Source organism: Oryzias latipes, chromosome 16 (assembly GCF_053564925.1).
Source record: "Oryzias latipes strain Hd-rR chromosome 16, Olatipes_Hd-rR_3.1".
Classification (NCBI taxonomy): Eukaryota; Metazoa; Chordata; class Actinopteri; order Beloniformes; family Adrianichthyidae; genus Oryzias; species Oryzias latipes.
In genome coordinates, this window is record NC_136252.1 from 7,848,799 (window position 1) to 8,097,725 (window position 248,927).

The 248,927-nt window shown below is 41.7% G+C and overlaps 12 protein-coding genes across 40 annotated transcripts; 5 read left to right on the forward strand and 7 right to left on the reverse strand.

Moving 5' to 3' along the window:
• The first annotated feature begins 21,411 nt into the window (after nt 1–21,411).
• nipal2 (NIPA like domain containing 2) lies at nt 21,412–43,305 on the forward strand. 2 transcript variants are annotated; one of them, XM_004077622.5, is made up of 11 exons: nt 21,412–21,668; nt 29,108–29,176; nt 30,996–31,164; nt 35,469–35,528; nt 36,050–36,171; nt 38,339–38,435; nt 38,873–39,008; nt 39,238–39,326; nt 42,589–42,652; nt 42,737–42,834; nt 43,000–43,305. In XM_004077622.5, exons 1-11 carry the CDS (start codon nt 21,600–21,602, stop codon nt 43,104–43,106), a joined length of 1,080 nt encoding a protein of 359 aa, XP_004077670.1. In that variant the 5' UTR covers nt 21,412–21,599; the 3' UTR covers nt 43,107–43,305. The 2 variants fall into 2 exon arrangements, with proteins under 2 accessions (XP_004077670.1, XP_078789990.1); XM_078933864.1 differs by lacking the exons at nt 21,412–21,668; nt 30,996–31,164 and adding an exon at nt 21,790–22,067.
• Nucleotides 43,306–43,312: 7 nt separating this feature from the next.
• pop1 (POP1 homolog, ribonuclease P/MRP subunit) lies at nt 43,313–53,155 on the reverse strand. Of its 2 annotated transcripts, none has more exons than XM_011484893.3 (15): nt 52,750–53,155; nt 52,361–52,459; nt 51,880–52,055; nt 51,541–51,801; nt 51,368–51,455; nt 50,881–51,059; nt 50,494–50,768; nt 50,326–50,419; nt 50,142–50,247; nt 49,945–50,064; nt 48,812–48,933; nt 48,520–48,711; nt 47,321–47,475; nt 46,576–46,788; nt 43,313–44,718 (listed from the first exon to the last, which is right to left on the reverse strand). In XM_011484893.3, the coding sequence occupies exons 1-15, from the start codon at nt 52,877–52,879 to the stop codon at nt 44,070–44,072; spliced, it is 2,859 nt and encodes a 952-aa protein (XP_011483195.1). In that variant the 5' UTR covers nt 52,880–53,155; the 3' UTR covers nt 43,313–44,069. The 2 variants fall into 2 exon arrangements, with proteins under 2 accessions (XP_011483195.1, XP_011483194.1); XM_011484892.3 differs by having other exon boundaries at nt 50,142–50,250.
• A 233-nt stretch (nt 53,156–53,388) lies between these two features.
• Nucleotides 53,389–59,217, forward strand: LOC101165253 (2-iminobutanoate/2-iminopropanoate deaminase). The gene is made up of 7 exons (XM_004077623.5): nt 53,389–53,549; nt 54,090–54,195; nt 55,089–55,143; nt 55,223–55,291; nt 57,820–57,875; nt 57,951–58,011; nt 58,089–59,217. The coding sequence occupies exons 1-6, from the start codon at nt 53,485–53,487 to the stop codon at nt 58,005–58,007; spliced, it is 408 nt and encodes a 135-aa protein (XP_004077671.1). The 5' UTR covers nt 53,389–53,484; the 3' UTR covers nt 58,008–58,011; nt 58,089–59,217.
• A 98-nt stretch (nt 59,218–59,315) lies between these two features.
• Nucleotides 59,316–70,670, reverse strand: LOC101164586 (uncharacterized). 2 transcript variants are annotated; one of them, XM_011484894.3, is made up of 4 exons: nt 70,380–70,670; nt 65,747–66,802; nt 64,440–64,505; nt 59,316–61,410 (listed from the first exon to the last, which is right to left on the reverse strand). In XM_011484894.3, the coding sequence occupies exons 1-3, from the start codon at nt 70,465–70,467 to the stop codon at nt 64,444–64,446; spliced, it is 1,206 nt and encodes a 401-aa protein (XP_011483196.1). In that variant the 5' UTR covers nt 70,468–70,670; the 3' UTR covers nt 59,316–61,410; nt 64,440–64,443. The 2 variants fall into 2 exon arrangements, with proteins under 2 accessions (XP_011483196.1, XP_004077752.1); XM_004077704.4 differs by having other exon boundaries at nt 65,747–66,805; nt 70,380–70,643.
• A 145-nt stretch (nt 70,671–70,815) lies between these two features.
• Nucleotides 70,816–91,367, reverse strand: LOC101164835 (matrilin-2). The gene is made up of 14 exons (XM_011484895.4): nt 91,231–91,367; nt 88,280–88,418; nt 87,622–88,194; nt 87,414–87,536; nt 86,334–86,456; nt 85,955–86,077; nt 85,711–85,833; nt 83,625–83,747; nt 83,212–83,334; nt 76,352–76,474; nt 75,859–76,269; nt 75,604–75,756; nt 72,618–72,710; nt 70,816–71,778 (listed from the first exon to the last, which is right to left on the reverse strand). The coding sequence occupies exons 2-14, from the start codon at nt 88,398–88,400 to the stop codon at nt 71,723–71,725; spliced, it is 2,268 nt and encodes a 755-aa protein (XP_011483197.1). The 5' UTR covers nt 88,401–88,418; nt 91,231–91,367; the 3' UTR covers nt 70,816–71,722.
• Nucleotides 91,368–91,636: 269 nt separating this feature from the next.
• Nucleotides 91,637–104,274, reverse strand: LOC101165092 (lysosomal-associated transmembrane protein 4B). Its single transcript, XM_023964340.1, has 7 exons — nt 104,014–104,274; nt 102,792–102,903; nt 100,513–100,586; nt 100,246–100,368; nt 100,055–100,153; nt 97,749–97,844; nt 91,637–94,288 (listed from the first exon to the last, which is right to left on the reverse strand). The coding sequence occupies exons 1-7, from the start codon at nt 104,257–104,259 to the stop codon at nt 94,208–94,210; spliced, it is 831 nt and encodes a 276-aa protein (XP_023820108.1). The 5' UTR covers nt 104,260–104,274; the 3' UTR covers nt 91,637–94,207.
• A 1,962-nt stretch (nt 104,275–106,236) lies between these two features.
• Nucleotides 106,237–113,561, reverse strand: LOC101165500 (protein LYRIC). Its single transcript, XM_020709949.3, has 13 exons — nt 112,524–113,561; nt 112,175–112,300; nt 111,694–111,775; nt 111,260–111,439; nt 111,075–111,122; nt 110,835–110,975; nt 110,665–110,748; nt 110,506–110,574; nt 110,255–110,397; nt 109,999–110,115; nt 109,761–109,868; nt 109,560–109,677; nt 106,237–107,185 (listed from the first exon to the last, which is right to left on the reverse strand). Exons 1-13 carry the CDS (start codon nt 112,851–112,853, stop codon nt 107,121–107,123), a joined length of 1,611 nt encoding a protein of 536 aa, XP_020565608.1. The 5' UTR covers nt 112,854–113,561; the 3' UTR covers nt 106,237–107,120.
• A 58-nt stretch (nt 113,562–113,619) lies between these two features.
• ubr5 (ubiquitin protein ligase E3 component n-recognin 5) lies at nt 113,620–157,335 on the reverse strand. 21 transcript variants are annotated; one of them, XM_078933861.1, is made up of 59 exons: nt 157,049–157,335; nt 152,940–152,984; nt 152,775–152,856; nt 151,827–151,903; nt 149,819–149,938; nt 149,002–149,281; nt 148,717–148,876; nt 148,411–148,560; nt 147,534–147,640; nt 147,290–147,406; nt 147,064–147,174; nt 146,824–146,978; nt 144,159–144,276; nt 143,870–144,054; nt 143,644–143,753; nt 143,077–143,189; nt 141,090–141,236; nt 140,885–140,996; nt 140,235–140,389; nt 139,946–140,143; nt 139,660–139,870; nt 139,316–139,442; nt 139,058–139,209; nt 138,885–138,980; nt 138,640–138,763; nt 138,179–138,276; nt 137,358–137,515; nt 137,159–137,250; nt 136,898–137,044; nt 136,643–136,761; nt 136,420–136,546; nt 135,918–136,047; nt 135,628–135,788; nt 135,235–135,474; nt 135,030–135,153; nt 133,273–133,384; nt 133,039–133,170; nt 132,733–132,765; nt 131,912–132,139; nt 131,559–131,827; nt 130,743–130,954; nt 130,396–130,629; nt 130,225–130,298; nt 128,995–129,167; nt 128,209–128,358; nt 127,757–127,974; nt 127,505–127,625; nt 127,006–127,378; nt 126,755–126,842; nt 126,541–126,685; nt 126,282–126,412; nt 125,110–125,170; nt 120,190–120,371; nt 120,023–120,107; nt 119,792–119,947; nt 115,236–115,349; nt 115,019–115,163; nt 114,848–114,933; nt 113,620–114,374 (listed from the first exon to the last, which is right to left on the reverse strand). In XM_078933861.1, exons 1-59 carry the CDS (start codon nt 157,108–157,110, stop codon nt 114,162–114,164), a joined length of 8,445 nt encoding a protein of 2,814 aa, XP_078789987.1. In that variant the 5' UTR covers nt 157,111–157,335; the 3' UTR covers nt 113,620–114,161. The 21 variants fall into 21 exon arrangements, with proteins under 21 accessions (XP_078789987.1, XP_078789972.1, XP_078789983.1 ...); XM_078933846.1 differs by having other exon boundaries at nt 147,534–147,727; XM_078933857.1 differs by having other exon boundaries at nt 127,033–127,378; nt 128,245–128,358; nt 147,534–147,745.
• A 12,844-nt stretch (nt 157,336–170,179) lies between these two features.
• On the forward strand, nt 170,180–174,924 carry LOC101166161 (Krueppel-like factor 10). The gene is made up of 4 exons (XM_004077627.5): nt 170,180–170,463; nt 173,275–173,428; nt 173,509–174,301; nt 174,389–174,924. The coding sequence occupies exons 1-4, from the start codon at nt 170,441–170,443 to the stop codon at nt 174,658–174,660; spliced, it is 1,242 nt and encodes a 413-aa protein (XP_004077675.2). The 5' UTR covers nt 170,180–170,440; the 3' UTR covers nt 174,661–174,924.
• An 88-nt stretch (nt 174,925–175,012) lies between these two features.
• On the reverse strand, nt 175,013–184,681 carry LOC101166413 (antizyme inhibitor 1). Of its 4 annotated transcripts, none has more exons than XM_011484902.4 (12): nt 184,358–184,681; nt 182,708–182,826; nt 181,671–181,882; nt 181,347–181,520; nt 179,676–179,848; nt 178,662–178,796; nt 178,368–178,449; nt 177,347–177,421; nt 176,791–176,956; nt 176,346–176,461; nt 176,022–176,239; nt 175,013–175,947 (listed from the first exon to the last, which is right to left on the reverse strand). In XM_011484902.4, the coding sequence occupies exons 3-12, from the start codon at nt 181,770–181,772 to the stop codon at nt 175,833–175,835; spliced, it is 1,356 nt and encodes a 451-aa protein (XP_011483204.1). In that variant the 5' UTR covers nt 181,773–181,882; nt 182,708–182,826; nt 184,358–184,681; the 3' UTR covers nt 175,013–175,832. The 4 variants fall into 4 exon arrangements, with proteins under 4 accessions (XP_011483204.1, XP_078789991.1, XP_004077676.1 ...); XM_078933865.1 differs by having other exon boundaries at nt 182,704–182,826; nt 184,358–184,548; XM_004077628.5 differs by lacking the exon at nt 184,358–184,681 and adding an exon at nt 183,393–183,673.
• Nucleotides 184,682–190,079: 5,398 nt separating this feature from the next.
• On the forward strand, nt 190,080–199,313 carry atp6v1c1a (ATPase H+ transporting V1 subunit C1a). 2 transcript variants are annotated; one of them, XM_004077629.5, is made up of 13 exons: nt 190,080–190,252; nt 190,661–190,822; nt 191,257–191,324; nt 192,083–192,168; nt 193,182–193,276; nt 193,404–193,495; nt 193,563–193,661; nt 193,757–193,825; nt 193,977–194,069; nt 194,444–194,537; nt 195,738–195,835; nt 196,730–196,856; nt 198,767–199,313. In XM_004077629.5, the coding sequence occupies exons 2-13, from the start codon at nt 190,691–190,693 to the stop codon at nt 198,863–198,865; spliced, it is 1,152 nt and encodes a 383-aa protein (XP_004077677.1). In that variant the 5' UTR covers nt 190,080–190,252; nt 190,661–190,690; the 3' UTR covers nt 198,866–199,313. The 2 variants fall into 2 exon arrangements, with proteins under 2 accessions (XP_004077677.1, XP_020565609.1); XM_020709950.3 differs by having other exon boundaries at nt 190,088–190,252; nt 190,665–190,822.
• Nucleotides 199,314–200,320: 1,007 nt separating this feature from the next.
• On the forward strand, nt 200,321–247,628 carry spire1b (spire-type actin nucleation factor 1b). Of its 2 annotated transcripts, XM_023964198.2 has the most exons (17): nt 200,321–200,797; nt 207,013–207,041; nt 214,909–215,145; nt 217,326–217,451; nt 229,435–229,503; nt 229,684–229,848; nt 233,152–233,238; nt 234,028–234,157; nt 240,049–240,099; nt 240,764–240,927; nt 241,186–241,279; nt 241,426–241,568; nt 241,929–242,066; nt 242,713–242,783; nt 243,628–243,655; nt 243,840–244,114; nt 245,020–247,628. In XM_023964198.2, exons 1-17 carry the CDS (start codon nt 200,476–200,478, stop codon nt 245,273–245,275), a joined length of 2,385 nt encoding a protein of 794 aa, XP_023819966.1. In that variant the 5' UTR covers nt 200,321–200,475; the 3' UTR covers nt 245,276–247,628. The 2 variants fall into 2 exon arrangements, with proteins under 2 accessions (XP_023819966.1, XP_023819967.1); XM_023964199.2 differs by lacking the exon at nt 240,049–240,099.
• Nucleotides 247,629–248,927: the final 1,299 nt, after the last annotated feature.

The following is a 248,927-nucleotide window of genomic DNA, read 5'->3' on the forward strand; positions in this document are numbered from 1 at the left end:
CAACACCCTCGCCTCACAAACAGAGGGTCCCAGCTTAAATCTCACTTGGGACCCCCCTGCGTGAAGGCAACTTGTCCTGCCACGCCCGGTTGTTGGAGGAAAACGTGGAAGGACTCGACCAAATTCAAGGATTCAGTCACAAAAAATAGATTTTCAAAGAACAGAATAGACAACACCTTCAATTATGAAATCTGATGTGAATTCCAAGCAGCTTTGACCACCTCCACCAGAGCCCATGGGGAGGGGGATCCAGGAAAGTCATAGCTAACCTCCACAAAACAAAAAAAACAAAAAACAAACACAAACAAAACACAAGAAATGAACATGTTCTCCTTGTGAACGTGTGGGTTTTATCCGGGGACTCTGGTTCTATCAAACAGTCAAAAAACATGCTTCATAGGTTAACTGATGTCTCTAAATTTCTCCTAGTGCATGTGTGGCCCTGCAACAGACTGGCGACTTGTTCATGGTGAATCCTGGCTTTGCCCAACAGTAGCAGGGATAGGCTCCAGCAACCTAGTGAAAGAATTCAGCTGTTTCTGAAGATGGATGGATGGATGGATGGATGGATGGATGGATGGATGGGTTATAGGAGACAAGGGGATGCCAAGCAGCACAATGATTCTAATAGTGAATACAATGAGATCACTGAACTGAGTTTGACTGTCCTCCCGGCACCCGTTCAGGTTTTTTTCTCTATCCAGAAGCTCTCCGTGTTACAATGACTGATATGGGATGACAGCTGAAGTGTTAGAGTGTGCATGTGTGTATAATTTGTCTGCTTGTGTTACTCTGATAGACTGGAAACCTGTGGAGGACGGTTCTTTATTCATCCGGGGAGAGCAGGAGCAGTCAGTGAGTGCTGCTGTTTGGGCTCAGTCATACAGGATTTAATGGCATGTTGTCAGAGTGGGAAATGAGAGTGGACCCCAGAAATGTGCTGCTCGGGAAAAGTACAACAGAATTTAATTAGTAGTTAATGAAAGAACACACAAAAAAGGTAAAGCATCTTGTAAAGTTTCTTCTACTGCAAAAACAAGAGAGCCTCCGCAAGGAAAAAGACTGCAGAGATCTGCAGCATGAAGCTGCTTAAACAGGCAGAAACAGCTTGACCCAGGGCACGGAAGGATGGGTTGGACCCTGAGGGCCCCTGGAAGGTGGAGGTGGGATTGATGAGTCTGGTGTTTTTAAATGTGAACAGTTGAGATTAAAACTCGGCGAACTCTCTGCCAGACACTACTGCCTCAGTGAAAAGAGGCTGCAGCTGAAGGCACCAAGGCTAACCTATCCTGGGTGTCAAACAGAGACGTCCAACAACCAACAAGTACCTGAAAAGGGGACAACCCTGTTCCACAGAAGGACAGGGGGCTGTGGACATTTTTCACTCAAATGGCATTCTTACTTGGACAACAAATGGAGACAAATCTCCAGTTGTTAGTTAAGTCTTTCAGTAGGTTTGTTGGATTATAGGAGAAAACCAGAGGACAAGCCAGATGCTCAGAACTCATGTCATGATTTTCTTAAGCCTTTAAGAGTAAACTACATTCATCCATATGAAAATGTATTACCCTTTGGCAGACTAAAGAAAGTTTTTTTTAATGAAATATTACTTATTTTCACAGCTAATTTTCCTACCTTGAAGTAAAACAACTCAAATTCTGAGGCTCCACCTTTTACTCTATGTGGGTGCCGCCTATATCATGGTGCCATCCTAGAGTCGGCCTTAGTAGCGTGTCTGCGTTTTAACCCACGAAAACAAACAAGCTCTGAACTTTTGCAAAGATGGATGTGCATATTGTGCATATAAAAGGAAAAGTTTAGCCTATCACTGCTAGATCCGTGGAGAAAGAAAAAAAGTGTAAGGAATTAACATTATAATCCACTTAAAACACACTATGATACACCTAAAAGCTCAAATAGTTGACTTTTGATACCCTTTAATTTAATCCTCCAGAGTTTGATATTTTTATGTATATCTCTTTTGTTTGTCTTTTCTGTATTTTTGTTTTGATTACTTGAAATAAATTAATTTCACATCTAAAATTTAACTGTAATTCAATAAGATCCTACATTCCTGGATATGGCATTGAGTCTGACTGAATTCATGGATGGTGAGTCATGAGTTTAGTTATTTTCATTAGCTGAGGGCAACTTTAAAAGGAGCAGAAAGTGAACCATTTTAGAGAATCTGTTAATGACCCTAAGAACAACAGTGTTACCCCTGAGGCAGGCAAACCTGTAACAAAGTTAACAGAGACATGAGTACTTGGTTGTGGCTTAAAACTTGGCCTAAATGGGTGAACAACTGCTGTTACACTCATGATTTACAGCCACATAGTTCAACAGATCTTTCCTCAAAGAAGGCCACCAGAACTATTACAGAACCACTGGACATGTTTGAGATCAACATGACGTGAGGCTGGAAGAGTGACACCATTGACCTATAAATGATCTGGAACATACAGTTTGTGTGAGGGAGATGCTGAAGGAAACCTGCAAAAAGTCTCCATTAATATAATCTATCTGTCCTGCAGATATAAATGCAGAAGGATTCAGGTAAGATGTAGCTAGGATCCTGATCAGTCTTGCTGGTGGAGAGAAAGAGCTTTGCCCTTCTTGGATTCTAGGATCCAGGGATGTATGAAAGAAAAAACAACAGACTCCAAGTTTTGCAAATAAAATAAAACAAAAACCTATGGAATCTGACAGACATGAAGGCATTTAGAAGTTCTAAGTTACTTTAAAATCGTATTGTCTGAATACGTTGTTGCCCCAGGAAACCAATGTCTCCATTCTTCCAGGACCAGTTCAACAGCGAGTAGTTCCTTGTCACCAATGATAGAACTTCTCTCAGACGGAGATAAAGGTTTGGAGAAAAAGGCTGTACTATATATAATTTAACTATATAAGTATTGCCCATTTACTTATTCATTTACAGAAAGGTTAGTCTTTTGTTTCCCTCATTATCACACCCTCAGTCTTGAAAAGTAATCCTTTCTAAGACTGAACACCTGCACCGCCCACGTTTGCTTTTATCAATTCAAAGGCGACATCATTAACACTGCCTGGCAGAGCACAAAGCCAGTGTTAATGCTGTGGCCTTGCAGAGCCTCCTTGCTTTTATTGATCAAGTTTGGAAGCTTTTGTACCACACACCCCAAAGTGTCTAATGAAAAAAAGCCGGCACCTCCTAAAACAGGCTGCTGCAGACAAATGCTCTGAGGTGAAGCAAATTCCTGCTAATATTCTTTGAATGTTTTTTGCACGTCTTTAAACCAGAAACAAAAAAGAATCAGGAGTGGGCAAAATGAAATTATTATTTATTCATTCATCTTCTAAACCGTTTGTTCCCTTTTGGGGTCCCGGGGTTGCGGGAGGCTATCCCAGCCTCTCGTGGGCGAAGGCAGGCGAAATCCTGGACAGGTCGCCAGTCTGTCACATGGCCACAATCACACACCCATGCACTCTCCCATTCACACCTTGGGACAATTTAGAGTAACCAATTAACCTATGAAGCATGGAGCATTTGATTGTTGGTTAAAACTTTTGAGTCATAACTTTGGTCTGACCTTTAGGAGAAATACTGCTTTAGACTACAAAACTTTTATCTAAACATGAGTTAAATCGTATTTCTTGTTTGGACATCTATAGCAGGGATCACTGGAACCATCTTTGTTGTCTGTCTGAAAGCCAGCAAGTAATTACTTCATACTGTACTGGCTTGTTTAACCCTTGTGCTATCTTAGATGACCCCACCCTTACTTTGACGTCTTAGCGTCTTTGTGTGCCATTTAAAGCGCTATACAAATAAAATGTATTATTATTTATTATTATTATTATTCCTACCATGACAAAGGTGGATAAAGGTGGAAAGATTTCATCTAATCCATGGACACCAGTGAAGATCACAAATCATTGAAGAAAAAAGGTTCACCACACTGTCTAGTGGGTCTAGATGACCCAACTCCCAAAGCTAAAGTGCCTAGGAAAGCACAAGGGTTAAACTAACCACTGTTATAACATCATAAGCTCCTAAGAGGCTGGCTCCTTGCAGCTCTGCCATTCACTCTTCAGGTGCTTCAGGGGTTTAGTGAAAAACCTCACTCCTCAGTTGGAAGGTATTATACTGTGGATCATCTCAATGGCCTCTACAGATCCTTTACACCCTCACAGGTCAGCATGTGGGAATTTGGGAAGCTTAGCGGGAGCCTGGAAAGCACACGCCTCCCTTTCCACTGATTACAGCTCTGTGATTGTTCAGACTTCAATTAATTGCATTCACTAGAGGGAATCCTCTGTGTTTGTATGGGAATATTATTCTGCTATAATCCCATTTAGTCCATCATTATCTTCATCATGCAGGGCATCATCATCCTTTTCACACTTTGGTACCTTCATGTTTGTGATGTGAAATTGTTCATCCGTGAAAGTTCTTTGACTGCAGCACAATTTTCAACATGACTTTTAGATGGAAGGGTTTCAGACATTAATGATTTAGATTAGGTGATGGTTCCATTCCATCTCAAAAAAACAGTTTGTCTTTTTTTCTATTCAGGACGGCTGCTGCAGAGGACTGTGTCCCCTTAAATAAAAAGCTTGATGCAGCACTAACCTAACTCCTCAGTGATTCAATGAAGTTCATTGTGTCTATAAGTTCTATTAAGCACTTAAATTACAGCAACCTAACTCCTCAGTGTAGTGTGAGTAAAAAGATTGATGGTTGTTACTGCACATGTTACCAGGACCTTGTTTAGGTTTACTGATTGGATTTAAAGACCCACTCTGATGAAAATGGTACGGTTGGTGTTCTTGTGGCCTTTTTCTGATCATGGATGACATTTATAAAAAAAATTAGGTTAATATTGCATTTCTGAGTATTTCTTTATTCAAATAGCTGTGAATCAGGAGCAGATGTATAAATAACATTGGAAAAAGCTTGTAGTTGTCACGTAGAAGCTAGAATCGGCGGGCCACAAGTTCCCTGCTCTGCTCCATTCTGATGCATCCACTTCCAGACAAATAGATCCATGAACGTCGTTGTTTTCCTCATCTGAGCTGGAATCTGGATCTAAACTGTACGACTGAATAGCTTCAATATTGCTCACCATTTTTGTTGTTGTAATGTTAGGTTGGGTGTGTGAGGAGGTGTAAGCTAGCTAAGTGAATTTCTAATGAACTCCTGCCGCTCTGCAGAAAATATGTCCTAGAAAACGACATAGGTTTTTGATTTTGGATGAAAATGGCACAATCATAATTAAACGACCATTGAGAACGCTTTGGTAATAGATCAAAAGATGATCAGAGTGGAACCTTAAACAGACTGCACTCTACTCACTTACAGGTTTTTAATTATTAAAACTATTTTTTAAATCTTCTATATCCCACATGATGTCTTTTGATGGGATACTTTAGGAGTCTTTCAGAGCAGATCAAAGTGGATCAAACCAAACCACTTTTTCCAAAGAACTCAGTCTAAGAGACACACAAGCCTTTCAGAGGGTCCAGGCATTATTCTGAGCAGTTGAAAAAAATGGTTAATAAAGCAAAATTAACATCATTTTTATTTACTGATTTATTGATTGATTGATTAATTCGTATTCTGGGACATTGTTATATTTGATTAGGTTGTGTATAAACTCAGGCTCAAGAGCAGAGCAGAACCTTTCCTGAAAAGAAAGACAGATTTTCTCCCACAGGTCCAGGTCTGTCTCACAGGATTTTCTCAACCCTGCCTCCTCCGCTCTTTTAATCCTTTTTGCACATACAGTTTTCTAATACATTCATCCCTTTCTGCTCGTAATACAGTCTTTTCAGAAAGGATTTTTCCATTTTTTACTTTCTTTTCACACATGCATTCTTTATTCACATTCATACTCTACTCTTATCCATTGCTTTCCACTTTAACTATTCCTTCTTCTTATCCAATCGTTTAATTCTTACACCATCTTTTCCTTCATACTTTCCCCAGGAGTCATAGTTTCTTTTCTTCTGTCCACGTGATGTCTTCATCCAAACATTTGCGAATGCCCTTTTTCCTCCTCTCTTTCATCCTTAGTCAGAGCAAAGCCTGTGAGATTTGAGGAGGAACCTCCACTTCAGCCTGGGGGTCTGCTGTAAAACACATAGACAATTTAAAAATGTTATTTCATAACAGACTTGACATATTTCTGACACAAGAAAAGCCAAACATGTAAAGACAGAAGAACTGTTTTACAGGGGCTTTAATCGAAGGGTCTGGTCCTCTCAGGCCCCAGCTATTGCCAGCTGGTGGTTGTTCTCACAGAGTCCAATTCTGCTGGTGGTTTCTTTCTAATCTTCTGCTTAAAGGGAGTTTTCCTCTCCACTCTCACTCTCTGTCAATCTGGCCTTGTTGCCCTGTTCTGAACTGAATTAAATGTAATGCTCTGGAATATTTGGAATGAATTTACAGTTACAGTCATGATTAATCCACAATGCTGCGTTGAATGATTCTTTTAGAATAAATAAATAAGCAGAACTGAATCATATGATAGTAGATGTGAGAAAAAAAATATGATGAAGAAAAAAACATGAAAGACAACAGTAAGTCTGAGAGAGATTCCTTCAGGAAATTTTTACAGCTTTTGAGGAACAAACACACTGCAGGTAACCTAATGGCTTGAATTTGATAGAGGCAGCAAGTGGAGTTTGGAAAGGATAGTCTCTGTTCGTGTGGGAGAACTGAATACATTCACAGCAGTGAGTGCAGGAGATAGACCCTGACTAAAGTGAAAGCTGGGTGGTGTGTTAAGTGGCATACCTGCTGCTTTTTTTTCTTCTTCCTATTGTGTAAATAAAACTAAAAGGCAGCTTTGGTTAGGTTATAGCCCAGCCACCAAGGCCAAGTGGTCCGCAGATGGTTTAAAAGCGGACAGAAAATGTGGGCCAAATGGATTTGTCCGCAGTTTCCACGGTGGCCCCACCTATGTTTTCCCACACTGGCTTAAGTGGGCACTCTGTGGGCTGGCTCAATACACTATCATTTTTGGGTTTTAAATTGTCCAGTATTTAGAGTGGGTTTAGTGAGCAAAGGTCTTACGCAAATGGCCTCAATGAAATTAGTCGGAACAGTGGTAAAACTGTGTAGAGTTTATGGAAAAGGAAGATGCTGAGGAGGACCACTGTCTGTGGACGCCCTGCTCTTAAGGTTCCCATGGACTCTGAAGGTCCACTTTATTCAGATAATGGGGTTGTTGGTGTGAGCTAAAAAAAACTTTTCTGCACTTAAAAAATCTGTTAAGTTGTTAGAACATTTTCTTTAGAAATTATCGGTTTCTTGCGTGTCCTAAACTACATCTAAATAAGACCTAAATGAGGCATTTTGCTACAGTAGAAGAACTTTACAGCAAAAGCGATGAATTTGGGGCAGGATTCAGTGCTTGTTGAATGGTGGGGGAGAAACATTTCACATCACGGCAGGTTGTGAAGACCAAAAACTGCGAGGAGAATAGTGTAATCAGGGCCGCTTTGATCTCAGCAAAATGCCTCCTGCATTTCAAATCAGAAGCGTTATCATTCTCCACACTTTTGAACACTTTCTTTCACACCTCATATCTCCTGATGGAGTCATTTGCAAAAGTCTGCCCTCGGATATTCCAGAAAACAACTTTGATATTCTTCGCTGTGTCTTATTTACAGCAGCTGAACAGCCCCTGTTAAAAGAAAAATAATACACATGTGCACCTTGTTATTGGAAAATCTCAGTAAAATTTTATCAGGAGGGTATTTGACTGGAGCACTGATGGAATTACCCAATAATTAAAGGTCTCTTTGGTGTTTTTGCATCATCAAACAGAACTGTATATTTATGATGCTTCACTGACCACTCACAGAGTCTGAAATGGAAATTGCCTGTTTTGAGGCTTCATTCACATCTTGTGTGCAGAAGGTACACTCGGGCACAGAGGGTCACTCTTCCTTTGCAGATAGTTTTCTTTCAGACTCTAGGAGGAGTGCTGCCTTTAAGTAGATAGAGGAAGAAAGTGAAAAATCATTGAGAGGTCCCATTGAGACAGAGACACTGAACAGCATCCCTACTTTCTACCTGCCTTCTTTCTTTTTAAGGGTTCAGTTACAAATCACAACATGAGGTCATTTTGTGTTAAATAAAGCTGTCTTTCAACACCCCTCTTAGGATTTCACAGCTCTTCTCTTTTCCCTTTTACTTTTATATCATATGTCTTTACTTCCATCATTTTGGCCCATTAGAGACCGAGGTTTAACAATGTGTTGACCTCATTCCTGACTGAAAGCATTAGTGTGTCATCTGTAATCTCACCGGGCCCTCTACCCGTGACAGAAGTTGTCATTCAAAGCTCACTCTGAAAACCTGCCACCCTTTGATGGATAAACTAGCAGTTGCCTTAGAGATTTGTGGAAACACTGAGACGGGAGGATCTATTTAGCAATGTTATTCCGACATAAAAAATAAAATTTGCTTTCAATCATCTTCTTTCATGCACTTTACGCCACAGTAATCACATCAAATGGGTCTTGATTATTATGGCAGAGAAAGCCTGAGACGGAGGACAAAGTGCAGACAGAGAGGAGCAGGGTGAATACAGATGGAGAGAAGAGGGGCTGCTTTGGATTCAGAGATGGGTTAATAGTGATCACACTAGTACCACTACACTTTTAGGCTCATTTCCTTTTGACTAAAAGGATAAGAAATAAATCTGGGAGGGCCATAAACTAAAAGTCATTCTGATTAAAAAAAAGATGGTCCCAATCTATGAGGACTTCTATAGACAAATAAATTGATCTTGAAATCGATCCTTAAGCTGACTGGGAGCCAGTCCTGCGACTTAAATGACAGCATTCATAATTATTCAATTCAATATAATTTTCTTTGTATAGCCCAAAATCACAACAACATTCATTTCATTGGGCTTCGTAACAGTAATTGTAAGGTAAACATAAAATCGTAAGGATCATGAATACATAGAATTCGGAATTAAGAAAATTATAAACTGAACTAATTAGACTGAGCTAAACTGGGCTCCCTGCCTTTAGACCTCCTTTCAGAAAGGAAAAACTCCTAAAAAAAAAAAGATCTCGGAAAAAAAGAAGGAACCTCAGGGGTGTCCACATGAAGGAGGGATCCTCCCCCAGGAAAGACAGTTGATGTTCCAGAACTCTTAGAGAACAATGTGCTTATCTAACAACTACATGCTTAAATTGTCCAGCAGATTGGCTTCATCCAGATGGAGTCGGGGGATGGCTGGGGGTGCGAGACAAGCCACAGACGAGGTACACGGTCAGGTACAGGGGTACAGACGAGCCAGGGGTGAGGACCACAGCCACGAGCCAACTGGAATCTGAATCACTCCCCAAGAGGGGAGTGGGAAAGAGGGACAGTGTGCAGGTGCAGTGAATCGCACTGCACCAAACAGAGGCATGGAGAACCAAATGATGAATAATGATCAAGAAAAGAGGAGAGAAGGAGAGTAGAAGTAGACGAGAATAGAGGACAAAACCCCAGTGCACCATACTTTCCCCAGCTTCAAATTTCCAGCAGCCTATTAACAAATTAATTGTTATTGTTGAGTTTAATTTAAACATGTTAACAGTAAGGTAAATATTCTCTGAACACTAGCTAGTCTGACAATAAGCCTGTCCAAAGAGGAATGTTTTTAGCCTGACTTTGAATGTTGAAACTCTCTTACATGAGCTGGGAGCTTATTCCATATGACAGGGGCTTGATGACTACAGGCTCTACCTCCACCTTTACCTTTACAAATTCTAGGAACCACAAGCAGTCCTGCATTTTGTGAGCGATGATTAAGTCTGAACTCCCTCGCTACTCCTCAGTTAGTGCACTTTATAGGGCGTGCACTATTTTGTAGGGCTATCTAAATCTACAATTTCAAAATACAAGTCTGTGATAAAAACTAGTGCATCAATTCTCACCAACCAGATTGGCAACTATAGACCACAATACATGGTGTTAGAACAATCTATCATTTAAAAATATGTATGTAGTTGTGTTGTTCCTGTTTTACCGTTATTGTTTCTGTCCATGTGTTTCCTGTAACTCGTGTTATTTTTCTTTCTTAAAAGGTCTTGCCGTTTTCTGGGCCACAGTTGAAAATAAGTATTTTTTTCTTAATCTGTCTTGCCTGGATAAAAAAAAGGTTAAGTAAAAATAAAAATAAATAAATACCACATTGGAGCAATTTAAGCTGTTGGATTTTAATTAGGAATTTTTATTTCAGTTGAAAAACCACTGAAATAACTTATTTATATTGCATATATATGTGCTGTATTAGTGTGTGTGGGTGAGTTTGCGTGGGTGTGTGTGTGTTTCTTGGATTAAGCTGCCAGAAAAGGTTCTGCCAACAAAACATGGTTGTGCCTTGTTGTTCTTCAGTGAAACTTTTTCATGTTAATTCTTATAACACCAGAAAGAGAAAATACTTCACTAGAAGTATTTAAATCACTGATTTTTTACTTATATCATTTTCTGTCAAATTGAAACCAAACCTTTATCTTACTTTTGCAAAATGTATTTTCTACAAAAGTCTCTGTTACTTTGTTCTTTAAAGTTCTCCTTATTTTCTCTTATTTTGAAGACATGGCCAAAGAGGAAAGTCTTCTTTCTCGGTTCTATTCCAACTGCTTCCAGTTCCAAAAATGTCTCTAACTATATCTTACTCCATGATGCAGGATGTTTTTCTGAACTCTCCTCATTCTTATTTTGTAATAGTTTTTAAAAACCCTTAGCAGTCCCTTGTCCACAAGAAACATCAGACAGGCCGTGTTCCAGAGTTTAATTACCAAAACGAAAAAAAGAATTGTATGTTTCAGCATCTTTCATTCATATAAACCTTGCAAGCATTTAGATCAAGGACTCTCCCTATGTATGTATGTATGTATGTATGTATGTATGTATGTATGTATGTATTCATTCTCTTTTTGAAGATCTCTCCTTTTTAAACAACTGTTGGCTTCCATGTTGGAGGCTAAGGTTCAATTCCGGGTTGTGTGTGTTTTTAAAAAATCTTTTATCTTAATTTTCCCTTCAACAGCTGTCATGGGGGATTTTCTCTACATATTTAAACATTTTATTCACTCTGACTATTTAATCACAAGGTAAAGTCTTATATTTGGAAACACGGTCATTGCAGAAAGACCTTTTGCACTCCAGGTGTTCGAGTGGAACAGAGTGACCCACTTTAAACTGTTTTTTTCTCTTCAGTTTTTCCGACATATAGATACAGAGATCTCAGTAACTGGGGGCTAAAACTGAGATGAAGGCTTTTATCTGCCTCAAAACATAAGAGCTCCTAAAATTCACGGAACTTGTTTGAGCGATTCTACATTTTGAATTCCAGTGCAGACGGATCCATATCTGCTCACAGGTTTTAGTGATGTAAGTTGTGGATTTGCTGGATATAGATAGATAGATAGATGGATAGATAGATGACTTTATTAATCCCACAATGGGGAAATTTCATTTCTGTGGCAGCAACACGACATTCAGAAATAATCTATATAATATAACATCAATAAAGGACATCACAAATGACATTTATATTAGATAATTAAAAATATTACTAAAATTATTATGAAAAATTATTATCAAAAATGAGATTCTTATTAAATAAAGAAATAAATATTAAATATTAAATAAATACAGCTGCAAAAGTGTAAAAAAAACATGCGGTCTGCAAAACATGTAAACTGTAAAAAAACATTACAAATTTTTTCAAAATACAGAAATAACTAATGAAGTTCACACCAAAAACAAAAACAAACAACTGTTCAGGAACAAAAAACAATTTAAAATTGAAAAACAACAACTACAACAAAAGTAAATGAATCAATGACTAAACAGAAAAAATACCCCTGGGACCGTGGAGTGTCACTTTGACACGGTGTTGTACAGTCTGATGGCTGTGGGGAGGAATGACCTGCGGTAGCGCTCCTTCTTACACTGAGGGTGCAACAGTCTTGTGCTGAAGGAGCTGGTCTATGGAAGCGATTATGTAGCATAAATAAAAAGCAAAGTCAAAACCAGAAATGCTTTTTCATTTTCAAAATGAAGCTGCATTTTTTGACTCAAAAATATAATGAAAAAGCAATCCACCAAAATGCTTTTTCATTTCCTTCCTCAACACAGCTTATTCTGTCACTTAATTAAAATTAAAATGAAAATGGTATTTGACATTTCATTTTCAATCAGTTCTCTGGTAAATGTGTAGCATAATTCATTTAGAAATGTCTAATTTGACCATTAAAATGGAATAATAGAAATGCTTTTTAATTTTCAAAATGAAGCTGCATTTTTTGACTCAAAATTAAAAAGAAAAAGCAAGATTTCAAAATGCTTTTTCATTTCCTTCCTCAATACAGCTTATTCTGTCACTTAATTAAAATGATAAAGAAAATGGTATTTGACATTTCATTTTCAAAAAGGTCCCTGGTAAATGTGTACCAAAATTCATTTAGAAATGTCTCATTTGACAATTAAAATGGATTAACAGAAATGCTTTTTAATTTTCAAAATGTAACTGCATTTTTTGACTCAAAATTAAAAAGAAAAAGCAATATTTCAAAATGCTTTTTCATTTTATACTTAAAACCGCTTATTCTGTGTCATAATTCAAACGAAAATGCAAAGAGGGGATTGCATTTGCATTTTAACATCCACCCCGCGCAAGTTGTCACAATATTCAATTCGAAAAAGCATTAGCAGAGGGGAGGCGGGGCGATGACGTCACTGCTTTCTCCGTGTGTCCGGCTGCTGACTGACGCACACACGCGCACCAAGAGCAGACTGTGTTAGCGGCAGAGACGAGGGTTTTGTGATGGTTGTGAACTTCTGATGAGTTTCCACAGCTTCTCAGGACTAAGTAACTGCATGTCCGCCTTCTGCGGTCCTCCTCCTGACGCACCGCGGACAAGCTTTTGTTCTTCGGACCGCCAGCTGCCTTCGCACAGCGGAGCGCGAAGCTCCGACGATCGCTGAAGGCGGAAATGCTGCTACGATCTGAGAAACCATCATATGAATTTCTGTTTCCAGTGGTGTCCAGAACAAAATAAAGACTGATGTAATTCACAGATATTTACACATTTATCTGCAGCTTAGCGGTGAATTTGCTGTTTGTTTTATTAAGATCCAGGAATCCAGGTTTGAGCAGGCCAGGTCCAGCGGTTTTTGAACAGGACCCGGTTTTACGTAATCTTAATATGAAAAATGCAGCAGAATGTTCCTTTAGCTCCCTCGCGAATCAGAAGCTGTGAATCGTAAGCCAACTTTAGCGTCGTCTGACCGCACGGATTTAAAAACATATAATCGAGCAGAGCAGGCCGTAAAATATTAGCATAACTGTTATAAAAGCACATTATGAAGATAGTCTCCTGCAGCTTCGCGCTGAGTGAGTGTTTTTGGTCCAACCAGCAACGTTTAGCATCGAGAAATCTGCTGTCTGATGATGGAGCTCCAGCTGTCATCAAACAGCAAATTCACCGCGAAGCTGCAGATAAATGTGTAAATATCTGTGAATTACATCAGTCTTTATTTTGTTCTGGACACCACTGGAAACAGAAATTCATATGATGGTTTCTCAGATCGTAGCAGCATTTCCGCCTTCAGCGATCGTCGGAGCTTCGCGCTCCGCTGTGCGAAGGCAGCTGGCGGTCCAAAGAACAAAGCTTGTTCGCGGTGCGTCCGGAGGAGGACCGCAGAAGGCGGACATGCAGCTACTTAGTCCTGAGAAGCTGTGGAAACTCATCAGAAGTTCACAACCATCACAAAACCCTCTTCTCTGCCGCTAACACAGTCTGCTCTTGGTGCGCGTGTGTGCGTCAGTCAGCAGCCGGACACACGGAGAAAGCAGTGACGTCATCGCCCCGCCTCCCCTCTGCTAATGCTTTTTCGAATTGAATATTGTGACAACTTGCGCGGGGTGGATGTTAAAATGCAAATGCAATCCCCTCTTTGCATTTTCGTTTGAATTATGACACAGAATAAGCGGTTTTAAGTATAAAATGAAAAAGCATTTTGAAATATTGCTTTTTCTTTTTAATTTTGAGTCAAAAAATGCAGTTACATTTTGAAAATTAAAAAGCATTTCTGTTAATCCATTTTAATTGTCAAATGAGACATTTCTAAATGAATTTTGGTACACATTTACCAGGGACCTTTTTGAAAATGAAATGTCAAATACCATTTTCTTTATCATTTTAATTAAGTGACAGAATAAGCTGTATTGAGGAAGGAAATGAAAAAGCATTTTGAAATCTTGCTTTTTCTTTTTAATTTTGAGTCAAAAAATGCAGCTTCATTTTGAAAATTAAAAAGCATTTCTATTATTCCATTTTAATGGTCAAATTAGACATTTCTAAATGAATTATGCTACACATTTACCAGAGAACTGATTGAAAATGAAATGTCAAATACCATTTTCATTTTAATTTTAATTAAGTGACAGAATAAGCTGTGTTGAGGAAGGAAATGAAAAAGCATTTTGGTGGATTGCTTTTTCATTATATTTTTGAGTCAAAAAATGCAGCTTCATTTTGAAAATGAAAAAGCATTTCTGGTTTTGACTTTGCTTTTTATTTATGCTACATAATCGCTTCCATACTGGTCAGCGCCTCTACAGTTTGCTGCAGGGGGTGGGAGGGGTTATCCATGATGGATGTCAGCTTAGCTAACATCCTCCCGTCCGCCACCTCCTCGATGGACTCAAGTGTGCAGTCCAGGACAGAGCCGGCCTTCCTAACCAGTTTGTTAAGCCTCTTCAAGTCTCTGCCTGCACTGCCCCCCGCCCAGCACACTACTCCACAAAGGACCACTGAGGCCACCACAGTGTCGTAAAAGGTCCTCAGCAGCTGTCTGCACACGCCAAATGACCTCAGTCTCCTCAGCAGGTGAAGGCGACTCTGGCCCCTCCTGTACAGAGCATCCGTGTTGTTGGACCAGTCCAGTCTGTTGTTCAGGTGAACACCCAGATATTTAAATGTGTCCACGACCTCAATGTCTGAACCCTGGATGTTCACCGGTGACTGTGATGGTGAGGACCTCCTGAAGTCCAGGATCAGCTCCTTTGTCTTGCTGGTGTTAAGCAGCAGGTGGTTAACTTCACACCAGCTAACAAAGTCAGTGATGACCCCCCTGTACTCCTGCTCATCCCCCCCTGATACACAGCCCACAATGGCAATGTCGTCTGAGAACTTCTGCAGATGACAGTGGTGGGAGTCGTAGGTGAAGTCTGATGTGTACAGGGTAAACAGGAATGGGGAGAGCACAGTCCCTTGAGGTGCCCCCGTGCTGCAGACCACCACATCAGACACACAGTCACGCAGCCTCACAAACTGTGGTCTGTCTGTGAGGTAGTTGATGGTCCAAGCAACCAGATGTTGGTCAACACCTGCAACCTCCAGCTTCCTCCTCAGCAGTGATGGCTGAATTGTGTTGAAAGCACTGGAGAAAATCAAAAAACATGACTCTCACAGTGCTCCCAGGGGCCTCCAGGTGAGACAGGGCCCGATGCTGCAGGTAGATGATGGCGTCATCCACCCCGATGCCTGGTCGATATGCAAACTGCAGCGGGTCCAGTGCTGAGCTCACCTGAGTGCGGAGATGGCTGAGGATGATCCTCTCCATAGCCTTCATCAGGTGGGAAGTCAAGGCGACAGGTCTGAAGTGGTTCGGTTCCGTAGGACGAGGTACCTTTGGAACCGGAACCAGGCAGGAAGTCCTCCAGAGGACTGGTACCTTCTCCAGTCTGAGGCTCATATTAAATATGAATATATTATGGATATATACAGTGGAGGACTGTATATATCACTGAAATCACACCACACTGAAATCTTCGGTTGGATGTGCTGCCAAATTCTCGGAAACGCCTTTGGAGACGGCTTATGGTGGAGAAATGGACATTCAATTCCATTGCAACAGCTCTGGTGGACATTCCTGCTATCAGCATGCCAATTGCACGCTCCCCCTAAAATCTTGCTACATCTGCGGCAGTGTGCTGTGTGTTACAACTGAAGATTTCAGAGTGGCCTTTTCTTGTGGCCAGTCTAAAGCACATAGTTCAGAGAACTGGTTATTTTGTGTATGTGGAAAATGTTTCACATCTTTGAGGTCATACCATAAAAAATGGGAGCAATAACAAAAGTGTTGCGTTTATATTTTTGGTCAGTGTATATATATATGTGTAGATCTACTACACTAGACAAGACCCAAGGTGTAGGCTGTGCAAAGAGGCGCCTGAAACAATCCAGCACATAACTGCAGGGTGTAAGATGCTGGCAGGTAAAGCATACATGGAGCGCCACTATCAAGTGGCTGGAATAATATACAGGAACATGTGTGCAGAATACGAACTGGAAACCCCAAGGTCAAAATGGGAAACACCTCTGAATGTGGTAGAGAATGAGAGGGCAAAGATCCTGTGGGACTTCCAGATCCAGACTGATAGGATGGTAATGGCGAACCAACCAGACATTGTAGTGGTGGATAAAGAACAGAGGAAAGCCGTTGTGGTGGATGTGGCAGTGTCAAGCGATGGAAACCTCAGGAAGAAGGAACATGAGAAACTGGAGAAATACCAGGGACTCAGAGAAGAACTGGAGAAAGCCTGGAAAGTGAAGGTGACAGTGGTGCCTGTGGCAATTGGAGCACTCGGGGCAGTAACCCCCAAGCTGGAGGAGTGGCTACAACAGATACCTGGAAAGACCTCAGACCTCTCAGTCCAGAAAAGTGCAGTGCTAGAAACAGCTAAGATACTGCGCAGGACCCTCAAGCTCCTAGACCTCTGGTAGATATGAATGTAGTTTTTTTAAACATAATACCACAACCTTTTTTTAAATGTAAAATGTCACTATTTATATTTAAGAGAGCAGCAGCTCCATCCACAGAGTATTGTTTAAAAAATACAACAGATTGGCATCCATCATTATTCTAATCACAGAAAGACTGTTAGATCAATGAGATCCTATAAAAGACATCATGACAATGGTCATCCCTTTGACCATGATACAGGGTACACACGGCTGGAACGAATGAATGGAGATCAAATACAGTGATACAGGCTGCATGGCTCTCGTGCTCATATGTTGTTATTGTGATGTATTTTTTAATGGTCTGATGCAGCTGTTTGTGTGCTTTCCAGAAAGATGATGAGGCTGCTCGTGCACAATAAAACACCTGTTGTTTGTGGGCGAGAGCGTCACTAATCTAACAAGTGGCAAATACAGCGGCTCTTTTTGATCAAAGGTGTTATGCAGCTGATAATGAGTCTCAGATTTCCTTTCTGTGCTGAATGTCCCCAACAGACGGAGAAACGTTGTTCTTATTTGAAAAATTCTAGACTTGCTGAGCTGTAAAAATGTACTGTTTCAAAGCTGTTTTGGGGCTTTTGTTGTTGTTTAGTTTTTTTTACTGTGCCGTCTGCCTTAATTAAAAGGCACTAACATTCACAGAAGAAGCCTTTGTGTTTGTATTCATAAGATGTCCACTGCTTTTTAAAAAGCTTACACAAAGGCACAACATCAAAAGACCCAGGGGGTTCGATAGCTCTGCCAAGCAGAAAATGAAATTCACTCCAGTTCAGCCCAACTCCATAAATCTTCTCCCCACATGGCTGTTTCTGCTGACCTTGAAAGGGAGTTCACAATCAGGAACGAGTTTGTGTTTTGGTCTTCAGGTTTTCAAGCAATTCAAAATGAATAAAATTAATTTAACCCTAGTACATTCCAGGAACGTGTAGTCAGAGGAGGCAGGTGAGGCAGTGTCTCACTTGTCATCATTAGATGTGTACTAATAGTAAAATAAATATCTGTTCTCCAATCTGTACTTTAAAGGCAATATGATTTTTACATTTTAATCGTTTTTATCCTCGAAACTGCAGTGTTTGGTGTTTTTCCCCTGGACTGAATATGAGAACATCCAAACAGGAAATTTTGTTAACAAATTGGAAGTTTTGTCAACAAATTCTACCAATCCCCCTTGGTAGGGGTGTGGACTTTCAAGAAAATAACTCCTGACTGGCGAGAGTGGTTGCCATAGAAATGTTGATTCACACAGATGTGGACCAATCTCTGTTTCATGACAATTTCTGGTTCCAACACAGCGATGCAAGTGTTGCGAAAAAATTACGACTAAAAACCATTTTCTTTGGGTGATGTCACACTCAGTCGCTCCAGTTCTTATGCACAGACAATTGTGCAGTCCTGTACAAACTGGGTTGACTGCAATGCCTTTAGGTCAGCGTGTGTAATAATGTAATATTTTTTCAAAATGTGTATTTATTTTTCACATTTTTATAACTTTTCCTTACTTTCCATATTATAGGTAATGAATTTCACGTTTGTGTACTGTTTATTTAGGCTATGTCCGAATCCAAACCCCGAACTACTAAAAAACTATTTACTGCCCTACATTTTAAAAGCAATTCAGCACTTTTCTTTCTTTTTTTTAAATTCAAAAATCGATTTTTCAATTTATTTAAACTGATCCTGATTTGACCCCATATACCTTCTCTAAACCAGGGATCTGCCATCTGAGGCTCCAGAGCCATATGCATCTGGGAGGTATTCCAGGAAGCATGTTTAAACTACCCTGAGTTTAACCCTGAACTCTGGCTGAAATCCGCCTGAACTTGCTTACTCTGGGTATGTCGGTTCCAAAAGACCGGATATGAGTTGACGTAATTACGCTTGACTTGGTAACCCTGGGTTAATGCACGTGCACAGCAGGTACATAAAGACATTCTCAATAGATCACCGATTTCTGGAGTCACCATGGAAAAAAAGGGAAAAAAAAGAAAGCGCTATACTTCAGTGAGACGGAGTCTGAGATTTTAAAGACGGCGTATGAAGATTATACGTCCATCAAAAAAGTAACACGGCTGCATCATCAAAAGAAAGAGTTTCTGCTAGTAGTAGAAGAACAGACAAAGTAAACGCACGAGTTTCTGATCTTGTTTCCATTTTCCTTGTGACGCATATATATAACTTATCCAATTTTGCCAACTTAAATGAATTACTTCTATTGGTAACAAATAATTGAGTTAAATTTATTCAACCTAATTTTTTACGTCTATAAAACTCAATAATTGTTTATACAACTCAAATTTACGTATTTATCTAACTAAATGACATATGACTCCAATTTAATTAATATTTTTTCCATCTTAATTAATTATATTTCTTGAACTCTCATGTCTAAGTTTGAGCCGGCAGATATGCTCATTTTTGTAACAACAAAAAGGACGGGAAAAAAATGCTCAGAGTGCATAAATTCATTAAAGAATTTTCCATCATTGTCATTACATGAACCACCAGTAGGGGTGCTATATAAACACATCATCCTCTCCTTCACTCTCCCTCATGTTGCAGAGACGTAAGCATAGTAGGACAAAATAACAGGGCAAAACAGTAAAACAGCTAAACAACTAAACACATTTGGTCAAAAACCCACACTTAAACCCAAATCCGTCCAGACAACAGTGTTGCCAGATAGGGCGGTTTTCTGCCAATTGGGCAGTTTTGGTTCTAAATTTGCGGGTAAAAATGGCTTTGGGCGGGTATGCATAATTTGGGCGGTTTTAGGGTAGGTTCGGCGGGTTTTTTCCCCTCATGAATATATAATAGCGGACTACATTAGGCTGTGTGCCTGTTGGAGTCTTATGTACTGAAGCTCAGTGAACGCACCAGGCAGAGACGCTTAATGGGCTCTGTCATCAAACCTGTCGTTGGGTGTGTTCAACGCCCCGCCCCGCCTCTAAGAAATTGTGTTCTTTAAAGCCTGACACTGCGGCTGTGTGTGGGAAGAGCTACCAGCTGAAGTTATGGTCTGATCGCTGCATGGAGCGATGTTTGTCAATGCATGGTAGACACGGAGAATGTGGAGAGATCAGGTTTATTATTTTGAAGAGTTCTACTTGGTAATCATGTTTCCATGTTTGAGTTCATAAAATCATCCCAGGGAAAGTCTCTGCTTCAACTCCCGCAGGGAAAGCTGCGTCTTAATCTGACGCCCGTGTTTCCATCTTTCTGACAGAGTTTATGCCAAAGCCCCTCCTCCGCCTCTTTACCTGCTTTTCCTCTCTACCCGTTCACCTGTTCACACCCTCTCCAGCTGAGAGTTGTTTCCCCCGCGCTCCTCAGTGTGTCCTACACAGAGAGCGCAAAATACGTTCATCATAGGTTGACACGATAGTCGGGGCGCTCCAGCGCCGCACAAGGATGAAACAGCCGGACGCAGGTTTAGGTTATAGCGGGTATAGAGCGGGTTAAGCAAATGAATGGAAGAAGGCGGCCCGCTGAAGAAATGTTCAATAGTGTACACATTTTATTATTAGTATGAACTGTCTTTTATTTAGAAACATCTTTTATTTTGCTAAATCAGTCCAGTACGAAAAAAAACATCAACAAAAGCTGCGTTGGGCGGTTTTTGGCTGGGTCTGGCGGTTTTCAATTGACTTTTGGGCTGGAAAACTGTGACTCTATCTGGCAACGCTGCCAGACAAGCAAAGGGAATGGTATCCCACAATCCCTTGCAATGCCAATCTAACAGCAGCACCAAAGTTACACTTACTTAACTGAATTAATTTGAATGAAAGTAAAATAACTGTCTGAAAACTACGTGTTATTTTTAAGCTGACTTAACAAAAAAAATGATTTATCTTAACTGAAGCAAATAATTAAGTTAGATCAAAGTAAAAAAGTTTTTTTTTCCAACATCCATACGTGGTTTTATCACCCTCTCACGGTGGAAAAAGTATTATCTGAGCTTTTTCATCCACTAAATCATCTTCAAATGGACACGCCATGCTGCTTCACCTCTCTGAAAACAAACTAACCTTCAACTAAACCTGATCCAGACCAGGTTATGTTCAGAGCATGAGTTACTATGGCAACTTGACATATCCTGAAAAATACCTCCATTTCTGGAACTGAAAGCTGAGTTTATCAACTTCCTTAGCCTCAAACTAACCGTGGGAGCTAGCATAACCTGCTTTCTGGAATACCCCCCTGGTCTTGGCCACAAAAATATAAGTGAATTGTCTTGATCTAACAGTAAAGAGGCTCCTCTTTTGTTTAGGTCCGTGAGAAACTGGTCTAAATGGGTCTTTTTGTGTTAAAGGTTGTAAACCCCCGGTCGAAACAGTTTCTAAACCCAGAAATATACGGCAGATGCCGATGGTGACGCTGTGCCCCATATTTTCAGCGGGTGTTGCATTCAATGAACTTTAAAATGTCGTTCATTAATACTTTACTAAGTGTTTTCTTCTAAAAGCATTAACAGCAATTAATCAATTATTTTTATTTTTGTGAACACTCCTATTGATGGCAAGATAATTTAAGAAATGTAAACGATGTTAAAGAAGAAAGAGGAAAATCATTGCATTTGCAACTTTTCTGGGGGGAGTATCTGATTTCCCAGCTGTCATTGAACCTATCACAGCTCCTGCTCCGGGTCTAAACAAGGAGGAACTTTTCGCTGGGAGTTGAAACTGCCTGACGAGGACGTGGGATGCTGGGATGGGGAGATAAAACTACGACTAGGGGGGTGAAAAGTCTAAAAAGTGCGATGTACTTTTCTTGTCCCTGAAAAAGAAACTATGGAGAACGCCTCTGTGTCCGCCCAAGGCCAAGCGCACCAAGCCCAGATCATGGAAAACCCGCTCCAGGTGAGTGTGATCTATCCGCAGGTGCAGGGAGGAGGAGTGAGCAGGAGGTTTGCGCTTCATCTCTGTGACATGCAGGTTCTAGACCAACATAAGCTGTTGATTTTTCCTTCTCCTTCCCTCACATTGGATATAAAAAGAAAACCTGGCAGCTTTAGAGAAAAGATTCTGCCAGATATGATAATGAGAGGATGCTGGCTGTGATTCAGGGGTGCAGCTCTGTTTCTGATGCTCTCAAACAGATAATGAATAATAAAAAAAAAAGCATACAACAGATTGGATTTATGGATTTTATCCCCACAAACCTCAGGTTTATCCCACCATGCTTGCTCTATGAACTCTCCTATGACTTAAATCTAGTCCAGCCGGCTCCAGCTGATTTGCCTCACTGCAGGCAAGCAGGTAAGAAGCAAGCTTCAGTTTATTTTTCATGAACTTTGCCTCTCCAAGACGCTGCAATCTTATGAACAGCAACAGATTAAGTGAGTCCCCCTGCCAAAAAAAACGAAAGGGGAAAAAAAAGGCTTTAAGCCAAAACCTCTGGCTGGAAAGCTCTCTGAGTAATGAAGTCATGCGCATGAACAGCCAACAGGAAAGTTTTGGCACCTGAGGAGCCCTGTGTCTTTCATCATTTGTCCACTGACTATCTGTCCATTAAGCTCAGCATGCAGGACACATGTGTTGGTCTGCTCGTCTTTAACCGTCCTGCTCTTCATGCAGAGACGCATTTTCTCCGACTTGTGTTCCCATGTTTCTTTTGTGTGACAATGGGGACCAGAGACTGAATGAGAGATTAGCAGAGGAGGAAACAGAGGCGTGAGTAATGAGTAATGTGGGCTGATGAAGAATAGATCTTCTGTACACGTCCTGAGCAGCTGGGCAGCTACCCACCATCCCAGAGAACATCCCAGGGGACAATATCTGTCTGTCTTTGTCCTTAACATCCTTTCGTCTTTACATGGGTGTATAAATGTTTAGGGTTCACATGTATTTTGTGTTTTACAGTTTCTGTTAAAGGGAGGCTTGTGCTTCATAAAAATACTCACTCGTCCAAAAGTTCACAAACTGAGTGGGTCTTAGGGGTTATCTTCCAGGATTCGTTGTTTGTTCTTTGACTCAACTGTCACTCATCTTTCTGTCCTCAGCAACTCTGAGCAAAACGTGAAAAGATCAGCCCATTATCCCAGAGGAACAAACCCCTATTGTCATGGAAACAAAGAGTTCTGCTGTTGGAACATCTCTGTCTGATGGTTGGTCAGTGTCCTGTTGAGGAGTGGGATCATGTGCTCTGTTCAATCAAATACACTTTTTTTTATATATAAAAAGGGCTTCTCATACCGTGCACAGCTTGAAAAATTTTACAATTAAAAACAAAAACATAGACAGAAATTATGGTAAGTTAAAAACCCAGCCCTCTACCAACAAACATTCTTGTTCCCACGCACCATGAACAACTCTTATAAAAGTAATTTATGCTCAGCTCTTTTAAACCTCATGTTCAGAGTCTTGCGGCAGAACGAGGTCGACCTCAGCCGTTCATTCATTCCAGCTTCATTGTTTCATCCAAATATTCAGAATAAAATCATTCCCATTGCAGTTTTCAATGTTTGTTGTTCTAAATCTTCTTTTTTGCAACCAAAACATTCAAAAAATGATAGAACCCCCCTTTTGTTATATTTGCAAAAACTTTATTTCTTTTTTTTTAATATGCATGACATCCAACAGGTTGTCAGGAGGTTTACAAACCAGTATCCAATTAGATAAAAAATATGGATATCCATGGTAAAATGAGAAACTATTAAGCATTCATGAGTCATCAGTGGACAGGTAGGAAACATGGGTAAAAAAAACATACTGGTACTAGTCTTCAGAGCTGTGTCTGTCTACCTCCAGAGAGAACAAAACAGAGTTTAGCACACTCAGAATGACTGTAGGATCTGCTTAACAAAAAAAAGAGACACAAGTTAATGAGTAAAAATAACAAGTAAACATGCATGGGAACAAGAGCACAGACAGCAGAGCTGACAGAGTGACGCCACAGTTTAGACCTACAGCAAAATAAGTTCACAGAGTCCTATAGAAATTTGGAAATTGTTTCATCTGCCCATTGACTATAAAACAGAAACCTGGTGGACCACATTTTTTGCCTGTTTTGATCAAGAATGTCTAAATTTTGAAACATTTTATTGAGGGAGTATAAAGATTGGTTTGGTTTGTGAAAATTGCAAATAATAATGTTTCATTAGGAATGATATTGATTGCATCTCATCTATTCTGTGTGCCATCAGAAACAGACAGTTATCATTTTAAAAAGACACGCATGTTTGTACCATTGTCTGTATAAGAGAACTGGACTAAGTGACTTTAATGTCACCCATAGGAAATGCTTTACTTCTGGCTCCAACATAATGAAGTTAATTTAGTCATCTTTGTTTTGTTTGTTTTTGTGATACGGATGCTACCGTGTGGGAACCAGTAGCATCAGTAAGCAGTGGTTGGTCCGAGGCGGTCTGTTTCTATGGCAACCACACTAGTCATTCAGGAGTGAGCTCATTGGAAGTCCAAACCCATTCTATTTGAAAGCAGGCTACCCAAAATCTATCATATAAGTATGACCAAGAACATGTTTAAAAATGGTGTCAGAGCAAGAATGGTTATTCTGACCAATAAAATGACTGAATAGCTGTTTATTTTGCTGTAGAAGTCTATGGGATTTTGGCTTCTTGGAAGTAGCCACAGGAAGTAGGTACTTCCTGTTTGGAACACCAGAGGGGAGGGGTCAGTTCTCATATATATTCAATTGTTTGTACATGTGATTTCTGAAGTATTTTTCTCTAACACTCATTTTATGCCTTGCGACATTCCTGCATGCGTTCTCTCTGTGGCACATGACTGAATTTGGCAAAGAAAACCTTTAAAAAGTGTTGCTGACTTTGTTTTTTGAAAACCCTCGTCTCAGAAGACACAAAGACACATTGATATAAATACTGTATGGGGTAAGTCTCCTGCAGTCTGTTAGTAGTAACAGGAATATTTACTCAGTAGTCCAGGAAGCAAAAGGCACTCCCAATGAGATGGCTTTGTTTGCTCAGTCTGCGACAGAGAAGCTCCATTTCTTCGTCTGTGCTTACTTTCTCTTCCTCAGTGCATACAGAACTGAGCTTTATGAATGACACCCCCCCCCCCCTTCAAACACACACATCAGCTCTTTTGTTTTTTGTTTTTGCCAGACAAACCATTCAGACGGGGATAATTTCTTGTAATTTGTTTGGATTCAGTAGCTGCTAAACTTAATCAGATGAGAAAATCTCCAATACCAGACGGGCAGAATCCCGTCTTGCTCTTTAAATTGCCATCTCCTGTGTGAAGTCTGTGAAATAGATGAGTATCTGACACAGCCTGGCTCGGTTATTGATCTTTGGAGAGCAAAGACCCCCATGGAAGAACATGCCATCAGTCTCATCATTTTTCCAGAGTAACGGTGACCCCGCCCTCATCCGACTGACTGACTGCTTCAGTATTCAGGTCAATCACAGAACACCAACACCGTAACATACTTTCAAACCCTGATGTGATATCAGTCCCCCCAGGACTCTCATCAGCAGTCTGCACATCTGCCCCCTCCCCCTCCCCTCCTTTTCCTCTATCATCTTGTTTGCTTGTGAAATCATCACACACACACAAACACACTGAGGTCTGACTCATGTTCATCTGGGGTGTTGGATCAGGGGGATCCAGGTCAGTGGGTTCATCACAGTTAAAGTGAAGAGCAGAATGACCAAACTCTGCCCTCTGACATTTCAAACTGCACCACAACCCTCTGCTGGATGAACTCTATCTGGCTGCAGTGGAGAAGCAGTCAGTGTCATGTCAGGTGTTAGATTTGCTTTGTGCTTGTGGACCGGAACTAGTGGACTGCAGACGGACACTTTCTGTTTTCAGCTCCAAATCATGGTTTTGCGGTTATTTTTTAAAATTCAGATTTCTTGTTGTCTTTTCATGTACATTTATTTTCATGTTTTTGCCTGTATTGCTTTTGTACTCGTTGATGTATTTTCAGTAGTGGTGTAACGATTAATGGACTTAATCGATTTTATATTCCTACAATCCAACCAGAGCGATCTGTCTGAAGTAAGTTGTTAATCGATTTGCCATCATAAAATCACTTAAAAATGAAATAAATCGATTATACTGATCATGGAAAATACTAAATAATTTGGATAATAATAAATTTGGATTGAGACACAGTAGGTTTATTTTACTATAAAGTAAAAACGAAAAAGTGCATCACAGCAGACAACACACACCTGATGACATCAGCAAAAACTGATCAACCATTACTTCAGTCCAATGTGTGGAAACACTTTGAATTTAGTAAAGTCATGTGACCAGACAGTGTGCTAGAATGTTCCAATAATGTTCCCTTTGGATTCTTTGGATGTGGAAAAACAACAGTGGACTGAACTTTGGGAAACTAAAATGTGAATGGATTTGACATTCATTCTAGTTTGCTTGTTTGTTTGGACACATATTTAGTTTACACTTGATTATCTTGTAAGAAAGAAACTGGTGCCAGTGACACTCCCCACTCCCCTCAGCCAAACTGCTGCTGTGTCCCTGGGCAAGACACCTTACCTCCCTTCCTCCAGCATGGCCCCACCCGAGCCAATGCGTATTAATGTCCCAGTGATGGTCAGAGGGGCTGTAGCCATGTACTAGCAGCCATGACCCTGTCAGACTGCCCCAGGACAACTGTGGCTTCATCAGTAGTCTACCAACACAGAGGATGAATGAGGAGTGAATGAATGATGGACATACATTGTAAGCACTTTGAGTGTCTGGAAAAGTGCAAACAAATCCAGTCCGTTATGATTAATATTTTTATTAAGAAATACAAGGAATCTGGAAATTTCACCTGCACTGTTCAGTACAGGGTATTTTTCTCTGAGTCACAATGGTTGACGTTTTGGATGAAGATCGATTTTAGGTCAGTGAATCGGATCATTCTAAATGAACCAAAATCGACTATGATTTGGATCGGCATCCACTAATTGTGATGTCCATCAAATCATTGCTAAAATGAATCGTTCCGCACCTAATTTTCAGTTAAAAAGAATGATGGCAAACATGACCCTAAATTCCTTCTGAAGGAGGTTACAAATATGGGACTTTTTTTGTAATATTCATAAAAAGATTCCCCATAATTTAATAGGAGATATGAACCATAAATATAACATTTAAGTTCTTGTATTAGTGCAGGACTAGGGAAACCTGGGTTTGATTCCCAGGGTGTCCCATGAGCTTCATCCAGGTTCCTTAGGCAAAGACCCTTCGCTCTACTGCCTAACTATGTAGCCATAAGGAGGCCTAAGTATGGGTCTCCCTGTGCCGGTCCACAGCCCAGATAAAATACTGGGTATTCGGCGTAAAAATCTTTGCCAAGCCGAGAAGCCAAAAGGTGAAGATGCAACAAGTTTAATTAATGACGGTGTGACGTTTTTGACATCCATTATAAAAGCTCTGGCAAGTATTTCACTTGAAAAAATTTTATTTTGGTTAGATGCAAAGCATACTTGTGTTTTTTCCTCAGCTCCCTCCATTCATTTTTTTAATTTTCATTTTTAAGGCCCGTACACACCGGGACGAATATTCGCCAGGCGTTATTCGCCAGCGTTTTTCGCCACGTTTTTTGTGTTCACACCCAGGCGATTTTCGCTGACGATGAGTGGAGTGAACATGTAATTTCATTCCCTGACATTAGATGGCGCTTAATGTAAACAGAAATACTCCTGTACACAAGGTGGCGCTGCGCAACTTTACGCTTCTTAAAGTCGCTTTTCACTCAGAAGAAGAGAGCAAGTATTTACACGCTTGTCAGAATCAAACAAAGAAAACATGAATATTTCAAGCACCAGTAGCTCCAACTGGTGCTTGGTTCGGGGATATTTTAGAATGTCCGTCATTATTTCTTCGCGGCAGTGTAGACGCTACTTGGCGTCTATCTTCTTCGCTGGTATGTGTGCTCAGCAAGGGAGTTTTGTGTTTGAGCGCCCCCAAGTTGTGTTTTACTGTAACTTCAGAAGCTCCAGACACGTGAGCAAAAGCGCCGTTCTCATTGGTCGAGTAGAAAAAAAAAAACGAACCCGAGGCGTTTTTTTTTTTTTGACGCTTTAACGCGTGGCGTTTTTTCGCGTCGGTGTGCACACTCTCGTTGGTGCCCTTTGTTTAGTCACGAGGCGTTAAACGTCGGCGAAAATCGCCGGCGAAATTCGTCCCGGTGTGAACAGGCCTTTATAGAAATGAGGCAGTTGGGTCTCACAGAATGTGGCTGGCATGTATTAAACATGCAGATTTAAAACATCTAATTTATTACTTTAACCTTTGCATATCCAATCCTGATGTTATACCAGATCAGACAGATGTTCTATTAGCTTACCTTTTGATGTTAAGTTGAAGGATGCCCCATTAAAGTGTCAGAAGTTGTTAAACTTGTGATTGCGGCCCACTTTGATGTGGGCTGAACTGTGAACTGAACTTGAACGATTGGCTCTGATTCACCACTGATCTCTTCAACGGCTTTTTTGTTCAATTTTAGTGAGGACATTTTGTCTGTATTTGTTTACTTAAAAGCTTAGTGTTACTGATATGATATCCATCCATCCATTATCTGAACCCGTTGTATCCTTTTCGGGGTCGTGGGGTTATCTGGACCTGTCCCGGGAGAAGAAGGGGATACACCCTGGACAGATTTTGACATGACATGGTTTTTTTTAAATAATGTAATGAAAAGTGTGCACTCTTTCTGTTTTCTAGTATCACATTCATAATGGATGCAGTGACGTTGGGATGCTGGTCTCTACTTTACTCAACGAACTTCTTCCCTCCACAACATCCACCTTCCACCCACTAACAAACATGCTTAGATTTTCTTTGTAAAATGTGTCCATCTACAGCCACCAGCATGTTAATGACTTGAAATTCATTTTTCTCTTGATGACCATTTTTCAAAAGAAGTGATGTAAAAGTGTCCCTGCATTTTTTCCTTTTAACAAAATGAACAACTTTTCAGCTCTGCTGCAGGTCCTTATTAAGTATCTCCAGAAAGTGTATCAGGTTTCATAAAATAGGCTTTAAAAGCAGAGAACTCTTTTCCCTTTTTATATATAACATTAATTCAAGGTTAAATTTGCTGCAGCATGCACTAAAGTAAGGTTACTATTGACTCAATGAGGCCATTTTTTTAAATATTGTGTAGAACTGGAAATCTAGTCTCATTAAAAAATTTAAAATGAAGGAAACCTGTTTCTTAATGTCTGAAAAGCATCTTAAATATTGAAATTTAGTGATGAGCACCATTCTGTTGTGAGGAGAACATATCTGGATAACGGCTTCTGTGTTTGCTTACAAAAATTTTTTTGCCTGTTTACTGTTTGTTTCTACAGAACTATCTCCTGGGAATCCTCATCTCCATATGTGGGAATGTCCTCATCAGCTTTTCACTCAACATTCAGGTAAATAACATGGAAATTCCCCTCACTCTGAACGGACACTGAACATTTCCACTGACAGTTTTCTCAAGTTTGCAAAATCTTGCCTTGAGACTTTTTATGGACTCACTCGTGCATTAATTTAGCAATGGTCAGCAGAACATGTGAATATTATGACTCAATAAACCTTTTTGAACTTAAAGTTGGCATCTGGTGACAGGCAATTGTTTTTATTATGGATAAAATATAGTACTATAGAGCCTTGTTTCCACTGAGCGGTCCGGTCTGGTCCAGTTTAGAATGGTCCAGGTAATTCAGGAGAGCGTTTCCGCTCAGCTGGATAGCTGCATAAAGCTAACAACAACAATGGAGATCCTCCAGCAGCTTCCTTTTTTTTCTTCTTAGCTTTAGGTTCTTTGTAGATACAAAGCATTTAATGTTGTTTGAGAGAAGAATGAGAGCGGTGAAGAGGAATACCTCTGGATCTTTCTTGGAGCTTTCTTTTGTCATAATGACCTTCAGCCAATCAATGGGTTTCAACAGAAGCTCCGCCCTAACTGGTCTATTCCATTTTTCTATGGACCTAAAACACACGTGGTAACCAAAAATGGTATTGTTCGGCGCAGTTTAATAGGTCAGTTTTATATGAAAACGCTCAGAATACTGGACCGGACCGCGCAGTGGAAACAAGGCTTTAATTTACATAACAAGTGGCTGGATGACTCAGTTGGCTGAGTGTCGTACTGGCATGTAAGAAACGAGGGTTTGATTCCCAGCAATGAGCCTCATCCAGTGTGGTTCCTTAGGCTGCATTTACACTGAAGCAATTCACGCATCAGGGGCATTAAGTTTCAATGTACAGATACAATCTGAGGTCCTGCTGTGTGATTTGGGCGCGTCAACCAATCTAGGACTCAGCTTCGGGCATCTGACATTTTCAGTGACTCCATCAGCAGGTAGAAAAAAAAATCCAATAGGGCAGTGGACAGAGTAGCGAACTTCCATGCTTTTCATCGTGTGGCAATAAATGAAGTCCAGAAAAACATTGGCGGTTGCTCCTCCCACACGCGGCCGGGGCATCGATGACATTTTAGGGCAGGCATCGAACAGTAATTTGACGTGCGTCAAAAGCGAAGCGGCAGACAAGAATATGACGGGCGAATCGCGTCCAGTGAGAATGCCACTTTAGGCAATGTCCTTCGTGCTACTGCTTACCTATGTAGGCACAAAGAGGCCCAAGTCTAGTTCTCCCTGTGTGAGTTGTGGCAGGAAGGGCATCCGGCGTGAAAAACGCTGTACCTATGAAGTTCATCAGGTTTGCATTCTGTAGAAGCTCATACAGTCAGTAAATGTCCTTTGGTATTCACAAACACACATCCATCATTTCTACACTTTATGTGATGTTGTCCTAAAGTCTTTATAGCTGCAAACAATCATTATATTTCACCCATAGTCTGTAAATTACATTCAGCTTTTATGCTTGGTTGCATTTGATTGAGACAATGCAGAAACTGTGCTGTTTGTGGCGTAAAGGCTGACAGACAAATGCAGCTTCAAACTGGAAATGCTGCAAAAGCTGATTATGGTTGATTATTATTAGCCTCCACAAGCTCGTGGAGACAGAATTGCTGTTAATTATGAAGTATCCTGTAAATTAGTGTTAGGATTAGAAGACTTCCTGCTTCTTAATTGTCGCTTCTTTCAGAATAAAATGGTCATCAGCAGAGCAGGTGTGTGAGGAGTTGGAGGAAACTGCCTCAGACCAAAGTTGTCTCTTAAATTGCCGGCTTTGTTTTTAAAGTACTGAAGACGAGGTGAACAATGTTTCTTCCTCCCCGTACAGAAATACGCTCATGTCCGTCAGGCTCAGCGTGGCTCCAAGCCGTATTACACCTCCGGCGTGTGGTGGTGCGGTGTGACTCTCATGGGCGTTGGGGAGTTGGGGAATTTTGCGGCCTACGGCTTTGCACCTGCCTCGCTTATTGCCCCGCTGGGCTGTGTGTCTGTTATAGGTGAGTATGACCTTTTTTCTCTCATGAATAAAGTACGAGTTTTAGCGAAAGCAAATGCTTCATGCAGTTCTTGTGATGCTGTCAAAGCAAATGCATCCTTTCATGGCCAAAAGATCAAGCATTTATGATTTAGAACACTAAAACCTGCAATACCTTACCAGTACAGGAAAAATCAACGGCTGAGACAGATTGTCACTTGGTGTTAGCTTTACCTTTTTAAAGGTAAATATGTGAATATGCAAAGCAAATATTTTTCATTTTAAACCAAAGAGTTCTTTTTCTGCCAAATTTCTTTCAAGATCTGCTAGAATGTTTGTCGTTTCCATGCTGTGCATATGTAAGCTTGCCCTGGCTCAGTCTGCAGCTTCTGGATAAATGCATCATTCAGGTTCAGACTTTATAATAAAACATGTACTAAATGGATTTGTGCTTGCTACAATTTTACCCTCAATTATCTATATTTATACCTTTTTCAGTGTTTGATTCATCAAATTTAACACACAAACTAAAATACACAACATGTAATTCAGTCAAAAACGTTTGGAAATCATTTTTACCAAACCAATGAAGCGGACAAACAATTACAATCAAATTAGCATTAAAGCCTGTTTGCTTTAGTAAAGTATGCATTACTCTTTGCCTTTCCTGTCATGTGTTCTTTGCTCGAATGAAGAAATTTAAGTTTTGCTGGTTAAGATAAAAACCTAAAAGAAGCTTGTTCTAAAACCAGACCAGGAAGATTAACTGCCGCTAAAATTATTGCTAAAAAAGTATTGCACACTTGTCCAAAAGAAGGTGGAAGGTGGATGTTGTAGAACCTTCAGCACAGTGAGTGATTTATCCACTCAATCCCATTTGAATAACTACATTATTGTTTTGAACAAAGCACTTTCACCATAATCAAGTTTTCTGCTCCTTTCTAACCTTTTCACATGCTGGTCAGAACAACACAACTCATCCTGAAAGAGGACAAATTTATCCAGAAACACTTCCATTTAATTTTCTAACTTGCATAACGCCCAGTTCATGGATAAGCTCTCTGTTTACACTCTCTCCTTCTAGTTTACCGCCCCCTTCCCCCTAAAATGACTGGTGCAGCAAAAATGGTGAGCAAAATCGTAGCTAGCCCCCGTACAGTTTAGACCCAGATTCCAGCTCAGACGAGGAAAACAAAGACAAACATGGATCTATTTGTCTGCAAGTGGATCATCAGAACGGAGCGGAGCAGGGAGCTTGCTGCCTGCCTAGCCTATTTTTTACGTTACAAATAAGATCTTTTTCAAATGACTTTTTTAGTCTGCTCCTGATTCACAATGATTTGAATAGGAAAATAGTTAGAAATGCAATTTTAAGCTTAATTTTCTTTAAATATTTCCTACATCATGAGAAAAATGCCACAAGAACACGCTAAAAACATCAAAAACACATTTTTTTATAAACCTTTTTTTTTTTACAATCAACTATTTAGACTCGTATTCAACCCTGTGAAGTCCCCCCCACAGATGTCAATGTTAACAGTGTTTTCTTATATTTTTTATCCCTCCTTTGTCCTGGACGAATGATGGTGAACATTTTATTAATATTGACATGATTTGGGTGAATCTAAATATCTTCTCGTTTCAGATTTACACGTAACCTAACTGCTCTGGGCTTAAGGAATCCTATGACTCACTCCAGACAAACACTGTAACCCAGTTGTAACCTCTTTGTCATGCAGTAAATCTGACTAATTTCAGTGTTCACTATTCTGGAGTGTGCTTCAACTGGAAGCTGCTTGGAGCATTCAACTTAGAACAGTTCCCCTCCTGTCACTGTGATGCAGGAAGAGTCGATGATTGTAATGATGGTCGTCACCCAACAATTTCCTGCAGTATCATCTTGCAAGTGGTTGAATTGTTTTGTGGAAAAAACAAGCTGCAAATGTCATGTAGCTGCTCCTCTTCGCTGCAGCGCTAACGCTCTTTAGGCTTTAGTGAGCTGATAAATGTTGTCTTGAAATAACAAGGATTAAGGACAAGCTTGAAAACAGGAACCCCTTAATGTGTTGTGAAGATGAGCTTCACTCACCCCCGTTTTACTGGTAGTAATCCTCATGAGAAGCGGCGCTGCAGAGCAGCTGTCAAGTGCTTCTCAAGGACGTTTTCATCGAGTGATGCAGCACAGATGAAGAGCAATATGTCTGCGACTGCTTTACGATCTGTCCGCACTGGTAACAAGTCACTCCTTCACACTGATTCACACATATGGAAATGAACGCTCAAGCACATGCGGCTACGAGTTGTGTGTGACTGAAGTACACCCTGGGCTAATGGATTTAGTCAATCTGAGAAGCTCCCTTGACTGACAGATGCATGCACAACTACACACACACAAACTTCCCCCTGCTGTGCTGTTTTAATGGTTTTCCTGGAGCTCCCCTTTAGCTTCCGGGGGGTGGAGGGGGTTCGTATGGCTGGAGTGCGTAAACAGAGTGGCTTGTGGGTTAGGGGAGGAAACAAAAAGGTGTCTGGCTTCAGAAAGACGAGTAAATTGGGGAGAACAAAAAGGAAGGAACAAGGAACCAAGTGGAGGTGTATAAATAGATGAGAGGAGTGAATTTTGGGGGGGGGCATCTCATGCTCCTGTCAGCCGCCTGTCCGTTCATGTCACACCGGAACTCCAATGCTCCACAGAGAGCAATTACTGCTGTCCTGTCCACAGAGCCGTCTCTATTAGGAATGACAGCATTGTCCCGGTGCTGCTGTGTGGAGAAGAGCATCAGCTTGCTCTCCCAGATAACATGTCATCAAATGAAAATGAGGCGGAAGAAAAAAGAGAAACCTGCAGGAGAAGCATGCATCTCAGACATCAAACATGCGTTTATTAACACATGTTGACACCACTTAGAAATTCAAAGAGTCTGTTAACATTTCCTAATGACTTCCATGAGCTTAAAAAAGCCCCACAAAAGTCCTTTTGCAGAGAGATTTCACTTTCAAGCTGAGAATTGCACATCAAATACATGCTTGCACTCTTGTCAGATACTTTCTGTCAGTCTGTCTTTGTGTGTACGTAAGCCAGCACATTTACCATAAATGAGGTTTTTCTGAAGATGGAAGCCAGACTTTAGTCGCTTTTATCTTGTGGCGTCAGATCTCTGATGTGCCGGAAAGTCAGACACGTTGAATTTTCCCACAGGGAGGTTCCCATTACCGCACATCTGAGAGAACATGTACTGAATTAAGGCTGTACTGATCTGATGGGCGCACACACACACACACACGCACACACACACAGCAGCAGTGACACAACCGCATCCCTCCAGAGGTTCCTGTTGCCACATTTCTCATTTTATCAAGCTGTGTGAATCTCACTTTGCTGTGAGTTGCTATGGTTACTTCTTAGATCCAGATGGTCCCAGAGGCAAAAGTGCAGCCGTTAATGTGTATGTGAACGTCCTCACAGTATGAAATATTTAACAACTTACTGTTTCATCAGAATTTAAATGAGTGTTTGTAAAACTTCCAAATACACAGAGCAGTCCTGACAGTGTTCCACATCCTGAAGGGTTCACGATAAGTGGGTGAAAGTCAACACAAAGGATGAAGATCTGCACCAAGTTCACCTTTAAATCAGATATATTAGTCATGGAGCTTTTGGGGCTGAAATCCACTCTCTGATAACAAAATTCCCCCCTTTGCATAGCATCCGTTTGAGTGTTTAGAAAAAAGTCTTTTGGCATGTTGTGTCCCTTTTTTCAAGCACCTTTTCATTTCTCTGTGTATCGCTGTCTGCCCCGTCTGAATGACAGCATGCGGGACTTTTCTCATTGAGGTGGTTAAGTGTTAAGAAGGCCTGAGCCCCCTCCCCGGCTGCTGTCACCGGCAGATCTTGTTGCTTCCATGTCATCCGTGTTTGTTGTTCTGACTCGGGCAGCATGTCTGCCTGTGTGGCCATCCATCTGCATCCCCGCCTGTTCGACAGCACGTCTGTGTGTAACGCCCGCGTCGCTGTCTGCCGCTGTGACAGCTGAATGCTGAGTCAGCCTCCATTCTGGGGACATCCACAAAGCCTTCAAGAGACTCAACCCAGGCTTAGCTTTTGATTTCCTCTGCTGCAATTTTTGATTACCATCCTGATCAATAAGCTCACAAAAGCGTGGAACAGCATGGGGCCGACGGATTTGATTGTGCTGATCCTTCTGTTGCCATGCGGTCTGTGTGTTCAGGCAATCTGTTGATCAATTGTTGACAAGTGTTGTTTGTGAAGCTTCTCTTCTTATTTCACTTTTTAAGAAACCGACTAATGAGATCTTCTTTTCTCAGCCAGCGTCGTCATCTCCGTGGTTTTCCTGAAGGAGACCGTGTACACCTCTGACATTGTTGGTGAGCAAACATCTGAAACCACAACACTCCCTGCAGAGGGGACTTGAGAAGAGCATATCTCAGATCATATCAGCATTACAGTGTAAACAAAAGCACAACATAACAATTCCAGCATGTCTAATGCGCTGAATCCTAATCTGCATTGTAAAAACAGCTGGGATTGCTTTGCTTGGCTGTGGAGTCTACTGCTAAAAGCTGTCATGGTCACACAGCAAGCTGACAGCTTTGTGTATTGTTGTCAGATCAAGTAAAATTACATTTTTTTCTGGAAAAAAATCTATCTTTTTATTGTAGGAATGGTTTTTAGTGGATGGATTTGAGCAGAATAAAAAAAATAGTAAATTAGAACAATCCAGTAGAAAGTTTCAGTATTCCCTGCAGGTTCAGCAGCTTGTAGTATCGCTTGAGTTGTTCTGATTGACATAACGTGTGAAATACATTTTTAACAGTTATTTTGTATGTTTGCAGTGGAAAAAAACATTTCTGCAGCCTTATTACTTTGTGCCGTCCTCCTTTCACAGGTGGCACTCTGGCAATAACAGGGACATACCTCCTTGTTACCTTCGCCCCCCATACATCAACCCACATCACAGCTCATCTGGTGCAGTACTACTTCATCAGCTGGCACTTTTTGCTTTACCTTGTAGGTATTTCTTCAAATTCCTTCTTGAAGCAGTCAGTCTATATGAACTCATGGAAAAATAAGGATGCTGTCAAAATTCAAACTATGCCAACTTTTTGAAATCAATTAAAAAGAATTCATGATCGCCAACTGGAAGCCCTTTTTAGGTTAATTGCAAGGATTTTCAGCTGCTGGTTGGCAAATGTAAATTGATGATCAGGTGAACATGATCTGACGAGCGTCTTTTTAATGGGGTTAAAAATATACAAATGAATGTTCCTGTTTGATACACTTTTAATTAATGAAATGACAAAAGTAATCGTACTGCTCCTACCTCGCATGGCAGGTGCATTAGCACTCATCCATGGACTCTCCTGATCCAGTTTCACCCCAGGCAAACATGGCATAAACACAGGCGTTGTCATGGTAACAGATCCAAAGTGCAGAACAGAGCTGGGGGAAAAAGCTCTTTTTTCTACTGTATAATTTTCCCCAAAAATGACTTAATTTAATAAGTCATTCTGGGTAGAAGCACTCTTTAAATGTTTTTAAGGTTTTCACTGTTTTTAAATAAAAAAAACTTTAGATTTGAAGAAAGGCTGGTTCTGTTTAGATTTATTGATTATCAATAAACCCAAAACTGAGCCCAGAAGGATGATGACTTCTCTGGTTCCATAAAGTCCCACTCTGATCACCTCTTGATCTATTTTCAAAATGTTCCCAGTCGTCTTTTAACTATGCTGTTTTTAGACCAAATTTTAAAAAATCTGTGTCGTCTTCTGGGACATAGCTTTTGCAAAGAAGCAGGAGTTCATCAGAAATTCACCTCTGAGTCATTGGCGAGGCTGTGGCATGGACCAACCCTGTCCCCCCCACCATCATCCATCTACTTACACGTTCTCCCACTAGCTTACAGCCCCCCCCCCACCTAACATTAGTGGTGCAACAAAAATGGTGAGCAGTATAGGAGCTATCCAGTCATACAGTTCAGATCCAGGTCTGACGAGGAAAACAAAGACGTACACGGATCTATTTGTCTGTACGTGGATGCATCAGAATGGAGCAGAGCAGGGAGCTTGCCGATTGTAACGTTAACGCCACAAATACAATCTTTTTCAAACTAAATTTTTCATCTGCTCTTGATTCACAACAATTTGATAATGAAATGCTCAGAAATTCAAATTTAAGCTCAATTTTCTTTATATATGTCCTCCATGATCAGAAAAAAATGTAAAACACCATTTCAAATGGGGGCGGGGCTTTAAGGTGTTAAAGGTAAGGGTGCCCTGCAGAGCGGGGCTGTCATCATCCAGGCCACAGCATTACAGTAGACCGACATTCCCCATTTACTCTTGGAACTGGTCCCATTTTCTGAGCTGATGGAGAAAAATGTAGAGACAAAAGGAGCAACAATGAGAAAGATTCCTGCAGGAAATCACAGTTGGAGAGCTGAAGAAAAGGAAAAGGATTTTTTAAATCAAGCCAGTTTTGTTTCCTCTGGCTGCTGTGTGTACAAAGCTTTCTGTGGTTTTGCATTGCAGGCAGAGCATTTGTTAATAGTCGTCAGCCTGCAGCAGAGCAAGGGTGGGATTAACTGTAGCTGCTGATTAATCAGAGGAAATGAAATATCCACAACAAACTTCTCATTATTTCTAGAGGTCACGGCGTCATTCAATCTGGGAAGACTGCTGACTGTCTTTTACTGAGGAAGGTGTATTGTAAACAAGTAAATCGGCTCTTAGAGACCCTGATCTCTGTTGATCCATCTTTATGCCAAATATTGACATTTTGAAAACATCTCTTTATTTGGCGTGCTTACCGCTGCATCGGGATGACATTGGGAGACATTTAAAGGTCATCTTGCCCTTTTCTCCTAAATACTGTAGATGTACTTTTCCCTCTCTCCATCCATTACAGCTGGTGTTTATTGGTCCTTTAATGTCTTAATGCTGCTGGGCTTACAAGGACAGCCCAAGGCTTCTCATTAAGGACGAGGAATTCATTTCATTTTTCTGCCACAGTCATTTGTTTCCATTAAAACCCACTGCACTCTGACTGCTCGCAGCACTTTGTGAAACAGATAAGGGTCGGAGGGATTGCAGTTCATGTTCTCATTTTTCCTGCAAAGTTGAAGGGAATAGATTCGGCGTGAATGATTGTGTACGCTTCTTCTGCTTTCTCTCAACAGCTTATTGAGATCATCCTCTTTTGCATCCTCCTCTATCTGTACAAGAGGAGAAATGTGAAGCACATCGTCGTTGTGATGCTGCTGGTCGCCCTGCTCGGTATGAACAAGTCTGGAGCTGCCTGAATGAGTGCAGAAGTTGGGATTCAAACCGCTTCTTCAGAGGTTGCCTTGTTGCCAGGCTACCAAACCTGGATCTGTGCTCTGCTGCCGTTTCTGTAATGCACTCCAAAAACTCTCATTCTGACCACATACATTTGACTAATTACTAGTTAAATAAACCTATTCCACTAGATATAAGGCACCATGATAGTGTTTTAGTGGGAAAGAATGATGTTTCCACTTGTTGTATTGATTGATTTACTTATTAAAATTTGCTACATTTAGAATTATGGTAGTGTAAAGAGCAAATAATAATTCTGAAAGAAAATGTAGTCACAGCAGCTGGCAGTCCCAGACCGTACGAATCAATGAGGAAGGGTGAGGAACTTGTTTTGAAGTGGTGCAGGTGCTGGAGTGATGTCTGTGCTGTTGCAGCCTCTCTTACAGTCATCTCGGTGAAGGCGGTGTCAGGAATGATCACCGAGTCGATACAAGGTCAACTGCAGCTCATCTACCCCATCTTCTACGTCATGCTTGTTGTCATGGTGGCCTCCTGCGGATTCCAGATTAAGTTAGTCAAGCTTCTCTCACTGCTTCTGTGCACCCTGCATGGTTTTACAGCCTCTTTGTTCAAGTTTCCCATCACAGGGAAAGGCTTTTCATTTGTTGAGCAAGTTGAAGGTGACTGCTGTTCTGGCACGGGGACGTCACTGCACCTGTGAATTGGAAAAGGCAGAGAGTATGTGTCATCATGGGGCTTTGTACTATTCTTCTCTAATCCTATGATCTTCTTCTTGCAGATTTCTCAATCAGGCCATGAAGATGTTTGATGCCACAGAAGTGGTTCCAATCAACTTTGTGTTCTTCACTACAAGTGCTATAGTTGCAGGTAAGCACCAAAATGTCCCTCTGGGGAAAATTAAAAAGGGTCTTCATCTGCACCAGACTGAGGGTCTGCTGGATCCCTCTGAGCACCAAGCAGTCATCTGTTACGCATAACTATATGATACAGTGGTCCTACGTGGTTCATCTCTCGTTGTTGAACAGATTTTTTCCAGTGCATGTATTTATTTCACATTGTCATTGTCATTGGCTGTTGACCTTGTCTTCTAATAATTCTAAGGAATTATTTTGGTCTTTTTTTGAACCAGAATCTAACAGTGTCACATGAGCATACTTTAATATATAATATAATATATAATACATATTTTAAGTGAATCAAAATGTTCGTTCCTCGTGAAAAACAACCCCAAAGCGGTATTTTGATCCAATCTTGCCTTTCTGAGTATTCCTCACATTGTGTTATCACAAGGGGAGAACAGCCCCTTCCAGTAGGAGTCTGCGCTGCCAGCTCCGCCCCAGGCTAACATACCCACACACCCTCTCCCCCCACAATATGCAAATCCATATTTGTGGAAGTTTGGATGTTGTTTGTTTTCGTGGGGGAAATGCAGACCCGGTGACGAGGCTGGCTCTAAGTTAACGGCATGCAATGGGCGACTCCCGCAAGGAGAGAAAGGCGGAGCCTCAGAAATTGAATCTTTTCACTTTAAAATAGGAGCTCGCTGAAGTAACTGATATTTATTTTTAAAAAATCCATCTTTAGTGTCATAAAGGCAATATATTCTTTATATATGGAAATAGTTTACTCTGAAAGGTTTAAAAAAGGAATGATATAGCGCCTATATCATTCCTTTCTATATTATAGGCCCTCTAACACCATAGGGGGGAAAAAGTATTTATCAGCCATCAGTTCTCACACTTTAAAGACCCACTCAAATGAAAACTGTGTTTTTTTTAACATGTTCTTGTAGTATTTTTCTGATGATGGAGGACAAATATAACGAACATTAAGCCTAAAGTTGCATTTCTGAGTATTTTTTTAATTCAAATCATTGCGAATCAGGAGCAGATGAAAAATGCCATTGGAAAAAGGCTGTAGTTATGTAGAAACTACCAGGATGTGGCTGCAAGCCACAGTCTCTCTGCTCTGCTTCATTCTGATGCATCCACTGCAGACAAAAAGATCCATGTATGTCTTTATTTTCCTCGTCTTAGCTGGAATCTGAGTCTAATCTGTACAGCTGGATAGCTCCTATATTGCTAGCCATTTTTGTTGCACCGTTAATGTTAGGTTGGGGGTTTGAGGGGCTGTGAGGTCACGGGAGAGAGTGTAAACAAAGGGATGTTGGGAGGTTAGGGTAGGCTTTCTCCGCGCCAACTGCAGAAACTATGTCCTAGAAAACAACACAGGTTTTTTATCTAAAAACAGCATAATCATAATTAAAAGACCTCTCGGAACACTTTTACAATAGATCAAAAGGTGATAAGAGTGAGATTTTAAAAGACATTATTTCTGGATTAAAGATGGAATTCCCTTTTTTAAATAATTTGTAAATTCCTCAGTAAATAAGAATAATAAAAACTTGTCTCCTACAAACTAGATTCCGGTCCGTAACAGACCTGTAACGCCTTCTCTAACAGATTGTGTATTGATATAATAATAACAATATACAACAGTGTACATAATAATAATATAATTATGATCATTATCACATTTTAAAGTCTTTTTCTTGAATCAAAATGTGTCAAGAAATGTCATGGTTTTGGCTTAACTTCAACGTTTTCCTGTGAACATCCATAAACGTATGTCTATGAAGACTTCATCCAGGTTGATTCCATTATAGTAGTAGATTTAGGCACCGTCATCTGGACTTCATTTTTAAAGTTAGAAGACATTTCACCTCTTATTCAAGTGACTTTGTCAATTCTTTGTCAATTCAGAATTGACAAAGCCTCTAGGATAAGATGTGATGCGTGTTCTAACTCTGAAAAATAAGTCCAGATGACGGCGCCTAAATCTACTACTACTATGATCCATAAAGGTATTTTTTAATGGCAAAACTATGAATTTGAAATAAACAAGAGAAAGCATGTAGGACGGGCAGAAGGTTGAGCTACTAGTTTGTTTTCAGTGGTCAAACCAAAAAAAACTTACCTCTTTTAATGGGTTCATTATTTATTGTATATCTTTTTTTTAATAGTCCCTGTCTTTTGCCAATTTTCTAGTTTTGTCCTTTGGTGAGACCTTCAGATTTAAGTAGAATATTTAAATGTGTCCTTATCTCTACTTTCACATTGTGCAGTTTTTAATGTAATTGGAAAATGGCGTGTAAAAAAAAAAAAAAAAGCTCTGCAACACCACATTTAGAAAAACCTGCTGCTCTTGGTAGAAATCTTTAATGGAGCTTTTTCCATATATTTCAATAATGTTTTGACAAAAGCATGTAAAAATACCACAGAAGTAACCGGCTAAAGTTGTCAAAAAAATTGTAATTGTGTGAGGATAACGATCAGTGACAAATGTCCCAACCCGCACAACATGCAAAAATGGTGATTCACTTCTGTTTGCGTCAAACACTCAGAAGTTCTTGCTCAGCAAGACTGAACAAACCAAAAGCTCAAATTCATTTATTGCACTTTCTTGGCCGGTTCAGGTTTATATTTGTGTGAGTAAATAGAGAAGGAAACACTGGAAAACATGCACAGCGTGCTGTGGATGGAAATCTCTTAACCCGACTTTCCTGTCGGTTTTCTGACATCATGTCAGCCTGTTTCACTTTGGTGCTTTAGAGGAAGAACATGCTGCTTCTCTGCAGCAGCATATGATCACACAGGGACACGTCCAGGACCGAGGTGCCACGCTATGCATGTCGTGTCCACTTACACTCCGTTTTTTCCTGGAAATGCTCTTGGCATTACTACGGCTCTGCCTGCCCACTCAGTAAACCCACTATAGACTCCACTGAACAACAAATTTCTGATGCATCATATCAGCGGGGTGACAACATCCGTGGGTGGACTTCTCCTTTAAGATGTGTTCCACAATGAAGAAGATCGTTGTTTTGGTTTTAGAACACTGACGGTCACAAAAACCGGTTCTGGTCAGTAACGCATTCAAACAGAAATTGGAAATATTGCCTGTTCTGTTCATTTCCTCTGAAAAAGATGCTGTGAGCAACAGTAAATGTAGATTTTGGTTCTGTTACTGAATCTAGCTTAGAATCGTTCTTTTAGCCGTTTCACTATAAACAGTCTATCTTGCCGCTGTTGTCAGTAAAATGCTTCAATCTTGTGTACTTTCCTTGCAGGAATAGTATTTTACCAAGAGTTTGAGGGCTTGGCTTTACTGAACATTCTAATGTTCTTACTTGGGTAAGTTTAATAAATCCTACCATCCCATGGTTCTTCAAGATATGCCACACCAGATGGTTTATTTTTCCTTAAACTCTCTTCCAGCTGTCTTCTGTCCTTCCTTGGCATTTTCCTGATTGCTCGAAACAGACCGAAGATAAAGCAACAAGACAGCAATTTCATCGAAATGAACAGGATTCCAGGTAACTCACTTCTTAAATGTAGCCAGCCTGCAAAACCCTGTATTGGCCCACGACCCAACCATTGAAAGAATTGGTTTAGCAGCAGTCACCCTGAATTCATTTGAAGAGGTCTGCTTCTGTGGCAGCAGGGTCCATCTAATGAGCTGTGCGGTTCCATGTTCACAGGCAGAACGCGCACGGACAAAGTGCAGCCCGAGGCCAAGACTCCAACATACGGATCCCTGGCAGCTAAACTCATGTGCAGCAGCACTGGCCAAACAGACGAGTCGTAGGACCAGCTCCATCTGTTGGGACTCCCAGTTTTTGTCAACGTTTCTATTTATAGAAATGATGGGCATCTCTGAACTTGTGCTGGTGGCTGCATTTGTGATTTTCTACCCTGATTTATTCTTTAAAATATTTGACTCTGCATTATTGCATCAATGAATAATGGGAACATATGGCTTTGAGAATAAACACTCAAGAATGACACTAGATGTCTCAATAGTTGCATCTTTTATTTTGTTTAATGAGCATTTTAACAGAGGAAGTTTTCAGAAAATAAATTGAAGATCTCATCCTGCAGCAAAACAGGTGCACTACTGCCCCCTATTGGTAGACCCAGAGTGAAAAAGACGATGCGGTAATGTCAGGCTGAGCTGCAATTGTCCTTGTAGAGAAATGTAGTTGCCAGCAGTAATAATTTCACGCGTTTAGTCAAACGGAAGAAAAGTCATTTGAATGGCACAGGCCTGCAACCTGATCCTCTTTACCTCAGATAAACCTCTCCATAAACACACACGCACAACTAAACTGCTATCACAGGGAAGAGTTGCCAAGCAACAAACTTTGATCTGCCACCTACACATTAGGAGATATGTGGAAACCCAAACTGGATGTTTAAGTATCTGTTAGCCAGAGCGTGCGTGTGTTCGAGCCCTCTTCATTCTTTAGGTCAAACTGTTCAGAATGCACGAGTGTTGCTGTGGATTTTCAAAAGCCGTGTCAGCACACCATCAGACTTCGACAGGGAGATGTGTGAAACCAGTTCTGTCAAAATATAACGAAGGAATCCAGTAGTGAGGTCTTTAACTTTTCATCTTCCTTTGGAGTGTCCCTTTCTCTAAAGGCACTTAAGACAACGAAGCTGCAAAAACAAGCAACTGTTGATGGTTTTCATCGGATGCTCCACACACCTTTAGGTTTCGATGAGTCATTAGCCTCGTGCAGCAGAAGCATTACAGAGGCTTCTTCAATCACACCTCAATGTTGATCTGAGCGAAGCGGTAATGCAGGGAGGAGGGGTTACGCAGCAGCACCTTTCCCCTGTGTTCCTCCGGCTGGCTGAGGAGGGTGTTCAGCAGCCCGCCGACGCTGACGAAGCCCAGAGCCTCGCCACAGCCCGCAGACAGAGAGAAGTCCCCCTCAGTGATCCAGCCGAGGGTCACCCGCGAGCAGTGAGAGGTGATACTCGGGAGAGGATCAGGCCACACCCCCAACACAAGGTCTGGTTCTGCGTAAACAAAAGGTTCTGATGCTTCGGTTCCGGGATAATCAGATGACTGAAGGGGTCCAGCGCCCTTCTTCGAGCCCTTCTTCCTGCGTTTCGTTTTACTTTTGAAGTCGTCTCTGTGGGGGGGCTCCTGGGGGCAGGTTCCGGCGTCCCTTTTGCCCAGCAGCTTCAGGTCTTCTGGAGTTGGCGCGCACACCATGGCGTGGAGCTCGGGTTTGCCTTTGGACAGCAAGGACAGGCGCACCCACGCCACGCTCATTCTGTGTGAGGCCAGAAACGCGTCAGCCGCAGACTGCTGGAGAGGGGGCGCCCCCCCGCCGCGGCCTGGCCTCTGACCTCTAGATGTGGGCAGTCTGCACCAAGCAGACAGAAGCCTCAGAGACTTCCTGCTCCTGGGAAGAGAAGCATAACTTTTTATAGAATGTAGTTCTATGACAAACGAGGAGATGCCGTTTTAATGCCTTCAGGGACACAAAAGCTTTACTGAAGCTTTACTCTGCATCTAAAAACAGAGGCAGCTAATTCAATGTAAAGACGGGGCCCATTTCACAAAGTTATTGACATTACTCGAAGCTTTAGAGACGATTCACGAGGAGGAAGGCTTTATCCTCTGCCTCATACCCATCCTAGTGATGTATTGCAGTAATTTGAGACTTGATGCACTTTGGGTATTCTCATCAGAGACCTTAGGATGACAGTGAAACAGTCTGGGGAGGGGTCATGCATCCTCCGTCAAAAGCTAAGCTACCCTCCCAGTTAAAACATTTAGAAAAGTGATGATTGGAGGTGGAGCTCTGTGCCATTTAGTGAGGAGCCTCCAAGGAAAATGGGGTTTTTAAAATGTCCTTGTGGCATTTTTCTTTTTAACTTTTGGTTAAAAATTGCATTTCTGAGTATTTCTTTGAATTGTGGTGAATCAGGAGACGAAATAAATGCCGTTTGATTGTTTGAGACATTAAAGATATGCTGGGCCACAAGCTCCCTGTTCAGAGCGATCAGGAACGAGGAGGGGAGGAGGGGCGGGGTCGCTCTGCACCAACGATCCCATTCACACCTTGGAGGCAAGTAAACTGCTGCTCTCCAGCAACCGTCTTAGAAAGTGAGATGGTTTTTGGCTAAAAACAGCATGTTCATAATTAAAAGATCACTGGGAACAGATCAAAACATGATCAGAGTGGGACAAGTTCGTCTGTAGCATGACAGGTACACCCAGAACCCTAACTTCTATCAGTTCTAAGTGGCTCCACTGAGATAGAAGTGAGCAGAGAGGCTGCAGATAAGATGGCGCCTGACACCATCAGCTGTAAGCAGAAATTACACAACTTGATGCAGAGGCAGAAGTTTTTGGTTTTTTATTCCCCGTTTGAATGCAGTGGTCCTCCTTGTATTCACAAGGTTCACCTTTCACGTTCTCCGATTCTTTTCATTTTTTGTTTTGTTTTTCAGCGCTCTGTCCTGCGTCCTGGCTGGCTTCTGACCTTGTCAATCAAACTTCTCCATGCCATGTCTGCTGTACGAGTTCAGCTTCCCTCCAGCCCACAGCAGATCTTTGATTTCATTATATAAAACAGGACCTATTTTTCTATGAAGGTTTGAGCTTCGAGAGTTTAGATAAAAGTGTGAAAATGTTCATGTCAGTGTGAGAAACGTGAATAAAGTGTGAAGGGAGGATTTTCACAGCCTTTCAAACATCTATAATCCTACTTCCTGGATTTCAACTAGCGTGGATATTTTTATTGGTGATCATTTTCCATCAGATTTTAAGAGATGTTTACACCAAAAGTGGGTCACATGTTTATACATCTTCATTTTTGAAGGTTTGAAGGTTATCAAAAAGTATTGTGGGACCTTAATGACTCATGTCATCTTTGCCCCCCTGACACCTGTATTTATTTCCAGCAAAGAAAATCCTTTTTTACTCAATTAAAAATAATAATACTATTCTGTTTTTGCTTTCAAGTAGATGCCACATTAAGGTCATTTTGGAACTGAAGTGGTGTGAAGCATATTTTGTATCAAATGACGTCAAACACACAACTCTATGCAGCCGACAAATGACAAAAAGTGACAAAAGAACGACAACCTATTCATCTAGTTTAACTAGAACTGGTAAATAGGAGTGACAAAATTCCCACAATGCACCTTGTCCTCTGACTGCCCTCAGTAGGCGTGCTCATTACAAACATGAGAAAGGTTGTGGGCCGCTGGCTGGAGGAACCTTTGAAAGCCGACGTGGAACAAATGCAGACCTGATGACGGTGAATACGCTCTGAGGTTTGGTCCCGGTGTGATCCGGCTGTGGCGTCATCTCCTCCTCCTTCGGCTTGGTTGTGCTTCTGGCCAGCCCGTCTCCTCGTTGCCTCGTGAGGAGCTCCCACTCCTCCACCAGCTGTTGCCACGGGCAACGGAAAGGAGCCAGACAGCCATGTTTAATGTAATTGGTTCTTTTGGCGGGTGGACGCCTGTGGAAAAGGTTACAAGGTCAAACTATCAGGTTCCCCTGCCAATTTATGAAAGGGGGAATTGAGGAGCACCCTCATTAGTATCCCATCAATGTCCTAGAAAACATTTTCACTTCATGGAAATGATCTGGGCTCAGAGGTTCGATAAGAAGTCCTCTTCCAGAACCTCAAGTCTCCTGACAACCTTTGGATTCCTAAAGGTGCAGATAAAAGCCACTTCTGGAAGGTCTTTGGAAAATTAAACAGCAACAGACTTCTGCTGTAGTTCAAGGTCCAGAATAGTTATATTATAATAACAATAATTAGCTTGTAATAGCAGCTGAACCCCATTTTAGCATTTTTATAAATGTACTGGGGAAAAACGTCGCTCTTTTGATTGGTTTGTTTGTTTCCCTGCAGCAGACTGACATCCCAACTACTGTCACTAAACGTTCAGACACCCATGATGGACAAACATGGGTTAGTAAATCATTGAAATAAATCACACACAGCTTCACCGTTTTGTTTCTTCCCTCATCTGCCTTCGACTGACCTTTTGAATTTGTCCAGGAGCTCAGCTTCCTGCTCCTCCTGAAATCGAACGCCTGCAGGACAGTCCGGATAATCATGGGGGAAGTGGGGAGCGCCTTGATTTTGGGATCGTTTCAGACTCATATGAAGTCCAGCTATGCGAACTCCTCGATACACCTGGAGAGGGGGGAGAGGTGGAATTGGAAAATGGAACAAAGACTGCAAGACAGAAGGAAGTAAATGAGCTTCCAAAGCTGGGCTAATAAAAGAAGACCGTGAAGTTGACAAGATGCATCATCAGAGACTGAAAGTAAAAGTGTTGCCAGCTGTGTTGCTTCTCCGCATTCAAAAAAAAGCAAGCTGAATAATTCATCCAGTTTCTGATTTTTCTCAATTAAAAGTTTCATGGTAGAGAGAAGCCCAGGTCTCTTTCTAGCTTTCTACTCCTGCAGGAGAGCAGAGGAGCTCCCAGGCAAGCTGATCTTCTGAGAACAGAGGGAGCTCCTCTGTTCTCAGAAGATCAGCTGACTCAGGCCAGCTGATCTTCTGCCTTATGTCACAAATTTATAAATCTAATCTCACTCCAAAACAGAATGCATCCATCTGCTGTTCTGACCTCAACCGGCTTCCCAGATTAGACCTGGACTTCACTGAAGCAGTCTGATTTCGATTTACAAACTCAAGACTGTGTATTATTTCAAACGATAAAGTTACATTTCATTTTTCCATTTAAAAAAACAAGTTTGTTTGATTCATTTAACTTATGTTACATAACTAGTGAATAAAAGCAGAAATTCATAAATATGAAATTCTGACATTTTTGTTAAATAAGATGCAAATTGTACTTGTAATGAACTCTAGATGAAGGTCAACTCAGTTTGCCTACTTGACTGATCAAAGCCAGCCTAAATGAACTGATAACTCCACGAGTGACTGTAGGATCTTCTCTGCAGCTGTCCACACTCCCTCCTCACCTCTCTGATGTTCTGGTGTCTTCATCTTTGCATACAGTCAAAGTCTAAATGAAGCTCATTTGTGGAACAGGCAGCCAAATAAACAGAAAGGTCCGAGCTAAGCCACCGGTTGAAGAGTTTCATTCTTCAAGCATTTTTTCCACCACAACTAAAGAGAACTGAAAGATGTTCAGCGCTTGTTGTTGTAACTGGGAACCAAACTAAAATGCCCTGAAAATACCGCACATATGTTTGTTTTAATACTCACCAGCGGGACCCAGAAGGCCATACCCCAGCCTTTAGGAAGCAGCAGGTCCCAGCCGGCCCCCCAGGAGCTCATGTCATTTCCCACTTGTTTGCCCGGCTGATGAACCAGGAGGATGGGGATTCGGCCCTGCAGTGGAGTGGGGCTCAGCCTGGAGCCTGGAATCAGCAGCTCACTCCTCATGCGGTTCAGCTCCTGCAGGCAGCAACACAGACAGCTTCTGCTCACACCTGCTCGGAGATGAAGCAGCTGAGACAGGAGGGGCTACAAAGGCAGATGGAGATCACGGGTGAACCTGCTCAGAGATCTTGTTTTCGGTGACATTGTCTCGCACAGACTGTTCCCACAAGCAGCTCTGGCTGCAGAGCTGCGGGACGCCTCGTAACATCAGCTGCCGTCTCTTCTCCTCGTCTGCCTCTGTGGAAACAAACACAACCTTCCTGAAAATCAGCCTCCAGAATTCCATCCTCTTACTCCCAGAATTCTAATGTTCAATTAAAAATGATCAAACAATTCCTTAAATCAAAACATTATTTTTACCCAAGTTTATACTGTTAATATAAAACTAGAAAGTAGGATTATATAATCTAATATTGAAATATACCGAATACACAATTAGGAGAAACCAACAGGTGTGTCTGATTTAAATGGATGATAAATATACTATTATTTTGACTGGAATCTTACAGAAATTAGAAATATTGCTGCACTTTTTATCCTTTGCACTGATGTAAACTGCTATAAACTTCCCGGTAACAGGGTAGTCATAAAGATTTTTTTATTTCACTTTTAGTTCATTCTGCACATTGTAAATCAGAGAATAAAAAGTGATTTTTTTAAAGTAAATTTATTAATATTAACAATTTTAACACTCCTTTCCAATTGTACCTTCTTGATTTTAATAACTGGTGCAACTTTCAGTAGTTGTAAATCGGTTTTTAAATGATGCACCTTTCAATTTATTATTAAAAATGAATGAACAAATGAGGCACTTATTATTAGTTGCAAATTATTTACTTTTGTGTTTTTACAATGAACGACACACTCTGACCTAAGAGCACTTTTGTATTTTGTTGTACATGTGACAAAAACAAGTAAATTACTGAATTCACTTCATTGTGTGCTTGAGAACTCAATGTGAAGGGCAGATCCGAACTGATCCATGAGACAATAATGTTCAAATCGGCTGCTCAGTCGCTGAGGGTGAGACTGGAGTACAAGGTCCTGCCAGGATTCGAACCTGGAACATCTGCATGGCTGGGCAGAGGCCCCCAGGAGCACAGAACCAGAAACGTACTCAGTGAAACACCCTCAGGACCTTTGGTGACCGACAGTGTTGCATTAACGTCTAGCGCAGCAGTTCATGTTGTGACATGTGCAGCATAACGACCCGCCCTCCTCCAGTCTGTCCAGAAGGTCAGATTTTACCTTGACTCTGGTTTACACTGGGCATTGCTTTAACCTTCTTTGCCGGTAAAGTCAATCTGGGGTCATCCACAGTCAGACCCAGCACCGTGCCAGGGGGCACCTCTCCAGATGAATAGATGCCTGCACATGAGACATGAAAGCAAAGTCAGTGATCAGGACCAAGGAGAGGAAAAAGCACAAAGCAGCAGAGCTCCAACCTTTCAGTGTCTTAAAGACCTCTGCTTGTTGTTGATGCAGATTCATCTTCCTCTCATCTCTACAGTGCTGAGGCCACCACAGAGAAGAAGCCTGGGACTGACCCGCCTCCTTAAAAACAGAACTCATCTATAATTTTGTCGAGTAGGTTATTTTTGATCAGGAGAACCCTTTCACAACACTCACATCACAGTCTGTGGCTGCCTCCAAGCTTTCTGTTAGCACAGAATGAGACTGAGGTCCGACCAGGCGGTAGCGTACCATCTCCATCGTGAGATCGCTACGACAGATGACCAGATACGTGAATGAAACAGAATCACCTCCTCCAAACAGTTGCTCAGTTCATTCACTGACTTTATTACGATTCCAGTTGAGCTGGACTTCCAGGTGACTGGAGTGTCGGGTGATCTGGTTCCGTCTCCCAAGATCTTCTTAGCAGGAGGTCCACCTGCGTCCACACGGCTCCGTTTCCTCTTTCCTCCAGGTGTCACCTTGGCTTTAGGGGAGACCTCAGGCTTTGGCTCAGACTCCAGGGTGGAAGCAGACTCTGCAGGTGTGGCCACTGGGATAACCGGGGGCACCACCGCCTCAAAGCACTCACACACTCTTTGCAACTCTGGGAGAAGATCCTGAAGAGGAACACATCAGCTGAAATCAACCAGCTTGCTGTGACTGACTCGACACTGACTGGTGTACCAACAACCCAAACCCCCCTGTGAGGATTTAAAAGCAGCCGTTTACCTGCTTCAGAGCGGGATGCGCCCAGATCCACAGCTGCCTGCTGGCTGAGCCTTCTGCTCGAGGTCTCCAAAGAAATGTGACGGGGCCCAGAGGGTGTGAGGGGTACTGCCCCGCTCTGTACACCGTAACGCTGCCCTGTCTGCACCCAGACAGGCACAGAGCTGCAGCAAAGGTAGGGCCTGGAAAAATGTCAACCACAATTCAGAGTTTTATTACCGTACTTAAAGTCCCACTTTGATCATCTTACGATCTATTTTCAAGTGTTCCCAGTGGTCTTTTGATCATGATTGTGCTGAAATGCACTTTCAATCCAAATTTTCTTTATACATTTCCTGAACCATCACAAAAATGCCACAAGAACAAGTTAAAAACACCAAAAGCACCTTTTCATCAGGGTGGATCTTTAAATTAGTCTCAGAAAGTCAAAAAAGGCAGCCTGTGTTTTTTTTTTTTAACGTGGTAAAAAGAAAGTAGTAACAGCCCTCACCCGTCTCCTTGCTGGTCAGCTGTGACAGAGCAGTCAACAGCGTGTCCTCCTCTCCCTGCAGCTCAATGCAGCAGTAATAAGAAATGTCCTGCATAGATGAAAAAAATAACTAAAAAAAAGCAGTTTATCTATCTCCTGGATGTTTTCATATAAATAAAAACAGAGTGTTTTACCAGCAGCAGGCAGTGGCTGCTCATTGCTCTATAGCACGGCCGGTAGCACTTGCACGTTGGTCTGTCCCCGAGACGGTAACCCCACTTCTTTACCATGTGGAAACGCTTGGCGTGCCAAATGTGCGTCTCTAACCAAATGTTCTTGCGCTGGCGGCGATTGAACTCCAGCAACAGGTTGCCGTGGCGCCGGCGAGCTTTGCGGCTTTTACTCTTTGGTAGCTCCTTCTTCTTCTTCGAGCCGGCCTGGAGGCTCTTTTCCCGCTGATGGAGGAGCGTATGTGAGCGCACACGGAGCATGGATGAATCACTAAAGCAGCTGAGAGCATTTGCAGAAATTACCATTTTGCTCGCCACATCTCTCAGCCTGCGGGGAAGCCTCTTGGTGTTGTGGCTCATGGCGCGTCTCCTCATGTGTTTGGGCAGAGCCTGGAAGACATGGTTGCTGCCCGTTCTCTTGGTCACTGCTTTCAGCATGGCCTTCACCTCTGCAGCCCTGCTCCTGGCAAACGCTCCAGCTTGGTGAGGAGAACAATAGAAGGACTTTTAGGAAACTGTAGGAAAAAGGGGCTCTGACAGACCATTTATAAGGTTTCCCAGCATTTTAATTGTTTTTAGGAATTAACAAGAAAGTGTTTAAAGAAAAGGCATCAAATGGTAAAGGGAAAAAAAAAGAAAGCTGCCATCGCCTTTGTCAAATAATTTCCCAAATGTCATGGGAAATGTGGTTGATGTTGTGCATATGAAGGGATTCTGCTCATAAATGAAGTTCGTGACATAAACAACTTTTGCCTGTGTTTGCAGGAGTGAAGCGTCTCCTCACCGGTGATGTATTTGGGCATCTCCTTCATGTAACCTCCTCCTCCATCTCTCTGATTTCCACGAACCCATCCAGTCCTGGGAGGAGGGTTCCTCTGCCATCCTAGCAGAAAAGATCAGAACAAACAGCGTTTTGCTTTTCAAACCACTGTTTCCTTTAATGAGGCGTCAGACATGTGTGGTCAGGACATTTAGAGAATTTTAATGCAGAATATACAAGACAACACTGATGTTGTGTCTTTCTGACCAGCATCATCATGCCACCTAAATGTCAATCATATAAAAGGCTAAGGGGAAAAGCACACAGTGAATGCAGGGCTGAGTGGCCTGCCGCCACCATGTGCTGACCACGCAGCGGCAGTCCCCACTCGTGACAGTGGGCCGTGTCAATACCGGAGTCCTTCGCTTCTTGTCGTCCGTTCTGGCTGCTGCTACCCGCCGCGGCGGAAGGAGACGAATACTGCACGCTGGCAGGCTGGTTCTTCATCTTCCTGTCCCTCATCTTCACCTTGGAAGCAGACATTTTCTCTAGTCTTAACCGCCACAAAACATAAATAAAAAGAAGAAATCCCGAAAAAGTCCAAATAATAAGCCAGCTAGCTACGTTAGCTCACACTGAATCTGAAGTTTTTTCTCCCAAACTTGGATCTAGCAGACTGATTCAAACGTAACTTATGTATAAAAAAGAGGTAAATCAAAAATGTCTATCACAAAATTAAGTCGGATGCAGTTCAATGTTGTCGCTACAGCTAACAACCACATGGGTTTAATTAATGTCAGCTTACGTCGATTTGCTTCCGGGTTCGTGGTACTCTTGGAATTTGTAGTTCAGTTGCCGAAAAGACTAGCGAGTCAGGAGAAAACACGTCGACATAGCAATTTATCTTTTAGGATAGCGTTGTTTTTTTCTTGCTTCACTATAAATATATAATTTTACTGTAAAAAAAATTAAGACAAAATAACTTTCTTTAAAAAGTCAGGTACATTTTGCGACTGTTAGTTGTCATTTACGGTAAGGCGGATCCAACTGTTCTCCGTCGTTTTTTTCCCAATCTTTATTTATAAATTAGTTTCCCTTCGTGTTTTCGCCTTCACACGCCTGCTTTCACCCTGCATGAGTTCAGAAACATGTCTGCGTTAATCAAGAAGATCATCAGCACGACTAAAGCTCCTGCTGCCATCGGTCCATACAGGTGAGCGGAGTACGAATCCGACCGTCTCTGGACGGACACTACACCAAACAAACAAGTGCACGCTTCTTCACTGTGGACTTTACACCGCACCACTGTGGAAAAGTTTAGCTGCTGTTAACCATATTTCTTTAAGAAACTTTTATTTGAGTTCTAATATTTAATATAATTACAAATAAAAACGAATAATAAAAATCAAATGAAATTTGCCTAATCTTAAATTAATCTAAATGCAGCCTTAACATAATCATACCGTGTGTCCGCCCCCCCCCCGCCCCCCCTTCCATTTTCCTTTTGATTTATTTCTTTGACCAACTCAAATTATTTTTGACTTTAGAGTAAACTTTTGTCTGGTCTCTAAAAACTATTAACCTGAAGCTTTTTTTGTTTTTTTTCCTCACAAAAAAAAAGCTTTCAAAGTAAAAGTTAGCTTATAAAATGAATTTAATCATAAAACCTACATTGCAGCTGTAGACATGATTTTTTATTTTTCCATGAAATCTTTTTGAAATAGGCTGATACTGTGGTGCTGTTGTCTTCCAGCCAGGCGGTGCTGGTTGATCGGACCATGTTCATATCAGGACAGCTGGGGATGGATCCCGCCACCACACAGCTGGTGGAAGGAGGCGTTCAAGCACAAACCAGACAGGTGACCACACGGCTTCTCTTAAAACATTTGTAGCTTTCCTTCTCAAACTACAAAGGTGGATTGTGAACAAGCTAAAGACCCACCTTTACGAAAATGAGTTTTTTTGGTGTTTTTAACATGTTCTTGTGACCTTTTTCTGATAATTAAGGACATATAAAGAAATTAAGCTTATAATAGCATGTCTGGGTATTTCTTCCAATTGTTGTAAATCAGGAGCAGATGCAAAAATGCAGCTGGAAAAAGCTTGTAAGTGTGGCTGACAAGTTACCCCAGTGGGCCACTAGCTCCCTGCCCCTCTCCATTCTGATGCATCCACTTGTAGACAAATAGACACGTGTGTGTCCTCATTTTTCTCGTCTGAGCTGGAATCTCCACGGCTCCGATATTGCTCGCCATTTTTGTTGCACCGCCAATGTTAGGTTGGGGATACGAGGGAACGTAAGCTAGTGGAAGACGGGGTAAACAGATGATGGAAAGGGGGCAGGCTTTCACGACTACTGTACTACTGTCGCTCTGCAGAAATTATGTCCTGGAAAACGACCCAGGATTCCTGGTTTTGGCTAAACTTGGCATAATCATAATTAAAAGAACACCGGGAACGCTTTGAAAACGGATCAAAAGATGATCAGAGTGGGACTCTAAAGTGTAACTAAGGTGCAGATTTTTTTTTGTTGAGCTACAGATCAAGGAACTTGAGAATCATGAATTGAGTATTTTCTTTCAAGTTGCAATGATCACAAATGCAGGGAAAAGAAAACATGTTGACTTCTCACCACAAGGTGAAGCAAATGCAGAAGGTTTTTTTTTTTTCATGGTGGAGAGAGAGATGCAGGTTCTAGTTCTACTGTGATGTGTGGTGGTATCCATTGATAATTCTTCCCCTTTTCCTTCAGGCTCTTGTTAACTTGGGCGAAATCCTTAAAGCTGCTGGTTGTGGTTATGAAAACGGTAATGAAGAACCTTTCATGTTTTTGCACACATTTGTCCCTGCAGTCATGCAGATCACGGATGTGTTTGTTTTCTGCAGTCGTAAAAACCACGGTGCTCCTCGCGAACATGAATGACTTCACCAGCGTAAACGACGTTTACAAGCAGTGTGAGTGTCCTGCTTTTCATGATCCCTCCAGGACCGTCGGACCTCCCAGGTTCAATGCAAACATAGCCTCTAGGTGTCACTAGAATCCAGAGTTACAATAATCTGAGATGAAATAAGTGGTTTTCTTCATAAATGACATGCTATTTAGTTGTCTTGTAGAAACTCTTTTAGACAGAGCTTGTCTTACGTGCATAAATCCTTTATTTATTTATTTTTACCTCCACGTAAACCTTCTGTTCATTTATGCAGTATTCCACGGCCCTTTATTCTGCGACATGCGTTGCTGTTCAGTTTGTAACTTGGAACGAATGCCAACAAAGATGCTGACAAAGAGGAAAAAGGAAGTTGCTCTGAGGCACAGTGACAGAGCACTCCATTAAGAAGAGCAGCAGAGGCTCACAGAGGGTAATCTGAGCTGCTGCTGTCAGTGGATGAAGTTGAATCCAAACACCAGACAATGAGACATATGTGACCCTCTTTAGATGAAGACGCTGCCCTCCTCTCATTGAGGCGCCAGCAGCCTGAACTTTCCCACTGTCCATGTGGAGAAAGGACCAAGCAAAGGAAAAAAAGTGCTTCTTCTTTAGTTTAAAATTCTGACTGCAGGCTTTCAGAACCAAAGTCCATACAGATCAGCTGTGTGTTTGTCTCGTACTCTATAAATGTGAATGATTTCTGAAGTAGGCATGTTCTCCAGCCATTGTTAAATGCTAACAACTGTATGTTGGTGTTTAATTGCATTAATGAAGCTAATAAATGGCATATTTACAATTGTTTTAACCTAATCTAAACTATAATAAAAATAATAACATTACATTTATAGTTGGAGAGCTGATTTTACAGAGAAAAGAGGGCAAAAAACAGAGTGTGGAGGTTCCATTGTTTCATAAAAACAACCACAACCTTCTGGAAATCGATGTTTGTGGAATGACAGATTTACTGCAGCGGTTTTGTTGTTGCAGTGAAGAACAGCTGGTTTTGAAGGCTGACAGCAAAGTTTAAAGGTGGGGATGTTAAAGGTACAGATACTCTATATTACCAAAATATTCACTCACCCTTCCAAATGCTCAGAATCTGGTGTCCTAATCACTTGGTCTGGCCACAGGTGTATAAAATCAGGCCATGCCACGTGTGGAACAAATCCTAAATGTTCCATAGTCAATTGTCAGCTCTATCCGAACAAAATGGAAGAGTTTGGGAACAACAGCAACTCAGGAAACCAAGTGGTAGACCACGTAAACTGATGGAGAGGGGTCGGTTGATGCTGAAGCTCATAGTGCCAAAAGATCACCAACATTATGCACAGTCAATTGCTGCAGAGCTCCAGACTTCATGTGACCTTCAGATCAGCCCAAGTTCAGAATGTAGAGAGCTTCATGGAATGGTTTTCCATGGCCGAGCAGCTGCATCCAAGTGCAATGCAAAGCGTCGGATGCAGAGGTGTAAAGCACGCCGCCACTGGACTCTAGAGCAGTGGAGACGCCTTCTTGAGCGGCAGTGACTCGGGTGGTAGAGCGGGTCGTTCAATGACCGAAGGGTCGGCGGCTCGATCCACGCTCCCCCCCCCCCCAGCCAGCTGTTGTTGTGTCCTTGGGCAAGACACTTCACCCTCCCTGCCTCCAGTGCGGCTCCACTGGGTGGTAATGTGTATAAATGTCCCGGTGATGGTCAGACGGGCCGTAGGCACAAACACATTGTAAGAAGATAAATCCAAGCCATTATTATAATTATTATTATTTGGAGGGATGAATAAGAATTTTCCCGATTTGACTCTGGGTATGGAGGTCTTCAGGAGAACGGTACATTTGGGAATGCATTGTGAAATCTGGCGGAGGACGGGTTATGGTGTGGGCTTGTTTTTCATGGCTTGGCCCCTTAGTTCCAGTGAAATGATTTTAGGATACCACAACATTTTGGACAATTCCAAGCTTCCAACCTTGTGGGAGCAGTTTGAAGTGGGTCCCTTCCTCTTCCAACATGATGGTGCACCAGAACACAAAGCCAGGTCCATACAGACATGGATGACAGTCTGATGTGGATGAACCTGACTGTCCAGCACGGAGTCCTGACCTGGACCCCATAGAAAACCTTTGGGATGAATTAGAGCGGAGACTGAGAGTCAGGCCTTCTCCACCAACATCAGTGTGTGACCTCACCAATGAGCTTCTGGAAGAATGGTCCAGAATTCCTAGAAACACACTCCTGAACCTTGTGGACAGCCTTTCCAGAAGAGTTGAAGCTGTAATAGCTGCAAAAGTTGGACTGACATCATATTGAACTCAGGGTTAGGAATGGGACGCCACTTTAGTTCATGTGTGAGTCAAGGCAGGTGAGAAAATACTTTTGGTAATATAGTGTATGTATTGATAAATCCATCTAGTACTGGGAGTTACTGCAGGATCAGTTGAAAGCCACAGATATGAACAGGATTATATTATTATAAAAAGGTATAAAATCCATCTGGAAGTAAGTAAACAGAAATGTTACGCCCAGGTCTGTTTCCACACTAACTTGACTGCTTTCTGTAGTTTTCAGCTCCAACTTTCCCGCCAGAGCTGCTTATCAAGTTGCTGCTCTGCCCAAAGTGAGTATTTGATAAAGGCGGATCACGTTTTTGCAGCTGCTGATGCTCTGATCCACTGTGCTTGTTTATTTGCAGGGTGGACTGGTTGAGATTGAAGCCGTTGCTGGTTTGGGCCCTTTGACCAATGCTTGACTGAGTACTGCCTCTCCACGAATCAACAAAAACTGCTGCACGTTCAACATGGGAGTGATGAGTGCCATTCCTCTGTTTCAGAGCGGGATGGAGGTTTTGGACGTGTTGCAGGTCACCTGGCAGATGGGCAGCACTGGGAGCGCTTTCACCCCTCATTAACATTGATGACATGATTGAAGACGGTGCCGCGTTTTCACGTTCAGCCACTCACGTTTCACTAACATGAGCTGCTAAGTATCTGAGCTTGTTTGTTGGCTTGAGTTACACCACTGATCCTCAAGCGTTCTCTGTATTATAACGCTGCTGTCTGTTAGGTCTGCAACCTTCAAACTTTAGCCTCGCTGATGTCATAGTGTGTTATACTGTCGTCTCACGGTTACACAGCTGGATTTGAAACGACTTTGACTCAGGAAATCAGTAAAAGCCTGCTGGCTGGCAAACATTTAGCTGCTGGGTGAAATATGGACCAATGCTCAGTTTCTTCATCTCTGACTGGAATGTTCACAGTATAAGTTCTATTTGAAAAATGCTTTGAGGGTGAAAAAAAAAAAAAGTAGAATTACAGTACAGACAAAAGTTTGGAAACACCTTCTCATTCAAAGAGTTTTCTGTATTTCCATGACTGTGAAAATTGTAGATTCACACTGAAGGCATCAAAACTATGAATGAACACATGTGGAATTATATACATAACAAAAAAGTGTAAAACAACTAAGCATCTCTGGGAACTCCTTCAAGACTGTGGAAGACCATTTCAGGTGACTTGAAGCTCATCAAGAGAATGCCAAGAATGTGCAAAGCAGTAATCAAAGCAAAAGGTGGCTACTTTGAAGAACCTACAATATGACATATGTTCAGTTGTTTCACACTTTTTTGTTGTGTAAATAATTCTACCTGTGTTAATTCATAGTTTTGATGCCTTCAGTGTGAATCTACAATTTTCATAGCCATGAAAATAAAGAAAACTTTTTGAATGAGGTGTGTCCAAACTTTTGTCTGTACTGCATGTAAAAGCAGGAGCTTTAAAACAGGAAGAATTGGTAAAGGGAACATTTTGATGGATTTTACCTGTGGAAACAGGAACATTTACACGCCAAAGTCTTTCTGAAGATGCTGCGCTGACCCAAAATCAAGCAACAAACTAAGAAACTGGTGGAATCTGTACTAATGAAATACACTGAAATAAAAAATAAAGGTTTGATTGTCCTGACTTGTCGTGTCAGAGAAAATAAAGGTTTGTGTCCCCTAATGAAACCAGACCGGACTTTCAAAGTCTCTCTGGGACAGATTTCACATAAAAAAACACACTTCTCAGTGAGTAAAACTTTATTCTGTACACTAAGGTTAGCAGAATTAGACAAAATTCAAGAAGGTGAAAAGTTACAGAAAATAAAAAAAATGTAAAGCAAACAGATGTGGTCCCTACTTTATCACATCACTTTTTATTCTTTATGTAGAAACAAACATGTCTGCTAAACGTAATTCCTATTGACAGTTTTTTTTTAGAAGTTCTAAAGAAAATGTCACCATATTCCTCAGGATGTTATGACTGAACCGTGAGTTTTATGCGACCAACAGAGGAAACAGAAGTAAATGTCTTTGCTGGATGTGTTTCTCTGTAATTGAAAGTGTTATGAACATGTTCCTTATCGAAGGGGCGGCTGTTTAACGTGACGTTTTGAAACTGGAAGTTCAGACCATCAGATTCAGATCAGTAAATGTTTGGGAAACATGGAAAAAGGATCAAATGGAATAATTCTCATGTTTGTGACGTGGCTCATACTCCTTTAGAGTAGTTCGGTTTGTCACACTAAAATATGCTCTCGTCCCGCCTCATCTGTTCGGTCTGTTCAAGATAATAAAAGTGTTCTGGTCATTAAGGCACAAAAGGAATAGCTTCTGGAGTTGAGTTTGTGACATTTTGCTGTTCACAGTTTGGTTTGTTTTCCTCAAAAGCAGCAACTTTAAATACTAAAGGATTTTTCCGTAAATGTCCATTTATCATCACAGTTCTCAAGTATTGCCCCTCTGATAACAAACCACCTTAAATGTTTTCATAGCCCTCTGCTGAAGTGATGTAGAGTCAGTTTAGAGGTTTGAAGATGTTCTGACAGGCCTTAAAAATCACAGAAATACAGCCCACACCAAATACGTCTGAACCAAATGGACATGTTTTTAAAACTTAGTCAAACAATTTTTGATTTTCTATTGATACAGATAAGACTCCTTTACTTTAAAATTCCACTGACTGGAGGATAAATCCAGATTTTGCTGCTATGAGAGCAAAAGTTCTCCAGACTGAAGAAAAAATGAATTAAAGATGAGCTCAGAGGAGCATCTGCTCCATTGATGAAGGACGTCCTATGTAAACATCTGCTTTACCTCCTTTTAAAGGGACAATCGCAGTTTCCTAGCGTCCCAAAAACTGAGCTGCAGATCATTTAGCCTGTTTAGAGGATTTCCAGGTTAAAGCACATGTTTGATGAGCGACAGTGATGGTTTTATAGCCACAGAACCAGGACAGCAAACTCAGTCACTGCAGTGAATGGACAGAAGAATGACGTGATGCAATGAGCCAAAGTCCAGACGTCAACCTGGATCACAGATCAATTCCTGCAAACATCAATTCAGTGAAGCAACGCTGCAAAGAAGCATGGAGAGAGCTGCAGAAAAATCATGTGAGACTGGGAGATAGATCATGTTGTTCAATCTGTACAGCCTTTTAACCCATCCTGGGTTGTATTTTCCTCATTTTAAAACCTTAGAGCAGGGGTGTCAAACTCATTTTCACCGAGGGCCACATCAGCATAGCGGCTATCCTCAAAGGGCCAGATATAACTTATACATGTAACTAAATGTAATGAAAAAAAAACATGTTTGGTTGTTCCTCTAGCATAAATTCTTTTACATTTGATTCTGTCAGGTTAGGTTATATGGTCAGTGTTTTAGTCCTAATGTATAGTTGCCCAATCCCATATTTCAAGTCCAATTACCCCTAGATATGAATAAATACACACCAATTTTTATTTTAAGAATTTGAAAACTTTTATGCTCTCGCGGGCCACATAAAATGACATGAAGGGCCACATTTGGCCCCCGGGCCTTGAGTTTGACACATGTGCCTTAGAACAATATTTTTGAATTATGTCTCTAAAACAAATAAAACACACTGGAGGCACTCTGAGTTTTTAAAGTTGAAAGACCCCCAAAACATCTGAATACATGTAGGAAAAAACCTTATTATTGCGGAAGGATCAGCTGTTAAGCCACTTTGACTTTTACCAACAGTTTTTGTAAAGTTTGGTGAGCGCTGATAAACAACAGTGACCGTTTTTATCTTCTGTTCCTTCATCCAGTACTCCCCACAGCGGTCAGTGCTGGTGCTGTCAGGAATCTCCTCCATCTGAAAGACAAAAGAGCTGACCTCAGCACATCACAGGTCCACTTTCACAGCATTGTTGGGATTATTTGAGGGTTTCTTTTGTTTTGTGGATTCTGTTTACAGGCCAGCCGGGGCTCCAACACTGAAGCTTATGGGTTGAGGCAGCAGAGCTGCTCCCCCTCTGGTGAGTGAGTGTGAGAGCAAGTAGGTAGAAGAGAAATTAAGGCGTAAACAGCTGGCTTGCAGGTACTCTTCATTAATTATCAGGGGTGAAGCCCTGGGATTTTGGATTTTAGGAGTCTGTAAGCATTTGTGGTAAAGTAAAAAACAAGGATTCACAGTCTGTCTCTTAGAAGTAACATGCATGCCTGCAGAATTTCTGCTATGGAAGCATTTGTGTAGTATAATTAAAAATAAAAGTCAGTACCAGAAATGCTTTTTCATTTTCAAAATAAAGCTGCATTTTTGGACTCAAAATTAAAATGAAAAAGCAAGGCTGCTACATAGTCCTGAGAAGCTGTGTAAAATCATCAGGAGTGCACAACCGTCACAAAGCCCTCTTCTCTGCCGCTAACACAAAGCTACAAGCCTGGCCGCACTGCTCACATGTCTGTGTCTCCTAGCAGCCAGACACACGGATAAAGCACTGACATCATCGCCCCGCCTCCCCTCTGGGAATGCTAAGTGAAATTGAATTATGCGACACTATTCACAGGGTGGAAGTTAAAATGAAAATGCAATCCCCTCTTTGCATTTTTGCTTTAATTATGATTTATATGATTTTAAGTGGAAAATGAAAAAGCATTTTGAAGGATTGATTTTTCATTTTGAGTCATTTGATGCAGTTACATTTTGAAAATGAAAAAGCATTTCTGTTAATCCATTTTAATTGTCAAATTAGACATTTCTAAATGAATTTTGCTACACATTTACCATAGAAATTTATGAAAATGAAATGTCAAATACCATTTTCATTATCATTTTAATTAAGTGACAGAATAAGCGATGTTGAAGAAGAAAATGAAAAAGCATTTTGGTGGATTGATTTTTCATTTTAATTTTAGTCAACAAATGCAGCTTCATTTAGAAAATGAAAAAGCATTTCTGGTTCTGACTTTTATTTTTAATTATGCTACACAATCGCTTCCATATTCTGCAAGGGGAAGAAGAAGAGCACCAAGTGGTGCAAAATTGCTCTGATTGGCTGATAATTTTCAGATCGGCGTGACCCCTGAGTGTCTCAATCAAAAGCCATAACCAGCAATCAACGATTGAGGTCTTGTTCTTAAAGGTTACGAGGAAGTCTAAAAATCAATGTCTTCTTGAGAGAAGATGCTGCATAAACGCAGGCTGTTGAAAAAAAAGGACAACTCTGGGCCTGACAGAATATAGGAGCAGCGATGCCAGCATTATCATGAGAGTTTTCAGGTGAAAATGGACTCTGAGTTTGAAACTGCAGCTGCTTTTTTTAAAACAGATGTTCTATTACCAGGTTAATGAAGCTTTGCACATGGTTGCAATCATTCAGGGATTGGTGGAAAAAGACAAAATGTAAGTTCAGTTATAAACAGACTGAAAACGATGTTCCATGTGATGAATTGAGCTCAGAAATCTGATCAAAATTTGACTTTAACTGTTTTTTCAGGGGATTTGTCAGGTTGTGATCATTGTTTTGGTCCAAATTTTCAAAATGGGTAACAATAGCTTGTATTAACACTGTGGTGAACCTGATATATGCCTTTCAGCGTCATGGGGTTGCTGGAGCCTATCCCGGTCACTGTTGAGTGTTGGAGGGCCACACACACATCATTTAACCTATGCAGCATGTTTTCAGACTGTGGGAGGAAGCCAGAGTTCTAGGAGAAAACCCACTCGTGAATGAGGAGAACACACAAACTCCCCACAGACAGACCCCACCCAGGATTCTAACCAGAGCCTTCTCGCTGTGAGACAAGAGCTCCAACGTGCTGAAGAGATGTTTCACAAATATTCACAACTGCCAGAATAACAAGCTAACAGTTGTACAGACAAATTCCATTTTTTAAGAAGATGAGTGTTATAAAGGATTATGAATGTTCTGCAGGTGTTTTATGTCTTGTGTTGTTGCCTTTCCTGCAGGAGCATCTCTGTCTAAATGTGACCTTCATGCTGTCCCTGAACTGTAGTTAGTTCATTTGAGAGAACCTTTGTACCTTTTTAGTGGCTCAAACACAACAAGGGACTTCACAATAAAAAAGTAGATAACTATGAATTTTAAATATGATAATAAATATTTAGAGTGCACGGTGGAACAGTGGTTAGCGCTCTTGCCTCACAGCAAGAAGGCCACCTGTTCAAGTCCCGGCTGGGGGTCATGAAACACATCACCAATGGGGGACCTTCCTGTGTGGAGTTTGCATGTTCTCACCGTGCATTCCTCGGGGGACTCCAGCTTCCTCCCACCGTCCAAAAACATGCTTCATAAGTTAATTGGTCATTCTAAATTGTTTTTAGGTGTGAATGTGGGCGTGTAACTGTGACCCTTTGACAGACTGGTGGTCTGTCCAGGATGTTCCAAGCCTTCACCCACGAGTGGCCGGGATAGGCTCCAGCAGCCCCTTGACCCCAAAAGGGAACAAAGGGATTAGAAGGTGAATGAATTAGAGTGCATATGTTCACAGCCGTGACAACATCAATGTCTAAACATGAATGACTGGAGTTTACTTTTAAGGTACAACAGTTTTTAATGATTCCGAAGGGGAACACAGAAGTAAACACCTCTCACTTGTAACAAGTAAATAATAGGTTAAGAGTAAATACTCATATCGTAAAAACAAAAGTATGTCATTCAAAGGATGCTGAGCTTAGAGCTGCAAGGAAAGAGGCCATTAGAAAGAAGAGGTTACATGATAGAGTGAGTGGGGAGGATGCAGAGGAGAGTGTTAGAAGAATCTGGATGATTTGCTTCAGCAACCCCTGATGGGAGCAGCCAAAAGGCAATAAAAAGGAAGTGATCTATATATTGAGTATAGATTGAATGCCACGTCCAGGGCTCCATTGTTTCCTCTTACCGACTCAGTTCTCCTTTTTGGCTGTTCCACTCTGGATCTCCTCCAGAGACTGGTCAGAGACAGACACTGCACACACAAACACAGCAAACACAACTTTTCTTTGAGTTCTCAACATCGTTGCAGATCCCACCCTAAATGTTTTTGTTTCACCTGATTTCACCGTCACAAATGTGAGACTGTGCCATCCCTGCAGGCCTCAGGGGAAAGATGGAAAACAAATGTTTTCATCACAGTTCTGATGAACTGGTTTAATAGTGAATTGCACAAATCCAGGGTTTCCTGAGAGGAACAGTCCTGTAAAGTTGATGCAATACAGCCTGTCTGTCTCTACCAGAGCAGCTAAATGAAAGCACACGTTCTGAGAGGGTTCAAATGAACATTTAAAGCGCAGAAAATACAGACTGGAAAAATCAACTATAAGCTTAAATCTAAAATTCTACAGAGCTGAATATTGTATTGTTTCATGTAATTTGGAGCAGCAGGGCATGATTGTTCTCCATAAAGCACAATAAGTGAGTGTTTCCTGACTGCAGCTATTGTTCAGAAAACATGCTCCTGGTTTTATCAACACACTCCAGACAAGCCTTCATTTCTCCTTCTGACAGCCTGCTGCTGCTTCTCTTTCTCACATTCAGCTGTCTGTCTGCTGAGCCCAACAGTGTCCCATTCAGACTGCAGGAGCAGAAAGCTCACTTTTCTTTGGCCACATGGAAGGACTGAGCGTGTGCAGAACGCTTGTGACTGCTGGCTGCTCTTACTGAAACCTTCTCACCTCCGATCTCTTGTTGGCACACGCTCAGAGCTTCACACTGCATGCTTGCTTAACCTTGGCAGCTGTTTCAGCCTGCAGCCACGCTGCCGTGTTCCTGAGCTGGAATGATGCGTGACCGTGACAGGTTTGTCTGGGAAACCGGTCGGGGTTTATTTGCAGGATTCACCGAGCTAGAAAATCAGTTTGTTATGACTCTTGTCAAACGCTCATGTTTGGTTGCTTCAGCTGTTTTACCACTGAAGTTTGATGACACTAACTGAAACGGTCACTTGTGGAAGATGAAAAAAATCATCTCTAAGTTTCTAAATACAGGTGCAGGGAGAGGTTGTTGTTTTTTGCATCGGGCTTTGGTTCTTCTCCTAAAGTTTGGTCCTCTCCTCCTCCTTTCCCCTCTGACCTTGTTTTCCTCTGAATTCTCCTCAATGCAGTAACTTAGCAACCAATGTTAGTTAAAACACCAACCAGTTTTCCACGCAAGAGATTTAACAAACTATCAAAGATGTAAAACTGCCCAATAAAGGTTAAAACTCCATACCATCTGTTGAAGCTTCCTGGTCTGGATCAGCAGCAGATGCTGGAGATGGCAGGCCTTCAGATTGTGTTGGGGTGAGCTCAATCACAGACACATTTTCTCCATCTGTACCCGCCTCAGAGATCACACTGGGTGCTGCACCTTCTTCTGGAAGAGTTTCTGAAACTCTTGAAGCTTCCGGATTCTGACACTGCTCCACAGCATCAGGTTCAGGCAGTGGGGTTTCCTCCGTCTCATCGGTGGGTGTGGAAGCTTTTCCCCCTTCAGTAGAAGGCTGAAGCTCCACTTGAGCACCAGGTGAAACCACAAGTGGGGAAGGAACTTCTGGAACAGTTGCAGCAGCAATATCTGCATCTACAATGGGCTCTCCATCGGCAGGAACAGACAATTCCACTGGTTCCAAAACTACATTCTGGGCTGGAACCTCTCCCGGTGTTGAAGACTCATTTGGTTTGTTTTCCAAAACTTCGGCCAGATTTTCTAATGCAGCCTCTGGTGCTGAATTGTGGGTCAGGACCTCTGCAGGTGGAGCCTCCTCAGGTGGGGCTCCAGCAGCCGCTTCAGTGGGGGCCTCAGCTGGAGCTTCAGCAGGAGTTTCCTGAGCAACAGCAGCAGGGGGTTCTACTGCCTCGGCGACCCCCAGAACGGCTGCAGGCTCAGATGGAGCCAGTTCAGCATCTGCTGCAGGAGCTACCTCTTCGGTGACAGTGGGGGCTTCTGCCTGCACAGATTCAGCAGCAGGGACTTCTTCAACAAGGACCACAGGAGGAGCCTCTGCTGACACAACTGCTGAAGGAGCTGCTTCCTCTTCTGCCAGAGCAGTGGCTGCGGTCTCTGGTGCTACTTCCTCACACACAGCAGGCTCGGGTTGCGGATCAGTAGCTGACAGGAGGTCTTCCCCAGAACCAAGGTCCTCCTGGGCCTCCATGGCCATTAACAATGGCTCTCCATCATCTTCAGCTCCTGTTTGAATGTTTTCTGTTAAAGCAGTCTGGACAGGCAGCTGCATCTGGTCTTCGATGGTTTGTGCATCATCTGCAACAATGCCGTTTCTGACTCCTGCTGATGCAAAAATGAGAGAAACAAACCAGGAAACTTAGAAAAGTCCAAACTTATGCCAAAAATCAGACATTTGATGAAGACTTTGCGTCACTGTCTTTTTTAAATGTGCAAACAGGATAGATGTCTTGCTGTCCACCAGTCAAAATGCTACACTCCCAAGTTAAATCCTGCGTTTAACCCTTGTGCTGTCCTATGCACTTTACCATTGGGAGTTGGGTCATCTAGACCCACTAGACAGTGCTCTGAACCTTTTTTCTTCAATGATTTGTGATCTTCACTGGTGTCCATGGATTACATGAAATCTTTCCACCTTTATCCACCTTTGTCATGGTAGGGAGAACACGTCAATGTAAGGGTGGGGTCATCTAAGATAGCACAAGGGTTAAAGTCAAAATCGCTTGAATCTGAAATGCAAAGTCGGAACAGGAAACGTGCACATCTGTGTGCGCACCAACCAAAGGGAGAAGGATATTCAGGTTTAGGAGCAACATCTGCTGTCATCCAAGCAGTGGCTTTCAGTAAATGCTGATCACATACATGATCAAAAACAACTTACACGATATGCAGATCTTTGATTTCAAATTTTAGACCCCCCCCCCCATGTTTTTGGGAACGCTGGGTTGGAATTTAAACCGAGGTCTAAGTTAACAAAATGCAGGAGAACGGAAATGAGCAATGATGGGCACAAACGTGCACTGAAGAAAACATCCTTTCATTTCCGCAGTTAAAAATGTGATTTATTAAAGCCCAGAGGGCCCTCAGAGGAAACAAAACAGATGTGACAACAGAAGATGTTCCTTCACCGCTTACTCCATGTTCTCTTCTAGTCACTGTGGGACTGAACGCGATACTAGTGGGTAGAAAGACGATCGAAAGACACATTTTATGATCAAATAAACAAATTCAAACTTTGTGCATTTTGTCTATAATCTAAAAAATAAACAATGCAGAATTTCTGAAAAGAAAAAAATATATATATATACTGGAGGGGTAAACAAACCATCAAGCCTCAGGTAAAAACAGGAGGAACAATAGTGGGTCGGGATTCCTGACGAGTGTGGTTGCACATTTCACTTACAGGATCCACACCAGCCTGACGTTTGCTTTATTCCAGAGCAAGTTTCCACCCACAAACTGAAGGCTCCACTCAGTTAAATGGGTGGATCATGTTGTCGCTTCAGCTTCCTGATTTTATTTGTCTGTCAGAAGCTTTTCCACGAGCTGAGATTGATGACTGGAAGGGAATGTGAGCTTCTGGCAGCTTGCACAGGATTACAGCGTGGCTCAGAAAACACTTACGTGAAGCATGAAGCATATATAACATTCACTTTTTCATAGAAAACAAAATTCACGTCAAAACTTTAAAAGTGAATATTGGCCTATGTAATCCTTTTCTTGTAAATATATTTCCAACCTTGTCTCTTTGAGTCAGAACTCACATTCTGCATCCACCGTCTAGAATATTAGTAAAGCTGCAGCTTGAAGGATTGTCATGATGTGGCACTGAATGGTGACTGTCCAGAGGAGACAGACACTGCCACCCCGGCCATGGCTGACTCGTTTGTCAACATGATTTAGAGGCCAAAGATGACACAGATCCCAGTCAAAACAGTGGCGTGGCTGGCTGAAAGTACGAGGACGAGAAGGAGGGGGACGGGGCTCAGACCAGAGGCCCAGACTGGGAACCGGCCCAGAGATGGTTTGTGCCGCATGCAGCTGGTTTGTCAGACAGAGCGCACACTGTATGAATCCAAACCTCCACCCATGCAGCCACATTTACACCACAACATCTGATTTTCTTGCAGAGATGATGTAAGAATCTGCAAAGAGCCACAATCTACGGCAGGTGACAGAAGCCGGCTGGTTGGAGAAACAATGTCCTAACAGAAGAACACAACATGCTGCACAGAGGAGCTGCAGCAGCGCGAATCATGTGTGGACATATGCCCTCACAGTTTTGTAGAGTTGAACATGTAGTATGACACTTTCACACAGATCAGCAACTCACTGAAGGCATGCAGATGCGTCTGCCGTGGCTCAAACATGTGCCAGTGTGTGGAATGGACAATCAGAGGCTGTTTTAGAGGGCTTATAGCCAATACAGAGAGCACGCACAAGTACAACTAAACACCAAACGGGTCGTATCTGCAGAGGCAGAGCTGATCACAGAGGCCTTCAGACACTTTTCTGTCTGAACTGCCAGCATGGTGGATCTTTGTTATACAAAATATCATTTAAATGATCGACTCTTCAATGGTCTTAAACAATCACTATGATGAAAACATGTGATTTTGTTCTTTTTAAATGTATAAAATTTAAATCTTTCTTTAGTTTTAGAGGGTGGACATTGTCCCTCTAATCTCTTTCCCTCTGTCTTTGTGTGGTTAGGTGCAAATTGACACGTATAAACGGTAAATACTGTATGCTTTGTTGCCACTCTGTTCTATTACAGTGGAAGGCACTACACTTTGAAACTAAATGGAGATTGATTGTTCCGAGGAAAGCTTGTTTATGAGCATGTCAGGTACCCACAAGCAGGAACTCAAATTTGTAGACTTTTTACCTAAATGAAGTTTGCATCTCTGCAATGACATCCCAAAAGGTAAGATACACCTGCAGGACCTTTTTCTGTGTAAGGAGTGTGCCTGCGCTGATGGAGCAAACAATAACTTCCAATGTTTCAGATGGTAAGCTGCTTCCAAAAATAAAATGCTCAAAATGTTGGATCTGAGTCACTTTGACTGCATGACCCACCAGCAGGCCTCTCTGGGTCTGGGATGTCAAACTTCACGGTCAAACTCCATCACACCTTTAGAAAATGAACTCAGCAAGCCGCAGCCTTGCTGCTTCATGTTAGAAATGTGAGTTTGCTGTTCATTTACGACGCATACGTTACTGCTGCCAGCCGGGGTTGTGCAAGATACTTCCAAGCTGTAAGACATTAGATGACTCACTCTCTCTCTACAAACCTTCAGCTTCAGTCAGTTTAGGCCATAAAGATGGACAAATGCGCTAAACATAGTTTTTGTGCTCTCACGTTACTTGAAGCCTTTGTGCCTCAAAAAAACTCCCCTCAGAAAACTACATTACAGTAATAAAGACATAACTGGTATTCCGGAAGCAAAAATCCTTTTAGTGCTCAGTTACTGATAGATGTGAGGTGTTTCTGTGATGCACGACTTTGTGATGGTCACTGCCTGGGCACTTTGTTCAGGCGGCACTGAAGCTGGTCCTAACAGGAGGTCCTCTTCACTTTACTGACAGTTTGACTTTTCCACATTGAAGTCAGACAAATCTCCTTGTGCGGCTTCATTTCATCAATAAATGCCTTAAATGGTTTCGTCACTCACAGGGCTCTCTCTGCTGACTGGTCATCAAGACAGAAAGTATTTTTACTAGAATGGTTGTTTGTGTCGGGTGTTTACTGCGAGGCAGAGAGGAGCAGAAAGCACAGAGTGTACCTGAGCAGCACTCACAGCCTTCAGCAAGTTAAACTCCAGGACTTTTCCCCTTCACACATGAAAACAGTCTTGTGTTTCAGTCACAAACTCCAACCAAGCTGAACGGTACTTACCCAGAGTGTCTCCGTTGGTCTCCTCAGGCTTGGTGCCTGGTCTTTTCTCCTGATCAACAGTTTGTGCACTTGAGGATGAGCACCCCATGTTTAAAAACCAAAAGGATAAAAATAAATTTAAAAAACTGGAAGCTCAGTGGTGCTTGCTTCTAGAAGAAAGACTATTAGGCAGTGCAAACATGGACAGAAAGTTCTTAAAAGCATCAGGGCACCATACTACCCTCTCTGTGAGCTGCTCTCACTGCATGCAGCGCAGCAATGCAGGCTGTCTGCTCATAGTCCCACTGCTTATGCAGGAGGAGGAGGCGGTGAACACCTCATGAAGTCAGCAGGCCTCCTGCTTTGGCGTGACTTGAATGATCCCCACCCTGTGGTCATCTTTAGTATTGCAAATGCACCAGATTATTTTAAAGTCAGAAGAACAAGAACAAAAAGCTGCCAAATGTCTCATTTATTTATTTAAAAATACAAATTCAACTTATAGAATATAAAGTTTATCATAGCAGAAAAGTTTGATTTTTTTTCTCAAAATCAATTTTTGCTTTTCTAAAAACTTTTTTTTTTTAGAAAAACAAGTTAGTTTAACATTAAACCTTCATAAAAACATTATAGACATCAATGTTTACAGTCAGGCAACTAAAATATTCAATGTAAGGGTGGGGTCATCTAAGATAGCACAAGGGATAAACATGAAACATGAAAAATCAACTGAGTTTAGAGAAGAAGAAGAAAATGTGCAAGAGAATTTGATGAAGGTCACTCTCACCTTTGTCAAGGTTTGCTGAAACTACCTGTTTTCATGGATCAGTCTCTTAATAAACCATTTTGTGTCAGGAAATTTGTCAGATTGATAAATTCGAAGTACAAAAATTAATTAATAAAATAACAATAAAGTTTCATTTTAAAAGAACAAAATATTATATTTGACTTTAAGAAGCGTTGGTCATCAGATATGACGGTTACTGTGGGAGGGGTCTGTCACAACTGTTTACTGGGGTTATTTGGCTTCATTGTTGAGCCAAAACGACACATATGCCAGGACTAGAAGATATGAAACCCAAATCGTCTTCCTTAGTCTGGAGGGATTTAACTATTTTAGGATGCATTCATCCCAGATCTAAAGATGGAAAGTATTCCGTCTGTCTCCATGTTTCTGCTGAAAATGGTTGGAAATCTACACAACTGCATGTAATTCATGCCATTTTTATTTATGATGTATAAATGTACATGGCTAGTTCATAAAGGCAAAATCTGTGGGAGGAGAAGTCAAGTCACTGTAACAGCGTTTGTTTCAGCACAGCGTACTGATGGAGATTAAAGGGGGTTTGAAGAATGCCAGCTCTTCATGTCTGCAAATGCTGATTCTCCAGAGACTCCAGCTTCTTATTCATGTCTTCGAGTGAACATGTTAAAGAATTTCACAAAAGTTTATCCTTTTGGCCCAGAATAGAGCAAATCCACACCAAACAGACATATTCTCAACAGCATAAAAGAGGATCACCTACAGCAGCTTTGATTAGAGAACATGCCTCCTGTGTGCAGATACGTTTGTCATGACAGACCCAGTTATTTATGTTTCATTGATATTTGACCCAATTTTCAACCATGTACTGTTTGAGATGACCTTTTAAGACCCATCCTGATGAAAATGGTGTTTTGGGCTTTTTTAACCTCCTCTTGCAGGATTTCTCTGATGATGGAGGACAAACATCAAGAAAGTTAAGATTCTGATTATATTTTTTATTTAAATCATTGCGAATCAGGAGCAGACGAGAAAACGCAGTTTTAAAAAAGAGATTGTAGCTGTGTTGTAAAAAATACGCAAGGCGGGCAAGCTCTTAGCAATGGGTAGGGGAAGGGGCGGGGGGGGTTTGCTCCGCTTCACAACTCAGAAGTGATTTCTGCAGAAACTATGTCCTCGAAACCGGCACAGGTTTTTGGGTTTTGGCTAAAAACTGCATAATTAAAAGACCACTGAGAACACTTTGAAAACAGATCAAAAGAAGATTGGAGTGGGTCTTAAAAAGATGCAACAATACAGTACATGCAATGACTCACATAAAACACACAAGGTTACCCCCATAGGCACAAAAACCAACCTGCAGGCTAACAATCAGCAACATCAGGCTTCCTTGTGAGACACTGATGCATGTGGATTGTCAAACACAAAGCTGTCAGAGCTCACTTTGACCCACACAGAGGAGATGCAACACAACCAGATAGGTGCAAAAAGGATATTTTTCTGAACCAGGTTGTTCAGCTTCTCTGTGACATGGTTCTGGAACATGATCATGTTCTCACACTGGCACATGCTTTCATCCGCTGGTTTATCTGTGGAGGGAAAAAAAGCACAAGATCTGGTCTCATGTCCGCTTTTTCTCTCATCTCCCTCCATGTCTAAATGTGGGCGAGTCAGAAAGGTCTGGATGAATTTCTGCGACAGCTCCTCAGTCCTGGCACCTTTCATCTCAGGTCCAGAAAGCACAGGGGAAGCTTTGATAGGATATGTTGACGTGCTGCGGTTGTGCAGAGTTTTGAGCAGTGATGGTTACAGAAGAATGCTGTCAGATCATCAATCAGGACAATGCTTCTGACAACAAAGAGGCTGATAAAATGTGGTCCAAAACAGGTTTGAAAATGGTATACTTCTTTAGAACTCAACCGAATCACATCTATAACAAACATTGTCATTTTCAGAGTGTGGGCTGTCATATTTAAAGAGTGGATGTTTTTTAAAATCTGACAAATAACCATCACTGACTGTTCAAAAACACAGAAAGCAAAAGTTCAAGTGTTGATCTGCCATTTTTTAAGGTAGTGATTGAGACAGGGGTCATGTCTCACTGGTCATCACAATCTGGTTATGAATGTGCGACTGAAGCACTCTGGTGCTTGGAAAGGTGCTAAAAAGCTCTTGGCCACTGGTCATGGACATGTCTATTAGGTCTCTAAATAATTTTGTTTACAGCTAAAGAAATGCTCTATCATCTAATAGGCATGAATTCATAAAGACCCACTGCACACAGGCGTTTAGATCTGTAGCAGACACTAGCCCCAGCTAGCTTTTCTTCAGCGGTCCCATAATGCCTTGCAAGTTGTAAACAAGCTGCCATTTTTTCTCAAAGAGGGACAGGATTAATGAAATGACATAACATTGTTGTTAACCTTTCAGTAAATCCCTTCAGGGGGCAGCACAACACAGGTGTTTCAGTAGAGATTTTAAAGCCAGATGGCCCTCCAGACACAACCCTGTACTTTATCCAGGATGGGCACAGGCACAGGGGGACCCAGATGTCGCTAGAGGAGACACGCCCGCTTGGGAAACCTGGCCAAACCTGGCGGAGCGCGACGCCATCTTGGTGAGGTCGTCGGCGTCCACATGACAATGCTTTCTAGTCTATGGTGGCATCTAAGTAGCTTTTATATAATTTATATATATATATATATATATATATATATATATATATATATATATACACACACACACACACACACACAAAACCTTAAAAGCTCAAACTTTAAGGAAAAATGCATAGTTGCAGGACTTATTACAAATTCAAAAATTATTACAAAGATTTTTTTAAAATAATTTCTAAATGTTTAGAAGTTTTAGACCTCTTTGACATGTGATTTAAATTATTTAGAAAAGCCCAACAATAAGTCAATAATAAGTCAATTATAATAATAATGATGATGATAATGATAATAATAATGGTAATAATAATAATAATAAATAATAAATTATAAATGAATAATAAGTCAACAAAAAGTCCAAAAGTTAACAATAGATTTACTCGGAAAATAAGAAAACCAATAGATCTACCCTACTGATTCATTGGAGTGATCAATTTGGTGTAACACAGAAGGTATGGTGCTGGGTTTCAAGCAAATCAAAGTGTGTTTCCTCTAAATGTTTTGAACATAGCCAGACTGTATTGCTAGTTGGTAACCACAGTCATCTATCTGGGTTAGCTCTTTTGATTGCTAAGGCCCACTTTTTCCTTAAGTCTGAATCCATTGGAAACCTGCAAGAAAAGTTCAGTCTCTGAGTCAGAAAATTATAAAGCTATATTACTGTAATAGCCTAGTCCTAGTATACTGTGTATAGGTTTAACAAAATAAAGTTTACATTTCTGTTGACAGCAAATTATATGTACATCATGCAGCAGGTTGATAATAGCTCTGCAGCATCATGCTTGTCAACATGTGTACTATTAATGAAGCCCCTGCAGCATTAAAAGAAAAGAATTATAGTACTTACCTGTCAAATGTTGTGCCTTCCTCCTTCATGGCCTAATTTCTCAGATGTTGGCAGTTGAAACCCACACAATGAACTGGCATTTTGCAAAAAATGTGTGCACGTGCATGCACTGCAGCAGTGACTTGACCTCACCAAAATGGCGGTGCTCTCCTCCCATGGGGAATTACATAATGTCTCCTCTAGCGATATAACTCATTGGCCCTGCCTGTGACTACATAGGCAGTAGCGTGAGGGGTCTCTTCCAAGGACCAACAATGGATGCAGCTCATTGTGCCCCCTGGGAAACAAACCCTGGTTTCCCATGTGCCAGTCCTGCACCCAGCCAACTGAGCTCTTCAGCCGCCAATTTAATAGCATAAAGAGTCTTTTAAAAGGTGAATTAATGGGGGGTTTGAGTTGAAAGACAAAAAAAAAACTTGCTGTTCTTAATCTTCTGAATGAATTCAACGTTCATACATGAAGTTGCTTAATTATGTTGGATTGTTGTTTTACTGCAATGTTTCTGAGACCTTCTGACTCCAGTAGGTTTCAGTAGAAATGTTTGCTACTTCTTTGAATGTACAACTTTGTAACTACTAGCTGTCTGTGAAAATAAATAAATAAATAAATAAATAAATAAATAAATCAATCAATCAATCAATCAATCAATCAATCAATCAATCAATCAATCAATCAAACAATTGTAGAATTGCAATCATTGGTAAATGTTCTCGCCTCATGCCGAAAAGGCCCCGGTTCAAATCCCAGCTGGGTTCTATCTGAGTGGAGTTTGCATGATCTGTTTGCACATGTGTGGATTCCTCCCAAAGACATAAACCTGCTTCATTAGTTTACTGGTGTCCCTAAATTGTCCTGGAGTTGTGAATGTGTGGCCCTGCACCAGACTGGCAACCTGTTCAGGGTGTACCCCATCTCTGGCCAACAGTGTCTGGGTTGGCCCCAGCAACCCTCTTCATCATTTACCTTTACACATCCTGGACTTGAGCTTTTGGGTAATTTCTCCCATCTTCTCAAAGCTCTCAGCATAGTAGAGGTACATCTCATTAGGCTCTGATGCGATCTCTCTTAGCTCCTGTTCAATGGCTTTGCCGATACCCAGAGCATATATTGTGATCCCTGAAAGTTACAGAAAACAAGCTGATGATGAACAATTGCAGCACACACACTTTCTGAGAGCCTGTTGCCTGATGGGAAGTCAGGAGAAATGAGGAGAGGCACCTGAGCTTTTAGCTTTACTGGCCCATTCAGAAACATCATCCTGTGACCTTCCATCAGTGAACACGATGGTGACTTGCTGCGTGTTTGGCCTGCCTCCTTCCCTGGATGAAAAGCTGGACTCGAACATGTGACGTAAGGCTGAGCCGGTTCGGGAGCCCCTCCCCATGTACTGCATTCGACCCACAGCCTGCTTAATGCTGTCCCCCGTAACGTACTGACCCAGGGTGAACTCTGTGCGCACCTTGGTGGAGTACTGGATGAGGCCTACATGAGTCCCGGTCCTGGAGATGTCCAGAGAGTCCACAATGCTGTTCACAAACTGCTTCACCAACTCGAAATTGGCAGGACCCAGACTCTTGGAGCCGTCGATCACAAAGACCAAATCCATGACTCCATCGTGACACTCTGGTTCTGTCAGGAGCCAGGACAAGGGACATTTGAGTTCATGCATTTGAATTTCAAGAAGCGCTACCACTAGTACATGCTCTCTTACTTTTACAGCTCCTTTTATCTTCAGCCAGGATGAATCCCTCAAAACATTTGCACATGTAGGAGCTGCCGTTGGCCACACACTGATGCTCACAGCCGTGCTCCAGTGTTTGACACACGTCCACACCTGAGGAAACTGTCTTATTTACACATGTCAAAGAGCTCTATCCGTCACAAAACTGCAGAAAAAGAGGCTCCAAGCACAAAGATCAGAACAAAATATGAATAGTGTTAATCACAAATACAGAATTCCCCCTTCATCTATCTGAGCCTGGGAATTAACACTGACCTTCTAGCTCAGAGGTCGGCAACCTGGGGCTCCGGTGCCGCATCCCTGTGCTGCGGCTCTCTGTGTTTTGTGAAATAACTATAATGTTCTAAGATTGTCATGGAAAACCATCTGGATGTTTCTAGCGGGCAGAAGGAGGAGAGCAGCGTGAACGCGCGGAGGAGGCGTGTGAACGTGGATCAGAGTCTGTTATGGGATGGAAAGTTCTTCTAAAAAGACAGTACATGTTGAATGAGAAGTGAATAAAAGCCTCATCATGCAGGACCGCTCTGGGTTGTCTGTCGATCAGCTGTTGTATTTTTGTGAGCAGGTCTGAACCAGGGGGGTATTCCAAAAAGCAGGTTATGCTAGTTACCACGGTAAGTTAGAGGCTAAGGAAGTGGATAACCTCAGCTTTGGGTTCCAAAAAAGGAGGTATGTTTCAGGGTATGTCAAGTTGCCATAGCAACTCATGCTCTGAACATAACCTGGTCTGGATCAGGTTTAGTTGAAGGTTAGTTTGTTTTCAGAGAAGTGAAGCAGCATGGCGTGTCCATTTGAAAATGATTTAGTGGATGAAGAAGCTCAGATAATACTTTTTCCACCGTGAGAGGCTGATAAGACCACATATGGATGTTGGAAAAATAAACTTTTTACTTTGATCAAATTACTTATTTGCTTCGGTTAAGATAAATAATTTTTTTGAGTTCAGTCAATCTAAAAATAACACGTAGTTTTCAGACATTTATTTTACTTTCATTCAAATTAATTCAATTAAGTAGGTGCAACTTTGGTGCTGCTGTGATTCATTTTAACGATAATAAAATGAGAATATCTGTGCAATAAATTAAGATGGAAAAACATTTAATTGAATTGGAGTAAAATGACAGTTAGATATATATGTAAATTTGAGTAATAAACAATTATTGAGTTGGATAGACATTAAGAAATAAGGTAGAATAAATTTAACTCAAATACTTGTTACCACTTGAATCAATTCATTTAAGGTTAAGGTATATATGTATATATATATATATATGTATATATGTATATATGTATATATATATATGTATATATATGTATATATATATATATGTATATATATATATATATATATATATATATATATATATAGAATATATATATATATATATAGAATATATATAGAATATATATATATATAGAAGAAGATATATATATATATATATATATATATATATATATATATATATATATATATATATATATATATATATATATATATATATATATATATATATATATATATATATATATATATATATATATATATATATATATATATATATATATATATATATATATATATATATATCCTGATGGAAAGTGGGCTGCTGGAACAACACGGAAATGGACTAGATGTGAGAACAAGGTTCTGTTAGAATGCTACTAATCAAGCAATCCCACCCAGAAGGGTGATATGCAGAGAATGTGGAATGAATGGATGCTTTGAAACCCACAATCAGTATGGCAAACTTCCAAACAACTAGCAGTCCAATGTTCTAACATCCACAAACGGCAACTCCAACTGCATTGAAGCGGCACAATACAATTGCAATACCACCATGGGGGAGCCAGAACAGCAGGTCAGAGAGGAGGCTTTACCACACTCCCACTCTGAGCTCGGGTACACAGCCCCAACAACCACAGATATGCTTAGTAAGGCAGCAACTGACCTGAAAAACAAGATCATGTCTGGAATCAACACTAGGCAACCCTGACACCAGCTACAACAGTTAAGTGATGTACCACCTGAAAGTCTCCTGGAAGCTGTGAATGAAGCATTGAGGGCAATTCCTACCACAACAATCACAGAAACCAATGAAATAGTTTACACTTCAGCAGCAGTGATTCTTGAGATCCTTGGCTATAAGAGCAACCATGGGAGAAAACAAAACCCACCACGGAAGCAACAGCTAGAGGCCAAAATCAAGGCAACTCAGAAGGATGTGAGTAAGCTGACAGAGGCTCAAAGAGGTACAATGAGGAAGCAAGTACCTAAGAGATACAGCCAGATGCTAATACCTGAAATACTGGAAACTGCCGAACAAGGGCTCTTAGCCCTCAGCAGCCGCCTAAAGAGGTACACAAGAGACAATGAAGCCAGACGGATAAACAGGCTGTTCGCAACTCAGCCTGCCAGCCTACGCTCAGTGGCAGGGTCAAAACAGCCGAGCAGACCCACCAAGAAACTGAACAGTACTGGAAAAGTATGTGGGAGAAAGACACAGCACATAACAGCAATGCCCAGTGGCTGGTCTCACTGAAAAAGAAAATAGCAACCTCCCTGAACAGAATCCAGTAGCCATCCCAGTGGCAGACATCCAAGATAGAGTCTCAGGTATGAAGAACTGGACAGCCCCAGGCCCTGACATCATTCCTACTGGCTAAAGAAACTCACCGCACTCCACGAGTGCCTGGCAGCACAAATGAACCAGCTGATAAGAGATGGGACTCACCCCGAATGGCTAACGGAAGGGCAAACGATCCTGATCCAGAAGGATCCCTCAAAGGGTGCGGTCCCATCCAACTACCGGCCAATAACCTGTCTGTCCACAACATGGAAGCTCATGTCAGGCATCATTGCAACCAAGATAAATAGACACACGGATCAATACATGAGCAACACACAGAAGGGCATTGGTAGAGACTCCAGAGGAGCCAAACACCAATCCTGGTTGACAAAAAAGTCGCTCAAGACTGCAGGTCAGGACACACCAACCTGTGCACAGCCTGGATTGTAGTGGATAAAGAACAGAGGAAAGCCGTTGTGGTGGATGTGGCAGTGCCAAGCGATGGGAACATCAGGAAGAAGGAACATGAGAAACTGGAGAAATACCAGGGACTCAGAGAAGAACTTGAGAAAGCATGGAAAGTGAAGGTGACAGTGGTGCCTGTGGTAATTGGAGCACTCGGGGCAGTAACCCCCAAGCTGGAGGAGTGGCTACAAAAGATACATGGAAAGACCTCAGATCTCTCAGTCCAGAAAAGCTCAGTGCTAGGAACAGCTAAGATACTACGCAGGACCCTCAAGCTCCCAGGCCTCTGGTAGAGGACCCGAGCTTGGAGGAGAACCACCCGCGGAGGGTGAGAGGGGCGTTTTTTATATATTTTATAATTTAATTGGAAATAAGATCAGAAACTAATGCATTCACTTTGTCCGTTCTTTTTCTCCAAGGAGAAACTCTTCCTTTTGCTGATTCAACCATATTATTTTTTTGATGGTCGTATAATCTTCAAACGCCGTCATTAAAATCCCCTACTCTGTCTCACTGAAGTATAGCGCTCTCTTTTTTTCTCCACGCGTTTCCATAATGACTCCGGACTTCGGCGATCCATTGAGAATGAGAAAACTTTATGTACTTGCCGTGCACGCGCATTACGCCCAGGGTTACCAAGTCGAGCATAATTACGCCAACTCATATCCGGTCTTTTGGAACCGACACACACAAAGTAAGCAAGTTCAGGCGGATTTCTGCCAGAGTTCAGGGTTTAAGTCAGGGTCGTTTAAACATGCTTTCTGGAATACCCCCAAGGAGCGGGTTGGAACCAGGCGAGCTGCTCGTCCCTGGAGCGGCTCTTCTGTGCTGGCGACTACGGTCGGGAAGCAGTAAACAGCAAAGGTTCATAAAAATAATTTGAAAAACAAAACAAAAAACTAACAGGCTAAGTATTAGGTTTAAAAAAATCTATATGTAGACATTTTCTAAGTAAAGTTGATAGTTTTATGTGACTATCAACCTGCGTCACCGCCACGACTCCCGCCGGCATGTAATCCCAACAATGTTCCCACCCAGGTAGGACAATGATGGGGAATTAAGAGAAAATTGAAGTTCCTGAAGAAAATAGGACATTTAATAGCACCTGAGCATATTTGTTTGCTTTCAACGACTTTACCAGTATGATGAGGAATTAGCAAACAACAAAGTCTCATATGTTGCAAGACTTTCCAGAATAAACACGCAGCATTTGCCCAAAAAACATCTTGATCCAGATGAGAAAAAAAGTTTGTTGACAAAAATCTATTGGAGAAGCGGATTAACTGCTGGTTGGTTGCGACATATTACGACATTTACTAGTTTTGTGGCCTCTCTGGAAATAGTTCTCAATGGAACCCATTAAATGACAGAGGATACAAAAAAATTAACACTTCTTCAGGAACTTTAGAAACGTGTAAAATTCACTGAAAACACAGGGTTTTCCTAAGGGTGCTGTGGCTCCCGTTGTTTTACTTTCTGTAGGAAACTGATCCAAATGGCTCTTTGAGTGATAAAGGTAGCCGACCCCTGAGCTAGCTGCTCCAAAATACATTCAGAATTAGGCAACATGCAAACTGCTGCACAGAGGACACACACAATAGTAGCTAAGGCTAAATAGGTTTTGCTAACTGTGCTTCAGATTCACAGTTTCTGTTTTTTATTCACAATCACTATCATCCTTCACATTTATACTGTTTTCTTAACAGCATCTGCTTCTGTTTCTTAGGGTGTATTCAGACTGGGAAAATCCCTCTTCCAGATCAAGTCGCTTAATTTGTTCCAGATCGAGTCCCAAACTTTGCGTTTGGTCTGTATTCAGACTGGCATCAAGCAGTCTATTCTGCTACAGACCAAAACTTGTAAACAAAACCACATGACTAAAGATCTCATCAGTCATTGGCCAGGAACTGTGAGGGCAGGTCAGAACAACAAGAGAAAGGCTGAATTCTTCCCCTACGTCTACGGCTTCTCCCAACATTTAGCACTCCAAACAGAGAGTTTGGAAAACTATATCAGAAGTCCCACCCGAAGCCCTAACTTCTAAAAAAAAAAAACTATATAGTGCACGACCATCTAGTGTCCTGGATTTTAAAAGCATTCCCATCATGCTCACTACTTTTTTTTTTTAACGGTGACTATGACGTCATTGATTTCACGAAGTGAAAATCTCATTGATATAAGCGTTTTGCAACCACCATTTATGATTCCACTGTATTCTAAAGAAGAAAATGTTGATATTTTATCAAAAAATACTTTTAAATACATTTTCTATGCAAAAATTGTTCAAAACCAATGCATTGTGGTCTATATTCGCCAATCTAGTGAACGTTGATGCACACTGGTTTTTCGTAGAGACTTCTGGGAGATTTCTAGGGCCCTTCGATTTTGGAATTGTAGATTCAAAAACGCACTACAAAATGGTGAGTGCACTATATAGTGTACCATATAGTGAGTAGAGAATGAATTCAGACAAAACCCCAGTGTCTTCAGGTTCAGACGTTACTCCAACTCAATGACGTTATCAACAGTCGCGGGTTAGCTATGTTGGTGCAGAGCTGCTAGCGCTCGGAAAATACATAACATCAGTTTTATAACTTTAGAAAGTCATGCTAAATCAAAAAGTTATTGCTAACATTTACATGTAAACTTCTGTGCATCAGAGCACAACCACGTGAAGAAAAGCCTTTCTCCTTCTGCAGCACAGAGCGATACCAAACATCCTTTTTTGGCTGGGTGGCTCGGTTGGTAAGGTGACAAACTACGATGCAGGATTCCAAGGTTCGATTCCCGGAGGGGAATAAGCTATGGTACTGGGGGGCAATTACCATATCAATGGCGAGCAGTTAACATCACCCAGTGGGGGTCCTTAGGCAAGGCCCTTAACACTACTGCCTCCCGAGCGCGGTTCAGCTGCAGCTCACCGCTCCCCCAGGGGATGGGTCAAATGCGGAGAAGAATTTCCCCATTGAGGGATGAATACAGTATAAATTTATTTTATTTTATTTATTTTAAAAACTATTTTGGACAACCCTACCAGTCCAAATGTATGATGTGATATTTATGCCAACACATTGCAAACAAAACTTTCTAAGTAGCAAATGAAAATATTAAATATTTGCTTTCAAAAATGTTTTCAAAAATATCACTTCTTACAAATGCCCCAACAATTGGAGGGGTAGAAAGAAGCTGTAGGGGTAGGGGAAGAATTTGGATTCGAGTTACAATTTTTCCCGGGACAGATAACTTAGTCAAACTTTATATTTCAATAAAGAATTTTCAACATCGGTAGCACTTTTTACTTGTAACTTTGGTAGACCGGAGGTATGCTGTAAGGCGGTTACTGCGAGGTAGACGTGCCGTGTGTGCTTTAACTCAGTGGATGCAGTGCTGATGAGACGTCAGGTATGACGGTACGCTGCTAAGTGTTATTGACATGTAAATTGTCGGGAAAACAGTGAAAGGACGTTAAAAGTTGTTTTAATGAACCTGCATTCATCCAACCACCTTTTTCTTTGCTGTGTCTCAACGTTGTGGTCTTATATCATTATTTTTAAGAGAATTCTGTTAGGAACTAGAAGGTAGCTTTAAGGATGATGTCACGGCAGCGCCTGTCTAGCGCGTGCCACCTAACGAGACACAGAAAAGCATTTTCAGCTGTGTTAAAATAAACGTTCCAACAAATAAACAGTTGAACTCTTTTTTTTTTCTCTGTTTCTGTTGGTTGACTTAAAGCGGACCAAATGTGCCTGAATACACCCTCAAAAATCCAGCAGCACATGATCTTAGTTTGGCACTCACTCTGGCACCTCTTTCCATCGGGTTGCAGCGAATATCCTCCTCTGCATTTGCACACACAGGAGTTCTCTGTGTTGACCGACTCCTGCTCACAGCCATGTTTCCCGTCAGCACAATGGTCTGTCTCTGCAGGAAGACAAACTTCACTTACTGTGGACGAGCATCTCCAGCAGGGATGGGGCTTTTTCAGTGCTTCCCCTTGATGCTCCAGTTTAGGATTATTAGGAGTTAGACAGTACAACGCCTGAAGGTCTGTCGTTTGACTATAAAAATCACAGTTCATATCTGCAGGCCTGCAATGTATACCCCAGGCTCCTATTTCAAGAGTGTCGGTTGCAGATCTTGGAAAAAGTCTTTCTTTGTTTTATAAATTAATCCAATAGAAAACCTACTCAAACATAACCATGTCCACTTACTTCTACAGGTCTTTCCATCAGGTCTGAGTGTGTATCCTTTCCTGCATTTACACACACAGCTGTCGTCAGTGCTCATGAACTCCTGCTCACATCCGTGACTGCCATCTGCACAGTGATCAATCTCTGCAGCAGAAAGATCCGAAATTACATATTTGAGTCACCGGCCAAGCTGGCCAGTAGAGAAAAAAATCTAAACATAGTTTTACCGGCCAAATTATTACCCTGTTTTACACAGAAAAAAACGTAACCGTTTAACTTCATACATTGATAATATGTTGAATGCAAACAGAGGAAGTCACAACATAATTAAAACATCAGTTCCAAAAATACTTTATTGTTTGTTTTTGATTTTTTTTCTTCCCAAAGAAACTTTTTCAAAGTAACTCTTCTATTGATTTCAAATTGAGGTCTTTGCTCTATGCTCATTCACACCATCAATTAAGTGTTTTATGTCAAATAACTGTAAAAAAAATGAATGGGCCAAAAATTTCTAATGGAAGAAATATTTTAAAATATACTAACGAAACTAATGCAAACTGGATATCCAAAGGAAGTCTTGAAATAATTACGGGATGGCCACTCAACCTACGGCTTGGTGGCCAAATTGTGGCAAAATGGGAAATTTGGCGATTTTCACATTTTGCCACAATATTGGAAAAGGAAACATTTTGTTTCGTCAACCTTTGACCTCGGGAAGAGGCCGCCATCTTGAATTAGTATTAGTATTAGCTACAAATGAAAACTCATCCTAGGGATTTTTGTTGATCGTTTCCTAACTTCTTGAAAATCACAGGGAAACAGCTGGGGAAAAATGCAGATAGAAGTTGTAGATCTGGACAAAAGCAAGCAGGAAGAGGTGAACCTTCCCTCTAAAATGATGCTTTACATCACTAAACATGCAACATGTACCACTTTCCTCCGCTGCTACATAGCCAGGTCGGTGAAGGCTTGTTAGCTGTTACCATGACAACGCATCACACCACGCATCAAATATTCTGTTTCTTGGGAAAAACGATTTAAACATGTTAAATAGCAAGACTAAAGTACTTGTATTGCATATCTATTTCTTTTGTAAGTGACCATGGTATAAGCAGGAAAATGCCCTTCAAGGTGTCCATTATCACAATCATTCATTTCTAATAATTGACATGTTGTATGGCATTATCACGTGTATTACCAATGTATATCAGCTATACATTGGTAATACACGATGACAGATGTTCTAGTTAGTCTGCGGTTGTCCACTTCATCCTCCAACAACTACGGTTATGAAGTTACCTCTCTTGTCCTCTTATGTTCTAGCCAGTGTATTCTTGTCTCTTTGCTGTTCTCTCTCACCAATAATTCTACAATTTAATCTGTGGGTCACTTGTATTGGCCATTGTTTTAACAAAATAAGATGGCCTCATAAAGATCTGGATTAAACTGGATTATATTAATCCGTTTTAATACTAATTTTTAGAATGACTTGAATCCTACCACTTATGTAATGGTAACGCTTTCTTTTAAAGTACAGTACTTACAGTGTACTTAAGTGGTATTTACATGGTACTTTTTATGGAATTTACTGGGTACTTACAGTGTGTTTACATGGTAGTAAATGCTGGGTATGTACACGTATTACCTTCCTGTATAGTGTATAGACACACTTGGTCTTCTGACCTTACCAAATGAGACAATGCTAACTTGGTGGTAAAGGTAAAGTAACTACATTGTAAAAACATATTCTGGCCTGATTACTTCTTGTAACATGTGGCACATTTAAAGAGAATAAGACAGCAGTGAAAACAACAATCTTTAATATGATACACTTCTGCAGCATATAAAATGTCATCACAATGACATTTGTATTAAGTTCTCAACAAAACAGTAAAAAAGAAGCATTCCAAATATTATTTATCTTTTCTTCCAGAGTTTTGTGTTGTTCCAGGAATGATTGGCATTAATGTACACTGTAAAGTACTGTAAACTGTAAAGTTTCTTTCTTGTTTGGAACAGCTTGAGAAAGCCTTTAAATTGTTCATTTATTCATTTACCTGAACTAACATGAAATTTAAAGGCATTTAGTGAAAACATGTCCACTTACTTCTACAGGTCTTTCCATCAGGTCTGAGTGTGTATCCTTTCCTGCATTTACACACACAGCTGTCGTCAGTGCTCATGAAGTCCTGCTCACATCCGTGACTGCCATCTGCACAGTGATCAATCTCTGGAAAAGAGCAAGAGCATTGCTGGCGATTACAAAAGCAGAAGCTTCACTGTTTCCTGATCCTGTTGCGGCGTAATGTATGTGCCCACTGATATGACATCATAACATAAGAGCCTCTCACTGCTGCAGGTCTTGCCGTCCAGGTTGAGGCTGTAGCCCTTCATGCATCTACAGACAAAGGACTCTGGAAGGCTGATGCAGCTGTGCTCACAGCCATGGATCCCCAGGTCACAGTAGTCGATCCCTGACCAGAGGAAGTGGCTTTTTAATTACGAATAATGATTTCAAAGTGAACAAGAACTGGGGGAGCACGGAGAGCCTTTTCCTAAATTAGGAGGCCAAGACATCACTAACTTTACAACTGGAAACCTAATCATGTCCCACTAAGTGATCCCCACTCAGTAAAATTATATTTACATCCAAATTGCCCCTCACCTGTGTTGTTATGTGTTTAAAAAAAAGAAGAAATAGAGGAAGGAAAGTATAAAACACAACACTACTGTTGCAAGTCTTTCCATCCACAGTGAGCTCATATCCTGGACGACAGCGGCATTCGTGGCCGTCAGGCAGGTTTGCACAGATTTGCTCACAGCCGTGATCCACCTCAGCGCACATGTCTTCAGCTGCAGACAGACGACAGTGAGGAGAATCATCATCAAAGCCCAGAAGAACAGCAGGAGCAGACCGGCCGCTCAGTCGCACAGGAAAAGACCTCCATGACGTGCTGTTCATCCTTCACAAAGACTTCAAACAAAATCTGTTTACCCTTCATTATTATGAGATTTTAGCTACCTAAAAATGTTTAACATATTTATCATATACTAAACAAATTGTTCATGTATATAAATAGTAACTAATAAATAAATTTATATTTAATAATAGTATATAAATGTATGTTTTCTGTTTATTGAGTTATGGTCATGTCCCACAGCAGGTCTGGACTGCAAGGATCAGTTTGTTTTGCAATTCTTCTTTCTGTCTTTGCTGTTGAGCAAAAATGTCGCCTCTACCACATACTCAAAAACTAACCATTATTTGCAGAAATAATAATAATAGAGTACCCTGGGAAAATGAATTTTTGGGCATAGTGAACGCCCCCCACCCCCCAAACAAAAAAAAAGATGACATCACAGCAGCAGAAACCATCAATGAAGTACATGGGGCCAAAATCACTTGTGGGGCTCAATGTTTTGCAGTGTTTTGTCCTACCAAAACCGAACGCACATGTTGGGGACATCCAAAAGAAGTCTGAAAAATTATTATGGGATGGCCACAGGTTTGGCAGTCATTCGAGTGTGACACTTTCACATTTACCCAAAATATGGAAAAAGAAAACTTTGTTTGAGCAATCTGCATGGAATTTCACAAACATGCTGCCAGCTTCAGTCCACCACCACGATCGAAGTTTTATTTAAAACCGAATTAAAAAAAGAAATCACCTTTACCTTATACAAATATCAACTCTTACTAGGGATTGTTATCTTTAACAATCTTTCTGATGAAGTGAAAGTGTCTTCTGCTGTGGAGCGTCCACAGGAAAGCAGAATTGGTGCAGCTCATTTCCTAAAACGCTCCTTCACCTTGGCATGTTTTGCCATCCGGGTTGATGCTGAAGCCCTTTCTGCACTTGCACCTGTATGAACCAGGGACGTTGATGCAGATGTGCTGACACTGATGGTCCACCACCTCGCACAGCTCTGACCCTAATGGAGGTACAAACGTTCCCGTTCAGACACCAAGAAACATGCCGAATAACTGTCGAAGGGAGGCGCCGCTGAGGTCTGTTACCTCCACATAGTTTGGACTGGAAGACCGAGATCAGACTTTCTATCTGGCTAAAGTTGGCCACCAGGTGGACATGCTCTGAGTGAGGCTCACTCCCTATGGTCTTCAGGATCTTCATGTCCACCCGGCCAACTCCAATAGCAAAGATTTGGATGCCAGCCTTTCTCGCTTCAGCTGCAACCTCCTTCACCGTGTCCTGAGGTCTCCCATCCGTCACAATCATAGCGATTCGTGGAATGTGCATGTTCAGAGGCCGGGCTCCATGGTCCTCAGTGAAGGCCGTCTCCATGGTGTACTGGATGGCCAAACCGGTCATGGTTCCTGTGGCGAGGTGCTCCATGTTCTTCACAGCCTGCTCCACCTCCGCTCTGCTGCCGTACGTGTTGAGGGAGAACTCTGGCTGAACCACGCTGCCGTACTGCAGCAGGCCGACGCGGGTGGCATCATGGCCAATGTCAAGGAACTGCAGCAGGTTAATGATGAAGGTCTTGACCTTCTCGTAATCGTTGGAGCGGATGCTTCTAGAGCTGTCAATGACAAAGACGAAATCCAGCGGGATGGCTTTGCAGGGATTCTCTGCAACCAAAAGGAAGTTTGTTATGTTTTCAAAGACTGAAGGAACAAAATGTTCATGAAGTTTGGTGAGCAGTGAGTCACATACCCACTGCACCGCTATGGAGTGCTGTGTCATTTGCCCCTGGGGCACTTCTGGGGTCATGTCTGTCCATCTGCATGGAGTTAGACCACAGCAGGCAGAGAACGCTGAGGGCCACACACCTCATTCTGATGAGAGGGGACAGCTGCAGCACAGGAGCACAAACACAAGAGCTGATGCAGAAAAAAAAACACTGACCAAAACAGTCCAAGACAAAAACACGGAGCAGGATTTCTCTGTTCCTGGAGAGAGAATTGACTCAAAGCAAACGACTATCCCAGCCTGCAGCTGTGAATCTATTGTACAGGGATCAAGGTCATAGAATAAACCTGGAATGATGGATTAAGCTTCAGATAAACCAATCATGTTCTATATGTGTGCATTGTGACACAACGTTGCAAGTCCTCTGCCATCAGCAGAGAAACTCAGCTTCTTCCTCTGGTTTCACGATTCCAGAACTACACCCCCACGCCGCCTTGGTAACATCCTTAACATCCTTAACATCGCATGCTGGCCAGACAGTCTAAAATAGGTATAAACTCTTCACTTCATTCCCATTCTTCACGCCTGTTGATGTAAATATGCATCAAACCACTTTGGCTCCAAAATTCGAATAATTCCTCATAGTTTGTTCTCTTCATAACATGATATCCCCTTTGTTACGCAGCTGACAGTGTCCATCATGATGGGGTATTACTTCAATCATATTCTTGCTAGCTTGGTCAAGTTCTAAACCTGCCAGTGGCCGTCAGAATCCTCAGTGCGGGCTGTGGTCCACTCCAAGCCACCATTAAAGTCTTGTGAAAGTGGAGGAACTTCCTAACTTTGATCCATTTTCTTTAGAGCGAAAATCTGAGCATGTCCCACATTTATGCTCCAGCCTGTTTGTCTGTAACTATGTCAATGTCCAAGGCGTCTGTTCAGATCCGTTTCTAATCATTCAATATCAGGCCAAAAAACAAAGAAACAAAACAACCAGACAGCATTTAGGATGAGCCTTCAACATGAACAGAAAACCAGGAGCTGATGGAGGTGAAACACAGATAAACAACTGTTGGAAGAAGAGAGGAGGATTTTCATTTGAAAGAAGAGTGCAGGAAAGGAGAAACATTCGACTTTTATTACATTTAATATAGATCATAGTCACCCCATTCACTAAAAGGCCAGCAGATTTAGTCTTTCTGATGTTTGATGCTCTTTTTTTTAGTGTTTTTAAAGAGTTAATTTGTTGTTGTTTTTGTCATCCTGGTTTGTTTTTTAAAGTCTTGTTTCTATCAGGACTTTGCACGCTGGAGTGTTGCAGGTTATAAACTGAACTCATATCAGCCATTAAAAACAGAAACACTTTTGGAAAAAAAAAATTTATGTAAGTTTTATAAACTTTACTTATACCTTCCAGTATATGTTGAGTATTTGAATTCAGTGAAACATATTATGGCAAAGAGAAAGTTTATTATATTGTTCAGTCAGAATGCATCTCTGATTAAAATAATTTGGTAATCTTCTCGCGGATTTAACCAGAATTCATTGTATCAAAGTGACCATTTGTCTGAAAGAATTAGAACTGTTTTACTCCTATATTTAGGAAAAGTAACTTAAAATTCCCCAGTGTAACATTTAAACAATTAAATTCTTTCCCAAAAATTTGAGCAGTTTTAACGAATGTGTTGCTGTAATTTATGTTAGTTTAACTAAAGTGTTCTTCTTCTTAGTAAAGATTATGTTTCTTCTTTGAACCTTATTGAATTATTTTAGTATTTTAATTCTTCGACATGTTGAATTTACTTAATACTCTTGTCACTTTGCTGCCACGACTGAGTGGAGGGTCTCATTCTATTGACAGCAGCAGAGACGCATCCACCTGTGCTGTGCTCGTCTTCTGGTGAGCTACGTTTGGCGTTTTGAGCTGTTTCTGTTTGTGATGTGGGACCAATGATGAGGTCATTGAAGGGTTAAGCACAAAATGCATATGTATTACTGCTGAACACCACATAAAACCTACGTTTACGGAATTTAATTGAAGATGTTGTGAACTGAGGCGTTTGTCTGAAAGCAAAGCAAGTTAAACTATTTCAGCTTTTTCTTTTTTACAGAGACAAAACTGAGAAGCTCTGCTTTCAAGTTGCAAGGTCAGTTTGCCTTAAGCATGTTTTTACATTCTAATATTGAATTTTCACATTTCATCCAAGTTATTTGAGGTGTTGTAAAGGCTCTTTAGGAAAGCAAATTTTATTCCACAGTACGTATGGTACATTTCTCTTTTAGCGCAGAGTCTGTTTTAAAGATGAGAGCTGGGATTTTCCATGTTATCGTCTCATGAAGTCAGCCAGCACAGCCTAGAGGAGCCTGTGGATTTTTGCCGCATAGGTGGGTTAACGTGATTTAGGAGAAGCTGAAAGGTACTGCAGATGGTTTCCTGATCCAGTTCCTATGAGGGCCATTGCTCACCTGTCACTCTCAAACTTTTGTTTTCAAAAAGACAGGTTTTATTTCACTGACAGGAAAAACGAGGCACCAGCACCATAGAAAGTGTCTAAAACGTCCAGATGTGCAGATAAAGCTGGATCAGAGGAGACCTGAACACAGCATAGCATTCTCACACTTTTCTCTGGAAGCTGCAGAGGAAGCAAGTGGCATCCCTGAAGATTTCTGCACTGCAGACGGGGTGGTTTTATGAGTCAAACCAATCGGTTTGGACTTTATTTTGAAAATTCCTTGCCCTCACCACAGAGGCACTTTCCTGAAAGCAATCCTGGATTTTTATTACAGTTTTAATAAAGAGTTACAAATCTATGTATTATTGGATGATAGTTTTAAACAAAAATGTTGATTAAAACAGTTAAAAAATAAAAAGTACTGAAGTTATTTTTTGAACCTCTGATGCTGGGAAAGGAGCAGATTGTTGACCAACAGCCTCAGTCAGTACAGCAAAAAAAATAATGAGAAATTTTACTCACCTTTTAAAGAAATGTCAGGTTTTCTGAAATAATCCCAGCAGTGAGTTGTGAGGAGCCGCAGCGGAAAACCTCGACCTCCTCTGTTAACGTCATAAACATACGTATATAGTGGCCATGTTTTTCTTTTTTCAGTATTGTACAGCCCCTTTACTCCATCCTCTTCAGGTCTGTTTACACCGGCTGACTCCTCCTGGTGGAAAAATCCCTCCAACATGAGTTTCCTTCATGTGCTTCACATCTTTCCTGATAAAAAGAACCAACCATGTTGAACTACCTCAGAAGAATAAAGAGGGACTGTATTAATATTATGCATTTTTAAGTACAGAATTGGGCGAATGGGCTTTTTACAGTTATATCATAATAAACAAACCTAAACCATAAAAAATAAAACAACATGGCAACATAATTTGATTGAAAACATAAATCTTTATTTTCCAGGCAGCAATGGTCGTCAGGTTTGACTGCAGTCTTTCCAGGACATGTTCTGTCCAGGGAGCAGCTTCACTTGCATCTGGTGGAATGGACTTGAGCGATGTTCACGAATAATTGAAAAAACACAACTGTGGTTACAGACGTTCTCCAGGTTCCTCCGAAAAACTCATTCAGAATGTTTTTCTAAGAGCAGACTCCACAGCAGGGATTCTTCCTTCCTCTCAGAACAGATAAAAACGGCCCAGAGACATTTCTTTCATTGAGCAAAAACACAAAAGGACATCATCTAAGCACACTGGGGTTGATCCTTTGGATCCTAAAGGACAAGCAGTAAAAAGATATGTTTGATATACACTAGGTTGCTCTTTGATCATGTCAGAATTCAGGCAGATGCATCTCTTTAGGAAACGTCGGCTTTAAATGACGCTCCGCACATCAGAAGTGGACTCCAGAGAGAGAAAGTCATGAAGGAAGGCAATCCGACGCTGATCCAGAGCGGAGACGAAAACACAGCACTAGGACTCTCACTTACAGCTTCCTCACTATTGCATTTGTCCTCAACATAAGTAAGTCCATATAGGTCACGACACACAGAATACCATCAGCTTTACAGTCAGTAGAAATATATATCATCTAACAAACTTTATGGAGCTTTTGCCAGACCCAGATTCAAAAGCATAACTGTGCTCATCATTTCTGGAGTTAGCCTGAACGTGAGTGACGGGTGTGCTCACGGTTGCCAGATCGGACGGTTTCCCACCCAATTGTGCGTTTGTGATTCTGAATTTGCACGTAAAAATTGCTTTGCGTGGGGGGAACGTTTCAGCAGATGTGGGGTCAACTGGGCAGTTTTTGGTTTCTTACTGAAATACGATTCAAACAGGGACGAGTGGGTCAGGGGAGGCAAGTGAGCCTCACCTGCAGTCATGAGATGTATAGCTGGCTAAGATTAAAATTGATAAATGTCTACTAATCTGTGCTATAAATAACATTGATATGCTTGATTCTGATCATTTTATTCCTTTTGATAATCCAAATCTGTGTATTTTGCTTGTTCAGTTACAGAGTAGGCTGTAAGGTTTGATCCTTTATTTTGATCCTTTATTAAAATCTTTATTTAGTTGTGACATTATTATTACACGCCATCACTTTCCATTTAATAGATAAAGTATTTCATGTTTGTCTATCATTTATTTAGGGGAAGAAAACTACTAGATATTGTTAAAAAAACACAATAGATCATTTGTTTTATGAACGCATACATACATACGTTTTTAGGAGGATTTTTCCTGTTGGCTTTGCACAGACTTTCCTGTTTCCTGTTTATGCACAATTAGGAAATTACCAAATACTTTTTGGAGTTGCTCGTGTTTTATTCATTCTTGGAAAATATTAGATTCACAAGAAAACGTTTTTAAAAATCAAACCCCTACTTTAAGAGGAGATTTGCTTGCATTCGTCCTCTCTTAAAAAGAATAAAAACTCTTTCCCCTTCTGATAGCGATACTAAGTCAAACAGGAACCCCCAGTATTTGATTATTTATGTTTTTTCCTTCCCTTCTTTTTCTTTTGTGAAGTGTTACGGCTGTGGCCGGTTTTGGTTTTGTTTGGTTCTGTTTGTTCTGTGTCTTGTGTATTTCTGTATCAGAGTGGGACTTCTGTGTTTTTGTGCATCTTTGTGTGTCTGTTTTTGTCTGATTATTTTCCGGTGTGGTGGAAAGGGGGTGGCCTCCCATTGGACCAGGGCTGGAGGAGGCATCCTTAAAACCACCACATGGACCTCCACACCATTTTTGTTAGTCTAGGGAGGTTAGTGTTTGTCTTTGTTTTCCCTTTTCCTTTGTTCAGGTAAGAAAACAAGTTTTCAGTTAGGTGGGGTTTTGTTTGCTGTTTCGGCCTGGGTTCACCCTGAAGCCTTTTTGCTTCACTTTTAGTTATTGGTGGTTGTTTATTTATTTGTCAATAAATTTGGTTATATTTTATGGAGACATTCGTTTGGTGTTTTTGTTACAGTCAGATTTACTAGCCAAAAGCTTTACTTTTTATGTTATGCCTCCAAGTACCCCTAGACACAGAAGGGGGCGTAACATGAAGTTTGAGGAAAAAGAGGTGTTGTGAGCTCACGTTTGTTCTTCTGTGATTTCTAATAAAGTTCCATTGGAGTCTGTTATTCAATGTTTTGCCCTGACTGACTGCAAAAATAGTGAATTTAATATAATTAAAAGATTTATCAAAGTTTGGCTTTCAATCAAAACGGAAAATAATAAATCATGGATGAATAATTACTGATAATTACAGCTAATTAATCACAGATTTACTTTTTGGACGTTCTTGTGGGGTCTGTTGATTTTTAGATGACTTGGGGCTGAAAACCGTGACACTTATCTGGCAACCGTGTGTGCTGCAGATGCTTGTGTGTTTGTGATGTGAACGCACAGCGGAAATGTCACATGGCCAGCTGTGAAACGCTGAACTGGACAGGCAGTGTGGTGCAAACATCATTGTAGTGTTTTTTTTTTTTTAGGGCAGGATCCCGGGAGCCTTTCTATGCCGTTGCAGAGGTGCAGGGCGCCGGAACCCGTTTGGGGGGGACGCTCATGTTGTCGTCGTAGGGAGGTAGCAGCACCTGCATGTGGAAAAGTGACAAAAAGCCAACCAAATGTCAAAGTCGGAGCAATGGCTCAGAAAAATCTGATTTTAGGAAATGGCTGTTTAAAAATTATTTAAGCCTTATGTGCATCAACAATCAGGGTCAACGACTTCATGATTACAGCAGTTGACACTGAGATAAGATGATTATTTACCCCTTGTGCTATCCTATGACCCCACCCTTACATTGACGTGTTCTCCCTACCATGACAAAGGTAGAAAAAGGTGGAAAGATTTCATGTAATCCATGGACACCAGTGAAGATCACAAATCATTGAAGAAAAAAGGTTCAGAGCACTGTCTAGTGGGTCTAGATGACCCAACTCCCAATGTTAAAGTGCCTAGGATAGCACAAGGGTTAAAGAATACTTTGCTGAACATCGGCATCCAGATTTAGCTTAAAAGCTGAACACAAATATCTGCAGAGCATCTTCTCTTCTTCATCCCTGACACAGAAAAAGGTAGGATGAGGTCACAGGTTTGCTGCATTTATTTAATGAAGCACAACTGAGATCCCAGCGTGAGGAGACGATGAAACAAACAACAACCCCCGAGGATCCTGGGTTAACCTGTTCACAGTCAGGGAAGGCATTTCTACTGTGGAAAATGGGTCAACTCTGGATTGATGAACTCTGTGATGAACCTGTTTGACCCTTTTGGGCACATCTGTTTCCTGCAGAGGGTTGGAGGCAAAATCAGGACTTCACGATCTTCAGGTGAGACAAAACCATCTGCCCCGTCACTGATGGACAGCTGCAGAAACACGTCATCAAACCAATTTGATCCACATTGGAGTTCACATTGTGTTTCTGTTGGTTGCTCAGTGAGCAACCTTTGTTTTGAAGCAAGGGTAAGATTCCGGAGGAACTCGCAGGTCTTTCTGCAGCGCTCTCATAAACGCCGCTTCATGAAGGAGTCACGAACACAGAAAACTGACTGAGCTGCAGTTTCCTGCTCCACACTGAAGGAGCCCCGGCAGAACACGCAGAGAAAAAAAAGATAACCGTGATGTTAGGAGACGTCACGGTAAAATCTGGGTGACTTATAAAAGCCAAGTCCAAAGAGAGTTCCTGTTCTCCGTGTCTTTTTAATTAAGTAGATGTTCATAGGAACACATTCATGAGCAAACAGAAACATATTTTCTCTGCACTGTTCTATAATTGTCAAGAGTTTTATATAAACCCAGACAGAACAAACAACAGTAACCTGACTTTACGCTTTAAAACCTTCAAAAGCTCATAATGCTGACCCCACTGGTCTTCTCAAACGTTTAGCACATCTGAGCCATTGTTGGGTTAAAGGTTGATTTTGGGGGGGAGGCTTTTTGATCATCACCAACCTCCTCATCATAATCTTCTGCAAACTGGTAACAACGCTGACTGTGATGGGTAAAAAATTATGAAAATACAAAGAATGACTAAGGAAGAGGAAGTTTGATTGGAGGTGATGGGATCAGATGAATATAAACACCAAAAACTGCTCATTTCCCTGCAAACGTAACAGATCCTTACTGTTCCTGTAAAGTCCAATCAGCATGCGACTGTGTGGGCGTTAATGACTTTTCTATATGCTCTGCGGTTTGTCCCATATGGAGCACATTAGTGGACTTTTGACCTAAAGTGCTGTCATGGAGGCTGCAGAGCAAAAGCCATCGTCGGTCAGCTCCCACACAGACGCTGCAGAAAACCCTTAAACGGCCAACGCTGACGTAAACACACAGAGAGGCGGGTTCCTGCTTTGTTTTTTCATTGATGGGGGGCTCGTGCTCCTCTCTGCAGCTCAGCTGTTTAACACATCAGGAGCCTCCAGCCGCCTCTGCAACCCACTACATAGCAATGAAACAACCCTGCATGGAAACGTGGGATGTGTCACTCTGATAGGAGGTCCATGTTTGGCAGAGCTCTTGAGCCACTCTGGAAGGTCAAGTTTCAGCCTTCGGTGATTGACAGCTTCTCTCCGTTCCTGCTGATGGTTAAAACAGTTCACCAGAGTTTCTCCGGCATCGTTTTTCTCCCGGCTGGAACAGGTGTGTGGGCAGAGGAAACCAGACACCAACAAGGGGCCCAGTCCAGCCTACTATACAAAAGCTCAACCTGAAACTGGTCTCAACTTAGGGACTTTACAGCCAGTCTGGCCTGAGCAGAAAAAGATTTCACATCTGGCCTGAAAGAGAAATTCCTTTATAACAGCTTGGTTTTACTTAGTTGAGTTGGTTTTGACCAGGGATGGGTCCATTTCATGTAGGAACTCTTCCAAGAGGCCAAGCTGCTGACATGAACTCAAGCTGTTCCAATGAAAAGACAAGACACTGTCAGGAGTAGAAGAAAACCATCGACTGTATCAGAGAACTGGACTGACTAACTCTTCCCCCCTGGCGTTCCAAACAGGAAGTACCTTATTCCTTCAAGAAGTCAAACCCCCATAGACGTCTATAGAGAAATAAACAGCTGTTACTCAGTCATTCTAATGGTCAGAATAACCATTATCGCTCTGATACCTTTTTACAACATCTTCTTGATAATTCTAATTTTTTTTTTCTATGGTGCAAGTCCTTCAGGTTATAAACTGTCCAATCAGATGCTTCAATAAGAGGACGTGGTGCCTGCTGGCCGACACGTCCAATGCTCAGAATGTTTGACAGATTTGGTGTAGCCCGCTTTCAGGGGTGTGGACTTCCAACAAGCTCACTTCTGAGTGGCAAAGGCGGTTGCCATAGAAACAATGACATCAATCAATCACTGCTCAGATACAGTCGATGTGTTAAACGCACATCAGTGTTTTTCAGACTTCTGAACAACCATAGCACACATGATAAATGACAGCAGTGCTTGATTTAAAAAGCAAAGGTTCCAAGCATCCCAACTGTTTCCACTGGAAAATACAGAAGGATTACTGTTCAAACATGTGGTCTAAAACCAAGATTTATGGAGAAACTACAACACAACCTTCTGGAAACTACCAGCATGTTTGATGTTTCACCAAGTAAACACAAATATAAACATAGAAACTCACATTGGAATAATAATTACTCAAATACATTGGTACATTTAAATAACAAAGAAGTGCTTCATTTCTGATTTAACTCAGAAATTGTTGTTTTTTTTGCCAGAAATGTTGAAATATGTGACTTAAAACAGCTTCTAAAAGTTTCAGTTTACTTCTAATTGGAGTAAAAATCATTCTTCATGCTTAAAGAGTCACTTTAAAAGTGGTAAAACAAGCCTTCCAAGGGAAAAATAACACAATATTTCCATAATATTCACTTAAGGCTGGCCTTTTTAATCCCAGCAAAAGTTTGAGATTTTCACTAATCCCATCTCACGTTAGTGTCACATTTTAGTGAAAAAGAAAAAAGGGTTGAAACTCCTGATTTTAAACAAAACATTCACCAATCTAAGCCCAAAAAACGTAAGAAAACCAACTCCTGGGTAATTTACCGTGGTGTCGTTGGTGGTGACATAGAGCAGGAGTTCAGAGCTGCCTCTGCCGCTCACATATCTGTAGCAGTTCCACACACATGCGATCAGGTAGGCCTGGTTCCAGAAAAAAACAAAAAGAAAAGACACATCAGAGGTGCAGAAAATCCAAAAATACCGCCTTCATATGAGAAATATACATCTTAGAGATCGTGTGAGGATAAACAGATTGATGCCACCTCAGCAGCTCCTCTGTGCTGTTGGAGACAGGAACAGCTGGGAGTTTCATGTCAGGTCGCTCAGCTTCAAAATCGTTCAAAAAATATCAGCAGGAAGTTGGTTTGACTCTTTCTTCATGCAAACAGCTTGTTTCCTGCATTTCCATCCTGTTCTCCTACCAACATGACACTATATCAAAAAGCTCAAGCTTAGGACATCCGTGGGACTGTCAGTCCTGAACCCACAAGAGCCTCTCAAACAAATCAGTAACTAATATGCATTTATTGAAATTCACCAAATTAATGTTTTTTAATTGTTGTTCATAAAAAACACTTAAAAAAACAAAGAAATATTGCACTTTTCCAAATAAAGACTGCATGGATGATGTGGTGTAATTATAGCTTCCAAGAAATCCAAGGAGTCTGGAAAAACTTCAGCTGCACTGTTAACCAGGTGTTTATCTCTGACGTTTTGGTCAGACATGTCCTGGTTTGAGTTTAGATCAGTAAATCGAATCGACTTGTTCAAAACGAACCACTATGAATCGAATCAGCAATCACTAATTATGATATGAATTAGGCCTGCACAATATACCGCAAATTTATCGTTATCGCGACATCAAGCTGTTCAATATGCATACCGCAAAAGACGGCGAAAATTGCAATAAATGATTACATTAAATGTGCTAAAACAAACTCATGGCAGCTTGAAATATTGAACAAATGAAATAAATCCCTTTATGCATTTCACCAATCGGAAGGACCCGTTTACGTTGTTGATCAATCAGATGAGCCCTTTTATGTTTGATGTTTGCCTCCTAGGGTCATTTGGAGTCATTTGGAGTATCATTTTTAAACTGCTGTAGTGAAATGGAAATGATGTTTTTGTTTGTTTTGCTATTTGTTTATATACCGCGAATTATATTGTTATCGCAATATTAATCACCAATATCGCATATCGCGAGTTTTCCTCATATCGTGCAGCCCTAATATGAATCAAATGGATGTTAAACGATTCGTTGCACCCTTAATATCTAGTGTCATTAGGCTGTGGTGTGAGGGCTTTTCTGTCCACATGCAGCTACGGGTAGCTTCAAGATTACATCAACCTGCCTCCCAGTCTAGACCTTAAAGGGCCTATATCATGCAAAATCAACTTTTTGGAGCTTTTAAGTGTAATATATAATGTTCATTCCTCCCGAAAAACAGCCCCACAGTGATATTTCGATCTGTTCGCGCATCTCTGAGCTTTCCTCTGAAAACCAGCCCCTCCCAATCCACGAAAACCAGCGAGTTCTCACATTGTGATGTAGACCAGTGAGAACAGCTTCTTCCAGGAAGAGTCTGCGCTGCTAGCCCCGCCCCCAGGCTAACACACCCACCCACTTTCCACTGTGGAGATAGTGGTGATCTGCTAAACGCTTTTCTTTTATTTACACATTATGCACATCCATCTTTGTCAAAGTTCAGATGTTGTTTGTTTTCATGGGAGAAACGCAGAAACACTAGGATGACGTCATGAAATGGGCGACACCCACAAGGAGAGAAAGGCGGAGCCTCAGAAATCAGGTCCAGTTACTTCCAGGTAGAAAAATGAACTGTAAAAATAACTTCTTTTTTTTTTAGATAGTTCTTTAGTGTGCCAAAAGTAATATATTATCTAATACATGGATATAGTTTATTCTGAAAGGAACATGACAACAGCGTTTTAACAAACAGACTCTTGTTGTGTTCAGTTCACAGAGAGCGTGTTTGTGGTGTAACACACGTTTCTGCTGTTTCTGACTCTCAGCGGACGGCTTGTTTCTGGAACGCTTTGGCCAAACATAACACCATCTGCTACATCCATCCATCTGTTTCCAAAGCTGCTCTAAGAGCTCCGACTTTCTTGCCCCATTGTAACCCAATTAGGGGCTTTTTAAGGCCCTGACAGTTTTGCCAGGAGAAAAGCCATTTCTTTCCCTCTGCATAGGAAGCTAACGCTACAGAACGATGCTGTGGATGCCACAGTCCAGCTCAGATCACGTGATAGAACAGATGCATGATCAGATCTAGGAGGATCTCTACAGAGTTTGGTTCTTGTACGGAAGCAAAGAGAGGAAACTTTACCTTGAAGCCGAGAATGCAGCCGATAAAGAGCAGCACAATGAGGACCAGCCACACGCTGCTAAGAGCAGAAACCTCCTCTTTGTAGGGAAAGTTGTCAGGCTGCAATCACAGAGCAGTCAGTCAACATCAGAGACTCCAGGTGAGGTTAAGGTTTGACCGCAATGAGAGCAAAAACCCCTGCGGTTTCTCACCAGCTGCTGCAGGTAGTCCTGGATTGTGTTTGGGTAAACCACGATGCTGACAGCCACCAGCGTGTTGAGAGCAAAGTCAAAGATTTGGTAGCAGAAGAAGGGGATGATCCATGCAGCGCGCAGCTGAGACACAGGTTAAAGATCAACACACATCTCACTACAGAGTCCTCCGGGTGATCAACCAGAGAAACGTGCTCCCCTTAAATCCATTTTCAAGATCATCTGAGTTTTACAATGAAGCTGAAAATGAAGGGTTTTTTTTTTTACCTTGTATGCGCCGTATGTGGCCATCCCACAAATAAGGATCATCAGCAGGGAGATCGCTGAGGCAATGCACATGTCTGAAAACGCCAGAACAAGAAGGTTATTCTAAAGGACGACCTCCACAGTAGTATTCATGCTTTTAGACCGTTTGCAGGAGTTTTCATGCAAAACAGGTTTGTTTGTTTGTTTTTTATTCTCAAATGTGTGCTTTCTGTGTGCACAGCTATAAAAATGGACCGAATCTGTGGAAGTTGAGCTCGGGTTCACGTGGACCCAGCATGACCCAGCATGAGAACAAATAACCAAGATGATTCTGTTATGTAAATACAGGGAGAGGCTGAATCCCAAACACACAAGACCCTGTGCTGCAGACCGCTGAGTGAACTCTTCTCTGCTGACCTCCTGCTGTGGGTTTGGATTGTTTCTGCAGACCAGACTGACAGGAGGAAACGTGTTTGAGCTTCTAAGAGGAACTACAAAAAAACACGCACCGGTGATGTCATCCAGAAAATGACTGTGCTAAATGGCAAGAAGAAAGATCCCTCTTAGGGTTCAAATCGTCCACTGTTGCATTCAAATATCTTTATATTATAAAGTCACCATTTAATATTTGCAGGAATTTGTCAAAAAGCAATTCATTTAATTCACTTCACTTGTATTTTTTTTATTGTTAAGACTTATTTTCTTTGTTTTCCTCACCTAACCTTCCTGCAGTTTAAGTTCTAACCAAATTAACAAAAGGGAGAATAAAAACTCTATTTTACAACGGGTTGTTAGACCACAAAATAAAAAGTGTAATGCTCATATTACTAATAATTGTGATAGATTCTAATTTTTAAAACTGTTCTATGCAGGGGCAGAGCTAGAACAATTTATATGGGGGAAGGGGGGCAGAAGACTTAAAAAGGGTGACGAAACACCAGAGTGGAAGATCTCTACAAATGAAAAGATCAAAAATACCTTTTTCTAACACTGTGATTATTGTTATTGTTTCAAAAATATTGATTTTAGTATTGTTTGCAATGCTTTAAGAAACTTGTACTGATCGTTTCCTAATCTTTGTCGATATTGATACTAAAATTGACCCCAAAAAAAGGGCGGGGAGTACTCCCCCCCTCACCCCGCCCCTGGCTCTATGCATTCTCTAATAGCAGCCTTGTTTCCTCATTATTTTGAAGATTTAACTGCATTCAGCAATGCAAAAAATATGCAAAGGAGACTATTTGGGCTGCAGCTGCACCACAGCAGGCAGGTCGGCTGCAGGCAGTCGTGCAGCTGCACCACAGCAGGCAGGTCGGCTGCAGGCAGTCGTGCAGCTGCACCACAGCATACAGGTCGCCTGCAGGCAGTGGTGCAGCTGCACCACAGCAGGCAGGTCGGCTGCAGGCAGTCGTGCAGTTGCACCACAGCAGGCAGTCGTGCAGCTGCACCACAGCATACAGGTCGCCTGCAGGCAGTGGTGCAGCTGCACCACAGCAGACAGGTCGCCTGCAGGCAGTCGTGCAGTTGCACCACAGCAGGCAGTCGTGCAGCTGCACCACAGCATACAGGTCGCCTGCAGGCAGTCGTGCAGCTGCACCACAGCAGACAGGTCGCCTGCAGGCAGTCGTGCAGCTGCACCACAGCAGACAGGTCGCCTGCAGGCAGTCGTGCAGCTGCACCACAGCAGACAGGTCGCCTGCAGGCAGTCGTGCAGCTGCACCACAGCAGACAGGTCGCCTGCAGGCAGTCGTGCAGCTAAGAAGCTGCTTGCTGTTCAGCTATGCTCAGTCACCGTGAGACAACACAAAAAATGTTGTTTTTTATTTTTTGAGGGTTTTTTAGATCTGAACTTGTGAAACTTTTGAGATAAATGACTCCTTCTGCAGCTATTCTGGGCTATATGTGTTTCTAGAGGAATGGTGGCACCAGCTGCCTGAACTTAATCTTCAGGAATAAAAGTCGTTTCTAATCGGAGAATCTAGGCACCGTGTGCTGTGGGACAGCCTCTTCACCTCTTGTCAAACTGTTCCAGAGCGTTCCTCCAGCTTTTTTTTTTTTTAATTCTCCAAACAGATGGACATTAAGCTTACAGGTTTCCTGTTTGATTAAAGTCAGGAGAACCTCAGATTACCTGGAAACCAGAACTACAGTGTCTGCCTCAGAGCAGAAACACTCGTTTCAGATATGACTAGGTCTGAAATAACAAACTGGTGTGTGTTTTGCTGATGAATAGGATTTCTGCAAAAGCCGTCCGTGATTAAGCATGGCACCTTCAGACTCTGAGTTTCTGGGTTACTTACTGGCATCATCCATGACATCCAGGTCATTAGCCAACTCAGCGCTGGTCAGGTGGTACTGCTCAGGATCGCTGAGCGCGGTGAGCAGGATGAGTAACACCACTGCGTTGATGAGCTTAGGGCAGAGGACATATGGGTGAATAAAGAGCAGCATATGGACAGTGGAGCAGAGGTCAACGTTAGTCAAAGCTGAAACCGTCCACACAAAAATGGCCACCTGAGAAATTCCACAGCTTTAGTTCATAGAACTAAAGTGAGGGTTTCCCGCTCTCCAAACGTGTGTTTCCTGTGGTTCATTAACACAGATGACTCATGCTGATCAGGTGAAAGGAAAATTCTCCACGGTCAACAACCGGACTGACACTAAGCCTGCAACCTGAACATGTTCTCATTTATTTATGAGGGAGCAAAGAGGAGATTTTTCCATCTGCTCTGTTTAGTTTGGTTCCCCTTTTCTGCTGCAGGTGTTTGTGCTGCGTTCAAAGACCTGACAAATGTCTGTGTTCCACACAATCCTACAGAGAAATGTTCCTGCATTTGTTGACTGGAAAAGGGGAATTGTGAATTTGCGAAACACTAAACGTCAATCTGAAGTGACAGCACATGTGATACGGCAATGACGCACAACAATGACCTAAAATTTGGGACTAATTAACAAGTCTGAAAAAAACTAAAATGTATACACATTTTACTTAAACATGGACAAACATCTTATTTGGTTTCATTAATTATATTAATATACTTTTGTCTCAATTTTATTTAATAAATCTCCTGATTGTACTAACCAAGTATTATATTCACAAAACAAAATTTAACAATGAATCTTCCAATTTTTTTATTTATCAGCCCAAATTAGATTTTACTTACACTCCATGCCATCCAGTACACACAAAAAAGCAATTAAAACATGTTATTTTGCTCATCTTTATCATTTAATATTAGTTTATTTTTGTGTATTTATCCCCAGTGGCGTTTACTTTGAAATATTGATGTACAGTTTATTTTTCACCTGTGTTTATAATAATAATAATAATAATAATAATAATAATAATAATAATAATAATAAAATTCTATAAACACAACAAAAGAGAATGGACAGACAAAAAAAAAGAAAGAACAAAAACGACCGAAGTGACACCAAAAACTGGTCCCACTAAATGCCGGGATCAAGTGTCTGTCTCTGGATGCTTCCGTGGATGCGGCGGGAGGCAGAGGCGGGACTCACCATGTACCAAACCCCGAGGATGATGGTTCCTGTGCGGACATGGCAGCACAGGCAGCAGCTGGTGGAGTACCAGCGGTCCCACGGGGACACCACTGTCTTGTCCGTGAACATGTGGACACGCAGTCGGGCTCTGGGGGGAAAGCAGAGGTCCGCGAGCGTCGCCTCTGACCGAAGAATGACGAGCCGGAGCCACTGTTTACTGTTTACCTGCTGCAGGAGCAGCGTCTGCGCGCGCAGCACAGCCATGCACAGGAAATCAGGTTACTTTCAAAGTAAAACATCAAATGTCACTTTTAGGTGAGTGACAGGCATCGCAAAGATGTTGTTGCGTTATTTAAAACACGTCTTTCTACCGTCTTATAGAAGTATATATTTCCACCACACAAAAGAAATTGTAAAATTTGAATAAAAACTTCAAACTACATGTCAAAGAATTCCTGAACTTCGGAATACAATCATAAAGGCTTACTTTTTGTTATCCAAAATCTTAATAGCACAAACAGAAAATGTATTTCCATTGGGGTGTACAAAGAAGATAAGTCAGATGTCAACAAAAAGTGCACAGGACCTTGCATTAGTGGTGTGTAAACACGCATGAACGTTTGTTTAATGTGCTTTTATTTTGATGGCTCGTAAAGACTGTTTCCGGTTAAATTCAGATTCAACAAATCGAGCTTGTCGTTCAGGTGATGACGGACACCCTCGTCGGAAGATTAGACGGGATTAAATCCCATTATGCAACCAGTGATTTCGAGAAAGTTATTCCAGGGATCTATAAATAAATACGACACTCTAGAATGTAACTTTCATGTCTTTAAAAAGAGGATCCTTTTGAAAACGGATGAGCTTTATTTTCTTTTTCCATCAGTTTCACAGACAGGATAAACAATCTCTAAGCGTCTGAAATCCAGATTTAAAAAAATTAATAAACTCATACATGTCCAGTTTGGGCTATTCCTTAATTGTGCCACTTGAAATAATTTAAAATTAACTCCTCCAGGGGTGTAAGTTATGATTCATTTGATCAAAGATTGGATTCATATCATAATTTATGGTTGACGATCCGATTCTCTGACCTGAAATTGATCTTTGTCCAAAACATCAACCAGTGAGACTCAGAGAAAAATACCTGACACTGAACAGTGCAGGTGAACTTTTCCACATTCCTGCTATTTTTTATAAGATAGTCAAGTGTAAATGAAATATGTGTCCAAACAAACAAACAAACTAGAATGAATGTCAAATCCATTCACATTTTAGTTTCCTAAAGTTCAATCCACTGTTGTTTTTCCACATCCAAAGAATCCAAAGGGAAAATGGTCACGTCTTTACTAAATTCAAAGTGTTTCTACACATTGGATAGGAATGATGGTTGATCAGTTTTTGCTGATGACATCACATGTGTCATGTCTGCTGTGACGCACTTGATCGTTTTCACTTTATAGTAAAATAAACCTACTGTGTTTTGATCCAAATGGTATTTTCCATGATTAATATATGTGACTTATTTTATTTTGAAATGATTCTTTTAATGGCATCTGAGCCATAACTGTCCATTTGTCAGCAACTGATTCATGTTCACACGTGTGGTGGGCGTGTCACTTGAGTAGTGATTATATGAATGAAGTTCTCCTGTTCACTCGGGTGGAACGAACGCCAATAGAGTGGGTGAGCCGGGGATGGACACCATCACTGGAAAACTTTGATAATGTTAATGCTATGACACCATGTGGCTCTGACGGTCTGTTGCTTTGTGGATTGATTCTCACCTGTTGCTCTACGGTGATGACGACGCTTCCCCATTGCTTAAGCAACGCCTTTTCATGATAACTCTGCCATCACAAATGCAAATATTACGCTCAATAACTATTTAAACATACAGATAGCTGTGCAATAATCCCCCATTTTGTGTAATAGATCAGACACGCAGCAGCTAGAAATGGTTTAGGCCGATTCGACTAACAACTGACCTCAGACGGATCGATCTGGTCGGATTAAGTCGATTGATCGTTACACGCCTACTTCAGGAGTAACACTTAGGGGATCATGACTGTTTAGTTTAAAGAATTTTTATGTTCAAACTGTTTCAAATGAAATACTTTCCTTCTGGGATTGCAGGATTATAAACTACTGTTTCTAAAATAAAACAAAACTCACAAATAATCCTGTAATTCGTTTTAAACTGTTGCAGATTTGACAACCAAAACAGAATAAATCCAAAGGTAGAAAAACTGGCCTTTATTTAGTCTCATTTTTTTGTTATTTTTACATATGGCTTTAGCTTTTCTTTTTATTACAAACAAGTTTACAAAAGATTCTGCAGACTTCCGAATCGACTAGTGATGAAAAAAATCAAGAACGGGACGAGGAGGTTTGTAATCCGGTCCCATGGCGTCCTCCTAAAAACGGTCACAAAACACAAAGCCAGCTGCTGCTCTCCGCTGCAGCGTCCTTTCAGACCAGGGTCAGAGTTCGTGGACCGCAGGGCACTGCAGACGACGACGACGACGGCGGCGGCGATGCGGCTGGAAATGATTCCCGACAATATTCATTTACACGACAGAAGTTTGCATCACACCGAGCATAAAACAATGTTTGATCTTCCCGCTCTTTCCATCCTAACAAGCTGCATTTTGCCAAAGAGGTCTGAGCAAAACCAAAGCTCAGAAAGCAAAGGCCAGGTCAGTGTGTGGGCCCAGCGTGGTCTGACCTGAAGAACCGTTTTCATTCCGTACACAGTAAAAGTCATTCGTTAACCATCACAACAAAAACATTTCTAACCATGATCAGTTTTTTTCTACAGTCTAAGGACGACTATGCGGCTCCTTCAGTTATTTGATTCGGCTGAATTAGAAGCAGGAATCAGAAGATTGGAGGCGTTCTTAATCATTAACACTGCGTCACATTCAAATGCAACGCAGCTGGTCTCAGTTTCAGTGATCCCGAAACTGATGAACAATATGTAAAAAAAAAAAAAAGGATATCCGGACAGATCTGGAGGCACAGTCCCCCCAGGAACATCTCATTTCCATGTCCAAGTCAAGAGAAGGTGTTGCATAAACCGGACATCAAGTCTTTTGCATACAAGTGGCGTCAGAGTGGACCCCTCATGTTTCTCTCCTCGCTTTCTTCTTCTTTGCTGGTTTGGGAGCTTGACTCTCCTCAGGTTTTTCTGCAGAAGACAGCAAGAAATCAGCTAGAAAACTCCACAACTAACATGTTAAAAGAGCCCCAACAAATCCTCTTAATTCCCGCCTAAACAGACTCCTGCTTGTTTCCTAATCTCACACTGAGACTCAGTCAACAGGATCAGAAAGAACAGAGTCACAATAAGGTTACTAAACCTCAGGTTTTCCTTTGAAGCTAAACCCTATTTAAACCAATAGAGAGTGTGTGTGTGTGTGTGTGTGTGTGTGTGTGTGTGTGTGTGTGTGTGTGTGTGTGTGTGTGTGTGTGTGTGTGTGTGTGTGTGTGTGTGTGTGTGTGTGTGTGTGTGTGTTTCATCCTCCTCTGATCAATTCTGGATCCAGACTCTTGACTGTTACTAAAGGGGAGCTCCTAGGGAATCCTAAACTTTAAATATTCACTGAAAATGTTGTTTATGGTGTTTCTAACGCGTTCTTGTGGCATTTTTCTGATGATGGAGGACATGTTTAAAGAAAATTAAGCTCCATATTGCCTTTCTGAGTATTTTTTATGTGAATCGTTTAGACTCAGAAGCAGACGACAAATGCTGTTTCAAAAAGAGCTTTTTTTTGTGACGTAGAAAACAGGGGTGGGCCTTAAGCTTCCTGCTCTGCTCCATTCTGATGCTCCACTGTCACACAAACAGATCCATCAACGTCTGTTTTCCTCGTCTGAGCTGGAATCTGGATCTAAACTGTACGTCTGGAAAGCTCCGATTTCACTCACCATCTTTGTTGGACTGAAAACGTTAGCTTTGATGTGTAAGGGGCTGTTAGCTAGCAGGAGATGGGTGATGGGGAGGGGGGAGGGGTTGCTCCAACAGTCCCGCCGCCACCATCTCAGAGGTTGAATTTCTGATGAACTCCTGCCGCTCTTCAGAAACTACGTCCTAGAAATCAATATAGCTTTTTTTGTGTCTAAAAACGGTGTAATCATAACTAAAAGACCACTGAGGATGCTTTTAGAGCAAATCAAGAGATGATTAGAGCGGGACTTCAATGAACATTGGCTTGTTTGACATGGTCTGAAATAGGGCTGCACGATATGAGGAAAACTTGCGATATGCGATATTAGTGATCAATATTGCGATAACGATAAATTTGCGGTAAATAAACAAATAGAAAAATAAACAAAAACATCATTCCCATTTCATTGCAACAGTTTAAAAATTATACTCCAAATGACCCTCATCGACATGGGGGACAAACATCAGGGTGGCTAACCCTGGTCCTCAAGAGCCTCAACCCTGTCTGTTTTCCAATTCTCCCTAGACTGCTCGATAATGATAACCAAAATCAGGTGTGTTCAGTCAATCAGGATGTGAAATCACTTGAGTCAGCCAATCAACAGCAAGCTGGTTAAGGAGAGCTGGAAAACAGGCAGGGTTGAGGCTCTTCAGGACCAGGGTTAACATAATAGGCCTCCATCTGATTGGTCAACAATGGGAAGGCGTCCATTTGATTGGTCAAAGCATAAAGGGATTTATTTGATTCGTTAAATGCTTCAAGCTGCTAGAAGATTGTTTTAACACATTTTGGGTTTGCGATTTATTGCGATATTCGCCGTCTTTTGCGATAACGATAAATTTGCGGTATATTGTGCAGGCCTAGTCTGAAAGTTGATCAAGTTTGCTTGATGTTTAGATCAACTGTGTTACAACATTAGATGAAGTACACACACACACACACACACACCCACACACCCACACACCCCCACACCCACACCCACACCCCCACACCCCCACCCCCACCCCCACCCCCACCCCCACACACACACACACACACACACACACACACACACACACACACACACACACCCACTGTGGGATGCTTGCTGGGTTTCTATTAGATTCTATTGCCCTCATGTACTCTAATTGAACTCAAAACCAGCCATTTTCTTTTTAGAAAACCTTAAAGATCTAGTCTTTTATCTCCTAAAGTCCTTTAACTTCTGACAGTTGAAGGACTTAAGTCTGCTGTTCACATTTATTAGGTTTTCACCTAAACGGCTTCATATCCCTCCTTCCCATCTCTGCAGAAGCTTAACGGCGTGAACAGAAGCTCTTCCCAGACCTCTGCTATCCTAAAGTGTAGCACGAACACTGAAGGTCAACGAGCTTCAAGTAAATACAAGACCAAAGGCTTTGGGGCGTCAACATCGCATCTTTTCATTCATTCTATACTTTGCTAACTGATCACAGTTACCAGCATGCTTATCAGCCATCTTTTCCTCATGAACTCTGCTCCTCTTCCTCTTCTTTGCAGCTGTGGTTCGTATCTGGACGCTAACCTTGATTTTTTCCTGTTTTCAGCTTCTCCAAACAGAAACACCCACTAGCAGGATGTGCAGATGCTGCTTACTTTGCAGTGTTGGAGTAGGAAGGTTGTTCTGCTTGGCAGTGGGTTCTCCTTCGGTGGACTTCTGTGGCACTTGTGTGATGGGGGGTGGGGCGTCCTTCACTGATCTCTCGCCTCTCGTCTGTTTTCAAAGGTTAATCAGGAAAAACAAAGCGATGAAGAGACGGCGGGAACCTGCCCGGATGTTTGAGAGGAACCACTGACCTCCGCAGCAGCTGCTTTGACGGGCGGGACAGCAGCAGCCGTCTCCTTCACAGACGGCTGCTTCTTCATCGACACTGCAGGAGTCGACTCCTTCACCGGCTCCTCGACCTCCGGGGAGCAACGGGGAGAGGTTACACATAACTGCACACCACCGTTACCACATACACAACCTGCACACAGGTCCTCATCCACGGCATTCACGCCGAGCGCATTTACCACTGAGGATTCTGGTTTCTACCTGAACAGATGTTCCTCCTTCCTCAGCCGCTTTCTTCTTCTTCTTTTTCTTTTTCTTAGTCTTAGCTGCTCCATCATTACTCCCATCTCCTTTGTCCTTCTCATCTTCATCTTCCTCCTGTGAGCCAGAGGAGAAAACCTAAAATGATCTGCTCTGCAGCTGAAAGCCGCATGCTGCCCCACAACGAAGGCATCGGAACGACAGCAGAGGCGGTCTGAGAGAAGTGTAGCGCCACCCGAAGCCTGGGAGGACTTACAGCAGCTCCGATCTGAATGAACTTGGACGACTCAGGGAGGGGCTTCTCCTGAGCAAGAGGAGTCTCGGTGGTGGGCTCCTCATAGTTGCCCCAGGCTTCAGAAGGAGCGTTCCAGTCGGAGCTTGGGTCGGACGAGGCTCCATCTGAGAACACAGCAAGGGTCAGACGGTGGGTTCCAGGGGCTTTCATCGCTTAAAAAAGGGACACGGTTGAAAAATCAAACTCAGTAATGAATAAAAGAAAATGCTCACTGATTCCAGACCACTCGTCTTCCACTCTGGGCTGACTGACCCATGACAGGCTGCTCACTGACTGAGGCTCTGGAACAACCAGACAACAGGAAACAAAAGCCGAGTTCCATGAGCGTGAAAGGAATTTGGTTTATCGGCATCACATCAATGAGCACTTACGAGCAGGACCGACTCCCAGGCGAGCCAAAGACACCAGATTCAGCTCTGCGGACTGTATCGGCCTGTCAATCACAGTCCAGGAATCTGAAGGGCACATTCCACAAACACGTTACTGCTGCAGCAACACGCAGTCAGCACGGGCCGTGAAGGCAAACAGAAACCTGTCCTACCGTCAATCCCTGACCGCCACAGAGGCGCTGGCTGGATCGAGGCGGTCCAGGAGGCTTGTTTGGAGGGAACGTTGTGCGATGGACCCCGAACCTTTAAGGTACCTTTAGCAGCTGCTGCGTCCACTACCTCACTGCTGTTGGCTGCATTGAACAAATGAAGATGACATGAAGCCCTGCAGCTCAGTGACACATACAGCTCCTGCATGAGGAAAACTACAGCTTCGCTCTCCTGACGATTACCTGGAGTAACAGCAGCTTCAACCTTCTCTGGCTTCACTCGTGCAGACTCTGAAAACAAAGATGAAGTGATCAGATCCTGTCAGGCATCTGAGGAAAGAACACTTTAGAGCTTCTTAGAAATCAGACAACAACGAAGACAACCAAAGGGTTGGGTTTGTATTACTAGCCTGTCAAAAACCAACTACCTTGTTTCTTTTTCTGGTTGGTTGGCGCGGGGATGCCGGCAGAGGTGGTCTTGGGCTGCTCTGGGGGAACACTCACGGGGGTGTTCCCTCCCCCAGGACTGGATGAGCCATCGCTGGAGCTCTTGTCTTTCTTGCGCTGCTCACGTTTCTCCTTGTTGCTGACCTTGGTTTCCCACGTGCCTGAAAAGCAGCATCAGGTGCAGCCCAGCGTTAGCACACAAACACAGCAAGGACTCGTGCAGAGATTAGTGAAGAAATATGGATCAGCCCGGATGAAAGAAAACCCATTCACACTGTTCCTACTAAGAAAACGAACCTACGTTCAACCTCTCAATAGAAATCCAGATTGATTCCGAAACCACAGCATCTAAAGCAACGTGAACGTCATCTAAGTATGGCTGAGGTGAGATCAAGGTCACTTCAGTTCACGTCACCTTCTTCAGGTTCTTTGCCGTCTGCAGTCACTATTTTGGTCTCCTTTGCAGCCTGTTTTGGCTTCTTTTTGGACTTCTTTCCCTGAAAATGAAACAAAAAAATAAACAAAAAAAGGTGAATAGAGACGCAGCAGCGTGAAGATAACAGGAACAAAGTTATGACAAACAGAAACCCAGCTCCTCATATGCTGACGCTCATTTCTTTCAAAGTGAAACTGGGATTCTCTTCCTTCAAACGCTAAGTTCTTCAAAACTGTTTTATACGCTTTCTGGAGATATTTTTTATAACCTAAGCTCTAACGAAATACTCAAAAGTTGTTTTTTCTTTAAATTACCATTAAACCCCCCCCCCCCCCCCCCCCACACACACACAAACACACACTAGACAAATCAAAACTTTCAGTATTAATACATGTAATGGGAGGCCAACTAGTCATAGGCTAAAGAACATTAGTTTCTACATAATGTTTCTAATAATGACCTCCGCGGTCTTTTCGCTCTTTCCCTGTGGCGGGGGCGGTTGGTGATGATGTGGCACTATCTCCTCTGAAGCTATGGCTTCCTCCTCCTGCGGCTCGGGGACAGCTCTCCCGTTTGGCTGAGCTTTCTGGAGACGGTGAAAAGACAACAGCATTAGCGGTTCCATTCACAGATCACTGATCATAATGAATCCACCCAAACGTTGACAGCTAGCTGGAAACAAACACATGACAGGCGGCTAAATCTGACCACCACCTAACTAGCTAGCTTTGAGCTAGTAGCTCCGTGGTGCTAACTGTCAGCTAGCATTGCTAACAACATGGTTGACAATGAGGATTCAGTTGACGTGCCTTTTCTGCCTTCTTCTTCTTTTTCTTTGGCTCGTCGGATTTCACGGGCTTGCTGACACTTTGCTTGATCCCAGCGCCGTCATCCGCAGGGCGTACAGCGGGACGTTTCTTGAAAACAGCCCGGCAGACCGAGGCCCACAGAGCCACCATCAGCAGCAGACCAGCGCACGCGGCTAAGACGATCGCCCATGGAGGAATAAGCTCGGGCTTCAGTCCCAGGTCCACCCCGAGCTCGGAACGCAGCCATCCCAGGCCTTTGGACAGCTCCTCGTTCAGGCGGCGTGCGAGCAGTTTCACCTGCTGGGAGGCCGCGTCCTTCCACTGCTCCATTTCTTCCTTTTTTCGCCCCCCAATAACGAACAATTAGTCACGCTCCGCTAAACGCCGCTTCCTGCGCTAGCACGCGCTGTTAGCTAAAAATAACGGAATGACTTGGACATGGCAGACAATAAATTCATCTAGCAGCATCAGCGGAGCTAGACCGCCGGCTGACCAGCTAAACGCAAACGCCGAGGTGACACCTTCTTAGCTAACTAGCCAATTAGCATGAAACAGCATCGAGAGATCGTTTTCAACCGACAGCTGACCCGCACAATGCACCGACCGCCAGCATAGCAGGTTCACCTCATATGGCTCCGTCTGACTGGAGGAGAAATGCTGCGTTCAGGGCCCCGGGAAACTCCCCTACCCGAACCCGCTTAAACTTTAAAACATCAAATTTTGAGCCTCATGTAGAATAGAATTTACAATTATATTTTTAAAGTCATTTTAATAGATAATCTATATATGGTGGTAACACTGTCAAAGAATACTAAAATAAATCATGTCAGAGCCGTCAATGAACGCATGACAGTTTTGTTCCAGGAACTTGATGAGGCTTTTTCTACCGAAAAGCCTCGATGGGTTTTGAACTCAAAAATCCCTGAAAGGCCCCATGCTAGGTTCTCTACAACAATAAAGCTTACCAAATGTTGATGGCTGCCTCTGCAGACAGTTTTTCTACTGATTTTAAGAAAAACAAAGAAAATGTATTTAAATACCATTACTGTTTGATCCGAGTCTGTTGGAAATGGCATTAAATAAACCACAAAAGACGTGATTTGCATCCAAGTTTATTTTGAAATTCCCATCTCCCCCTGTACAAGAAAAAAATGACTTTTCACAAAGGCAGCAGTGAACTGTCAGTGATAGTACTTTTCTAGGGAAGGAAAAAAAAAACGTAATCACAGTGTCTCTTTTCTTCTTTTAAATATTTCTACTGCTGTCATCTTTGGCTAGGTTTCCGGTTGACAGCTGTCTGTCAAACCCAATTCCTGTGAAGCGAAGGTTTAAGCCAATAGAGCAAAACTATGGACTTTAAATTTAATAATGCCTATGCAGGAATGTTCTGGACCATATAACTCTTCATTAACAACAAAAGAAACAAAAATAAGAATAAAAGTTGAAATAAGAATAAGCAGTCTGTGTTTACAACACAAATGAATATCACTGCCTGGGGAGACAGCATGTCGAATTTCATAAAATTGTTTGGACAAAAAATAAATCTACAAAAATGGAGCTAGGTAAATATTACACAACAGTAAACATGTTCTTTTTTTTCCTTTTTTTCTTTTCTTTTAAATGCTTTTCAGTTCACCTCTACACAAAACCAAAATTCTTGGTCTTAATGGCTAGCAGGAGTTTCTGTTTGAGGATCTGTTTAGAAGAGTAGAGTGGCACGTAGAGACGGGAGATGCAGGTGTTGGCGGTGGGGAGGTGCTGGTCGTCTGGGGGCCGGATTGTGATGGAGGGCATGGGCTGGAAGCCTTCCTCACTCGCTGGCAGAGATGGGCTGGAGGTCCAGAAGTACACCTGAGGAGAGCAAACGCAATCATCAACACATGTTTCCCATTTTACTTTTCTTTTTTTCTATTAAGATTTTTAACAAACGCAGAGAAGAAAACAATCAGATTTAAAAAAACCTTGTATTTCCAATTTTGTAAATGAATGTAAATCAAGACATTTTTTATTTGGAGGTGCAAACATTCAAATTCGCTCAAACTTTAAACATTTATTTGAGTTTGTACTTTAATATTTTATAATACTTTGCTTTGTTTTTGTCAAATTTACAGCGAAGCTGAATACACCATCAGAAAGAGAGTAATCCATGAAAAATCCCTTTTTAAATACATGTTTCATCCAATTCTTTTGATCAGATTTGTTTTAAGGACAAAGATCGTCTTCCGAGTGTCTCTTATTGCACCATCTGGTTTCTGCTTTTAAACATCCACAGGGTTTAAATAAAAACAGCCCTTTGATTATTCCAGTCAAATAGATAGACTTACCAGGTCTTGCCTCTCAGTCATACTCATCTTTTCCACTATCGACCAAAACCATCGTTTGAACTGGAGCAGTTTGTCTGCATTCTCCCCTGTGAGACAGACAGGGTTTTAGATAAAGATCTAGAACAGCTCATGTTTTTATTACAGGTGGATGTTGACCTCAGAGCAACCAACCTGATTCATCGTTGAAAGAAGTGAAGCTGATCAGCATCTGGACATTGACTTCTCCACAGCCGTTCACCAGCAGCCTGAAGTCCTCGGCTGTCAGGTCCTCCAGAGCGTTTTTAGGAAGTACGTCCAGCAAACCCTTCCTCATCGCCTGTGAAAAATCGGAATCTAAATCAGCCTTTGTTCTGCCGACAGCCGTTCCACACAGAAGAAGGGAACTCACATGGAGCGGCTGCTCGGCCACCACCAGCATCCTGTGCTCTGCGTACCGCCTCACATACTCATAGACGTTGAGAGGAGTCACTGGCATGTTGACTCCACCAGATACCAGCTCCACCTGGAAAAAGAAAAACATTTTTAATCTGAGTTCAGGACAGATTCTCCAACATTTAGACCTGGAGCAGCAGAGAACCAAGAATCTGCACTTAGATTACAAAAACCTTCTTCCAGGCGTGTCCGAAGTCCGGCCGAAATTCAAATTTTCACCGGACCGCGAGCTCATGTCAATAAGCCGCGGTACTTTCTAAGAACTGTGTGTTCAACTGCTTGATTGTGATTGGCTGAAAACAAAGGCAGCTGCTTCCAGGACAAGTGGAAATTGGCTTTTTTGAAACAAAATAAATTGAAACGAAAAACAACTTTGTCTGCCTGAAACCGTGGCTGTTTTTACAGAGTTTAATATCAAGAAGCATTACCAGACAAGACATGGCAACTCTGACAAACTGGGACGGAATGGTGCGGAAAATTGAAGCAACTGGAAAGTGTTTTACGACACAGCAGCGTTTTTCACAAGAACCCGCGAGTCAAATAAAAAAATGCCACAAAAGTGAGCTACGTAGCAGTGTAGGGAAAAATCTAGTCAGCGATATATTTCATTTGGCGACATTTCTATCGATTTAAAATTCTGAAAAAACAATATTTATTTTCCAATTTATTTATTTTTGAGCGTCCTTCAGCAGCTGACTCTTTTTTCCTCTGAAACCCCGACCACTAGTTTGCAGCAGAGAACACTGAGCTTCTTTGAGCAGCTCTACACCACACAAAACAACAACAAGATCTCAGTGAAGCAGCTTGTTTTGTTGTTATGTGACATGAACTACTTCTTTTTTATGTAGGATGGGTACAGAATCAGTACTCTGAGCCATGTTGCTGCTAGTATCATAAAAACGTGGATTGCGGCGCTTTTTAGCTCAGATAAGAACCAGTGAAGCACTGCAGCTGTGCAGAGGCTAATGCTCAGAACATCAGTCAAAATACTGTCGGCAAAGCGGGCCAAAGTTCTGCAGAACCTCCCAGCAATAGATTGTAGTCCAGCGACCTGATGGATCAGAGTGATGTGTACAACGCTCTGGAAAAAGGCCAACGTCATGGCGATGGTGTGCGAGAAAGCTGAGCTGCAGCTGCAGAGCAGACTGTCATGGAAATAAAGCATCTTTGCCACATGAAAGCGTCTCCTTCATCTGTCATGCTGCTGCATCATCATCATCATAACACTTTATTGATGTTTTTCCCCTTTATTCTTTAAGCACCATTCTTGGTCCTAAACCATTGAAAAGTACTGGAGAAGCTACATTTAGCAATATTGAAAATAAACAGCACTTTAATTCCTCCTTCAGGCTTTTAGAACCGTATTGGTTAAGTCACATTTATCCTATTTTTTTTTCTTATACTGAAAAATATTTTGTTCCCTTTAAGAAACCAAAATAAAATAAAAGCACCATGACTTTTCTTGGATTAAAGCAAATTATATATGAGATACAGTTGCAGTGCTTAACATTGTGATCATTAAATAAAATACATTTTTATCATTTTATTACAATGAAAGGCATCTTAATAATCAGGTAGAGTTTTTTCTAAGTCATACTCTAAAAAAGAAAAAGAATGTGTTTTCCGATACAATATCGGGATACGTATCGTATCGCCAGACTCTTGCCGATACGCACCCCTAGAGCTACGAGGTAGAAGCACAAAGATCTGCAAACCTTTAGCCGATGGGGAATTTATTTAAGACTGTGATAAAAAGGATTTGAGAACATTTGTCTTGAGAAGAAGCAGGAGTTTGCTAATGTTTGCCTGGAACACTGTGGTCCGGAGACTTGAAGACATTTCATCTGATATTAAGAGACAGCTGGAGGTTTTTTCCACTAGCCTGTGATGAAAGCACAGACGCGTCCCACACCGTTCCTTTTTTGAGAGGAGTGCGCCCCGATGACGCTCCAGGCGGAGCTCATGGGGCTGCAGTGTGACGTTGTCAACCTTTACCGCCAGCTGGATGAAGGCAGATGCGAACATTCGCTAAGAAAATGCTGAGTTTGTTTGTCTCCACATAGTTGTGCGAGAGAAGACAATTCAACAAGAACCGCATGAGGACGGGACTAAGAGACTCTTTAGTCCTGAGCATTAAAACCACCGTTTTGAGCCAGATCCAGCCTTTTTGCCACCGTCAAGTAATATGTTCAGTCTTCTGTGGTGAATGAATTCTAAGATTGTAGGGTTAATTTGTGTGTTTGTACTGTGTTAAATTTTCCTATTGAAACAGTTTAAATGTTTAATAGTGAATAAAACGTTATATTTTTATATGAACCCAGATTTAATGTTGATCAGTTTTTATGTTCCAGACAGACTTTTTCTTCATTTTGTTTTTAGTCTTCAAATGTGGAATTCAGTCATTTTGGTTCAAATGTATTTAGATGCGTTTGTGTTCTATATGAAGAAATTAAAACACCACGGCAGTAAAATAAACTGATCATTTGCATTTACCGTAATTTCCGGACTATAAGCCGCTACTTTTTTCCTGCATTTACAGCCTTGCGGCTTATTCAGTGACGCGGCTAATTTATGGTTTTAATTGGCGGCCGCCATGTACGTACTTTCGGACTCAGTGAATGGTTAGAATTCTCTATCTAACACCAAGCGCAAGTCAACACACCTCTTAGCAGCCAAACAGCATGGACCTCACTTCAGGTCTTAGACACTTCAGTCATGGTTCAACATAACGAAACACGCATGCCCGGCCGCATCCCAGAATCCTTTGGTGCCATTAGACCCAACGTGCACGTGATCGCCACTACAATATGATGCAGCTTTCAAGTTAAAAGCAGCGTGAAAAAATCCACCATCACCAATGGGTTTGGAAAAGCCGGTCAGCTGCGTGACGGAGAGAACAGCGCATGGAGGGAATTTACCTCTGAGTCATGGTGACTCGGCTGGCTGCACGTAAATATGTGGCAATAACATCAGCCTTTATTTGGTCGGGACACGACTGTAAACACAAATTGACGTGGTCGTGTTAACGGTTTCTAAGGACTGAGCGGAGTTTTGCATTGAAACGCTCACAGCCTCCGTGTGAGCTGGAGACTGCGTGTCGTGTGAGCTGCGGGGCCGATGGCAGTCTGAAGGCTCCCACACGTAACAACGCATCCGCCCCTCATACACAAAACGTACAGTTTTAAGTCCGATTGCTCTGCACAGACACGATTTGCTCCGTTCACCGGCGCAATGGGGACGAAGCGCCCCTCCCTGTAGCCGCGCTGGCCAGAGCTGTCGGAGTAGATAGGAAGGGGAGACAAGGAGTGCGCGGGAGCGCAGAGGCGTCCGCGGACCAACAGTGTTTGTTGTGGAAGGAAACTTCTGACCCACGCGCCGCGAGGAGGCGCGCGTATCGCGCTGAGGCGCGCGCTTTTCAGTCGTCGCTGCTTTATTTTACTAGCGTGTTATTTAACCAGCCCTGTTACTCCCAAAACGCTGCCGCGACACAAGCGGAAGGAGAGCTGTACCCGTTCACCCCTCCATGCACTGCTGCTCCTTGCTCATTCTTAAACACGCACAACAGAATGGCGAGCCGGGCATTGGCCCTGCCTTTAGCCCCTAAGACTCATGGGAAATGGGGGATTGCGGATGTAAATTTCCTCATCATAACTGAGGGATGTAATGTTGATTATATGGTTACTGTTTGTAATTTTATGTGTGATAGCTAGATTGTCAATAAGTAAAAAAAAAAAAAAAGAATGAAATAAAAACACCATAACTGAGGAACTTGTGAACAGAATACAGGTCCATGCTGTTTGGCAGCTGTAGATATACTCAAATACATGAGCCTGAGGCAAAGCTGACTCCACCCACTGTGTGCTAATGAATCACACTCACTCTGGGAGTCAGGACGTAATTTGTCAGGATGACAATGTTGCCTAATACATGCGGCTTGTACTCCGACGCGGCTTGTGTATGTATAAAATAGGTTAAACACGTGAAAATGGGAGGGTGCGGCTAGTAATTGGGTGCGCTTTGTAGTCCGGAATTTACGGTAATCTTATTACCGTAAATTAGTTCAAGAATGCAGGCCGAATGGTTGGCCCTCACTAAATCTGGTCTTCTTTGCAAAAGGTTTGGACACCCTGCCTCATGCTGTCAAGATTCAACTAAAAGGAGATGTGTTGTTGGAGAAAAGTACTCGAGTAAAAGTCTGAAATGATTCTCACAACTACTCGAAGGAAAAGCTCCTTTGTCTGACATTTAATGAGAAGGTTAGTTTTTTAAGAATATGATTCCAATCTTTTTAGCATCAAGTCTACCCGACTCAAACCTGCTTCCATTTGTGTATTCAAAACAACTTTTTTAAGGAATTGAACCCAGCGGTCTAACATTTCGGAATTACAGAAAAATGAAACTTTAAATTGATAAATAATATGAGAATGGAACTTGGATGGATATTAGTCCTGATGAGAATCTAAGCAGACCTAATTGGGTGGTCTTTCTGGAGCACTAAACGGACACTCTCACCTGTCCAGCTCCTTCTTCTTTACACAGATCAATGGCAAAGGCCAGATCCATGGCAGCAAAAACTGCATCGGCTTCACCGGTCTGGGAATGGCGTATGAGCTGCCGCAGGCTCTCATACATGACAGGGTCAAAGAAGGCAAAGTCATGCCAGTTCACCTGCAGGAAGAAGAAAACATGACGTAGCAGTTCCTGAGTGGAGCTGCATACACAATCAAGCTAACACTCTCCTACCTTTCTGCCAAGAAGCACTTTAATGACGTGTCTGTTCAATGTGATTGGACAGAGTTCATTCTGCAGCAGGCATAACCCCAGTATTCTGCGAGGACACAGCATTATTGAGCTCGTTTTCACTTTTTTATGCCACACATCAACTGTCACGACCCGTTCACGTCTTTTACCTGCCAATATTACGAAAACAGTTAAGTCTGGCCTCTGTGTTCTTTCCAGGCCGAGGGGAGTAGAAGCCCCGTTTGCCGGGCTGGTAGAAGAGCGGCGCGTTGTCGTCCCCGTCATCTGGGTCATCGAGCTCCATGTCAACCACGCTACGTGTAGAACCATGACGTTTACGGTTCTCCTGTTGCTGGAACCATCAAAGAGATAAAAACAAGATTCGATATTAGAGTCTTTCAGAAAGATTATTAAAAAGGGTTCACTTTAAAAAAAAATTGCCCAAGCTGAGAAGCAAAAACTAGTCATCCACACAAATACTTGAGCAAAAAGTAACTGATGACAAAGGTAGTTAAGTAGAAAGTTTCCATGGTAAATTCCCGTTCACCATTCGTGGTCTCGCTGTTTCACAGACTTTTTTTTTTTTGCCAAATCTATAAATTAAATACTCTACTATAAATTTTACATTTCCAGGGAAAAAAGTTGGTGTCAATGCTGAAATGTAAGATTTAAAACAAAAACTGCCAAAGTTTTAGCTAAAATAGCTGCAGATAAGGAAGAATGAGCAAAAAAAGAAAAGCTTTGTAAGCTAAGTGCTCATTAGCTTAGAAAACGCACAAAAGAGCCAAACAAACCAGTTTAATGCCAACAATACATCACACTTGATAAAGCAATGAGAATGAAGAAATTAGCTTAACGAGCTAGCTTACGGCTGTCAAAGAAAGCCAAGTCCTAAATCAGTTCAAAATAAAACGGTGTTCTCTAAACATTGTAAACAAATGCATTTGTTCTGCATCAACAGTACGATGTGAATAAAAGCTGGATTTTGCTAAAGATGGCTGGCCATCCCTGCTCCTCAAGAGCCTCAAAGACTCCTGGTTTCCAGCTCTCTCTGGACTGCTGCGTGCTGAAAACCTAAACCAGGTGTGTTTAGTCAATCAGGAAAGATGGTCACGGAGAGCTGGAAACCAGGCAGGACTGTGGCGTTGGAGGACCAGGGTTGGATGGAGGCAGATGATTCTCTGTGGCGATAACTAAAGGGCGAAACCGAGAGGTGAGGAAGCAGCTATCTTGATTCATTTGGTCAAAGCTGAAACACCAGTACATCCTATTAACCCCTGCTCTGCAATACATGTAAAAAACACATGCCTGTTCTAGACCAGTGTTTTTCAACCAGTGTTGAAATTGCCCTCATTCACTGATCTAAAAACATTTACCATAGGGTTGGGCGATGTCCCCTAATTTGGCCGTTGACGATGTTTGCTGTCAACCATCGGGATGGACGATGACATCGTCCGGGGGGGGGGGGGTATTTTTTCGTTCTTATATAACTGCTATTCGTTATTTTGCTTTTTTCATTTTATTTCCCAACTAATGGTTAATCCGCGATGATCCAGTATAAACTGAGGGAAGTGACTTTAACGGAAAAAGTAACAAACAAAATAGAAAAGAAGTAGTCCGCTCCCGCACTTAGCGGAGTGGACCGGCGGAGTGCGGATTTACAGCTTTGTGTTTGATGGGAAGGGGGGGGGGGGGGGGGTACATGAGCGGTATGTGTGGGAGATTTAGGACTGCGATCCGTCCCGCAGCTCTAGGGGTACTAGCTACCGAACTCAGAACCGGGTCTAAACGTGTGTCTGAGCACAGCACGGATCGTCAGCACACACAGCGGTTTGAGCTTCAAAGCAGAAATGTCGCTCAGTCCTTAGAAAACATTCAATCACGTGGATTTGTGTTTCCAGTCGTGTCCCGACTAAATAAAGGCTGATGTTATTCACAGGATGCACTGCCACCCAAAGCTAATGTTGTTAGCCCGTGTTAGCATACTGCTAATCCTGGCTTCGTTCAGATAAAGAACTGACCACACGGATTAAAATTCAAATGATGAGCAAACAGGTGTTTCATAATAACCGTAACATTATTAAAAGCATGTTTAGAAGATCATCTCGTATTTTACCGAGCTGACATGTCAATATATATAGCCGCTCGGCGCTGTTATCGTTTTGTATTGAATTGTCATATTCAATAAAGTTTGGAAAAAAAGCCGCTCGGCGGAAGTTGTATCCCCTTCCGGTTTTCAAACTGCGCATGTGCGAATACTGCGCATGTGCGAATGATTTATTCCGACCGAAATTGTGACCTTAGTGAACGTTTTTATATTCTGAAAACATTTTTCTGGGCCCATCTACACGGTTGGATTCTAATCCGACCATTGATCCCATCAAGATATTTTGTACATGTAACCGCGGCTTATGGTGTCGACGCGCAACGTGGCGGGGGCGTGGCATCACGATGGTGGTCTCTCCATCGGGATGTCAGTCACCCATCACGATGGACGATGATATCGTCCATCGGCACAACCCTAATTTACCATCTCCAGGATATCAGCTCTTTGTTCATCCAAACAGGCCATGATAAAACACTGAGAAGTTAGGAACATGAAAGATCATAAAATTATTTTTTCTTTGTGTTTATTTGATTCTATTAAAGACATTTTGATAAGAATGACGGTACCGCGATTTGGCTGCAGCTAAAGCTCTGTTTAAGGAAAAGTCCCGCCCCTTTAACTGTCTCCTTCTTGAAGGCTTAATCATACGTCATCGGTCTGACCAATCAGAAGTGGTTAAAGTCTCCACTTCCTTGTTCCAATTTAGCTCATAAAGTCTCTCCGTTCCAACAAAAATACCAGCTAAAGCTCGTCTTTAGCGGTGTAGCTTTCCACAGAATCCGATATCAGACCCGGGAACAAGTGAACAAAACATTGAAGCTCAGAGACGCTAGTCTTTCTGCCCTTTTGCGGCAGTTTTCACACTACATCTCCCATGATGCATTGGGTTAAAGGGACAGCGTCTTAGCGTACGATGAGTCGTCCTTAAACGTCTTGAAACCACAACAAACACACATCAAACCGTTTTTGAATTTTCTAACTTAACTTTTATTTCATCTTTTAGAAAAAACAGCCTGCTTTTTCTGCAACAGTTATCACAAAAATGATCTTGAGATTGCGGGGGGGGGGGCTGTCGATCAATACAGACCGAGTTTTTTTTTGTTTGGATGCTGGTGTGCCGCGGGGTCTTTGTCAAGGTTAAAGTGTGCCGTGGCTCAAAAAAGGTTGAAAAACACTGTTCTGGACTTCTATTAAAAACTGGATTAGTGTTTAAAAAGTGAAGAGACAGTTAAAAGAGGAGTATTTGCGGCAGCGTACTTCCATTGAAAATCTCAATTTGAACTCTTTGATTTGTGATCAGTATTTAAAGTTTAAAATTAGGGCTGGGAGATAAAACCATTATATTTATCGCAAAATAGCTTTATCTCAATGGAAAAATGAGTCTATTACGATAGCCAGTAATTAAAACGAGCATTTTAGCAAATGAGTCATGTTTATTTACTCTCCTTTTGGTGAATGGTTTTGTTCTGTCCTCCTCCACCGTCTACACGTGAGTTAAACAAACCCATGCAACTTGAGAGACGCCCCATCCAGAAAAAATAAATAAAGGAAAAGCTCATAGTCTGTATTGATCTACAGTCCCTCTACAATCTCACGTGCATTTTTGTGATAATTGTGACAGAAAAATCTGGAAGCTGCAGCTGTTTTTCTAAAAGATGTAATAAAAGTTAAGTTAAAAGATTTAATAACTGATGTGTGTTCGTTGTTGTTTTAAACGTTAAGAGGAGAGACTCATTGTGCGCTAAGACACCGTCACTTTAACCCAATGCATCATGGGAGATGTAGTGCTGAAAATCCGCCGACCGCAGAAAGACGAGCGTCTCTGAGCTTCATTGTTTTGTTCACTTGTTCCACGGTCTGATACCAGATTCTGTGGAAAGCTACACCGCTAAAGACGAGCTTTAGCTGGTATTTTTGTTAGAACTGAGAGACTTATGAGCAGAATCAGAACAAGGAAGTGAAGACTTTAACCACTTCTGATTGGTCAGACTGGTGACGTATGATTAGGCCTCCAAGAATGATTGGTGGAGACAGTTAAAGGGGCGGGACTTTTCCGAAATCAGAGTTTAAGCTGCGGCTAAATCACGGTACTGTTATTCTTATCAAAATGTCTTTAATAGAATCAAATAAACACAAAGAAAAAAGTATTTTACGATCTTTCATATCCCTAACTTCTCAGTGTTTTATCAGGGCCTGTTTGGATGAACAAAGAGCTGATTTCCTGGAGATGGAAAATGTTTTTAGATCAGTGAATGGGTAATTTCCCACGGCACACCTGACCATCTCTCGTTGAAAAACACTGGTCAAAACTACCAGCAGAAATGCTGATAATCTGCTTTTAGTTCCTGGATTATTCACAGGATGCTGACAAAACTGTTTCTCAATTTTATGCTCGTCATGGAAAACTTGAAAACAGAATTTATCTGTGGTTTTAATGTTTTGTTTTTAAATAGATCTGATCAAACAGTTTAGTGTTCTCTTTTATTTATGTTCTCTTGAAACTTAGTTTGTAAAATAAATTCCTTTTCTTAGATATCTGAAACAAAACGTGCATTATGTTCCATCAGTGCATCTGTTTGTTTAAAGTGTGATAGATAATAAATATTTCAATCTAAACAACCTGCTGATGATTACACATTACTATTATTTAGTTAGTATTAAAGTGTTCAAATCTGACAAATATAGTTATTGGGATTCCATCGTGATACCGGTATCGCCTGATATGGAAAAAGCTATATCAGGATAAAAAAATGCTCTATTCAAAAGTATTTTCACAACAGCCTAAATTTAGACCAAAAGCTGAACAAAATCATGGCTAAATTCTTTCCACACCTGAAAATACTTCGGTGTGGTGTGAAGTAGAGTATTCTGACTTACGTGTACTTTCTCTCTAAAAGTTCCTTCAGTAAATGTAACTTATTACTAGCCCTATAAGAATCAGGCAAACTAATCTAAACCTTTAAAAAAGTGAAGACGTGTGAACCTGAGCTTTCTCTGGAGCCTCGGGGAGTCCCAGATCCAGAATGCTGTCTGCACCATTTTCCCTGAGGAGGACACACAGTGTGAAAATGCTGAGACAAGGCAGAGATTTAAAATCATTTCTTTACCACCTAATTTATCATCCTTATGTTTATCAACTTTACAACTTTCAGTTTAAGTCACTAAGCCACAAATCTTTTTGTTCATAAACTCTGGTATAAAAATAAAAATACTCAAAAAATATTTAATATTATTATATTTAGCAAAGAATGAAATTAATCAAGAGCTTTAAAAAACAGATTTCTACTTCTTAGAGACCCACTCCAAAGAATGTGGTTTTTTTAACATGTTCTTGTACCATTTTTCTGACAATGGAGGAGATATTTGAAGTAAGTTAAGTACAAAATTACATTTCTGAGTTTTTTTTCACTCAAATCATTGTGAAACAGGAGCACACAAATGAATGCAGTTAGAAAAAGATCATATTTGTTTGATAGAAAACACTGAGCGGGCCACGAGCTTCCTGCTCCGCTCAGGAATAGGGAGGGGAAGGGGGTGTGGCAGCTACACCGCAAAGGCCCCGCCCACATTTCAGAGATGAATTTCAAATCAACTCTTGCCGCTCTGCAGAAACCTTGTCCTTAAAAACGACTTAAAAAAAAAAAAAAAACTTGCTAAAAACTCACTTTGAAAATAGATCCATAGATGACTGGAGTGGGACTTTGAAGCCATCACTCATTTAGATCGCCAGTTTCAAATTAAAAGCAGATCCGGTAGTTTTAACCTCTTGAGAAGTGAGCTAATATTAGAGCTAACCCTCCGCACACGTAGTCACAAAGCCCACGTTGAAGTACAGTTGTAGTGATTTAGCCCAAAATGTGATGTTCACACACTTTGTGTCCTAAGGTCAGCCAGCTAAGCTAAACATTTACATAAATTCATCCAGAGGTTCATCAGTTTTTTTTTAAAGGTGGGTTAAAGGTCAAGTGTATAAACAGTTACGGCATGCTTAAAAAGGAGGCTTTTGCAAATGTTTTTTTTTCTTTTGTCATCATGACGCTGTAACTACTCAGTAGAAATACTTTTGATTTGTGAACTTAAAAAAGTGCAGAACGTCTGGAATTTTATCGTAGTTCAACCAAACGAAAGGTATTTTTGGAGTGAGAGTCAACATACCTTCCATGCGCGATGAGAAGCTCCATGGCCTCTTCCACTCTGGCTCTGAGAGAGTCCTCACTGGCCAGTAGCAGCAGCAGCTGAGCCGGAGACAGCTCCAGCAGCATGCCGGTAATTTTACTGGCAAACGCCTGAGAAGACAAAAACAATGTCCCCTTGTTTTTGATCAGTTCATTGATTCTCAATAAGTATTTCAATGTGAAGATCAGCACGTGGAATCATAGCTTGTCAAAGCCCTGCCATTCCAAATGCTCATTACCGGCTGCATGGTGTGAACTCTGGGGTACAGCCTTTCCCCCAGAGCCTGTCTGTGTGCTGGAAGAGGGTCGGGCTCATCACTGGGGTTTCCTTCAGACGAAGGCCTGAACGGCCTGGTATCTATAGAGAGTTGCCTCCTGGAGTCCCTGGATCCATCAACAAGTTTGAATTAGCATCGGGGTTTTTCCTTCTGACACCACAGGCGCAGTGCTTACCTGTCTCGGTCCCTCCGCGATCCCGCTCGAAGCCCTCCACTTCTCCTCTCCCTCTCCCTGTCTCGGTTCCTCAGGCGTTGCATGAGGTCTGGTGGAACGAGTCAAACGCAGCAAGTTCATTTGAAGTTGCTCTTTAACCAAAGACATATTTTCAAAAACAGCTGCAACTGTTTTCAACACAAGTGCAACACCAAAACAAAGCAACACAATCACGTTCCACAATGTGCAGTAGTTTCTATGTGTAGTCATACTTGAATTGTAATCGTGATGACACGTACTGCTGGCCTGCATGCCCTTGCTGACACTCTGAACACAGTCCAGGTTGGGTAGCTTGTCGTTGGACAGGAGTGCCAGCGCGATAGCCGTGTAGAAGCTGCGGGCCACGCCGCTGCCCTCTCCGGGCTCGTCTTTGAAGGTGACCTTCACCCGGTGGACGGCCATAGGCGTTGTTGTGCACCGCCTGCCAAAGTGCGCATTGAGCTGACGCATGGTCTGCTGGATTAACTGGTCTCGATCACGGTCCACCTCCAGGGCCAGGTCACGCGACTGCAGGTTCCTCAACTTCTCCATCTCCCGCCGGAACTTGGACTCCTTCACCTCAAAGCCGCCGAGTTCAGTTAGAATCTGACATGGATGAGAACACGACCATCTCCATTTGAATGGGTCAAACGCGTACTGCACCATTTTTGTGTCACACGAACTCCCCAACATGCAGAAATGATTTATAGCAAACTCTGAAGCTAAACTTACAGATCCAGGCTCAGCTCCGACGTCCTCCATGAAGACCCGACCAAACAGCTCCAACGACAGACGCCAGCGGCCCAGTAACATATCGTGAGATATCATCATCCCCATGAAACTACAGTGAGGTCTGGACACACAAAGGAGAACCAACATTATCATGCTGAACACTATTCAGTAAGCTGTGAAGACAGACTGTCAGGAGGATGCAGAGTAGAACAGGATCATCTTCTACATTCCAGCTTGGTGATCGATGCTCACCTGAAGGACGGCAGCGGAGGACCGTCGCTCTCAGTGAGGCCGATCTCAGCGAGCAGGCTGCTCTTCAGCTGGGCTGCGAGGTCATGAGGCGAAGGCCCAGGTTTAGAAGCCTCCAGCTCCTGCTCCCCCAGTGACTGGTTCTCAGCGCTCCTCTGTCTGGTTTCCATGTTCATGACGTTCTTCAGGTTGGCGGAATACGACATTTTGGTAGGGAGGATCTGATGGAGCAGAGTGTTTTGATGTAATGTCATTCGTTTTCTCCTCAGGATGCTGTAAAAACGACTGAAAAGAAACTGAAAATGGAACAAAGACCAGCAGCTTCTGATGTCCTAACTAAAGCCAGTGCACACAAAGCTCTGCCAAAAAGTTCTGTCTTAATTTACACATGTCCTGATTGTTGTGCACAGAGTGCTTATGCCAGCATGTGTGTCCAGTGAAAATGAGTAGTATACCTGGGAGGGGGAGGGTAGAGAGGAGCCCATGTTTACCTCCAGGCAGTTTCTGTCCATGCTTCCATCAGCCAGGCCTTTGGTTGCCATGTAAGAGGACGAATACAAGCCCTGAGAGGGGCGTCCAAACAGGTCCTCCTTTCTGGCATTAGGCTGTGGAAGAAATGTTTGAAATACGTTTCACACCAATGGGAATATTTACATACTATTGAGTCCAGTTAGTGACTGGGGGCTTTGCCTGTCTGCTAAAAAATGACGCTTAAAATGAAAACCGGACTATCCTCACGTAGCTTCCTTTTTTTAGATTTTTGTTTGTGCCATCTTTATTCCTCTGAGAATTTGTGTGCGAGTAGAAAAAGGTAAAGCACAGAGTAGTGAATAAATTTTTGAATTGGGGAATTACAATTTCATACAGTAACTAAGGCAAAGTAGTCAATTACTCTTTAAAAGGTAATTTACCCAACACTGGATATTAATACCGATACAGTCCCAGACAAAAAAATCCAGCAGAAGGTTAAAAAATGAAACAAACATGGAGCAGACTAAAACGGGTTGAGATGTGATTTCTTCTGATCATTATCAAGTGTGGGTATTCTTGAGATTCCAGTCTGAGCAGCAATGCGGCTCCCATGACTCAATCTACAGCATTTCACAAATTCTAACTGGTTGCTAAAAGATTTCAACAAAATTTTTTAGTTTGGATCAAAAAGGTGCTGGTAAAGTTAGCGAAAGCTGTTCTCAAAAGCGCTAACAATGTTCTGCCATCGACCGATGTTTTTCAAATCAGACCTGCAGCAGATGGGGCTGGTCTGCCAGCGGAATGGCCTCTGCCAGAGGGACGTCGAAAGGGTTGGGAGGGATGCAGCCTAAGAAGGTCATGGAGTCAGAGCGGCGGAAGAACGGGTGGTTTTGACCCATCTCAGCTGGAACCGACTCCTCATCCTTGTCCTGCAAGGTTGAACCTAAAAGATCAAAAGGTTTAGTTGACAAAAACACACAAACTATACTCTGTAGCTAACACGGTTACAGATCTACTCATTTCTATGGTATGCAGGGAACTCTGAAGTAAAAGTTTGCTGCCTGTGAGTGAAGAAACTGCAGCATACTTTTCATTCATTTAGTACCTCGCAGCAAATAATCCATGGATGCAGGAAATTAGCTGCACACGCGATACACGAGTGAGACCCCAATCCCTAAAAAAAAATTTTAGGCCGTTCTTTGATTTGATTTCATGTTAAAATGAATCAGCTAAAGTTTCTGCAGAGCGGCAGGAGTTCGTTAGAAAATTCACCAGTTGGCGTGGAGAAAGCCCGCTCCCATTTCCCATCATCCATTTGTTTTCATGCTCTCCCGCTAACTTACAGCCCCTCAACCCCAACCCAACATAAGCGGCACAACAGAAATGGCAGCAATATAGGAGCTGTCCAGCCGTACAATTTAGATCCAGATTCCAGCTCAGACGAGGAAAACAAACGATGTTCGTGGATCATTTCTGGCTCCATTCTGACAGTGGATACATCAGAATGGAGCAGAGCAGGGAGACTTTGGTTTGCAGTAGTAACTTAATGAAACACCTACAAGCTTTTTAACAAAAGCCTTTTTTCATCTGCTTCTGATTCACAATGATTTGAATAAAGAAATATTCAGAAATGCAATTTTAAGCTTAATTTTCTTGATTTATTTATCAAAAAATGCAATGTTTAAAACACAAAAAACAGCATTTTCATCAGAGAGGAATAGTTATTCAAGATGAAGCTTTTTCACTTTAACCACTTAATTTGTTCACTCACACTAATCCTGTTTACCTAGATCTGTATGTGTATCTTGTGGATCCATATTGTTTACATGTCATTTTTATGGATAGTTTATGGATAGTTTATACTTGCAAAGTTTTAATTCCTTCTTCACTTGTGATTCTGTCTCTTTCCTGTTAGTTGTTTTAGATCAAACATGTATGCTGGATGACCAAATGTGTAAATTATAGGTAGTAAATGACTAAATATTAGTTGTCTGCCTTACTTTGATTAGTGTCCTCGTCATTCTCGTGCTCAGAATCCTCATTGTCCAAACCAAGTTCTAAGATTTCTCGGTTTCTGAAATGAAAAGAAGATCGTTTGATTATTCACGTGTTTCTAAACCTGCTCCATACATCGGTTTAATGCGTTTTAGCATGTTGGCCTTTCATTTTACCTCTTTCTATCCATTTGGGGGGTGTCCAGGGTGGTTTGCTGGTTCATAGCCTTAATCCAGTATATCAGAGCCTGGAAAACATAAGCTACGTGTTTCAGCGAGCACACGTCCAAGACAGGAAGCACGTCAGAATGCTCGTCGTTGTGGGAGCGCATCAGTGACAGAGCGTAGTTCAGGAAGTCGCCCCGAGCCGACATCATGCCCTGACGAGCCGTCAGCAGAGTGGCTGCTCTCCTGAAACAACAACACAACAGCTAACTGAACTGTGCTACAGTTAAGTCAGGTTTACTGCTTTTGAAGTTTAAAACGTTTTTAAAACATGCTACCAAATGGTGTAGAAACCGTACCTTCGTCCTTCCAGAGTGCGGAGGCTGGCCTCTTCCCGAGCGGTCATGCGCTCCCGCCGCGCTGAGTGCTGGGAGGCGTGCAGCGGGTGACTGGGGTGACCCGGGTCTCCAGCAGACGACAGGGCTGAACCGTATCTCAGTTGGGCCTCTGTGGAGTCCATGATGGACACCATCCAGTTCCAGGTGGGAATCAGCTTTTCCTCCACGTAGTTCTGATGAAAGCAGAAGGACGCCGCTTCAGTATTAGATAATGCAGGTGAGGAAAAGTGCATCATGAGATTTCCCTTTGCTTAATTAGTGCAACTCATCAAAAAAGTTCAAATCTATCAGTTTTTTCAAATTTAATGTACCGTAGTCATTTGATTACAAAAATTTCAAACAGTGTTCTCTTGCTATCTCATGGTTCACCTTTCACGGTCTCGCTGTTTTGAGGATTATTTTCAGTGGAATTTTGCATTTTTTCTTGTTTTTTTAACAGTACACTGTTCTGCATCCTAATTGTCAATCAATCTCCATGTTGCATCTTCAATACACAATGTGTTAAGTTAGAAAAATCTACATAGATTTCCTATCACGATCAGATCTTTGTTTTCAGTCTATAATCCTGGACTGTTTTTCATACGAAGGTTTGAACTTTGAGAGTTTAAACAAGAAGAAAATTGTGAACATTTTTAATGAGCCTTAAAACATTTACTTGTCAGATTTCCCCTATGGAGGGCTTTTTTTTACCACACAAACCCTGCGATAAACCAGGGAACACTAAACCAAACCAGCTCATAAACGCGTTTAAAGTAGCAGCCATCATATCATTGTTACCTGTAGGTTAACTGCATCCTGGTAGGAGAGTTTTACAGCAGCAGGATACTGAGAATAAACCAGATGGTTGTACTTGGGAATCAAGCTCATCAGGTCTGAAATCTGCCTGATGACGATGCTGTAGGCGCGAGCCAGGCTGCTGGCCGATGTCAGGTAGCTGCTGGAGTTGCTGGCCTCCAAAGCTGCAGCCGCTGCAGCAGCACTGGAGCTGATGGCGCTGGAGCGGCGCAGGTTGGTGGGGTCGATATAAATCAAGCCAGTTGAGCTCGCTGCCAGAAAGAGATTACCGTCAGTTTATTGACTGTGGCCGCAGCAGACGACACGTGGGCTCAAAATGAGGAAAACGGTCTAACCAGCAGGTGCTGAGGAGCTGGAGGGAGCGTTCCCACTGGCCCTTTGGCTGGGGGTGTTCCTAACAGCCCACTGCATGGAGCGAGGAGCCTGGGCCGCGCTGTTGGCGTGCGAAGAGCTGCTGGTTCTCTCCAGAGGCTCATCCAGCAGGAAGGTCTCCTGGTCAACGTCGTCACTCTGACTGCTGCTGCTGTCCGAGTCGCTGGAGTCATTGGACTGAGAGTCATCCTCTGAAAAGAAGGCAGGGACACTGCTGGCGCCTTCAGTGAGGGAGACAAGGATGCAAACAGAGAGACCACGAAGGCAGTTTAATGCTTTAACCTTCACTTCCTCTAATCGATGCTTCAACAGGTTTAGGGTTAGTGAGTCACACGACTGAAGGCCGAGCAACAAGGAGACGACAGTGAAAACATCAACGGTCCGGACCACAGACGCATTCTCTGCTGATGAACCCAAACTCAAGTCAACAAATCCTTTTTTCCAGCTTCAAAATACAACAATACAAAACAAACAGACGAGCCTCCCCATAAAATACATGGCGGGGAAAAACACCATTATTATTAGTAAGACTCTTAACACAACCAGAAGAATTTCAACAAAACACCGCAACCTTTAAGAGAGCAACAAGCAGATTGTTATTTTGGTCAAAAATCAGCAAGACGTGTTAAGAGGGACTGCGTTAGTTTAAAATGAGACGCATGGCAGTGACACGTGAGGAGGGGACCAACTGAAGGAACTCTCAGGAAGAACAAGTGTGTGCACTTTGCAAATTCACTCTGGCCCTGACATCTGTGTATGCATTAAAGTAAAGAGGAGCTCCTACCAAAAATAGGAAATGCCAAGGACACCCTACTGCCTGCAAACGAAATACATCCAGCATTCAGCTACAGACCATTTTGTCGGCTGTATGATTAGCTCTCCTAACACAAACCGAGCTGATTTAGGGTGGAACCTGTTACAGAAGTCTGTTTATTCAAGTGTTGGGGGGCATTTTCAATCGATGTAAAAGCATTTCTCCAGAATATATATATAGAAAAATCATGAGATTTAAGTTAATGTTTCTGCAAAGAAAATAATGGTAAAAAAAAGAATCTTCCATATTAGGTCTTTATGGATGACTATGACCAACCTGCTTCAGAGCCAGCGGTTGCTGCAGTGACAACACTCCTGCGACCGCTGGCGTTATCCTGATTACTGTGGTTACTTTCACTGTCGCTCTCGGTTTCAGCTGCTGCCAGAAGGTCCAGCTCCATGTCACTTCCTACGGGGGGAACCAGAACAACATGTAAACAGGCTTTACACATCAGAGTTCCTTGGTTGACTGCAGGACTGCCATCAGTGGGAGTAGTTACAGAAAACTCACCATCCTCGTCGTGCTCATCATGCTGACCCTCCGCCTCTGCATTTTCCTCTCCCTGCTCTTCCTGGTCGTCATGGTGGTCTTCTTCCCCTGCTACTCCCTCCACAACTTCAACCTGAAGAAAACAACCTGATCATATCGACAAACAGGCAGGTTCATCAGAAGCCGCTCCATGCTTTGGCTCGTGTGGACCACAAGAAGTGGGTTTGGGGGGAAAAAAAGGAATACTATAATTTTTGGAGTATAAGTCACAGTTTTTTGCAGTTTGGCCAGGAGTGAGACTTATATTAGGGTCAACTTGCATGCAATTTTTAAAAAATAAATACGTTCATGTACTCATTATTTTCCCCACTAGGGGGCACTGTAGGTGTTTATCAGTATTTGCTACAGTACCTGAGAAGAAGTGCTGCTCTATTTGATTAGTGAGAGGAGTCCCAAACAGAGTAGAATCTGACTGTTTTACTCCTGAACTTAAAGATCTTTTTTTTTTTTTCATTGAGACAACAATAAAAAGATCCTATAATTTATTTTTGTTTTTATTTTGTCACTCCTCGGACTCTGGACACCAAGTCATCAAACTGGGTGACAGAGAGACGGAAGTACCGCTGAAAGCGGCCGTCATTCAGACGTCACTCCTGCATTGAAAATTGGATACACAGACAACGCTTTAATGTCGAAATGATGCTATAAAGTTTTGGCGGTAGCTCTTCTCACACAGCGACTAAGGAAAGGCAGCGAATTGGGCACATGAGTTGCATTCGGTGTGAATGCAGCATTACGCCGGCCTTGGCAACGTTGTTCAGAAGTATTTTTCTCCCAAAAGGGGACCTATACTCCGGTGTGACTTACACAGGATTTTTTTTCTTCTTTATTATGCTTTTTTTTTTTGACTGCTTATGCTCCAGAGTGACTTGTAGTCTGAAAAAGATGTCAATGAAATCCATGATTTGATTTTTCTTGTGAGTAGTTTGTCACATTTAATTTTTAGTTTTTGTAAGAATCAACGATTTTATTAGTAAGTCCAACTTAGCTCAGTTGATGGGGCTGCAGTACTCAGATACTCTAATATATGCAATCTGCTCCAGAGAAAAGGAGCACAAATGTGATGTTTGTGATGTGTTGAATTGTGATGCTGGAGATCACAGATTGGCGATATTCATAAATATAGTATAATAAAAATACACTTCAATATAATTATGGCTCTGAAATGCAGAAAATGAATGGATTTCAAGCATATACACTAAACAAACCGTGTGTGCTACTGACACTGGAAGTAAATACATTTTCAAGACAAAGTGTCAGTAAAGCTTTTTTATGTTGAAAGTAAAACTATGAAGTCATTTTTATAGATAAAAATAAAATGAGACTAAAGTTCAGTTTACTGAAATAAATTTTGAAAATTGATGTTTTAAATATATTGAATAAAGAATATAATGAGTATTCAAGTTAGAACGTTACTAAAATCTTGTGATGAAACGTCATGTGACGTCACACGCTGGAGAGGCCAGAACCCGTCTGGAAAATGTTCATCTCAAGTTTGAGAGTTTTTTGGTTGTTCCACTAAAGATGAAAAACAAGTTAGTTTACTCATAAAAATCAGTGAGGTTTAGGATTGGTTTCCTGTTGAAGTTAACCAGGCAGAAAATGCAGGAGTCCAGGGGCTTCATGGAGGTGATTACTGGAGTCCGTCACCAGTGTGCACTGAATGACACGCAGCCAAAGGCAAATTTAACTCTGAATAATATTGGGATGCTCCCCACCTCCTCCACATCAGCTGACACGATGTCGTCCTGCTCCTCGTCTCGTCCCCTGACAGGCTGAGACTGGCTGCTGCGTCTGGGCTGAGAGTTTCTGATGATATAGGAGGCAGCGGTTTGGCTAGAGCTGGGGGGGAAAAAACCCTGAGTGATTTCATCCAGAAATGTATATTAATTTTTTCTTTCATTGTAAGAAAACCAAACTTACCTGCTTGATTGGTCGGGTGAGGGTCTCGGTGGAAGCGGTTCCACAGAGAAGAGCTCCTCGCTGCCCTGAACCGCATCGATGCTCGTGCTGGCCAAGGTGAAAGGAGCCGTGGGTCGCGCTATGCCCATGCGGACGGGGACGATGAGAGACTCCGACACGTTACACAGCTCCTCCACAGCGTACGGGAGCAGGGCCTGGAAAACACGCCGGCACTTCCCAATCGGCTGCGGGATGAAGTTGCTAATTTAAGGAACAAAAAAGGGAGACAGAGTTAGTCCCATGAGTCACAAAGTCATTTTAAGCTGCAGCCAGATTTATCAGACACACGGAATTCTGTTTCGTCCTCCTGCCTTATGCCAGCTTGTGGACTGCGAAAAGAAACCGTGTTCTTACTTTTTCTTCTTTGACGATGCCATTTCCACGCTGAGAATGACGAAAACTCGCGCTACGGAGCGCAGGAACCTCCTGGTAACAATCACTGCCTCCTCTCTCCGGCCAGGAGTGTATTTGTTCTGCAGCTCTTTCACCAGGGTCCCCAGCAATGTGTCAATGAACTAATACAGAATCGAGACAATGATTTAAATGCATCCAAAACACCTCAAGAGTTTTCAGAACACTTGACATGGAGAACTGTTTATTCATTATGGAAGATCAATTTTTATAGATGAAAAAAGTGGACTCACTGTGATGTCAGGAGCACATTTGACAATGAGGCAATGTGTGAAACAGTCAAGGCGGATGGTGCCACTTTGTTGATTCAAGTAGACCTGTTCTTCAGGCAGGAGGTGGGCGATTCTACTGCTGGCACTAAGTCTAGGAAACAAGAGACGCATACAGATCACCAAACTGTGTGAAGACGAAGGATCCTGTTTCATTAACTGACAGATGAAAAAAACCTCAAAACATCTCTGGATCAGTTTCCCATGATGCATTGGAAAATGTCACCAAAAACAGCAATGCAGACATGAAACTAAGACAGTCAAACAATGACTAGAGGAACACTGCAGGACCAAAATCTTTTTATGGATACTCAAGTTTCATGTGCAGAGCTTTTTCCTTTCACAGAATTATTTTGAGAATTATAACTTCTGTGCCCATATGTTCTGTATTTACTGCACAAAATATTCAAACTTCCTGAAAATACTCCTGCCGACAACAACATTTCTACTTTCCTCAGAAACTTACGGGTCTTTGTTTTCCTGAGAACCAAACATGATCATTGATTTGAGGGCATTCCAGTCCTGCAGAACCCTCTCCAGAGCAAGTTGAGCAAAGCGAGGCGGTTCGAGGTCATGGTCAGGCATATCAGAATCTGCAGAAACGTTCAAAAAATAAGAAGAGGACAGATCATGTAAAAGGGCCTGTTCATAGAATCTGTGTGATCTGAACAAAGTGAAGAAGAAGAAACCTTCAGCGTTGGCAGCTTTGCGGTTCCTGTCTTCTCTGATGCGTGGTGGTCTGTACTGACAGTGCTCAACACTTTGTCTGGCCACAGTCTGGACCAGGAACAGTAATATATGCTCCCCCCTGGAGGAGGAAACCAGTCGGACTGATGATCCATGCTTTACATGCTTAAGTTAAGAAACGCTCACTGGAAATGACAAGCCCCGAATAAAGCCGATGCTTTCATGCTGAAATGAATTTGGAAGTGAAGAAGTCTCACCTGCTGTTTGGAGTTGTGACCAGGTTCGTCGTCGTGAGCAACCTGTACAGCAAATCCAAGCGAGCGGCCTTCTGTCCAGCAATTAGTGTTTTACATTTACATTTCTCCCAACAGTCACAGTAGGCTGTAGGTGAGGTCCTTTTCAACCTTACGAGAAGGTAAATAAAATATTTAGGACAAAACAATTTATAGCCTGCTGATGGAGACTAAAGGCAGCTATAAATAAGACAGAACAGGGGCAACGACAAATCTAGGACTCACTTGCAGTCATGTCCTTTGTGGCACACTCTTGCACACTCCGTGCAGCAGCAGAGGGACTCCAGCAGGCCACACGTTCGACACTCAAATATGTCCTGAATACAAAATCGGGGTCAAGGAAAATGTCAGTGGGTCAGTTTCAGTGGAAAACGGCACAAATTAAAAATGCAAGACTTTGTGGAGCTAAAAGACGAGGAGCGACCTGGTTAATGTGCTCGGCTCCAGTCCAAGTGAAACTGCAGGTGTCGTTGCAGCAGAGAACGTACAGTGGAGAATCATCTGGGTTGGTACCCGATGGGCAGATCATTTCCATGAACACAGAATCGGCCCCGTCCTTATCTCCAATGGCCGGGTCACCCACTGTGACGTGTGGAGGAGAGAGTCAAACAAGGCGGAAACACCAGACCGATGATGAAGAAAAACCAACGTCCTTTACATCAGTGGTCCCCAACCTCCAGGCCGAAAAGAAAAAGTTCCTTTTTTGGATGATGGAGGACTTGTGTAAAGAAAAATAAGCTCAAAAGTACATTTCTGAGTATTTCTCTATTCAAATCATTGATAAATCAGTAACAGAAAAAAAAAAGTTCATTTGTGACGTAGAAAATATGCTGGGCAGGCCTTAAGATCCCCGCTCCACTCCGCCTTTTTTAGTATTTATCCGTCACACCTGACAAGTTGGCCGAGGCTGAAGGCTGCTCTGTCTGATTTCAATGGTTCCTGCATTAAATCTAGTGAACAAATCAAGCTTAAAGCAGATGTTGACAATTTACAGAGGATCAACTTTACCCTCAAAAGTAAATGGAAACAAGGAAGTTTAAAAAAAAAAACATAGTTCCCACTTCTGCGTCGTTCAGACCGGTCCGGGAAAATATCGTCCGACATTAAACCGATTCGTGGCCTGAAAAAGGTTGGAGACCACTGAGCTAGCTGCTAGAAACAGGGCAGAAAAGTGCATCACAAACATCCACTGGTATGCATACTGCATACCAGTGGATGTTCACAGGTTCACAGCCATGAGCTCACCTTTGGCTATTTTCTGTGCCGCCTCCAGCACCGTGATAGCTGCAGGATAGGCTCTCCCGCTAACAGCCAACATGAACGGAGTCATTCCTCTGGCATCCCTGTCAAACGGTAGAAAAAGCACATCAGAGGCACTGCTAGCTGGCTGTGAGCTGGGCTGCTGCCTGAGCTCCACTGAGGAGGTGGCAGACAGTAGGGTGTTAGCCAAGCTAACCCTGATAAGAGATAACACACACACACCACACCATGGAGACCCAGAGAGGCTCCTTCAGCCAAACATTCATTTCTCCCCTTAGACTGTACAACACTTCACAGGAATAAACTCACCACTCCACAGTGTTTTGCACATTTTTTTTTATCATTCTATGCTTTTTTTTTCACTAAATCCCCAATCTTATTCACTGCTCTCCTTCTTTTCCTGTAACTTCCCATCTTTCTGTTTCTAATGAAGAACAGAACTGTACTTTGCAGAGAGCAGCTCCTGCAGATGTGGCCTCAGAACAACACTGTCGCACATCAGCTTCAGGATGAGGTGGGCATTGGCCTTCCTGTCTTTGGACTCCACCACAGACTGCTCAGTTGATGGTCCTGGACAGACAACAAAAGCAGTTCAAAACCCAAACGGCAAAAACATGCAGCTTTTTTCATAAGGAATGAAATGAAGTTTTCAGTTTTCTTTGACTACTTTCTAGCTAGAAACATCCCGTACCTGCTATGGTGGAGGTGCTGGGCCCCTGGCTGGTTCCAGTGGAGGCCGTGGTGAGTGAGCCAACAGCAGGAGCCAGAATGAAGTCAATGTCACCGTCTGTTGAACAGAAAACAGGACGGTCGTTACCAAAACCGTCACCGTGATCTGAAACTATCAAGGTAAAACCCACACACCGGGGTCCATGGGTGGAGGGTCAGGGACCCAGCTTGGTGGAGCAATGGGTGGGGAGACAGGGTCCTGATGGTCACTGGATGACGGACCAGACTCATGGCGGCCGAGACCTGCCGCCCTCAGAGACCGCCGCATCATCTCCCTCAGTCGAAGCCTGTTTTCAAAATGACGCCTCTTTTTAGTTTTCTTCTATGAATCAAGCTGATGCACAGAAATACATCTTCCATCTTCACTCGACAGCACACGACTTGTTTACGTACCCTCTGCTGCTGGAGGAACCCGTCCTGTTTCCAGAGCTATTGCTCGAGACCACAGAGATGGCGTTGGCGATGGCTTCTACAGCAGACAGACGCTCCGCAAAAGTGTTTCTTTCAGACCTTTCAGCTTCTGAAAAACAATTTGATGACTCAGAACTCCAGTTGAACGAGAAAAGGAAACAACTGCATCACATCTTCTGCAGTAGATTCACCTCTTAAGACCCGGAATCCTGATTGACATGCCTTTGTTTTAATTTCTCTTTGAAAGAGCCCCAGTTGAGCAGAGTTAACTACTGTGGTAATATAACCCCAAATGGTCTGAAGAGGTTCAACATTCAAGTATTTACCTTCCTCTTCTTTGGTCTCCTTGTTACTAACAGGGAAACAGACAGAGACAGCAGCATGGAGGATGTTACGGTTCCCATCACAGCGGTGGCCCAGAAGTGCCTCCAGGGCTTGGCCCCCCTGATCCAAGAGGACGGCCTGCTCAAGGTTGACCAAGTACTGCCGACAAGCTTCGTAGTCGCACCGCAGCACATGCTGCATCAGGGTCTGCTTCTGAAAAGATTAAACCAGCAATCACAATTACAAACTCGTTCTTCGTCACAGAAAAGACTGAATCTGGTCTTTTACCTCAACTGCCATGATAATAACAGCAGCCTTTTTCTTTATGGTGGAGTTAGATGGCAGATTGGCCAAGGAGTGAACCCCCATTCCCAGACAGCTAATGGGAGGGAGGTCCAACCAGTCAGGATCTCGAATTCCACCCATGCAATCTTTAGCCATGGGATAAATCGTGCCATTTCCGTCCCGAAGAACAATGGGAGACTCCTAAGAAGAAAATGAAGCAAACATTTACGCTAACTCGCACCGCTTTTAGGTAAACATCGTGTTTGACTGTTAGAAATGAAGAACTGTTAACCTGTCCTGCAGTGGAGATGGCCACATTGCGCTCACTTTGTCCCAGGAAGGCGAGATTGCTGGTGGGAAAGTTATTCTCCTGCTCTGCTTTGCCTGTAGCCAGGTCAAAGATGCAGTACCTCACCCAGTTACCGGTTTTCAGCACAGCATGGACTCCTGACAGACGGGGACATGAGACAATCCAACACTGATCTCCAATCAGCCCAAACATGTATTAGGGATACACAGTAGTTTAGTTCATAGCTGTGTTGGCAGATAACGGCATAAAAAGTTGAATCAACAAATATGAAATATTGTGCCCATAATGGAGCTTTGCGTTGACCACACAGTCATGATGACCATGAAGGGATCAGCGCCTGTGAAGCAGAGTTGTGATCATCTGTCAGTTTATCAATGTTTTTGCTAAACTGCAGTGAACTTTGAACCTAAAATGGATTAAACTTCAGCTCATTGGAACTGAACTTCCTTCTTAGGATTTTGTAAACCCTGGTTTGGTATTTTCAGGTGTTTTGACTTGATGGTTTAAATGTTGGACATCTGTATCCACCATCTCGTTTTGCGACAGGAGGAATGTCAGATATTGGCAGAACTCAAAAAAATCAACCATCAGTATATGAGGTTCACAGAAACAAACCCATAGAAAAGACTCACCTTTTGAGTCGACATTTACAGCCAGGATCTCAGCCTTTTCTGGGATGCACAGCTTTTTAGGTGTTCGCTGGAAACAATCTGGAACTTTAGGAGTTCCACCTGTTTTGACCACCTGTGAGGTGAAGGAGATGACAATCATGAGAGTATCGGGTCAAAGTCAGCAATCTGGGATGCCGACAAGCAGCTGTAGGCTCCATAGAATTACCTGGAGCTCATCTATTCTGAGAAGCCTGCAGTCCTGCAACAATGATGACGGGTCTGAGTCAGGGGGAGCAGTTGTATTCTGGTTGTTCATGCTGCTGGACGTCCCAGGAAACTTAACGGCAACATATGCACCGTCCACCTTGAGCACCTGCATATCATTGAAGGTAAAAACAGTTTTAGACCCACTCAGATCATCTATTGAACAAGTGTTCCCATTGGTCTTGTATTGTAAAAAAAAAAAAAAAGTTGTTTTATAGGATACTGCAGAGCGGCAGGAGCTCATTAGACATTCACCTCCGAGTTGTAGGTGAGTATTATGGGAGCTACCTAGCCCGTTTCATAATAAATGCAATAAAGAAATACTCAGAAATGCAGTTTTAAGCTTAATTTACTCAACATGATGAGAAAACTACCACAAGAACATGGTAAAATCAGCCACAACACTGTTTTAAATCGAACTGGGTGTTTCATCAGAAAGGCAGACCACATCATCCAAAGATCTCACCACAACCAAAACAATCAGTGCACTTGTGCACAGTGGACCAATTCCTGCTGCCGTCGTGTCATTGCTCAGTAAGCTTTACAAAGAAACATTTCAAATCTTCTCATTTATTCACCAGTAAAATGTTTGTTCACCTGATGAAATCTACCTCTAGTCTAAAAGTGACATTCACGAGGAAAAGAGAAAAATTCTCTCCAATTGATTCAAACCAAACAATAAACTGTTTCTAGTAGCATAAACTCAAGTCATGTAATGCGAAGCAGCCTCTACCAGCTTTGGGGAGAAAACATAAATGCTCTGGGTGCATCATATAACCTCAGACCACTTCTGATTATATTTGGTTTGTTGGTGAAATTTGTGCTAAAACATTTTTTATTTTTTTTTAAACAGGTTGTCTCTCACATCACTGAGCTGTACGGCAGAGCAGAGCGGCCTTCTTTCAGCATGCAGAGGTCCTCATCGGAGAACTGATCTACTAAACTCCTACTGCCCTTGTCCCATCGTTTTCCTACAGTCAGGCAGTCAGTATCCCCTTCAATTCAAGGCACTTATCGTTTGCCTTTTTGAAAACAAAATTTTGATTCTGATGCATCTTCTGGCCGGAACAGACTACAGAGACTGAGATTATTTGCCTAACTTTATTCCTCTGAGCACTTTTTGTGTGAGCCCGAAAAAAAGAATCTTGAGAACAGTCCTTGAGCTTTAAATTTATTATTCTTCTATTTTTTTTTTTACTATAATAATAATAATAATGGATTGGATTTATCTGCGCTTTTCAAGACACTCAAAGCGCTTACAATGTGTCCATTATTCATTCATACTTGGTGATGGTAAACTACTGTTGTAGCCACAGCTGCCCTGGGGCAGACTGACAGAGGCGTGGCTGCCAGTTCGCCCCTCTGACCATCACCGGGACATTCATGCACATTCACACACCAGTGGAGCCACACTGGAGGCAAGGAGGGTGAAGTGTCTTGCCCAAGGATACAACAACATTTTTGGTTGGTGGGAGCGGGGATCGAACCGCCAACCCTTCGGTCATTGGACGACCCGCTTAACCACCTAAGCCACTGTCGCCACAGTCTGAAATGTCTGTTTTATCTAAAAAAAAAAAAATTTATTTCTTTTTTTTTTAATTGCATTTGTTTTTTTCCAATACTATCCATGACATGTGCTGCTGACCTTTTGGCTAGATCACCCTTTAAAAAGATATCCTTATCTCAACAGGACCATATCTGGTTAAATGACATGAAAACTAAAAACTACAATATAAACCTGTTTTTTAATGAATAAATAAAGTAAAGTGCATCCAACTGTACGTTGTTCCATCTTAAAATCGGCAAAAAGGTCCAAAAATATTAACTTCTACTGCAAATTTTAAATTGTCACTTAACAAGCCAATTTAGACTAAAAAGCTCCAGAAACGAGCCCCTAAACCTCAAAGTAAGGGATCAATTCAGTCCATGCCAGTTGAAGTTCCACCCACCTTCCCCACAGGAACATTTTTGACGTCCTCCACGAAGACCACCTCCCTGAGGGGCCACTGCTCCTCGTTTACCTTCTCTTCCTCTTTGGGAGCTGGAGTGGAGCGTCTTCGCTCTGCAAACAGAACACTGTGTCAGCTCTACACTATTTGATCTTTGTCATCAAAACAGGGTATTTTTATCCACGTCTGTATTGAAGTTTGGTGTTCTGGTAAGATTCTGCTGCCTTAGCAAGAACAAAGATCTACTTCCAGCATCAATGAGAGTGTTGCTACTAAAAGGATCAAACTACTTCTACCTGGAGCTGTAAAATAACGAGCTGATCAAATGATAGAGAACTTGAAGGTGGACAAAGGACCATTATTACTTGGCAAATGCTGCTAATACATCAAATATATCAGAGTATTTGCTGTGAGAAAAGGAAAACAGAGAAGGAGTTACTGATCACAGCCTGTGCTCCATCTGCTTCAAAGTCAGAGCACTAATGAGAGTCCAAAGTGAGGAAGGAACTGGGTCTGTGCCTGGGAGACTAGACAGTTCAGAACTGCTGAGAGGGAGGAGCAACGTACTGTAGGGCAGAGAGGCGCTGCTAGCAATAGAAGATGTATCACTGCAGGTAGAAGCCGGGGAGGGGGGAGGACCCATCTCAGTCTTCACCAGTTCGGGTTTGCTTTCCATCCTGCAGGGATGGAGACACAAGCAATTCAGCCGCCTGTTTTCAATGTTGCAAAGCTCGCGCTGGATGCTACAGATAAACAGAATTCACAGCTGAATGCCAGATAGAAAACGACTGACTTGATTTCCTGGGTCTTGGTAGTTTTCTCCATATTCTTGAGGCTCTCTGGTGAGCGCAGCTGGAACCTGCAGCTGTCATTCATGTTCCAGACAGACTCCAGCAGAACACCCACTTTGGGAATTCCAGCGCTGACAGAAAAGGCCACTGCACCAGCGTGGTACAGGGGGTTGTTCCTCAAGCACACCTGCAGAAAGAAATTAATGAAATCAATACATTTATTCTCCCAGTAAATTGAAGTTTTTCTATGCATATTAAAAATTCAAACTAGTGAAACTGTTTTTCTTTTACCTGTGTTCCCACTGTAATGTTGGGTATTGAAGAAATGCCAGCACTGGACTTTGGCTTCTTGTTCTTGGCTCTTGCCTTTTCAAGCATCTTCTTCCTTTGACTAAAAGGCACAACACCCCTGTAGAAAAGACGCTCCACATTAAAATACTGATCAAGGAATTACTCGGACTAGTCCATTTAAAAAATTTAAAAGAGGGCTAACACAGAATACCATTTCTAATATTTGGCAAAAGCATTTGACAATCCCCTGGGCTCTGTCAGCTGGCTTAAGCCTTGTGCACACATACCAGAGTGATAAATGAATACCCACCCCACTCCGGTTTCAGATAAAACCTTAACACGCACGACTTTTTGGACACGAACCTTCATTGAAAGCTGTTTAGTGCTGTCTGCATTTGCCAAAACCAAATCCATCAATTCTGCACAACACTCTTCCTCCTTTTCTCCTCAACATAAATAAGCAGTTGTGCTCGTAAAGACAGGCAAACGTAAATGAACAAAAACCAACAGCACATCTAACTGCATTCATCCTTGATCTGCCATCAAAAAAGGTCTCATGTGACTCTAACACATCATTTCTCAAGTGCTTTGACGTCTGGGTGCAAAAAAAATAAAACCTCAGTTTCTCTCATGAACTGTATAAGAAAACTGGACTGAGCGAGCGCAACGCCACCCACAGAAAACGACTTACTCCTGACTCCAACTAAATGAAGTCAACTTTTTTCAGAATATGGATGGTGCCATGTTCAGACGACGTCTGTAGCAACCACTATGGCTAATCAGAAGTGAGCTTGTTGGAAGGCCACACCCCTACCACTTGAAAATGGACTCAGCAGAATCTGTCAATCAAAAGTTTCGAATGTTCAGTGTGAGCCCTCAGACAGTTATTGAGGGATCTGATTGGTCAGTTTATAACTTTAATAAAATTATCATGAAAAAGAGCGTGTTAATATTATCAAGAACATGTTAGAAAGGCATCAGAGCAAGAATGGTTATTCTGACCAATAGAATGACTGTTTATTTCTCTATAGACGTCTATGGCGTTTTGGCTTCTTTCAGCCAGCAGGTACTTCCTGTTTGGAACACCAGCGGAGAGGGATCGTTCAGTCCAGTTCTCACATAGTTTTGCAAAATCCTCACTTTAGCCTGAGTTTTGGGAAATTATTGGGTTTTTAGACATACAGTACTTTTTAAGAGGATGCAGTGAAATACATAATAGTCTTTGAGAAGGCCTCATTAGCTGCATTTCCATGACACATATGCACAAAGATTTATTGAAATTCTAGAAATGTTGGAGAAAAAGGAAAACAATTTCGCAATTATATTGTTACTATTAAATCATAATTATGTGACTAAACACAAACCGACTGACGCAATAAGTCATTCAAAAACATGGCAATGGACGTGAACAATGCTATGATTTACAGCAGATACATTCAGATTTCTGCCATGGTACTACCGCTCATCATCATCTATCAAAGGAGACGTCAGCATCTTATTCAGGCCATAGATCGGCGAGCTGCACTTTTACAAAATAATTCAATTTCAATCCGCCTCAAAAACCACCTCCTCCAATAATAAATGAGAGTTTCCATTGGGCACATTTATTATCGCAAACCCAATCAGCACAATTTCATTGTCAATGAAAACACAGCTGGTGACAAATGTCATCCACCTTCTCCTGGAAGTGTTCTGACAACAACTCTACAGATGAGCCCCCTACCAACAACTCTACAGATGAGCCCCCTACCAACAACTCTACAGATGAGCCCCCTACCAACAACTCTACAGATGAGCCCCCTACCAACAACTCTACAGATGAGCCCCCTACCAACAACTCTACAGATGAGCCCCCTACCAACAACTCTACAGATGAGCCCCCTACCAACAACTCTACAGATGAGCCCCCTACCAACAACTCTACAGATGAGCCCCCTACCAACAACTCTACAGATGAGCCCCCAACCAACACCTCTACGGATGAGCCCCCTACCAACAACTCTACAGATTAGCCCCCTACGAACAACTCTACAGATGAGCCCCCTACCAACAACTCTACAGATGAGCCCCTACCAACAACTCTACAGATGAGCCCCCTACCAACAACTCTACAGATGAGCCCCTACCAACAACTCTACAGATGAGCCCCCTACCAACAACTCTACGGATGAGCCCCCTACCAACAACTTTACAGATGAGCCCCCTACCAACAACTCTACAGATGAGCCCCCTACCAACAACTCTACAGATGAGCCCCCAACCAACACCTCTACGGATGAGCCCCCTACCAACAACTCTACAGATGAGCCCCCTACCAACAACTCTACGGATGAGCCCCCTACCAACACATGTACAGATGAGCCCCTACCAACAACTCTACAGATGAGCCCCCTACCAACAACTCTACAGATGAGCCCCCTACCAAAAGGCCCCACTTCAAGGGGCTTAAGAACAATGACTTCAGGATACAAAAACTGTCTCCCCAAGAAAAACATACATGTTTACTTTTAGCATTATGAAACATAGATTTAGAAGACACTTTCACATAACTTATAAAGCAGTGGTCCCCAACCCAGACTGGTACCAAGACAACTGTACAGCCAGATCACCAGATTAGCAGACCCTTGGCTAACTTGGAGTAAATAAACTGGATTCAGACTCTTACCACCAGTAGAGGCTGTTCTCCAGCTGTGCACATGTGTAGAGAGAGCAGCAGTGCAGTGAAACCATGCGTTCTCCCTGTAGTTCAGGAAAAGCCTGAGCGCTGTGCTCCAGCTTAGAAGCCACGGTGCTCAACGTCTCATCCACCCAGGTGGCAACCTTCACAACAAACCAAAACATCAGCTGATGAAAAGTCCCATCATGTCAAAGGGTTGAGGTTCTTTCTTCAAAAAGAGCCATTTACCTTGTTGGTCTCCGTGGCTACAGTGGCTCTGATGCTGTTAGCAGACAGTAAAGTGATCCTTTCGTTGGTCAGGCCCAGGAAAGATGCACGAGGGTGATGATTGGAAGGGTTCTAAGGTAACAAGAGAGCAAGGAATGAATTAGACACAAAAGTGAGACAAAAAGACGCGAGAAAAAATGTTACATTCAGGCTAAGTCAGAAAGTTCCTTGCGGTTAAATTCCCCACCTGAGGATTTCTGTAGGGTTCAGGCTCGCTCCACTTCCACTGGTAGAGCTCCCCTTTGGTGCTCACAGCTACCAGCTCGGAGAACATGGCTCCAATGCTCACAAACTTCACACCATCCTGGAATGGAAATCAAACAGAGAAAGATAAGACCATAAGCAGCAGAACAGACCCAGTCTCTGCCATCTTTGAATAAGATGCATATTGTTGAGCTTTAAAGCAACCATAGTAGTTTTTGTACTCGTACCTTGTCAGGCCACCACTGAAGCTCCTCCCCCAGCGAGACGGGACTCTGAACTGGGATGCTCTTCTTGTCGAGGCTGGGCTCCCCTTCGCGGCTGGTGGAACCTCGTTCTGTGTCAAATGAGGCTCCATCAAGCCACCGGCGTTCACGTAACCTCAATACAGACTCGCGCTCACGCAACAGCTCTGAGTCGCGCTCTAGGGGGAGAAGGAGAACTGGTATGCAATAAGGTCACACCAGTGGGATAGAAATAAGCCACTCTCTGGGAAAGACCCGTCAACATCGTTTTAAGAATAATCAATCCACTGCATTACTGAAGATTGAGCGGAAGACTCAGGAACAGAGGGTGAGTCACTTAGCACACTCATTTGTTAAAAAGGGAAAGTAGAAGAGGAAGAAGACAGAGAGACAAAGCATGCATATGGGCTGCAGGTGGGCTATTTAGGTTTGTATAAGAAACTGCCTGATGGGGTCCTTTACAAGAGAGTTAAGCCTAGCGGGCCTTTCTCAGAGAGCTCACAGTGTTTACGTTGGCATGCAGCACACAACACCAAACACTTTTAGGACAAACGCGCAAATTCAGAGAAATTATTTTACCCAACAATCAGCTCCTGCCAACAGTTTACCTAACACCTGAATTTTACACCTCAAACTGTTCTTTATCAACGCACAGTAAAAGCATCCATTAGAGATAATATTCTGAGAAGTAGTTGGAAACTGTGCGTTATTTTCAGAAAACCACAGAGGGGGCCTTAAGATCCATTCTTTTAGTTGGAGTTGTCTGTTTAAGCCAGTTTCACAACAGAAAAAAGGCACCACCATTGCCACCAAAGCCTCTGTAACGCCTCTGTTGCATTAGTAAGGTGAGCTGTCAGCTTACCTCTAGAGGATCCCAGTCGGGAGAGTGAGGAACGCCGAAAAGAGGGGTAACCAAAGTAGCTGATGTCCTCGGAGAACATGGCGTCTGCGTCGATGATGACACTGGGATGGGCTGAGTGAATGTCTGCATCTAATAGGGACATCAAGTCCTCTGCAAGGGGCGCAGATACAACACATGCAGACGTTCAGACAGATCCAAAAACAAACATTGTCATCTGCTGACTAGAAAACCACAATTTATCAGCCGTTCAAACCCGTTACGGTCTCTTCTAAATACCAGTCTGTTTCAGAGTAGCATTTCCCTTACCACCAGGGAGGTAGGATTCACTAGCTGTGTCATCTCCATCATCTCCATCTTCATCATCACGACTCAGCAGATTGTTGACAGCGAGGTTTACATCCAGGTTTGTCCTCTGGAGCTCCCTGATGATCACACTCCTAGATTTTCCCTGCAGGACCACCTGGGCCTGGGTGACAAATCAATGACACACAACGGTTAAAAACCTTTTCAGTGACTGGCTGTTGTCATCAAATATGCACTTACTACTGGGGTGAAAGATGTTTTAAGGACAAACACCCGTGTAGGGAGTACCTGTGTAATGAGCTCCTCAGGGATGACTGATGCTGGGATGACTGGCTGCGGCTGGCTGCCCAACAGGCCCGAACCACGGTCTCTTCCGGTACGGATCACCCTGGTCTGGCGACGGGAATCACGAGCCGCCGTCGACGACCTGCCTGACGTGCCGCCACCGCCTCCGCCTCCGCTGCTGCCTCCTCCTCCACTGCTGCCGCCTCCAGCTCCACCTCCTCCCGCTCCTCCTCCACTGCCACTTCCTCCACTGCCTCCATTTACCCCAGAGCTCCAGCGACTCCTGTCACAGCGGGAAGCCATGGTCAGAGGCAGCAGCCAAAACCACACACCCACCAGCAGAACAGATGGAGACTTTCACATCTGGCCTCATCTGGATTCAGCATTTGAGACGGCGGGATCATGTTTTCACAATCAGATGGTTTCTCATTAGCAGGTTTTCAACAAAATGACATGCAGGCCTTTGAATGTTATTAACCTGTATTAAGAAAATGAGGATATAATACAATAAACCATGGCAACAGAAAAAACTGCTACAATGACCACATATTTTTGAAGAATACAAGTCAAAAGGTTGTGACTATCGGCAAAAAAAGACAAAGATATTTAAGAACATTTTACTGATAGGAAACACTTAACACAAGAAAGATTAGGACATTTACTATAATGTTATCATATTTGGACAAATAAAAGCACTCAAAAGGGTGGGGTGCATCAAACCATACAGGAATATGACCCCTGACCCTCAGCTGCAGCAGCATTGGTCCCATACACTGACCATTCACAGGACTTTCTGCCCGTCAGTCCTGTCAGAACTTACCCAAGGGTGTTGCCTGCCAGTCTGCCCAGTGTGTCAGAACCAGACAGGAACCAGGGCGGATCACTGGTCCTGCCTGCTCTGGAGCTCCTTCCTGTCCCTGAACCACTGCTCAACTTTGAACTGGAAACAAAAACGGGAGATCAGTTACAAACCTACAAATGTCCCAAATGGACTACAAATTCTATAGCTTTAAATCTGCAGAAGCTTAATCTAACTACGCCCCGTGTATTTTAGAAGCTCCTTTGTGAATTATTTGTTCATTTTTGATCAGTATAACTTTGCAAAACAGGGGTTTTATTGTGGAGACTAGCATGGCAACACCATTGGGAATCAGAATTGGCTGCAACTCGTTCCTCCTTCAAGACTTTACTTTTTGTAAAGGTTCTTGACTTTTGGGGAATGCAACTGCTTTCTCCCGTTTCAAAGTGTCAAAATCTGGTTTGTTCTGAGTTGAAGCAGATGTCTGCTCATAAACTTTAAACATGGATTCTACAAGATAAAGGCTTAATGTGTCATTTTCTGTGCTAAAATTCAAAGAGGATTAATGTAGCAACGACAAAGTAAACAGAAAAATCTGAGGTTTATCCTACAGTGAGGGACAATTGAAGGGAGAAATGATTTAGATGAACGCACAAAAAGCAGATTTAAATGACATTCATCTGACCAGGAACTCAGGCGATGATCCTGGTGCAGTAAGGGCAGAGAATTTCGTTATTGAATCTCACTACTGACCAAAAATGAGAAATATTCCACCCTTTTGTGTGGAACAAATCTGTGCCCAAGCATAACGTCAGTAGGAGACAGAGGTTTTCCCCTCAACCTTCCACAGAACGATTCGTATGCATGCAACCCATGTCACATAAAAGCATAAAATAAAATGTGGAAGCTCTTTTGACATTCCCCAAATATACAGTTCAAAATAGACAGAGAAGCCAACAAATTGATTTTTATAAAAACAGGAAGAGTCCCAGAACAGAAAGAACATTTCAAACACAAGTTGGAGAAACTGCTTCCACAAAACAAAACTATTTCTTTTTACAAGAGTTTTTAACTTGAGAAATATATACATTATTTCTTTAGTAAAAACCCATAAACTCAATAAATAACGTAAATAGAAATGCTCCTTTATGTTTCTGATTCATCCAGTCCCAAAAGGTTAAAGTTCCTCAGGGTTCTTTCAGAAGTGTTTCAACTGCCTCTAAGTCTTCTGCTTCTGATGGAACAGCAGACAATTAACGACAAATTCTTTCAATAAGACTTTTTTTGTTGTGGTTCATCAATTTCTGTTAGCTATGGTTTTTCTAAAAATCAAGACAAGTAGCAGTCGTTGTTTGTTTTTCAATTAATTCGATTTATTTTGGGGAAAATCTGGATTTTTTTATTTTCCCAGCATCCTGTTCTCTGTATCAAGGTCAGCTGGCCTGGCCCTGGCAACAGGCAACTAGCGAAGAGGAGTTTGTTCCCAAAGATGAACAAAATGCACATTGCAAAAGCTGTTTTCAACCCCTGAAACAGAGACACTCGGTCAAAAGGGACATGTTTAACACTTTTACAGCCTGTATTAATTTACATTTTGAATTCAGGTCAACTTCCGAATGAGAAAAACGTTTTGTTCAACATGTTCTGTCATTTGTTTAAGAAAGTAATGTAGGGCAGGAAAACATTTTTTTTTTTAAATCGATTAAAATCCAAAATCAAATCTGACGTGAAAAAAATAGAAGATTTTATTTTTAGGCCATTTCGCCCAGGCCCCGCCTCTTCCTTCATATAAGTAGTGTGTACTTCTCGTTAGATAGTCATTTATGTGGCCAAGCTGCTATTTTTTATTTTATTTTATTTTTTTAACTTAAACCGTCTCCAAAACACTGCAGTGAATTCAAACTACAGCCAGGCCATCAGGAAGCCAAAGCATCTTCATTGTGTCTTGAATTAAACCCAGCCACAGCAGACGGCTGAGAGCCAAGGCTAAAATCATTTCCAGGACAGATGACGGCAGAAAATCTCTCACCCATCGCTGCCATCCGGTTTACTGAGCTCCATGCGATCGGGCTGGACAGAAAAGCTGATTCTGCACACGCGTCCATCCTTCAAGAGATGCAGGTTGTTCAGCGTTAAACACTTTCACCACAAAAACCACAAATAGCACTGAAAAGGTGAAACATTTTATATGTATAGTTAAAGGTTTTGAAATAAATCCAGGCTTACTCTCCGATATAACCTTTGATTTTCTCACCATCAACATTGCACAGTCCACAGGAGTATGAGAGCAGTGATTACAAGTTTATTTTAGCTAAAGTATTCACTGGTCCTCATCACATAAAGTACACAAAGACAATCTTAAGGTTGAAGTGTTGAATGATGCTACGTTCACACCGGGCTCGGCAACGCGCATTTAAGCAACCACTTTCAATGAAAAGTCTATGTAAATGCAAGTATATGCGTGTTTCAGGCTTCCGTGTTCAAAACTCTCGTGTTCACATGCTACTGTGCACGTTTAAAGTCCGTTTTCGGCCTCTACGTACAAAATGTGCAACTATTGAGCGAACATTGAAAGTTTAAGTAGTTTGAACTTTGACCAATCAGGGACTGGGATTTGGCAGCGATGTATGGACATTTGAAAAGTACAGTTTGAAAAGTAATCATGAACGAGAAAATAATAATTGTGGTTTGACCCCAGCTGCAATTCTATGACACCAAGTCTTTCATCTATCTGAATAGAGCTGTAAAGTAACAGCCTGGGGTAAGAGTCACCCGATCTGAATCGTTTCAACATTTCCCAACAAGCCTCTTCCAACTTCCATTAAATGCGCTAGTATCAGGTAGCGACAGTCCAGTGTGAACACCACTTGCTAAGAGCCCATTCAAGTAAATGGGTTTTAGCTCGTTCTTGAACGCAACATTTCGAGAGTTTTCCTCATATTGTGCAGCCTTAGTTTCAACATTTAAAACAGATTACCTCAAGGAGAAATCCAGCGTGGTTTGGACCAACAACACACTGTTTTAGAGTGGCCTGCTCCAGCAGATTAAGATGCGGATGACTACATTAAAAGACAAAAATAGAGAAATATGAATGAAATACCAGCAGAAAAAAACTCAAAAGTGGTCCATAGAACAAACTCACCTGTTGTAGCTGTATTTGTTCAGTTTTTCTGAGACTTCCCGAAGCCTGAAAGGATTAAACAAACTACATGATTACACGAAACAACAGGATAAATAATCCACTGAAATGACACAAACTGAAGACAAGTAACTTTTCAGCAAATGAGGGAGTCGTGAAGACAATCTGAAGCTTCAAAGCCTCACCACAGGTAAGAGCAGGCACAGCAGTGAGCCAGTTTCCCCATCTATGAGCCGAATACGTACTACCGGCACATACAATTCCACACTTTTCATGTAGAATTTTATTGTTTTTAATCCAAGAAAATGTCATCAATGAAAAAGCTAGAGCAACCGATTCTCTGATCATTTTTACTTTTTCCTGTTTAAGACTAAAAGAAAAAGCTGCCAGTTTAAATTCTGGAAACATGAATTTTAGAAAAAAAAAAAAAAAAAAAAAAGTTAAATCAATGAATCTATGCATCCTCTTTTCTTACAGTTTCTCTTTGAAATTTTGAAAAAGGAATTTATATTTAATCCAATTCAATTAAGTCAAATCAGAAATTCAATTATAAAAAGGTAAAATGAAATCAAATTAACCCAATACTGAGGCGGTGATCCTCAACCATAAACGACAAACACTTTCCAACAGCGATCACACAGCTCAGTGAAATCCAACAAAGCCAGACACTAACAATTTCATCTTGTAGGTCACAAATCAGATTTCTTTAAAAATGTATGAAATCCTAATGATTTCACAGGAAAGTGAGATTGCAGAAACCAGAGTTTATGCGGTTGCAAATATTTCACATACTGACCCCCCCCTCCCCAGGTTCAGTGCTAGGAATGTGGGGAACTCCTGAATACATTCACAGATAGGATGCTGTTAAACGGGGCACATTGGTGGAGCCTCTGCCTACTCTCACCCAGTAACATCCACCGTTTCTCCCATTTGTTTTTTGTTTTCAATGCCAGCCGCTGAATTCTCTATACTGGCTACCATAAACCACATATACGACTGCCCGGCACGTTGTCCACGCGCCATCACCAAAACAGAGCGGGACACAGGTGAAGTAGAGCTAACAGAGCGGGGGCAGTGCAGCTATTGGTGCCATTACAAATATAAGAAACCTAGATCACTGATGCAGTTCAAAAAATTGAATAAAAAGCTTTATTCATGCTCAATTAAGTACACTATAGTTCCATAAAACATATTTTCGAAAACCCTTTCAGGCTGCATGTAGCTTAAAGGCTAAAATTGTGAAACTACACTGAAACACCCCCACCCAGTCTGTTTTTTTTTGTTTGTTTAAAAAAAACCACAAAAAAAAAGAGAGAAAATGAGTTGGTTCTGTTTCAGCCAACATATACTTAGAACTTGTCACACAACTGATCGGACGTTTCCGTTTTAAAAGATGAATCCAGTGGTATGTTCAAAGAGTAAAACCTATAATCATCGCTACTGTCCAATACAGAAGACGGATGTCTTCTGTATTGGACAGTCATACACCTACTTGTCAGTGTGTTGCTAGCAGCAATCCATCACTGTATTTAAATAGGTATCCAGCCATTATTTTACAGCTCTGTAACATGGGAGACATTTCCTTTTGCAGTGCTACAACTACACACTCAAAGGAAAAAGAAGAACTTTGTGTTGTCCTAATATTTTTAGTTCCTGGCCTCCATTTATTTTAACAATATTTATAGCTTTTCTGTGCTGGCTCTTGACACGATTATGTGGCATAAATTATTATCCAAACCCAGCTCACAGAAAATACCCTGATAAATAATTGCTACAGAAAAGCACCATCAAAACTTGCCTAATATTTCCCCACTAGAAAAAAAACAGGCCTGTGGCTGTAAAACACACAACCTGAAACTTGATTTAAATCACCCTGGAGGTCAAACCATTTCTGAAAGAAACAAAATCAAACAGAAATATGAATAAATAGAGCAGAACACAAACGGCTTCTTCACCACCACAAGAAATGTCATTTCAAAATGAAGCATTTTGTTTGGAAAAGGTTAATAACAAGAACGTATAAAGAATTATTACCAATTTTAAAATCAATCAAGTAATTAAATGCAGAGTGGTTTTGCCCAGATATAATCATAAGATGTCCTTTTGACATACAGAGCTTTTATTACTGGGATTCGTTCAGTTATCAGTACTCCAAGTTTCCACGAAATACATTTTTTTTCACTAAACAGAAAATTATTCCAGACTCCACAGAAATAAAGATCCCCTTAAGGTTCAGCTGAGACTTAAACATTTAAATCTTACTACTTAGAAAATAATTATGTTCTGCCTCATATAGTAGAACATGATTCTTCACTGGGAAAATGTACATAAACAAATCAACTTCAACAAGGATAATAAGTTTATAACACAAAATATTCGAAAACTAATTAGAATGTTATTCTGATAGGTTTTGAATTTCCCTGAATTTGAAATACTCCAAAAATATCTCCTGTCTCCTGGCAAAGGCCTGACAAAATGCTAACTCAATGTGACCTCAAGAGCCATTGTGATTTAAAATAAATAGAACACTTCAGAGTAAAGAACAGTAAACTGTGCAGCGAGGTAAAAGGAATCAGTCATTTACCACTTAAATGGAAGAACACTCTGCTCAATAAACTAGGTATCATTCACATGAACATACCATACAATGATAATTTTTTAAGTGTTTTTTGCTAAAACTATTGATGATCTTTAAGAAGAACTTTGGTTTTTCTTCCCTGAATGACTAACTGAGCTCGATCTATCCCTGTTTGAAGCAGAATCAGATGCCTGCTTTGACAACTGGAGATCACTGATGGCTGAAAGAGAGCAGAGGCCTCCAAGCAGCACATGGTGACAGCAGAATGCAACAGCAGGCATGACTGGCTGGAAATGCCATAACCTCTTTCAGGAACCAATGTTTCATACAACCATGTGGCTCTAGTGAGTCTGTAGAAAACAGCCTCCTAATTACCAAAAGTCAACTGACAGCCTGAAAGCTACTTAAAATTTAAATAATCTATACCCATGTCCTCTTAAATGTCTTTATTTTTAGTTCATTGTGAAAAGAAATTAAGACTCATAAACTGATGTTAAACAACATATTTTAGGTACATTTAAACCCAATTATTATTTAAATTAGATATAAACCTATATAATGAAATAAAGCCAAATAACAGGTCGCACGCAACGTCCTGGACCGTCCTTCCAAATACCAATGGCTGATAATCTTGCTTAAGCAACAAAACCCGAGTGTGTACATAGGAGAAAATACCAAGTTACTTATAACTGCTACGCGAAATAATAGCAACTTATTCAAGTCAAAGGCACAATTAACATGAAAAATTGGAACAAACGCATCGACCAACAAGATAGCTTGTAAATTATAATATAGCCGGATAAGAAGTCGATAACCAAATTATGTGACTATATCATGATCATGTACTATTAGCTAACGCAGTTTGGCCGCATCTTCAGGATAACAACAAGAGAAGACGATCATCATACATTCGAATATCATGGTGATCAAACGCGGCTGTAAGATTTAAGACTAAGAGGGGAAATTTAAAACAAAGACTCAAGTTCTAACATTTTCCTTTGTCAACGCATGGTAACGAATTACTAAGCTAGCTGCTCTCGGCTAGCTGACGTTAGCCACTTCATTGGTCATAATAATTAACAAGACAAACCGAAAAGAAAACACGGCACGTGGTAAAAGAGGAAATGTGTGATTTGTGACACAAAAAAAGGGGAATCCGGAAAAAAGTTACTTCTATGAAATACATTTTGCCCCTCTCACCCATCCCCCAACTCGCATTGTCTGTCTCAACATTGACTGCGAGCCAACCCTTCAAGAGAACCAAGAATGCAGCAGCTAGCTTTAGCCGTATAGACTGTTAACGGGTTAGCATGTAGCATGCTAACAACCGCTTGGAGCAGCAAGCTAACAAGGACCGTTCAAAATGCCGGGCCTTGTATCACCCCTGAAGAGGTCATTAAGATATGTTAAAACCAAGCGCACGTACATGACAATATCGTCATCTTGAACAATTTAAACTACAAAGATAATATAACTAATGTGGTTCATAAATATTTATTCTACTCGGTCTTTTCTGTGGGCTGCAACAAAATACCTGTCATTGAGCTGATCCTCGGTCCCGGGCAACGGGTGGACAACGAAGTGTATTGATGTCATGGGCTCACTCTAGAGTTATACACAGGCGAGTAGAAGAAATGGAAATTGTTATTCTTCGATTATTGTGCGTGCGTGATTTCATAAAAATCGTTTTAGGGCGAAAAATCCTTCAGAATCCCAGCCTCCTCAGCCACATGCCGCCATCTTAACTCCACCAAGCTCCTTGTGTGTGTTTGTGAGTGTGCGCGCGCGTGTTGATGAGCGCACATGCAGCCGCGCGGCTCTTCTGCTGCTGCTGCTGCTGCCGCTCCTGCTGCTGCTGCTGCCTGGAGTTTCGGCCACAAACAGGAAATGTGTTCAGCGGGATAGTCAGGGCAGAGGCTGAGCTAATGGGCGAAACTAATCTAAAGAGACGAATTCATAGACACTGGCAGGGCAGCTGTGTTCAGAAAGCTCTTTTCCGACGACACAAACTACGTCTTTACCGAGAACTGCAGCAGCATTCTCGAGAATTACTCAGAAGGGGGAAAAAATATACCAAAAAAGACTGGGAGGTCTGTATTTTATACAATAGGCGAGCAGAAAAGAACACATTTTGGATTTAAAACCAAAATTACAAGTTAGACCCGGGTCTGCAAACCTTTAACACAAGAACCATTTGGGTCGATTTCTCACTGGCTTATTAGAAAACTCTCAGACCCTGACTTCTATTTATGTTAATGTTACTTTTGTGATAAATACAATTGAAATTTAGACAGACACACAAAGGCAAAATATCATTGTTTTTTTTATGTGAAATAGTTTATAACTTTTGACAGAGGTTCACATGATATGCCCTTTAAAAGTAAAAGGCCCCCCTGTGTCACATAGGACCAACCCAGTGCAGCAAATGTAGTAGTAGGCAGTGATTTAAAAACATGTTTATTTTATTGTTTGTGGTGCTTCTCGCCGAGAAATGTGTAAATATTACGAACCAAAAGTAAATCAAAGCTAATTAAGTAACCGTCCATCCATCAATTTTCTTAACCCTTGTGCTATTTTGTCGGATCCAGATGACCCCACTCCCAACGTCAACGTCCCTTGGAGGCATGTTAACGTTGGGAGTGGGGTCATCTGGACCCCACAAGACAGTGCGCAGAACCTTTTATCTTGAATGATTTGTGATCTTCACTGGTGTCAATGGATTACATGAGATGCTCTCCACCTTTATCCACCTTTGTCATTGTTGGGATAACACGTCAATGTAAGGGTGGGGTCATCTGGACCCCCACAAGATAGAACAAGGGTTAACATGCTTTATCCCTTTTGGGGTTGCGGAGCTGCTGGAGCCTGTCCTCTCCACTGTGGGTGCGGTAAATCCTGGACAGATTGCCATTCTGTTGCAGGGGAACACAATCACACAATCACACACTCAAACTTAGGGACACTATAGAGCAGTGGTGGGCCAACAACGGCCCGGGGGCCATATGCTATGCCCTGTACACTATTTCATTTGTCGTGGCAAACTGAAATAAATTATACAGGTAATCATTGAAAATGTTTTATTTTCTCTGCCATTCTGGTGTCTCCCCATAGATCATGTTCTACAAATAGACTTCACCTTTGTTTAGATGCAGAAAGTTGTTCTCCAGTCATGTGGTGTTGGAAGCGTTGTTGTTTTTCCTACGTTCATTTGTGTTTTGATCATTCCAACACCACGTAAATGCACCCTAAGTTTGCTTTTTTCCCTGAGGGGACATCAACTTATTGGTGTAATTGGCACTAAAATGAGAATAAATGCCACACTTTTGAAATGAAATCCTAAAATGTTCTGTTTTAAAATATATATATATATTAATTTTTAATTAACAGTAAAGCATGTTTGTGTATCGATTCCATGTTATTTCTTTTATTTGAGAGGAAGATTATCAAAACACTCTACACATCTGCTCCTGGTCCAGTCTTTCAGTCAAATTTTAGAACCCTATATGTCCCACAAATCAAAAAGTTTGCCCACTCCTGCTTCAGAGTTACCAAATCACCTACAAATCGTGTTTTTCTTTCTTAATTTTACTTTGGGAGGAGGCTGGGGTGTCTAGACAGAGCCCACACAAGCTCAGGGAGAGTACACAAGCTCCACACAGGGGGGTCCTAGCTGGGATTTGGGCCTGGGCCCTTTGGGTGTGAGCCAAGGGCACTGACCACTGCGCCATCATGCAGCCCAAATTAAGTGACCCTTCCAATAATTTTCAAACTTTAAGGCACATCTAAAATCATTGAGTTTGTTCCAAAATAGAAAATCTGCCTCATAATCTGGTAAGCATGAATTCTGGTTTTGCTTACTGACCCTCCAACTGATTGTCTGTGGTATACAAGGCGCTTCAAATCTAGCCACAGGGGTTGCAAGCCAGTTGCCTCTGTGCCGGTCCCAAGCCCGGATAAATAGAGAGGGTTGCGTCAGGAAGGGCATCCGGCGTAAAAATTGCCAAAATAACCATGCGAATCATCCACAACACTTTAGACATACCGGATCGGTCGAGGCCCGGGTTAACAACGACCGCCACCGATGCTGTTAACCTACAGGGTGTCGGTGGAAATTTGACTACTGTTGGTCGAAGAAAGAGGGGAGGCAGAAGGGCCCGTGGCCAGAGAGAGAAGGGAAAAGGCAGGAACATAGGTTTGAGAATAGGGACTCTTAACGTTGGCACAATGACAGGGAAAGGCAGAGAGCTGGCAGACATGATGGAGAGAAGGAAGGTAGATGTACTGTGTGTGCAGGAGACAAGGTGGAAGGGCAGCAAGGCACGTAGTATTGGAGGAGGATACAAACTGTTCTATCATGGTGTTGATAGGAAGAGAAACGGGGTAGGTGTGATTCTGAAGGGGGAGTTTGTAAACAGTGTTCTAGAGGTGAAAAGAGTCTCAGACAGGATGATGAGCTTAAAGTTAGAAATCGAAGGGGTGATGGTGAATGTAGTCAGTGGGTATGCGCCACAGGTTGGCTGTGACTTAGAAGTGAAGGAGAGATTCTGGAGTGAGTTGGATGAGGTCATAGAGAGTTTTCCCAGAGGAGAGAGAGTTGTTATTGGAGCAGACTTTAATGGGCATGTTGGTGAGGGCAACAGAGGTGATGAGGAGGTGATGGGCAGGTTTGGTGTGAAGGAAAGGAATCTGGAGGGACAGATGGTGGTGGACTTTGCGAAGAGGATGGAAATGGCTGTAGTCAACACTTACTTCCAGAAGAGAGAGGAACATAGAGTGACATACAGAAGTGGAGGTAGGAGTACTCAGGTGGACTACATCCTATGTAGACGAGGTCATTTGAGAGAGGTTAATGACTGCAAAGTGGTGGTAGGAGAGAGTGTAGCCAGACAGCACCGCATGGTGGTGTGTAAGATGACTCTGGAGGTCAGGAAGAAGAAGAGACGGAAAACAGAAAAGAAGACCAAGTGGTGGAAGCTACAGAATGAAGAAACTTGTGAGGAATTTAGGCAGAAGTTGAGACAGGTCCTGGGTGGTCAGGATGAGCTTCCAGAGGACTGGGAAACTACAGCAGAGATTATCAGGGAAACAGGTAGGAAGGTGCTAGGTGTGTCATCTGGAAAGAGGAAAGACGGTAAAGAGACTTGGTGGTGGAATGAGGAAGTACAGGAATGCGTCCAGAGGAAGAGGTTGGCTAAAAAGAAGTGGGATGTAGAAAGGACTGAGGAAGGTAGACAGGAGTACAAGGAAGCGCAGCGTAGAGTGAAGAGAGAGGTGGCAAAGGCCAAACAGAAAGCTTACGATGAGCTATATGACAGGTTAGACACAAAGGAAGGAGAGAAGGACTTGTACAGGCTAGCCAGACAGAGAGACAGAGATGGGAAGGACGTGCAACAGATAAGGGTGATTAAGGACAGAGATGGAAAGGTGCTAACAACCCAGGAGAGTGTACAGAAAAGATGGAAGGAGTATTTTGAGGAGCTGATGAACGAGGAAAATGACAGGGAAAGAAGGGAGGAAGATGTGGTTGTTGTGGAGCAGGAAGTAGCAGAGATTGGAAAGGATGAGGTTAGGAAGGCTCTGAAAAGGATGAAGAGCGGAAAGGCCGTTGGTCCTGATGACGTACCTGTGGAGGTATGGAAGTGCTTAGGAGAGACAGCAGTGGAATTTCTAACGAGGTTGTTCAATAGGATTTTAGAGAGTGAGAAGATGCCTGAGGAATGGAGGAGAAGCGTTCTGATTCCGATCTTTAAGAACAAGGGTGACACGCAGAACTGCAGCAACTATAGAGGAATAAAGTTGATGAGCCACACAATGAAGCTGTGGGAAAGAGTAGTGGAAGCCAGGCTTAGGAAGAAGGTGGAGATCTGTGAGCAGCAGTATGGTTTCATGCCCCGTAAGAGCACCACTGATGCCATTTTTGCTTTGAGAATGTTGTTGGAAAAGTACAGAGAAGGTCAGAAGGAGCTGCATTGTGTGTTCGTAGATTTAGAGAAGGCGTATGACAGGGTGCCGAGGGAGGAGCTGTGGTACTGTATGAGGTCGTCTGGAGTGGCAGAGAAGTATGTCAGAGTAGTTCAGGACATGTATGAGAGAAGTATGACGGTGGTGAGATGTGCTGTAGGTCAGACAGAGGAGTTCAAGGTGGAGGTGGGACTACACCAAGGATCAGCTTTGAGTCCTTTTTTGTTTGCTATGCTGATGGACAGGCTGACAGACGAGGTAAGACAGGAATCTCCCTGGACAATGATGTTTGCGGATGACATTGTAATTTGCAGTGAGAGTAGAGAGCAGGTGGAGGAACAGCTAGAGAGGTGGAGGTTTGCTCTGGAAAGAAGAGGCATGAAGGTCAGTCGTAGTAAGACAGAATACATGTGTCTGAACGAGAGGGATCAAGGTAGAAGCGTTAGGTTACAGGGGGCTGAGGTGAAGAAGGTGCAGGAGTTTAAGTACTTGGGGTCAACAGTTCAGTGTGATGGGGAGTGTGGAAAAGAGGTGAAGAGGCGAGTGCAGGCAGGTTGGAGCGGGTGGAGGAAAGTGTCAGGAGTGTTGTGTGACAGAAGAGTGTCAGCAAGACTCAAAGGAAAGGTGTACAAGACAGTGGTGAGACCAGCTCTGCTCTATGGGTTAGAGACGGTAGCAGTGAGACAGAGACAAGAAGATGATTTGGAGGTAGCGGAGATGAAGATGTTGAGGTTCTCCTTAGGAGTGACCAGGTTAGACAGGATAAGGAACGAGTACATCAGAGGGACGGCTCATGTTGCCTGTGTCAGCGACAAAGTCAGAGAAGCCAGACTGAGATGGTTTGGACATGTTCAGAGGAGGGATAGTGGATATATTGGTAGAAGGATGTTGGAGATGGAGCTGCCTGGCAGGAGGGCAAGAGGACGGCCAAAGAGGAGATACATGGATGTCTTAACAGAGGACATGAAGTTGGCTAATGTTAGGGTAGAAGATGTCCATGATTGAGTGAGGTGGAAAAGGATGATTCGCTGTGGCGACCCCTGATGGGAAAAGCCGAAAGAGAAAGAAGAAAGAAGAAGATACAAGGCGCTTCACAATGTGTCAAACTGTTTTAGTTCACCTTATGATTTGTACTGTCCTTCAACTGTTTGTGAATGAGTTGAATAAAGTTTGAGTTGGTTTACTTTACTTTTTATTTTACTTTTTACTTTACAAATACTTTTTAAAATTAAAATCTTTTTATTTTTCTTTAACCAGAAAGTCACAAAGAGCCCCGATCTAGATGGTAAACTTTATTAGAGGAGAGCCATAGGACTGTGTCCACTGCCCTTTGGACCAAACATCACTTCAAAAATGTGTTTGATTAGTCAATGAAAATAAACAAGTCGCCAGAATATGTCAGAAAAAATAAATAAATGCAAACCCTTTAGGAAGTCTGGTGAAGTTTTTTGCTGCAGATCTTTGACAACAACCGGTGCCTTGAAAAATAAATAAAACTGAAGGATGTTAAAGAGGTTTACAGGCAGAACTAGAGATTGAATTTATTTACTATGCTGTAGAGAAAATGCAGTTAGAGCTTCAAATGTAAAAGAAAGAGTTGTAAAAAATCTGATATAAGTTGAACTTGTGACCAGTCCAGGAAGTTCCTAACAGGTAATGTAGTTCATTCTTTGAGTGGCAGTCAGAGCTCTGATCGCTGCTAGTTGGATGAACTATTTATAAAAAAGCTGATGTTTTAAAAATTAAGTGTGATTAACACAAAAGATATGATTATTAAGTAAATGTATCACGTCCCTTTCCAGTAATGTGATCACAGCATTCTAACCCTGTATTTGTTTACTGATTCAAAGGTTGCTTAAAGTAATTGTCCAGACCCGTCTAAAGTTCTCCGGAGACCATCTAGAATGATTCAGAGGAGGATTGGGAGGAGGTCGTGAGGTCAGATGAAATCAAGATGGAACTCTTTTGTATTAACATCACTCGCCATGTTTGTAGGGAGAAGAACACTCATGCTCTCATCCCAAGAACACCATGCCCACTGTGAAGCATGAAGGTGGAAACATCATGGTTTGGGGCTGTTTTTCTTCAAAGGGACAGGGCGACTGATCAGTATTAAGGAGGGATGCTGAAAAAAAAAAGAATTGCCAATGTGTCGCGATATTTTATTTGGCGATATTTGTGTCGATTTAAAATACTGTCAGGACGATATTTGTGTATTTATTTATGAGCTGACTCTTGTTTTCCACTTAAACCACCGACCGGTAGTTGGCAGCAGAGTGCACTGAGTCTCTTTAAACAGCTCTACACACAAAACAACAACAAGATCACAGTGAAGCAGCTTGATTTGTTATGAGACATGAACTACTTAGTTTTTACTTATGGCTACCGAACCAAAAACTCTGAGCCACTTTGCTGCTAGTATCATATAAAAACGCAGATTGCTGGGCCTTTTAGCTCAGATTAGAACCAGGGAAGCACTGCAGCTGTGCAGAGGCTAATGCACGGAGCATCAGTCAAAATACTGTCGGCAAAGCGGATTAAGGTTCTGCAGAACCTCACAGTAATAGATTCTAGTCCAGCAACTGAGTGATGTGTACAATGGTCTGAAAAAGGCAGAGATCGTGGCGATGACCGTTACCAGTTCACGTCAGGGTGTGAGACATATAAATAAGCATCTTTGCCACATTAAAATGTCTCCTTCATCCCGTCATGCTGCTGCATCACACTTGATTGTTTCTAGAAAGAATTGGTGTGTTTTTGTTTTTTTTCCTTTATTCTTGAAGCACCGTTCAGATTCCTGAACCGTTTAAAAGTACTGGAGAAGCTACATTTAGCAATATTGGAAATAAACATCACTTTATTTTCTCAATCATACTTTTGTAACCATATTGGTTAAGGCACATTCATTCTATTTTGTTTTCTTTTACTGAAAAGTATTTAGTTGTGGAAATTAGACGATGTTGACTGTTCCCTTTAAGAATAAATATATTTTAAGTTACCAAAATAAAAGCACCACGAATTTTCTTGGATAAAAGCAACTTACATATGAGATACAGTTGCAGTGCTTAACATTGTGATCATTAAATAAAATGAATTTTACCATTTTTATGACAATGAAAGGCGTATTAATATCAAGGTAGAGTTTTTCTAAATCGTACTCTTTAGAAAAAGAAAAAAATGTCCAGATACAAGATCGGGATACGTATTGTACTGTGGGACGCGTATCGGGATATGTATCATTTTGCCAGACTCTTGCCAATACACACCCCTAGTATTAAGGAAAGGATGAATAGAACCATGTATGGTTAGATTTTGGACAGAAACCTCCTTCCATCAGTGAGAACACTGACAATGAAACGTGGAGGACCTTCCAGCATGACAATAATCCCAAACACATCGTCCAGACAAAAACGAAGTGGCTATGTAAAACACATTACAAGGTTCTGGAGTGTTGAAACCAGTCCATGGACCACAGAGAATCTGTGGAGGGAGTTGAACCTCTGTTTTTTCCAGCAACAGCCCCAAAACACTTTACAGCTCTTGAAAAGATCTGCATGGAGGAATGGACCAAAGTAGCAGCCGTAGAAAACCTACAGGAAACCGTTGACCTTAGTCATACATGACAAAGCATTAAGGGGCCTACTGCACCTTTATACTACATTGTCTACACCATTTTTATAAATAAATTCTTTAAAAATCAATCAATGTGATTTCTGGATTATTTTTTACATTCTGTCTCTCAAAGTTGAAGCGTTGGTATGAGGAACATTACAGACCAAACTCAACTTTTTAATGGGTCAGCTTGCAGAAACACTGACAAATACTTTTAGCTCCATTGAGTTTTTGCCATCTATCAGCGTTCAATCCAGTAGATTCTCATTTTCAGCTCCAGGTTAATTGGACTCCTTTTATGGTCAAGTTTGTAAGATTTACATCTCCTTCCCATTTTCATATTTGTATAAAAGTATTTTTGCATAATTGACATCACAACATATTCTGTAATTTTTCATGCTCACAGCACAACTGTACTGTTCTCTAGTCCAAATAACAGAGACACGCCTCTTTCAAATCAAGCACCTCCCCTATCCTGGTCCTCGAGATCAACCACCCTGCCTGTATTCCAGCTCTCTCAGCAGTTCTTGAGTGAACTAATCAGCAGAAAGCAGTGCATAGAAACCTTAAAACAGGTAAGGCAGTCAGAGAACAGGGGTTGGGCAGTCCTGGGTTATGGTGTTTTTGTTAAAGTAACAACTAAATAAAGTTTTGTTCACTTTTTTCCATTTATATCATATATAAGAACAAAACTCTGAATTTGTCTAAACTGTATATTGTCAGACAGAGAAGTTGACGGCTTGGAATGAAGTGTTTTGTACCTTTCGCCTGATGACGCTTCAGTCACATTAGTCAAGAAGGCTAATGAGAGACTGCTCTGGTGACAGACCAGAAATCTGGCTGTTGAAGGATGCTTGGTGTAATGAATTACCGTATGTTGTGGGCCCTTTGTAATGTGCAGGAAGAAGAGGGCCATCAAGACCAAAGGGGGAGGAAGCTGGAGTGCCAGAGGAGAGCCCCACGCATGCAGGGAGCATCCTCACAGAGTATACCCAGTCAGGATTTGAACCAGAGCCTTTTTTTACTGTGAGACAACAGTGCTAACCACTACACCACCATGCAGCCCAATCATAGAGCATGGACAATCAAAACTGCTCCCACAGCTGGACTAATAGTCATCTTTTCTGTCAGATTTTATTTTTATGTTTTGCTGTTGTTGCTGTTCTTTATTTTGGTGTACAATCCATCCCGTGTAAATTAAAGATGTTTCAATGTAATCTTTGTATTGCCAAACAACTTCAGATAAAACTGAGCCTTGGCAATATTTTTTATATTTTTAAATATTTAATAATATGCACTGCTCTTTAAATAATATAATAAAAATAAAATACAGTAATACTTTTTTTTTTTAAAGCAGGCCTACATTTTAACAATCATTTGTTTTGAAGTTAAACGCAAATCAGAGCAGATTGTTAGTGATTAAATGCTGGGAATGTTTTCAATATCACCAGCAGGTGGTAGGTTTGATCTCAAAATGCATCAGTGCAGTCCTACTCCTGCACTGCACTGAGTGCATGACAGTGAACAGCCTGGAGATCAACTGACAAACACTGCGGATTGAAAGTCATATTTTCTGAAGTCTAAGCTGGAACTCAAAGCAGTTGAGCTGTAATTAAAATCTAAACTGCGTTTTTTTCTTTAACTTCAGCTCTATCAGCAAAAAGTAGTATATTTAGATGTACTATACGTACACTTAGTTTACACTAAAAGGGCAGTTTAGTTTCTATATACTATCTATATTATTGTAAACTTAAAACATACCAATTTAGTCTGAAGAAGTATTCAGTTTGTGTACTTCCTACACTACACAGACATGGTCTATAGTAGACTTGCAATACTTATACTCAAGTATACTTCATAAAAAAAACTTTAGGTTTACTACTTTTTACTAAGGGTTCACTTGTCTGTTACGTTTGTTCAAGAAAAATTTAAACTGGACTGAATACAAAGTGATTCTACTTAAGTCACTTGGCCTTAAACTACACAAAACTCCATGTCAGACTTGAGAAGAACTGAACAAAAGCAAAAATGCCACACACACACACACACACACACACACACACACACACACACACACACACCCCACACACACACACCCACACACACAAATCCATCAGACATTTTTGCCTTAAATCTATATATGTGCTAATGTAAACTTTTAATAAAATCTTAAAAGAACAGGGGGATGAAGAGATTCGATTCTCTGTTTTTAGGCTGTGAACTTCTTCTATTTGTAACACGTCAAAAAGGTGTCGATGTTCTGAATTCAGCACAAAGTTGAATGCAGCCAGGGTCATTGCCTCCACAAGAAAAAAAGTACCTTTATTTAGGACGGAAGTCAAACAAACCAAAGAAATATCCACAACTATTTTTAGATACCAGGGCACCAGGTTATCAAGTGACCTCTGCTGTTGATAGATATGAGAGCAAAAAAAGCCAGATAACTGGTTTGTCATTGGAACTGCTCTCAAGGAAAAAAATAGGGAGGCTTTAGTGGTAAAAGATGATTTTTTTTCCTGTTGGAAAAGTTTGTAGTGTGGTATTCTAATCTTCATTTTCATATTCTTCAGTAATTGAGCACCGGCTGCTGTCAGCCATGCCAGGAGTTACACAGACCGGGGTAACTTGATCAGTGGTTGCACAGTTAGTATTTAAAATAACACATCATAGTGCAGGCAATTAAATATCCTGGAGATTTGGGACAGTAGCTCTGGAAGCTGGCTCTTCACTCTGGGTGTCATGGATCCATGTATAACATGGGTCATTTTGTTCAGGGACACCTTTCATCTGTTCAAATGAATCCCTTTCTGCAGTATGAAGGATACGCTTTTGTTGCTACTTCCTTATCTGCTGTGGAGCGACATTAGCAACCCAGGTGAAGCCTCCAGTTGAGTGAAGATCTCTCTCTGTCAACAGCACAACATCATGGAAGGCTTGCCAAGTTGTGCTCACAAAAGCTTGGAAATGTCACAGGCACAGCCAGGCATGAGAACCCAGGTCCCCGATGGCGGATGGTTGCACAACTGAGCCGGTCTGATTGGCTGGAGAGCAGATTCATTTGCAGAACCAGAGATCGGGCTTGGCATGTATGATAACGAATTTGAGTTTTACAAGTTGTTTCCTTTGCAACTGACAGTAATGTATAATTTTGCTCAAGTATCCTTTTATTTGGTGCACAAACACAACAGAGAATGTCTAAAATAAAGTGGATTCATCGTTGGACATGTAGGAAGACAAGAGCTTTCTGGACCACTTTTGGGGGAACATCCTATTCTGGACGTGATCAGGTTCTCTGAGCATCTTTGTGTTTATTTGCCGACTGTGTGTGTGAAGCTGATTGTTTATTTTAGCGCTCTGCTCTGGGTGAGGTTTATACAGCTGAGACCTCATCCATGGAGCTGGCTGAGGGCATCCGGACCCCTTTCAACCCTGGTGCTTGAACCCTCTTTCGTTACCAAAGATGACACTCCTAAATACTCCCAACAAACAATATTCTTTTTGAAAAAACATATATTTATGATGAAATTCCTAAAGTTTTATTTTTTTAAATAGATAGGCACTTTGGAAACAGCATCAGTGTAAAAGAAAGTTTTACAGTGACATGGATCTTTGATTGTCAAACCCCTTCCCTTGGGCAAACTAACATGACGTGTTCAATCCCAAGAGTCAGGCTGTACCTGGATTCCCTCTCTACACCTACAGAGTTAGGTTTTTATTCATTTATTTTTAAGTAAAAACATTTTTTTAAATCCTCCTTAAGCAGTTCAGGCTAATTAAAATGAGCGTTTTTTAAAGATGTCACAGAACGAAAGGTAATGCTCACCTGGTGGAGATATCTGAAAAACCCCACACGCACGGGGAGAACATCCAAACTCCTGTAAAGACTCTAACATCAGTCAACAAAACCAAGTGTTTGTAAAGTTTTAACATTATCTCATGGGTAGAATTACTTTCTTACTTTAGGCTTCTAAAGTAACTGCGGTGGCCCTGAAGTGCAAATCACACCAAGAAATCACTCAACGCAAAAACATATTGAAGATCTCAACAACAATTTAAAAAAGCAGAACAAATGATAAAAAAAACACAAAAGTACATTTTAGAAATCAAAATAAAATTCCAAAAATCACAATACAATTCCACAAAACAGGAAATGCATTAAAAAATGAAATTTTTTAGAAAACTAAAGTATGTTCCATAAATCAAAATGAAATTTTTTAAATTGAAACAAAAGAAGAAATTAGATTGCTGATTGGATAATGATGTTAGTCCATGATGATGTTAGACATAAAGCGATTTAGAATTTTATCATCCAATCAGAGATGTCCCATAGTTCCTACCATTTCTGGTTTCATATTGTTTTTTTTACATTTCATTTCTGGAAATTAATTTTGTTTTCTGAAACGTTATTTTGTTTCTTATTTTTTTGATAATTGTGGTTTCTGGATTTTTACTTTTTTGTTTTGTTTTTAAATGTACATAACATTGGCCGTGTTAGGGGTGGTCGACCCTTTATTTAAATATTCCAGGTTTGATTCCTGCCTTGCCCGTCCATGTGTTGAAGTGTCCTTGGGCAAGACACTGAACCCCACCTTGCCTCTGGTGAAAGGTTGCCACCAGTGTTCGGCAGTGGAACACAGGCGTGTAAATGTTTGTGTGAATGGGACTGTGACTGTAAAGCGCTTTGGGCCTTCAAGGAAGATATAAAATGCTATACAAGTAAACGCCATTTACCATTTTATTATTTGCTTTGATATTCTAATTGTTGTTGTGATCTTTAGTGTGTTTCTGCGTTGAGTGATTTTGCTGGTATGATTTGCACTGCAGGCCCACATAAGCAGCTCTTGTGTTTGTTTTTTAAAGTTAAAATTCTGTCTCTGCATTTCAGGGGGTGTGGGGCTGGGCCCCCCCGTGTTTGGAGCTCTCAGAGACGCCCCTGCAAAGCACTCATGAAGATATGTCGGTGAAATAAAAAGGCAGAACAGATGTCCAAACGGTGAGTCTGCGCAGACAGGAGTATGTGACTCATCACAGATGACACAGGGACAGAGGCTGTGCGCGCGCGCGTGTGTGGGAGTGGGTGCGTGGTGCTCACACGGTCAGTGTGTTGTGTACCACGCAGCCTCCACGGTGTCTTCAGTCCCTGATCACGCAGCGGCTCCTCCTCTCATTGGTCAGCTCCTCTGCACACCTTTGTGCTCCATTGGTCCGTCTGTAGCACGCGCATGTGCCCCCCCCAGCATTTGATGAATGGAAGGAAACCAAACTGATTTGGATTTCAGATTTCTGTCATCTGTCAAACTTTGTCTCGAGAGCACGAGGGCTCAACTCGGACGACCCCCTTACCCTCACAATAATGTCACACTTTGACTTGAAGCCGTAAGTATTTGTTTACTTGTTTACTAGAAATGAATTTGTTTACAGGCTTTTATTGCATTTCCGGTTTCCGGTTTGACAAATTGACGGGATTAATAGTGAAGATGCTTAATGAATGACGTGCAGCTCCTTCAGATCATCACAGAGGAGGAAGATGCATGTGCTGTTGTGTGTACTCATGTGTGCTGTTGTATACCCATGTGTCCTGTTGTGTATCCAAACAGACACTGCTGTGTTTTCATTTTTGTCCTTTTCCGAACATGAACACAGAGAAAAAGCTTCATAATGTGTGAATGAAGCAGTTCTGACAGAACACGTGACCCATCCCTGCTCCTCCTGCCTCATACCAATGTTTTCTGCAGGGAGCAAAGTTCATGATTATAAAATGTTTCTGAGAAGACGGTCTATTATGTAACCTTATCAATAACTACAAAGTAAAATGGACTAAACTTAAAAAAAAATGGAAAACAATATTTGCTTTTTTAAAACAAAAACGTGTCCTTCCTGCACAACTTAAACATCTCAAAATGTCAACGTTTAAAGGCTTTGGCACATGTCTGAGCCTGAAACCCCCGAGTCTGTACAGGTAAAAATGAGGCTATATAGGAAATCATTATGTAAATGTATTTATAATTGTTATATTTTAATACAAAAACGTGCTTTAAAAGAAAATCAGTTCATGATTTTCTGAATGGTTTGAAACCTTTAAATCCAACTCCTACGAATCAATAACATGTAAATATTTGTATTTAATGTGATCAGTCATGATTTCTTTCCACTGTTCTGCACTTGCTTGAAGCTTCAAGCTGAAGCCTCATGTTTGCATTGTTGAGAGAACACCAGCATTATGGCAGAGGTGGAGGCTCCCATGCCCCACTTCAGCTCCCCTCTCAGTCTTTGGGGTTTTTGCACAGCTTTGCTTAAAAAACAAGGCCGGTCCATTTTCCCAGCAGCTTAAATCGGCTTCTTTTCCCCGAAGTGCTAAAAATACGGCCCTCGGTGCAACCAATACACTAAATGCCACATTGGAACCGGATTTCCAGCAACTTTTTTGATTTTGATCTGGAAGTTATTTTAGTTTTTCAGAAGAACGTCCGATTTTCATGATGGCACCAGACGGCGCCACCGCTCTGCCAAACAAACAAACAAACAAACAAACAGTTTTTGTAGCCGAAACAGACGTAAACAACAGAACAAGGACATTCCAAACAAAGCAACGTTTCAGAGAGAAAACTGAGGTTTTTGATAAGATGTGTCCTTAATCAGGAAAATCTTTAAACTGCTGCTCCAAAACTTGCTTAATGCCTCCTGAACAGTAGGTGAAAGGAGGATGTGGAATGGCTCATCGTGCTCTCCTCACATGCTGCTTCTCCTGCAGGCGATGGTGTCTTCCTAAACTGTGAAGGATGCAGAGGTTTTTAGGTGTGATTAGCATGTTCAGACCTGCCTGAGGTTGTTATGGTACTGAAAGACCCACTCCATGTTCTTGTGGCAGTTTTCACATGATGGAGGACATGTATGAAGAAAATTAAGATTCAATTTGCATTTGCATTGAGTAATTTAAATCATTGTGAATCAGGAGCGGATGAAAAGTATTGTATTTGTTACGTTAAAGAATCCACTGGACGAGCCACAAGCTCCCTGCTCCGCTCCATTCTGATGATCCACTTCCAATCAAACTGATCCATGAACGTCTTTGTTTTCCTCGTCTGAACTGGAATCTGGATCAGGACTGTACGGCTCGATGGCTCATGTTAGGTTGGGGTTGTGAGGGACTGTAAGCAGGCGGGAGATTCAAGATTCAAGTTTTATTGCCGTTTGCACATGCGGTACATCGGAATTTTTCTTTGGCATCTCTCATGTCAGGATAAGTTAAAAAAGGACAAAAGAAAAATTTGAAGAAGAAATAATAAAGAAAATAAAAATAAATAGAATAAAGTTAATAGTCAAAATTAGACAACAAATTTACATGGTGTAGAAAAAATATAAATATCAGTAAAATATGATAATGAATATTGCAGAGACCCAATCTGTACAGTAGCATTATTGCACATAGAATTATTGCACATATTATTGTTTATTGCACTTAGTAATGAGAGCATGCAAACAAAGGCATGGTGGGAAATTAGTGCAGGTTCACTCACGCCACTGTCCACAACTCAGAGGGGAATTTGTATTAAACCCCTGCCGCTCTGCAGAACCTATGGAAGTGTCCGAATTCCCTCACTACTCACTACATAGTGCACTATACAGCGCACTATGTAGTGCGTTCGCCATTTTGTAGTGCTGTCCGAATCTACAATTCCATTGCACTAGAAATTTCCCAGAAGTCCCTGTTAAAAACCAGTGCGCATTGATGCTCATTAGATCGGCGAATATAGACCACAATGCATTGCGTCGGAACATTTTTTACCAGAATTTAAATGTATTTTTTTGATAAACCTACAATGTTTTTATCTTCAGAAGACAGTAGATTCATAAGTAATCGTTGCAAAACACTCTAATTAATTAGATTTTAACTTTGATGAAATCGATGACGTCGTAGCCGCTTAAAAAAAAAAGGAGCGAGCTTGGTCTCCGAATTGCTTTTAAAACTCAGGGCACTACATGATGTCGCACTATATGGTTTTTTAGTGGTTAGGGTTTAGGGTGGGAGTTTGGACACAGCCTGTGTCCCAGAAACAACACAGTTTTTTAGATTTAGACTTAAAATGGCATCTTCATAACTAAAAGACCACTTGATGATCAGAGTGGGACTTTAATAAAAGAAGATGCTGCATCGTCCTCATGTCTGCTTTTGCTGGTTTGTCAAAGGCTGAGGGCGGCAGAGGCTCTGGTGTCCATAACCGAGCTCTGGAAGATTGGGAATACCAGGCTAAGACACTCTAGACCCCTAACTCCCTCATCGGACAGCTCCGAGGACGACTGGGCCTCACCTGTTTCTGCTTCACAGCAGGATCTTCCTTTTGTAAGTGAGCCAGAATGAGCATTTCGCTAAAACAATTCATCACTAATTGAATCTCACTAAGATTGTGCTTTTGCTTCCAGTGCATGACCCCTCCGCACAGCCCACCCTTCTTCCAGACCCCCGGGCCAGCATTCGTACAGATTCCGCAGCCCCCTGCAGAGGACACCGCTGTTCCCCGCAGGTTCCAGTGCACCAGCGTCATCCGACACACGGCACATGTGCAGCGCCTGGCCTGCAGCGCTCGACAGCCGTTGCAGGGAGGGAGGTCCGCTGCAGAGGACTCTCAAACGGCTGTAAACTCTTCAAATGAGTTCAGTAACAGACTCTCTGAGGAGAGCACCACCACAGAGAAAACGGTCCCAAATGCTTCACAGAGTTTAAAGGAAATGAAGACCCAGATGAGTCTGTTGGGCGATGAAGTACCTCCGTCTGTTCCAGCCTGTGGGGCTCTGGTTCTTCATGTTCCTGCCTTTTCTTCCTCCTCGAGTATTCTTCAGAAGCCAGCCGGGGCCTCAGAGAATCAGCAGCAGTCAGCGCTCACCTCCTCGCAGACACCAGATCAACAGCGTGGATCACAGGGGGGTTCCCCTCTGCAGGTCGTTGTTGTTGGAGCTCCGCTGGCAGAAAGCCCTGTAATGCTCCTAGTTCCTCCACCAGCTGCAACTTTATACGTTCAGCAAACACCAGCGACCTCTGGTGGCACCAAGTTTGTGGCTATTGCCCCGGCACCTTGTGGTTCCCCTTCAAAGCAGAGACCCAGCCCACAACAAATAGGGGTGGTGAGAGTCCGCAGACACGCTTGTCCCCAGGAAGACTGCGGGAAGACCTACTTCAAGAGCTCCCATCTCAAAGCCCACATCAGAACACACACAGGTGAGAGAAGAACTTTAGAGTTATGCATATTTATTCAAGTTTACCTGGACAAAACATCCACCTGCATCACTGTCTGTACCCCCACAGGTGAGAAACCCTTCAGATGCAAGTGGGAGGGCTGCAAGAGGCAGTTTGCTCGCTCCGATGAACTTTCCCGGCACCGTAGAACCCACACTGGAGAGAAAAAGTTCTCTTGCCCCGTGTGCCTGACCCGCTTCATGAGGAGCGACCACCTGGCCAAACACACACGACGTCACCTGTCTGCTAGAAAGACCCCCTGTTGGGCCTTTGGGATTAGCCAGTCTGTAGATCTGACTGCAGGCAGCCCGACTGTCTTCAGCCTCTCCGTGAGAAAATAGAATCTCTGAGGATTGCAGGTCCATTTTTTTTACACGGAGGTTCTGAACGCAGCTAAAGGGCTGAGCCTCACAGCCATTATGTAAAATCTATTTCTTTCACACCAAATTTGCTTTCAGATTTGAATCACTTCTTTCTCCTTCCCCTTCCATTAACAAAAAATACAAATGACAGATTATATTTCATAAAACATTTTATTTTAACATCTCCTTTGGAAGTTGACCTAAACACAAAGTGCCATTAAATGCAAGCTGTAAAAATAATAATTTGTCCGTTTTTTTGGTGACCCGCTGCTAGCTTGAGCATCTTAAGGGGAAAAAAATGTTTTTTTTCTAAAATGAAGCATTGAATCGGTCAAGTCAAAAGGGCTTTATTGATGTCATGAGCACAGCTACAGATTAGGAGCAGTTAAGAGCCTGATAGTTACTCAGAGACAAGTTTACAGATAACGCATGCAGCACCTATATAAGTATTCTTTTGAGTTGAAAGAAATGTTAAAAGTGTCACATTTATAGTCTTTAAATCTTGAATAGAGTCCTGCGGATTTCCAGCCCTGCAACACGGGGTCCCCTATTCTGTCAAGAGATCTGCTCTGCTGGCTGCAGTCACCCGATGGCCTCACCAACAAAGCTATGCTGGTTCAGCCGTCACCTTCAGCTTTTTCAACACAATCGTGACCTTGGTTTTCCAGAAAAAGCCTCAGTGTCGACTCTGAAGACAGAAAGATGAAGGAAATTCCCCTGCAGATTCTGCAACACTGTGGTACAAGTCCCATTGTCAGACACAAACAAGTACTATTGCAGCTTTTGCCACAGATAATAAATAACAGAACAAGTTCAAATCATAAATAGACATTTTGTGGCAAATGGTGTTATTTCAACATCATCTAAACAAAGAATCAGCATCTAACTTTACAAAAACGGCAGCAGCAAAGCTTTTTCTAAAGCCAAAGCAATAGTGGGAAGGTTTTTATTGCTGAAAGCATGTTTGGAGTCATCCGTGTTGTTGCAATACTAACAGATGGTGTCCAGGTCTTATCACGTGTTTTACATGGAAGTTCAGGTGAAGCAGGTCTAACATTGTGTGCACATTTGGTTGAATCCATCACTGCACATCAAGGGATGGTAGCAGCATGAACCAGCGACAGACACTGAAGCCTTCCTGCCCAGGTGACCTAAGCTGGCACCGACAGCGCAGCTCCAGTTTGGGAAGAATTGAAAAAGTAGGGGACCAACGAAAGGTTCTTTAGCGTGGTGTCATGCATGACACCCGTGTCCTGCATCTCAAACCTGCAGGGGAACATTGATCATCCGTTAGTGGAAGCAAAGCGACAGCATTTTCAAATGCATCTGAAAGCCCTCACCAGTCTCTGGAGAAGATGAAATAGAAGATGGGGGGCGGTGGTGAGTCCGTGGAGGCCAACAACGGCTGACCCAGACTGAAGGCCCCGGCATGTTTGAACACAAGCCAGTCTCCAATGTGAAGCTCGGGCAGCAAGCAGTGCTCCACCACCTGGTCCAGATCATCTCCTGAAGGACCCCACAGACTGCTGCTGAAGAGCGGAGCGTCCACCAACGTCTTCTGTTCACAAAGGACCACAGAAGGGTTTTTGAGCCCAGATGATCGGAGGAATAAAACGGAGTTCCTGCTTTGTTGTGTTAGAGCAGAGAAAACATTTGGAACTTGCCTTGTGAACAGATGGAGCCCCGATCGGTGTTTCGGAGAGTTTGCTGGAAAAGGATCCATACACCCCCTCGTTCAGGACGTACTGGATCTCTGGCTCCTCGTCGGGAGACGGCTCTTCTGCTCAGGAGAAAGGCTGTGACTACACTAAACGGCACTTTTAACCCTTGTGCTATCCTAGGCACTTTAACATTGGGAGTTGGGTCATCTAGACCCACTAGACAGTGCTCTGAACCTTTTTTCTTCAATGATTTGTGATCTTCACTGGTGTCCATGGATTACATGAAATCTTTCCACTTTTATCCACCTTTGTCATGGTAAGAATAACACGTCAATGTAAGGGTGGGGTCATCTAAGATACCACAAGGATTAACAGAGCTGCTGTTCCCATCACAGAAATGGGGTTAGTCACATGAAAGACTCACTCACTGCAGTACATCGTCACTGACCTCGTTCCTGGTCTTTGGCATCGCGGGCCACCACCTTCTTGGAGATGACGCTGACCGCCAGAGTGAAGGCAGAAGACACAAAGAAGCTGCCAGGCTCAGCAATGAGGGAGACTCCAGATGAAGAAGGGAAGTACAGGTCCACCACAGACATGACAGCACTGTGAATCTGAGGAGACAAAAAAAACAAAACATTCAATAGTCACATAACCAAGTTTTAAATCACGATCACTGTATCAAAATAATCTACACTTTGAGGAAGCAAAATCATGAGAGGATTTGCTATGGTTTACATTTTAAGGCAAAAAATGGCTTTCTGTTGTTACAAGTAGTTTAATCTTTTTATTTGTTCAAATCAATAGTTAGGATTCAAACTGGCAGCAGTGATCTTCAGCTGGCTTTCTGATCAAACTCCCACAAAAAGCTGCTCATAATCAAACGCCTCACTTTGGGGAGCAGTACAGACCCCAGTCAACACGTTAACTACAACATGAGCGCATACTGGTACGACTGGATCTGAGGCAGACTGATGTAAAAGAGCAGATCAACGGATAATGACCAGGTCCAGCTGTGCCTCAGCGCCGTTGAATCCACCTCCAATGTCCAAAATGTTCACGTTGAAGCCCATTTCCGCCTGTAACACACAAACGCACCCTTTCAGACACTGAATGTTAGCGACACACACACTTGCCCCCGAGTGTTATATGTAAGGCATAGTGCCCAACAAGGTGTCCGTTATCAGAAATGATAAAATGACATGCAGATGTGAACTATTCAAAGCTGAACGGGCGGCAGTTGCTTCCATTAATTTCTTATAGGGGACACCTCTTTGGGCATTATCCTGCTTATTCAATGGTCACTTATGAAAGAAATAAATATTCAATCAGTTAAATCAGTAATCAGATTTTATTTTAGGTTTAAATCTTTATTTTTTTTTTAACTAAAGCAAACTATTTGATTCGTGGTGTGACACGTCATGGTAATGCTCTGCAGCAGCAGAGAAGTGGTAGGCTGACCATCATTAAGGCATCAAAGCATCATTTCAGAGGTAACGATCTCCTCTTACCGTTGGTTTTTGTCCAAATGATGAAGCTAAAATTTGTTTCTAGAAAACAAGTAGTTTTCTAGATCACTTTCAGTGCAAGAAATATCCACATGATCAATAAATGTGGATCAACAGATCATTAATTAATAAGAGAATTATCCATAAACACTTATCTACTCTCTTTTAAGATATGAGGGAAACAAGACAAAGACACAAATTGAAGTCAACATTACCGTTGATGTTAAATTCCCTTCCTGTCATGTCCATCACAGAGACATGTGAAGGACGGAGGTCTTTTCTACTGTCCTGCTCTTGTGATAAACTGGAACAACGTCAGTCCACCTATGCTCCAAGTTTGGGTTTTTACGGTTACCAGCTGGCGTTTAGATCAGTGCAATAGTAGAGAACATTCAGACTATGTGATCGGACCTTCTTCTAAAATGATCATGATCACTTTTTAATGGAGACTCTGCAGCCAATCAGAATCGAGTATTCACCGTGGCATAAACAGAAGTAGATGGTTCTGATCGCTCACCCCCAGGTCATAAATGCAGCGGGCATCAGAGATGGCACGAAGGTAAACCTGGTCGTCCTCACAGGAGCTGGAAATGTTGGACCTGCAGAGAGAAGGAGGCGGTAAAGGTTCAAAGGATGCGCTTTAAGGAGCCAACGCAGTTTGTACAGAACTACTAGTCTTGTGTCTTATGTCACCCTTGTTTCAATTTAAAATGTAAAGAGTTCCAGATTCTTTTAGCACAAAGCAGAGATCTGACAGAAAAGGCCCCTCCCTGCTAACAGCACATGGTCGTACAGTTTATGCAGGTCTTACCGGACCCCCACCACCTGCACTCCAAGCTCCTTAGCTCTCTGCAGCAGACACCTGCTGTCCTTCAGAGAACAGCCAAAGGTCACACTCGTCCCCTCCTCTGGGTTGGAGGCCTCTGTGGAAACCTGCAGCAACAGCCTGATGCAACACAAAAAGAAACTCTGAAAACAGACCAACAACGAAAACACTGTTGCTTATTAAACCGTAATTCAATGACATCTTTGACCAGATTTACTTGATTACAGTAACAACGCTGATACTTTCAAAACTCATCAACACTAAGCGCCTTTCATTTAAAGCCAACAACCTTCAGTGTGGATTGATTCATTTGCTTCTATTTTAAGGGGGAGGTTACAGGGAGCAGAGCGGAGGTTTGCTCCGGAAAGGAGAGGAGTGAAGGTCAGCTGCAGGAAGACAGAAGCGGAACGGTGACGTAACAGAGACGAGAGGTGGAGAAGGAGGAGGATCTGAAGTTCACAGGGTTAACGGTCCAAAACAACAAAGAGTGTAGGAAAGAGGTGAAGATGTGTCTGCAAGCAGCCTGGAACAGGTGGAGGAAGGAGTGTCATCAAGAATGGAAGGAGGGATGTAGGAGACTGTGGTGAGAGCAGCCATGACAGGAGGCAGAGCTGGAGGTGGCCAGGATGGATCAGGAATGAGGAACATATCAGGAGAGATGTTTAGGACAAAGAGGAACCAGTAGAAACCATTTAGATGGTGTCTTAAGGACAAGGCCACAGTAAAAACATCTAGGCTTTGATAAGACACAGAAGAGAACAGTCTTCTCACTCAAAGGACAATCATTTTATGTCATGTCTGTGCCGGTCAGAGAAATATTTCAGGTTTGGTGAAGAAGGTGGGAGTATCACACAGAGACAAAAACCTGAGGTTGTAAAAGCTCCGAGAACAAAACAATGACTATCTGTGACAACAGGTCAAACGCAGAAGATCTCTAAAAAGGACTTTTGTTTCCATCTAAACACTAACATGCAACTCAAACTGTTATCTATCACCTACTTGGCTCCAGGGTGGCAGCGAGAAATCTTGCGCAGTTCCGCTTCGTTATCACACACCAGGAGGTCGATGCCATTGGTGGCAGCATATTTTATGTGGGACACCTGTTTACAAACACCACTGTAGATGATATCTTCAGGGGAAACCCCGTGACTCAGCACCAGTTCAAGGTCGGACTAAAACGCACAGAAAGGCAAAGAAAACACACTCAAGAACAGAGAAGTCATCAAACCATTTACAGAAAGCAGACTTTTGGATGTGCGATGCTAAATGTTGAATGCCATCCTTGGAAATGACTTCCAGCCTGTGGATCAGAACCATTGAGTGTTAAACTAAAGTGGGATTCTACACAGAGCAGCAAAACTAATTCAAGGAATGAATACCATTTTTAAAACATTTCTAATACCATCAAAAATCAATGGAAACGACAAGCTCCACTGAAATAATCCCTTCATCTTTGAGAGGGAACTGATCACAGTCGACTAGACGCAACAAAGATCCGCTGCAGAGAAGCTTTCTGTTTGACTCCCAACATGGCAGAGAGGGCATTCAGGCAGGTGCTGTGATGTCACGGGGATGATTATACCACAATACCTCTCTCTGTTTAAAATAAAGAAGCTTTCTTTGTGATAGGTTTTAGAGGATGACTAGTATTAGAGGTGTGACGATTAATTCATCCATTGATTGATTTATACAACCAGATCAACCTGTGTGAGGCAGGTTATTAATTAAACTTGATTTGATTTTTTTATTTTAAGCAATCAAAGCAAGAATAATGCACAAAACAATACAATCAGCATTCATACATTTACACAAAACGTATCCAACTTAGGATAATTTGACATTAAACTGAACCAAACCAATAAAAACTCGTTTCAAAATGAAATGAAATGATCTAAAATCGATAATGGAAAATATCATTTGGATCAAGACACAGTAGGTTTATTTTACTATAAAGTAAAAACAATCAAGTGCATCACAGCTGACAACACGCATGTGATGACATCAGCAAAAACTGATCAACCATCATTCCAGTCCAATGTGTGGAAACACTTAATTTAGTAAAGTCATGTGACCATCCAGTGTGCTAGAATGTTCTAAGAATGTTCTCTTTGTATTCTTTGGATGTGGAAAAACAACAGTGAACTGAACTTTAGGAAACTAAAATGTGAATGGATTTGACATTCATTCTTGTTTACTTGTTTATTTGGACACATATTTAATTTACACTTGACTATCTTGAATGTGGAAAAGTTCACCTGCACTGTTCAGTACCAGATATTTCTCTCTGAGTCTCTCTGGTTAAAGTTTTGGATAAAGATCAATTTCAGATCAAAGAATGAGATTGTTTCAAATGAATCAATGTCTACTATGAATCGGATTGTCATCCACAAATTATGATATGAAACGAATCCTTGCACCCCTGTTAAGTATCATTAATAATACATATCGTTTGCTAAATGATAAAAAATGTTTTGAGGCTGCACAAATGCAGAGTTCTTGTTTTTCTATTGAGAATTGTTGGGATTTCTCTCAATGCAAGTCTGTATGAAATCTGTATTTTAAACAACTACAAGTAGTTGGATAATTGGTCTATCTTTAAAATGAACATGCATTTTACACAAATGAATACTTTGGTTAACAGTATTCCAACCAGCCAATGGATGATGTTACCTTGTTGGAGCATGTGAATCCAGAGCCAAGGGAAGCAAGCAGTTCAATCACAGCTGGGCTGCTGTTGCATCTGACAGCGTAGTACGGTCGGATGAGGGGCATGCGGGTTCGCCAGCGAACATGCTGCCTCATTACAGCGCCCAGGTCTGCTACAAAGAACGCATTCTTCTCAGACTGGGATAGATTAGTAAACAGAAAGAAAGACAACTGTCAATACTCAGACCCCAGTGAGGCCAGAACACAGCATATCCTCCGTCTTTTCCAAACAATACGTATGAGCCGTGTGTTTTGATAGATTGCAGTTATTAAAGGGAAAGCCCTTACCACAGTTTGTTCATCAATGTAATTGTCAATCACGTCACAGAGGGCAGTGCCTCCATCGAGAAGCCCCACAGAATACTGAGGCTCATCTGCAATTCCCTTCATCCTCTCAGCCGTTTTCTTGGAATCCGACGGGCATAAAAAATGTGGATCGTCCTAAAAGACCTTATTTCCTGTTCCCTTGAGCCCCTGGGGTCCTGGAGCTATGCAACAAACTAAACAAGAGAAAAACAAACACAAAGTGACAATGGAGTCCCATTACATTAACAAGATGCCCGAGCCGTTTCAGAGCATTCTCTATCTGTTAACCTTGTACTCATTTATACGTGTTTGGCAGCATGGATTTGAAAAGGATTTCAGTTTAAAACATTATTTTAAGGAGACATCAGTGCAGAAAACCGATGTCAGCTTAAAAGCTAAACTGTTATAATAAATTCATCACCTGACAGCATAAAGTCCAGGCTGCATTTGCGTAACTATTAATGGTTATAACAATCGTCCTTAATGTTTTATTAGCTAAACAACTTTTCATTAAACTTTTAGTTAAACTTTTCATTAAACTTTTCATTGTATTATCTAACATACAATGCTGGCTGTGCTTTTGCCATAATTTGAGCTTCAATTGAATCTGAGGTCAAGTCTGACCTGGACTGCAAAAGCTAGAAATGTGCTTTGGGAGGGTGGTCGCTATGAGCAACACCACCAGATAGTTTGAAGAGAGAAATATATCCTTCCAATGCCTTCTTAAGGGATATTTTGAAACACAAAAATGTCCATGGCACATAACTGAAGAAAAGTGGTGCATTAAAATGCACAGAAGTCTAATTTTATTCATTTACTAAATCAAGCACAGACAAAAACCCTAAAAATAAAAGATGTGCCAAGCGCTGTCAAATTACTTTACATAAATAGATCTGAAGGCATCTCAAATAAACACAGACAGGTTCATTGGGGACATGTGGTCTGTGGTCTTCTAAAAAACAGTCCAGGGAGACAGCATTAAAGAAACCCCACTGAATCTGCGCTGTTGATTTACCCACATGGAGGGGTCCCGGGCTGAAGGCGTCCAGTATCAGCTCGGATCCCAAGGCGGCTCAGCGTTGAAGTCAAACGGCTCTCTGTAAAGAGCCGCCCCTAGATCTTCTGGGTAGTTGTACACCTGCAGAGGCGCAAATGAGCACAAGAATAAAACATAATAAAAACATACATCACATCCGGACAACAACACACTTCTACCGGAGGTACAAAAATAGAGAAAAATATCAGCTTTTCAGCAGCACACACACACACACACACACACAAAAAGTTATGATCTTTCACAGAAAAACTTCAAGAAAATCGTTTCTGCTCATCTGTTTTGGACAGTAATGCGTTTGATAAATGAAAACAGTTGACAAAAAAGTTGAAACATTATTTTCTGATGTGAAAAGTCAAATAAACACAGCAGTTTGTCACAACCGCAAATAAAGAATAAATTGACTTAATCTCAATGAGCGCATAATTATCTCACTAGCTTGTTCTATTTTAACCTTGTCTTGTCTTGACAGCTAGCGTTGGTTACATGCCAGGAAACCATTTATATTACTATTTAGCAAACATTACTTGCATAGCTGCAGTTTAGCTTGTTGTTTTAGTCAAAATCGTTACTATAAATTGCTATGTTATGGGGTTCACATGCTAAATAATAATGTGGAGCTAACAGCATCAATAGCTAGCATGACTTACGTTGGGAGAAGACGCGCGAGGACAGGGGACGGAGCGCTTTTTCTTTTTAGACGGAATTTTTAAAGAGTGGTGGGGCTACCAGAAGGGGAAAAAAATACTGCCATGGACCGCAACAACCAAGTCAGCGCCAACTGTGTGTTTCAGGGAGCAGGCTAATGCCGACCATGAGCTAACGGAGAACGATGGCAGAGCGGCGATAAGGCGCAGTCAGACGGACGGAGAATGTGACGGAGCCCTGAACGCACCAAACCTCCGGATGAGCAACGTAACGGTCCGGGTGGAAACCAGCCGTTTACGAATACACTTTTTAAATTCTAAGCTTAAGTGTTTTAAATTAAAAACTGAAGAGCATTAATTACTATTTAATTAAAAAAATACATCGACAAATTAATTAGGGTAAAATTACAGACATTTAAACTGCAGACACCTGCAGACTAACTTCCGGTGTGAGGATGATCTCGTTTAAAATTGAAAAGTTCCGACCTTTCTTAAAAACAGTTTTAGGTCCAAATCTCTTTGCCCCTTAACAACAAGAATAATCCTGCCTTTAAACTTAGTTTTTAAAAAATTAACTTAACTGTTGTATTAATCTTTATTTAATTAAATTATATCAATCCTTGAACACAGTTGCCTTTACACGGATTTTTACATTTTTTAGATTAAAAACTGCAACTTATTTTATTGACTTTAATGTTTACATTTGTTTCTTTTGCTAACACTAGTTGTTAGAAAAAAAATGTAATACCAGAAAAAGAAAAAAGGAAAAAAAGAAAGAAAATAATTTGCATTATGAACGTGTGAATAAAAACATCATTTTGGCAGTGAGACACGGCGCTTCTTTTATCATGTTTGTGGTTTTAAAACCTTTGGTGTACTTTTATCTGAACTTTATGAATGATCAAATCAATAACCTGCATCTAAAAACAAATATGACTTACAATGATCAATCAGTGTTCAGTCATTACCTGTGTTACGTCTTCATTGTATTCCCCATAACTCAGTGATGACAGCAAAAGCCTGTCCAAGGAAAAAGGCACAATTGTCCTTTTTTTCTGGTACAGCCAACAATCCTGTAGTTTCAGTGTTTGATGGATGAAATGACCCACATAGTTTTGGGTTGAAGCTCAGGCTCAGACTGGATGTCTCTGTCCTCCTGATGCAACTTTGAGAAGTTGGGACTCCCTCTTTTTTTTTAACAAGATGCATTTGCATGTCTCCCTCTTCAGCAGGGGAAGAGGAGGGTGCCAGGAAATGCTCAGCAACTGTTACTGTTTTTCTGTTCAGACTCCACAAAATGGCTATTCAGTTAATATGAGTTTATTATGAGTAGATGTTATAATGGTCCAAAAATTCATCTGTGGTTTTGTGTCACAAGCTCTGTTCTCATCTTTGATAAAGGAAAGTTAGTCTTTATTGGGAATATTGCAAAAGTCAAAAGATTTTTAGAGACAAACTTTTGTTTTTTATTAGAACCTTTTTTTGTAAAGAAGTACTTGGTCTGAAAAATTGTAAAAACAATCACTGCTGATTTAAACAGGTGGGGAGCTATTTAACACTGTAACCTTATCTGCAGCCCTTGTTTGCAGTAGCCCTCTATATTATATATATTTTTTCAGTTTAAATAATTTCTTGATTAAATGACATCATATTCTTGTTCTTTAGTGAAAGTTCACAATGTATTTCATTTCTTTAAGCCGCATATCTGAAATTTTTTAGATGGCTTGACAGGCTCTGAATGGTCCTTTGGGAAAAAAATACACAATAGCAATGTTTGTTTCACTAATACAAGTGTTGCTGAGGGCCCATTGTGACGGCTGCAGAAGCTGCGTCTTTCCTCAGAATGAAACAAAAACAGCTGTTCCGTGTTTTGTGCCGGCTTTCTCCAGCTATGCTCACGTAAGGCTAATCACACATAGCATCTGAAGTGGTTTCCAGTAAAGCGTGGCTTTTAATATCCATTGTTTGGATTATAATAGGCATCACAGCCACATACCACCCACAGTGCGGGCAAATACTCCAGTGACTGCATTGTGCGGCACACATTTTGTGTTTTTTGCAAACATTACAAACTGATGACATCAGCTCAATAATTTAGTCTAAAATATACTTTATGTCCAACAAAGATAAACGGCTTACAACAATAAGAAATATTAAAATAACATTTGATCAAGTCAACATGTGGACCTGCATATAAACTGGCGTTATGCAATGCTCTGGATTTGCCCCCTCTAAAGTGGTTTCTCCCCTGTTTGCCAGGGAATGCTGCTGGGTAGAAAGAATCCCCAAACAAACCTGTCCTCACACTGACCTGAATGTTAAGCAGTGAAAAATAAAAACAACAGAAAGCTCCTCAAAGAAACAGAAGCCAGAAACGAAACGAGAAAACCTATAAGCTATTCTGAAATAATCACATCCACAAAAACATAAACAGAAATTCTTCTTTTCCTTTAAAAAAAACACCCTTTAAATAAAAAAAAGAAAAAAAAGAACATTACTTATCCGTGGGTTCTCCATCATATGTCATGTAGCACAATAGTATCAAAGGGGTGGAGAAATATAGAAAGATATCCCATTCTGGTCAAACAATAATACATATAAAAAATGTGTTCATTTCACCTTTATTTCCTTTTTACAGAGACACATTTCTTACTTCAATCAAAACTTCCTCTACCTTTGAGTTATGAACTAAAAGTAAAAAGTGTAGGAAAATCAAAGCTGTTGTTGAAATTACAAACATGTATTTATTACTATAAAATGCAGCACTTTGACATGTGAAAATTGAGGAGATTTTTGCCAAATATTCCATAGTGTGAGTGCTGCCAGTCCATACAGTGTGTGGGCAGATCATCATGACCGGTTTAAATAGCAGGACTGCTCGCTGTGAGGAACCATCCCTCTGAAATGTAATAAAACACCTTTACGTTGCATTATTTTTCAATAAATCATTATTCCTCATGTCATTCTAAAATGTAGATAAGACAATGAAAGGGCCTACAACACACTTTTTAAAAGCCTCTTCTTAGGACTGATTACTTCATTCCAGATCGTTTTGTGATACACAAATAACAGGACATGTGAAAAAAACTCTGCTAATGGTCCCATTTTCTGTCATTGAAGTTGATGGGGCCAGGTTCAATTCCCAGCACAGCCTGCCGTCTGCACGATGCCCGACTGCACCGTGTGTGTCCCGATAACATCTCTGCAGACTGGCCTGTTGCCAGCCATGGGCAAACTCAGCCCCGTCGTTTGATGTCAAGGGTTGGCTCCAGACAGACCAAGCATTGTGTCTCAAACAATGAACCCCAGACCCACTGAACCATAAATATGTCCCTATGGGGGCGTTTCCCTCAGTTTCTGCACAGGAGACACCCATAGTCAGGAAGCCTGACCCAACTTATCTAACTTTAGCAACTTTGCAGCCTGAGGTGCTGCTGACTTAGCACCCATCAAGTTTAGTCTCTTTATCTAATGCAGGATGAAAGCTGGTGGGATGTGGAGCATGGCTCAAGTCCGGGGTGGAGGTCTTCAAATCCAGGATATTTAACAAACAAACATGTACTCTACTTGCAATGGCCTGCTTACTTTTCTCAATAGGTTTAAAGGTTGTCATATGGACTTGTTTTGTTTTTTGTCAAGTTGAAGACATTTCACCTCTTATCCAAAAGGCTTTGTCAATTCTGAAACTTTCAGAATTAACATTTCAAACAAGTCCAGATGACAACCTTTAAACCTACTACTGTGATGGAATCTACCTGGATGAATGAGAGTCTTCATAGACATGCTTACTTTTCTCAAAATGAAGTAATTTCAATGTCATTTCTGTCATGTAACAACTTAGTAGGGTTCATTTTTACAGAAACCTGTCCAGGTTGAGCCTAGAATCAGGTGAGCAGAGGAAGCTCAAGGTAAAAACTCATCTTAATTACTAATGAATCACAGAAGAGATGCATTTAAAGATTGGTAAAAGTTCCCTGAAAGTCATAAAAGCTAAATTAAAATGGTAAAATTTAAACTACCTCGTAGAAGACATACTCACAATAAGTTAGGGATAGTGTTTATTTCACGAGTGCTTTTCCTATTTGGTCTGAATTTTAATTAAATACTGTTACGATTAGTGCAGGGTAGCAGTATTGCCGCATTTTAGGTATTTAATGAGTGGTCGGTTGGTTTTTCGATGTCTCAGTGTCCTGTTTAGTCCTGACACCTTGTTGATATTTTTGAGTCCTATGCTTGTGGTGAGTTTTTGTGTCATTAAACATTTCGGTTCTCCAACTATTTGGATTCAAGTCCTCCCTGCTCCTGGGTTACTTCTTGCCTCAAGCTTTAACAAATACGTAAAAGTTACCTTTTAGTATTACTAATAATGAATAAGAAGAAATTAATAGTAAAGATAGGCCCAAATAACAAACATCAACCATGTCAGTGTTTCCACCATTTGCTGCAGTGACAGCGTGACAGCAGTGTCTCCTGCCCCTCACCAGGCTCATGTTGCTTTACTGAGGTATCCCGGTTTTCCACAAGTGATACATGCAATTCTCCCAGGTCACTTGGGGGAACCATCATCCAGTCTCTGCTTCAGCTGGTCCTAGACGTGCTCTGTGGGGTTCAGGTCAGAGGTCATTGCTGGCCAAACCATGTGAGCCACTCCCACATCCTGAAGTTCGGCCGTGACAATTCTTGCACCACGTGGTGGAGCATGATCATCCATGAACAGAAGGTTGGTGGTGTGCTGGTGGAATTGGAGGACGATGATGGTTTTGTGATATCTCTGAGGAAAGAACCTGCAGTGACTGGACCATCAACAATAACCAAATGGGTTTTATGTTGACCAGTGATGCCTGTCCAAATTGTTGCATCTCCTCCACCAAAGCTAACCTTGGGCACCAAGTTGACCTCGACGTATCGCTCACCTCGTCTTCTCCAGCAACGCTGACGACCATCATTTCTATGCAAGGTGACCCGACACTCATCAAAGAACAGGGTGGTAGACCATTGCTGCATTGTCCAGGTCACATTATTCTGTGTCTACTGTAAAGTGGACACCTGCAACAGTCGTCTTTCATTCCAGTCAAAGCGGTGGTCTTGGTTGTGAATGGTTTGTCTGGAAACCCTAGTCTCCCTCACATCTGGGAAACAGGCCTGGAGCCTGCAGTGTGGCGTTTGCTAAACCATGTCTGAGGGCAGAGGTCCTTACTGGTCATGGTTGTGATCTGTCGCTAACTCTGACAGTAGTTCTGGACCTTGAAGCAAGTCTGCTGATGACACTTTCAGACAAGTTCACCTGTGACATCTGACTGCCCACTACCAACCTGAAGCTGCGCTGTGGATAGATGGTGCTGCTCGTCCGGTAAGCGGCGTGGTGTGTTTATGGCTGTTTGAATGATGATCTTGGTGTGACTTACTGGCAAAATCAGGTTTTTATACCCAAAGAATGTTGACATTGATACCACATTGGAAATGTTTTTCTTTTAAAATGTTTGGTTTGGGCTCCAATAAGTTAGACACACTGAACACAGTGAGACAAGAATGTGGGAAACACTAAATTAGGTGTCTGTCACCACAATACCATAACCACCCTATCCCCAAAATTTGTGCAGTGAAACAAATGACATCCACTGAGGTTTTCACAATATCCCTAACTTACTGTGAGTGGTGTATCTTGGTTATAAGCAGTTTCTGCAGAAAGATGCACACAGAGCTTCTGCAAAGAGCAAAGAGCAAAAAGTCACCATAGTATGAGAAAAAGATTCCTCACTTGCGCAATATGAAAAGGGATGCAAGAAAAAAAACCCTACTGACAAAACACACAAAGAAAAACAATCAACCTTCCCAAAAAAATAAAATTAACCATGTAAAAGACAGAAACACAAAGTAGAGCCTAACCTAATAATTAAACCTTAACATCAAAGGACCACTCTGATCATTTTTTGATCTACTTTCATTTGTTATGCCGTTTTTGGCTAAAATCTAAAAACTTTTGTTGTTTTCCAGGACATAGTTTGAGAGTGGCAGGAGTTCATCAGAAATTCCCGTCTGAGTTGTGTGGGGGATCACTGGGGTGGAGCAACCCCGCTCCCCTACTATCCCCATTGTGGAGCGGGGCCATGAGCTTGTGGCCCACCCATTGTATTTACTATGTCACAAACAGCCACCTTTTTCAAACAGGGTTTTTTTTGCTCCCGAATCACGATGATTTGAATAAAGAAATACTCAAAACTGCAACTTTGAGCTTAATTTTCTTAAAATATGTCCTCCAGCATTAGAAATATGCCACAGGAACATGTTAAAAACACAATAAATACAAATTTCTCCAGAGCAGGACTTCAGAGCATTATTGACGTGAATCAAACTTGGTGAGCAACAATTGTAAAAAAAATAAAAAAAATATTTAAATAAGATAAGAAATAAAAGTCAAAGAGGGTAGACTTTCCAAACAAAATCTGTCAGGGTTGTGAAAGAATTAGAGATTGTCATAGGTTAAAAACTGAGGATAGATGGCACCTTTCCATTTTTTCTAAACATGAACTGCTCTGGCATGTTCTAATTGGCTGGACACACTTGTTCCAGGTAATCGGCCGTAAGTTATGCAGACACTCCAGCCCTGGAAGTTCTGTCATCTGCTCACGAACGAGGCTCAACGCGACGCTGCAGAGCCCGCGGCGGCCAGCAGAGGCCGCTGTTGGGTTCGTCGGCGCGTGAGAGAGAGGCCTTCCGGTTCCTCTCCAGCAGATCAGCTGACTCTGATGCTGCTGTCAGGAGACCTCACGATCAACTCTGAATGGCAGCTATGAAAATTATCAAGCCGTAAAACATTAAAGACACACATTTCGACACGTAACGCCCACGCCTTTGATATACGGGTGAGTGAAAGCGTTCGTGACGACCGACCGCCAGCTTTGTTGTTGTTGTCAGAGGAACTAGCTTAGGGGGCTAGCGTTAGCTAATCCCTGCTGGATGCTGCTTGACCTCAACCATCTTTTGCGGCTGTTGCTGTGTTTTTTTCTGAGGTGGTTCAGGATTTATTACGGCTTTGTAGCGTCCCTTGACTGTGATGAAATAGGCTGTATAACTGTAATAGACATTTAAAGGGGATCAAAAGGCTGCTTTAATCATGTCACCCAAAGTTCTGAACAGACATGGACACATTATTATCGCAGAACCACAAATATAGCTATAGCCTCGCCGTTAAGACACACGGTTCTGTGGATGACTAGGAGCGGGTCATCTAGAAGTGGCACCATCATCAACATAATCCATGTTTCCTTCAGGAAGTTTCTAGCTGCTCCACTTCTGCAAACATGACAGAGTTTTGGCTGATTTCCGCCCCGGGGGAGAAGACCTGCCAGCAGACGTGGGACAAAATGATGGCAGCCACCACACGGACCAACAACCTCTCCGTCAACCACAAGTTCAGCATCCCAGATCTGAAGGTACGTTTCCCGTTTCGCCACAGCCCTCACCTGTGGATCCGCCGTCAAGCTCGATCAGCTGGTCCGTCTGGAGAGCACTGTCTGCGCAGACCGGCCGCCTGCATGTTGAAGATGACAGTTTATCCAGCAAACCGCCCAGCTCCACGGCTCGATGACTCTGTGCAGAGGCTGCAGCCACCCCGCTGACCCGGCCTCCATGCCAGTCTGTCAAGTCATCGTGGAACAGTTAGCCATGCATGAACAGGTCTGAACAAAAAGGCGCCATCCTAAACCTACAAAGGCCCCTGGACGTCACTGTAGGCTGCCTGAGCCTCAGATGTTGCCAGTTAAAAAGAGACTCACTGATCCTACTTCAAAATTACATAAATCTCTGGACTTGCTGGCCATTAGTGGGAAAAATGACTTTTTGTTGTTTGTTTTTTGTCCCCAAACAGGTTGGAACTCTTGATGTCCTGGTTGGGCTTTCAGACGAGTTGGCCAAATTAGATTCCTTCGTTGAAAGGTATGGAACTTGGCTTTTCTGATTTCTGGAAGTTCATAGAAATCTTCCATGTTCTGGTCAGCATCTGTGATGGAGCCAGCTCTCTAACCTCTAATCCCTCCTGACCGTGCCACGACGAGGAATTTCACAGGGAGAGTCTGGTGGGCGCCGCTTTCTGAACGTGTCCACTTACAGTTGGGCGGGACGTTGGCCGCTCTTTCTTTAGTCCTATTTATGCAGCATGACTTAGATGGTGTTGTTGAGGAAATACTGACACACAGCTTTGCTCCTCTTCCTCTGCGGACATTCCCACCACTGTGGGAAAGAAAGAACAACTTTAACACGTTTGTGTGTCTGGACTCTGGCATCTGTCTAGTTTTATTTGGGGAGAGGGCAAAAAGTAAAAAAAAAAAACGGATTAAAAATGTCCTGAAACAATGTGTCAGATTGATTTAACACAATAAAAGAGGAACATTTGTTGTGAAACGACAAACTCTTTGTCTTGGCTTCACACTGAAGTCCTGCTTTGATGTGTCAGGAAAAACTGTTGAACTCTCTGTCATCTTCTGGTCTGGCCCGAAAATGACTGCATTAGGAGTGTGTGAATCCTTCTGATGTTGTGTTCTATTTGGAGGTGAGGAGCTGCAGAAGGGCCAGTGCAGCCTGCAGCCGCTGTGTGTGTGTGTGTGTGTGTGTGTGTGTGTGTGTGTGTGTGTGTGTGTGTGTGTGTGCAGCCTGCGGTGGCGTGACTTGACCTGCTGTCTCTTGACTGTTGACAGTGTGGTGAAGAAGGTGGCTCAGTACATGGCCGATGTGCTGGAGGACAGCAGAGACAAAGTGCAGGAGAACCTGCTGGCCAACGGAGGTCAGTTTGACACTCTGTGACCCAGGGTAGTTCAAGTAAATGGAAATAAAAGGTTTATGAATGAAATAATGGACCTGCGAAACACGGAAATGTGTTTTTTATAGAATTTAAAGGCTTTTCTTTGTTTTAAGTGTTTCCAAACAAATCTAAAGTAGTAGAGAGTTCAGCGTTCTTCTCCGAGACTTTAGCAGCTGCAGGAACGTTCTTATGTAGTGAACAGATTTCCTGCAGAGATGTTTAAAAAAAAAACTCAGAGTGGTTTATTATTAAAATAAGTTTAAAGCTCTCATGCTGTTCATAGTCAAAAGACTCTTAAAGTATAAAATTGCATCACAAAATCTAACTGCAAGTAAATTTGCTGCAGCAGGAGGATCCTGTTTGACACTGGATGTATTTTATTTTGAAAAGAACACGTAAATGCTGCTGTCAAAAATAGTAGAAGTTAAAATTGTTATACATAGAAAATGCAGCACTGTTTTAATTCAGTTATTGGAAAGATGTCAAAGCTGTGGTTCATAACTGAAGGGTTCCATAAATACACACATGTGAACATCCGACACACCCAACTGAATTCCTACACAATTCAGATTTCTATTCAAAAATATTGACAGATGTATCACTGCTTGTTTTATATATGTACATAGTTATAAATAATCATTTATTGGTTCTTAAACTGCTTTATATTAGCTTTAAGTGTGAAGTGGTTGTGCTCCACACATAGATACACATAATTGTTTGTGTTTGTGCGTGCCTTGTAGAATACATTTACTTTTTCCCCTTGAAATTATATCTATATATGAAATTACTTTTGCATTAAATTGTTTTCTGCTTTGACTATTATTAGTACTTTGTAGTATTCTTCCAAAATTACAAAGTTTGAGTTCAGATTATTTGCAATATTTAGGAATTGTGAACAAAGGGGAATCAATCAATCAATCAAACTTCATTTATAAATAAAAATGAACCTGAATGTACCGGATCAACGCCTTACTCGTGTTGTTTTCTGCCTGCAGTTGATCTTATCACCTACATCACAAGATTTCAATGGGACATGGCCAAATATCCAATCAAACAGTCACTCAAAAACATCTCTGAAATTATCTCTAAGGTGAGAAACAAATGATTAGATTTGTCTTCATTAAGTTTTCTTTTGTTTATTTAGGTTTAGCCTTATTTTGGTTTTAGCCAGATATTTCCTGTTCTATCATTTACCTGCTTTTTCATGTTTTTCACAGCAAGTCACCCAGATTGACAACGATTTGAAGGCCAGAGCTTCAGCCTATAACAACCTGAAAGGAAACCTGCAGAACTTGGAGCGGAAGAACGCGTAGGTGCTGCAGTCTGGCCAGATGTGTTTGCATATTTGTGTTGTTGTAACACCGATGTGCCACCAGGGGGAGCCTGCTGACCAGGAGCCTGGCCGACATAGTCAAGAAGGAGAACTTTGTTCTGGACTCGGAGTACCTGATCACTCTGCTGGTGGTGGTCCCGAAGTGAGCTCGCAGAATCCCGACCTGATTTAGTCTGAGATGGTTACACAAAGCTGCTGTACGTCGGTGACTTGCATCACGCCGTTCTGTCATTTTAGGACGTCGTACTCAGACTGGCAGAAAACGTATGAAACTCTGGCTGAGATGGTGGTGCCTCGATCCTCAAAGTGAGTCAGTGAATGGAGCCGTTTTTCTACCAAAGCACTGATTTTAATCCTCACCGGTGCTTCTATTTCTCCCCACAGATGAGTTTTGAAAGTATATTTTTTTCTTAGCTAACTTCTTTGCAGAACTAAAAAGGATTATTTGTGTGTTTAGTTTGCTGTATGAGGACAATGACAGCGGGCTCTTCAGTGTCACTCTCTTCAGGAAAGCCATCGATGACTTCAAACACAAAGCCAGGGAGAACAAGTGAGAGTTCAACCGTCACACAAAACGTCTGCTGAAGGTCTCAGAAGTCCAGAAACAAATCTGCTTCATCTGACTCTAGAATCCTCCCGTGTACATTCACGGAAAGTACCAGACACAGGAAAGTGTCTGATATAGATGTCAGGCATTCAAAGCTTGGATTTTTTCTTACATCTTTCCATTGACTCTGCAGAATTTGTTGCCTCTTTAAAATTGATCAGGTCAAAGACGAACTACATTGAATCTGCTTTTCTATCACGTCAAAGAAGGCTAAGACATCCGCGCTTCAGACGCTGTAGAGGAAAGCTGAGACATTTCTGCACCAAGAGCCGGTGTGTGTGTTTGTGGCTGAATGGAGGAGATCTGTTCCCTCACAGGTTCACAGTGAGAGACTTTCAGTACAACGAGGAGGAGATGAAGGCAGACAAGGAGGAGATGACGCGGCTCTCCACCGACAAGAAGAAGCAGTTTGTAAGTGGAGGGAGCAAAGGGGAAGTTTCACAATCGCCTTCAGATTTAAAGCGGTGCAGTCATGTGTTCTTTGCTTCCTGCATCATGCTTCTGTCACATCCTCTGGAGCTCCATTCTGATTTGGTCAGGAACGTTGCTTTAGATCCTTAGGATGACTCTGACGGATCCTGGAAGTCAGTTTTCTAGAACACTTTCTGTGTTCAGGAAGATGCATTTTAAGAAAATGTATCCAGTGTTCCCTCGGTATATCGCGGCTCATCGTTCTCAGTGTTGCTATTGTGCAGATTTTCTTTGTGCAGCTTCACCTGCTTTTTTTCCCCCAGTGCTTTATGTTCTGCATCCTGATTGGGTATAGACCTTGTCAATCCATCTCCTCTGTGCCGTGTCTCCTGTCCAGAATGTGTTCAGCTTGCCAGATTGTCATAATTCTCTTTATTTTCGTTCTTTAATCCTGGACGTATTTTTCTATGAAGGTTTGAACTTTAACAGTTTAAACCAGAGAGAAACGTGTGAAAATGTTCATGTCTGTCTGAGAAAAGTGGAAAAAGTTTGTAGTAAGGAGTTTTACAAACTTAAAACATCTAGAGTCCCACTTCCTAGATTCTACCTCCTGTGTTTTTTTTTTAGAACGTAACGCCCTGGATAAACGAAGGAACACTGTACATTAAATCAGGCTTTCTGTGCAAAACATTCCTACAGAGAAAGCATTATTCTTATTCCAAATTATACTTGAGACTTTTCTCATGGCTGCAATTATATTAGAGTAGACAAATTAGAATGTAAATGAACGGATCCTTTTATGGAGGACTGTTTTGTAAAAAACCTAAAAAGCTTCTTTTAATCCTGGAGAACTCAATCAATTTTGGCCACTGTTGCTTTAAATAAATAATAAAAGGCTTATTTTTTTTTGTTTTATGTGTTTATTGTGAATCCTTTGGCCTTTGTTAATTTTTGCTCCTCAATACAAACAAAAAAATGAATCCAGCTAACTTTAAAAACCCAGAAGAAAATTGTTCTTCTGTTCTCCAGGGTTAAAAAAAAAAGGAATAGTTGAAGCAATTGGGTTGTGAAGCCCAAACCACTCAGCCTTTTCTGTAAGCTAAAAGTTTTTCCACTTGAAAGCTTCTTTTGAATCAGATCAGCTGTCATTTTAGGAGAACTGACAGTTGATGATGAGGTCCATGCTCCTCCTCTCTGCAGGGTCCCCTCGTTCGGTGGCTCAAAGTGAACTTCAGTGAAGCCTTCATTGCGTGGATTCACATCAAAGCATTGCGGGTGTTTGTGGAATCGGTTCTGAGGTATTTATCCGTTCACCTGCACAGCTGTAGTCCAGTATGACTTGCTACTTTTTTTTTAGGAAACTGATCAATCTTCCAATGTCAAAGTTTATGATTTGGCTTTCTTTCTTTTAAATCCGTGGTCCCAAACCCCCGGGTTGTGGGACATTCGGTTCCCGGGCCGAAGATGAAAAAAACACGACATACATGTTACATGCAATTTTATATCTAATCTGATTCTGAAGGAAGTTTTATTTTGGAAAACTACTGGATTCTCTCCACCGCATTCACTAGTGGGTCACGTGTAGAAAATACATCCTCTACTTTCTTAAAGCGGCTCCGTCCACTAAGTTAAAACCCCCAAACTAGCAAAGTAAACAAAAAACAAACATTTTTGGAAAGTTTCTTTTCGCAGAAAGGATCCAGAGAGAAAACAGAAGAAGAGCCTGGACTTCAAAATAAAAGAGATCTGCATACAACAGAAAAAAACCCAAAAGTCTTTACTCTAAATACAGATTTATTGGGTAATTGTTTCCACAGACCATAATAATAACGCAGACTGTTCATTAACCGCCTGTTTAATGTTACCAGGATGCTGCTAATAAAGTTTTAATGGCCATTTTCCGGGCTTGGGACAGGCACAAGCACACTAGTTATGCACTGCCTCCTGAACACAGAGGATGATCCACCATATAATAAACTCAATTCATGCAAACAAATGACATTAAATGTACTTTTTAGTAGTAGTAGTTTAGTTCGACTCTTCTTTTAAAATCCAGAACACTTTTAACCGACCATCATGGCTTTTCCTAGAGGATATTCCACGTTTTCCATCAGTATTTCACTTACAACCTGTGAGATGAAATGAAAACACTGTCTCCCTTTCTGCTGCTGCCCTGGGCTCTTCTCCTCCAGATACGGACTGCCGGTGAACTTCCAGGCGATGCTCCTGCAGCCAAACAAGAAGACGATGAAGAAGCTGAGGGAGGTGCTGAACGACCTGTACAAACACCTGGACAGCAGCGCAGCAGCGATCATGGATGTGAGTGCTTCACTGCACTCCAAACAACACTTAAATGAGAGGATTTTACAGGGAATTGGATTAAGAGGAATCTGCTTCTAATCCTAAAACAGCAATTATTAAAACACTCTGTGGAGAATGTCTCTAATATATTTCCTAAAATATGGGAAACATTTAAAATGAAACACCAGGAGATTCTTGTAGTTGAGTTCATCCTGAGGTGGGATGGGATTGTTCAGTCAGCGGGAATCACTGAATGTGAGTGTAGAGGTTTCTTCATAAAACTTTCATCTTCATTAAATCTTCTTGTTTCGTTCGTTTTAATCCTGAACCCAGAGATGAAAGTTTAATGAAAAAAACTCTACATTAAGTAAAACAACTGAATTTATTCTAAATGAACAAGCTGAACAAAATAAACATTTCTGAAAAGTTCTTTTTTCCAGAAGATCAAAAGGAAATGTTAAAAATTGAAACACAAGAAGAGACTGGAAAAGGTCGGTACTATGGGACATCACTGATTGGAGGATGTATTTGAACACATGAGATAATCAATGTTTATATTTGGTACAGTAGCCTTTGTTTGTGACTCCACAGCTCAAACGTTTCCTGTAGTTTTTCACCAGGTTAGCACAAACTGCAGGAGGGATTTTGGCCCATTCCTCCACACAGATCTTCTCTAGATCAGTCAGGTTTCTGGGCTGTCTCTAAGAAACAGAATGAGCTTCGTCCAAAGATGTTCTTTTTTTTTTTAACTTGCCCTGTCCAACAGCTGAGCAAACAGATGAGAGCTGAAGGCCTCTTGTGTTGGACAGATTTTACTTTAACAACAGGGGTTATGAATCTTCTGACAAACCAGAGGTATGTCTGAATAAACCCCTTTTGTAATCGAGGCCAAACTTTATTCATTTTAATCATATTTGAAAATCTTTTGTGTTGGACGGAAAAGAAAAGGAGGGACGAAGAGAGAGGGATATTAGAGAGGGGGGGATAGGAGGGTGATTATAGGAGGGGGGGGTAAAACCATGTAGCAGCATAAAGTAACAAGTTGCTGGATGGTTATAATCATTACAGTGAGGTTCAGATGTAATACACGTCTATAAGGCTGGGGCCTGTCCACACATACACTCAAACACATACCTGATGGCTCCAAAAATATTAACATGTCAACATGTACACAATACAAATAATGTTCACACACGCATACTTATGCCTTCAAACCAACTAGTGTGAAATATTTCATTCAATCACGCAAACTATTAGTGCAAAGGTGAGCCTGTGACACCTGTGCTCAAGTTATTGTATATGTTATTCTTAAATGGATGATGGAATGTAAAAAGAAGGAAGGAGCGTGCCCAGTCATCCCCACACCAAGACCCCCACCATAGCAGCAGCGGTAGCTAGAAAACCCCCAATACCCACATAGTAGCAGAAAGAGAACAACCGCCCCCCGGGCAATCCCATTCGCCACCCAGGCCAGGGCCTGCAGGACTTTGGACAGCTCTTTGGTCTTGGCCATGTTAGTAGTTGGAGTCTTACTGGTTGTATGCCGTGGACAGGTGTCTTGATGCAGCTGACCACCTCAAACAGGTGCTTCTAGTTTAGGATAATAAAGGTGGACTATTTAAAGGTGGACTAACAGGTCTTTGAGGGTCAGAATTCAAGCTGAAATATAGGGGTTCAAATACTTATTTGCATACAGTAGCGTAAAAATAAACCATTAAAAAAAATCATTCAATGTAATTTTCAGACTTTTTTCAAATATTATGTGCCTCACATGTACCTAAGAAAATGCCAGACCCCACCATGATTTCTAAGTGGGAGAATTTGCAAAGGAACAGGGTGCTAAAATATTTATGTGCCTCATTGTTTGTGCTCAACAGTTCCTAATCGTTCTCCCACAAATATCTGAAGTGTTTTTTTTTCCTCCTCAGACTGCCATGGACATCCCAGGCCTGAACCTGAGCCAGCAGGAGTATTATCCCTACGTCTACTACAAGATCGACTGCAACCTGCTGGATTTCAAAGTGTAAACTCTGGCTGACCGTGGCGTTTTTCCCTCCTCCCCTCCTGCTTCTGTGGCGTCCATCAGCCCTTTCCTCACCCAACCGCTGCATGTTCATTCCTCGTGGTGAAAAGGCTCATCATCAAGCTTCCACCACTTTTCCAACCAAACATCACTGAAATGTTTTTGTTTACAGTCTTTGCTCTTTTGATGTGAAATGAAACAAAAGAATCATAATAATGAGATGTATATTTGCTGTCATTCTGCGTGTGTGTTCATAGCTTTGCTTGTGTTGCTGTTGACATGATGGGATACTGGTGCTCAGAGAACATGCTTCTGGGAGCACTGGGGACCACCGCCTGTGTTGTAAAGCAGAGGATCTTGTTTGAGTGTTCGTTCTGTGTATTTGCTGTTCAACAGATCTATATGTGAATACTGTGTAAAACCCCTAAATGAATAAATATGATTTAAATAAAGACGAAGCTGTGGCTTTTCTCTGATGTCATGCTAGAATCCGTCAGGTTTGTGCCTCAGCGCTTGCCGTGGAAATGGTGGAGAGCCCCGTGAGTGTGGTGCAGAGCTGTAGGTAGATTCTAGGAGAACTCAACTTTTGTCAGATATTACCTACAGCACCAGAATTTCTTCACTTTAAAGACAACTGCGTGACTTTCTAGCTTGGTTGCATCTTTCGTTTGTCAGGTTCTCGAAGAAAAATCCAAAATGAACCATTGAAAGCAAGCGAGTGATCCGCATCAGGCCCCCAAACTGGATTAGAACCAGCAGCTGCTCACTGTAAAGCACTAGTACCCATCAGACACTTGTATTCTCCGCTTTTTAGGGGTAAATTAAAGAATCATTTGGATCCAAACTCCCAATATGTCATACATTCGTTGGAAGATGTGATTATTATTAATGAACTTTAACTACTGTGTCTGCTGACTCTGAGCTTCTCAACTTTGTCTTTGCAGAATTTCAATTTTAACATGGTTATGGTTTTGCCACTTTCACCGTACCTTTCATTTATTTTGTTGGTTATGTTTTGTGTCTGTTTTTGGCTTTTTGGTAATTTTCTTTCTTTAGTTAATTGTGGATTTTTGCAGGCCTTCACATTATGGGGGGCGGTTACATCATTCAGGGGGCCCCGACTTGCCCAGGCCTATATCCGGCCATGCACATAAAGGTTTTGTGCTGTAATCAGACTTTTGTTTGGTCTGAATGAATATAATTCACTGTCTGATCTGGATCAGACAGTGAAGTTGAAGCTAAAAAGAGGATCAAAAACTTTCTGATTCTGCATTATGGACTTCTAGTGTGTTGAAATCCTCCTCCTGAGTGAATGTGAGGGAGCTTAATATATGCAGTCAAAACCTCCGTGAGGACCCAGATGGACTGAGGCCTGCAGGCTGCAGGAGGAGGAGGAGGAGGAGGTATAGAAGAACAGATCATGTGATGAAGGAGGAGAAGCTGAGGCTCTCACTGCGCAGACTCGGATCATCAGAGCCGGACTGACGCCTCAGCCTGACCTGGTGGAGCAGCCCCGCCAGGAGTGCAGCAGCATCGATGCCCCCGCGCCTCCTCCTCCTCTCGGGCCTGGAGCTGCTCTCATCTTCGCTCCTCCTGCGCTGAGAGAATGAAAGGATGGCGGAGCGGCGACCGACGGAGGCTGCCGCCGCGCGCCGGGAGGAGCAGCATCAGCATCCGCGGAGCGGCATGAGCTCCGCGGAGGAGGACCTGCCTTTGGAGGAGATTCTGCAGCTGTACAGCCAGCCCATCAACGAGGAGCAGGCATGGGCGGTGTGCTACCAGTGCTGCCGGACGCTGGCGACGGGACACCCGGACCGGAGGAGCGCGGCGGCCACCGGAGCCTCACCGGCGGCAGCTCCGCGCAGGATTTCAGGACCGCGGGATGTTCGGATCCAGAGGGACGGGTCTGTGAGGATGGACTACCAGGACTGTGAAGGTACGACACTGATCCAAAGCATCGCAGCTGAGTCCATCACCAGGACCTTATGGTGTTCTTTGGTAAAAAGGCCCAAAATCAACCGAAATGGAGGAGGAGAGCTTAAAAATCCTCTGTTATGGTTTATGGAGAATTACTGCGGTAATTGGGACTATTCAGGCAGCCAGAGTAAGCTCCTATTTAGGCTTTTTAAAATGTTGGTGCTCCAATCTAGATTGGTGGGTTTCAGTGCTTCAGTCCATCCACATGAGCTGCTGACAGGTAAACAAAGGAATGCCCCCCACTCCATCCCTGCTGGTGTCACCCCCGTCACCTCTCTGTCTGAATTCCCCTGTTTTCCTCCATCATCTGCTGCCACGTGGGCTCTCACCATGTGATCTGATCTGTTTGCCCCTTTGCCACCTCAGATCAGATCTGGGTGCTCCTTGGCTCAGCTGTTCAGAGCGTGTGACTACAGAATCCCCCCTGTACCTCTGGAGCCTCCTGCGGGGGCCTCACACAGCCGAAACCCCCAATGATTAGATGTGCTGCCTCATAATTGCCTCTTGATTCAAAGAGAAGCTTCTTCAATACGGTGTTTTTCTGTGGGGAAGCATTGGTTTCATTTGGAGCACAGCGGGTGGATTTTCTTGATGAGATGGTCTTTTCATTAAGGGCTGAAAGGAATCAAGCAGAAAAGATGGCTCTGGTGTGCAGCGTCCCTCCTGCCTCATTCTGCTGGTGTGTCTCTGAACCCAGACACTCAAACCAAAGGCTTGTTTCTATCAGCCTCATTGAACAATCTAAATTCATGCTCTATTATTTCTCTTTGGAATGGTTTACTTGATGGATTTGGGGTGTGTGCAATACTGCTGAGCCCGTTTTATTGCCTCGCTTTAAACAGCTGCCCCACGAGCTTTGTCTCATTAACCCAAAGGGGTAAATCTGAGCCTGACAGACGCAGCAGATGAGGTCTGATGCTGATTCTGGATGTGAGCAGCATCTTTGAGCTGCATGAATGGGCTATTTTTAGAGTCAAGGATGAGACCACTGGAGGAGGGGGAGTCTGGTCTTTCATTGCTTTGCATAGGAATTGTCACTTTGTATAATTATAGACATGACTAATGCATATCCAGTAAGTAGATGCAGTACAACTTCATGGTTTTGGTGTCTTCCCTCTGTCCTTCATGATACAGATAAGTGCCACTTCAGGAAGGTTGATTATCTGCAGCTTAGCTCCACGTCTAGAGCCATCAGAGACCTCTAATATCTTTACATTAGTGATTGTTCTGTGCCTTTATGAAAGCTTAGGTTTCACTGAAACCACATATCAACCCCACATCAGTTTATTCAATTTAACTATGAACTAATCCATACAAAAGCAATTAGGCAGAAGCTGCAAGACAACATTTTTAAGGCTTGTAAATGTTTTGATTTCAGATAACTGGAAAACTACAGTTAAACCTTCTTGTGTGTTGATTACATTTAGCTCATTCACGATTCTTTATATTTTATTTTTTATATGTTGACATTACAGCTTTCTAAATCCCTCACTTGAAGATACCTATAGATAAACTATTTGATCTCATCTTCAACTTTGTATTTATTTGTGACTTTAAACTGAAAACAATGATTTCTTTTTATTTCCAATAAATTACATTTGAATAACCTAAATGTAGGATGCTGAAAGTATGACTAACTCTTTTTAGTCATCTGTTGCCATGCAACCCTTCGGTTTAGCAAGAAGTCAAAAGTTCATTTTAACAGCAAAGTAATCTATTTATCAACTTTAAAATCAGAGTTGAACATCACTCTAGGCTATATTAGCAAGGTTTTTATAAGTTTAGAGCCCCATAGGGAAAAATCTAATCATCTAAAAACATTGGACCTACCAACAATATAATTCATATTTTATCTTTGTTCAGTCTATAAAACTAAGTTCCATCCAGATCCAAAGATCTTTGGATTGGTCCAGTAAGAGTTGAACAGACCTTTAACCCTTGTGCTATCCTATGACCCCTTACATTGACGTGTTCTCCCTACCATGACAAAGGTGGATAAAGGTGGAAAGATTTCATGTAATCCATGGACACCAGTGAAGATCACAAATCATTGAAGAAAAAAGGTTCAGAGCACTGTCTAGTGGGTCTAGATGACCCAACTCCCAATGTTAAAGTGGCTAGGATAGCACAAGGGTTACAGAATAAGAGATTGGTGTATCATCTGCATAAATAGTCAGTTTGAAAAAAAGACCTCATCTGCAGCATTTAAACACCACTCCAGTGAAAATGGGGTTTTAGTGTTGTTAACACGTTCTTGTAATTTTTTTCTGATGATGGAGGACAGATATATAAAGAAAATTCAGCTTATGATTGTGTTTCTGAGAATTTCTTTTCCCTAATCCGAGCGCAGCAACCGGAAGGGAAAGGGGGGTCGGGGTTAATGGTCCGGCCCACAATTTTCTAATGAACTCCTGCCACTCTGCAGAAATTATGCCCTAGAAAACAACACAGGTTTTCTTTGTTTTTAGCTAAAAATGGCGTAATCATATTTAAAAGACTACTGGGAACACTCTGAAAATAGATCAAAAGTAGTTTAGAGTGGGGCTAAAATAGATCCCTGAGGCACCCCTCAACCAGATTTAGATGCAGCTGAGTGGAGTGGCCGGAAATCAGTTCAGGACTCCGTAATGTATCATTGGCAGCTGACAGATGATGATCTGGCATATTTAGCAAGGGGTCATTCGTCATGTTCAGAGAGGAATTTGACTCTTTTCCTTCCAGTGCAAGAACAGATGAAACACTAGCAAACAATTAAAGTGTTTTGGTAAGTATTGTAAGTTGTTAAGAAATTGACAACATTTGAAAATGTATCCTGAAAATAAGTGCAAATGAAATCATCTACAGGCCCTGTTTTCACCAAAATCCACATCCATCCCGAAGAATTTCTGTGACTGTTGACGATTCATATTCAATTAAATCCCTTCATTGAGAAACCTTCCCCATGAATTATTTTTCAACAAGATGTTTTTGGTGAAGGTGGTATTTTTGATTTGACTGCAGCGTTCAGAAATGAGGCCGCTTACCCCACAGCAGCATGTCATTTAAATCTGCTGAGGCTGAGGTCATGCTGATGCTGCTGGGATGTTGCTCTGCTGCGTCGTCCAGGATAAAACCTCTCATTGTCAAAGGGGGTCATCTGTTAGCCTCCTGTCTGCTCATAAAGTAAAAGCTGGGCCGACTTGGCCTGGAGAAATATTTAAAAAGTGTCTGAACTTTGAAGGGAGAACATTCATGCTTCCTGAAGAAAGTATTAACTTCAATGGTCACATGAACTTCAAACTGATGAAACGATCAAAACCCAAACAGAGCTTTTATTCAAACTAAATTTCACTAGAAGAAGTAATACATGAAGACCGGCTGTATAGATTCGTATGCTTCCACGTACAGGTTCAACTCAAAAAATTACAATACCTGGAAAAAACTTGGCTTTTTTTGTCAGTTAATTCAAGAAGTGAAACTCATGTGTTATGTAAAATCATTACATTTATTTTGAAACAATTTAAACCTGCTTTTCTAGTAATATTGAGGATTACAGCTACAGACAATGAAATCCTAAAATCCAGTGTTTAGAATAATTATGTCCTAAAAAAATGAAGTTTTTGGCACAAATGTTCGGTGGTCCTGAAGTGCAAATCACACGACTGACAAATCACTCAACGCAAAAAAACACATTAAAAATAACAACAATACAAAAAAAACACAATATTACAGTGTAGAAATCAAAACGAAATTCTAGAAACAAAAACACTGTTCTAAAAAAATGAAATGAAATAAACATTTTTAGAAAAAACAAAATTTCCAGAAATCAAACAGAATAGTTAAAAAAACGAAACACAATAAGAAACCAGGAAAGGTAGATATTTAGGTTTCCTTATTTGTTTTTTATATTTTTAACATTTCAATTTAATTTCTTAAATCATTATTTTTGTTTTCCAAAATGTTTTCTTTATTTTTTACGGAAATCTGAAAAGGTAGGAATTACGGGAAAACGCTGATTGAATGATGAGGTTTGTCAATCATTTCAACAGAAAATTACCTGGCATATAGTGATTCTGGATATCATCTTCCAAGCAGTGATGTCTCATGGTACCTACCTTTTTCGGTTTCTTATTGTGTTTTATTTTTCAACATTTCATTTCGATTCATGGGAAATATTTTTGCATCTATAAATGTATTGTAACGGGGGAGAAGGGAAGTACCCAGGCGCAGAGAGGAGAGGAGGCAGGAGGATGCAGGGAATGGGGGTTTAATAACAAAAACTACAAGAAAACCAAAACCACTGCTTCAGCAGGCTAGAATACTCGAAATACAGAAACACTCAAAACCAGGGAACAGCACAATTACAAACTATGGACCAGCACAGGAGGAAGGGAATGACAAGACTTAAATACATGCAGACAAACGAGACACAGGTGGAAACACTCAGGAAGGATGGGGACCAAAGTAAAACTCAAAACTACAACAAACCAGGAAACACTACAAAATAAAACAGGAAGTAACTCAAAACATGCCAGAACAAAAAGGAAACAAACCACAAGGGCAAAGAAACAGAAACCGTGACATGTATTCATTTTGGGAGGAATTGTGCTTTGGCTTAGAATAAAATGTACTGTTGCTTTTTTACTATTTATTTTCCTTTTCAAATTGTTTTTGTCATCTTTAATGTGTTTTTGTGTTGTGTGATTTATTTTGATTGGCACTTCAGGACCATCGTACAAATGTCAATCAAACATTTTAAACGTTGGACATTGGGGCCAGCAGGCAGCACATACTTACATCAAGGCATCTGATTGGTCTGTTTATAACTTGGATAGCATGAACAACAGAAAAAATATGAAAAGAAATTATCAAGAATATGCTAAATGAAGGTATCAGAGGTTATTCTGACCAATAGAATGACTGAGTAATAGCTGTTTACTTCTCTTTTGAAGTCTATCGAATTTTGGCTTCTTGGAACCAGCAGGTACTTCCTGTTTGGAACGCCAGGGGGAGGAGTCATTCAGCCCAGTTTTCAGATACAGTCAATGCTCTGTACCACCACGGTCATTGGAGCTACTTCTGCATCTTTGGCAGTGTTGCCAGGTGCCAAGTCCTGCTGGAAAATAAAAATCAGCGTCTGCATACAGTTTTTCAAATAAAATTTCCTGGTAGATGTCTGCATTGACGGTGGACTTCAGAAGACCCAAAGGACACCAGTAGAAGATCAGTCTCCTAAACCATCACTGATTGCATAAAGTTTCACCCTGGGACCCATGCTGCACCTTTTCCTGTCACACTTTTTCCTCTCACTCAGTTTTCTGTAAATCGGCTTGAAAATAGCACTCTGTGAACAACCAGTTTATTGAGGAACAACCTGCAGAAGATTGTCCTCCTTGTGAAGGGTGTCGATGACTGTCTTCTGTGAGCAGTCTTTCTTATCATTGTGTTGGTACTGACCCAGACTGAGAGACCATTTTGAGGCTCAGGAAACCTTTGCAGGTGTTTTATCCTTTGTGCTATCTTGCTGGGTCCAGATGACCCCACCCTTACATTGACGTGTTCTCCCTACCATGACAAAGGTGGAAAGATTTCATGTAATCCATGGACACCAGTGAAGATCACAAAACATTGAAGAAAAAAGGCCAGCGCACTGTCTAGTGGGGTCCAGATGACCCCACTCCAACGTTAACGTGCCTTGGAGGCACGTTAACGTTGGAGTGGGGTCATCTGGACCCCACAAGATGGCACAAGTGTTAAGGCAATTAGCTGATTAGAATGTGAGACCATGAGCTTCCGACATTGACATTCTTTCACAATGTGCAAATGTACTGAGACACTGCATTTATTATCTAAAGGCCATAATCATCACAATTACATGAATTTAGGATTTGAACTATTTTAAATCTATGTGTATTCATCCTTTATAAAATAAGGCTTTTCTTATTTAATTAAAAATGGCACCCAATGGTTTAATCTCCCCGTTCCTTGACAGGTATATAGCGTATAACATTTGTTCAATGGAGTTGTCTTAACAGATACTACTGGGCATAGTGTATTACTGAGACTAAAAAAAGGCAAAATTTTGTTCAGTTGTTCATGTTTTTATGTTGAATTTCAACTGCATGTGTGTAATGTTTTTATGCATTTGTAAATCAGGCTGCTGCTTGTTCTGATGGTTGTCTTCTCTCCTTACAGGTAAACACAGTCCTTGCACAAGAGCCGAGGTGAGTAACTTCCCTCTAATTCTGCTGAATTGGTGACATTTCAGCATCAACACAGCAGTGCAATGTGAACATGTTTTTCCTTGTGTATCAGCCCGTGTGAATGCATCACTTGCAGGCTTTTATGGATCACATTAAGGTCTATATATCTGTATCTGAACAAGCAAACGTAGAAAAATTTACTGACTTTATGTCTTATAAACTCTGCTGTGATGCCTGTGGCTGCTTTTGTTGGCTTTGATTTACTTTAACTATCATGAGGGAAGATGCTGAATTTGGTAAAATGGAAATGGAGACACCAATTAGAGAAATGTTAATAACAAAAATAAAATCTACACACTTGTTTGTACATTGCAATACAAACCTACATTTATTTAAGTACCAGCATTTTTTTAATCAATTAAACTTTATTGTACTGATGTGACTTTGATGGCTGCTGGACGCTTCTGAATTTGCACTGAGACATTCCAAATGCTTTTGGCTTTTACTTCTTCCTTCCTGTTCCTGCTTTATTTTCTAGTGCTCATTCTGGTAGTATTTTCTACATCTTTATTTGTTTGTTTATGCATTTTGCTTTTATGTGTTGCTCCGCAACTATTTCTTAAACATTAATGACTGTTGTTATGTCATGAAAACATGTAGAGATGGTTTTTGCTTGGTTGTAATCCATGTCATGTTTAAAAAGGTTTTCTTAAACTAGAATGACTGTTTTACCGTGATGAAAAAGCATCATGGTGATAGTAATGGTGATAGGGCTGCAGGGTGGTGTAGTGGTTAGAGAAACCAACTAGAGTCACAGTATGACAGCACCCTTGCCTGACAGCAAGAAAGCTCTGGTTCGTTTACCTTTCTGTGTGGAATTTGCATGTTCCTCTCATGCATGTGTGGATTTTCTCCAGCTTCCTCCTACAGCCCCAAATCACGCTTCATAGGTTAATTGGTGTCTCAAAATTTCCCCTGTTCTGAAATTGGATGGTTGATGATGACGACATGGTTGGTGTTCTACAATTAGCGTGTAAAAACAGAGCAGAACAGATTCGTTTGGCAAAACTTCTTAGCTTTTGATTTTGTCATACATTTTAAGAATTGGGGGGGGGGGGGGGGGGGGGGGGGGGCTTCACGGTGCCACAGTGGTTAGCGCTCCTGCCTCACAGCAAGAAGGCCTGGCTGGGGGACCTGAACCAGAACATCAATGGGGGACCTTTCTGTGTGGAGTTTGCATGTTCTCCCCATGTATGCGTGGGTTTTCTCTGGGGACTCTGGCTTCCTCCCACCATCCAAAAACAGGCTTCATAGATTCATCGGTTACTCTAAACTGTCCATAAGAGTGAATGTGAGTGTGACTTGGTGTGTGATTTGTGGCCCTCCGACAAACTGGTGACCTATCCAGTGTGTACCCAGCCTTCGCCCATGAGTGGCCGGGATAGGCTCCAGCAACCCCGTGATCCCAAAGGGAACAAACGGTACAGAAGATGTACGTTTTAAGGATTGGCAATAGAACTTTACCACATTTTAATTACATGACCGTGGAAGCGCTTTGGTTATTGCAAAATTCTGAGCAGGGATCGTCTTTATCCAGTTGGCCAAATCGGACATAATGTTTGCAGCTACATGGGGTTAAATGAAGCAAACATCTGGCTTTTGGTGAGAGAGTTAGATGTTCCATTTATTGCAGCAGTCTGCAGGAGGATCTGGTTCGTGTGTCACAGAGCAAAAAAACAGCAGATGGAGAATTGTTGAGTAACTTGAGATCAAACAGTGGAGTGCAGGAGCAGTGAGTGTGAACTGCATAGTCTTATAAACCCTTGCTAAGCAGCTTTGCATTTGAAATCTCACAATACACTTTGTGACAGTCGGGCGGAACAACGTCTGTAAAATTGTTTGATGTTTGATGGCATTCTAGTCGTTCGGCTGGCACACATCATGGAATCAAGCCGAGGCTGCATGAACAGGAGCACGTGTGCAGTCATGGCTAACACGTTATCCCCACATGGCTAAAATCTGTGTGAATTCCTGCAGATAATCCAGCTGTGAATGTCAGATGATGCATCATTCACAGTTAGTGCATCTGCTGTCAGCCACAGCACCGTTGCTCTGGTTGTTTGCAATCACTGTGTTCATTCTGTGGGCTTGTTTCAGCAGTGGGTGTGTGCAGGCAGGCCTGCTCCATGTGCTGCAGTGCACACTCAGATTTGTGGATTATGCTTTATCGCATATGCTTCATCCTCTGTCAAAGTTTAACTATGCATGCCTGCTTCCCTTTAACGCTGCTGCAGGGATTAGAGTTTGAGTCTGCCTGTAATAAGACACAATAATAGGTTAGTCTTAAACCAAATCCACTTTCAGACATTCCAGCATAAAGCGGGACAAAGCAGGGCTTGAAATGTAACCTGGAATGAAGACGGTGGAAACATATTCCAGTTTTAACAGTGATTGTTGATTTAGATTGTTGGCAGACCTAAACTGAAGGAGCATTCATTCTAAAAGACATGCTCTGGTTAAAGTCCCACTTAAAAAAAATAGAAAATGAAGTAAAAAATAAAGAAAAGATGAAGCTTAATATTGCACTTCTGAGTATTCTGTTATTCACATTGTTGTGAATCGGGAGGAAATAAACTTTTTGTGACGTATGGCTCATAAACTCCCTGCTCTGAGCTCTCAGCAATGGTTAGGGAAAGGGGGGCGGGGTTGCTAAGTGCCAACAATCCCGCCCACAACTCAGAGACAACTTTCTAATAAACTACTGCAGAAACTATGTCCTAGAAAACAACACAGGTTTTTTGATTTCTGCTAAAAACAGCACAATCATAATTAAAAGACCACCGGGAACACTTTGAAAATAGATCAAAAGATGATCGGGGTGGGACTTTATTAGAATATAATTTGGCAGAAAAGCATGTGAGTAAGGCTCATCAGTTCAGGAAAAAATATGACGAAAGGTGTGAGCAATTCAAACTAATAATGTGAATCTATCAAGTGGAGGGGCTGAATGTGGTTTTAGTTACTGAGAAATAATAATATATGCGATAGATGTCACTAGGATCCATAGAGCTGTCAATGATTTAAATTTAGGAAAAAACTACCTAGAATCAATGTCAGATCTCTCATATATAGAGATTTCAGATCTCTCTCTCTCTCTCTCTCTCTCTCTCTCTCTATATATAGGGTTTATATCCATTTTAGTTTTTGAGCTTGACTTATTTTTTGCTTGTTTGGAAAAAAATTAAAGCTATTGTGGTTTATTTTGAAAGTGAATGCATGTTAACACTGCATGTCTTATGGAATCTTGCAACATTCCAAACAGATAAAAACAAACTTTGTGGCTGTCATTCAGAGTGTAAAAGCTCAGCTGAGATGACAATGTTGTTAGGTAAAACATGTAATTGTTCTCTTTTAGCTGGCATGATTGCTTTCCATGACAGCAGTCCTGACTCTGCAGCTCAGAGGGTGGATGTGCTTCCTGCTCGGATGATGTTTGCTAACCTGCAGGCATAGACGTGCTGCCCCGGCATGCGCATCACACTCCTTTTCCTCCTTGTGCTTTGTTTCTTATCCCCGCCCTTTCTCTCTTCCATCCCATCATTCTGCATGGCTGCCTTAAAGCCTGGGAACCAGAGGGGATTTTTCATGTAAAGTGGAGATGTGTTTTCCTCTGCCTCACAGTCATGGGAGCGCTCTCATATGCTGCAGTTGGAGCAGAATGTTCTCATAAACACGTGTGTGGAGGTCAGGAGTCCGTTCCTGTTGTGCTTTGCTGAAGACATTTGGCTCATGTTGGTTTAAATGAGTTGTTTTAATAAAAATAAATAAGGTAATTGTTGTGTTAAGACAAAGTTTCTGCTTTCTTTTTCCCACAGTAATGTCTAAGGAAAAAAAGGATAATCTTAGGATTACAAGTTCACCGCCAGAGATTTTCACGTTCCTATGATAACAGTGTGCAATACCTTCAAGAAGCTCTTAGTCTATGGCTCTGAAGCTAAACTCCACGGATGTGGATGGAAAAGCAAAATGAGTTAAAAAATGACAGCAAACAATAGTTGGAATGGTGGATGAAAGAATTTAGATGAACTTCCAGATAAATACAAGCTGATCTGCTGATCTCCCTTCAAGTTCAATTCCTCAACCTAAGGCTTGGGAGTATTTTAGCTATTCCAGGACTTTATTCTTCTGTACAGAGATCTCTGATGTTGTTCCTGGAATCTGCTGGTGCTTTTCTCTGGTTCACAGCCCCTAGTTCCAGTTACCACAGGGTCTGCTGTTGGCCTCACCTCCACATTGTTTGCAGCTCTTCAAATTAGTCCATTGTTGTTTCTCGTTTTTGTCACGGTCCTTCTTCCTGAATTGGATCACTGTGCGCCGGCGAAAAAACGGCAGACCTATACGGGCACACAGGCAGACCGCACAAATATCACGATTGTAGATCACTCGGAGATCCTATAAGCCTTATGGCATAATGGGGAAAATGTTCAGCCACATTTTCTTCTACAGGCATGCTGTGGGCGACAGGTCGTAGTGAACATTTATACAACATGCAGGGGTACGTTAGCGGAAGTAGGTGAGACATAGGCGTGATTTTCCATTTTTTTAGCTACCACAAACACTGCACACTGCACGTGTAGCCTATTAGTGCTGTTCAGGTTGTCAGGACTCAGGGCTGGACTCAGATGCAGAGTTTAAGAGCTTTAATCTGATTGCTATGGCTATGGCACAGGGTACAACCAAACAAACTGGCACCGGACAAAGGGAGACTCAGACAATTTAAGACACGAGGAAGGGAAACACAGGTGGAAACAATCAGGGTAGATTAAACAGTCACACCTGTAGGGAACAGACAAGGGCAGGAAGTAACAAGGCATGAAACGACAGGAGAGCTTGTGTTTCAAAATAAAACAGGAAGTACAACATGAGACCACAGAGGTGACAGACATTGACCAAAAGTGCACAACTCAGGACATAAGATTAGACTGACGGGACATGACACAGGTGAAAAGTGTGTGGCCTTTGTGTGTAGCCTGGCTGTTAGAATTTTGGAAATTAGACAATCAGAGCTTAATTTGTGTGTACATCCTTTATGTGTCCTATGGATACTTATGTATCACGTGCACACTTGGTGCGCGCAGCATTTGCGCGCGGTCAGTAAGGAGCCAGCACGCATATATCACTAATGACTAGAATGTAGAAAAAGGACACTATACTACAGAACCACCTTTTTGTCGTAGGTGTGTGTAACTTACATTATTCTTACAAATGCTTCACAATACACTTACCACATGCATGACAATGGTACACTCCATTTTCATAATGTCCCTTAAGGTGACTGCACGGTCTTCAAGACAACTGCAGGACCATCCTGCACTCCTCTGAAGGGTCAACTCTATGACCCTCCACGGGCCCAGACAACCCAAAAACCCACAGCACCTATACAGGTGCTTGTGACTATGGCATAAACATTAACAGGACGAGGCAGCAGCTCAGTTTTATGCAGCAATGAAACCAGGAGCTTCAGTTCTCTGAAAGATACAGTGAAACGGAAACAGCTTTGATTATTGATAACTTAAACATGTGATCAATTAAAGAGCAGAGCACAAATGGATCAGAAATCAGAGAACTTGAATAAAAATCCTGACTAAAATCAAACCTAAGTAAAAACAAAAAACCTTGTTTTCCACACTCCTGATGATGTCTAACAAATTTTATTGATTACATTGTTCAATTCCAGACATAAAATTGTTCTTTGTCATGGGTGTGACAGGATTTATGGGTCCTCAACTCTTTCAATCTGGTTTTTGAAGATTTTTTTTTAACTATAATGACTCATGTGATTATATCATTGTATTTGTGCTTTTTTGTTGATATTGTTTGACACTGAATTTGCCTGAGAATGAATTGTGGTAACGTATATACAGTAAATGTACCTGTCCTGCTTTTACATACAGTACAGACCAAAAGTTTGGACACACCTTTTCATTCAGAGTTTTCTTTATTTTCATGACGTGGAATTATATACATAACAAAAAAGTGTGAAACAACTGAAAATGTCATATTCTAGGTTCTTCAAAGTAGCCACCTTTTGATTTGATTACTGCTTTGCACACTCTTGGCATTCTCTTGATGAACTTCAAGTCACCTGAAATGGTCTCCAACAGTCTTGAAGGAGTTCCCAGAGATGCTTAGCACTTGTTGGCCCTTTTGCCTTCACTCTGCGGTCCAGCTCACCCCAAACCATCTCCATTGGGTTCAGGTCCGGTGACTGTGGAGGCCAGGTCATCTGGTGCAGCCCCCCATCACTCTCCCTCTTGGTCAAATAGCCTTTACACAGCCTTGAGGTGTGTTTGGGGTCATTGACCTGTTGAAAAATAAATGATGGTCCAACTAAACGCAAACCGGATGGAATAGCATGACGCTGCAAGATGCTGTGGTAGCCATGCTGGTTCAGTATGCCTTCAATTTGGAATAAATCCCCAACAGTGTCACCAGCAAAGCACCCCTACACCATCACACCTCCTCCATGCTTCACTGTGGGAACCAGGCATGTAGAGTCCATCTGTTCACCTTTTCTGTGTCGCACAGAGACCAAAAATCTATAATTTGGACTCATCAGATCAAAGCACAGATTTCCACTGGTCTAATGTCCATTCCTTGTGTTCTTTAGCCCAAACAAGTCTCTTCTGCTTGTTGCCTTTCTTTAGCAGCGGTTTCCTAGCAGATATTCTACCATGCAGGCCTGATTCACACAGTCTCCTTGTAACAGTTGTTGTAGAGATGTGTCTGCTGCTAGAACTCTGTGTGCCATTGACCTGCTCTCTAATCTGAGCTGCTGTTAACCTGCCATTTCTGAGGCTGGTGACTCGGATGAACTTATCCTCTCCAGCAGAGGTGACTCTGGGGAGGTCCGCATGTTAGCCAGTTTCTTTGTAGCGCTTCATTTCTTTTGCAGACCTTAATTTCTTAAAGTAATGATGGCCACTCGTTTTTCTGTACTTAGCTGCTTTTTTCTTGCCATAATACAAATTGTAACAGTCTATTCAGTAGGACTATCAGCTGTGTATCAACCTGACTTCTGCACAACACAACTGATGGTCCCAACCCCATTTATAAGGCAAGAAATAACACCTATTAAACCTGACAGGGCACACCTGTGAAGTGAAAAACATTTCAGGTGACTACCTCTAGAAGCTCATCAAGAGAATGCCAAGAGTGTGCAAAGCAGTAATCAAAGCAAAAGGGGGCTACTTTGAAGAACCAACAATATGACATATTTTCAGTTGTTTCACACTTTTTTGTTATGTATATAATTCCACATGTGATAATTCACATGTGGCTTCAGTGTGAATCTACAATTTTCACAGTCATGAAAATACAGAAAACTCTTTGAATGAGAAGGTGTGTCCAAACTTTTGGTCTGTACTGTATGAGCAGGCAAAACTCTAAATAAAAATATTTTTATATTGAACTCCTTAAAGTGTCAGAAGTGTTGTTGTTGGTTTGTCATCAGCTGGGTTGATAAAGAAAACCTGTTTTGCTTAAAATGCTGCACTATCATCTGTTTTGTGAAGATTTGTGCGTTTGTAGAAGAAACAATCTTAAAATAGAACCGTGGGTTAATCTCCTCATGTATATTCATAATGTAGTAGGTCTGGCTTCAGCAGGTCTAAATGGTCATCCTGTTTTACACATGCACACCGCTGTGACCCAATCAGAACTTGGGCCACAGTGGCCTTGAATTATGGCCCATAAACCCTGGACTGACTTTAAAGTGGACTACTCCATGACTTTCAAAGTTATACACCTGCTGCTGTAACTGTGACGTAAAATCAGTTTGCAAGGTGATTTGTTTGTAACATTTTATTTATCTCTTGTGCACTTTTAGGTGATCGAGTCTTTGGGCATCATGATCTACAAAGCTCTGGACTACGGTCTGAAGGAGAATGAGGAAAGGGAGCTGAGTCCTCCTCTGGAGCAGCTCATTGACATCATGACCAACATGGTTGTGGCTGAGAAGGAGGCCTGTCCCGATGAGGGCTATGAAGCCACAGAGGAAGAGGACGAGGCTGAAGATGACCCAAACATCATCACTGCTGCTCGCAGCTACAGCGATATCCTGAAGGTAAATTAGGGGTTATTTCTGGTCTGGTTTCTGTTCAGTAACTAATAATCATCTGGTTTCATCTCTGCTCCACCACTGTTTCCAGTGGTGGAAAACAGCCCAGAAAGTGATAGCAGACACACCACTCTATTCGTGAGATGTGAAAAAATAAATATAAGGCCCATTTCTGTCAAAATTGGTTAACATAAAAGGATAACGAAATAAAAACAGTTAAGTTAATCATTGCTGCAGTAAAAAAGCTCAAATTAAATTTACGTCAGTAGGATCAGTATACCCAACTTTCTTTCTTTTTTGATTCTTCTTTCTTTCTTTTTAACTATCGCTACGGCCGACTACCAGTTGGCCTACTTTACCTACGGGTCAGCTGTCTTGATTTTGTTACATTTCCCTGTCGCTGCTCGCCGGCGGGCAGACCAGAAACTGAAGGGAACCAGGATACTTTTGCCTCCTGTGTCGGGGGCCAGGGCGGTTAGGTTCACCTTCACTTCCGGGTTGGGGCTTTTATTTTGTTAGGTTCCGGTTCGGTGTTCTGTTGTGCTTCTGTGGACTTGACGTCTTCATCGCCAGCACCTGTTTACTCACCTGTTGTCAATCACTGTTGTGTGTGTATATATACCTTCCGTTCCTCCTCACTTATCACCGGATCGTTCTCTTATGACTGTTACTAGTTTACAAGTCTCAGAAGCTTTCTCAGGATTAAAATCCTTGTGTTTCTCAACTTCTGTCGTCCTGCATCTTGTGTCCACATCTTCGTTCCTTGACATCCTGCTTGAGTTTTTCTTATTTTTTTTTCATCATTGTCTTGTTATCATCTTTATTTATTTTTTTTTTTTTTACAAACTAGACTTTTTTTTTACACCTACTAAAAGGGATGTCTGCTGCTCAGTACTTCCAGGTCCGGTGCATTGTTTATTCGATCAGCAGTTCTCTCTTGGCAACAAAGACTGCGGCAGGAGATCAGTATAATCTGTTTTTATTCAGCAGAGCGATGGTACCAGAGATTATTTCCCCTTCAGGGGATCAATAACATTCTAAAAGTTTTGTCCGAATTCCCACCCTCAGCCCTAAAAATGAAAAAAACTATATAGTGCGGGACTATGTAGTGCCCTGTATTTTAAAAGCAATTCGAACACCGTGGTCACTACTTTGTGAATATGACGTCATCTATTTCACGAAGTGAAAATCTAATTGATATGAGTGTTTTCGGATGAGCATTTATGCATCTACTGAAGATGAAAATGTTGATAGTTTATAAAAAAAAATTATTCTCAAAAATTGTTCAAATGCAATGCATTGTGGTCTATATTTGCCAATCTAGTGAGAATCGATGCACGCTGATTTTTTTCGAGACTTCTGGGATATTTCTAGGGATCTTGATTTTGGAGTTGTAGATTTGGACAGCACTACAAAATGGCCAATGCACTATATAGTGCACTTAGTGAGTAGTGAAGGAATTCGGACATAGCCTCGATGTAGATGCCTGTGACCCTGTGACCTATTTTTGACAGTTTACAGGGGAAATTTCGTATTCAAGAAAAGCAAGAGTCATTTTCACAACAGAAAAATTATATTTAAAACAGACATGTCAAACGTAAAACTAAATGTTGTATTCATATATTTTATCTTAAGATGTAGGATTAATTTGTGCACAATTTTGTATTTATGCATATGTTTCTTATTGACAGTTATCTCACCCCATACACAAACAGTATTGCATTCATTAGTGCAACAGATTTTAGAGTTTAAGTTACTTTAAAATGACTATAAAGCAAACCATGTATTGAAATGTCATTTTCTAACGTTGTATAGTAAATTGAAACGCAAGTTAAAACGCAAATTAAAGTGAAAATTGCAAAATGGATTGTCATCTGAATTATGTCATCAAAAACCCATGACAATTTAAAATGCAATTGATTTTGTTTTTAGTTTATATTTTATGTTCAAAACTGTCATATTCAGTTTTAATAATGAAATCTAAATTGCTAAATGTATTTCCATATTCCAAGCCTGAATTCCATATTGAATTGTCAATTGAAAAATGCATTTTCAAATTGCATGATCAAATTGCAAATTGAATTGTCTATTGAGATTAGCATATTACTTTGAATAAGGACTCAAAAACTTCCATACGTCCATGTTTCGTTTGGTGTACCGAAAATGCATCACGCTCCTCATTACAGCTTTGTACGGCTCACTTGCCCAGCCCCTCGGATGCCCCCAGCCACTACCAGGCTGTTTGCCGAGCACTCTACACAGAAACCAGAGAGCTCAGAACTTTCCTGCAGAAGATCAAGAGTGCCAAAGAGGTGAGTTTTCGGAGCTTTCACCATCTTCCCCATAGCTGGTAGACTTGAATTAGTTGTAGTCTTTTAAAAAAAAAAACTTCCATAAACTTTGTTATTATTCTTTGTTTCAAAAAATGTCCCTTCAAATAAAAATGTTTTCATCAAACATGGTCTAACCTACACTTAGTCATCTTCTCTTGTAGGACCTTTTTCCAGTTTACGACGGTAAGACATGATTTTATTCAGCTGGTTTTCGTCTTATTCTTCTATACTTTGGAGATCTGTGAGGTGACTACAGCTGTGAATTAATGCTGGTTGCTGTTAATTCTGGAAAGAGGAATTAAGATTTCCTTAACAAGAAAGTTTCAGGAGATTTTTGGAAATGTCTTTTTACAATAACGAATCACAGTCTCCTCACATGAGTGTCTTCATGTTTCAATACGATACTCTGGAACCCGTCTCCAACTGAATCCAGGACTGTGACATTCCAGATGTGCACAGCAAGTACGTGACCCCCAGCAGTGTTAGAGCCGAAGCCCAGCGAGGGGGGTGGAAGACAAAGTCAGACGGAGCAAGTTCGGGCTGAGCTGGGTCATGCAGCGCAGAGGCAGGTTGACAGGGGACAGCAGACAGGTTGCCAGCCAGGAGCGCTGACTAATGACTGACATTCTGGCAGAAAGGTGGTGGTGGTGAGCAGGACGTTATAAAGGCAGCTGCACGGTGAAAAGCATGAGATCGATTGCAGGGCAGACAAGAAGAGCTGGATCCTGACAATTTTAGTCATAATTTGCATTCAAGCTCTTTTAGCTCTGTTTCTGCTCCTTCGTTGGTCACATGTTTTAGTTAATAATATTCAGCTGTTTCTGCTTCACTTTTACTTTCAGAGAACTAAAGGTTGTGGTTTCGTTATGGTTTAACTCTAGTCCAGGGGTCTGCAATCTGAGTGCTCTGGAGCCACATGCTGCTCTTTTATTCCTCCATTTTGGCTCTTTGGCTCTGAAGAAAATTGCAAACAATCTGAAAAAGTCATTGTTTTGATAATTATTTCTTAGTTAATCGAGTTTTTCATTTAGGTTAACATGTCAGATAACTGAGTAACATTATGGTAAAGGTTTTTAGTTTACTGTGAGAGTGGTTTATTCTTTTTTTATTTATACAATATTTGTTTGATCATTTTATACATATTTTTTTAAATGGATTTTACACCCATGTTCTGGTGTTTATAGTTAATAATAATAGGAGAAAAGCAATGAAGGTGCTCCAAATAAGCTAAAGCTGTTATACAGAACAAAATAATTTTGCTATAATGTAATTGTTCTAAATAGCTAAAAAGCTACATTTAATAAATGAATGGCTTAATGGCAGAAAAACATAAATAAAAGGTATTTTCTAAATAGCGAAGTGGGACTTGCGCAATGCACGGGCCGTTGAAGGTTGCAGACAGACCCCTGCTCTAGTCTAACTATCACAGCCCATTGAAATCCATCCTTCTTGGTCCGTGGAGGACCTGTTCTGACTTCAGCACAGGTCACATTCTGATGTCCTGACCGTAAACTGGCCTCATGGCGAGCGTGGAGGACAGGGATTGGCTCTCAGGGTTTGGCTGGGTGACAGGTTGCAGTGGTGCTCTGTGAAGGGACTATTCCATCACTGCATGTCACACTTAGATAGCAACAGAAGTAAATAGGTGGACTTTTAAATCTGGACAATATGACTCATTAATCAGGTTTGATTCACATATGCCTGCATTGTTGTGCTCTTTATAACAATTCATGTTCATTTTGCTACTCAATAGGTATGAGGCCAGAACAGTCTCATAATTCAGAATTGCACACAGTCTGTCACAAATGCACACACTCCAATTCACAACTGTAATTTTATGCAAACGTGCAATCTATATTTGGATATGCACACTAAAGGTTTCACAAATGCACACGTTGTGTTTCAGACGTGCACACTAAATGGTTTACAAATGCACAGGAAGTGTTTCATAGATATCCGCCCTGTTTCTAACAAATGTGCATGGTGCATTTCACAAAAACACAATACATTTTTCAAAAAAATCACAATAAATGTTTCACAAATGCACATTAGATGCTTCACAAACATAATTTTTAGGTACACTTGTAATATGATCATATGAATTGCAGAATGTGCATTTACAAACCCCCTCTCATTTGTGAATCTCACCACATTAGTAAGATAAATTCCTGCGTTGAATTTTGAGACTCTCCTGATGCAGCAGGCCAACAAATGTCATCATTGGCTAATGAATCTGTCAATCAAACCCATCAGCAAAGCAAAACTGTGTTCGTTTTCAGTCAATCGAATGACCCCTTAGATTTTTTCGACACTTTCACACTTATGGCGGAACTGCTCAGCAGTTGAAGGCACACAGCAAGCATGTTGGAAACAGGGTACATATGTATGAAACCCTTACTGTGGATTTGTGAAACCTTTGGGGTGCATTTCCATATTTTATATTGCACATTTGCATAAAATTACAGTTGTGAATCGGAGTGTGTGCATTTGTGACACAGACTGCATGCAATTTACAATTATGAGACTATTTTGGCCTCGTAATTAGGTCTTCAACATTTTTACATAAGGTGATTTTTTATATTTTTTAAAGATGTAACAAAAAGGTTAAACCTAAAATCCCATTTAGACTGCTCCCTAACCACTAAGAGTGTTGACTTTTATTTCTGGGCAGAGCTGGCTTTTACCTTTAATCCACACAGTAAGGTGGAGCCCAGGAGGCCCTCTGGACATTTCTCCTCAGGAGCCATTATCTGTAGGTTGGAATGTTTCTCACAAGGAGCAGTGCATGTGCTCGTCCTCAGGGTCTCTTCCTGCAGAGCTGCTGCTCTTTCAGAAATTCCTCTGAATGAACATAGAGGAGTCGGCCGGTTGCATAACTTGCAGAGAAAGGAGCTTTATAATGGAGGAAGTTAGGGACTGCGGTCATTGTACTCACTGAAGTGAACAGCATTGTTGAAAACGACTTTCCTGCTGTTGACAAAACTTTTAAATCTAGAATGAGTTGATAGATGAGTGAGTAGAAATAAGACAAATATAAATTCAGTGGAAAAAAAGGTTAAAACAATAATAAAAACACTTGATGGGCCTAAACCACGAAAATCATTTTTTTGAGCTTTAAGGTGTATTATAATGTTCATTCCTCAATATAAACAACCCCAAAGCAGTAATTTGATCTGTTCACACATTTCTAAGTATTCCTCTAAAAATCTAAACTCTGAGCAACAGCCCTCCCAACGAATCCACAAAAACCAGTGGGTTCTCACATTGTGATGTCACAAAGTGACAAACAGCTCCTCCCAGGAAGTACTGCCAGCTCCGCCCCCAGGCTAACACGCACACACCCACTTTCCCAATGGAGCTAGCAGTGATTGGCAAAATGCTTTCATTTTCAATTCACAAAATTCCCATCCATCTTTGCGAAAAACGGATGTTGTTTGTTTTTGTGGGAGAAACGCAGACACGCTGCTGAGGTCGGCTCTAGGTTGACGTCAGGAAATGGGCGGCGCGCAGAAGTAGCGAGAGGCGGAGCCTCAGAGATAAAGTTCTTACTTCTGGGTACTGAACTGTGAAAATAACTCATATTTCATTTAAAGAATTGTTCTTTAGTGTGCCAAAGGTCATATATTATCTTAGATATAGTTAAGAAAAGCCTGACAAAGGGCCTTTAATAAATATTTCCCAAATATTTCCCACAGTGGGAACTGTACACTCCTACTGTTGCAAGAACAAATTTTCTCACTATTGGATGAAAATTCTTGTTCTTAGTCTTGTAAATCATAGCTGTAAACTAATCTTATATTTGACTTTTGGACATATAAATGCAAAGATTGGAAGAATATAACGTTTTTCAATTGTACTTTGTTCGTTTTCTGTCAGGCAATGGTGGTGTAGGACCCAAAATGCAGGAGACCAGGATTGCTGACTGAAACAGAGCTATTTAATAAGCAAACTGCATCATGACAAAACCATGGGAGAGATAAAAATATGACAAGACAGAACTGAGCAGAGCAGAACTGATGACCTGACACTGAGGAACTGAAAACCTGACAGATCAGTGTCACTGGTTACACTTATCCTTCAAATACTTTCACAGATTTTCAAGCATCAATATATTTATTTTTTATTTTTAACAGAATTACATTATAGTGGTGTTTACTTTGTTTCTAAACAAACCAGATCAACTCTGGTTGGAGAAAAGCTGGATAGAAAGCATTTCCTGCAGGGAGCAAATGAAGTGTCAACACTCCCTTTATTAAAACATCATATATAATTGAAAAAAACAATAAGGAATCACGAAGTATAGAGGAAAAACAATGGAGTCAACAAGAAAGAAAACCAAGGAAGAAAACAAGCTTAGCTGTGATAAAGCAGCAGGAAGTCAAACTGGAATTGCAGTTCATTTGACAAGCATTTGATTTCTGAAAGCAATCACACAGAAGCTTCTAAAAGAGTGCTTCACAAAAAATAGAAATGTTATATGTTGACATCACAGCAAACATGTCTGGACCCATTTTAAATGACTCAAGAAGTTCTTTAGGTTGGAGTTAAAAAGATTTTGCCCCCAAAACTTATTATTTAAGAGAGAGTCAAACGGGGAAAGTTGGAAATTCTCAATAAGTTACCACCAGGTGGCGTTTGAGTGAGAATTCTAATATGTCATACATGACCTCAATGTGACAAACATCTGGGCACTCCAGTAGTTCTAACAGCAACAGCAACTTTTGCAGCGCCTTCTACGGGTCAATTGGCATCAAACTTGTTAAGCTGATTCGTCATGTAGTAACTAGTGTTTTAAATGTAATGAGGTCGGGTTGATTTGTTGAGTTGGAGCATCTTAAAGTTGAAGACCACACCTCCCATGTTTGCATGACGTTTTTTAGGAAAAAAAGGTTGAGGATTTATCAATACCATTGGATTGACAGATTTTTTGTAGCCTGCTGTCAAGTGGAGGTTGTGAGTTGTTGTCAGAAAAACATTGACTCAGAGCAACTTGGACTGCTTACCAACGTCATCTGGTGGCATCCATGTTTAAACCAAAAATGGCAATGCGATTGACTTTATTTGGTTGGAGCCAGAAGTGGACCATTTTCCACGGGTGACACTCACTCGGTCCAGTTCTCATATACAGTGTTTCCACGCTATCGTGGTTAACCTTTGGCGGTTTCTCAGATTTTTTTCAGTGCAATTGTTTTGAAGTGCACTGTGTTCTGTTTTTTGTTATTGTTGAGCTTGGCAATCAGTTATGCCGTGTCTCCTGTGCAGAATGCAATCAGTTAGCCCAGAATGACTTGAATCTTTGATTGCGATCAGATCTTAATTTTCATTCTGAAATCCTGGACTCATTTTTCAATGAAGGTTTGAACTTTAAGGGTTTAAACAAGATAGAAAAGCGTGGAAATGTTCATGTCTGGCTGAGAAAAGTGTAGAAGGAGTGTAATAGCCTAAAACATCTACAATCCTACCTCCCTGATTTTTCCTGGATATTTTTTGAACGCAACCGCCGTGACAAACGAGGGAACACCATACAGTCAGTGAGTCCGACAGAAGTGGGTGGTCCAATATAAAAAACGTTTTTTTAGCATCTAAGAAATCTTAGGGAAAGAATTTGATTCTACAACATAGAGATTTAGGCCCCTAAAACGTGTTGTAGTATAACTGTTAGTGGTGTGCATCTGTGTTTTGTATAGGGTTCTATTACATTGGACATCAAGGATGCCACTGTTCATTGTGCTTTTGGATTATAAAGATTTTTTTTCTGTTCTCTGCTTCAAAAGACACCCTAAACTTTCTCCTATGTCCTTAGAAAGTCACCTGTCTTTATCATTTTAAACTTGACTCAAACCAGTACTGTCATTTCTGTATGTTCAGACAGTTAATTGTGAGAGTTAAGACTCACAGCTTTAGGTTTGTTTGGCTCTGTAGCAGCTTAACCAAAGCTACTATAGAGCCAGCTTTAGTTAAACTGGGGTACAAAATTCTAAAGTTATTGGTCACCAAATGACCAATAACTGGGTCCAAGTCCTTTTTAAGATAGAGACTTTTAAAGTTTGGTCTCGTTCATTTCCTGTGAAAAACAATGTATTTTTTTCTGTAATATGTCTTCCAAGTGGAGCTTTACAAACTGGAAGTTAGTGACGCATGCTGATGACTGCTTTTGTGGAGAAGACATAGTGGGACAAAAAAGGTTTGGAATAAAATATGATAAAGAAGTACAACAACAAACTGCTTTCAGGAATCAGACAATAAAATATAGGAAAGAAGTAGGACGTCAAACCGTGATTGATTTCAGCAATCAGACAAATATAAGCATACCATCTGTGTTTTTTTTAAATCCTCAATGGAAAGTTGAGGTAAAGAGAATACTTTGTCATGAATTCTTTGTACTCGGATAGATCTACAACCCATTAGATTGTGTAGCTGGAACGGCAACTTCCTGGAAATTAAGCCCCTTATTCTTTCCCACTCAAAATTCCTTGGATTGCAACATTCACTAGCTGTGCGATAAAGTCCAGGACTCATATTGGAAATCAAATCCTCTGACTGTGTAATAGCTTATCTAATATTTTTGTTCATTAAAAAAATGGGTGAACAAAGCATTGAATTCAAATATTTCATTCAATTTGATTCAATTTAATTTTATTTGTATAGCCCAAAATCACAACAACAGTCGTCTCAATGGGCTTCGTACTGGGAATTGTAAAGTAAACATAAAAACAGAAGGATCATGAATTCACATAATTCAATAGGAAAATACTGAAGTGAACTAACTTAAACAGATTAAACCAAACTGGACATCCCAGCCATTAGACCCTACCTCTCAGTACGGAAAAACTCCTAAAAAAAAAAAAAAAAAACGGTTCCGGAAAAAATAAGAAACCTCAGGGGTGTCCACATGAAGGAGGGATCCTACCCCAGGACGAGGGAGGATTTAGTTGAAACCATTTTACCTTATAAAATGGAACATTGATGTAAGAAATCAAATATTTACAGAAAATAAATCAAATATTTACGGAGCCTGTGTGCTGACATTAAAAAACTAAAATATATCTCGTTCCCACAGATTAATATCTTTTTCCCACAAATTAATCAGTCATCTTGTTCGCACAAAATAATATTCCATTCCCACGAAATACTATTTCGTTCCCTTGAAATAATTAAGTTGTGCGAACGAAATAGTATCTTGTTCCCACAAAATAATATTCCGTTCCCACGCATTAATTAATGCATGCGAACGAAGTAATTATTTACGTGATAAGTCATTCATAAACAAGGATTGCTCCTTCGCCTACCGGACATAGCTCCTAGCTTCATAAATATGGATGTGAGCAATAGTTGGATTTACAGCAGATACCTTCACATTTCTGTCTGTGTGTGTCTCATTACATGGCATTGAAGACACGGAGGATGTTTAGAGATCAGATTTATTTATTTTAAAAAGATCTACAAAAGCATCATACTCGTTAGCGGTCACTTTACATCCGAAGGCTAGAAGGCTACATGCTACGTATCCCATCATGCATCACGCATCATGACCAGCCAATCATTTGCCTTGTCTGTTGTTACACTACAGTCATAGGGACACAGTGATTGGTCGAGATGCATTATGGGGAAAACGTGATGTCCGATGGGACACGTAGCCTACGGATGTAAAGCGATTGCTAACGAGCATGTTAATAAAGGACAAGTCCTGAATATTATTATTCCTATGTGACCCTAAACTGCAATATCCCATACCGCATTTCGGCATTTGGCTGTCCGAATGCCGGCATGACAAGTAAAAGAGCTCTGCGGCAGAGCTAGGTGCTATGTCTGGAGAATCGCTGCGGTATGGCGAAGCAGCAAGCTTGGGCATCTTAAATCTTATAATATTTTTCTTATATTCATTGAGACAATAATACATTCATTCTTGTTTTTCTTTTTCCTTTCTATAACGAATTTGGGTCACAGAGACACGGAAGTTACCACTGAAAGCAGCTTTTGCGGCAGGATGGAGTGCATATCCGTGATTATGAATGACTTATGACGTGAACAATTTTTGCGTTAGCACGGATTCCTTAATTCGAGGGAACGAAATAGTATGTTGTGGGAACGGAATATTATTTCGTGCGAACAAGATATTAATTTGTGGGAACAAGATCTATTTTATTTTTTAATGTCAGGACAGGGGCTCAGTAAATATTTACTGTTTAAAAGGCTTTTTTTTTATTATTACTATTTTTTTTAGTAAAAAATAAATAAATAAAAGGGAGTTTTTTAGTATTATTGACATCATCATTGACTTCCCTATTGCACTATTAATAAAATGTCCTTTGAAGTAGGAAGAGCATACTTGGCTTTTGTTTTGCAGGACTTTCTTAGAAAATAGATGGAAAACAGCAAAGGTCTTGCTATGTGTTTGAAAATTTTGTTTTATTTGCTGTTCCTAGAGAAAATTAGAAGACGACAATACATTTTCAAGTAAAAAATTAAAAAAAAACTGCAAATTCCAATGCAGAAGTTGGAAACCTGTCATAGATTTTCTGCCTTAAAGCATTAAATGATTCATTTAGGAATTTCGGATTACATGCTTTTAACCCTGAAACTGTCTTTTTTTCAGACAGATTAGCAGTGCCATTGAGATAAACCTATTGATTGTTAAAAATAAACTTATGAGCAGCTTTGACACACTGACCTGTGATTTAGTTATCTGCATGATTTTGACCTTCTGTAACCCGTCAGTCGGAAAAGCTGTCCTCTGAAAGCGAGATAGAGGATTGTGGTGGGTCTACAGTCAGCTGGCCAGGCTCTTGTGACCATTTCATCGAACTTTAAGCTGTGACGTCTCCCTGCAAATGTCAGCCGGAGGGAAGGTATTTGCTGTTTGACTCTTTTGTGTCGTCCTTGTCTCATTTGCGATCTTTGACATCAGCAGTGCAGATAAACACAGAAATGCCCTGTTGATGCACAGCTGAGGAATGCAGATGCACCTCGGGTCTTTTGGGTTGTTTATCTGTGAGCACAATCATGTGCAAAGCTTTTATTGTTGTAACATTTTTCTACTTTAAACAATGTGTTTAATTGCCAGAAATAAAGAAAAGTAGAATAAAATGTAGCATATGTGCAGTGGGAAGATTTCTTACTGTACAGGGACATGTTTTAGTTTATTCCTCCTACAGGGACATAAAAAGGTGTGGGAATAAACGTTTAATCATATTACAGACAGCTTGCCAAGCCTGAAGAAATATGAGAAAAAAAAGTCAGACTCCAATGAGTATGCTGAATGAAAAGATTAGGAGAGTAACCTTGAAAACACTAAAAAAAAACTGTACAAACCACAAAACCTCTGGAACGTTGAGACAAAAATAAAAATCTCTTTGTTCAAATCAGTTTCATTCAATCTGTTTTTTGTTTTGTTTTCTTTAATGTCATGAATGCAGATATATAAATAAAATTAAATTTGTTTTCTTTAATGTAATACATGAATCGCACTGCACGAAACAGAGGCATGGAGAACCAAATGATGAATAATGATCAAGAATAGAGAAGAGAAGGAGGGTAGAAGTAGATGAGAAGAGAGGACGGAACCCCAGTGCACCATAGTTACCCCAGCTTCAACTTCCAGCAGCCTACTACCAACTAATTGTTATTAAGTTTAATTTAAACACATTAACTTTAGGTTAAGTAATCTCAGAAAACTAGCTAGTCTGACAATAAGCCTGTCCAAAGAGGAATGTTTTAAGCCTAACTTTGAATGTGGAAAGTGTGTCGGCCTCTTGCTGGGAGTTTATTCCATAAGACAGGGGCTTGGTGGCTAAACGCTCTACCTCCAACCGTACTTTGACTAATTCTAGGAACCACAAGCAGTCCTGCGTTTTGGGAGTGAAGTGTTCTGTTTGGGTGGTAAGGGACTATGAGGTCCTTAATATAGGACGGGGCCAGTCCATGTAAGGCCTTATAGGTTAACAGGAGGATCTTGAACTTGATTCTAGAATCAACTGGGAGCCAATGGAGTGAAACTAACACAGGAGTGATGTGATCTCTTCTGCTGGTTCCAGCTAACAATCTAGCTGCTGCATTCTGAACAAGCTGGAGACTTCTTAAGGAACTCTTAGGACACGCCGCTAACAAAGAGTCACAGTAATCCAGTCTAGACGTAACAAACGCATGGATGAGTTTTTCAGCATCACTCTTAGAAAGTATATTTTTGATCTTAGCAATATTCCGCAGGGGAAAAATATGTGACATATGTGAGCCTTAAATGATAAATCCTGGTCAAATAAAACCCCTAGGTTTCTAACTGTCGAATTTTACACCATCCAGGGAGACTATCTGAGCAGACAGAGCATCTCTGAGGATTTTAGGACCTAGTATAATGACCTCAGTTTTTTCTGGGTTCAAGATGTTCAATTGGAAGAATCTGAAACATTTCTTTGTACCATTGGGAAACTGTGGGAGGCTTCTCTCTGATCCATTGCAGAAGAACAGATCGTCTCGCTAGGAGCAAGAGTTTTTTCAACAATATCAACTCTGCAGCAGTTACAGTAAGCTTCTTCGGAGGTATATTCAAAAGGAAAAGGGCTGGATCTAGTTTTATTGTTTTGAGTAGTATTGCGGTAAGTTCTTTTGCAACGTTTTTCCAGAATTTAGATATTAATGGACACAGCCAGAAACAATGATAGTAGGTTCCTGTCTGGGTTTTTTTCATTTGATGCCTATATTGGGGATCTGGGGGTTGATTTTATGTAAAAGATAAGGGGTGCATTGTAGTCTGTGTAATATTCTGTACTGGTTTTCTCTCAGCCTGTTGCACAACGATAATTTATTTACAGATTCAAAGGCTTTGTACCACAGTCCGTCATCTAAATCAATCCCAAGATCGTTTTCTCACAGCACTCTAGATCTAGAGTCTTCGAAGTTATCACATAAAATCACTTTTCATAAAAGACGGAGATGAACTTCTTGTTAGCAGCTGAAGAAATAAGGTCCAACGTGAAGCTTTCTATTCAATCCGTTTTTAAAAATTATTTTCTTATTAGTCATGAAGCACAAATTTTCAAGCAACACACTACACACAAAATATGAAAAATAAAATTAAAATAACTACAATTCTTAGAATTCACCATATTCAGTAGATTTTTATGATCCAGCTCAATCCATGGCACTCCAAGAATGGTTTTCCTCGACTTTTAATAGAAGTCTGTATATGTGGTGTAATCCATGTAAGGAAGAAGCATGGATAAAATAACTATTAAATAAGCCAAAAAGCAAAGTGCAGAGAATCTCAAATGTTGACTTGATGCATTCACACAGTTAGGCACAAACAGGCTGATGTTGTAATAAAGCAAAAAAAAAAAAAACAAGAATTTTTGAATGATGCATAATTAAGAGAGTAAAACTTCCTAAACTCTATGTGAAAGTCCTTTTTTTTTTGCTTGCAAAATCTGTCTAATGGACTTTTAACGTATGCGCCACCAATGTCTACCATTTATACCGCGTATACAACGTACATATCACGTTAAAATGATGTAATATCATGCAATGAATTGCATATAAACAGTGCAATGATCAAAATGATCAAACAAAGTTCATGTTTTCTGCTGATTTATGTGTTCTTTGCGTGGTTTATTCATACTTCTTCTGTGGTTTTAACATGGTTTGTGATACATCAGTGAATATTTCAGGTAAAAACATACCTTTTCTCACTTTTTCCACATATATTCACGTATGAACAATTTTCATCAGTGCAATATGTGCAGGATGTAAGTAGTGGCTGTGTGGCACAGCCTTAAGCAAAACGTACAGCTCTAAGACAGTTTGAATTAGCATCCTACAGAGGTTAAGGATTCAGTAAAACTCGTTTGTTAATTTGTGTATTCTTTTACAGATGTGTGATATATGCTGCCTTTAAACAGAGACTGTTTTTTAGAATTATACAGACTCTCTGGGCAGCTGTGATTGACTTTTCCATCATGTTATACTGCAGAACCTCCGTAAGATGGAGACCTCAGAGGAGCCTGTGCGTGACCTGAATGAGCTCCAGAATGCAGACTGGGTGAGTTTTACATTTCTGACCTCACTGATGCAGTTTATTCATTTAAATAGGATGTTCGTACAGGTTATGTTGAATGACGTTGCCAAGAGTTAGAGATGATTCTGAGATTGGAGGACTTCTCCATAAACTAATTCTGAGCTCAGTAGCCATCAGTAAAACCAGCCCCCCCTTTTTTTTTAGGCTCGGTTCTGGGTCCAAGTGATGAGGGACCTTCGTGAAGGAGTCAAGCTAAAGAAGGTGCAGGAGCGACAGTACAACCCTCTGCCCACCGAGTATCAGTTGACTCCCTATGAGATGCTCATGGACGACATCCGGTTCAAACGCTACAAGCTGCGCAAAGTCATGGTCAGTGTTGAAGATACGTTTGATCATTCTTCTCTGAAGTTCTGTAGATGAATTCCTAAAAACCCTCTTGGACTCCTTCCTCTTACAACCGCTTGTCAGGGCAATGGGGAGGGGGGGTCACTCCCCTTGGCAGTGGCCCCCCTCCCATGGTTGCCGTATGGAATTGGGCCCCTCCCCTCTCTGTTTTAATTGCACCTTAGATATGTAGAACCCTTGGTATTGGGGGTGCTTGTACATCACTGCCAGCAAGCAGGAGATGTTTCTCAGCCCCCCACCCGCCAATTTTAGCTGCACCCTTTATCACACACACCCCTTACGCCTCAACAATATACACTCCAACACGCACACACAAGCAAACAGCACATACCTTACACAAGGAAGGAGGGACCTCTGATCATCTGTCTCCAACCCAATCCCTGGTGGGGGGAACCGGGCCCTCAGCAACGGGGGCCGTGTCTGGCTTCCTGGGCCGGGCTGACCTCTCTCCTCGTGGGGAGAGGGATCCCATGTGTTCTCCAGCAAGACCATGAACTGGGGATCATATCACACCTGAGCTGGGGGGTGTCCTTGTCTCTGTGGTGTGGGTTCTGGCCCTTGCCCTCGAGGGCTGGCCCCTCCAAAATTCCAACTGTGGGTGAGCCTGGTCAGCCCATGTTTACTATGTTCTTCAGAGACCCTCACCTCTCTTGGGCGTGCTCCTCATGGGCAGAGGTGGGCGGCCCATGTCTTGCTCTCTCCCCAACCTCCCGCAGGGTGGGCGGGTGGTTGCTTGGCGTGTGGAGGGGGTCTTCCTTGGGGGGCCCTGGTTCGTCCCTGGGGTTGGGGAAGGGGTGTTGCCCGAAGCTCCCGGGTGGGGTGGGCTGCCCGTCTGGGGCTGGGGGGGGCTCTCTGGGGGTGGGGTCCTGGGCTGGACCACTGGCTAGGCTGGGGCCTGCACTCTACGTGTTCCTGTGCCTTCCTGCTCATTGGCGTTAGGGGTCCCTGCGGTGGTCCTACTAGTCCTGGTCCGGTGTCTGGCTGGACTGCCCGGCAGGCGGATTCCCTCTATCTGCTAAACAGTACCGGTGTGTGGGGCCCCTGGGTACTGTTACCGCTTTGGCGGGATGTCTTGGTGTGTGGACAGGCGGGCACTCTCCCTCTTTTTACATCCACCTCAGCTGAACATAAACACTCACCTGAGCACAGGTGTCAGCTCACCTTTGCACAATAGGTATGTGTGACAGAATGAAATGCTTTACATGTGTTGGTTTGTGTACATATGTGTGTGTGAACTGTAGTTGTGTTGAGTACATGTTGACATGATTGTATGTGAAGAAATTTTTTACACCAGACAGTAATGATGATAATCCTCTTCAAACACGGCCTGCGACTAATGATGACGTCACACAATTTGATTGGCTGTACGTTGGTCCGATGATGTGTAAGATAGTGATTGGTCCGGACAAATTACAGTACGGCCACAGAAGAAGAAATTGGTAGCTACGTTGTAAACAAACCAAGCTCTGACAGACTTTTATTATTGGTATGATTTTTACTAAGTGCATGTTTGCTTAAGGTTTTTAAATCCGTGCGGCCAGTGGGTTTTTCTTGGCCGAACTGACCCGGAAGATGGATTAGGATTAGGTTAATATGTGCTGACAACATTTAGCCGTGGATGAACTTAAACTGGAATTACATCAGCCTTTATTTTGTCTGGACCCGACTGGTAACACAAATTCACATGATTGGTTCCACGGTTTCTCAAGACTGTTCATTTGCCCGTCCCAAAGCCCGCCCTCTGTCTTGAGATACATATCTCCCGAGAGACACAGTTCTCCTGAGTCCGGAAGGCGTTGGCTTTGATTCTGTGGCGTCGGTTTTGGTTCTGTGGCTTTGGTTCTGTGGTTTTGGCTTTGGTTCTTTGGCGTTGGCTTTGGTTCTGTGGCTTTGGTTCTGTGGCGTTGGCTTTGGTTCTGTGGCTTTGGTTCTGTGGCGTTGGCTTTGGTTCTGTGGCTTTGGTTCTTTGATGTTGGCTTTGGTTCTTTGGAGTTGGCTTTGGTTCTGTGGCTTTGGCTTTGGTTCTGTGATGTTGACTTTGGTTCTGTGGCGTTGGCCTTGGTTCTGTGGTGTTGGCCTTGGTTCTGTGGCGTTGGCTTTGGTTCTGTGGTGTTGGCCTTGGTTCTGTGGCGTTGGCTTTGGTTCTGTGGCGTTGGCCTTGGTTCTGTAGCATTGGCTTTGGTTCTGTGGCTTTGGCTTTGGTTCTGTGGCGTTGGCTTTGGTTCTGTGGCTTTGGCTTTGGTTCTGTGGCGTTGGCCTTGTTTCTGTGGCGTTGACTTTGGTTCTGTGGCGTTGGCTTTGGTTCTGTGGCGTTGGCTTTGGTTCTGTGGCGTTGGCTTTGGCGTTGGCTTTGGGGTGATCTTTGACATAGGCCTTGGCTTTGATCGGTGAGTCCTTCATGGAAGTAGACAAACCGAAAATGGCTGGAGAGCGTGATGGACTAAAACAGGTTGACTGATTGGATGCCGAAACAGGTGTGAGAGTCCGGTTCCTCAAGCAGGTGTGCGGGGACGTCCCCGACACCTGACACGCTCACGCAGAACAGCCGGACGGACTGCGGTCGGAAGCCTCCTCGTTGTGCACACCGGAACAAAGAACCCTCCCCTGCCTGCAATAGTTCCATACTCACCTTGTAAAAAAAACGGATCTGTGAGGGGAGGCTGTGGAGCCGGTGGAGATGTGAAGTGATGAATAGAACTCCTGAGTTTGACAGATACTTAACCCCCATGCACTTTGTCACCTGTGGAGTTTGGGGACACCACTGTTTGACTTTGGCCTGATTGATTCTTCATCACGTCAAGACATATTCATGGACCGCTATGATCTTAAGAGAGGAATGAGCTCAAACACACTTACTTAGGATCTCCTGGAAGAAAGATAATGAGCCCCTCTGACTGGACATCAGTCTGTGACCTGCAGGTAAACCTTCTACAGATGAGTGAGCATAAAATCCAGCTGGACTTCAAAGGGCCTTCAAAAATTACCTGAAGAGTGGAAGTTGTTATAGCTGAAAGGAAAGAACCAGAGCAAAGTCTGTGTCTGAATGACCACATAGTTTAAGTCTCTGTTGGTCCAAAGGTCAAGAGTCTCACTACAATACTGATTATTGCCTAGCTTTCTTTCAAATAGGAGAAAGTGTTGGTAAGGTGCACCATCCATCTTGGAAACGAGTTCTTCACTTCACACATCTCTACAAAATCAGGTCACAAATGAGAAACTCTATTTCATTTCTTTCCTGGTTAAATATTTTCTTTGTTTTTGTGTTAGGTCAATGGAGACATCCCACCGAGACTGAAGAGGAGCGCTCATGAGGTCATTCTGGACTTCATCAGGTCCAGACCTCCTCTGAACCCTGTGAGTGGGAGGCGATCCAGTCAAACCTCATGAGTGTATAGAGCTTTATTTGTATTTCATCCTAACGTTGTGTGGTCAAATGTCACACAGAAAGGTTAAAAAGTTTTGGAAACAAACTGTAGCAGTGAAAAATGAATATTTTATTACAGTTTATATACGTTTTTATAAATATATACAATATTTTCTGCACTATAGGCCACACCGAATTATAAGGCACACCGTCGGTGAATGGTCTAATTTTGAACTTTTGTCATATGTAAGTCAGAGTTAAGTCCTTCAGACTTTTTAACTGCTTTCACAGTAACTCTATGACTTGTTTGTATAAGGTACACGTTAGAAGCGTTAGCATATTCACAATACCTCGACCTCCACCTTGTTTTCAAGACGTAAAAACCAGTCTCATACTACTAAAATGATTTATACTGTGACCATGCTAACTCCCAACCTTGTTGGTAACACAAAAAAACCACAGACACTGCTAAATTTTAGCCACGTTAGTGTATTTACAACAACTCCCAAATTTGTTTGTAAAACCAAAAACAGACTGACATTTTGATTGAGCTCTTACATCTCCCAAAATCACTCTAACATCGGTAAACGGAACCAGAATTAATGAAGGTATTCTGGATTATAAGGCGCGCTGTTGTTGTGTACCCCTTATGGTGTGGAAAATAGGGGATCTACATTGGAGCAAGGCTTTTTTGAAACTGCTTTTTCATTCATGTGTCATAAGCGTGTCTGTGTCACGCAGAGCTGTGCTCTACTCATTTCATACCCTCTAACCCCCAGGTTTCGGCTCGAAAACTGAAGCCTCAGGCGCAACCTCCCCCCACTCTACATGAGCGGATCCTCAAGGAGATCAAGTCAGAGAGGAAACTTCGGCCGGTGTCGCCTGATGAAGTCCGCAGGGGCAGGCTGGGTAAGAAAACTGTAAATATAAAACTTTAGAGCGAGTCGCATCACAGCCATCCAGCAGCCGGGCTGCTTGAGCTTTGTGTTGATGCTTGTGTCTGTGTTAATATTTGTGTTGCTGCTGACCTGCACTCAGGTGACCTGCTTATTGTGGCCTTTCTTGAACAATCTGGTTTCTTAAATGTCATGCAAGCCATAAGCCTGGTTTATGTAGTGAAACAATTGAAATGGATGAACCCTGTGGTCACTGATACAAACTGGGATAATTTGAAGATTTCTAGCAACGAATTTTGAAAACCCTACCTTTCCAAAGATGGTCAATCGCACCTGTCATTGCTGGCTCCATTTTAATCTTAAGCATAAAACAAATTTTCCTTTACAGTTATATTAGATATCAAACACGACCACATGAGAGCAAAGAGTTCAGTGACAGTAACAGTGTAGGTTTTTTAATGGAGACTGAATTGATTGTGTAAAAGCCATTTAACAAAAACCAGGCGACCTGACCTGGCTCCAGCTTACAACTCTTACACTCACCTTTCAAAACACAAGAGAAAGCAGAATAAAGAATAAAAGGCCTGTTGATGTTCCTGGGAGGCAGTGGAGAAGTGGAAACCTTGCCAGGGCATTTAAACCTGGAAGCCGATTCCTCCAGAGACAAGTTTCCCCTCAGAAAGGATGTGAACACAATCAAAGACAGCCATGCTTTACCACTGACTCTGGCCTTTTCGTGCTGCTTTTATAAAACATTTGAGGTTGATTCTTTCTGGTGGAATGCAGTCAGATTGTTTTCTCTTGTCAGTGAAGTCAATGACTTCTTAAAACTCATAAATATGAACATTTTATAAAGACTATCTATGAAACCACTGTGTTCTAATTATGAAAACTTGGATGGTTTATAAAAAATAAATATGAATACATTTTTTTCGTGGTTGTGGTCTACATTGTCAATCTAGTGAGCATTGATGCACACTGGTTTTTCGCAGAGACTTCTGGGTAATTTCTAGGGCACTTGATTATGGAATTGTAGATTCAGACAGCTCTACAAAATGAGTATTGAAGGAATCCGGACACAACCTCAGAGTTGCTGGATCAGGTCAAGTCTTTCTGTTTTCTAGCGTGCTGCAGCTGGTCACCTGCTTCTGTATGTCGTCTCAAAAAACACACAACACTTACGGTAGCTTAACAAGCCCAGTGCAAACGTTTGTATGTCTGCTTTTGTGTTTGTGGATGGTTGGCTACTGTCCACGGAGAGATGGGGAACACTGACCATTAAAATCAGGAGTGAAATACTGTGCTATGCTATCAAAAATTAGGACTGTGTTTTATAAAATATTAAAATATAGTTTTAAATGACTGTAAATGAATAAACATGCACAAAATTTGCGTTTTTTTGTCAACTGTCTAAATTACAGATTGACGTTGGGGATGTCCATTATGAAGAGTAAAATACTTTTTTTACTTTGAGACTTTATGGAGCTCTTCATTCACACACTGCAGGTCCTCGGGGTCAGTTTAGGTTGTTTGCTCTGACGTTTGTCTACTTGTTTACTGTACATTTGAATTAATGTCTGCCATCCGTCTGATGGAAGTACGGTATCAAATTACTTTCAACTACAACTACAGCTGTTGCATATGTGGACACAGACTGGGATGGTACTGTTAACTGTTTGTCAATTAGACACCTAACAAGGTTGAATGATGCTACATAGATGACTATTTGTTACATTATCAGACGCACCATTATATAAAATCTGATGTTGTTCAGGACCTTGTATGAAAACATACTGGATATAGTTTCAAACGGTTTTGAGTTCCAGCAGGAGTAGGTAGGTAGAAAATGTCAGTTTGACATTCAATACAAAGACATAAAGACAGATTTTAGACAATCAAATCTGTTAAAGTTCAAACATGGATGCATCTGGAGTGTGTTATTGCCTTAAAGTAGTCAAACACAACTTTAGTGGGTATGACCCAAGGTTCCACTAGTTAACGCAAGCGTGGGCAACAAGGAATGCATCCCTGCTTGCATTAAAACATAGCCTGTCCTGGCATCTTCTGAATGACTAAACACACTTGATCCATGTAATCATCAGTGGGTAGGGCAAGGATATTTGGAAAGCATGAGCAGCTGAGGCCTTGAATGTCCGAACACCAACCGAACTGGTTCTTGGAAATCTGTGCCTTTCTAGATTTGTGTGAAATAAGACCACATGACATTTACATTTAGTTATTTAGCAGATTATCTTTTCTAAAAGTAATAAACAAGTAATACATTTTACTTTTCTTTTTTTTTTTACTTTAATTGCTGCCTTCATGGTCCAGACTGAGGTTACATGTATCTTTTCTGTTTTGCTAAAGCAGAGAGCTATTGACTGATCTATGATATTACAGAAAATCTATTCAATCTACAAGATCAGTTCAAATCAGTTAATTTTACCTACAAAGGGCTAAATCATAACCACTGTGCCACAGAAGTCAGGGATTTCAGTGCTAAAAACCATGTTTCACTGCCAATATGTACATTTTGTGCATATTGCACGGATGAAAATTGGTCATACGTGAATATACGAAGAAAAAGTGAGAAAAGGTGTGGTCTTCACGTGAAATTATCACAGATGTATCACAAATTAACCATGTTACAACCACGCCAAAAGTAAAAACAAACCACTCAAAGAACACGTAAATTAACGTAGAACATGGACCGTGCGTGATTATTGCACTGTTTATATGCAATTCATTAGTGATTTGTGCATTAATTAAGTAATTTCAACGTGATATGTTCACCTTATACGTGATATAAAAGTTATACATCGGTGATACATGCATGAAAAGTCCATTAGACATACATTCAGTCGAGGAAACCCACAAATTTTCGTCTGTATCGTGCAAAAATAACACATAACTGCGTAAGATTTACATAATAGAAACTGTGTTTAACACACATAAATTGCATAATTCTCAACCGACCAAAAATTTTTTAAAGCTCAGAACCGAATTCACGTAAAGACCCGTCGGCCGAGACTCTCGATGGACATATCGATGAATGACAAACACAAAAACAATTATGAATTACATATATTACACATATATCACAAAAGACCAAAATTTCAAACGTGCAAAATGCACAAACTGTAGGCAGTAGCTGTGTGACACGGCCTTAATATCAATACAACGATGATGTTCTGGAGCTTTGTTTCTTCTAAAACTGAAGATCTGCTGGTAAAATGGGTTCAGGAATACCTTGAGGAATCTGTGAAGATGCTGCAGACCTTCCAACAGGATCACAGTTAAGACTGGCATAATCGTTATAGAAAACTCTCAGAACACAAACACAAACGTCAGTCTACAACTCATGAAGAATGGACTAAGAATCCTCAGAAGGCACAATGTCCTGTATGTCAGATTTTTAATTAGCTTTCTAAAAAATAGGTGACTTGTTTCTTTTTTGTTCTTATTGTAGTCCTGCTTTCAGTGAAAAGATGCTCGCATAACTTTGGTCCAACCCTTACTGCTTACAGAAATTAAACATCCAGTCAAATTAATTGAGAAAAGCTCCATTAGGGTCTTCAGCGCCGGCCAGCATCCCAAATATTTAGGATCTTCTGCTTGTAAGAGATGTTTTCTTACTGATGTTTGTCTACGTTTTCTTCAAAAGAATTAAGGAACTTTATATCTCAAATCAGTAAGAATGAGGTATTTTTACTGCAGATGGGGAGAAGCTTATTGCTCAGACCGTAAGCCTTTCTGTCTAAAAGGAAAAGATTGAACTCAGCTCTCTGGCTTGTCTCATCGCCTCATTGGCAGTTTGGGGCTTTGAATGGACTTCACTACTGCACTGTTGAAAGAAACACTGATTCCAGTGTCAATTCAGGAAAAGTGGAGCTTTAAATGTTAAAAGTTCACCCTGTAATTATATTTGAAAAACATCCTCCCTTTGAACGCACTGCTCCTTGCTTTTGTGAATCTTTGGAGCGTTCATTGGAAGGAAGGAGTTGTCCTGGTTTCTGGACAGAAAGGGTTCACATGAACCGTCTTAAGCAGGGTTCTCCTTTCACATCTAATCCTCCTTATATAACTGCTGAACAAACACTCTGGTTGTTAAATCCAAAACACTCGGGAAGAGTGTCACCTTTGCTAAGCGCATAGGTCTGCAGAAACACGCTTCTAGTTATGTAATCGAGGAAAGAAAAGGAGCACCCCGGAAAGCATGAACCATGTTTCACCAACGTTCTACAAAAGAGTCTTTCATGTGGCACAGAGACTTTGAGGAGTTGGATCCGATAAGTGTGCAGAACAGCATGTTCTGCAATACACAGAGAAGTTAACACCCTCCATCCACGCACACAATTGCACACACACTTCAGGTCACCTGTTCATCACAGGCAATGACACGAGACTTGACTGTATGTGAGAACTGGAGCGAGTGCGTGTGACATCATCCATAGAAAACAACTCATTTACAGCTCAAACAAGTCAATTCAGTCGCCATTTTTTCACAATACGGACGCTGCCATGTTGGAGCCAGACATCCTCGGTCAGCAGTGATTGGTCCGAGTCGGTCTAAGTCATCATTTCTATGGCAACCACTCTCGCCATTCAGGAGTAAGCTTGTTGGAAGTCCACTCACTTTTTACTTGATGAGTGGACCAACCTGTCAATCAAACCTTTTGAATGTTTAACACAAGACCACCTACTTTTATTGAGGCATCTGAATGGTCAGATTATAACTTGAATAACTTGTGATAAAGAAAAAATATCCTGAACAGAAAGGGGGATTATCAAGAACATGTTCAAAAGGTATCAGAGTATGAATGGTTATTCTGATCAATTGACTGACTGAGTAACATCTGTTTATTTCTACAGAGAAGTCTATGAGGTTTTGGTGGGCAGCGAGTACTTCCTGTTTATAACGCCAGAAGGGAGGAGTCACTCAGTCCAGTTCTCTTATACAGTCCATGAATGAGAGTCAGTGTTCTGACAGTTTAGCACAACAAACCTCAGCCCCGCTTCTAGATCTGTGTTCTTGTATGACGTGGGTGGCCACATTCTGCCAAGGTCAGTGTGAACGTAGCATCATGACTCAGGTTTAAGTCTGTAACCAGATTAAGTTTCAAGGGTTAAAAAAACTTTTCCAAAAACTCTTTACTTTAAAAGACTTTATGTCAGGAGTGGGTACAGTTACCAGGGCTTTCAGTCCCGGTTCTTGAGATCTACAGCCCTTCCTGTTTTCTAGTTACAATAGAAAATTTGCTGACTCAGGTGTCTCCTTATGGTGATTGGCACACCTGATCCAGGTAATCAGTCAGGGTGGTAGATGTCGAGGACCAGGGTTGAGTAACCCTGAGTTACACTGTCTGACCGAAGACTTTTATTTTGTCAGCTCGTCTCTGCTGGTTGAAAAGGAACAGAAAAGCTTTAGAGTTTTTAAAACAGTTTAAACAGGATGCAGATCAGACTAAGTCAACTAACACAGTGACCTGGTTCTGTATTTAAATAAAATCTTTAAAAAATGCAGTCATTATCCTGTTGCTCTGCTCCAATCCAGTGTTTCTCTCCGAAGAGGTTTTACTTGATTTAAGTCTTGTATTGATAATCTTTATATTTTTGTCATTTTCTGTGTTTCTGTGGGGAAATCTGTGTTTTTGATAGTCTGTCTATGTCTGTAACATAAAAAAAAAACATTTTTCAGTCGCAATAAGTCAGTGCTGCACCAAATCAAAGACGGTGGATCTGAGAATTCAAACTTTTGAGCTTCTATAATTCTCATCTAGAAGCATGGAAATGTCAGATAACTAACAAAGCATTGCCAACAAGTATTCCCTTCTTTCTGGAGATAACTCTCATTTACCTGCTGAGTCAACAGAGACACTGAATGATGGAAGTGTTCCCTTTCAGGTTTTGGCAAAACGCGCAGTATGCCACAGGATTTGTTCCGTACAGGATTAGGTAAAGTATGAGCCACGCTGTGGACTGGAAGGCCTTGTAAAACTTTGACCTCATGCCTTCTTTCCCTTCCTGGCTGCTAACTAATATGGCTCCAAGCTAAATACTAGCAGAAAACAAGAATATAGTGTAACCCACTGTCTTTATGATCAGCTGAAGCTCTTGTGATGCAGGTTCTTAGAAAGTCATAACCTGCATTTCTGAAATTTGGCGGTTTATCTTCCTTCAGCAGAATTAGCCTGTGTCCTCCTCTAATAAAGGATTTCCCAGAATCCCCCTCTGCAGGTCATTTTGTTGCTTAAAACCTTAAAGCACTTTCCCATAAATCCTGCCTGAATCAGATGTCTTGGCTGAACATCCCTGATGGTTTCCTCTCTGTCGACTTCTTTGGAGTTACTATTTCAATTTCAGATCATTTTTTTCCTGTGAAACAGAGCATTATGGATGAAGCTCTTTATAGGAATTATTTAATAAGTTTTCCATTATCTACTTTCCACGCTGCTCTTCCCCTCCAACTCCCTCTTTAACCCCGAGATGAATCTCAAACCATCCTCCTCTGTGTCAAACAGCATCCTCTCAAGTGTGAGGAAGCAGCAGAGGAGGTCTTTTGGGTTCTGTATCTCTGCTTTTTCCTCTGAAAGACTGTCTTCTGCGTGCCTCTGCACAGATGGGTTCAGCCCCTACATGGGCAGGAGGACGTCCAGCTCTCTGTCCCTCACCAATGGCTCAGCATCTCCCAGAGTGCAGCCCTCCGGTTCTCAGTCGGTTCCTCAGAGGAAGAGGCTCCTGAAGGCTCCCAGCCTGGCTGAGCTGGACAGCTCCGACTCCGACGTGAGTGTCTTTGGCCTCTTCTCTGAGCTAGCAGGTCATTCTGGAACAGGAAAGAAAGGACTACAGGGCCGCTGAAACTCATCCCATTTTAAAATCAACATAATGTGAGCTGCTGTGGTTCATTTAGAACACTGACTTTCTTTCATTGGCAGATCCCAGCTGACTGCTTTCATGTCTTTTCTTCAACGACCTTTGAAACTAAAGATTTTTGCTGCAAACAATCAGTGGATTTCTGATGATTGTTTTTTTTACATTTAGGATGAACTTCCTTCCCCCAAATCAGGAAGCAGCTCCAGTGTTGCAACATCTTTGATGGACGACACGTCCCCAGAGTCTGCAGTGGGGAAGAAAAGTGAGTGACAAGTGTTTCTCTCTTTGAAGCTCAAGCAAAAATTACAGGAAAAGTTTCTGCTGTGGAGCCATCCTGGAAGAACGAGAATCTTCACAGATACCTCAGCAAAATGTTTTTTTTTTAAATTCTCTACGAATCAACATCAGCTCCACCCAAGTTCCTGCCCATCTCCTCCACACCTCAACCGGAGAGGAGACAGACCCCCCAGAGGAGACACTCCATTGAAAAAGAGACGCCCACTGATGTGCGGCAGTTTCAGCCGCCGTCCAAGCAGAACTCCAAGTCTCTGGTGAGTCTGGCTCCCGGGAACCCTAAAAAACAGGAAATGGAAGCTTAATATGCTAAGAATAGGTTTTAAACATCCAGTTAAGGCTGAGTCAAAAGGAGTAGGAATCCTGCTGCTGCTGCTGTTTTTGAGCTTGTGCAGCTGCAGTCAAGATTCATAAGGATTCATAATTGAGTTATGAAGAAACAGAGATAAAAGCTGAGAGGTCAGAGACTCAAGAGGAGGAGAAACTGAAAATGTGGTTGACTGTGACAAGTTAAAGGCGTAGGATGCAGTAAAACGGCTCTTTGGAGTGCAGTTTTCTAAATGTACTTAACTAAATGTGTGTAACTGTGACAAGAGGGCTGTGTGTTGTTTCTGCAGGAGGAGTTCTCCTTCCCTGTGGAGTGTCTGTCTCTGACCGTGGAGGAGGTGATGCACATCCGACAGGTTTTGGTGAAAGCAGAGCTGGAGAAGTTCCAGCAGTACAGAGACGTCTACCACGCCATGAAGAAGGGAAAGGTCATTGGAAGTTCGCTTTGCTTCTTCATGCCATATCAATCAATCAATCAATCAATTTTATTTCTAAAGCACTTTTCATATAAAAGAATAACGCAAAGTGCTTTACATTAAAACAAAACAAAAGAAATAATACAAAAACAAGCACTCTGTGAACAGCCGCATAGACAGCCAAATGCAGCATCACAGGCGGGGACCGCTCCACCACAGCTAAGCAGTGATGCAGGTCCCCATCCTGAGCCCCAGTGGCTGAACAGAGGGAGAGGTCCCAACTGAGGGAGCACCGGAAATAGAAATGAAAATAAAACTAAGAATGACAATGTAAACATATTGATAAGAGCAAGTAACAATAAAACACTGCAATAAGGTAAATTAAAATAACAGATTAAAAATCTAATGGATAAATAAATAAAATACAAAATAAATACATGAAAATAAATAACTACGGTAACTGAATGAATAAATAAAATTAAACAGAATTAGTAAAAAATTAGCTAAAAGTCAGGTTAAAAAGATGAGTCTTTAGCCTTTTCTTAAAAACTCCAATGAGCATAAGCACCTTCCTTCTGATAGAAATAAGTTTATTTTTTTTGTGTTGATCCTGGTCTGTGAATTTATGAAGATTTTGTGTGTGTACTTTTTATTGCAGCTTTGCTTCTGTTGTCGAACCAAGAGGTTTTCTTTCTTCACCTGGTCCTACACCTGCCAGTTCTGCAAAAAGTAAACCACCTATCATCTCTTTACCGCCATGTTTAGTCTTGTTTTTGTCTATCTAAGGCAGTCTTTCACAGTCACTATACCTACATTTTCCACGTATGAAGTTTCGGTCTTTTGTGAAACATGCTTGGTGTAGGTATCGGTAAATTTCCAGGTGTTTCTCGCGTTCGTCTATCAAGGGTTTCGGCCAACGGGTCTTTACATAAATTCAGTTTTGAGCCGTTTCACAATTTTTGGTTGGTTGAGAATTATGCAGTTTATGCATATTTTACACAGTTTCTACGCAATTATTGCATAAATATTACAAAATTGTGTGCGATATTTTTGAGACACATATGCAAATTTGTGGCTTTCCACGACCGTTTGTGTGTCTACCAGACATTTCACGCATGTACCACCAATTTAAAACTTTTATGTTGCGTATACGGCGCACAGATCACTTTAAAATTATGTAATTGAGGCACAAATCACCAATTAATTTGGGTTTTACATTGGTTGACGTGCTCTTCGCGTGGTTTATTCATACTTTTTCCATAATTTTAACGGGGTTCATTCGTGATCTGTGAAAATTTCACGGACAGACCACAACGTTTCTCATTTGTTCCACATTTATTTACATATGGCCAATTTTCATCAGTGCAATATGCACAAAATGTACGATCATCTTTTAATCTATTTCCAAAACGTTCCAAGTGGTCTTTTAGTTACAATAATTCAGTTTTTAGCCAAAATCAAAAAATCCAGTGTAATTTTCTAGGACATAGTTTCTGCAGAGTTCCTCAGAAATAATTATCATAACAGTTTTGGATATTTGACCTTCATTTTCCTCTGCTCTTCCTGTTTTCAGGCCAGTGTGTTCTCAGTGCTGTAAGAAGGTATGTTGGCTCTTCTTCATTTTTATGTTTAGAATTTTACTAAAATAATTATTCTTTTGGTTTGTTTGTATTCAAATGACTCTTAATTTTCAGCTAAACCAATAGCTGGATTTCCTACACCGAAGCTTCTTCCGTCACGTCAGTGCTGTTGTCTTTTAACATCCATGTGTTTGTTCTCTGAAAGATGCGGCTGCCTTCCAAACCATACTCCAGTCTGCCTATCTACTCCATTGGCTCCACCAACACTCTCCCCCGAGACAGAGTCGGCGCCATGGCCGCTGTGGGGCAGGGACTCTTCGTGGCCCCAGAGCCGGGGCAGTCAGCAGCAGCGGCATCCCCAGCTTCAACAGGAGCAGCCAAAGGAGCGTCTAAAGCAGCAGGAAAAGCAAGAGGAGCTGCTAAACCCGATAAATCCTCCGAGGGCTCGCAGCGCCACAGCATTCACAAGACCATGGCCAGGTGAGAGACCCCCCACTTTGGCACAACGCACTGACCTCAAGTGCTGCTGGTTCTGCAGCAGAACCGTAAATGAACCACAACAACAACTGGCCTGTGTTTAGATTTGTTTGGTGCTCTCAGATGATGAATCCCGTCTGCTTCTCAACCACTGACATCTAGTGGAGAAATATCTGCATCAAGGCAGTTTTTCTATGGTCAAATCAAGCACCACTGTCTGCAGTGAACTCTGAATTATTCTAATTATTCTGTCGCTGCACGGACCAGATTCTTACTTCACTTTGGAGCAAAATGTCACCTCTGTTGATTGCTCAAAAACTCCCCAAAGTTTGCATGCAGCACCCAGTGAAAATGACTTTTGGAGATATTGAATGAATTTTAAAATATGTGCGTAAGTTGTTTATATATTGAAATACTTTTTTTAATGTACGCTATTTTTTCCAGTGTATTGCAATATATAATTCTTTCGCAAAGGACCACCAAAGTTTTGTTGACCTTTAACCTGGGAAAGAGCCTGCGATCTTGAATTTTCTAAAAACAAGATCACCTTTACTACCTATAACAAATTTAATCTCTAAATTGGGGAATTCAAACTTGTTTTTACTGAAATATTTGGAAAATGTAATACTTGTGTCTTTGGCTCAGGCTGAACGAAACGATATGACATACACTATGAACATATTAGCCCTTGTGCTATCTTGTGGGGTCCAGATGACCCCACTCCGCATTGGGAGTGGGGTCATCTGGACCCCACAAGATAGCAGAAGGGTTAGGAATGTGTTAGGGTTTTTGGGCATGGTGAACAAAAAAAACAAGGAAATCCAAACCTTTTTCTTTTGCCGATTGTCCTTAAAAGTACACAGACGAGTCAAACTCCCTGATTTCCTGCGGCTGAAATTCTGTTGCAGGCTTTCCAAGCACAGCTCTCTGAAGTCTCATGAAGAGCTGGAGCTTCCGTCGGAGCTGACGGAGGACTGGGCCACCATGGAGGTGTGCGTGGACTGCAAGAAGTTCATCTCTGACATAATCTCCTCCAGCAAGCACAGCCTGTCTCTGGCCACCAAGAGGGCTCGACTAAAGCGCAAGACGCAGTCCTTCTACATGTCGTCCCCTAAAGGCAGGGAGGAGTACCGGCCCTCTGAGCGAACAATCAAGGAAATCTGAAGCTGCAAAAACTGCTGACGGCGCATCTCTGACGGCCCGCTTTGGTCCAGACCGCAGAGCACAGCAGCCTCAAACAGCAGCGGGCTGCAGGGGCAGATGCATGAACACTGCCTGATGCACAGACTGCTCTGTGATGGGTTCAAGTTCTGCATCTATCAGTGTGCACACACATCAGTTTGAACTGGATAAGGAAGAAAAAAAACCAGAGTTTTGAACACTATCTTTGATTTCATTTATTTTTTTACTGTGTACTTTTATGGGTGCAGAATTTAGCCACACTTGCCAATCATTTGTTTATTTATAATTTTATTTACTGTTTATGTTTCAATTTAAATGAATTAAATGTAACCAACGTTGCTCTGTCCTCCCTTTACACTCCTGGATGAAAATGAGAGCACCTCTCATGTAAACTCCTCAGCATCCAGACAGAGTTTATACAGCTAAGCCCAGGTCCTGGCAGGACTTCTCCTTCACAAATGTCATTTATTTGAAAAACTATCCTGACCTCAGTGGACATTTGACTGAACTCAGCATCCAAAGCAGATGCCATGGGGACCGACGTCCACATTTAAAGACCGTGTCACACAGCCACTAAGTACATTTTGGGCCTATCGCACAGATGAAAATTGGTCATCCGCGAATTTATTTGGAAAAAGTGAGAAACGTTGTGGGCAATATGGGAAAATTTCACAGATGGATCAGGAATGAACCACGTTAAAACCATTGAAGTATGAATAAACCACACAACGCAGAACATGAACCGTGTGTGATTATTGCGCTGTTTATACGCAATTTATTTATGATCTGTGCGTCAATTACATAATTTTAACGCATGTTTGTCGTATACGTGACATAAAAGTCATACGTCGTTGGTACATGCGTGAAAAGTCCATCAGACTTAGGTGGAACGGTCGTGGAAAGCCACAAACTTATGTATGCATCTCTTAAAAATCACGCACACTTGCACAAGATTTACGTAATAATTGCGTATAAACTACGTGAATTACGCATAGACTGTGTGATTCTCAACTGACCCAAAATTTTGAACTGCTTAAAACCGAATTCACATAAAGACCCGTCGGCTTAAACCCTTGAGTCACATCTGCACACATCGATGATCGACGAACACAAGAAACACTTATGTACATAGATCATGCATGTATCACGAAAAACCAAAATTTCAGATGTGCAAAATGCTTAAAATGTAGGCTGTGACTGTGTGACACGGCATTGAATAAAGCACAAAACAGAGGAGACCCCAACGCTCACTGACCTTTGTATGATGCTGTGCTTGTTTTATAACTCATAATTTAGTTTTTTACATGCATGCAGGTTTGGTAAATGATGGATTTCTTGAAAATTGGATTTCTGCTGAGGATGCTCAGACTCTTTGCAGCACCTGTAAGCACAGCTAAAAGCTTATTTCAGATAGATTTCAAGGAGCCTATTTTTTAACCCCTTAAATTTAGACCATGAATCTATCAACTTATTATGCTAATCGGTGCCAAATAACCCCCCCAGTTTCTCCGTTCTGCAGAAGTGTTGCAGTCATCTCCCACTCAGTAAAGCTCATATTGTAATTTTAACAAGTAAAATGTGTAAAATCCAAATTCAAAAGTAGATTTAGGAGGTTTCCCTTTAAATTTGGTACGTTGATTCACTGCACTTTGACGGCCGGGATAAACTCCCAGAAGGCATCATTTCATAGGAAGTGTATCAGACGTGCAGCACAGGCTGAGCTGCTTTTTAGGAACAGAAAATGTTCCGTCAGTGCTGTAGTCTCATCAGTAACCATTGTAAATCATAGAGACAAAAGGATTTTGTGAGTTAACAGGTGGATGTTGTTTTGCCTTTTCAAAATGTGATTTAACTTTAATCATGTCTTAACTTTTGCTCACAGATTTGTGTTGTGGAGTCATGAAAGTTATAGCAAGATGCCTCCGATGGTAAAACTGTTCAACACTCAAGGAAAAGTCTTTTTCAGATGCCTTTAAACGTTCTGTTCGTCATCTGAAGCGTCACTCTCATCTGCATTCATATTTTTACTGTTAACATTCTTCATCTTCCTTTTAAGATACTTCTGCCTTAAAAGTTGCCTTTTTGGACACGTTTCTGTTGAGCCGGTTCATGTTTTGTCTCTGATGCTGGGGGGGGGGGAGCTCTCCCTGCAGGCAGACGGGGACAGACAGATTCATGCATGTACTGCAGCGGAGCTGGTATTCAGTCTGCCGTGAACCTTTAACGCCCTGCAGAGAGAAGCAAATGGTGACTACAGAAATAAACTTTAATGCAATAATTCTTGTGGTTTGTTTTAACTGTTCAAATTTAAAATAAATCTTAGAAGTCCTGAAAATGTTCTGTTTTTGTCTGAGTTAGCGTGTTTAAGATCATCTAAGAGACATTTGGGTTGGTCTGATATACATTTACATGTTAAAAATTGAAAGATTTATTTATTTAGCAACAAACCAATGTCCGTTTTGTTAGGGAAACCTGGAAGGTCTCTAAAAGGTGTTGAAAAAAATGTTAGTATAAGAACAGTTTACTCTGTTTCTTCATGGCTGGGGTCCCAGTTCAGCGACTGCTGTTTTTTTCTTTTATGTTTTTTTTTTTTTGTATAAATATTAATTTACATTTTTATGACTTTGTATAACTCTATTATTATTGTGGCTGGCAGCTGTTACTGCAAGGACAACATTGTTTTTGTAGATGGAAAAAAACTAAAAAAGATACAAAAAGCCCTTAAATGTCCTCAAAGGAAAGGAATAAGCCCAAACAGACATGAACAGAAGCTTTGCTTCCACTGAAATAGCGATAATAAATTTGCCTAATGGAAAAACGACAATTAAAAAAAAAAAAACGGGCATTTATCGGAAAAAAAGTGTTTGCGCTTGGTGGAGGAGGTTTTTGAGGTGTATGGAAATTGACATATTTCTCAAGACTGGAATGGAAACACTTTTTTAGAATTAAATGAGTCACATGACCAACAGCCGGATGGCGATGCGCTTTTTGGTGGGGACTGGCTGCCCAGCGGGCGCCACAGCATCACACAGCTCATCAAAAGTCATGTGGAATTGTTGGATCCACTGCTCCTCTGTGAAATCAATAACCACCATTTTCCAAAATCCCTTCATCCGTAGCCCCTCCCACGTGTAAGGAGCTCACGCTCCATAGCCTGAAGAAGACGCTGACGTCTCCTTTGTTAGATGATGATGAGCGCACGTGCCGTGGCAGAAATCTGAATGTATCTGCTGTCAATCAAAGGATTGTTCACATCCATCACCATGTTTTTGAATGAATTATCATGTGATTCGGTTTGTGTTTATTCACATAATTATGATTTAATGGAAACAGTATAATTGTGAAATTGTGTTTTTTCGACATCTCTAGAATTTTGACAAAGTTTTGCGCATATGTGTCATGGAAACGCAGCTAGTGTGTAGTACAAAAATGCACACAAAGACACTTTCAAGGTGGTAGCAAATTTGTCTAAAGTTCAATCAGAATGTTTATTTTTACGTTTCTTCTTTTTTACTCTGCCTTTGAACAAAACTTTGGCCCCCGCTAAATGCTCGAAATCTCACTCAACTCATTGGAACACGCCTGGAACCGGTCGAAAATGCATTTTGGGCATACCCCCCCAAAGAAACGATGA

Bases quoted from the DNA above. Each gene is read 5' to 3' on its own strand.
- nipal2 (XM_004077622.5), top strand. From the start codon at position 21,600: ATGGAGAACGCCTCTGTGTCCGCCCAAGGCCAAGCGCACCAAGCCCAG. The intron at 39,009-39,237 runs GTTAGTCAAGCT...TTCTTCTTGCAG, and splicing joins TCCTGCGGATTCCAGATTAA to ATTTCTCAATCAGGCCATGA. The intron at 42,835-42,999 runs GTAACTCACTTC...CCATGTTCACAG, and splicing joins CGAAATGAACAGGATTCCAG to GCAGAACGCGCACGGACAAA.
- pop1 (XM_011484892.3), bottom strand. From the start codon at position 52,879: ATGTCTGCTTCCAAGGTGAAGATGAGGGACAGGAAGATGAAGAACCAG. The intron at 50,769-50,880 runs GTAAACGGCTGC...GTTCCTCTTCAG, and splicing joins CGCATCCCGCTCTGAAGCAG to GATCTTCTCCCAGAGTTGCA. The intron at 50,065-50,141 runs GTTGGAGCTCTG...TCTCATGTGCAG, and splicing joins GGTCTTTAAGACACTGAAAG to GCATCTATTCATCTGGAGAG.
- LOC101165253 (XM_004077623.5), top strand. From the start codon at position 53,485: ATGTCTGCGTTAATCAAGAAGATCATCAGCACGACTAAAGCTCCTGCT. The intron at 54,196-55,088 runs GTGACCACACGG...CTTTTCCTTCAG, and splicing joins TTCAAGCACAAACCAGACAG to GCTCTTGTTAACTTGGGCGA. The intron at 55,292-57,819 runs GTGAGTGTCCTG...TGCTTTCTGTAG, and splicing joins AAACGACGTTTACAAGCAGT to TTTTCAGCTCCAACTTTCCC.
- LOC101164586 (XM_004077704.4), bottom strand. From the start codon at position 70,467: ATGGGGTGCTCATCCTCAAGTGCACAAACTGTTGATCAGGAGAAAAGA. The intron at 66,806-70,379 runs GTAAGTACCGTT...TTTTTGCATCAG, and splicing joins GACCAACGGAGACACTCTGG to CAGGAGTCAGAAACGGCATT. The intron at 64,506-65,746 runs GTATGGAGTTTT...TTGTGTGTGCAG, and splicing joins CCAGGAAGCTTCAACAGATG to TGTCTGTCTCTGACCAGTCT.
- LOC101164835 (XM_011484895.4), bottom strand. From the start codon at position 88,400: ATGAGGTGTGTGGCCCTCAGCGTTCTCTGCCTGCTGTGGTCTAACTCC. The intron at 86,457-87,413 runs GTGAAGGAGCGT...GTCTGTCTGCAG, and splicing joins GGATGGCAAAACATGCCAAG to CTGAAGACATGTGCGCTGAG. The intron at 86,078-86,333 runs GTAGTGTTGTGT...TCCTCTGGTCAG, and splicing joins GGATGGAAAGACTTGCAACA to GGATCGACTACTGTGACCTG.
- LOC101165092 (XM_023964340.1), bottom strand. From the start codon at position 104,259: ATGGCTGTGCTGCGCGCGCAGACGCTGCTCCTGCAGCAGGTAAACAGT. The intron at 100,369-100,512 runs GTAAAAAAAAAA...CCTGTGTCTCAG, and splicing joins CCACATACGGCGCATACAAG to CTGCGCGCTGCATGGATCAT. The intron at 94,289-97,748 runs GTAAATTACCCA...TTCCACATGCAG, and splicing joins TCACCACCAACGACACCACG to GTGCTGCTACCTCCCTACGA.
- LOC101165500 (XM_020709949.3), bottom strand. From the start codon at position 112,853: ATGGAGCAGTGGAAGGACGCGGCCTCCCAGCAGGTGAAACTGCTCGCA. The intron at 112,301-112,523 runs GCACGTCAACTG...CACCGTCTCCAG, and splicing joins AGAAGAAGAAGGCAGAAAAG to AAAGCTCAGCCAAACGGGAG. The intron at 110,749-110,834 runs GTAGGACAGGTT...TGTGCCCTTCAG, and splicing joins GTGGCGGTCAGGGATTGACG to ATTCCTGGACTGTGATTGAC.
- ubr5 (XM_023964134.2), bottom strand. From the start codon at position 157,110: ATGACATCAATACACTTCGTTGTCCACCCGTTGCCCGGGACCGAGGAT. The intron at 147,746-148,410 runs GTAAGCTGACAG...ATTGCATACCAG, and splicing joins CCGACTGGGATCCTCTAGAG to TTCTCCTTCTCCCCCTAGAG. The intron at 115,350-119,791 runs GTGAGAGTGTCC...TTCTTTTTCCAG, and splicing joins AAGAAGAAGGAGCTGGACAG to GTGGAGCTGGTATCTGGTGG.
- LOC101166161 (XM_004077627.5), top strand. From the start codon at position 170,441: ATGTCACACTTTGACTTGAAGCC. The intron at 173,429-173,508 runs GTAAGTGAGCCA...TTTTGCTTCCAG, and splicing joins CACAGCAGGATCTTCCTTTT to TGCATGACCCCTCCGCACAG. The intron at 174,302-174,388 runs GTGAGAGAAGAA...GTACCCCCACAG, and splicing joins CCACATCAGAACACACACAG to GTGAGAAACCCTTCAGATGC.
- LOC101166413 (XM_011484902.4), bottom strand. From the start codon at position 181,772: ATGAAGGGAATTGCAGATGAGCCTCAGTATTCTGTGGGGCTTCTCGAT. The intron at 177,422-178,367 runs GTGAGCGATCAG...TGTGTGTTACAG, and splicing joins GCTGCATTTATGACCTGGGG to GCGGAAATGGGCTTCAACGT. The intron at 176,957-177,346 runs GTCATTATCCGT...TTGTCTCCTCAG, and splicing joins CTGAGGCACAGCTGGACCTG to ATTCACAGTGCTGTCATGTC.
- atp6v1c1a (XM_004077629.5), top strand. From the start codon at position 190,691: ATGACAGAGTTTTGGCTGATTTCCGCCCCGGGGGAGAAGACCTGCCAG. The intron at 191,325-192,082 runs GTATGGAACTTG...GACTGTTGACAG, and splicing joins TTAGATTCCTTCGTTGAAAG to TGTGGTGAAGAAGGTGGCTC. The intron at 193,826-193,976 runs GTGAGTCAGTGA...TTGTGTGTTTAG, and splicing joins GTGGTGCCTCGATCCTCAAA to TTTGCTGTATGAGGACAATG.
- spire1b (XM_023964198.2), top strand. From the start codon at position 200,476: ATGGCGGAGCGGCGACCGACGGAGGCTGCCGCCGCGCGCCGGGAGGAG. The intron at 217,452-229,434 runs GTGAGTTTTCGG...GTTATACTGCAG, and splicing joins AGATCAAGAGTGCCAAAGAG to AACCTCCGTAAGATGGAGAC. The intron at 229,849-233,151 runs GTCAGTGTTGAA...TTTTTGTGTTAG, and splicing joins ACAAGCTGCGCAAAGTCATG to GTCAATGGAGACATCCCACC.